At 42.2% G+C, this 286794-nt stretch overlaps 2 protein-coding genes across 5 annotated transcripts in view; both read left to right on the top strand.

Moving 5' to 3' along the window:
• The first annotated feature begins 53319 nt into the window (after window positions 1–53319).
• Window positions 53320–166759, top strand: RAD18 (RAD18 E3 ubiquitin protein ligase). Of its 4 annotated transcripts, XM_083601785.1 has the most exons (14): window positions 53380–53454; window positions 58385–58466; window positions 63410–63471; window positions 64882–64962; window positions 65552–65622; window positions 81551–81888; window positions 86732–86831; window positions 93828–94012; window positions 97826–97902; window positions 98565–98625; window positions 112606–112737; window positions 116801–116963; window positions 136525–136587; window positions 166110–166759. In XM_083601785.1, exons 4-14 carry the CDS (start codon window positions 64903–64905, stop codon window positions 166201–166203), a joined length of 1344 nt encoding a protein of 447 aa, XP_083457911.1. In that variant the 5' UTR covers window positions 53380–53454; window positions 58385–58466; window positions 63410–63471; window positions 64882–64902; the 3' UTR covers window positions 166204–166759. The 4 variants fall into 4 exon arrangements, with proteins under 4 accessions (XP_083457909.1, XP_083457910.1, XP_083457911.1 ...); XM_083601783.1 differs by lacking the exon at window positions 64882–64962 and having other exon boundaries at window positions 53320–53454; XM_083601784.1 differs by lacking the exons at window positions 64882–64962; window positions 136525–136587 and having other exon boundaries at window positions 53320–53454.
• A 114061-nt stretch (window positions 166760–280820) lies between these two features.
• Window positions 280821–286794, top strand: part of OXTR (oxytocin receptor) — a 24306-nt gene continuing 18332 nt past the window's right edge. The window contains exon 1 of the mRNA XM_083599145.1: window positions 280821–281160. The gene's annotated coding sequence lies outside the window, so the exon portion shown is untranslated. The remainder of the gene's footprint in view (window positions 281161–286794) is intronic.

Genomic DNA, 286794 nt, shown 5'->3' with positions numbered 1-286794 from the left:
TTGCTTTACAACCCCTCCAAAGCCACACTGCGTAAACAGAAGCTGCAGAGACTCGCAGGGGAGCGTGGCTGGGCGCCAAACAATAAAGCAATAAAATCTACACGGAAGATGCTAGCGTACCTTTGTGACCAGTCTTTACCACTCCTGAACTAGCTGTAACAGAATGCTGGACCAGAAAGGCTTTTGGCTTTATCCAGCAGGACTCTTACATTCATAAGAACATCTTTCTACTGACCCTACAGCAGATTTCAGGCATGCAGGATCTGTTGTTGTCAGAACCCTGAGGTCCAACAACTGGAATCAGGTGCAGAATAGTGGCTCTTGAGTGCGACGTGTGGAGCCACATGCAGGATGATGACTAGTAGGGAGGAGGAGCTGAAGCCACTCACCCACGAGCAATATACACTGTGGGGAAGGGCATTCATATATATGCACATTTCCAATTCTGTTACTGCATATCAGGGTTTCGAAAAGCCTTATCGAGAGGTGTGAGAAAGTCTTTTCCTTCTGGCAGGAGCCTTATCGAGAGGTGTGAGAAAGTCTTTTTCCTTTGGGCAGGGGAGAAACCACCCAGGGAGATCTACTAGTAGAAGTAGATCTAAGTTGACCCAGTGGTTACTCTTGCCCAATGGAACAGGTTGTTTTTTATCTCCCTGCTCCACCTTTCTGTCAATATTTGTGTCCCAGATTTGAAATGATTGGACAAATGTTTTTATAGAAAGGGTGTAGTCTTTGGCATCAGGAAAACATTGCAATCCTATGTGAATCAAGTCTCTTGAATTCAGAGGGATTTGCTTCTGAGTAAACATGCAAGATTATGCCGTCAAGGCATAATCATCATTATGAATCTGATTTTATCCTGCCTGGATGTTAGCTTGAGCAAGCTCTCTTAACATCATGAAGTTCACAGGGAATCCTAGAGCTGGACCAGTTTTTACTGACACAAGGCCTGTGATTTATCTTCCTGGTAAAAGAGTTCCGTATGTAGCCAATCAGTTCAGTCTGATGGAGTTGTGCCAAGATACCTTTCAGTCTCCAGCTGAATTTGACCCCGATAACAAGGACACACTAAACCGAAGTGGATTTTGATTAATGAAGTTTGGTATCTTTAGAATCCATTATGTGATAAATGAGACACTCTTCCGTCAGTGACAAATCACATTTGGGGTGCAATTCTTCTTTCGAGATAAATCTTGGAAGAGAGATATTCCTAGAATGTTCCAGCCAAGCCCAGTGAATTGAGTAGGCAGAAGATAATCACAGTCAAGCAAGATGTCACTGTTGGAATAGAAACATTGTCACTGTTTTTGAAATGTGTGGTATCTTGTAAGATCTCTTGTTTCATGTCCTGGTGGAAGTCATGAAATGTTATCCATCGGGAGACTCTAATGTTGCAGTTCCACCCCCCCCCCCAAATAATAGTAATTTATATTATAAAAGGAATTGGGTTATATCAGTTTTGGCTTACTTTAGGAATAACTGATCTGTTTCTGGAACCCAATCAGAAATTTAATTTTGCCTTCTGTACCAAACATCTGATTATAAGAGGCCAGAAACAGATGCTCTCCCAGGTAAGTCTGTTTGTTTTGCCTTGTAGCCTGAAATACTTTGTATTATCTTTGTACACCTCAATAAACATACTCTGTGAACATTTTCATATGCAAGTTTTAAATATCACATTTGGATCTTCCTTGTTCTGTATGTGTGGAGATTGCTCATACAGAAGAGAAGCAAATTGGAGATTACACTAAAGGTATAGCTATCAGTGAAAAGGATAACTAAGGGGCTATATCTAATGTTAGTTGTACCCTGAGTAGACTAATTGAATTAATGAATATGACATAACTCCTAATTTTTCTACTCTAACTCTGGCTTTATCTGTTAAAATAGAGGGGCTCTAATCATTTGCCATCTCACACCAAGTCCTTTGATCCATTTTTTCACTAAATGGCCCATCACCCAGGCTATCATTTAATGGGAAACCAGCCTGGCTTAATTAGCTTTTAACATTTGTTGATTCTATCCCCCCCCCCAATTTTTTAATTCATTTTATAACACAAATAAACAACACAAACAGAAAAACAAACAATACAAACAAATTCTTGTCTTATCCTTATTTTTTCTAAGCATTGTTAGGTGGGCTTCCCCAAGTCCCCCCATCTGATTTTCATTTTACTTCATCTTTAGCAGTTTACATATAACATTTGTTGATTCTATGGGGATTAGAAGTGTCTAGCACACAATTTAGCACCCCAAGCCTTAATTATTTTTTTTTAATAAATTTTTATTAGAGTTTTACAGAAAAGAAAAGTAGAAATTCTCAAAATAAGAAACCATAAGTTACAGAAAAAAGAAACACAAAAAAATACAGAGAAAAAATCACAACTAATTAAGAAAGATTAAATTTAAACAAAGAAAAAAAATAAAACAAATCCATTTTTCCCAATGACCTCAGATTCATATGCTTATGTTCTTGACCTCATCACGCCTCCCCCCTTTTGTATTCCCATTTAGATATTTAATTCAGCAAATTCTTACCCTTTTTCAAATATTTAAGCTTTATACCATAACATATTCTATATCAATATTTTCAACCAATTTTCAATGCCTTTTTTGCATAATCTTATTAACTTTTATCACTAATTACCACTTATTACCAATCCAAGCACCCCCAAGCCTTAATTAAACTTTGACACTTGCTCAGTCCAGAGATTATAGTGGTCTGGCACCCACAAACTCATGACACTATGTTCAGGCAGGTGTATGAATAGATCCAGTGGATAAGCTTTTTTAACTAGGAACCCTGTAAAAGGTAAAGTCCTCATTTGCGTATGGTGTTCAGGTTAGGGGTGCAGTCTACTGTGATTCCGCCTTCCCCCCTGTGCATTTGGTAGCTGTGGATAGTCAGAAACATTTTTGTAAATGGGCAACATTTCACACATAATGAAATTGGCACGGCACACAAATTGCTTGTAAACTGGTTGCATAAACCGGCTGGCACATAGTGCTTACTATGACCAGAAGAAAGACACTGACAGAGACTTGGGGTAAACTCAGCCACCATCTGCTACTGTTTCTTTGGCGTTCTGAGGTATATATCAGGAGGGAGCGGATGGCGCTGTGGTCTAAACCACTGAGTCTCTTGGACTTGCAGATCAGAAGGTCGGCAGTTCAAATCCGCACAACAGGGTGAGCTTCTGTTGCTCTGCCCCAGCTCCTGCCAATGTAGCAGTTCGAAGGCATGCCTGAGCAAGGAGATAAATAGGTATCACTGTGGCAGGATGGTAAACGGCATTTCTGTGCGCTCTGGCACTCGCCATGGTGTCCTGTTGCGCCAGAAGTGATTTAGTCATGCTGGCCACATGACCCGGAAAGCTGTCTGTGGACAAACGCCGGCTCCCTCGGCCTGAAAAGCGAGATGAGCACCGCACCCCATAGTCGCCTTTGACTGGACTTAACTGTCTGGGGGTCCTTTACCTTTTACCTTTATATCAGGAAAGTGAAATTAAAGGAATGGAACCCAAAAGTCAGTATGTGGTACATGGCTGCAAATAGAATTCTTTCTCAGTCTTACTCAGTATCAGTCATTTCACTGACACAGGGTAGCCAGCAAAGACTGACAGACAGCAAGGTTGCCACCTCTTTTATTGGTAGGTCTGTTGTACTTTGAATAACTGTACAATGGTAATCAAACAGGTGAAGATTTCTGATCATACGCAAGTTCAGTCATGGGAAAAGATTAACTTGTTGAATTTATATTTGTCTGAAAAGACTGGGGAAGCATAGGTAGGATTTTGATATTGTATATGGCAGTATCTCTCTGCAGACACTTGTTGTCAGAACTAGGGCATGTTGTACATGACCAGTTTATGATAATAAACACTTAGCATTGTTTTTGGTCGAGATGGTGCTCTTTGGTGTTTTGAGAGCTGAAGGATGCTTAGAAGGATCAAGAACATAATGAAAGGAGAAATATTTCATATATCAGTTAAATATAATCTTGGTACAAGATGAAAGACTGGGATGCAAGCCTGTATAGTTGATCAAGAGCACGATGGAATGTGTTTCCCAGAATGGAATGTGATCTCTGATTTCTCTAATATTTTAAGAAGTTACGCCAAGGTTCCAGAGAGAACCCTCTAATCCAGAGGTCTCTCTCAGGCTCAAAGCCCTATTCACAAGGAGACTGTTTTGCAGGATAGGATCAGATCTGAGATAAAGCAATACAAATATGCAAAGCAGCTGAAACAATAAGGATGCTGTCAACAGCATGGAAGAGGACAGAACCATATATAGCCCAATAAGATGCGGTGAGATGAGCGTTGAACAGGTGACTAACTGACAGCTGCCCTGACCGCCTAGGTGCAATTAGTATGTGAGAAGTATGTGATCAAGTCACAAACAAGCAGATAATGTGCCAAATTAGCAGACATTTTTGGAAATAATCAGATCTTTCCTTATGAGCTGGAGCAGTCTGTAATTAGAAGAAAAGAAACTGTGCTATGAGTTGTTATGCATGCTATGAGTTATGTGCATAGTGGACAGCAAGTGTACGCAAGCTGTGATGAATTCTTTATGTGCCCGCCAGTCAGTTAATGAAGTGTTTCCTCCAGGGGTTCTCGGAGCCATTGCACCTCACTGGCCTTTTCTGAAGGGGCAACACAATGTTCAGATGCTGAGGATAATTTGCCTAGCTTAATGAGTTTTTTTTTAAAAAAAGCAACAACAAAAAAACAAGCAGAACACTGGAAATGGATTATTAATATATTATTGGAAGTCAGAAGGAAATTGGAACGAAGGACCCCAAACTGCAAGAAGTGAAATACATGTTTTTGTAGCATAGCTGATGTCATCTACAGGGCATGAACACTTTTGCACCATTCCAAATCCTGCTGTGCCAGTCATGATTTATACAGGAAGGCCAGTGATGGGATAGGATGTTCCCACTGTATATCTATGGCTTCACCTAGCATAGGCACACAGGGTATGTTTTGAGCTGCAGGTAGAGTGCAAGAGATTGGCCAGACAGTTTTAAATGAAAGTTCACCCTACCCTGGTTCCTCACCAGTCAATGCTACTCAAAGAAAATTCCAAAGGGGTGTTCTGGCTAAGCAATGCCACCTTTGAATGTATGGACCATCCAGTGGGTCATCTCTAACAGTGATATTCACCCACCCACCCACACCACACATGGGTCTCTCAATGGTAGTGCCTCAGCAAGCAGCTCACTGCCACAATCTGCTTAGGTGCCTGCAAGCATCATGCCACACTGCTGTCCCACCAATGCTCCAGTGTTGTTGCTGCTTTCTGCCTCCCTGCTGCTGTTACTTGATAAATCTCTGTTTTAAACTCTGGAGAGCCACTGCAAGTCCATGCAGACTAGCCTTCTTTAACACGGGTTTTTAGAAGTTGGGCTACAACCCCATTATCCCCAAATGACCATCGACTAAACTGCCTGGAGATGGTGGCAAGTGTAGCGCAACAACATATGGAGAATCAAGGTTGAAGAACTCTGTATTGAACTCGTTGGACCAATGGTCTGACTCAGTATAAGACAGCTTCTTAGGAGAGGAATTCAGCATCAAGCTAAGGCAGCCGTTCTGTCATTTTGGCTTCCCAAATGGAACAACCTTCCTCTCCTCCTGCCCCATGCTCTTTTCTGGGGGTTCTCCTGACCTTCCCTGAGCCAATTCCAGGGGGTGCACAAGTAATGAATGAAAGAGGGAAGTGTGTGAGAGAGTATGCCTCTTTCATCACACTTTCTTAAAAATAAAATCTCCAGCCAAAATGAATGCACAGGCGATGGCAATATGAAGCAGGATCAGTCTTAAGGGGCCAAGGCGGGGGACCAAACCTTTGTTAGGTTATGTTCATTTTATATTCCAGTCCTCAACAATGGAAACCAAATATTTAAGCCTTTTTAGGCTTTCTTAAGCTAGTCTTACCTTGCATCTAACTGAAGTGCTATGGGCTTTAAGTTATAGTTTTATTTTATGCTGGTTTGTATATTTTAATGGCTTAACCAGTAGCCAGAACTCATATGTGCTTACACGTAGCTCTGAGTTGTTTGTGCAAAGCTGAATTCCAATCAGTACTGTAATTATTTAGAAAAATATACAGTCTATTGAAGCATAATGTGAACTAATAACATTTGCTCATGGGTTTTGGCTCTTCAGCTCAAATGATGAAGTAGGCAACAGCTGTTTTGATTGCACCTACATTTTAAGTATAATAAGAGCAAAAAGAAGGAGAAGGAGGAATAAGGAGGAAGTAGAATCCTTTGAAAAGATCCACAGTTTGCAACAATTTCTGAATATCAGGGATGTGATTCTGCAAAATATATGTAACTTTAAAAGAGCTATAGCTCAGTGTCAGAAGATCAGCTTTGTATGCTGAAGGTCCCAAGTTAAATCCCTAGCATCTCAAAGTAAGAAAGTTTACTCTAGATGGACCAATTCATATGACTCGGTAAAGGTAAAAGGTAAAGGACCCCTGGATGGTTAAGTCCAGTCAAAGGAGACAATGGGGTTGCGACACTCATCTCGCTTTTAGGCTGAGGGAGCTGGTGTTTGTCCACAGACAGCTTTCCGGGTCATGGTGGCCAGCATGGCTAAACTGCTTCTGGTGCAATGGAACATTGTGATGGAAACCAGAGCGCACAGAAATGCCATTTACCTTCCCGCCACAGCGGTACCTATGTATCTACTTGCACTGGCATGCTTTCGAACTGCTAGGTTGGCAGGAGCTGGGACCGAGCAATGGGAGCTCAGTCTGCTGCGGGGATTCGAACTGCTGACCTTCCGATCGGCAAGCCCAAGAGGCTCAGTGATTTAGATTACAGCTAACTATGTTCCCAAATGGAGTGCAGTTTCCAGGATGAAAATGATGACCGAGTCTTTACTCCCAAAAGAGCTTACACGTGGGCAACTCCAAATCATGTCAATGAGGAATCTGACTTCTGTCTTGCACCACCAACGCCCTCGGGGACAGAGGTAACCATTTATGGTGGAGGCCATGGCATGCAGTAATTCTAGAATATTAGTTTTTGCTGAATGAGATGCATCTTTGGGTCAAAGAAGAACCTTTTGATAGACGGGAGTACTGTAGGTCTACAGTACTCCACTACCAGTTCCTACTCCATTCCTCATGATATATCCATCATGAATCCATCTGAGAACCACCTAAACAGATTGCTGGCCTTGCAGAATATAATCGTTGTATGTAAGGGGAAGTGGGTCATATTAGTAGCCATGAGTCCAACCAATCTGGCTACTCTTTCCCCACATTATGCTGCTTGAAGTTGCCTCAATAGAGGTGTTGTGATGGCTTCACAAGAATATTCTGGAGTTGTCACAATCCTTCCCAAATAAAATCTTTTTGTGTGTGTCTCTGAGCTATTTTCATTGTCAATTGTTCTTGGATATCATTTGTAAATGCGAACTCATATTCTTATGCACATGTTTTAGTCAACGATGGAAGCAAATATTTAAAATGACAAATCTTGTACCATTGCACTACAACTCAATGAATCACATGTTTTCTGGGGGGAAGTGGAAACGTTCTCTAGTTTTAATTAAAAATCCTTCAAGCTTCAATACATTCGAATCTTCCTGTTATTATTATTATTATTATTATTATTATTATTATTATTATTATTATTTTCTTCTTCCTCTGTCTCCCTCTTCATTTGTGTTCTTTTACGCTTCTTTGTGGTTTACAATTTACAGGAGTGCCTTCCTACAGGAGGGTAGGATTTCATGAATTGGAACCTAGAGACAAAGACTCCCAGTCGTGCTTTATCCGCTCACGTGGAAGAAGAAGGAAACATCAGGCACTGGTTAGAAAACAGTTATGCTTCCAAGAAGGGAAAAATACTATTTCTGAGCAGATACCCACCATAATGACTAATAGCTGTGGAAGATTACTGCCATTCCTCAATGAGCAATGTTCTAGCCCACTCCTGCAATCAGCTGATTAATAAGAACCCTTGTTATACACAGTAGGAGACACAGCCAACCTTCAGCATATAAACAGAGGACTTCAATAGTACAACAACAACATACTCAGTTCCTGCTTACAGACTTCCCACAGGCATCTGGTTAGCCACAGTGAGAGCAGGATCCTGAACCAATAGGGTTATTGCTATGTACTTTGGTGCCACTATTCTTATGCTGAATGTGTGGTTCTATAGAACAAATGGATCCTTTACAGTTCAGATATATTGCCCTGGTACATGCGACACTGGTTCAGTATGAACTGGAGGCAGATTAATTGTGCACTCCTATGCTTGCTTACACAGAAGCTTACTCAGAATGTAGTTCCACTGACTGAGTTCCACACAGCTTACTCTCAAGTGTACACTTCTGTCTAAACAAGCATAGGATTGTACAGTTGATCTCTCTCTACTCCACAGCTAATCATATTTTCTGACTCCAAGATATGAAGACTGGCGACTCATAATGCATATCACATACATGAAGCGAGCATTTTGGCCTCTAAAGGTCCTCTGAGCTGAGAAGTCCAAGTCTAGTTCCGCTTCCTCCCTCCTTCACTCTCCAGTTCATCCTGGCGCAAAGGGTAAAAGGTAAAGGTAAAAGGTAAAGGACCCCTGGACAGTTAAGTCCAATCAAAGGCGACTCGGGGGATGCAGCGCTCATCTCGCTTCAGGCCAAGGGAGCCAGCGTTTATCCACAGGCAGCTTTCCGGGTCATGTGGCCAGCATGACTAAACCACTTCTGGCGCAACGGAACATTGTGAAGGAAACCAGAGCGCATAGAAACGCCATTTACCTTCCCGCCACAGCGGTACTTATTTATCTACTTGCACCTGTGTGTTTCGAACTGCTAGGTTGGCAGGAGCTGGGACAGAGCAATGGGAGCTCACCCCATCGCGCGGATTCGAACCACCGACTTCCTGATCAGCAAGCCCAAGAAGCTCAGTGGACCGCAGCACCACCCATGTCCCAAAGCAAAGCAAAGGAAGTAGGCTTAACTGCTTATGTTTCCTTTAGTCTTTAAATTGTCAACTGCAAACTTTTCATTTTGGGTTTTGGGTATTCCTTTGTGAGTTTGGTACACAGAAGTCATCTCAGTGCTGCTGATGTACCTAACCATGCTTCAAGTTTTTGTTGTTGTTTGCCACAAATATATTTTGCCTTCCTCTTTCCCAGATAATGAATAGTTTGATGGACTCGCGGTTGCTAGCGATAGCTATATTCCTCCAGTGGAATGCCACTATCCACATTGGTTGTTGCTAAGCAGTAACCGTAAGAAACTGCTGGCACCAGATGCAGAAGAAAGCACAAATAAGCATAAGGGCCATCTGAGGATTGTTAGAGCCCATCTGGGGAATTTCCAAAGCTGGTGAAGCTGAGAACATGTCGCTCCTCCTCCCCGATACCAGGAAGTGTTTAAGAAACCCCCATAGGAACATTTCTGTGTAAACTCTTCAATTGTCTTACAGAGTCTATAATTTCATTCTGACTCTCTGACAGACAATGTAGCACTCGTGTTTCCTTGTCTTGGCCAGGTATGTGTCAGGAATACAACACACAACATAAATCCACCCTCCAGCAGAACTTTTTAGGCAGAAGACAATGAAATCTGAGCTGTAGTGGCAGGAAAAGGAAATGGAGGCCTAGTTCCCTCAGAGGAATCATACCTACCGGTATATGCAGAAGGAAAGCAGTAAGCTGCTCCAGAAGTTGGGAGGGTGATGGAAGTAAGTACAATATACTCTTTTTAAACTTCTCTTTGATCAAAGAGCAATGCAGGGAGCCAGATTTCAATGGCTGGTAAACACAGTTGGATCTATTTGTCTACTCCATTCCCACTTATCTCCACCTCTGGTTTTCTATTCTCCCTCCACAAAAGAGACACGGAGCATTTGGTGCCCCTTCTCTCTCGCAAGCTTGCAAAATGCTTCTTGCCCCACAAGCAGCACAGAATTTAACAGAAGTGTATCGCCCAAATACAGACTGATTAACTAATATTATCAAACTTAGGTCATTGGCCCCAACACTAGCACTTATGGCCTTACAGCCCCCTGGTCTGTAATCTGATATTCTGACTCTCCCGGGCTTGTAGCTTATTTCCTTTAAATATTTTGGTAATTGGATTCTGCCTGTCCTCTGTTTTTCTTACTACTTGCCGAGAACTGATGAATAAATCTGCTGGTAATACCCTGTCAACATAACTAACAATTGAGCAATTCAATAATGCTTTGCCAATTCAGAATAAATAGAAGTTATGCAGGAGGGTGTGTGGTTGGGTGTCATGCTGGTAAATGCTGCAAGGAAAATCTAAGCAACGGTCAAAAATCAGACAATGATTCCTGCCCTGTTTTGGAAAACAAAATGCTCAAGATGTGGGTGTGTGGTGTAAGGATGATTCTGTGATGTACACATAATTTGCTTTAAGTAATTCATGCTTCAAAATCTGGACTTGGAGAAAAACATACATGCCATCAAGACCTTCTAGGTTGCTTCCTATCCATTCAAGTTGGAATGTAAAATATGAAAATATTGTAAAGTTCATTTTGCGTGTTCAGACCCAGGGACATCCCCCTTAAATAAATTCACACATGACTCAAATTTTAGTTTTGGTTTTTGGCAGAATTTGGGCTGCAACTTTATAGATTACAGAAGGTGAGTGGTGGCATAGGCTCTGGTTCAACTAGCTCCCTGCACCCTTGCAGGCAGCGCTGACCCAGGGCACCAGCATAGGTTAGCCTAGGGTGAACACCTGGGAAGGTGAAAAGCCGGGAACAGACTCTGTTCACCCTCCAGATGCCCCTCTGGACTCAGGTATGGGCACAACCCTCTCACAGGGGTTGACCAAACCAGCTGAGTCCCTGGATTCCTTTAACGGAATACCCTTCACATAGGGATCCCTCATCCCTATCACCTGAACCAGTGCCTATCCACCACACGAGCACCACTCTCGCCGCCAACCACTCACACCTGTAACCAATCCCTTAACCCCCCCCTGACACGGAGGTCAGCCACAAATCATTCCCAATCACAGACAGATGAACCCCATCAAGCCTGTAAAGGGACGCATCACGGAAGGTAATGCCCAGGTGGATAACCGTCCAATGCAATGGCCTTACGCATCAAAGATTGATAAATCCGCAGGTGCAGACTTCTCTTGGGATACGCTGCAGAAATAACCCCAGCAAATACCTGAAAGGCATCAAGCCACTTCTCAAAGGTTCTCTCCACCTTGTGGGAGCTGGCCTTACCCTTGCCCGTTGCAACCTGCTTATCCTTATCTGGGCATTCGTTAGGGGGAAGGACCTTAAAGATCTCGACATAGCGACCGTTGAGGATCCGATTACGCATCCTGGATGGCAAGTGCGTGCCAGGAATAATATCCCTGACTGCATTGGTTGAAACTTTAACGTCCTTGACGGCTCACCATCCAAGCATTCCAAAAGAAGGCCATATCTGGCCCTGTGTGTGTGTTGGCTCTATGCTGCCATGCCCACCTGGGAAGGCCCAAAGCCCCCTCACCGTGACCCCAATACAGACCCAGAATTGTGTCTGAGTCATCATCAGTACCAGTAGATGAGGAGGAATTGCCATATCTGCGCCTCTTAGCCGTGCATTTGGAGCGACAACTCCTCTGCCACTTGCCACCAGATGAAAGGACTCTAGGCACCAGAAGATCCTCCTCTGAAGACGACTCTGAGTGCCTCCCTCAAAGGGACAGACCAAACCTGCACAGAACTAAAAACATGTGAGGAACTTGGCTGAGAGAAAATTCCCCCTCCCACCTGCTGTGCTGGCTGAGGCCCTGAGCTCCGAGACCCTGGGGCTCTGACTGCGAACAAGGCAGCCCAGACAGAAAAGCCTGCTGTACCATAGCACGCATACTCCTAGGACGACCCCTAGGACTAGCTGGAACTGGGATTCTGGAAGGCTGAAATTGGGAAAGCAAAGCCCCAGAAGAATCATAAACCTTGCTCCCTTCGCTCACATCCGAAGGACCATAAGCCTCAAAAACAGTAGAAGATGTGGAGGCGCCAGGCTGAGAATCAGGCTGCCTCCTAAATTGCTGGGCCAGTGTCTCAAGTTCTGAATTGAAGTTAGTCATGGCAGCAGGGTCTGAACCAATATTAGCCATAATTGCACTCAAGCGATCCAGCGTAAGCTGAGGGACCACAGGGGCTGGAGCTGAACGCAGTGACTGAGACAGACCTCTAATCACCCTCTTAGAAGGGAGAGCAGGTCTGGGATTCCTTTTAATAGACATCTTCACACTGTACCAATGGGACCCAGGCAGACTAAAATGGCGCTTCTGTCAAAACAAGATGGCGCTCCCGCCAAAACAAGATGAAGCTCCTGCCAAAACTAAACAGGGATGAACGTCTCCTTGCAAAAGGAACCCCAAATGGCGGCTGGAATAAAAAGAAGGGGGTTTCCTGCCCTCAGACAAATATCCAACCAGCCTTTCTCAAAAGGGCACATGAAAATCAATATTGCAACGGATAGGGAACTCTCGATGCAGCAAAGTTAGACAAAGCACTGGATGAAAGTGCCCAAAGAGCGACAGCCGCAATTGCCCAAAGTCGCGCTAGCTCAAAATTATACCCCAAAGCTGCAGCGTCAGCCAATTACAGGGACAGTGGCTGCTGCAAAGGGAGCCAAGTGGGCAGGGATCAAGGGCTGCGGCAAGCTCCACAAACGGGAGCACTCAGGGGCTGGAGCCCCTGTGGGGCAAAGCCCCGCTAGACAGGAGGGAAGGAGAAGGAAGGGGGGGGAGGGGAGAACTCAAAAGGGAAAAAATAAAGAAAGTAATAACGGAAAGGGGGAGAATAACGGAAAGAAATCACCAAGACGATCCGTCGAAGGTAAGTCTCTCAACTGCACAGAGGACACGCTGTTAGCTTGTTCTGAATGCACAAACCAAAAGAGGAAGCTCTGGGTCACATGCATGGGTATATATAGGTCCCTCGATCTGTTTGGACTGTGCCCCATTGGTCAGATTGAACCCAACATCAAGGGACCTACCAATCGGGTGTTGTGGCTGACCAATCTAACCCACCCACAACACAGGAGGTCAGTCTCCAGGTCTCACCGCAACACGTGCCCTCTTTTAGGGAGGACACGATTTACAAGCTTCTGGCATTACAACAATGGGTGCACAGGTGCTGTCAAATGTGTCAACACCTTTTCCCTCCATGATTTCTAAGTGTACCATTCCAAATGAAAGCCTGCTCTTAGAAAAACTTACCAAGCAGTGATTATTATTTTTTAAAGCAGCACAGAGCTCATTCTTTGCTAACTTCAGATTCATGTTGCTTTATGTGGATGTTTGCACATAATGAGGCCTGTGATGCTTATACTGCCTGCTAAAACCATGCTGTATCTTATGTGGACAGCAGGTACAGAACTATAAAGATCACTTTAATGACTAATCAGAATTAGTATAACAAGATATTTTCTGTTGCTACGGTTCTTAATAGCTCTCATAAGAATACTGGGAGTTTTATAGGAACCGAGATATTCTAACACAGATGTTTGGTTCATCTGTGACCTAGAATGGGTAAGCATACTCACATTCCCACAAAGGCTTTAAATACCTGTCTGAGTCAAATGAGGATCCATCACAAAGGGTGCTTCTAGGTCAGAATTTATTGTGGAATTGGTGCTGCTCATGAGTAAAAAAATTAAAAATTTAGGAGAGCCAAGAGGCATTTATAAGGGTGCCTGGTGCCCACAAGCACCAAATTAAGGGCTTGTGGACTATGCTCTTGCCTGATAGCTTATCTATTTATTTAATTGTTTCAGAAGGTGATGCTATGTTCAAGATTTGGATCAACCTTGATACTTTCATTTTTCAGGAATCCTTCCCCTTCATAACGGAAAAAAAGAATGTATGCATGTTGTAAACCAGCTGGCCCTGTGTACGAGATGAAACAAAACAGAAGGCAAGATAATAAAACAAAGGAATATGGAGTGGGTATGAAAGCTCGTAACACTGTTAATCTTCTCTACATATTGTTTAGAATAGCTGCTGCTAAATTGTGCTTCCATTCTCATTGCTTAAGAAGTCTAGTGCCCAACATTGCGTGGACAGGCGGAGTCCCCAGATCCTGCACGGTCCCCCCCCCGTCATGTGGAATAACGACTCATGACAACGTGCTATGGGATTAAATTGGCCACAACTTTATTAAATTTCAAACGTGGGTAGACCTTGGCTCAGGCATTGGGCGTTCTCCCTCCCCAGTCCCCAGCCGGGGACCTAGGGAGCATCAGGGTTATCCAGTGTGTGTGGGGGGGATGGGCCGGCTCTGGAGAACATATGTTCAAGCAGAGATAGCCGCCCCCGTTACGCCACCGCCGCAGGGGAGAGCAATGACGACCTTTCGGCGTACGGTCAAAGCCTCCCTTCAGAAACCCCTTTAACGGGGAACCCTGGTATCGCCGCCACAAAGAGGAAGATGGACTAAAGGATTCCGCCCAAGGCCTGATACTGCCAAAGTTGTGACGTTTTGCTACGGGAAAGGCGAAACCTGCCAATGCAGGGAAATTCCTTTTCGGTCCTTTAACAGCGACCTTAATGTAGCAGCGCCCGCATACCTGTGAAGAAAAGTTAACCTGCAAAACCTGTGAAGAAAAGTTAACCTGCAAATAAGACATTAACTGAGGGTGGGTAGGGTGGGAGAAGCTCTGGAACCAAGTGAGGATTCCCAGGTAAGATCCTCCCTCTATTGTGTGGGCAGGTAATCCCTCCCCTACCTGGCCTGGTCTCCTTGGCAACGCTTCCCCCAGGTGGGATTGGACAACTGACTGAGGTAGGCGGAGACCTCCAGGTATCCCACCTGAGGGAAGGCAAACCAAGCCTATGCTGTTGGAGCCGCTCCAGATCTAGGGGCTGCACGCGTCCACGCAAAGGGCGCCCCCCATTTTAAGCGGGGAGCGGTCATTCTAATCTATTCATCTGGCATTGCTAAGATATCCATCCTTTTGCAAGATAGCAATCGACCACACAATTAGTATCATGCTTAACTTGCAAAAAAGTAAACTAAAGTAGAATGGACTATGCTTCTTGTAGAGCAGGAACTTAGAACAGTTTGATCACAAACTCCACTTAGGCTAACACATAGTTTCTGTTTATTTTACAAGGCACACACTGACATTGGGATGACAGATGGAAATGGGCTACAAAATCATGTCCAGAGTTGTCGGGAGTCATAACCAGTATCATCAAACAAATCAATAACCTAAATGGGAAATGGCTTCTGACACTTCAAGGACTCTGAGGACAACAGAGAAGTTTCATGGGCGCAAATCCTTTCATCACAACATTTCCATAATGGGACGGGACACCTGAATTATGTTTATTTCTTCAGTAGGATAACACACTCCCAGGGACTAATAGAGTGCAGACAGCTGATATAATCTCTGAAAGATGGGGAAAGGCTTTGAGGCTGCATAACAAGACATTTCCCTCCCAGGTAAGGAAACACCTGAGGGGAAATGGAGGTTATTATGAAGAGCATGAAGGAGTAATACGTTCCTGTCTCCTAAGTAACTTTAGGCAGGAAGTCCACAGTGGGTTCCAAGTTATTTCAGATGAAATCCCTTTGCTTTTAATTAAGCCAATGCCAGGAGGCTTTCGGAGACTGATGGCAGATGACAAGAATACTCTTCCAAGAAAAATGTATTGGCTGATAACAGCTGGGGAATAACCGATTAAAGGCAGTAGACTGCAATGGTTTCAAGATGACTGACAGATTTTAAAGCAACTGTAATGTTCAAGAAAAATATGTATTTATCAATCATAAAAACTGTCAAAGAGGTAACTGATACCCCCACCCGCACATGGAGGTCGTTTTAAGGATTTGTTTGGCAGCCATGAAATCTGAATTTTGCCCTAATGCATTTTTCTTTATTAAAAAATAAAGCATCCAGGATCAAAACTTCACTTATTTATTTTGTTCATTCATAAACCTTTCTCTTTCCATTGCCCTGCTAATTAGGAGGGCCTGAAGGCAAGACTTTAGCAATGTCACATAAGGGATGGAGCTCTCAAGACTAATGGACGATCACGGGTTTTCGCTTGTGATTTTCATATGACTAACAGTGCAATCCTACACATCTCACTGAGTTCAGTGTGGCTTATTTTGGATAAGGGTACAGCCCTAACCCTGCCTGCTGCCTGACAGGGCTTAATGGAGTGGTGGGACCACCACCACATCTGCAGCCCTCCCATGCCATCTACTTGGGGCGAAAGGTATGGAGCTGGTGCAGTGATCAGGATTTGATGGGGCTGTTTCAGGTTTTTCCACTGGCATGGAAGCTGCCAGGTGGACTTCTGACCACCCGCACATTTGGTGGGTGGAACGTGGAGTTCCATGCCAGCAAAGACCAGTAGAGCTGGGCTGGGCCGGGCTGGGCAGAGGGACACTTTTGCCCAGTTCCTCCGAAGCCCTACCAAATAGACTTTGGATTGCACGCTAAGTTGGTATATCATCACAGATGGAATAAATAAATATTTTTTAAATGAAGGAAGTTATTATTAGTAACTTTCCAATTTCATGGCAGCTCCCTTGAAAGTCCCACGTGGTGCTTTATGAAGATTAATTATGTTTCACTCTGTTCCCAGCAGGAAGATGTATCTCTTTTGCAGATGAAATAACTTACGAAAAGATAGCCAGAGGAACATGTCGAGTCAGGAATAAGATCTAGAGATCAAGATACTTCACTGGCTTTGGAGGATTTTAGGAGAATGACAATTCTTCTTGTTGTTTTTATTATCTGGATCCAAACCCTTTACATGGAGGGTGATATTTTATTGAAACAGTTCGTTGAAGTGAGTAAGATGGTTGACTGTAGGCTTATTGGTTTCCTGTTTTTTTGGATCTTGGTCCAAACAAGCAGCTTGTTTCAGTAAAATGGACTAGCAGTTTAAAGGACTGGGACAACCTCAATGTCAAGATGTTCTAGCCAGGCCATTTTTTATTTTTTTAAAACTGTGGGTTGTAGCCAACAAAGTCATCCTGTTAGCGCAAGAACTTCTGCCGGTGCAATGGGACTTCCTCTCCCTCTCCTCTCCTTGCATGCTCCTTCCCCACCAAATCTGTTCTGGAGGGTTGCGGGAACCCTAGAACAGATTTAGGGTGTGTGTAGGTGGTGTATGGAAAGAGAAGAAGGAAAAGAAATCCCATTGTGCAGATGGAAGGCCTTTCACTAATGGGATGACTCTGTGGGATACATAAAACCCTGCATTAGGAAATATCTGATCAAACAATATTTTTAAGACACATATTATGTTGATATAGCTATGCATGGGTTCAAGGTTGAACAAAGTTCTTCAGTGGGTGAAATGGAAAAGTTCCTTGGGGCCTTCTAGCTTTCTGGGTTACAGAATGGTGGGTTCATCCAGCACGGAATTATAGAGTTGTAAGGGGCCTTAAAAGTCGAAAGGTCTAACTAACCCTATGCCTGAAGTCCCTTTGTCCATCTTCAGTGGTCCTTGCCACCTGTGTGTCAAACAACAGCAACGGATCCAGAAGTATCCCCAAGCTATGGATCTGCTCAGTGCTTTTTTCTGGTGGGACGCAGGGGTATGCATACCCCTAAACATTTTGTGAATCTAAGTTTGGCCTCATTGAGGGGCAGTATTTCAATATGAGTAGGAAAATGAGAGTACCCCTAAACATTTTTTTAAAGAAAAAAAGCACTGGATCTGCTCCTTCAGTGGGAGCGTAACCCCATTCAGAGCATGCTAGATCCCCACAGGCTAGTCTAAATGGAGACAGTGTTGCATGCCACCCCAAACTCATAACACAATTCAGTAGAAAACCAAATCAATATTTAGCTGGAGGGATGTAGTGTGCTACCAATTACTGATAGTTTGCTTGCTATATGTATGACCATAATTTATGACCCAAATTAAATTAGAGGGTAATTATTCAATGGTGTAGCTGGAGTTGTGTCAACTAATATTTCTGATGCTGAGAAACCTCCATATGCAAATTTCTAACAGTTATATCCTGAGTTCTAGTGGAGGCTAATCTGGACAGCAACTATTATGATTTCCCTTCAGTTCTGGGTCATTAATCATCCACTTAATCATCTACTTGGAATGTTTCCCTTTAATTGCATTGGCTATTCTGTGCAGGAAATCAATGCATCCTATCCAGCAAAGATCCTAATTAGAAGAATTGTCACGGTAAAATGGTGGGTACCTGTTGCTTTTGTTGACATAAAAATGCATATTTCCCTGGGCAAGATATTGCAAGATATAACCTTATCTTTAATTAATTAAAGTTGCTTTGTGTTCAAGGCCATTTCCCCATGATTAGCATTTCAAATAAAACATCACTGGATCTTAGGGAATACGAGCTGCCAGAAAAAGATTGTACAGGGGGCATTTGAAAAGGAAGACTCTTTCTTTACCTTAAATGTTGAAGTTCACAGAAACGTTTCATATCAGATCCTGAGTTTTGAACCAGCGTTGGAATTCTAACCACTTTCATCATTTATTTCCTGACCATCTAAAACAGTCTGTCTGTCTCTTGGGTGCCTCGTCAAAAGAGTACTCTGCAAACACATGATGTGTAGGGAGACTATTGTGACTTAACTTTTTGGTCAGCAAGGAACAGCCATTACTGAAATCTAGCTAGTTCAGAGCTGGAATAAATGTTCTCATGTTCTGCATTGTGTGATGGTATTTGGATTTCCCCATAATCCAGGAAAAACACATCCTCAAGTCTAAGAGAGAGAGAACTACTTGGCAAAGGTTCAATATGCCACAGAGAATTGGAACCAAAGCTAAGGCTTTGATTAATACCAGAAAGATTTAAACTATTAACTTCGTGACTTAACAATGTTTGTTTATCTACACTGCTGTAGATAAACAATGCTGTGACTTAACAATGTTTGTCTATCTATCTGTCGATCTATCTCAAGATGAGTTCTATACAGTGCAGACCTGTACTATAATGTAGATCTTCAACATCCTGTCCTCTTGATTTCACCCATCTGTTCCCTTTTCTGCTCCATTCTCCTCTATCTTTTTCTTGTCCACATTTGTATGATTACAATAGCAACATTGAGTTTCTCTAGAATTTATACCCTCTTGGTCTTGTGATACTGATGGGCTGGTACTGATGTAACCAAAGGACTTCCTACAGGTTTCTGTAAAAACAGCATTTATTTACAGCTATATCAAGTAAACAGAATAATTCTTCACTCTAGCATATTAGTCCCATGGAACCAAATACAAAACTATAGTGCACAGAAACCGTACATGGCATATGTTCTAGATGATCTTTCAGTTTTGCCTTTTATTAAAAACGAAGGACATTCAGTGCATAAATGGGGACTTATCAATAAGGCTTCTGTGATTAGAAGCCCCTACACTGATATCAATCTAAGGAGTCACCAAAGCATGTAGTGATAGAAAACAGTTTCTTCTCGAAATCTGAAGAGGTGACAGGGATTAGAAATGATGTAAGACTAACTGGTTATTTCTTCTTACCTAATGGTGGCATTGATAGGTCTGCAATAGCATGTTCTGGACTTTCCAGGGAGTCAGTGAAAGAATATGTTACAGGCACTAATCCCAGAAATGAAGCCCTAATGGTATTTGGAGCATTGCTGTCAACTTTCCCCCCTTTTAAAGGGAAATTCCCTTATTCCGAATAGGATTCCTCGCAAGAAAAGGGAAAAGTTGACAGCTATGGTCTGGAGTGATTTAAGGGCAGTTGAGCTAGTTCTGAAAATACTGGAAGATCACAGTATTAAGGTGAAATTATGGTTATATGCAATTAATGGTGATTTATTACTGATAGGATAAAGGTGAAACTATTAAACTCCCTTGTTATTTTGGCATTTGCCAGGAGCTGTAATGTAATCTTGTTTCATTTACAGCACTGAAATGGTGTTGGGTTTTTTTTTGTAATTTGCTATTGTGGTGTTGTTTTATTATGTTGTTATGAAATTGCTTTTGCACTGTTTGGTTTTGAAATGCTTTTCTGTTTTCTTTGTTGTAAGCTGCTTTGAGCATTTGCGGGAAAGCAGCTCACAAACAAATAATGAATGAGTGAAAGGTTTCAAGGGAACCAAAGTTTGATTATAAGTTTGTGTGTGTGCACGCTATACTTTTCTGGAACAAACCGATACAATTAGTGAATGGTAAAAATGAAATAACTTCCAAGTGTTGTTTGGAAAATCAAAACATGGGCTCAATTATCTGTTTAGGAATAGCTGGCATTTTCCTGGCTTGACTATAAGGGCAAACATCCATTTGAGACCAAGATTAAAGTTACCAGAAGTAATATCGGATGTGATTACACTAGGAATTGCCTTTATGGAGGAATGGGGTATTGCTCTGGTTTGCTCTTCATCTTCTTGATATTTGACCTCAATTCCATGGTTTCTGATGGTACACAAGGCAGATTCCCAGTATGATTTCCCCACCATGAGTCTTCTCATGCATAATGGCTACAGAGAAATATTAAATATTGTTCCTGGCTGTTTTAGAAGAAGGTCTTTAGACAGCAATTCCAACAGGTTTTCTATCTCAATCCATACCACCGAGCAGCGTAGTTGGATATTTTCACTGGTTTATGTTGGCCTGAAGTTATTGGACTATATAGATTTTTTTTAACCTTAATAAAACTTTTGCTTCCATGTTCAGCGAAACCTATTTCATTGAATGGCCAGACCAGACATTTAGTGATGCTTGGCACGAACTACTTCGAGGCTGAGTTGAAAGCAAAACATTTTCATGGTCTGTAAGTATCCTGAAGTGACCAATAACAAATAAGGTTTCGGGATGGGGAGGTGAGGAATCCACAAAAGAGGCCACAAACATTCTCAGTGACTGATGAAAACTAATTCAAATGTTGCTGTTGACCTTTGAACTTGAAATTAAACAACTGGCTTTTTTCCTTGTTAAACTTTCTGCACTGCTGAGGAGGACTTTGCCAAGAAAACCAAAAAACACAGGAAAGGGATTTTCATTTTAATGGGGGCTTCAGGCCAAAAGTATATAATGTTCTGTAGAAAATGTTTCATTGTTTACAGTTACATAATGGCGTGATCCATTTAGCTTATGGGCTCTTAATAGATACTATAGCAAACCTGCACTGACAAAAAAAACATGCATGATCGATGAACACAGATATCTTAGGTGAGAATGATATTTAGGAAATATGCAGAGCATAAAGTGAAGAAGAAGGAAGCCATTCCAGGACAGAGCTGTGTACCGAGATTCTCAGGGTGAGTGTAGACTCTGACAGAGAGGAGGCAGAAGCTGCTTCTGCAGCTTAGCATCTGGGCCATCCTGTTTCTACTGGCAACTCCACTGACAGCCAGTTCCTCTCACTGCTGAGCAATGGGCCACACAGGCCCAGAGGGGAAGCCCTACCCCTTGTCACAGTCTATGGCTGCTTGGGAGGAGTCCAGACGGGAAGGAGGGAAGGAGGGGCCAGACATCAGTTCCAGAAACATCTTCAACTAGGGGAGACTAGCCCAGATGGACTCTGTTGTGTTTTTATTTTTGCAATTAGAATAACAGCTAATTGCATTTTGTGTCTCAAGTCCCTTTCCTGACCTGTGAAAGACCTCCATTCTCCTGACAGCCCCTTGACACCTAACTTGGCAGATCTCTCCAGCCTTCCTTGAATCTTTTTAGCCAACGTGCTTGGGAGAGAACACACATAAAATGAAGGTAAAATAGTGCTCTTGTCAGGGACTGTGCTGAGGAGGAATGGTGGGAGCCACTCCCCCCACCCTGCTCCTGAATCTTCCCAGGAGCAGGAGGACAGTATAGATTTGGAGCAGTGGTTTGAAGAGGGACACAGTTCAGAAGGCAGAAGCTGGGAAATACTGGATGGGAAACAGTTAGGAGTGGAAATACTGGAAGAGAGAGGGTTAACAGATTCACAGTCTCTGGACAGCATTCCTCCGTTCAGCCCAAGTTCAAGAAGAGCTCAGAAAGTCTCAGAACAGAAAGCACAGAGGGTACAAACTCAGATTATAAGCCGTAGGAGTGACGTAGATTAATAGGGACAGAAGGGGATGTGATCCTTAATTGGGAGCACCACCATTCTGGTTGGATGCTTTCTTTTGTCCCTCGCTGTGTTTATTAAAGAAACTAACTAGTAAGAATTCCCTTTTGTTTGATCTGCTCATTTATGGCTGGGGGTGGGGAGCCAATTCCCCAAAGCCTGATAGCTCTCTGACAAGAATTTTCTAACTAGCCATGAAAAGCAGCCATCACAAACATTGCTTGGACCTGAATAAGAAAATGGAATGGTTCCTTTCCTTCCCAAGCTGCCTCTTTGAGATTGTACCAGGATTTTCTGGATCTAGCATTTTAGAATGAAAATGCACCGCATTGGTGCATATGTATAATGGACAATATTATGCCTTCTAGAATATTGTTGTGCTCCTGTAAATGCCAGTGTTGAGATCAGATGCACAGGAGAAAGCACTCTGTTGATGGTGCTGTAATGCCCACAGTGTTATGTACTGAAGTTCTCACCCTGGGCCAGCAGGGGGATACTGTAGATAGTTTTCACTCAGGTCCGCATATGCAAAAAAGGAATTGAAAGTGATGTTCAGTGATTGGATAGTTTCAGAAAGTTGTTACTGTTGCTTTGTAGTGGAGCTCTATATAAGCAGGTTGGCTGAACCCTTCAGTCAGTTCTATTCTGGCCTATGAATAAACAAGAGCTGTTTGAAGAATTGATATGTTGTCTGATATGTTCACCCACAACTTAACACACAGAATGCCCATAAAACATTTGGGGCAGTTTTCTGGCTGAAGCTAAGCAAACCAGTCACTGTGTGATGATGGTAGGTGACTGCCTAGGAACTATATGTAAGCAGGTCAGGGCTTATTTGGAAGGAGAGTGGCAAATAAGTTTAAATAATAAGGCTAAGTACTGTTGGAAGAATCACAATTAAATATACTTTTATGGATTGCTTGTAGGCTATTTATTGAACAGAGTGACTTCCTGTGGGTTACTTTCATTTCCACACAAAGTAAGTATAAAATGAAATAAATAAGAGAGTCAGTTGTTACCCAGTAAGCACACACAAGGAGAAAAGAATCCCTTTGAATCCAGTGCCAGGCTGATATGCCCTAAACATCATTTATGCTTGCATCTTTCTGTTCAAAAGGCAAACGAAGTAAGCTCAGGGAAGTTACATCTTTGCTTTGAAAGAAGATCATCTCTGTTAAAGCTGTCTCACAGGTACTGAATGCCATCTTTCGAATGGACCTGAAGGCCAGCAAGGATTCCTCTCCCTTTGAATTCTTTCTGTTTTTCCTATAAAACAGCAACAGGCTCCATTTTCTCAATTAAAGTGCCGTCAATTCTATATCAGGAGACACAATTTAGTCTGCAGCTTCCATTAGCTGACAGGTATTTGATCTGATGAAAGACAGAGAATTGTTTTCCAGCATGCCAGGAATGGTGAACTTGTAGCTCTCTAGGTGTTGTTAGGCTACAACTTGCATCATCACTGAGGGCCTGAGGGAAGCCAAAGTCCAGTAATATCCGGAGCCCCACAGGTTCTACATCTGTCCAATATAGTCTGATAATTTTGGACAGGTTGTATAATTTATGTCCTATGTTAGTGTCCTTGGCATAGAGATTCTTCCACCCCTACATGCCCAACTCTAATATTCTTGTCAGTGGGGTAGATACATGTAGCCTAGCTTGTGAAGCGGTGACTGTATTTTATGAAAACAGTGATTTCCTGGCACATGTTCACACTTTGACTTCTTATGGACTTAGAATCATCTAGTTCAACCTGAATATGCAGCTGTACCATACAGGCATCGAACCTGCAACCTTGGTGTTATCAGCACCACGCTCTAACTGAGCTATCCTAAAGATGCTTATTTGGTGCACCTGAGATCCAAACCCCACAACCTGATGAACTCTCTACTGACTCTTATACTGGGGCAATTACAGAGAGGAAAGGCCACAGGAGAGAATACCTTACCAATTTCTGCACAAAGTCATGACTCATGGCCCTCTAGAGGTTGTTGGACTACAACTCCCATGAATCTCAGCTGGCATGACCAAATATGGCCAGGGATGATGGTCACAGGTTCCACACAACTGCTATATTAAATTAATTAAATCCTTTAAGTTGGGTAGGTAGGACTTGTTCCTTTTAAACACATTTTTGGATGAGCATTTTCATTTATTGCTTTTTAATATCTGGTTTTAATGTCTTGCGACATCTATTTTTTGTTGTGTAAGTCGCTTTGAGACACCTGAGTGCAAAAATGTGACTAACATGTATAACTAATAATCACGATGAATCAACAAAACTCCATAGCAACCATAAAGACCAACAAAAGTAGCACACACAGTCAGAATTAAAAGAGAAGGTGATTGAGTTGGTTTTTTAAATTATTTTTTTTGAAAGTTATTAAACACACACTTTCAAAACACATTCAAAGACATAGGAAGTTTCTTCTGTCGCCATTTAAAGCACTATGGTACCACTTTAAACAGTCATGGCTTCTGCCACAGAATCCTGGGAACTGTAGTTTGTTAAGGATGCTGAGAGCTGTTAGGAGACGACCCCTGTTCTCTTCATGGAGCTACAACTCCCAGAGTTCCTCGGGAAGAGAGATTGATTGTTGAAGCACTCTGGAAATTGTAGTTTTCGGGGGGGGGGGGAACAGGGAGTCTCTTAACAATTCTCAGCACCCCTAACAAATTACGGTTACCAAGATTCTTTGGGGCAGGGGGGAGCCATGACTGTTTAAAGTGGTGAGATATTGCTTTAAATGTAGAGTGCCAATGAAGCTTCTTTCTCATATTACTGGGACCCCCCCCCCCCACTTTCAGCCAATAGCTGCCTGGGCAGCAGATAATAAAAAGAAAGCCCTGGCCCCGATGTGTAGTTTGGATCCTAACACCAGATAAGAAATATGGGTATCCCCTTGTATTGGCTCCTGCTCTCTTCCAAAGATCTTTTGAGTTATTGCTTCACTGCAGCAGAGCACAGGAAAATGACTTCATGATCAAACAATGCATGTGCTATTATGTCACATGATCTCCCTTCAAAAATAATAATTTTAATAATAATATTTTCACATTCCCTCTTCCAGAAACCTGTCACATCCAGAGACTTTCACAAATAAATTATATTTAACCGAGATCCAGATGAAAAATAAGGTTTTCTTCTTCTGCTGCTTCGAGACAAGATTTCACATGGTAAACACCTTTCAAAAACTGGGGTAGGGTTAGCGAATGGACTTTAAAACTCACCAAAGCAAATATTTATAAATCTCTTCAAAATGGGGCATTCTTCTCAGGGCATCTATTATTATATGGCATGGTTTGGATCTCTTGGAAATTGTGAAGCCATGAAAAACAGGCCCAGCTAGAGTTAATCGAAAACATACTTCTGTACATTGGAGAGTGCTAGAAGCTTATCCCATTTAAACGTTCTGTTTTCATTTTGTGGTTCTCGAAATGTGGTTTTACATTTTGTGCCAAGTTGTAGCTTTGATTTTCAGCTACCATTTTCTGCATGGGACATATAAGCATTCTCTCTGCCGCTCTCTCGCTCTCGGTCTCTTTCTGCATTTTTGGATGAAGGGAGAGGGATTTTCTTTCATTTAGTCAAATGATTCAGTCGTCTCAAGCACAGGCCTGAAGGGGCCAAGGAATTACCTCAGCGAATGAAAGGCAGCCACTGACTCCCACTCAGTTCTTGTCTCATACGATTTGTTTGTGGATTTAGAACTCTATTATTAATAATAATTATTGCTACTTGTTACAAAAGGATTCTCAAATCAATTTACAAATTAAAAACACAAAGATACTTCTGTCTGTCTCGAGAGACAATGGAGTGTGCTTTTGCGGGTGAAGTAAAATCAGTGGAGAATCATAGCACCGAAGTGACCTCTCTGGGGCACAAACCTGGGCAGTGTGTATGGAGGTCCTGGGCTGCCCAGATGACAAGACCCCCCCCCCCCAGCCTCACTGATATGATCCAATGCAAAGCAGAACAATATGTTTGGTGCCAGCTTGGCTGCAGTAGCTGCCTGAAGGAGGCGTACAAGGCACCATCCAACCATCTCCATACGGCAGCAGAAGTTTAGGATCAAAGTTCTCCTCTCAAATGGGCTAGCGAGCCCCATCTGCCCCCTGACTTCCCTCTACAGCATGCGCAGAAACCGCCTTCTTGACCCTTGGACCCGCTATTGGTCTCCTCGGCTCAATCCACCAGAGCCTGTCTTAGCATGCAGGGCAAAAGATAACTATAAAACAGACAAAAGCAATAAAAAGATACTATAAAACAAAAGATACCATAAACCAGACAACAGAAAGATACTATAAAGTGGACAAAACCAATACAGTGGTACCTCGGGTTAAGAGAATTCGTTCTGGAGGTCCGTTCTTAATCTGAAACTGTTCTTAACTTGAGGTACCACTTTAGCTAATGGGGCCTCCCGCCGCCACCGCGCGATTTCTGTTCTCATCCTGAAGCAAAGTTCTTAACCCGAGGTACTATTTCTGGGTAAGCAACATCTGTAACCTGAAGCGTCTGTAACCCAAAGTACCACTAACCATACATAGTACTAAACGTTTTCCTCCATCAACATTCAGTAAGAAGGGAAATATATTTCCCCTCACAGCCAACAGCGATCAAAATCCCCCTGGCCCCAGGTTAGGGGAAGTTTAAATTGGGCAGAGGGTGTTCCTCTACCTGGCTTTGCTGGTTAAGCAGAGGTGAGAGCGACTGAGCTGGCCCAGGAACCATTAGTTCCCAAGCCCATCACACTTCCCTTGCATGATGGGCATGTTTTTAATCATGTGTGTAAGCCATTTTGGGACAGCTTGCCCTGGAAGGCAGCATAGAAATATGAGAAATAATTTATTTATTTTTATAGGAAACATCTGAGTCGCTGTTGCTTGCTGGGAGGGAAAGTGGGAAGCACTGGACAACAGGGAAGTTGGTGCTGTGCCAATGTGATGCTCCTGCTAGTGCCGTTGTACAATGGCAAACTCCCTGTTGAGTCATCCCCTCCTGGTAAGCAGCAGCGGCAGCTCAGCTGTTGATGGGCCCACATGAATGCCACCATCCCACTACTTTGCTATGGAGGTTCACCTATGTTGCTTATCTGAACATTAGAAATATGTCTTCTAAATTCTACATACGATGGCTAAGAAAGATACAGAACCAAGCAAGTCGGATGTTTGTGATAATAAATTGAAATGCATAGGGTCAACTTTGTGTGTTTCCACACGCATTGCAGGGAAGTAAACCTGGTCAAGCCCCCAGAATGAAACTATGAATTCCTTTACCTAGTGTCACAGTACACTTAAGCCAATAGTAGCCTTGGAGAGAGAACATTAAATACCAAATAATGATGTTAGTAGTGACATTCGCTGCTTTCCATTCTTCTTCTGGTGCTTTGTGAATTACAGAGACAACCTTGCTATACTCTGAAAACAAAGAAAAAAATCCCTCGCAGTTGAGCAAAAATAGAACGCCAGGTCCAGAATGTGTTTTACTAGAAATGTGCTTATTTGTTTTGGGAATGTTTTATTTGCTTTTGTATTCCATTTTCAAAATGACACCTCAAAAACCAGGGAATAAAAGAGTTGTTTCAACTGATAGAAGGAAGCCTTGGCTAGAAGAGAGGAGCAGCATTTAGAAAACCTGGACTAATTTCTTATGTGCCTTTGTTTCTCCATACAAAATATTTTCCATTTCATGCAAATGCATCACCTTTCCTCCCTTGTCACCACCTATCTATAGGCTTTCTGCCATAGCTGTGTTCAAAGTACAACAACAACAAAAATCTGGTCAAGGTAACCCAAAACTTGTGCCTAGAAAAACTGAATTCTGCAAACTGTATGGTCCTATTCAGGCATTCATGATAGGTCTAACTAAACAAGCAAGAAGGGAAGCACATGCCTAAGTGCTCTATCTCCATTTTCATTGCCCAAGGGCAACTATTTGCTGCAGGAAACTATTTCCTCCTAGGTGGAATCTACACATATATAAAAAAAATGCTGTGAAAATGCTTTAAAAAAAAGTTTTGAAAAATACATTGAGTTTGACATAGCTAACTGTCGCCATCTAGTGCCACATTGGTATATTGCACTTTATAACACATTTAGAACGTTTTGTTTGCAGCTGTGTAACTGAGTTCCTAAAACGTTCTAAATGTGTTATAAAGTGCAATATACAAATGTGACACTAGATGGCGACAATGAGTTATGCCAAATGTACAGTGGTACCTCGGGTTACAGACACTTCAGGTTACAGATGCTTCTAACCCAGATATAGTACCTCGGGTTAAGAACTTTGCTTCAGGATGAGAACAGAAATCTCGTGGCAGCAGCGTGGTGGCAGCAGGAGGCCCCATTAGCTAAAGTGGTACTTCAGGTTAAGAACAGTTTCAGGTTAAGACCTGCAGAAAGAATTTTCTTAACCCGAGGTACCACTGTATTTTTCAAAACTTTTTTTTTAAAAAAGCATTTTCACAGCATTTTTTAAATATATGTTTGATTCCCCGCGACGGGGTGAGCTCCCGTTGCTCCGTCCCAGCTCCTGCTAACCTAGCAGTTCGAAAGCACGTCAAAGTGCAAGTAGATAAATAGGTACCACTCCGGTGGGAAGGTAAACGCTGTTTCCATGCACTCTGGTTTCCGTCACAATGTTCCGTTGCACCAGAAGCAGTTTAGTCATGCTGGCCACATGACCTGGAAAGCTGTCTATGGACAAACGTCGGCTCCCTTGGCCAGTAAAGTGAGATGAGCACCGCAACACCAGAGTCGTTCGCGACTGGACTTAACTGTCAGGGGTCCTTTACCTTTTTTTTTTTTTTTTTTAGCTGAGTCCCCATTCCTTGTGTAGGCTTTCGCCTCGAGAAATATGTGGGAGCCTCTAGGAGCACAGCTTCCCCCACTGCACATTTGGTCACCCTTGAATGTGTGGAGGACAACAGGGATGTTGGTGGAACTAGCACTCTCTTGTGCGTACTCTGCCCTCCTCACGTATTTAGCAATGCCTATTATGAAGGCTTGAAAAGGTCCCACGTTGCAGGTGATGAGCTAATATCATCCTATGGCTGCACCTTGTTGGGTAGGAGTCCTGGCAGTGTTGGGAGGATGTGGAGAGTGCCACAGCTCCGATGGCGTTCCTCTTCCAGCTTGCTTTATAGAAAAAAACACAGGCAAACCAAAAGGAAGGCAACAGGAATGCAGCCGCTGCGCACCATTGCAGTGATAACCACAGCAGCTACAGAAGAGGCAAGATGCAGGGCTCAGCAGAGACATCCCAGGAAATTTATGGGTGTATGGATGTGGAAAGAGAGCAAAGGGTTGGGGAGGTGGCAGCGAGAGGGGTGGGGAGAGAGAGAGATTACAGCCAAAGGACAGTGTGTGTGTGAGATAGTAGCAAAGAAGGGGCAGAGGCTGACAGGGAAGCCAAAGAAGGAAGAGAGTACAGTGGTAGCTCGGGTTACATACGCTTCAGGTTAAAGACTCCGCTAACCTAGAAATATTACCTCGGGTTAAGAACTTTGCTTCAGGATGAGAACAGAAATCGTGCTCCGGTGGTGCAGCAGCAGCAGCAGCAGGAGGCCCCATTAGCTAAAGTGGTGCTCCAGGTTAAGAACAGTTTCAGGTTAAGAACGGACCTCCGGAATGAATTAAGTACTTAACTTGAGGTACCACTGTATAAGGAATGAATCCTGAGTTGATAAGCCCAGCAGCAAGACAGCAGGAGAGCAGTGGAGAAGGTTGTGGGTGGGGGAAGGGTACCACTATGCGATGGAAAAGAGCAAGGGCTGCACTACAGAAAAGAAACTAGACTGTGGGCCATTTACTGTATTCATTTCCCCCAATTTGAAATATAAAATGGTGATTTTCTTGAGTCAAAATGAGATTACCCCTAAGCATTTTATTTTAATATAGAAAGAAAGCACTGCTAACAGACAGTTTGAGAGTCGTTGTAATGTAGCTGTTAAAGTGTCACCCTAGGACTGGGGATTCTTAGGTTCAAATCCCATACAGCAGACTGAGTGACCTTGGTCTCACCTTAACCTATCTCACAATGGGGTGTGGAATAGGGTGTGGGGAGAATCATGCATGATGTCTTGAGTTGTGTGTGTGTGTGTGTGTGTGTGTGTGTGTGTGTGTGGAGAGAGTGAGTGAGTGAGTTATGAAGCCCTTGAAACTGAATTTAGATTGTTGGGTAAAGATATTGCAGTAACACTTTCACAACCCATTCCTGGCATGTTAAATAAGCCCCCATGCCAGTCACATAATTACATTCTATATGGCAATTGAAAATGGGCACTGTTTTGTGGGCAGGGAGCATGGATCCCATTTTTCTTATTGTTAGGAAAGTATTTCCAAAGTAATGTGGTTAGAGAACTAGGACAAGGTGTAAATTAGGCAATGCATATAAGGCAAGATGCATAGATACCCTGAAACAAAAAAACAAAAAAGAAGAAAATATGCCATTATTGAACAAAATTATTGTCTGTGCTGTCCTAGGGAAGTGCACGTAGCAAAACGTGCACCTTTGATCATTGGCTGACTGCTTCCCCAAACACATTGTAAGAAAATAAGGAAGAAAGCAACCTGAAATAGCATCTAAGAAAAGTGGAACTGGTGAGTCAGGGGAATTGCTTCAGCAGATGTATTCAGTATTCAGAAGAAAACAAAAGCAACACAGGAGAAAAATGAAGGCCTCATGCCAAGAGAGGTGATGGGGCAATTGCAGTTGTACTCTTACCATTACCTGTGGCTATTGCGCTCTTAGAGCATGCCTTTCTATAGCTATTTGGCCCATTAGAACATTTTCAGTTTTCATTTCCTCCCTGCATGAGATAATTAAACTGAATCCAGATTTATGATTTACTGAGCAGTAAATGCCTTTTGTGAAATTGAGCTTGTAATACTGTTTGTTTTCAATAACTAAATTAAGATACACTTTAAAACTGAGAATTGGCAAAGCACATATTGGTTTAGACTCTTAACTTACTGCACGGAACTTTAAAGTCTGATCCTAAATATTTATTTTATTTTTTTATTGTAATTTTATTTATAATTCCTCTCCTTTATTTTTCTTATTGGCTAATGTCATCGTTATAAGTAATGGGGAATCTTAACAATGAACTACTAATGCTAAGAAATAAAATAAAATAAAATAAAATTACCTGCAGGGCCCATTGTGAATTCAGTGGGACTAGCTTTCTGGCAAATATGCCAGACTGAAGCATGGTGGTTCATAAATACCTTGACCTTTTGAAAACCCATATAGCAAAGCCTTCTTCCATCTTTGTTTTTCCTGAGGGGAGAATGGGTAGGTCAGTCAGAACATACAGCCCACAGGAGATTAATGGATGATAAAAGACGGGGGCATTCTTCCCTTCCCTTCTATTTACCCTGTTCTACCTTTCAAAGGAGAACAGAAAAATATTGTAAAGGGAGCTTTCATAGAGCTTGTAGTCAGTCTCCCATCTTTCTTATGTAGCTAGAAAGTTTTTGGTGACATCAGTGCATTACCTATTGATTTTTATATGCCCATCAAGGGAAAAATAAGAGATAGCAACAAACCCATTCTCTTGTATTGCATTTTATTGGAACACCATCCTATATCTCAGGCATCACGTAGGGCTGTACAATACTGTCAGCTCCACCATGGCTGAAATGTGTTCTTATTTAGAAGATAAGTCTTCTTTTTCTTCCCCCTCTCCCGCCTCCATAGCATCCAATTCTGTGCTGTACAACTACTTTATTTGTTGCTTGCATTAATATTCCTTCCTTCTTTCACTGAGTTGAAAAGTTTGAGTTTATATTGAAGATCATGGAAGCTGAGCAATGGCTACACTCAAGTAATTACATTTTTTAAAAAAACAACAACCCAACAACAGTGCCACCACTGTCCCCCACAAGGGGTACTCAAGGGTACTCAGTCCAACACTCCTTTGTTATTGTTGTTAAAAATGTTACACTTACTGTAACAACTTCATGGTGAGTACTGCCACCTATTTTTCTAGAATAAAAGCAGTGAGTGCCACCCAGTCAACTTTCGTAGCAATGACTGGATTTGGACCTGAAGCCATTCCGTTCAAAGGAACGGAAAGGCCACTTCAGTACTGCTAACACAGCAAAGACAACCACAGGAGGCAGCAGTTATGAGTCACCAGTCTCTGCAGCCACAACAGGCACTGTGATTCTCCAGTGGTTTGACGTCACCCCTGGAGGCATCCTCGGTTGTCTCTCGACAGGCAGATGCCAACGATGTTCTGCCATTGTTTTGTTTTGGGCAGTGCTTTTTATTTTTTAAAAAGAAAGAAACCATGATGTTGTTACAGTAAGTGCCACATTTTAAACATTTTTAGGGGGGGGGGAGGTGCCGTTATTGCACACACTTGAGTACCCTCATAAAAAATTCACTGGTTTTAGCACATGGCATTTAGGGGTTATTTAGAGAAGGGGTAGTCTACGTGGTGCCCTCCAGATGTTTTGGACTATGATCCCCATCATCCCTAGGTAGCACGGCTGATGGTCAGGGATGATGGAAGTTGTGGTCCACAGCTTCTGGAGGGCACCACATTGTTTGTTGTTGTTGTTTAGTCATTTAGTCGTGTTCGACTCTTCGTGACCCCATGGACCAGAGCATACCAGGCACTCCTGTCTTCCACTGCCTCCCGCAGTTTGGTCAAACTCATGTTTGTAGCTTTGAGAACACTGTCCAACCATCTCGTCCTCTGTCGTCCCCTTCTCCTTGTGCCCTCCATCTTTTCCAACATCAGGGTCTTTTCCAGGTGGTCTTCTCTTCTCATGAGGTGGCCAAAGTATTGGAGCCTCAGCTTCACGATCTGTCCTTCCAGTGAGCACTCAAGGCTGATTTCCTTAAGAATGGATAGGTTTGATCTTCTTGCAGTCCATGGGACTCTCAAGAGTCTCCTCCAGCACCATAATTCAGAAGCATCAATTCTTTGGCGATCAGCCTTCTTGGCTAGCCGAATTAAAATAGATGGATTATAAAGGGTAGCAGTTTTCAATATGTATTTGACTTTAGGGTCCTGTGGAAGCTCATCAAGGGGTTTCCTCAATGAGGAGTCAAAGTCAAATTTTCCTGGAATACACTTTTCCTACTAGGTCCACTATTCCCTTGCAATTTGTATGGGTGGTGATGAATCAAACAGATCGGGCTGATGCTCTGTGTGACTTGAATAGGTGCTCTAAAGAAAATACTCTAGAATATTGTGGACCTTGAAAGCCCTAAACGGCCTCGCCCCTGTATAAGCTGAAGGAGCGTCTCCACCCCCATCGTTCAGCTCAGACACTGAGGTCCAGCTCCGAGGGCCTTCCGACAGTTCCCTCACTGTGAGAAACAAAGTTACAGGGAGAGGCAGAGGGCCTTCTCGGTAGTGGTGCCCTCCCTCTGGAACCCATCAGATGTCAAGGAAATAAACAACTATCTAACTTTTAGAAGACATCTGAAGGCAGCCCTGTTTAGGAAAGTTTTTAATGTTTGATGTTTTGTCGTGTTTTTAATATTTTGTTGGGAACTGTCCAGAGTAGCTGGGGAGACTCAGCCAGATGGGTGGGGTATTTATGTATGTATGTATGTATAAATAAATAAATTGCAGAGAATCTCTGGTGTACAAATCAACAAGGAAAGCTGTTTCCTGAAAGTAGAGTGTGAAAGCCATTTAGAGAAAGCCACTCTCAGAGGCTCAGCGAGTTCTAACTTCTTACCAGGCATGGCCAAACTTGGCCCTCCAGCTGTTTTGGGGCTACAATTCCCATCATCCCTGACCACTGGTCCTGTTAGCTAGGGATGATGGGAGTTATAGTCCCAAAACAGCTGGAAGGCCAAGTTTGGCCATGTCTGGCTTAGCCCCACTCCCTTGAAGGCCATCAGGAGATACCCTCCAAGTGCCCCTATTTTCCAGAGACAGTCTTGGAATTACAAAAGCCATCCTGGCTTCTGACAGTTAAGTCGAGTCATGAACGACTCTGGGGTTGCGGCTCTCATCTCGCTTTAAAGGCCGCAGACAGTTTTTCCGGGTCATGTGGCCAGCATGACTAAGCCGCTTCTGGCGAACCAGAGCAGCACACGGAAACGCCGTTTACCTTCCCGCCGGAGCAGTACCTATTTATCTACTTGCACTTTTGGGGGTGCTTTCGAACTGCTAGGTTGGCAGGAGAAGGGACCAAACAACGGGAGCTCACCCTGTCACGGGGATTCAAACCGCCGACCTCCTGATCGGCAAGCCCAAGAGCCTGTGGTTTATGCCACAGCGTCACCCGCGTCCCTATTCAGGGGATAGGATGTGCTAATTTTGCACTGCACATAGGCTCTAAGAAATGTTGAAAGTGAAGACCACAACTTGGGACACTTATGAAATTCCATCTATCCAGATTTCTCACGTGCACTGATTAAATTTCAGTGCGGAAAGCGCCTTCTCCCCATTGTGAACTCACATATGAAAGGGATTTTTGTGTGCGCCGTGATTTAATCAAAGAAAAAAGAGGGCAGGGGAGAAATGATTGAAACTAAAAACTGCGATAAAGTATTAGTATTAAAATGGATGCTAGCAATGAATAAATTTGACTTCCTTTCCTGATCTGCTGCTTGAAAGATCATAGAATTGACATAACACAAAATCAATGAGATAACTTTTTTTCTTCTTTAAAAATGTTGCACTAACTGCTGTTTGAATGCAGCAGTGCATGGCCTGGGTTAATTGGTTCTATAGACTTTGCATTCCCTGATTGCTGCGAGCAGACACAAAAGTTAGATCAGTTTATTGTCAGCATAAGCATTTTTCAAAGAAAATGACTATAATTTTCCTGCCTGAAAAATTTGACAAAACTCCCCCCCCCCTCCACATAGTCAGCTAATTTTATGCTGAGAGAATAATCAACAATCTTTGAATTATGAAAAATTACTACAATCTGCTACAGGTCATCAAAAATGATCTCTACAAAATTCATTACATACATAACAATGAACACTTGCTGCAGTAAAAAACAGGGAGTTTCTTTTGGAAACATGACTGATAGGACTGAATCAGGAAGTAAAGTCAATTAGCCTAGACGAATGTTGGTTGAGGTATTGCTTAGCAACCAGGCAGAGTGGCATGACTAGCTGAGTTGTTCTAATTGAGCTTTCCCTCTGCATGTTTGGTTGAATGACCTGCTATATACAAGGTCCGAAGAAAGACGAAACATCTCTGTTCCTTTTGCCTCAAATTATATGCTGTTTTTGATCAAGTTTTCCTCAGTGAAGTATTATCAGGATTTAGTTTCTCTCTGGACTCTGTCTGTGTTATATAAGTGGCACAGGGTTGATGATTGCAGGATGTGGGGAGGGTTGCTTTAATTCTTCCCTTTCCAGCTCTGATCTCAATGAAAATATTCCTTTCTCTCAGTGCTGCTATTACCCCTGTGGTGCCAAGCTGGTGGTGTGGATTTTCATTGGGATCGTATCTGGAGCAGGAGCAGATGAACTCCTGCCTGCATGTTGCAGTCCTAATTAAAATCTCCCCGTAATTTTTCAGTTTAAGGCGATGACAAGGGATTAAAAGATGAAAGTTGATACCTGATTCTTGTGACCCTCAAATGTTTTAGTAAAATAGATTCCCCCCCCCCGATAACCCTGCAATCATAATCTGAGGCCCTCCTTCGTGTGCCTCCTCTACAAGAGGTCTGGAGAATGGCAACACAAAAACAGGCCTTTTCTGTGGTGGCTCCCTGTTTGTGGCATGCTCTCCCCAGAGAGGCTCACCTGGTGCCTTCATTACACATCTTTAGGTGTCTGGTGAAAACATTCCTCTTCAACTAGGCCTTTGGCTAATTAAACAACCTATGGCTTTGCTATTATGTTATGCATTTTTCTGTTTTTGTACTGTAAACTGTCCTGTGATCCTTGAACGAATTAAACAAGTCATGTCATATAGATACTTGTATGCAATTTTTGCCTACTTGCCGAAAGGGTGTTCATTCATATTGCCAAACAGCAAAATAATTTAATAGTGTGGAGTCTGTAGTATACAAAGCTTCTTACCAGATCTGGTAGATCAGCTTTTGTGGTCCAAAAACCTGTCAGCTGTAGCAGTTCATGGCATCCTATTGATTTCACTGCAGTTGCAAACTTTTAGTTGCTCTCGTAAATTTAGACAGGTCCTGATTGATGCTTCTAATTGACAAAGCTCAGTTACTGAAAAACGGCACAGGGCAGATCAGAGACAGTCAAAGATTTAAAAGCCTACAAGTTTATTGCTGTCAAGCCTCCCATGGCACACACATTTGATACAGTCCACAATCATTTTCACCGTCAAGCTCATTGTCCTCACCACAGCCTGAACCGTCATCTGTCAGAAAGTCATTTCTTGTCATCTTTTCTCTTTATGGTTTCTTATTTTCCTACCCACATCGCTATGAAAACCACATTTGCAGGGCCGGCCATTCCGTTCCCGGGCTTAAGTCTTATACAGCTGTTTGTATGCAATATCTGCTTCCTTGCCACAGGCTTTTACTAATGGCCAATAGTACTTCACATCATCTTTAACCTCTGTTAAAATGCTTGCTCATTCATGCTGATCTCTGCTGAACAGCTGAATAATTGGATAGAGCGCAGCCTGTAGAGTCTACTGCCAAAAGCAGACTTGGAAGATTTCCAAATGGGCTTGTGTGGCTGTGCTGCTTGCCTACTCCTTCTGAAATACCACACATTCAGCCGCTTTGTACTAAGAATTAGAGAAATGTAGAATTTCAGAGTTGGGTCCCATCTAGTCCTCTCCATGGTCAATACAGGATCTACACCAGGGGCTGGCAAATTTCTTTAGCAGCCGGCTGGTCCACTGTTCCTCAGACCTTGTGGCAGGCTGGAGAAGTGGCACCGGGGGAGGGGAGCTGGAAGAAGAGGCGAGGGGGGCAAGTAGTCCTCATCCCCACCCCCAGCTGCAGCGCTTACCTTCCCAGGGGCTGCTGCCGCCATCACCGCCGCCGCCACTGCTGCTTCTCGTGGGTAGGCAGAGTGAGCTCGTCCGTTCCGCTCTCTGGCCCACAGAAGCACCAGAGCAGCGTTGGTGACGGCGATGGGAGGAAGAGCCCGAGCAGTGGCGGCTCTACCAATCAAATGCCGTGCCTGGTTTACCTCAGCGCAGCACGGCGACGTCTCTGCTAATCAAACACCTCTGAGGTAAATCAGGTGTGGCGTTTGAGTGGCAGAGCCACCGCCACTCGGCCTCTTCCTCCCTTCACCATCGCCGGGAGTCTTGGCTTTGTGGTGGGTTCCAGCTTCGGTGTGCCTGATCCGGCCTGGGGACCATAGTTTGCTGACCCCTGATCTACACAGTACCTTAGCCACTTCAGTTCATGCATTGGTAACCTCACAACAGGACTACTGCTATTCACTCTTCGTGGTGCTATGGGGATCGATCTGGAAGCTGCCACTGGTGAAGAATAGTGTGGCCAGGTCGTTGAGTGCAGCAGCTGGTCATGCTCTTATTACACCCGTGCTGAGAGAACCACAGGCCAACGATGAGCTACCAGGCCATGTTCAATGTCTTGTTCATGAACAGCTCTGGCTAAGGTTGCCTGGAAGACAGCTTGACTCTGTATAGACTGTAAGATCACTTTGCTCACCTGAGGAGATTCTACTTGTGCCACCACCCTACAGAATACCATAGGTAAGGTTGCCATATTTCAGTAAGTAAAAATCTGGACAGAAAAAGTTGCTGAGATCTTTTAGGACAATTGCCGATAGCTGGAGCGGATCACGCCAGAGTTCAGGCCAGACCAGAGCTTGAAACAGAGCCGCCCACACATACATTTTTAAAAAAACCCAAATCCAGGATATCTGCTTTAAAATGTAAAATTCCCCCCAGATGGGCAAGTAGGACCCCCATACCTACGATAGGGTGGAGACCCACAAACAGGCATTTCCTGCTGCTGTCTCAGCAGAGAAATGCTTTACCACAAAAGGGGACACGGATATGCAGAAAATGTGTGTATTCTAATTGGTATGTTTAAGTGCAAATTTTGAAACAATTATTCTAATTCAAACAGAAACACATACTGTGGAAAACTGTGATCAGGTGCTCTGTATGCAATCTAGTTGCCGATTTTTGGTGGACAACTTCCTATAGTTTTTTTAATCTTTAAATGGGGCTCAACCTGGACAGCTCCTAGGGGCTGTGCTTTGAAATTCTTTGAATAGGGGAATGTCCTGTTTCCAAGATTTAAAAATACAGTCATATTATGGAAAGTTTGTTTTTAATAAGGGGGATCCATATTTAAGAAGGGGATCCATATTATTTCTAAACTTGCTTCTGAAAGAAAGGTACAGAAGAAGTTTGTTTCTAAATTAGAAATGAATCTTTAAATGCTTCAGAAAGGCAGTTCATAGATCATCCCTCGTCTAGGCATGTGGGTAGCAGGGATATGTCAGTCCTTGAATGCCAAGTGATGGATTGATTTCTTTCCCAAGGCGGCACACTCATTCATCTTCGGTTGTGATGCCTGAGACAGCCAAGGTCTTTGATCTGATCTGAAGGAGTTATACCTAGGTTGCACATGTCAGCAGCATAGAAGGAACTGTTTGTGGTTCATTCACAACAAAGAACATGACATACATTTTAGCTGAATACTGAAACGTGGGATGGTAAAAGAGGCTGCTTAATTTGTTACACTTCTTTATCTTTTGCCGCATATCTTTATCTGCAGACTGGAGCTCTGGAACTTGTGGCCAATGGGAAACAAGTACTTTTGTGTGCGACTAACAGCCCAATTCTACAGATGTTCCTCCAAGTCCAATGGCCTTACTTAATTTCTGTTCACTTTCAGGGCTGGCTCCACCAAGAAGCAACCAACTTTGAGTGGCACCATGCGATGTGGCCATGGCTCCCAACTTCAATGGTTTAATGCAAAGGAGATTAGACAAATTCAAGGAAGATAAGATTATCAATTGCTACTAGTCATGATAACAAGATGCTACCCTCAGGATCAGAAGCAGTAAGACTCTGAGTACCAGATAACGGAGGGAACACCAGGTCATGTCCTATTTGTAGGATTCCTATAGGCATCTGGTTGGCCACTGTGCTGAATAGGATGCTAGATTAAATAAGCCTTTGGTCTGATTCAGCAGTACATTATTTTTGTCAGGGAAGATAGATGGAAGACGGATGAAATGAGTGTCTGAATAGCAAGACTTTTCAAAGTGCTGGAAAAAATAGTGCCACTGATAAATGGCCAGGAAGATTAATTTATAGCTAAGAATTTTTGATGCTTTTGCAAATTATTACTCGGGGTTGGTATCTTTCCAAGAAATCCAATTCTGCGAGCATATATGACTTTCTGAATGCACATGTGCAGCATGGAAATGTGACCCAATGGATCGCCTACAACATTTGTCCAAGTATTGGTATTGCTTGCAATGCACAAAATAGCTATGCAAATTAAGGTTTCTATGCCTGATGTGTGGCAATGCTGTAATATTCAATAAAAGGGACTCCCCGAGACTTGCTCGAGAGATGCCTCCCATATGACGCTCACCACTCGTCTGTCGTTATTTCAACCCAACATATGCCCCCATCATTTCAAGGACCATTTCTTTGAAAAATAATTCCCATTTATGGTATATGCTCACTCTAAAAGGAGGATGTGTAAGAGGGCTGCTATGCAATCCTATAGTTATATTGTGTTTTGTAATATATTTTGCATTCTACTTTTGATCTCTGACTCTGAAAATATGTAAGTGAAAATTGGTGGCTATGTTTCAAATGAGTGCTGTTAAGGTTCCAAGGGGTTGCTCGAGAGCAAGCAGGCAAATGCCTCCCTGCTCGGCTGTGAAGCCTTGCTTTTGATGCCAAAATAAACTTTATCTGTCCAGAGCGCCACTCTCCCGTGGCTGGCTCATTCACTGGCAGAATCTGAGAGTGGGCGGTCCTTAAACCTTCCCCAGCAAAGTAGTTTCTTGACGCCCAGTCTGCGCCTCCCCTTTTGGCACGACAGCTTACTGTGCAAGGAGGGCATGGGTAACGGAGAACCCCTCTCCTCCCCGCTTTGCCCAGGCAAGGTGTCCTGGCACCGCCTCGCCTCCTCCGAGCCCTGAAGCTCCTTTCCACTGGAGGCGTGGTTACTCTCCTCCGCTGAGGAGGAGCTGCTTCCCACGATCTTTGGGGCTCTCTGTAATCCATCTGGCTTTCCCCCTCTCCCCCCTGAGCCAATGGCAGTTCCCTGACAAGTGCTTAATGCAACACCGATTAATAAAATATTGGTTAACGCATTGCTCTTTTGTAATGGAGACAGTACAAAAATAAACACAAATAAACAAATTATTTGCCCTAGTGGGGGGAAGGGAAGCCATTTGGCAGGGCTGGATCAAGGCATTTTGCTGCTTGAATTAAAGGTCAAGATGGCTTCCTCTTACCATGGCATGTACTTTAAGATCACCAGCAATTAAAATTATTTCCACGCCGGAGATGGGATAGCCACGTGCAGTGCACTTGAGAGAAGTAGGCTGGCATAGGGCAGGCCATGTGGTACACACCACTCTGTCCTCTCAACTTCTTAGTGCTGTTCTCCTAGCATTTGCCAGCTGAGGCAGCCACCTTACTCTACATAATGGTAGGGCTGGCTCTGCCGTTAGGCTCTGCATCAGGCGGCAGAATGTCTTGGGCTAGCTACACATGCAGTTGAATACAGTTTATTACAGGGCACAAAGAAACCAGTTGGCTTAGCAATAGAATCCATAAAAAAAACCACACAACAACAACTCCATAATTTTCCTGGCAGCCTTGCCTCTCATATGGTAACATTTATGTTTTTTTTAGTTCATTGAAATTGTTTACACCCATTTTTGTCCATTATCAGATTTGCTCCTCATACAATAAGCTATTTGGAACTTTTCTGTGCTTCTGGAAAATCCTGTGCTCTGTGACATCGTGAATTAACCTGAGCCAAAATTTAAGTTGCCTAAATGATCATTAGCACCTCCAACATGTGTGTCTAGACGATGTTGTTTATAAGATCTGACACTTCCTCCAGGCGTCTGTCTACAACGTACACCACCACTGTACTGATAACTCGGAAGGAACTGGTTTCTTGCAGGCCATTTGTAGTATGTGAATTAATCTTAACTGTCAACGTTTATAATAAATGCTGATAGAAACTGTCTGCACCATCTTATACAAAACAGCCTAAGGCAAACAGCACTTAACTGCTGCTGGGTGTTTGAGTAATAACTTGCAATGGAATCCTGCACATGCCTACTCAGAAGGAAACTCTACTGACGTCAATGGGACTTACTCCCAGATAAGGGTGAAGTTGTATGGGAACATCTAGGAGTAAACCACTAGTAAACAGCCACTGTAAGTATGAGCATTGTATCCTTTTAAAATGAAGCTGTAAAATAATTATTATGTAGTTCAGGTTTAAGGCAATTTATAGCAATGCATTACTTCAATGTGTATGCAAGCATTCACACAAAAAAGAAAAAAGCCTGGAACAAAATGTTGCAGTACAGAGTGGAAGCTCTATCCAGTCACACCCCTTCCATTCAACTCCAAGCCCTGCAACAGACACTAAGCATTCTGTGGCTACTACTCAGTGATTCTTAAAGTAAACCCTACACAAATCTGGAGTCGAGTCCCTAAGAAGGTTGGATGATGCCTTGTACACCTCCTTCTGGCAACTCCTGCAGCCAAGCTGGTGCCAAACATATTGCTCTGCTTTCCTTTGGACCACACCAGTGAGGCTGAGAGGGGGTCTTGACATTTGGGCAGCCCAGGACCCCTATACACACTGCCCAGGCTTGTGCCCTGGAGAAGTCACGTCTGTGCTGCTAATGCAACAAAAACAACACGAGAGGCAACAGTTATGAGTTACTGCTCTCTGCGGCCACAGCAGGCGCTGTGATTCTCCAGTAGTTTGACTTCATCCCAGCGGAGCTCTCCATTGTCTCTCAAGACAGACAGATACCAACAACTAAGGGCCATGCTTAGGCCATTAAGTCACCAAGAAGCTGGCCTGGCCACTTCACCAACTGAATCCACCATTAGATTTTAGCCTTTGTGGATCCAGGAACCCAGAAATTAGAAAAGACTCAGGCATCATACAGGCTAACCTCCCCAAACTTACAACATGATGCAAGATTATCAACAGGAATATGAATCCTGCACTTTGACGCTGCTTAGACATGCAAAAAATAGTTTCTATAGTAATACAATTCACGTGACAGTTTCTAGACGACAGAACTTAATTGCAAACCAATGATTCATATCATACAGCATTCAAAATGAGATTATGCTATTTGCCTTGTAGAATGGCTATAATGAAGGGTAAATATTACAAAATAGAGAGGGAGAACTACAGATTAAAGGCTGGGCTATTGAATTTTAGTATTATTCTCCCCCACTTCCTCCTAGAAACTGTAGTTTATAAGATCTCTGGAACACCCACTGATGTAAAAAGAGATTACTTATCTTATGCAATCATTTCTGTTCCACAAATGTCTCCAATAGGCTCTCTTATGAAAGATGTGGATTTTACTGCTGGTAGCATCTTGTCACTTTACCTATCTACCTGCAGGGTAAATGTTAATACTTTGCTTTTTTGTTATTGCTGTTTGGGTGCAGTATAGGGCAAGAAAGGAACAGAAGGCTTGCTATATTCTGGGAAATGCAAGGAAATGCTAAAAACATTAATCAATTTCACAGCAAAAACACCAAAATTTATATTCAGAAATGTAGCACTGAAGAGAGATATTTTCCATAGAAAAGAAGTTAATCACTGAAGGTCATATTATCTAAAATTAAATTCTTATTGTGAATGCAAGAACACATTCTGAATGAAAATGAAAACTGTTTCAATATGATATAGCACAAAAATCCACATTTATTTTAATATGGTAATATTTATTTCAACCAAAAACATATTCTCTTAAAAACATATTCTATTTACATGGGAAGGAGTGGCAGAATCTTATAAGACACAAGCTCATGCTCAAAGCAACGGTGGCGGTTGGGGATTCCTTCCTTTCTAGCTCTCCGTTGGGTGCTGGGGGAATCCCAGAAATACTCCAAAAGCAGCAGAGAAGTCTTACTGCTCTCCAAGCATCTCAGAAGTCTGCACTTTTCTGCATGCTCAGGAGAAGTACACCAATGCTTCCTGATGCTGCCCTCACCAGATCAAAAGACATGCTTACTTGTCGTGAGCAGACAAGCGCATATGTGGAGCATGATCAAGACGTACAGTTCTTCGGGGTTCTCCCTCTTTTCCCAATGTGACCTACCCCTTAACTTCCCCAAATATTCAACTCCTCCTCTGTTGTGCAGGCCTTCAGGTTGTTAGATGTGTTAGATTTGGGCCCACCATCCATTGTTGATACTACACTACACTTTGACTGTTGTGATCAGCAGAGTATGCAGAACTCCAGCAGAGTAGAGTAGTAGTTTGGACTTGATATCCTGCTTTATCACTACCCTAAGGGGTCTCAAAGCGGCTAACAATCTGCTTTCCCTTCCTCCCCCACAACAAACACTCTGTGAGGTGAGTAGGGCTGAGAGACTTCAGAGAAGTGTGACTAGCCCAAGGTCACCCAGCAGCTGCATGTGGAGGAGCAGGGAATCGAACCCGGTTCACCAGATTACGAGTCCACCACTCTTAACCACTACACCACACTGGCTCTCAAGAGACTTCAAGCACATCAGGGTTTTCCTGCTTTCCAGTAGTCACCCTTTTTCAGAGTCCCCAGTTAAGACACCTCCTTTCCCACTCAGCTCAGTTCAAAGTAGGTGTTGCCTCATGGCACAAGAGGAGCATAAGCACACTAGCGACATAAACTTTAGGAGATGCTGGTACATCACAAACTAATCTACAGTAATGAAATTCTCTGGTCTTAGAAATAAACCTTGTAAAGAGACAAGCATACAGAGAGATCCACTAGCACTTCACCATGCTAGCTCATCATGCTATACCGAACCATATAGTATGTAACTGTCAGCTTCGCCACAGATACCTTGCACTGAGCAAAAACCTTACTCTCGGTGAATACTTCTCGCCAATGCTGCTGAAGCTGACCTTGGCTTTATACCTGCCACTGCACGTACACACATTTCTTAGAGAAAGGGAGGGAGGGAGAGTCATCCTTCAAGCCTTGGGCTGTTTCCTGTGCAGCTGGGTCTTTCTCTAAACAATATCCAGACAAGGCAGGTGGGCTCCTCAAGACATGGTCCAAGCACTTAGTGCAAATTCACCCATTTTTCCAATTACGCCAACACTGGTCTGCCCTGTTTCTTCACCTCTAAAATGCCCCTCCACCTCTCTGTGCTTCTCCTGTCCATCCACGTGCCCTTTTCCTACTTCGCTCATCCTCCCTGAAATCCTTACAAAGCTCTCCCTCCTACCAAGAATGTAATTTTCCCAACAGCAGTCCCCTTCGCCCCCTACACAAACCTCTGTCCGTCGTTCATTCTGAATACCCCCTTGCTTTTATGCAATCCCACCAGCCAGGTGAGGGAGGTGACCAAGGGCAAGTTTAGTCAGAATTAGGTAGGCTTTTCCGAATGCAATAGGTTACACCTTGGTGAGAGAGCCTAGGATCTGGGCTTACAATCCTTGTTTCCAGCGCTCTAGGACACATGGTGTAGACTCATAACCATACTGTTTATGCCTTCGTATATGTCAGTAGAGTAATGTTCCTTTTTAATTTTCACCATGACTGCTGAGTGGACACCATGTGTTTTGCCTTGTGGATCTGCTGGACATACATGCAGTCAACGCACAAGTTCTGTATGAACAAGTACACTGTGGACAATGTCTAATGAAAGCAAAGTATGCTAAATGCGTAATGGCAGGGTGGATTCTGACTGTAATGGCACAACAATTAAGACTAAGAGAGGTGCTCAGAATGCAACGGTCTGGGGCAATTATTGCTATTAGCTATACAGAGCCATTTTGGCCCAAGTGCAATGCCTATTAACAACACAGTAGGCTTGTGTTCTTCAAACTGGTGTGCCCTTTAAACCTTGGGGGCACCATAGCAGTTTACCAGGCAGAAACAATTGGGAACGAAGGAACAGCCTGTGGTGGATGTTCAGCCTGTATATAACATTATGATGCATTTGGAAATAAACTGAATGGCAGCTTAAGATGACCTTAGAAGTCCCTGAATGTGATTCAGAAAAGCAGGCGAGTCTGTGCCAAGATGGTGAAAATTGCTTCTGTACCATTCAGAATAAAGGGAATGGAAAAACACTGAGCAGATAACATTGCTAAGGTCACAAGGAAGGTGGATTGTCAGAATGTCAGGATTTCTTTCTTTCTTGTCCTGCAGTTGCCACTGTAATCGATTTAAGGTTTACAGGATATGTTGGAAATGTCATTAGAAGTGCTGTAAAAATTTGCTCTCCCATTCAGTGGGAACACATCCAGAGTGTGAGGCTGCTATAAATAATAACCACATGTTTGTAGTTCCCTCTGCACCCTGGAGGGGAATATAAGTGCGAGTTTAATAAACTATCTGCAGATGCCTGGTTGATAGCAGAATCCCCCAAAGCCTACAAAGAAGTACATACTGTGAAAGGGAAGCTCTGGTTTTGTACAACTGTCTATAAATTGAGCTGGGTGGGAAATCCTACTGTAATTGGACTTATTTATATGGATTGAATAATATCTTTGGAAAGTAAAACCAAAACCAAAACAACAAGATGAATGGAAGAGAGCGAAGAAATAATACAGAAGACTTTCAGCACGTTCAAAGCACTTCACATAAATTATATTCAGCCAAAGTTCTGTTAGATACGTTATTATTATTGCTACCTCCATATTTCAGATTTGATATTTATTGCCTCCTTCCTCAACAAGTTACTTGCCTGCAGCAATATATTAACTAAGAAAGGCAACACATCTCCAAGCATCCTGTGGCTGCAATAACTGGTAGTTTGCTAAAAGAATGAAATCCGCCTCAAATTGATGCTCAATTCACTAAACATGAATTACAATCAAGCTGTGTATAAATGTTAGAAAGTAACTAAAGATGCAGTGTGGTTGCCAACGTATGCAACTTTCTTTTATAATGAGGGATAGTCCTTATTCCTGAATATCGTTCACAACACTGTCATTTCACAGAAACTTGCGGTACAATGAATGCTACAGAAACACACCCACGCCACCTGCCACCCCCAAAACCCCTCCTTTCTGAAATTTATTCTGCCAACGTTTACTCAGAACTACTCACAGATGAGAGTCTTTTGCAGGATGGAAAAACTTCCATTTGTATGTTAGTAGTGTAAACCGTAGAAGGGTCACGGGGGGCGTTGTGGTCTAAACCACTGAGCCTCTTGGGCTTGCCGATCGGAAGGTCGGCAGTTCGAATCCCCGCGACGGGATGAGCTCCCGTTGCTCGGTCCCAGCTCCTGCCAACCTAGCAGTTCGAAAGCACACCCCCCAAAAGAGCAAGTAGATAAATAGGTACCGCTCCGTCGGGAAGGTAAACAACTTTTCCGTGCGCTGCTCTGGTTTTGGTGTTCCGTTGCGCCAGAAGCGGCTTAGTCATGTTGGCCACATGAACTGGAAGCTGTCTGCGGACAAACGCCGGCTCCCTCAGCCTGCAACCCCAGAGTCGTCTGCGACTGGACTTAACTGTCAGGGGTCCTTTACCTTTACCTTTTAGTGTAAACTGCATAGTATGTTGGGAGCCTAGAAAGCAGGGCGATTTCCTGATGATCACACCTTACCAGAAGTATCTGCCCTAGAGGGTGGGCGGGATGGAGATATTACTGTTTATAAAAACCCACAGTACCTACATTTTAGTTATGCAAATATTCAGATTCCCATTATGATTAAGCATCTGTGCTGCTGGGGTGCTCTTAGTTGAAATACAACATGTCTAACTGAACTCATCAAATGGCACACTATATAATAATAATAATAATAATAATAATAATAATAATAATTATTTATTTATACCCCGCCCTCCCCAGCCAAGGCCAGGCTCAGAGCGGCTTACAAGCAATAATAAAAACAAGATGAATGATTACAACTTAAAAACAAAAATAAAATACAACATTAAAATAATGGAACATTAAAATATTAAAATGTAGCCTCATCGCAGGAGGAGAAGGAAAAGAAAAAAGAAAGAGAGGGAGGGAGGGAATCAAATTGGCTCCAAGCCAAAGGCCAGGCGGAACAACTCTGTCTTACAGGTCCTGCGGAAAGAAATCAGATCCTGCAGGGCCCTGGTCTCATGAGGCAGAGCGTTCCACCAGGCCGGAGCCAGAGTTGAAAAGGCCCTGGCTCTGGTTGAGGCCAATCTAACTTCCTTAGGGCCTAGGACCACTAGGGTGTTGTTATTTATGGACCTTGAGACTCTCCGTGGGGCATACCAGGAGAGGCGGTCCCATAGGTACGAGGGTCCTAGGCTGTGAAGGGCTTTAAAGGTCAAAAGCAGCACCTTAAATCTGACCCTGTACTCCACCGGGAGCCAGTGCAGCTTGAAAAGCACTGGGTGAATATGCTCCCATGGCAGAGACCCCGTGAGGAGCCTCGCTGCAGCATTCTGTACCCGCTGGAGTTTCTGGGACAGCTTCAAGGGCAGCCCCGCATAGAGCGAATTACAGTAGTCAAGCCTGGAGATGACCGTCGCATGGATCGCTGTGGCCAGGTTGGGGCGGGAAAGGTAAGGGACCAACTGCTTGATGCGGTGAAGGTGGAAAAATGTCGCCTTGGCTGTTGCTGTAACTTGCGCCTCCATGGAAAGGGAGGCATCAAGGATTACACCCAAACTCTTAATGGAAGGCAATGGCACTAATTGGGCCCCCGCAAGAGAAGGGAGTTGGTCCCTCATCCCCATGCCATCCCGACCTAGCCATAGGACCTCTGTCTTCGAAGGATTTAGTTTCAATCGGCTCCCACGAAACCATCCAGCCACAGCTTCCAAGCATCTGGTCAGTGTGTTTGGGGCCAAGTCAGTGTGGCCATCCATCAGCAGATAGAGCTGAGTGTCATCAGCATATTGGTGACAGCCCAGCCCAAAGCTCCGGATAATCTGGGCAAGGGGGCGCATAAAGATGTTAAAAAGCATTGGGGAGAGGATTGCACCCTGCGGCACTCCACACACCAAGGAGTGGCGCGACGACATTTCCCTCCCTAGTGCCAACCTCTGTCCCCGACCAGAGATAAAAGAGCACAGCCAGTTACGGGCTATGCCCTGTAACCCACATCTGCGAGGCGGTGGTCCAGAAGATCATGATTGACCATGTCAAAGGCTGCTGACAAATCTAAAAGGATCAGCAGTCCTGACCCGCCTCGATCTAGTTGTCTACGGAGATCATCTGTTAGGGCAACCAGAGCCGTCTCCGTCCCAAAACCAGGACAGAAACCGGACTGAAATGGATCTAATGCCGATGTTTCCTCCAGAAACCTACCAAGCTGTTCAGCAACCGCTCTCTCAATTACCTTACCCAGGTATGGAAGATTTGAAACTGGGCGGTAATTAGATAGGTCTAAGGGATCTAATGAAGTTTTCTTTAAGAGTGGACACACCACTGCTTCCTTCAGTTCCCCTGGGAATGTCCCCGTGTCAAGGGACAAATTGATAATTTCAACCAGGGCAGTCCGCGCAACATCTGGACACTCCCTAATCAGCCAAGACGGGCACGGATCAAGGAGGCAGGTGGTGGGTCTACCAACATGGAGGAATCTATCCACATCAGTAGGGAGTATCCGATCGAAATGGTCCAACACTGGACCTGAAGTCAGTCGAGGGGCCTCCAGTTCAGTCACTGTATCTAAATTGGCAGGGAGGTCACGGCGGAGCAACAGGACTTTCTCCGCAAAAAAGCTTGCGAATGCCTCACAGCTGTGGGTCGAATTTGTGCTTAAATTTGGTTGTCCTCCTAAGGACGTTATTGACCTAATTATTCTAAAAAGTTGTGCCGGGCGAGAGCTAGCAGATGCAATGGAAGCTGCAAAGTAAGATTTCTTAGCAGCTTTCATAGCCATCTCATAGGCTTTCATAAGCGTCCTATAAGATGTTCTTGAGGCTCCGTCACGAGTCCGTCGCCATACTCGCATACATGAATGACCTGGGGAAAGTCCTTTGGAATTCAACAGCAGTTATAAAAGGGAAGTTTGGAAAAATGTAGTTTGCACTTAATTTGTTTTAAAAGAACACTGTTTTAAAGTTACGTTGTGGATAAGGCATGTCAGGTCATATCCCTATAATAAGACTCCTGCTTATCTAAAGAATGGATATACTGTTATCTCCTAACTGCTGAACTGGGTGACCTGCTGGGTTGTTGCTGTCATGCCCTGGCAAAATGAAAAAAGCGTTTTCAGATTAAAAATGATGCAGCCAAGAACTCATGGAAGTGTAAATTACAAAATCTTATTTCACAAGAAATGGCTGAACTTTACAGAGACCTTTTCCCTGCACCACCTGCTAGATGTAATCTTTTGGTCATTGTGTCCTCTCCAGTTACTCTAATGAATTTGTGGCAGATACGAGATTTACCACAACGTATTAATCAAATAACTGGAAGTGCTTTGCCTTAGCCGTAAACCTGCAGGGGATAAGTCCCCAGGTGCTCAGTGCTGTAGGAATTTAAAATCATCATCATCATCATCATTATTGCTTGTGAGTGCTTGGTGCTGTACAAATGTCAGGTTGCATGGTTCGAGAGGATTATGTGGTTCATCTCAGGTGACAAAATTTATTGGGCTGTCCCTATCTGGAGGGTAAGAGATTAGCCACCCAAGTCCTAGTGACTCTTTGTGTAAAAAAATCTCAGCCACATCAAACTGCAGACTGATGTTGCTTTTGTGGAAAGAATAGGCCCTGGACAGGAGAAAAATGGAAGTAAGAAGTGGATTTTGATATATGATTCCAGTAAGTAGAAGTAACTGACCTACTGATTAGAGTGTTTAGAAGTTCCAAAACAGATAAAATACAAGCCCTGCTTTACAAATGTATTATAGGTACTGTGGCCATTGGACTATGTAAGATGTGTTTTGTTCAACAATTTTTGTAGCTTTGGAACGTGTTGTGTGCTATTGGTCAGCTAATTCTGCCCCATTGACCCAGAGCAAGCAGGAGTCCTATACTTGTCATCAATGGAGAGTTTCAGAAAGTCTTCTTACTCCTTGCCTTTGTGTGTGTGTGTGGCTTTATACAGCGTATAGGCTTTGCACCCAGGCTCCATTGCATCCTGAGTCTCCCTAGACATACAGTCTCTGTGGCTTTCTTCAGTCCAGTTAAATCAAACACAGAGAAACTGTGACATAATTCAATACAAATGGTTTCTTTGTCTTCTTGCCGCTGAGAGATAGTTTAGACTGTATTTTCAGATCTGTCCTGACATCTCTTAAAAGTACCAGCCAACAGAGAAATAAAATTGAAGTTGAAGTGATAAACGACATCCTTTTAAATAAAACCTTTCAAGGGCCTTTTTTGCAAATTGCGTTGACAGGCAGTGTCCAATAAGCAGAGTGGAAAACCATTAATTGGCTTCATTTTTATCTGCTGTTGCACTTTGAATTTAAACTAATATTGTTATGTAAAAGTGTTTAAAGTTCCCAGACAGACATAGAAAATGAAAGAAGCATGTGGTATATTCTGAGTACACAAGTGCCGAGGCATTAATAGAATCTTACACGATCTGAGCAATTAGTTCTGGTTCAAGGCATGGCCCTTAGTGTACGGCTTCTGCTAGCCACTCTCTGGGGGAATGTTCCAGTTTCTCACTCCTATTTCATATCTCCTTCCTAACCTCAACAGTGCTCTCATCAGGTATTGTTTTCATGTCTGCTTCACCTTCACAGTGTCAACATGACTTTCTAACAAGAACATTTAACGGAACTCCCAAAGACGTATGGCAGGATGTGGATGAGTCAGCAAAGGTGGAATACTTATTTAGAAACAATTTGGTGAAATAGACCCAGTGAACAAAAACACACCACTTAAAACTGGAAACTGAACAAGGTCACTTTCACCACTCTCTGTAGAATTATAAGCATACATGAACAGTAAACAATGTTAAAGACGAGAAGACAGTACGTATTGAATAATATATTTTGCACACTTTTTATATATATGAAAAAGCACAAGCAAATACAGGGGTAGAGACTATTGAACACTTGTATTTGATGAAATTTTATGGAAATGGGGAGTTCTATGCTACTGCAGAACTCTGAAGTTCCACAGCTGTTTTCATCACCATAAAGCTCTATTCTGCAATCTTACAGAAACCCATTTTGGTGTCTCATGAAGAACTCCCAGTTCAGCATCCCCTCCCCTTTTCTGCTCCTGCAATGGTTGTAAAACTTTAAATAATTTACAAGTGCCTGTCCTTCAATGGTACTCCCAAACCAGCCACCTCTGGTGGGCTGCATTGCCTTATAGTAGGGTCAAAAGAGAGTGCTTTCAAGCATATATAGATGTTTCTCATCATTGCTGAGTCACTGCTCTCCATCATCTGGGATACAGACCTTCATGCCCAAAGGCTTCCAGGCAGCTTTGTGTGTGATTTCTGAGCACAATTCAAAGTGTTGGTGCTGACCTTTAAAGCCCTAAATGGCCTTGGCTCAGTATACCTGAAGGAGCATCTCCACCCCCATCGTTCAGCCTGAGGTCCAGCGCCGAGGGCCTTCTGGCGCCTCCCTCACTACGAGAAGTGAGGTTACAGGGAACCAGGCAGAGGGCCTTTTTGGTAGTGGTGCCCGCCCTGTGAAACGCCCTCCCATCAGATGTCAAGGAAATAAACAACTATCTGACTTTTGGAAGACATCTGAAGGCAGCCCTATTTAGGGAAGTTTTAAAATGTTTGAAATTTTATTCTGTTTTTAGTCCTCTGTTGGGAGCTGCCCAGAGTGGCTGGGAAAATAATAATAATAATAATAATAATAATAATAATAATAATAATAGCAATTCCCTATAACAGCTCCTGGCATGCTCCAGATGTATCATCATCCTTGACCATTCAGCATAGTGGCTGGGTCCAACGGGAACTGGAGTCAAACAATACCACAAGGATCACAAGTTCTCCACCCGTGCCATTGCTGAGTGCAGTGCTAGATTACTTTCTGTGTACTGTATATAGGAGGTTGTGACTGGGAGGAGCTCTCCAGAGAAACCCTGGAGAGCGACTCCCAGTCAGTGCTGAGCTAGTCAGTGCTGAGCCAGGATTGCCTAAGGAAGCGCCAGAGCTGTAAATGGCTATTCAAAGTAAGGTTACCAGACATCCCCATTTCCCAGGGACAGTCCCCGGATTTACAAATCTGTCCCCTGACAAAATCCATCTATTTAGTAGGAAGTTGAAAAGTGTCCCCGGATTCACTGAAAAAAAAACTTGTAACCTTATCTCAAAGTCTTTGTAAAGCTGGTATCTCTGGATCATGTTCATCAGTTTTGTTGATTTAATGAAGCTAACTAGTTTTATTTGGATTTGGAATAAATGTGCAAATAAATTGGCGCTGCTTTGAATCGTGTTGTTACTATCATCCCAAGTGGGTCACGCAAACCGCTATTCTGGATACAGTACTTCTTTTGTAGGTAGTTTTGAGGTGGGGGGGTGGGGACTGGGAATGAGTTTACAGAACCAAGGGGGAGGGGTGGCCCAAAAAAGTTTGGGAATAACCACGGCTCTAGCTTTTCACAAGGCAGATCCCTATGTTTCCAACAGGAAATCAAGCAGAACTGGGAGCCACCTCCGTTTCCTTACTATGAATATAGTGGACGCTCAGGTTGCGAACGTGATCCGTGCGGGAACTGGGAGGCACGTTCGCAACCCGCAGAGCGCCGCATCTGCGCATGCGCGGGTCACAATTCGGTGCTTCTGCGCATGCGCGATTTAGTGTTTATCTGCATGCGCGAGCGCCGAAACCCAGAAGTAACCTGTTCAGGTACTTCCGGGTTCGGCGCAGTGCGCAACCTGAAAACGTGCAACCTGAAGCGTCTGTAACCCGAGGTATGACTGTAGAGTGGCTGGGGTATAAATAAATAAATTATTATTATTATTATGAACATACACACGTCTATGTACAGTAAGCCCTTGAATACAAGACTCTTGAGTCCCCATATCTCTTCCAGGTGGGAAACCAGGTGGCTGGAGGCTGACTTGGCAGGAAATTCATTCCCCAAACACTCTCATCATCAGCCTGCCTGCTCCACTAGCGAACAGCGGCGTAGTAAGCGGAGTCAATTGCCCTCCCTTGCTTCTGCCCCGCTGCAAGGGAATTAGAATGGAGCGCGATTTGCTTTAAGAAACACGGGAGGGGGGGCAACAAACTACATTACCCATGAGCCTCAGCGCCGGAAACGAGTGCGTGGCGTCCCGCGCGCTCCGGAAGGCGGAGAGCGCGGGTGATTCGGAGTTTGGGAGGCGAGGAGGGCGGAGTTCAGGCACCGGCGGGGAAATCATGTCTGTCCCGGCGGCTGAGTCTCCGTGGCCTCAGCCTCTCCAGGCGCTGAAAGTAAGTAAGGGGCCAGCAAGCTGCGGGGAAGAACCTGCCGGAGGGGCCCTTATCCCTATGGCAAGCGAGGCAAGAAATGCCCAAGAGCGCTTCTGAGCATGTGCGGAGTGCCTGCCGCGGAAGAGCCGTCCGCAGCCCCGTATGTTTGTGTAGGTGGGTGGAATGGTTGCTGGAGCAAAATCAAGGTTCCTTCAGTTTGGAAGCTGGGGCCTCCGGGTCGCTTCTCGAAAGGCTCGCCTTGGAGCCGAAGCTTCTCAGGGGCGGCGGCAGAGGGGACCACACTTAAAGCTTCCAATTAACTTAAAGGACATCTCTCTTGAAAGGTTGCTGTCTGAGGTCCTCAAATCCTTTGCCGCTCTTGGGTAGTTATGCCGGATTGTATAAGCCAAACAAGCTATAGTTTAGGGCCCCACTCTCTTGGCGGCCCCCCAAAAATTTAAAGGAAGAAAAACCTGGATGTACATTTCCAACATATAAGATAAAAAACAAATAAAATAAAACCTACATACAGCAATAGTGTCTTGTGTGGTGTAGACTGCTATGATGTAAGTAATGGGCCCCACCTCCTAGCCTGCTCCCTAATATATCACTGGTTTGCTCATTTCTATATACAGTCATACTTCATGTTACATTCTTTCAGGTTATGTCCCACGGCAACCTGGAAGTACCAGAAAGGGCTACTTCTGGGTTTCGCCGCTCACACATGCGCAGACGCGCAAAATGATGTCATGCTCATGTGCAGAAGCAGCGAATCACAACCCGCATGTGCGCAGACGCTCCACTGCGGGTTGCGTTCCTTTCATTTTGTGAACGGGCCTCTGGAATGGATCCCGTTCGCAACCAGAGGTACCACTGTATAGGGTGCTTACATTCTCCTAAACCACTGAGCTTAGGGTTTGCTGATTGGAAGGTCAGTGGTTCGAATCCCCACGACAGGATGAGCTCCTGTTGTTCGGTCCCACCTCCTGCCAACCTAGCAGTTTGAAAGCACGTCAAAGTGCAAGTAGATAAATAGGTACCGCTCCAGCGGGAAGGTAAACGGCGTTTCTGTGTGCTGCTCTGGTTCACCAGAAGTGGCTTAGTCATGCTGTACGCCGGCTCCCTCAGCCTATAGAGCGAGATGAGCGCTCAACCCCAGAGTTGTCCGCGACTAGACCTAATGGTCAGGGGTACCTTTACCTTTTACATTCTGCTATTTATAATTATTAGTAGTTTGCATCATATATTTACACCTGTTATTATTTCATGTTAACAGCAAGTTTCTAGAGACTAGATGATGAGTCTTTGTAAATTGTGTTTCTAAAGGAACTTTCGTTATTGCCAAATGCCAATGTGTTTGCATTATTAAGTTTGTTATGAATAAAAAATCATTTAAAGTTAGAGCTTAATAATTATTTCACTATGAATATACTTCTTAATTGCGTTTCACTATTAATATACTTTCTAATTGTATTTCAGTTCAACAATTACTTTGATAAAATACATATGTTGTTTTGTGCAAATGGCTTTAGATACCTATTTGGTCCATAAATTACCATATAGCATATATTCAACACAAAAAACAAAGGACAGCTGGACATATAAAGGGCCCCACACCTTCAGTAGCTTAGGGCCTCATTATACCTAAATCCGGCCTGCTTGGCGGGTGGTGATATATGCGGGTGTGCATGCACACCTATATATAGCCTATGTATTTGCTTTTTTTTAAAATAAAATATTTATTAAAGTTTTTAAAGGTACAAAAAGAAAAATCAAGAAAAACATCATTTTAAACAAAAAAAGATGAAATACAAAAAAGAAAAAAGAAAGATCAAAAAGAAAAAACAAAGAATTAAAATCCCTTAAACAAAAAGAAAAATCAAGAAAAAATGCAGCAAATCTTCCCATTTGTTTTCTTTCGTTAGCTTATTTCCCTGACCTCCTCACACCTCCCTTTTTTGTATTCTAAGTCAGTTATCCATTTCAGCAAATCCTTTCCCTCTTTTCAAATTTTTGTCCTGTAAATTTATCTTGATATTGATATAAATTTACTTTCCCTCCTTTCACCAATTAACAGTCTGTTTTTTCTAAATCTTTGTAACATTTCTGCTAAAATCACATGAATTCATTCCAACATCCTTCTAACATTCATTAATCTTACAATGCTTCTGTAAATAATCTTTGAATTTCTTCCAATCTTCCTCCACCGACTCTTCTCCCTGGTCTCGGATTCTGCCAGTCATTTCCGCCAATTCCATATAGTCCATCACCTTCATCTGCCATTCTTCCAGAGTGGGTAAATCTTGTGTCTTCCAATGCTTTGCAATAAGTATTCTTGCTGCTGTTGTAGCATACATAAAGAAAGTTCTGTCCTTCTTTAGCACCAATTGGCCGACCATGCCCAGGAGAAAGGCCTCTGGTTTCTTCAGAAAGGTATATTTAAATACCTTTTTCATTTCGTTATAAATCATCTCCCAGAAAGCCTTGATCCTTGGGCATGTCCACCAAAGGTGAAAGAATGTACCTTCAGTCTCTTTACATTTCCAACATTTATTATCGGGCAAATGATAGATTTTCGCAAGCTTGACTGGTGTCATGTACCACCTGTATATCATTTTCATTATATTCTCTCTTAAGGCATTACATGCCGTGAACTTCATACCTGTGGTCCATAACTGTTCCCAGTCAGCCATCGTAATGTTGTGTCCAACATCTTGTGCCCATTTAATCATAACAGATTTCACCGTTTCATCCTGAGTGTTCCATTTCAACAGCAAGTTATACATTCTTGACAAATTCTTAGTTTTGGAATCTAACAGTTCTGTTTCCAATTTTGATTTTTCCACCTGGAAGCCAATCTTTTTATCCAAATTATATGCCTCCATTATTTGATAATAGTGAAGCCAATCTCGCACTCTATTTTTTAATTTTTCAAAACTCTGCAGTTTTAATCTGTCTCCCCTCTTGTTCCAAAATTTCCCAATATTTCGGCCATTTAGCCTCCATATTGAGCTTTTTCTGAGCCTTCGCTTCCATTGGTGACTGCCACCTTGGGGTTTTATTTTCAAGCAAATCCTTGTATCTTATCCAAACATTAAACAGTGCTTTTCTGACAATATGGTTTTTAAACGCTTTATGTGCTTTGACCTTATCATACCACAAATATGCATGCCACCCAAAAACGTTGTTAAAACCTTCTAAATCCAACACATCAGTGTTCTCAAGAAGCATCCATTCTCTCAGCCAGCAAAAAGCGGCTGATTCATAATAAAGTTTTAAGTCTGGCAGGGCAAATCCACCTCTTTCCTTAGTGTCAGTTAATATCTTAAATTTTATTCGAGGTTTCTTGCCCTGCTAGACAAATCTAGAGATATCTCTCTGCCACTTCTTGAAACACTCCATTTTATCTAATATTTACAATGTTTGAAACAAAAACAACATCCTTGGCAATACATTCATCTTTATCGCAGCAATTCGGCCTAGCAATGATAACTTCAGGTTTGACCATATTTCTAAATCCTTTTTCACTTCCATCCAACATTTTTCATAATTATCCTTAAACAGATTCACATTCTTGGCAGTCATGTTAACCCCTAGGTATTTCACTTTCTTAACCAGTGTTAACCCTGTCTCCTTCTGAAACCTTTCTCTCTCCATCACTGTTAGATTTTTCTCTAAGACTTTAGTTTTCATCTTATTCAACTTAAATCCCGCTACTTGTCCGAATTCTTGAATCAATTCCAGTACTCTTTTGGTACTAGATTCTGGCTCCTGTAGTGTCAATACCAAATCGTCAGTATTTGCTAGCCACATTGATAAATTGCTCTTCACAATGAAGTCTAAACCCTGGAAATAGTGCTAGATGCAGCTGTTAATATTAACTGCAAGTGGGACAAAATGCAACTTTCTCATAAATTCAGGCCTCTCGTTTTACTAAACTTCCAGGGCTAGAGGTGGCTGATAAATAGTTGCATTTTTTCCTACACTGGGCAGGATTCACCTTACACTTGCACCTCTGAAACAGGGCTCCCCTCCATCCCTCTGAGTGTTGGGTGTACCCCCAGAACAGCATGCAGGGGGAGCGAGGATTGTTTTGTCAGGCAAGCTGGTATGCTAGCGCAGCTGGAACATTTGTGACATTGAATTCTTTGCCCTTTTAAAGAATTTAGCTTCACCCTGAAGCTCTATAAAACTGTACTGAAGCTGTCACAAAGGAGACTTGCACCTCACTCGTGTCTCTGTATGTCTGTGTGAATCATTCTATCATGCGCTTTCTTTTAGTGTGTTTTGTTCACCTGCCATGATAAATGTGGAAAAGGTGGTTGCCACATCTACATTAATGTGTCGGGGAAAAAGATCTGTGTCTGTTTACACAGGGTAACTTGGTATCATTTCTCAAAAAGGATTAAAATGGTTTCAGGCTTGGCCCCTGATAAACCGCCTGTGGGTGTTTCTATCAATAGAGAGCAGAAATCAAATAAAAAACAAAGATAGCCTTCACATTGGGGCAATATCTTTATTCGGCTAAAAGTACTGTATTGTCAAAATACTGATTTAGATTGTTTTGAACACTGCTTGTAAGCTTGTGGGCAGTGCCTGCTTTTATTTTTGAATTTTGTACTTAGGGTGGTCAACTAAGTTTTCATCTGTGTAGGCCTACTGAAACTAAAGGACATAACTTAGTCATGTTCATTAATTTCAGTAGGACTACTCTGAGTAAAACTTAGTTGAATACCAACTTAAACAATTTTAAGCACAATAAATCATAATGATCGTATTTTGTCAGTAAGCTATTATGTTGCCTCTATTATGTAATTGTGGCGGTAATTTTATCCAGCTATTCTTTCTCAGTAAATAGTTTCTCCAAATGAAAAACTTTACTTTTGAAATGTAATCTGACCTGTTCATTTTGCCAGATCTTTATAAACAAACTTTTAAAATCCCATTTCAGGAAGTGGATAACTTGTTGCGTTGTGGAATATGCTTTGACTACTTCAATATTGCAATGATCATTCCTCAGTGTTCACATAATTGTAAGTATACAAGTTATTTATTTCATTTTTGTTTCCTGTTAATGTATTGTTTTATATCACTGCTTAGTTATTTTTGAATTTTTAAAATCCAATATGTGAGTGCTAACATACATAAACTAGAAATTTTAATCTTTAGGGTAGGGTGGTATTGGGAGTTTGTAATTTACAGAAATTGATGGCAGACTTGTTGATTCACCAGGTTTCATTATAGTTCTGTTATGCTCGTCATAAGTGGCTCTTGCTGTCTGCTTTAAATAGGAGGTTCTTGGTTGCCTGCAACCTATTATGCTACAGTGCCCTGAGTGCAAGGCAAGCAGTACAATACAACCTGGTGGTGCTGACCTGACCTCTAACTTGATCCTAAGCATATTTACTTGGAAGCAAGTAGCACTTATTTCTGAATAAGTGTGCTTAGTGATATGGCTGTTGGACCATAGCTAAGGTCCAGGACTCTAAAGTTTGGGATATGCGTATTTTATTTTTTTAATTTTTTTAATTCCATATATGAGTCACTGCCCATAAAGTATCTTGAAGTGACTTCAGAATTTTAAAAAATACCCAATTTCATATATAAAAGACAATTATAATAATTTAAAAATATTAAAAACTCTTCCATATGTAAAAATGTGGATGCCAGGAGGAGGTGCAGACAGCTATCAAAGACAGTAGTCCATTTGGGGATGGAGAGAGGGAGGCAGAGGCCATTCTCTCAGTTCTCATGGATGGTCAGGATGTAAGTTCTCATTTGTTCTCAAGGTCCTTCACCACAAAACTTAGCACTTGCCCTGGGCCTATGGAAGACATGAAAGTCATATATGGCTGTCATAAGGAAGATGGTAAGGAAGCAGTCCTAGCTCAGAGCGTCTGTTATGTATGCAAAAGTTCCATGGTTCAATTTCTGGAATCTCCAGGTTGGGCTGGGAGAGAACCGTGTCTGAAATCCTGGAGAGCTACTGCCATTGAGAGTAGACAGCTAGATGGACCAATGGTCTGACTCTGTTTAAGGCAGCTTTCTATCACAGCAAACACTAGAAATATAAGGGTCTAAACTATTTATGGAGCAAAAAGATGTGTGGGGCTGCTAAACAAAACTATTTGTGGTCCGGTCTTATTTTAATTGATTTTAGAATAGTTGTATCATTAATTACAGTGGTATGATACAATCAAATTATTAGATGCTCAAAGTGACTTGGAAATAGCGGTATGTTTTTCCCACCTTAGGTCTCCTGGTTTAGCCTGTTTGCAATGCGCAGTTTGCATGCATGACTTCCTTTTTTCTACTTTTGTTTGATGTTTATCATAAGTTGATTTACCTTTTAAAACATGAGATTTGCATGCTATTGACCATATGTCATGGTTAGCTAACCTGCAGTATTCAGCTGTGTTTTTTCTGCCCCTCCCCTCAATTACTCCACTGTCTTCTGCAAAACCTTTTTATGTTCTCGGTTTGCATGTAGATCTTTTTGGAGCTTTGCATGAACACCTTTTTTAAAAACCCAGTTCTTCAGGAAGTGTGCAGAAGTGAACATTACCAACCTTAGCTATCATGTTTCTCAGTGAGCAAAATGAAGGTTTGTGGGCGGAGGGATATGCAAAATAGTCGTTTCTATTTGTTGTTAATCTTGCAATACTGATGTCAAGAGCTTTATTTACCTAATGTACAAGGCTTGCACAAGAGTGATCAACAGGCCTTGTACAAGACCTCCACATTATTATTTTAAAGCCTGCTGTAGGTACTCTGATTAGTTTCCAAGGTAATCGCTCACATTTACTTTGCAGAGATCTTGAGTGACTCACTCCTTTGAAAACCAGCATACCTTCTGCATGCATCTATCAGAGGAAATAAGTGTTTTTCCTTTAGCATTGTGAGCAGCCAGAAACAAAATGGTTTGGTTATTCTCATGCTAGGAGCAAATGGAGGTAGGGGTGTGTCAATAAGGACCAGCCACAAAAATATTGTCATATGTGCCACAAGCTACTCACCTAACAATTGTGCTAATGTGCTTCCCCATCACAATTGAATGCAGATACATGACAAGTTTACTTTCCAGATTTTCTGTGGTAAGATAGAAACTTAAATGTGTGGGGGTTTTTTTGTAAAATGGAAAAATGAGAGGCTGGCATTTTGATGATGGCAATGTCTTGTGGACAGTGCAAAAAAAAGACCCTTCTGTGCATTATTAACACCAATTCCACAATAAACTTCCACCTGATCCCGAAAGCTAGCATAGTGTGAGAAAATGTAGCCGTTTACTCTATTTTCATCATTCATAACCTCATGAGCTTCTGTTAGGTCTCCTAGATGTGTTTCTCTGAACAAAGAAGTTTCTGCCTCTTTAGTATTTCTTTGCAGTAAAAATATTCACCCATGTTCTTTTCAGCTGTAGTTTCCTGTAGCTGCTGCTGCTCTTATGAAACCGTTTTTGAGATGGGATGACTGTGACTGTAGACAAAGTTCTGAATATGCCATAGATCTGTATAGTGGCACTGTGAAGATCATATTGTTTAGAGAGCTTCATCCACCTTTGTAAAAATAGTAAAAAAGGCTATAGCTAAGATTTTATTAAAACATTGCTGGCATTGTGGTATAGTTCTGACTGTGCTGAACAGCTTGGGGTCCCTTGTCCTGGTTTCCTTTCTCTGGTGTTTAATGTAGTTGGATATTCCTGAGACTGGGCTGGACAGTAGTTGGTTCTTCTTACTTGGCGATTCAGTTGAGTGCTGTAATTAGTTTTGTAGGTACAGTTCTTTAGACAGAGATCTACTGCAGTGTCACCGCAAATATAAATGAGGTGTAGTGCTGAAGACTGTTCTTTTGGTTCAGCTTCAGTGTTTATCTCTAAGTGTGTTCCAGCTCCTCCGGGACATTAATATTGAACATAACATCAACCAGTCCTTTCACGTTCTAAAATGTCTTGGTGCTCAAGGGATTGCCAGACAGACCAATTAAGCTGATCCATATTCATGCAGCTCCAAAGCTTCCCTTCCAGTATGGATTTTCATATATGGCATTTTGAATTATGTATCATTAATTGTGTCGACTACTTAATTGATTGACAGGGTAGACGTTGAACAGGAACTTTGTTAATGGCTCCAGTGCTTCTTAGTATTCATCATAAAAGGTGATGTAAATGGATTAGTTACTAATTTTAAACTTGCGTCAACACCAGTGCTATAGTGAACAAGGAATTTGTCACTTATTCAAAACACATCTTAATGTGGTATGGTGGTTTGATGTGAGTTCTGCAAGACCTGGTTGTTGCTTCTTTGATTGTCTCATCTCCACATGGCCTGGAGGGTGGGAACTGACTGATTCCAGTTACATAGCCTCCTGTTGCCTAGAGAGAAGCCCCACTCAATTTGTTATGGGAAGAATTATTGGTAGTAAAGGTTTATGGGCTCTCTGATGAGACGAGGAGGAGCTCATGATGGAGGATCCCTTAAGCCTTGATGATGCCCTAGATGAGAGCTTGGATACAAGGTTGCCCAGCTGAGAGATGGGCTGTCCAATTACTGTTTGTGAGAACTGGTGAACTTCCTTGGTATTGGATTTCTCTGTGAGCTTGTTTTTTGCTTCTCTTACGTTGATAAAGATGAACAACTTCCAGTTTCCCCAGTCTTATTTTAATACTGCTTCTGTGATGGAAATTAATTGGTTTAAAATGTAACCTTTTGATACTTAAAAGCCTTTTCTGCTGCAGATCCCTTTGTGATTTGGATTCATTAGTGAAAAATTGTTCAGTTGAATGTGGATATTTTAATTCTTGTGAAAGAAAAGTTTTTCATACATTCAGGGTAGCTCTAATTGTAATATTTGTTAGCTTGCTAGTATAACTATATCATTCATTTACTGGTTGGGGCTATATATTTACTGTTCTTGCAAGCTGATTTGAGCATACTGTAATTTGGATTAAGAAGCATATATATAAATTTGTTGATTCCAAATGGTTGGATTAAATAATGTTGTCCCTTGAGGACAAGAACTTAAAGGTTTTGTTTCCTAAAAGGAGGGGTTGCCTAAAACACTGTCTAGGATCTGGCTGAAAGAAAGATGGTTTTTCCAAAACAAAGTATTGATATTCGTGACAGAAGGTAGGCTACTTAAGTTTTTCTGCCACAGGCTTCTGACTGTCTAACTTAAAGGACAGGGATGAGTTTCATGTCCTAAACTGAAGAAAAAACCTAAACTTATGCTACCATTGACCATGGGTGCCTGATGCAAAAGGTTTCCATGCCAACATGGGTTGCTGGATCTTTACCTTCAAAAACACAAGGGAATGTCAACTAACCTAACAATCCACGAAACCTTTAGAACAGCATTTGTTGGAATCCTAGAGTTGGAAGAGACCCCGAGGGTCATCTAACCCAACCCAAAGGTAATTTTGTTCTCACCTGAGCTAATGATTGCACTAGCAGAGCACCCTGTATTTATTTAATTTTTTTTAATTGAATATGTTTTTAATCGAATTTTTTTTAATTGAATATGTTTTTAATTTTTTTTTAAATCCACACGTCTTGGCTGTAGTTAGAATTCTGTGTAGAAAGAACTGGTGTACTCCAAGGTGTTCACCTGTACAGGGATGTTCTGAAATGTATGGTTTGTTTATCTTAGGAAGTAGCTGGCAGGACCAAAGTATGGCATAGCATTTCCTGTTTGCATGTGGTCCATTATGGCCCATTAGATGTATGTTATGAACTATGAATGTGTTTCATCCTACTTGCAAGGTTGCATCGTATAGTTTCCTCTACTTTGTGAGGTTGCTCTTCTGATAAATGTTTTTCACCATTAAAACGATGAGCACAAAGTTAATACGCTGAGGGAAATTGAAACCAATTATGAAATTTACACTCCAAGTTCTGCCAACTGAAAATCAAACTGCAGCACTTCTAGCGCTGCCAAGTAGCCTGGTGTTCTAATTATGTTGTGTTTGTTTTTCCTCCAGATTGTTCTCTCTGCATTCGCAAGTCCCTGTCCTACAAAACTCAGTGCCCTACATGTTGTGTGGTAAGTGTTATTTCCTGTCCTACTGTTTCTGTTGAAGCAAATGCTCTACAGTTCTACAAACTGAGAACACTTGGAGGTATTGGAAAATGTTTCTAGTTCAATCAGTGCCTGATTTAGGCATTTTGGGATCTTAAATGGAACAACCTGCCCCCCCCCCTAATTCGATCTATGACTTGGATGGTGAGCAAGCGAGTAGCACAGCGTATGGTAAATGCTTAACTTTCTTTCCAGCATAGTTTGCTGTCACTTGTAAGTATTTGTAGAGCACAATGTGCATGCAGTTAAATTACTGAGATCTTATGGGATTTCCTTGAGGTGCAAATGACTTCACCCAGAACAGACATAGGTTTGCTTTTTTCAGGGTTAAAAACTGAGATATGAAAGCTAGGAGCTAAATGGCACCTTAAACCGAGGGTATAGGCGCAACAATGGGATGTTGAGGCGTGCTTTTTTATAACAAGAATACGAAGCTGAAAACTGCAGCTAAAATATTATGTTTATTTTTCATAATTAGCCCCCCCTAATATTCTTAAGAGGGTCTCTTCTCCAGTCTTCAGAGAGTAGCTGGAAGTGGGGAGGCAGAAAAAGGTCCTCCTTTCCTTCCACTCTGCAGTTTTAATCTGAAATCTTAGGTGCAGTACTGCGCCCAGAGCTCAGAAATTAATTGCGCTAATGAAATTCCCTGTGGCAAAATGCACCTAAAACAATGGGAGTTTTGAACACTGGCCGTTTTACTGTTACTTATTTATACAACATTTAAAAATTTGCAAAACGTATACTTTAGCCTAGAATTGCTCTCACCACAGCCATATAAGGTAAGACCCATTTCAGAGGGGGGCAATTGAGGCTGAGAATGACCCGCCCAAAATCTTCCATGGGTTTCTGCGGCTGTGAAGCAAAGTTTTCAAGGCCTACCACTGAGTTTCTGGCCATCCAGACCTCCTAGGTTCCTAGTCATATGCTCTAATCTAGCCTCTGTCTCACAGTTGTAGCATTCTGTGTGCTTTTAATTGATGCATCCCACCATAAATCTCTCTTGTGACTGCTCAATAAAATTTATTATAAATTAAAATTGAATGCCTAGCTAATAACTGAAGTGTACCCAAACCTTTATGGCTCATGAGATGGTGCTCAGCATTGAGGAACTGTAGCAAATCTGGGAGTAATGTTTCCTAAGTAGCAAATGAAGTCTGTATTATATATGCACAGCATGTTGGCTGTAAATCCATTGTTGGAAAAGTAAATAGCAGGGAGCCATATTTACCCTAAACCATATTGGGATTAGTTGTCGCTTCAAGCTTGTTGGACTTTAGCAGGCTTCTTAAAATGATAAGTTTCACTAAAAACTGAAGCAGAGGTTTTGATAAGCACCGGGAAAGTATGTTTGCCTCTTATTCCCTCCTCCTGAAGGTATGAATTGGACTACAAAGAATGGAAAGCCTCAGCTTCCTGTCTCCCCTGACGCCTGGTGCTGGTTTTGAAGACTGCTTTGTAAATATGTCTGGAGCAAATAACTTGTTTTTGCCTTTGTATCATCTACATCAAACAATTAGTTTTATTTCAATGGAACACAGTATGTATCAGCTTGGCACCATACAAGGCAACTAAAAGCAGAAGAAAGATAAATATCAGGCAGTTTTTATAAAAAGAATAATTTATACGCCGCAAACCTTTGCGTTATCTGTATCTGTTTGTTCCACCATTAATTGAAGTTTTATCCTTTTTAAGTTCTCTCTCTAATTTCTCCTCCAACCCCTGAATGTGACTTAATATTAGCATCTTCAGTGTATATCCTTTTGCCTTACAAAAAGTCATTGCAGCCATAATAAAACAGTGAATTTCTGGCAATTGGAGTTAAGAGTTTATTAGTTTGCTAGTAATAGCTTTTTATAATTTGATAAAAGAAACTTACATTTATAAAACATTTCTCAGATTTTCAGTAAAAGAGGTGATTTCTCTAGCCGCTTAGATGTTTTAAGGAAATAGGATGCATACTTGGTTTTTATGTTTTGCTTTGTGCAGATGATTTGAGATACTGGAAATGTATGAGCGAATTAGCACCCCCTTTGTTCTTTTCTAGGCAGCTACAGAACCTGACCTGAAAAATAACCGGATATTAGATGAACTGGTAAAAACCTTCGATTATGCAAGGTACCCCACATAATTTTGTAAATTTCAGAGTGAGAATGCGGATGTGACTCAATTTCCATTTGGAAATACAGGTTATGGTGAAGTTAAAAATCTAGACCTTTGATGATTCTGATATTGACTAACTTCTAATTTGGTCAGTGGCCATAGTAGATACTGCCATATTCTTGAAACCCTTCACTCATACATACATATATGGAACTTTGGATGACACATTCATGTATAATTCCTACAGTACCACAGTGGTTAGAAGCTGTTCAGAGCAACCAAAGACCGGAAGGGGGGGAGTAGGTGGGGTTAGGCCAGATGGTAAAATACATGCGTTGTGTTCAGACAGTCCCAAATTCAACCCTCAGCATCTCCATTCATGAAAGACCTTTGTCTGAGAGCCCAAAGCCACCGCTAGTCAGGTAGACAATACAAGGCACATATCACAGAATTGTAGAGTTGTGAAGGCCCCCAAGGGTAATCTAGTCCAACCCCCTGCAATGCAGGAATCTCAACATAGAATCACGCTATTGCTGCACCACTAGGAGGTAAATCGTTCGATCTTTCTCATTGTTCCCTCCCAAGTTATTTTTAAAAAATAATAAACAAATGATTGGGAGAACGTAGTGCTCATTGCTTTCCTAATAGCAATTTAATATTCAGAACATCAATTCCTCCAGGTTAATGGCCTGCCAAATGGCAGGGAGTTAAGGAAAGCGAAAGCCACAAATAAATGCGTTTCCTGACAGGAAATCAAACAGGAGACATGGCAAGGAGCGAGATAAAATTGTGAAGTGGTTTCAGCTTTCTTCTCTTGCGCTTGATAGGCCTCAGGCACCCTGTTGGCTTTGAAAGGAATATAAACTAGGGCTGACCTGGAACGCACTTCGTTTACATGAACATCACTGCCTTCAAAGTCATCTCCTGAGGGTAGTTTTTTTCAGGGTAGTGCTCAAGAGAGGAAGTGAACCCTCAGCATGTAGTATGGTGGTCAGCACCTCCCTATACCAGTCATTTTTTGTGACAGTGCTTCATTGTGACCACCATGTTCTGGTTCTAACGAGTAGCAATAATGGCATCAATAAATATCATAGTCAATAATGGCAATATTTGAGTCTTTCCAAGGAAGACTAGGGAACACAGGAGTTGTTTTGGGAGTCATTCAAGAAGGTGGATGCACGAGAATGACAATGAAACCTACATAAGACAACTGGCAAGAGTACTACTTGCTGAAAAGGGACTGTTAGGTAATTTAAAAAAATAAAAAAATGTGTGGCAGCGAGCACTCTGTAAGAGAATGGCTGTTGATTCCATTGTAAATTACAACAAGAATTGCTTTTCTTAACCATAAGCTGTTAATAATTGGATATTTCCTGCCGTTCGGGTGTCTGAACTGTGTTACTATCGACTGCTTTGCCTTTTTGCTCCCCCAGTGTAATTTCTTTACTTGGATGACTCAGAGTTCTGTACCTCAGGGGTTCCGCTAAACTTCTAACCTTTCTGTGTGGAGCAAATTGTGTTTAAAAAATGTAGGCAAGGTTGTAGAAAATGTATTGATTCAAGAAAAAAATCCTGAGTTCCAACTTGTTTTTGGCTACCCAGCCCTTCTTCAAGGGAATATCTTGGTGTGTGTGGAATCTTTCATCAAATAAGCGCCTTGCCAAGAGAATGCAATGAAATGGAGCAATTCCTACATATATTATGTTGTTTTTTATTTTTTTAAAGGAGGTTATTCTTTGAAATGTGGCTCATACCATGTGATAATAAGATTGCTATTTCCATACCCCCACCACCAAGGATCTGACCCTGAAGAATGCTTATATCACTCAAAAGGAGTTGCAGCTCAGAATATTTTCTTGCTTGACTTGACAGCTTTTATGGCAGAACTTGCTGGACTACAACTCCCATCATCCCTGAACATTGTCTGTGCTGACGGGCTGATAGGAGTTGGAGTCCAACACCAATAGGAGGGCCACGTTTCTCGATCTCTGCTCTGTGGCCTACTCTGTGTTGGTTTTTAGTGCCATGACTGTCTCTCGTTACTTTAAAAAAGCATGCTTTGGCTTTTCCTTTGGGTTTTTCAGCTCTGGGATTTCCCTCTCTTTTGAACACGTAACACTTGTTTATATATATTAAATGAAGTCATGTCACAAGTCTCCACTTTCTAGGAGGCAGCATACTATGGTTCTTTTCACTAACTCCTCTTGAGGTATCTCGGATCTCTGAATGTTAAGGGTTAGTTTTGGTATGACAAGTTGTAGCTTGTGGAGGAAACAGAGGACAGCAAACCATGAAATGAAGACTTTTTAGTGACACATGAAAAGATGAGAAAAGCCACTATCCATATAAACCAGACTGTCTTTTATGAAAGGGAGCCAACCTGTAAAACATAACTACAGTATTATTATTATTATTATTATTATTATTATTATTATTATTATATTTTGCTTTAAAGTCTGACTGGTGCTCCCACATGTCAGTGGAAGGGCAAGAAGGAACATCAGACCAATAAGCCACACTTTAAAAAAACAAAACAACTCTGAAAAAGTTGTCATATGATAACATAGGTTGATCTGTTGTCCTCTGGAACACTAGTTAGGAAATGTTCCTGAATTTTCAACATGTAGAAGTTTATTACTGTAATAGCATTGCCCAGGTAAGGTACTTGTTCTTTTTATTTTGAACTTGCTTGATCCTACACAGCTATCTTTCTTGAGTATTGAGGGCTCTGGGTTAAAATAGAGATCAGCAGAGGACTTATTGTCCGGGGTGGTGGTGGGTATAACTGTTAAACCAGGGTGGGGAACGTCTTTTCTTGCAATGGCTGCATTCCCTTGGGGCTAAGCCAGGGGTCTGCAGACGTTTTCAGCAGGGGGCCGGTCCACTATCCCTTAGACCTTGTGGAGGGCCGGACTATATTTTGAAGAAAAAAAAATGAATGAATTCCTATGCCCCACAAATAACCCAGAGATGCATTTTAAATAAAAGGACACATTCTACTCATGTAAAAATACGCTGATTCCCGGACCGTCCGTGGGCCGGATTTAGAAGGTGATTGGGCCAGATCCGGCCCCCGGGCCTTAGTTTGCCTACCCATGGGCTAAGCCATCATGTCCCGCTTGCTGCTGGTGGATGGTGTCCCAGCCGGAAGCGAACAGCAACCCTTAAAATACTCACTCATTCTGTCCCTCTTTCACTTCACCTTGGCATCTGATAATGGCAAAAACACCCCTCCCCAAATTCTTACAAAGGAGCTCAAAGAAGAAATAAACCCTCGAGGCTTGTGGTCTCTACTCAGACTTGAGGAATAAAAAAACAGCAGCAGCAGCAGCAGCAGCAACCCAGCTGTTAAATGAATTGGACAGATGCCACAAAATATGAAAATTGTGGGAATTAAAGCATTTCCCTGAAGGTGTTGGTTTTTTTTTTTCCACTTGGTGTATCACTGAAACCTCTTCTCTATTTCATGGTTGGGTTGTCTTCTTCTTTGCTTCTTCCACTGGGTATATTCCTTAGGAAAGCAATGCTGAAACTTGTTATTGTGCTAAATAATTTTCAATATTGCTATCTGGTTATTCATAGGAGACTGCTTCAAGTATTGCTTGAAGATGCCAGCTTTGGGTTTTTTTTGGGGGGGATGGTGGTTTCGGGTTGGTACAGTGTTTGTTTCAATACTGTAAAGCAGGGGTAGTCAGTCTTTTTATACTTACCGCCCACTAATGCATCTTTCTTGATGGTAAAATTTCCTTACTGCCCACAAGTACTCGATGGAAGGAGGATTCAGCTTGTGCCATAGAACCCCCTACTGCCCACCTAGAATCCTGAAACCCCCACTAGTGGACAGTAGGGACCAGGTTGACAACCCCTGCTGCAAAGGGTCTTCGTGTAAACTCTAGGAATCTTGTCAGGAATTGAAACTGCCATGAGGAAAAATATAAAGCACATACTGTATATTATATTTACATACAAGCTCTGACTCAGTTATGGGGGGCATCATGTACAAGAGGCCTATAAATGAGATGCTTCAACCTGGGGTATTGTGGTTGTCGTATCAGCCAGTTGTTGGTTCTGCAGCTGCTGCTGAATGCCAGATTGGCTCTGAATAAGACCTCCCTCATTTATGATCTGATTGTAGATGAGGAGGCCGATCTGGTCGATATCACTGAGACTTGAGGGGGTGAGCAGGGTGGAGTTGCTCTCACCCAGCTGTGCCCACCTGCTGCTTGGTGCAGCATCAGGACAGACTTGAGGGTTGGGAAAGGGGAATTGCTGTGGTCTATAGACATATTCTCCCTTTCCCTCCTTCTCCCTTCCTCCCTTTCCAGGAACTCTGTCCATTTGGGAGGAGGGAGGATCTAGATTGTGTGTTCCTGGCATTGGGCAACTGGAACAGATTAGGGATTCTGTTGGTTTACTGTCCTCCTTGCTGCCCAGCATTCTCCCTGCCTGAGCTGACAGAGCTCATCTCGGAGGTAGTGTTGAGGACTCCCTGACAACTGGTTTGGGAGGACTTCAACATCCATGCTGAGGCGACTGGCTCTGGGGTGGCTCAGGACTTCGTGGCTGCTATGATGATCATGGCGCTGTCCCAGCATGTCACCAGTCCAGTGTATGTGGCAGGCCACAGTCTGGACCTTACTTTCTCAACGGTGTGGGAGTACTGTGATCTGAAAGTGGGGGATATTGATATCAGTCCCTTGTCTTGGTCAGATGACTTTCTGTTGAGATTTAGGCTTTCAGCACCATTTTCCCTCTGCAGAGTCAACGAATCTATCAGGATGCTCCGCCCTAAGAGGCTGTTGGAGCCCAAGATGGCTCTGGGTTTTTTTCTGGCTGATATAACTGGCACTCTTGTCAAAGCCCTGGCTGACCTCTGGAGCCTCTGAATGGCTCGGGCTGTTGACATGAAGTGACACGCAGCTTCTCCTTTACATCTGCAGGTGTGGCAGTGGATGTGCTGGACTACTGTCTTGCCTTGGTAATGGACTGAATGAGAGCCAGCAAACTGAAGCTCAAGCCAGATAAGACACTGTTAGTCTCCCTAGACCAGATCAATGGGAAGTTGCCTGCTCCTGATGGGAGCGGGTACGTGGCTTGGAGGTAGTTCTGGATCCTATGTTGTTGCTCGAGGCTCAGATGGTGTTGGTGGTGTGGAGTGCCTTTCATCAGCTTTGGTTTGTTGGATTAGATTGCTACAATACATGGGGCTGCCTCTGAAGACAGTACGGAAACTCAGCTGGTGAGAATTCAGCAGCCAGGTTGCTTACCAGGGCAACACGGTTTGAGCACATAATGCCAAAATTGGCCCAACTTCACAGGCTGCCAGTTAGTTTTTGGGCCCAATTCAAATACCTCAAGGGCTGCCTCTCCCCAAATGTACCAGCCCATATGGCCCTTCCGAGGCCCTTTTTGTGTGCCCTCTCCATGAGAGATCCAGAGGGTCCCAACACAAGAATGGGATTTTTCTGTAGTGGCTTCCCTTTGTGGAATGCTCTCCACCTGACTCCTTAGTTACATTTATTTAGGTGCCCAGCAAAAACATTTCTCTTCTCTCAGGCCTTTGGCTTAAACAATCTGTGGCCTTTCAAAGAGGGAATGGGAAGTTACTGTTTTTGTTTGTTACTATGTTAAGCATATTTGTATTTGTGGTTGCAAACCACCCTGTGATCCTTGGATGAGGGCAGTGTATAAAATAAATTAAATTAAATTAAATTAAAAATAGCTGTTTAGAGTAGCCAACCTAATTTCAATATATTAGAAAACAGTACATTTCTTAGTGGAATGACGATGACGCAGCAAATGGGGCATGGCTCAGTAGTACACCACTACTTCCCCTAGCGTATTTATTTGCATGCGAGTAAGTGGAACACCCAAGTAGGGCTACAGTGATGTCAAAATGGTTGAGACACTTGCAGGCTACTGGCAAAGCTGAAATTTGGTACATATTTATAAAGTGTGCTTCTCTTTACTTCTCCTTTCTTTTTGCATTTATGGATTGTATATTTAGAACAAATTACAGGAAGCAAAAAGAAGCTTGACTTTAACGTGGCATCTATATCTATCATATAAATAGTGTTTGATTCCCAGGTGCCTCTGTTTCTTAAGAACTATTGATATTCTGGAAATGATTGTTTTAAATCCCACAACATAAATATTTTAGTTTCTGCTTTGTGTCTAAATTGTCTTAGGGGCAGATTTACCGGCATCTTTATTGTTTTCTTGCAGTATTCCAAAGAACAAGTTGTGCTGCTTCTACCCATTCTGATCCTAGGCTGTAATCCTTAACTACTTCTGATTTCCTTAATGGATCTGAACATACCTTATAAATCAGGGAGGGTGAACAATCTATTCCTCTGTGGCCCAAAGGGCTATCAGCTTACCAATGCAGATGAAATCAATCAATGCTCAGCACAGTGTCCTTGGCTAACCTGATGTACAATTAATACACCACAAAAAAGCCTGTAGTCTCAGGATTGGTCACCCTTTTATATTCTAAGTGTTAATGTTGGGTACCACAAATTAGTTTTAAAAAAGAAGTCTCACTTGGATTTATGGAAATGCTGGTATGATTTAGTATCTTGAGGCAGATAGGAAGACATTAGGTCCTTGTGTCCTAATTATGTGTCCTTTGTCCTTTGCGGCCACAAATAGTTTCTGTTGATTCAAGCCTTGTCTTCAGAGGAATTTGGCCACCCTCCAGGTGCCCGGCTTGATTCCTTGTTGGCCTCCCCCGTCAGCGACTCCCGGCAAGACAAGGCGAGGTCTTTATCGGCCGATCCTTCTTCAAACGTGAAAGAAGAACACAACCATCCCTCCTCCCTCACTCCCTGCCATCCCCAGGGAGGGGAAAGAGACAGACAGAAATGTATCTACATGCCTTTATTTCTGTCTTTCCTCAGTGCAGAGAAACATGTCTGTACCCTCTGATACCCAGCTGCAGAGAGAGAATAACTCCACCCATGTACTTCCAGTACAGGGTCATGTGACACTCTGAGCTAACATCCGGTGCTCAGAGCACATAATAGACTGTCCCTGGTTCCCACGGTACAGTCCCATAACATAAACATCCTGTTTGGCTTTCCAGCCATCTGGAGCACTCAGCAGCATTGCTCCTTTTTCGTAACAACCTCCCCCAAAAGAATCAATGCGTGTTGCGGCAAGCAAAGCGTGATCCAGAGAAGAAAACAAACAGTTGTTATACACATAACACTCCCCTGTTGTTTCAGTTCCACCCTTGGAACTACCCGCCACTGGTTTCCCCAGTGTACCTCTCTGGTTGTCTGGCTTCCAAGGAATGAGTGCATCTGCATTACCTTGGCTAGCAACTCTCTGTTGTGTCTTTGTCTCTGACTTAGACACAGCTCCAACCTGTCCTCGGTTGTGTACAACAGCAACACATGCAACAGCTAAATTAGCATACTCTTCTGAGTACCTTTTGGGTGGTTCACCCTTTGTGACTCTCACAGACCTGCGTATGAGGTGCTGATCCTCTCTGCTCACTGGTTCTGTCTCAGGACTCTTAGGAGAACCAGTTCCAATAGCAAACAGTGGTTCATCCTTCACCTGTGAAGGTCTATCCATTGTGTGAGATTTCCTCTCAATGACTGTGACAACAGAGCTCTCTGAGCTATCACTGTCACTCTCAGTACCACTGTACTCTGTGAAATCATCATCATCATCTGAATCGTCCTCTGTGGGAAATGTGTGTACTATCACTCTCTCCTGTTCAGGAGCACTCTCTAGAAATTTTGTGAGAATCACCTGACCAGATTCAGACAAAATTACTCTGTAGAGACCCTTTTCATATCCCACAAAAATGCCTCTGGCATTCTTTACTCCACCTGGAGCTTCTGTCCTCACATGAGACCCAAAAACCTTGAAATGGGCAATAGAAGGTTTTCTCTGGAACAGTTTCTCAAAAGGAGAACTTCCCAACTCTTTCGAAACCTTTCTCACCCATGCATGACAAAACGACATGAGTGACTCCGCCCAGAACTCATGTGGCAGATGTGAACTAAGCAATTGCGCATTCATCCCCTTTTGCAATTCTTTGTTCACTTTTACACAAACACCCCTGTTCCACGCTTCCGCTGAAACAGCAACCTTGTGTCTGATCCCCTTCTTCTGCAGGAACCTCTGGAAATCCTGTAAAAGAAAAATCTGCTTCTCATCTGTCAAAAGACAATCAATGTTAGCATCATGCATATCTTTAACTTTGTCACAAAACTCCTGAAACCTTTCCAAGGCTTCCTGTGGTTTCTTTAACACATAAACCCAGACAAAGTTAGAGAAATGATCCACACACACAAGATAATATCTTGCATTGCCTCTAGATGGTTCTAGAGGACCAATCACATCAGCATACACCCGCTGAAATGCTCTGTCGACCCTGGCCACCTTCTTGGCGCTTGTTTTGGTCACACCTGCAAGAGAAATCATGTTAGACTCAGAATTACATTCCATGTAATCACTTTGGTCAAAGTCCAACAAATACAGTCCACCTTTCTGTCTGGCAGAAAGATATAACTCTCCATCTTTGAAGATCTCGCAGCTCTTATCATCATAGGACAGTTTCAGTCCTTTCTTTGCAATCTGCGAAACACTCAGCAGATTGAACTTGAATTCAGGAACCAAGTAAACATTGTGTATTGTCAAGTTCAGACTCTTAAGATACACAGATCCAACCCCAGTCGCCTCCAGCTTCTGACCGTTGGCTTGTTCCACAGCGAAGCTTTGCTTCTTAAACGTCGAAAAGAGTCCTCTGTGCGGGGACATATGAAAATTACATCCAGTGTCAATTACAAACGAGTGTCCAACATCTGGCGTGGTTCCTTTCGCCATCAGGGCCTTTGCAGGTTTCACCGAAGACTTGGTACGACCTTTGCCTGCTGCCTCAGGCTTTGCTGAGCGGCCCTTCGCTCCTTTCGGCTGGCGTGGCTTCTTGCAGCTCCGCTGAAGATGCCCAGCCTGTCCGCAATTGTAGCATCGGACAACGTTCAAAGCTACAGCATCCTCTCCAGTAGCTTCATCAGTGGGGGAATTAGAACTCCGTTCTTCCCTCCCCCTGTCCTTTACTTCCAGTGCAGCATGCCGGCTGTGTTCATCCTGAACCACGGCACTCAGGGGCACTCCCCCCTTCTTGGCATCCATGCTGAACTCAAGTCTCAGCTCTTCACTCTCGAGCTAGTTAAAATCCCAAAAGCTCATTTTAGAGCTGTTTTTCTGCCTCTCTCTCAGGCAGGCAAGCTCCAAGCTGCCTCAAAGTCAAAACAACTTTCGCTTTCCCAGCTCTGACTGAGCCAGCCCCAGGTGTCAGTAGTTTTCCACTGTCCGACTGTCGTTGCTTAGCAACCTTCCCCGGGACGGGAATCCTTATCTCACCACAGGAATTTCTGGAATGCAAGCCTTTCTTTTAGAGCTTGTTTTTCCAAACGCAGCTCTCTCGTGAACCAGAGAATAAATCAATCTGCATTCACACTTTTAGCCCGATATTCAGCATACCTTTTTGGGGCTCCGTTGCTTGGAAAACACCCCCTCTTGGGGCCAGCCGTCTGTTCAGCTTCTGGCTGCAATTGCAGACGTTATCTTCTTTCCTTGGTGCAGAGGATGGCACACGATCCATCAACCTCTCACCTCTCATGCTGATTCCCATGGATCAGATAACCAGCAGCGTCTGCTACCATATGTTGATTCAAGCCTTGTCTTCAGAGGAATTTGGCCACCCTCCAGGTGCCCGGCTTGATTCCTTGTTGGCCTCCCCCGTCAGCGACTCCCGGCAAGACAAGGCGAGGTCTTTATCGGCCGATCCTTCTTCAAACGTGAAAGAAGAACACAACCATCCCTCCTCCCTCACTCCCTGCCATCCCCAGGGAGGGGAAAGAGACAGACAGAAATGTATCTACATGCCTTTATTTCTGTCTTTCCTCAGTGCAGAGAAACATGTCTGTACCCTCTGATACCCAGCTGCAGAGAGAGAATAACTCCACCCATGTACTTCCAGTACAGGGTCATGTGACACTCTGAGCTAACATCCGGTGCTCAGAGCACATAATAGACTGTCCCTGGTTCCCACGGTACAGTCCCATAACATAAACATCCTGTTTGGCTTTCCAGCCATCTGGAGCACTCAGCAGCATTGCTCCTTTTTCGTAACAGTTTCTCCCTTGCTCTTTTACAGTCTTTGTTTCCTTTTTCTTCTTCCTTTGAGACATTAGAAGCTGCCAAAGTGTTGAACTCTGGTGCTGAGTTTAGCAAACTGTACTAAAGGGCTAAGAGAGTTCATCGTGTTTTTGTTCATTATGTTTAGTGGTTGGGCTTAGCGTGATTTCTTCAAGTTCTTAAGACTGAAGTCACATCTCCAGAGAGTCGCCTACATCTGAGCAGCTGCAGTGGTGTGATCACAAGGGGAAACAATAGTGTAACTGTGACTCTACACAACTCACATTTTCTATAGTTGAAAAAGCACTTCTTAGGTACTGCAGTCATGGGAATAACTATGCTAGGCACTGATGTTTCTGCGTGTGAAAATGGTACTGCTATTTCTTTTTTGCATGGCATGGGGGAAACTGACAGTAGACTGCTACAAGGACAGGAGTGAATGTTTCTTCTGGAAGAAGTTGACTAGTGATAGGAAGTTTTTATTACTCAGTTGAGTCATCAGCCTGGTGGGGGGATAAGATCTGTAGGGACTTGTGGAGGACCCTTTATCTGGCATTCGTGTATGTCTCTGGGTGTGTGAAGATGGCAGTTGGGTTCTGTGACTTTGAGAACCCTTCAAGCTCTACAGTTCTAATGATTATCAGGAATTTCCCCCACTGGAACTCAGTTCTGGCACTTCTCAGGTGGGCGCCTTTGGCATTATAAGAGAATAAGGGAGGCATTCATGGTGAGTCCCTGCACCTCTTTTTCTATAAAAATAGCACTGAATGATGATTACTACAGTGGAACCTCGGTTGTTGAATGCTTCGGAAGTTGAACGTTTTGGCTTTCAAACGCCAACAACCCAGAAGTGAATGCTTCCATTTTTGAACGCGCCTCAGAAGTACAACAGCTTCCGAGGTGTGTTTCTCCATTTTTCTCAATGGAACTTGCTGACCGGCAATTATGCCTCGGTTGTCAAACGTTTCGGAAGTCAAAAGGTCTTGCGGAACGGATTACGTTCGGCGACCGAGGTTCCACTGTATTTATTATTTATTAAGATTTTATACCGCCCTTCATCCATTGATCTTAGGGGGGTTCATAACATAAAAGACAACTTCTTTTACCTTCAGCGTCTGAAGGCTCTTCCCCTGATAACTTCATGCAAGAAGCTACAAAAAGACAAGCAACCCATTTTGAAGTAGCATAATTTATCCGTGGTCTGTTGTTGGCAGCAAATACATTCATCATCAGTGAGAGGTTACTTTTTGTTCTTATAGAGCAGTGTGGTTCCCTCCAGATGTGGTGGACTACCACTCCCATCAGCCCCAGCCAGCTTGGCTTCTGGTGAGGGATGATGTGAGCTGGAGTCCACAACAAAGCAGAACATTGCTTTGGCTTCCTCTGCTGTAAACCAGCTACACATAGAGACTTTTGGTGTTGCCGCCTTCTTTGATTCCTACAGTGTTGGCGAGGTATATGTGGTAGACCCAGAGCAGAGTAGTGGCTTCTTGTGGCCTATCTTGGCCTTCTAGTCTCTTTGACATCTTCATTCTGTACAAAGCCTGGTCTCAACCATTTAATTGCTGTAAACTTTCCCCAGAAACATGCATCTCCCACTCTCCTTAGATTTGTGTACCCAGGACACGTTTTAATGTCCAGTAAATAAAACATAAAAATAAGTTCTAGGATTCAAAGGAAAGAGTATGCGCTGCTAAAAGCAGTCTATTGTGTATTAATAGTTCTATTTCGTCTCTTATCTAAGAAGATTAATGGCGTCCATAATATTCAAACACACACAGGCCTGGGATGGAGTTTATAGAGGAACCATTGTATATTTTATGAGGTAATAAAGAAATAATTATGGTGAAACCGTTCGGCTGGTTTGTGTTTTAAGGTTAAAAGAAATGTTCCCAACTTCAATTGATCATTGAAAAATGTGGCTTTTACTGCGCAGCTGTGAAAATTTTTGGATTTCTACTCTGGTAGGTTTGTGAAAGGCATAGCTTTTCCCTTCCTCCTTTCAAAGGTGGGTTTGGTGGCTGTTTGGTTGATAGTTCTAAAAAAAACTGGGGAAAAAATATTATAGTAGAATTTTGGCGGGGCCTCAGCTCACTTTTCTGCAGTTGCTCCCTTATCCCACCACTGTGGCCCATTCAGAAGGGTTGCCTGACCTTTGAGAGAAGCATTTGGAGGGCTTCAGGAGACTGCCAGGTGAGGAAGAGGTATAATTCACCTTCACCGAAACGTCTTACATTAGTAATTTTCTGGATCCAAACCATATAAATTATTTTCTCTTTCCCTCCCAGTTTCTGGGTTTATGTGAATAAATATAATTTTATTTCAGTAGAATACTGACCTGGTGGTAATTGTGGTAAGTTGGCATTAAGGTCAGTGAGAACCCCCCCCCCCGAAACAAGGGGATTGGAGTGGTTTTACTGGGCTGCTTTGTAATATATCCGAATCATAGGGATGTCTGTCCTTCGTCTTGGACTGAAGGCTACTGACCCAAACCTTTTTGAATAAATTTCAGCTCATATGAAAACAAACAAACAGAGCCTTCCTGCCTGAAAGCAGAGACCGGGATTTATTAGCAGGGTGACATTTTCAAGGAATTGAGATGTGAAATGCAATTTCAAAGTGCCCATATTCCAGACTGTCCTGCTGGAGAACTGTTACTTGATAAGAGTGGTAAATAGGTTTATGCAGTACATATCAAAAAGAGGTATGGTGGGGTTCTTCTTGCAAGCTTATACAAGCAATTTTTTTTAAATTTATTTATTTATTTATTTATTTATTTATTTATTTATTTATTTATTTATTTATTTTGTGACATTTATGTAGAGCTGCAGCCAGTACTAGGTCAGTTTTCATTTCTCAGTACAGAAAGTATTGCTCTGATGTGTAGGGATCTTTCCTATTCTGATTAGTTCAATACTAGTCCTACTCAGAGTAGACCCACTGAAATTCATATAGGCGCCAGGCAAAAATGTTTCTTTTTAACCAGGCCTTTGGTTGACCTGATCAACATCCCATACCCTTTTAAAATGTGGCTCTTTTTTGGAGGGGGGGTATTATTGGGTTATTGCTTTTATATTTATTTTACACCCTGTGATATTTTTATGTGAATCGCCCTGAGAACTCTGGGTATAGGGTGGTATATATTCAATCAATCAATCAATCAATCAATCAAATAAATTCGCATGATTAACGGATCAGACCAAAGAACAATTTAGTCCAGCCTCTTGTTCCCCATGGGGAACCAGATGTCCGGGGAGCCCCTGAACAGAGCATGGCACCACAGCACTCTCCCACTGTTGTTTTCCAGCAATTATGTATGCCGTTCATGATTGATTAATTGCCTGCTTTGTTTCGTTATCATGTGAAGTGCATGGTCTTTTGCTATGGGGAGTCCCAGGAGCCTTATCATTTTAGATTGAGAAATATTAAACGGTTGGGCAAACCTGTGCGTATTTATCGACTGCTTTCTTCCGTTGCCCCCTTTGGCCATTGTGTGGTGTGATTGCCCCTGAAAACTCATTGGATCAAATTGACACAAAGTGAAAACAAGGATTAGGATTCATCTAAGGAATCTTGAGAAGTGACCAAAAGTGATTTTCAGACCTCCAAAGATAAATACAGGAGGTAGGAGTCTTTCCCCAATCCTCTTAAGTTTTTGACATCTGCTGTGCCCATCTCTTCTTTTACTTGTGCTAAGTCTAAAATTATATAAATTACAGTGGTACCTCGGGTTAAGAACTTAATTCGTTCTGGAGGTCCATTCTTAACCTGAAACTGTTCTTAACCTGAGACACCACTTTAGCTAATGGGGCCTCCCGCTGCCACCATTCCACCGCCGCGTGGTTTCTGTTCTCATCCTGAAGCAAAGTTCTTAACCCGAGGTACTATTTCTGGGTTAGCAGAGTCTGTAACCTGAAGCATCTGTAACCTGAAGCGTATGTAACCTGAGGTACCACTGTATGTGTATCTGAAGAAGTGTGCATGCACACGAAAGCTTATACCCAAACCAAACTTAGTTGGTCTCTAAGGTGCTACTGGACAATTTTTTTTATTTATTTCGACTGCATCAGACCAACGCGGCTACCTACCTGAATCTAAAATATGCCAACCTACTTGTTTCCAGATGTTATAGTGAACCCATGGTGTTCCATTATTCACATTGTTGTGACCTATCCTAGGACTTTCTAGTGAAGGGTGGGTAGTAATAAATAAATAAATAAATAGATAGATAGATGATAGATAGCCAGCCTCTTGGGTCTAATTATGTGGTATGGTTGCACCCAATATATAACCACTAGATGTCACCACTTAGCTTATTGAAGTTATCAAAAGAATGAGTATTATAACGTCAGTAACAATATTTTTGTCACCTTTTTGTGTTACATTTTTGCTTTTTGGTTCTTCTGCGTGATATACATGCAGGACTGCCTGCTGTGGGCCTGAAGGGCCCTGCCCTTGACTCTCTCCACCTGGTTTGGGGCGGGGCTTGACAGACTTCACAAGGACTGCGGCTGCTGCTTAGTAGAGAGGGCTCCTCTTTTAAATTGCTTTTAATTTTTATCTGTGTTGTTTTAAATGAGACCATCTTGGCTGTGAACCCATGGAAGACATGCACCCTGCCTTGCTGGCTTTTTCCCATCTGGCCTGGGAGAATGGTGCGCTGACTGACTCCAGCTACAAAAGCTGAGGCTGTTGAACAGATTCTTGGGCTGGAGTATTGTTTATGGGGGGTTGAGAGAGCTGTTGCTGTTATTGATATTATTGTTGTACCTTTAGTTTTAGATCTTACGATTTACGTGGAAATTGCTTCCATTTGATTGTGTACTTTTTGATGTGTTCTCTTTATTATTTATGATTTCTGTTATGTTTGTAATTGTTTAAATCTTGTGTTGTAAGCAGCCTTGAGAATAGTTTCTATACTTGATCTTAGCCAAAAGGCCGAGAAGCGATGCCTTGAGCATAGTTTCAACCATGGAAAGGCAGCATACAAACAAAATGATGATGATGATGATGATACATAGCTGGAATGAACATATATGTGTCACCAGGAACCATTATTCATTATCATTATCACAAGAGTGGCGCATGTTCTGGTTATCTTCCTCTTGGAATACTGCAATGTGCTCTACGTGGGGCTACCTTTGAAGGTGACCCGGAAACTGCAATTAATCCAGAATAATCTAGACTGGTGACTGGGAACGGCTGCCGAGACCACATAACACCAGTCTTGAAAAAACTACATTGCCTCCCAGTACGTTTCCGAGCACAATTCAATGTGTTGGTGCTGAACTTTAAAGCCCTAAACGGCCTTGGCCCAGTATACCTGAAGGAGCGTCTCCACCCTCATTGTTCAGCCCTGACGCTGAGGTCCAGTGCCAAGGGCCTTCTGGCAGTTCCCTCGCTGTGAGAAGCGAAGTTGCAGGGAACCAGACAGAGGGCATTCTCGGTAGTGGCGCCCGCCCTGTGGAACGCCCTCCCATCAGATGTCAAAGAAATAAACAGCTATATGACATTTAGAAGACATCTGAAGGCAGCCCTGTTTAGGGAGGTTTTTAATGACTGATATTTTAATGTATTTTTAACCTTCCATTGGAAGCTGCCCAGAGTGGCTTGGGAAACCTAGCCAGATGGGCGGGGTATAAATAGTAATTATTATTTTTCTTATTATATTTATTAAATTTCTATACTGCCCTTCATCTGAGGATCACAGGGTGGTTTACAATATAAAAACACAAAAAATACATAGCGTAGTAATACACTGACATAGTTCTGTGTTTACTCCTAGACAGCGGCTGTTCCAGGCAGTCTTAGATCCTGCAGCACTTTCTTCTCCAAAGCTGCTTACCAAGAAGGCTTCTGACCAAGTCCATATTTTGAGTTCCTTGGATGGTCTTGTTTTAAAACATGAACAGCAATCTGCTGATACCTTTATAGTCAAAGAGACCATTCCAGCCCGTAGAAAGCACTTAAAACCATCTGAAAAGGAAAGTAAACAGATCAAAATGGAGCAGGAGGAGATCCCATGTGGCTCTCAAGAGGACCAAGAGACTCTTCACACAGAAGCAGCAGGCACCAGAAACCCTGAAACTCCTTCCACATCTGCAATAAAAGTTATCCCAAAGGGTAAGTTGTTGGTTTTGTTCTATCGTTATTTTTTCTGTATGCACCAAGGTTCCACATTGATTTTTCATCTGTACTCAGATGGGTCTTTCGGGGTTGGATTATTAAGGAGTTTAAGTTTTTAGTTCAATCATGAGTTTACTGAAACATTGACTCCAGTGAAATGTAAGGTTCATATTCATTTATTAAGTTGGTTTCACAAACTGCTTTGCTTCTCTGATTCTGAAACAATCCCTGTGCATTCTTTGTTGTTGTTTAGTCATTTAGTCGTGTCTGACTCTTCGTGACCCCATGGACCAGAGCACGCCAGGCACTCCTGTCTTCCACTGCCTCCCGTAGTTTGGTCAGACTCATGTTTGTGACTTTGAGAACACTGTCCAACCATCTCGTCCTCTGTCGTCCCCTTCTCCTTATGCCCTCAATCTTTCCCAGCATCAGGGTCTTTTCCAGGGAGTCTTCTCTTCTCATGAGGTGGCCAAAGTATTGGAGAATGCACAAAGTATTGTGCATTCTTTATGGCACCTTAAATAGAAATTTGTACAAAGTGATCTCTCGTCCTAATGGTTTAGCTTCCTGCTGGGTTCATGCACGCCCCTCCTTCCTCTCCTCTCCTGTTGTGTGACGGTAAAGAGGAGATTGGAAGTGTCCATTCCCTTTAAAAATTAACCACAGTTTAGCATTTTGTTGAAACCCTAAACTGTGGTTAATTTTAGTGTTAGTGGACACCAGGCAACTTCAGAAACTATGGCTTGCACTTTCCTTATTTCAGTTTACCTTGGTTAAGAGTAACCACAGTTTGTCTGGGTAGAGATGATAGGGCAAGTTATGGTTTATCTTAAAAATCTGGAGCAGAAGTAGAAGTTTCTGAACTCATTCTTGTAGCCATTCTTGAGGAACAAGCCTGGGGAAAGGTTAGATTCATTCTTGTAATGTTAAGTATAGTTTACCATAGTAAACCAGCCCATAGTTCAATTATCATGTTACAGTGGCCCAAAAAATGAATCTGGTGCACTGAGCCATAACTATGCCTTCTGCAACAATCAACTAGTATCAGCTAGTGTGATGCAGCACATATGTGGTTTAAATAGTGCTCAGCCATCTGATGGAAAGGTATTCCTATTAACACAGAAAATGTTAAATATATTAAGAGAAGATAGAGTTGTGTAATAGAATGGTTTCTACTGTGTTTAAATTCTTGCTCAGTGTAACATCCTGTTTCTTTTTGGGTCTTAAAAAAAAGGCAATAAGATGCCCATCAGGTGATAATGTTAAAAGGATTCTGCTGTAGTTGTTTTTTCAGTTGAACAGTTTTCGGTTTAAAAATGGACTTTGATAGAATCCCTAGTCAAGTGGTGCTTTGCAGTTGAGGCCTCCTTAATTCCAAAAGAAGTGGGAAATTCAGAGGTTATGCTTTTAAATTGCCAGTAATAAAGCCTTTACATTCATGATATACCACTGTTGTTCTTGCATATTTTGATGGGCATTTTTTTTGGCTGCCTTAATATGAAAGGGGAAAGAGTGCAAACTTTCTAACTCCGTCTTGTGAATTGAGTCATAAATGTGAAATGCAACGATATCCTTTGTACGCTACCTTATAATTATCTTTGCTAATTTATATGTTATTTGGAATACAGTGTGGGAACCCAGTTGGCCTAGAAACAAAACATTATTGCTTAGATGAATTTGGCATTCCTGATCTCTTTTTTCAGTGTTATTTATAGAAGCGTCAGAACACATTTTAATAATTAACATTTCAAGAAATGCTACATTAGTAAGTGACGTCCCAGTCTCTATGCCCATGAAAAATAAACTTTACTCCCTGCTCCCAAATTCCAGTCCAATTATTCCATTTGCAATAATTCCAATTATTATATAGGAATAATTACTGTGTTTTAAGGATATTGTGTTTCTAATGGCGTTTATCATTTTATGTTGGAAACCACACAGAGAATAATGCTTTTGGATGGCTTTATATAAAAACAGCAAGTAAAAAAATAAAATATTCCCCTTCCCTGTCTGAAGCATAAGGAAAATAAATGCAGTACTATATTCCATTTTTTATTTTCTGTCCTCTGGCTTTGTACTACTCTATTTTGCCATCCCCCTTTATGTCTCAGAGACATATTCTGGACCTTTTAAAGCTTTGACTTACAGTGGAATAGCTGAGCTTGAATATCTGTATACAATTAATTCGTTGCATGAGTTGCCTTATAAAAATGTTCTCTAGGTGACATAACACAGATAAATAAATAGACAAAATTAAAGCATGACATAGCAACTCAATAAAGCCGTAAATTAATAACGCCAAACCAGCGGTAGGACAATTAAATCCAGCCATAAAATCCAACATTGCCCTGCTCCACGTGCTAAAGGGAGCCTGAGGTGACAAAACAAGAAAGGGAGTTAAGCAGATATGCAAGGAGAGGATAGGTAGCACCCATTTATTTAATTAAAACAGTTCAGAATAGTAAGGATCCAGTGTAAGATCATTGTATGCTAGGAGCCAGATCCTGAAAGAACTCATAACTCAGGAGCCACATTCTAGGGGTAGGAAGCCTGTAGATACCTACGCTAACTCTACGCTAACTCTGCGGGGAAGCTGGAGGGGCCACAGTAAACTAGGCTAAAAGCTTCCATTTTGGAGAAGCGATAAAAAGGAGGAAACTCCACCATATATAGTTGTCAGGGAATCAGGAGCAGGAGCACTGGGGAGAGAGGATTGGGAGAGCAAAGGGGAAGAATCCGAGGGCAGCGTAGGGGAGTATGACAGTGGCCCGAGAGATTCCATGAGCTTCTCCAGCGAATCAGAAGATTCCCAGAAGGGGGCGCCGATGGTCAGGGCAAGGGGGGTCCCAGGGGGGACGCACCAGAAACAAGGAGCCAGAGGGGAACCCCAAAGCAGCAGTGGAGGATCGGGACCAGTTTCCCCACCAGAGCGTAGTGGGGGGGAAGAGTCACATGTGTCAGGGGCAGTGTCTCCTCCAGAGAGGGAGTCAGGGCTGACCACACCTCCAACGGAGGGGAGGTCAGTTGCAGCTAGCCCCCCCCCCCGAAGGGGGAAGCAGTGACAGCAGCAGTGGAACGGTCAGGAGGAAAGCTGCTGGCTAGGCGCGCGCGCCAAGTTCAAATGTGCAGGCGCGCGGAACAGCAGGAGACCCGGATGGGGAACCAGCTCCTAAAGCCCGCCGGAGGGAGGGAGAAGGCTCACGGGAATCAGCGGGAGAAGAGGCTAGAAAGGGCGGAACCCCGGCGGGCAGGCGGACCCAGAGGAGGAAGGAGCAGCGGAGAAGGTGGAGCAAGGCTAGAATCTTAAATTGGTGTCAAGGGGGAGGAGACTCAGACGGAGCATCAGCGGTCTGACACTTTAGACGTGGGGCTGCGCGCTGCGGCTCTGGAAGTGAAACTGAACTTCAATAAAGACTTTTATACTTAACAACGAAGCAGCGTTGGTCCTTTGTGAGCTGGGACCTAGGGTAGCTCTGACAGTAGTTCTATAAAACACAGATCTTGCTAGTGGGAGAATCAGCTTAGTTTTAAAAAGAGTGGGGTTAGCCTTCTTTAAAAACACCCCTCACCCTTCATAAGCTCTGTTCCCCTATATTATAAATGTTAGACTGTTGTTGTGGGTTAAAATAAGGTGCAGCTGAAAACTTGCAGTTGTCAGTGCAAGTTAAAACCAGGTAAAATTTAGTCAGGTCTATCAAAGCTAGGGACGTGGGTGGCGCTGTGGGTTACACCACAGAGCCTAGGACTTGCCGATCAGAAGGTCGGTGGTTAGAATCCCCGCAACAGGGTGAGCTTCCGTTGCTCAGTCCCTGCTCCTGCCAACCTAGCAGTTCAAAAGCACATCAAAGTGCAAGTAGATAAATAGGTACTGCTCTGGCGGGAAGGTAAACGGTGTTTCCGTGCACTGCTCTGGTTCGCCAGAAGAGGCTTAGTCATGCTGGCCACATGACCCAGAAGCTGTATGCCAGCTCCCTCGGCCAATAAAGCGAGATGAGCGCCGCAACCCCAGAGTCGGCCACAACTGGACCTAATGGGATGGAGAACATAATTCTGAGGAAGAGGGAAACATTCCCTTCAAAGGGGCCAAATTCCTTGGGGTACAAACAAATATCCTCTCATGCTGAGGTCAGGTTTTAGTAGGACTTTGAAGTCTGCACCTAAGAATCATGCCTGTGATGGACCACATTCCTGTTCCACATTGGCAGAAATATTAAGATTCCAAGCACAGAGAATATGGGTTTGGAATCTAAAGTGGTTGTGTGTATGTTGTAGGGGAAAGTGGTGATTAAGAGAAGAATGATCTTTCCATGTCTTCTGATGCTTTGCTTCAAATGGATCCTTCTGATGCTGCTTTAAAGAGAAAGTGATTCTTTGGATTTTAGGATGTGAATTAATATGCACTTTTGACTTCAATTTTCTGCTGGAGAACAGAGCTTCCATTTTTTCCAGGCTGCCAGGAAATGTTCTTCAGACCTGGATCACTGGGCTGCGTCATTTGGGGTAAATACAGTCATGTTTGGGAAAATCTAGACAAGGATGCATTGCTGGTGCCATTGTGAATCTTAAATATCCTAAATTTGCTAGAGGAAAGACATGTTTCTATATAGAAAGTGGCTGGTGAGGTCTGTACTTGTATTTTTGCGGAAGTAAGCTCCATTTGGAACAGGTAACGAAATGTTGTTCATATATTAGGAACACCTCCACCCCAAAATCTGCATTTTGCTTTGCACATAAACACCAGTGCTTTCCCTCTTGCCTTATGAAAATAAATGGTTTTCTTCAGTTGGCAAGCATTCTTTAGGAATGTCCATGTTAACATGAATTCTTTCAAATGTTTCAGTGGAGTGCCCTGTTTGCGGGGTTCCTGTTCAAGAACTTCATATAAATAAACACCTTGATGGCTGCTTGAGAAGAGATGAGAAGAAAGACAGTCTCCGAAGGTAAGATACTTGAGTGAGTGAGCTTCTGGTGAATGTTGCCCATGCTTACTGCAAGGAGATGCAGTTATGTGCCAGATTGTGCCAAGCTTTTTTGTTTGCTTGTGAACAAATGATATTAATAAGCACCACCCAAAAGGGGGGAAATGCCACTATCAACAACAAAACTCCGGGTGTTCAATTTATTCAAAGTCATTGGATTTATTGAATAAAGGGGAACATCTGTCCTGCACAGTTGTCTGGAAACAAGCTGAACCAGTCTTGCTGCCTTTGTATCAATATTTGGGTCTTTGTCACTTTCTTAGCCAGACTTAAAGCAAGCACCCACTGACTTCCTTTGAATCCTTCATAGACGGTATTGTATTGTTAGCTAAAGGCATCATTTATGTTTATTTATAATATCATTCAGGTACCACTTTTGGATGACAGCCCAGCCTGGGTACAGGCATATAAAAAATAGCATAGCTGAATCTTTGGAAGAAAGATGGTTGGCGTTATGTCTGGACCTCTTCCTCTATCTTGTCAATCAACACAAATAAGAAGGAGGCACAGTGCAAAATTCTCAGTAGGTGGAGCACTACCCTTGCAAGACCTCACTGGCTATATCTAAATTATAGTTATACTTACTGGAAGAGGCATAGGCAGATTGATTCATCCTCCCCCGCCCCCCACTTTGGAACTATCCAACAGTGTGGATGTTCTGCAGTGTGATTCCTGATTACTTCCAGGAATTTCTGCACATCATTATTATTAGATAACTGCAGGTACCTTTTTAAAGCCATGCTTCTGAATCTAATGATGCTGGGTCCATGCATCAAGACCTAATGAAGCAATTATATAGACCAGCAAAGTCTATAGAAGATTCTCATATAGTCTTCTAAACAGCCATGGATTGACAAAAATTGAATGCTTTGGAGACCAGAAAGCTTTATTTTGAAGAAAAGATGTTAGGGTGCTATGGCTTCCAGTTGTCTGCTATGTTAGAAGTGCTTCAAGCTTCTGATCACATCCAATCAAGTACAGACACACATCTTCTTTTTTACTATGATTACATCCAATCTATCTCAGTAGTCTGTGAGCTTCTCCTTAGGGTATTTTCCTCTAATTGTTCCACAAGCTGACCCATGATATACTAATGATTGCCATACCAGTGAGGTTGCTTTTTCTCTTAAAGATCGGTGATCTTGTTGCACTGTTATGCACGTTCCTTTATTTTGGACATAGAAAAACGCTTTCTAGCCATGTATTTTAATCCCTTCTCCCTCTTTTCTCTCATGAAAGCACACACAAAACCAGGATAGTGAGTGAATAAAGGTACCCCTGCCCGTATGGGCCAGTCGTGACCGACTCTAGGGTTGTGCGCCCATCTCACTTAAGAGGCCGGGGGCCAGCGCTGTCCGAAGACACTTCTGGGTCACGTGGCCAGCGTGACAAAGCTGCATCTGGTGAGCCAGCGCAGCACACGGAAACGCCGTTTACCTTCCCGCTAGTAAGCGGTCCCTATTTATCTACTTGCACCCGGAGGTGCTTTCGAACTGCTAGGTTGGCAGGCGCTGGGACCAAACAACGGGAGCACACCCCGCCGCGGGGATTTGAACCGCCGACCTGACGATTGGCAAGTCCTAGGCGCTGAGGTTTTACCGACAGCGCCACCCAAGTTTAAATGCAGTGATTATGTTTAACCCTTTAAAACAGCAACAACAACAAGCATAGCGTGTGATACATTATTTGCACAATACAAATGTGGGTGGAGGACAGCCTTAGTTGATTTCATTAGTAGGAAACTAATGTCATTAGTAGGAAAGTAACATCTTTAATTGATCCCAGTAGATTATATATAAAGTCTTGTGTAGATGACAGAATCCTACAATCACCTTGAATAAAAGAACCATGAATGGAGTTCATTTGTGAATAGGGTAGAATGGTTTATTCTGCATTACTGTGTGAAATAGCACTAGCACAAACAGGGTGAACGATGTCAAAGATTTTTTATTTTTTTAAAGAGATGAAACGCGTGAGTTGCCTGTGGAGCCTGAGCTTGTTGCTAGGGAACGTTATTGGTGGCATTTGTCGCAAATTGTTTTGAATGCCTGTGGCAGGACAGTGATTCATATGTGTTAGAAATAATAAATAAACAAGAAGGGATTAGATAAGTTTGTGGAGCACAAGAGGCGCTGGTGCCAAATTAGTCAAGTTAGTTAGGGAATGCAGTTGCGTGTACCCATTGACTATATCTGTGACTGCTAGAAATAGAGAGGCGTGTTTGCAGAGATGGGCCTCTTCATTATCGTCTGTTTTCCCACTTAGGAATATAGAATTCACTTCCAGTGAAACAGAATATCATGCTTGACGGGAATGCAATGGGGTCTAACAAGCTTAAGATATATACACTGCCTTTTTCTTTAAGGAGTTCTTCATAACTATGTAAGGCAGACTCCAGCCTTTTAAGGCCTCAGTTACACAAAGACTATTTGTTTTCTATTGTGTCTCAAAGATCACAGTGTACATTCAAATGGCCCAAGGCCACCCAGTGAGCTTCATGACTGAGTAGGGATTTGAACCCTGGTCCCCTGGCTCCTAGACAGGCACTGTGACCACTGCACCACACTGGCCCACTGGGAGGTTGACCACCTGCAACTTGTTCCAATTTGCTGACCCTCGAAATGTTTGGCTTACCCATTTACTATGGGTGCACATGCAGGTTGGACTGTAGCTGTGGTTATGAACTCCACAACTATGGCAAAGCTCTACATACCTCTCTCCATGCCACCCTCAAATGCATAATGGTGATTTAGAACACAGGAAAAGGAAGTCTTGTTAACAGAGTGCTGTCATTTCTAAAGTGGTAGGTCTATTCAGGCTTTCAGTACCATGAGTATTGAATGTGTCAAATGAGCTATAGGTGTGTCCCCAGTCAACCCATGATGACCTTCGATGCAAATAGCATTTTCAGCCTAGGGATGATTAATCAGGGTTCTTGTCCTCATGTTGGAAACCCTATACATGGTGACCTTGGGCCAGTCACTCACTCTTGGCCTAAGATTCAAACTAATGCAGATAAAGGTTTGGCTCCAGGTATGACCAGCAACAGATCCTGAAGCTGAGGCTCCAATACTTTGGCCACCTCATGAGAAGAGAAGACTCCCTGGAAAAGACCCTGATGTTGGGAAAGATGGAGGGCACAAGGAGAAGGGGACGACAGAGGACGAAATGGTTGGACAGTGTTCTCAAAGCTACTAACATGAGTTTGACAAAACTGCGGGAGGCAGTGGAAGACAGGAGTGCCTGGCGTGCTCTGGTCCATGGGGTCACGAAGAGTTGGACACGACTAAACGACTAAACAACAACAACATGACCAGCAAATTTATTTCATTATGAGGAGGGGTAGCCCCATGTGTCCCCTTCACCTAAATAGGGCTCATGTTGACTTGTGATCCAAACTATAGGGACACAATGGCTGTGTTTAGATGATAAGTTCAACAGCCGAGCTAGGAATGGGTGCCCGTGCACAGCTTCTTTGAGTGAGCAAACAGATTACAAAGTCTTCCATTAACTATAGTTTCCTGTTTTGTTTGAACTGGGAAACTATGGCTAACAGGTTTGGAACAAGCCAGGATATGAAGCTATGGTTCAAAGATTGCTTAAAATCATAACTTGTTCTAAAGACATTAACTGTAGTGTCCTGGTTTCATGAAGCAAGAAACTAATAGTTAAAGATTTCCTGGCTTATTTTTCCACATCACACGAAGGGGCTGCATTGCACACTCACTGAGCAGTAGTTGTGCTCTCGGTTCTGATATAAATTTATTGAGCCATTTCTCCAGCCCTGATTTCAAACTTTGATTTAATTCTTAGTGGAATAGTAGGAAATATGAGCATGGCTAATCTGCCATTAATTTTGTTTTGCAAATGATGCACTGGGATTTTGAAATTTCTGTATTTGCTCAGTAGTTAATTCTTTCCCTTGCGCTCTCTCTAGTTCAAGTGTGTGCTTTCATTACTAAAAGTTCTTAGTGTTATACTGAATGCAAAATACCACAAGCTTACCATGTGTTAGCACTTTGCCATGGAAAGACAATGACAAATGTTTGCAAGTCATCTTATTTCCACAGAGGTCTCTCTATTGCACTCTGAACAGGTGCTAGCATCTTTATTTTGACAGCTTTTTGACTGTTTCTTGATTTTTGTTATTACTTGCAGATGTAAAGATTTATATATGGCTGGAACACGCTTTCCCTCTGGAATTCTAAGAAATGTGGCTGTTTTCTGTAATGTGGTTTATTTTTGTCTAGGCGTCATGCAGTTTAAAACAGCCTCTGAGAAGATTCTTGTCTCAAAAGATTTAGCTACTAAAAGTTATTGAGCATGACCTTGGCAATGTGTTCAACTTCCATACAGTGGCAGTTAGGACATTTAGCTTGCCTGTAAGGAATATTATCTGGGGTGGGGGGTTTTTTGGTTTGCTTCACATGGAGAATGGCCAACATATATTTTAAAGCAGTATTTCAGAGGGGCAGTTATTTATGATTCTGGGTTTCACACAGGAAACCTAGTAACTGTATACAAGTATGCTAACCTTTTTCTGTTTTCTGTGCTTAAAATGATGTGTGGAACTGGTTGTCAGTGCAGACTCCTGAAAAAGCTCGGTTCCCATTCTTTCTTTAAACAAAGATTATTTGCCTCATAGGCTCATTTGCACATTAAGCTATACCATGACAAAGAAAACCTAACCTTCATTAGCCTTCATGCATTCAAAGAATGAGCGGGGGTTGCGGCGTGCGACTGTCCCTGCCAACTTCACTCTCCAACCTCCATGTGTGGGGGGTGGAAGGCTTGAAGAGGGAACATACATGGGTTCCCTCTTCAGACTTTCTGCCCAATTTAATAGTGATTTTGGGGCAGGGCCAGCATGTGTGCTTCTAACTCCCACTCCACGTGTGTTTTGAAAATGTGGAAGGTTCAAAGAGGCACCTCCCCCCCCCCCCATTAACCAGCGTGGTAGAATCATACATTATGTTTTGAAGTTGGCTTGCAAGGCAAAACCAATTCTCAAAAAAGTAGTGTGCATTTTCTAAAAAAAACCACACACTTGAACATTATTTAAACATGCTTAACTTGTCAAACAGTTTTGATTGGTCAATTTCCCAAGCCTTGGGTGCACTGAACCGCAGAGAAAGGCATCCTGAGCAGAAGGAGAATGAGTAGACAAGCATCTCCAGGCTTGGCGTGTTTGGAAGTTCAAACCATGCTTAACGCAAACCATAGCTTAGCTTGATGTTTGCACTTGAACCATGCTTGTGAGGTTCTTAAAGAGACTTCTCAAAGAGACTTCTCAAGGAGCAGAATGCATGTGCTGCACTGTTATAGAGGTTCAGTAATGGCTCGGGTGGTCTTGAAAATACTGTGTGGCCCTGGAAGCCAGGGTGTGCAGTTTCACAGGGACCAAACGACTCCCTGTGGATTCCAACCTTTTCCAGTCTGATGCTGATCCTTCAATCCAGACTCATAAGGAAGTTGTTCTGTAGCCTTCACCTGTCAGCCTCTCCAGCAGCTTTTGTTTTCTTTGCGATTTATGCTGTTGGGATGGTTGGAAGTAATATAATGCAGTTTTACCCATTGAAAAGTTGCATTCCCTACCAGCATCTTAAAGAACTGCCTCCCATACAGAAAGTGTATATTCTCGCCACCTGCATTACAGAATACAAAGAAATGCTCTGATTAAAACTGCAGTTAAAATTAAAGCTTGCTTTCAAATACATTTAACTTCATTTTTCGATATGATGTGTTCAGGACCTGCCAGTAAAACACACTTCCAAAGCAAAATCGTGTTTCCCATTGCTGAACAGCTGGAAGACCATTTCCTTTCCATTTGACACAAAGGCCCTCTGTTGTTGGAACCCTTTAGGTTGCCAAACTGCTTGTTGTGGGGTGAAAGTATCCATTGGGATGATGAAGTTTGGCCTCATGGTTGCTGATGGCATCTTTGCTGTGGTATGCTGAAGATTCTAATATGAATACAACTCAAGCATGGAAGCTGATTTCAGAGACTTTGCTTTCTGTCCTCATCAGAGGTGCACCTGATAGGCATGAGTGACAGAGCTTTTTGCTGTATTCGTGCCAAGGTTGTGGGATGCCCTTCCCAAGGCAGGCTGCCTAGATCAACCTCTAATCATTTTCTGGTGGGCAGTAAAGATAGTTCCTTGAGCAAGCCTTTTGGGGTTGTGGCATTTTAGTAACAATGTACTGATGCCGCTATCTGTGTTAAATTCTGATTACTGATGTTGTAAACTGTTGGTCCTATTGTTGGTTTTATATTTTGTAAGAGGTTTTCATTATCTAAGAGAAAGGTTGGGTAAAACACTTGAAATAATAATTAATAACAAGTTCCATTAACTGGCACTTGAAGGAATTTGGTCATATTAACACATTGTATTAACAATTTATATTAAAAATTAATATAATTTATATAATTGTATAATATCAGAAAGAGAGACCCAAAGTATTCGGCTCATGGCATTTCATATTCTGTAATGTGATAGTTTTTTAACATTTTATCTGAATCAAACTTCTGATCCCCTCAGCTTAGCTTACATCACAAGGTTGTTCTGACAATAGAAAGTGGAGAGAACGTTGAGCTCCTCGGAGCTGAAGCAGGTTATAACAGTATTTAATAAAAATGATGTTGATGATGATGATGACGACGATGATAATAATAATATTTGGTGTTGGGAAAGGAATGCTATACCCGACTGAGAGGGATGAAAAGTGGAGATGCTTAGGAAAAGTACCAGGAATGCTGTTATCCACCACCACCCATCTGTGCTGACCTGAAAGTCCTCTAACGTATTTGATCTTTTATTGCAGTGCATTTGTGTGTGAGTCCCCCCACGCTTTTGTTTTTTTGAATAACTATAATGTAGGAAAAAACACATACATTTGTTGAAGTGCCTGACTGGAAAAACTTTATTGATTCCCTCCCATTTTTAAAAATTATTTCAGCTCTGGACAAAAAAGAAAGCTACTGTCTAAAGTGGTGTACAGTTTACTGTCCGATCGCGATCTGAGAAGAAGGCTGAAAGAACTTGGACTGTCCACTCAGGGAACGAAACAACAGCTTATTAAAAGGCACCAGGAGTTTGTGCACATGTATAATTCAGAGTGCGATTCTTTAAATCCCAAATCAGGTAGGAAGTTGGATTTCACATAATGGTTTTCCTTGAAAACTGCCAACATTTTCATAAAGTATGCCTCTTTCTGACAGCTTGTTTACCTGCCATTTTATTTATTTGAGAACAAAACACTCGAGCATGCCTATTCCAGATTTCTCTTTGGACATATTTGGTCTTGGACTCTTTTCGCACGAAACAGCCACTCTGCTGAAAGGCCATTTGAATTTTCATTGGCATGAGGTCAGCTCAGTGCAAGGTAGCTATTTGTGTCCAGTGGTTGCTTTCCACATGGCATTGGGATTCCCCTGTAACCCTGGCAGCAATATTCTCAGTGGTATCATGGTAGTTAATTTCTATGGCCTCCACACACAGTGCGCAGCTGCTACATGGATGCAACTTCAGATAACTTATTTGTGTGTTTATAGAGTGAAGTCAGCCTTAGAGACTTAATTGTTGTTGGTGTTTGTCCTTGTTCATCCAGGGTGGTGGCGGCAATGCATGTGGTCATCCCATTCCGTCTTGCGCTATTTTAGCTATGGGTGCTGTAAATTGTTTGCTTCTAGCCAATCAACTCTATACATGCAGGCTGCACTATCCAAACACTCGCTATACGAAAATTCAGTTATCCAAACACAAGAAATTGGTACCCAAACGTCATGTGAGACCTGTGTGTATTATAAAACTCAAGGTATAATACACATACTCACCTCTTTCCCCTGGTCTTTCACATCTGATATATAAATTTTGAGGAACCCCCCCCCCATTTTCTTGAGCGTAATTGTTGTAACCCACTCAGTAAAATGTACAAAATCTAAATAATGATGATGTCGATTCTCACATAGTTGCACAACACACTTTAAAAGTAAAAAAACAAACAAACTCTGAATAGAACTTAGGAGAGGAATCTCTGATTCAGTTCTACTTGTCCCATTTTAACAGAAAGCTAGGAAATCTTTTCCACTAAAGGTCAAAATGACCTCTAGAGTTACAATTTGAAAATACAACTTGAGGGCACAAATATTTGTCTAGGGGAAGACAACATGACAGCTTACCTCTTAAAACGTGCTTGCCCTGGTTCCAGTAGTCGTAGGCAACAACAGAAGTGTCTGTTCTGAGTGTTTTGATTTGACTTTTGTTGCTGCAAGAACTAGAGAAATACAGTTGTTCTTTCCACAGAAAAATGAATGATGGTGGTTAACATTAGAGAAACCCTGCTGGATCACATCAAGGGTCCTTCTCCAGCGTTCTGTTTCCCACTGTGGCCAATCAGATGCTGGCAGGAAGTCCACAAGCAGGACACAAGTGCAGTGCCTGCCCACACACTCATGTTCCCCGACAACTGGCATTCAGAGGCATGATGCCTTCAAACCTGGATGTACTAGGGTAACTCAATGAAAATGTCAAACCACAGACCCATTTTTAATTTTCTTATATAGTTAACACGTTCTAGGCCATTTAAAATATAATTCCCCAAAATTTCATCTTCCGGCAACACTTTTACTTTTAATGACGCGAGTAAAACAACGAGAAGCGTGACATGCAATATGGCTCGGAATGTGGTTTTTCCAAATCATACATCATTTTATAAGCATCTATCATGTTCTCTCTAGTCACCTACATTTACTTGCCTGGTTCCTTTTGGTCACAGTTTTTCCATGGGGTGATGATTATTGTTTTGGGGAAACAAACCAATTTCAGATGGTCGTTTTGCTCAGTTGCCTGAAACCATAGTTAAGATTAGCCACAGTTTATGGTTCGAACAAACCTCTTAACTGGGGTTAATTGAAAATTGAAGCAAAAACTTCCAGTTTCCTGGCAGCCACACTGGAGGAAGAGATTGGAGACAGGCATGTATGAGCTCATCCATGTAGCATTAAAACATATTTTCATGTTGCATACATCTCAGGCTATTGTGATTTATATTAGAAGCAACTGGGTTTCTGACTCTAGTCCAGGAATGGCAAAACTGTGGCCCTCCAGATGTTGCATTACAGCTCCCGCCACCTCTGATCTTTATACATGTTGGCCAAGGCTGGGGAGTGTTGGAATCCAACAACATCTGTAGGCCCTATTGCACTCCCTAAACTGCTCAATCTAGTCTGGATTTTTCTACAAATCAGGAGAGGTTTGAGTCATGTTGGGCTTATTTCTTAGTTTTACAGAGCAGTTTCTTTAAGAAGGTATCGGATTCCTGATGGAAGTAAGGTTTGAGTTTCGTTTTCCCGTGAGAAAAATCCATAGGCTCTAAATTAATGATCTCTATGCAGGACAGACTTAAAATCAACAAACATGTCGATTGCAAGCAAAAATACAATCCATTTGTGATGCCAGGAAACTCTCATTTTATAGCATGCTGTAAATTGTCCTGCTATTTTGTTTTTGCCAGCCATTTGGATTTCAAAGACCAGAAATAAAAAACAACAACAATAAAATAAAATAATTCTTGGTGGCACTAACAGGCAAGAATGCTACCAAGGACCCTCTTTCCCATGCTTGGTTCATTTGATCTCACAGGTCTGTAAAATAGGTCAATTATATTTCTGTTTCACAAAAAAGGGCACCAAAATGGAGAGTGATTTGCCCAAAGCTGTTGTCTTGGGAGTTTGATTACAAGTCGGGGATTCAGAGTCTAGGATCTTAATCTCTAACCCTACACAATATTCACCGGGGCATGCTGACTCCTCCACCCCCTGCCAACAATTTTTATTTCAGTTCTAACTAGAGATGTTCTGTTCTGTTGAATAGTAGAAAATATTGATGCATGAAAACTCAGTCATTATCCACCTACATATGTTGTTCAGGCACATGTATACATTTATTTTTATATGGCTTCAGCTCTGTTAGCGCTGAAGAAATGTTTGCCTGCTGGTACTGACAGCAGTGACTATTAATGCTCATAGCCCTAATTTTTCACATGGGTGGTGAGTAGAGGAAGCTCCAGAATTCCAGAAGCTGTCTTATACCAAAGATGGTCCCCAAAGTATGAGAGAGAAATAAGAACTGCGTAACCCTGCTTTTTTGGTCATTCCTGCAAAATCCAATAATAATAATAATAATAATAATAATAATAATAATAATAATAATGGCAGTTGGGAGTTGACGAATGAGAGATTTAACAGTCACTTGGAGATCTATGGACCTTGTAGTGACTTTCAAAACTCTCTTAGCACAGTCTTCTGTTGAGGTTTTCTAGTCCTTGATTTGTCTTTGTTGCTTATAGGTCTGGGGTGGATAGATTCTGGGAAGGAAACACAAGGAGCAGAAAACAAGCAGTGTTTGTTGGGCAGGAGATGGGCTACTATTGCAGAATCAGGGGCTGTTACCGCAGCCAGTCACAAAGAAGAACCTCTTGCCTTTTTCCTCTTTCATTTACCTTTCTCCTTCACTCTGTGATCTCCTTTATCAGGAAACCATTGCTGCTTTTGAAAATACTGTCTAATACTCAGATACATTAACAGTCAAGGATTTCCTGAGAAGCCTCTTAGAGCTTGCTCAGAATGGCATGAGAAATCTGTCCTAATTCTGAGATCCTTCTGGCAGCTAGCATGTGGTTACTGATGTTTCCTACCCCTTTCAACAAGGATGCAGTCTTTATTCCCCTATTCAGGTCTTACTTTTCACAAGCAGGTGAACTGCACCTTCCTCCATTCTCTCGTACTCCCCGTCTCTTAGAAAAAGCTTCATTATAGGTGAAAATGTGTTTTCACTTCAGACTAGCATGTTTCAGTTCTTACAAAGAATATACTCTCAGAAACATTTTGTGCCTTGATATAAGAGGCGCCCCCGTGATGTTAGGCTTCTGCTTACGGCAATCATTTATTTCCACAGTTGCTGAAATTGTAGGAGAGCTGGAAAAAAATGAGAAGACTCGAACACAACTGGAATCCAGTAAACCTAGAAGAGGCGTAAGTTGATAAACTTTGACTGAGGCTTAGTGACAAGAAATGAGCATGTGTCACTTCATGTGATGAAAATCCCACAATGAGCTTTTCAAACCACAACTGAGGATGTACCATATGTGTACCCCCTGCATTGCAGGGGACTGTACTAGATGATTCTTGGGATCCCTTCCAACTCTACACATCTATGAGATGTAGTTAATAATGATGGAGACTGGTGCGCCTCAGTAGGGAGGGCCAGGCACAATTGGGGAACCACCACTGAAAAGACCCCGTCATGAGTCAGCACCAACTGAGCATCCTCTGGTGATGGCACCACTAACAAGGCCTCACCTGCCAATTATAGGATGTGAGATGGTTGGTATTGAGGAAGGTGCTCTTTTAGGTACTTGGGTCCCAAGCCATTTAAAGATTTATGCACTAGTGCTAGCACCTTGAATTTGACCCTGTAGAGAAAAGGATCTCCCTTTAGGTAGACTAGCACACGTTAAATGCAATCGAGAGTGTATAGAAAGAGTGCTAAACTACAGCTGTCAGGGGAGGGGATGGTTGTGTGAGGAGAATATAAAAACTTCCCTTTTAGATAATTATGTCTTGATTATTTTGGGGTGTGTGGCTTTATATCCTTCATCCTTCATTAAAAAGAAATGTTTGTTCTACTGTTGCAGAGTATGACATTTACCAAAAAACAGACAGAGAAAGAAATAGATGAAATTCACAGAGATTATCGTAAGTAAAGCAATTATTTCATTTGCATTTTTTTTAAAAAGTAAATTACTTCTTAGGAAATGAACAAATTCCAAATGGAACTGGTATTAAAATACTCATTTTCTCCCTTTTCCCCATCATTGTTTACCTATACTAGTGTGCCCAAGAAAAGAAAGAAAATAAAATAAAATGCGAGCAGTTCATTATGGGATTGCAGGGAGCTGTGATGAGGAAGCAAAACTCTCCACTCTTCCTCCCACATTTGGCATAATAGCTTTGGTGTCAACATGAAGGCATACTCTGGTTCAGTTAGTTACATCTTTCCTGCAAATTTGTCCTGCAAATAGGATCACAAACTGTAGTTTGAAGTTAGTTTGCAACACTGGTTTTGATGGGAAACAGAAACCATAGTTTGTAGGTTTGGGTATACTGAAAAAAACCTATGGTTTATGCTAAAGAGATAGTATGTAATTGAATCAGAGCATGGGAGCTGCAGCGGGGTGGGGGTTCACATAGTGCCAAGCCACAATTTCACATTTTGTCTGAACTGAACCAATGCTTTTTTATTTTAACTGTTAGCTAGCAACCTCATAGTTTGTCCAATAAGAAGTCTTAAGGAATCATTAGATTTGTAATCGTATCAAATTATGCTTAATATAATGTTGACTATGACTCTGGTTTAGAGTTCAAGTTACAGTGGTAACTTGGGTTACAAATGCTTCGGGTTACAAACACTTCGGGTTACAAAATCCGCTAACCCGGAAGTAGTACCTCAGGTTAAGAACTTTGCCCCAGGGTGAGAATGGAAATCATATGGCGGCGGCAGCGGGAGGCCCCATTAGCGAAAGTGGTACCTCAGGTTAAGAACGGTTTCAGGTTAAGAACGGACCTTTGGAACGAATTAAGTTCGTAACCAGAGGTACCACTGTACTTTCAGGTATACCCTTGATCGACCCAATATAGGACTGCTGTGTGTCTGTTCCTCATCATATTTAGTAACTAAATGTCCTTTGGGAGTGCAGCAGGATGTTGAACTAGTTAGAAAAGCTTGCCTCATGAAATTGAGTTTAGGATATATTTTAACAGGCTGCTCTTAATTATTTTTAAACTTTGATTTTGGGAATAATTTTGATCCTACCTGGTTCATTCTTTATTTAATTTCAGGGCTAATTTTTCTACACTGGATAGTCCAGCAATTCCTCTTTTGGCTCCCAGTCGATGCTTTATAAATGTCAAAACACTAGTATTAACTAGTGTAATGTGAAATGTTGTAGCAGCATTATGCAAATGGAACGTTTGGAAAAAAATATATGCATATCAATCTTCACTGTAGCATGACAGGTGAATGAAAGTACTGCATCGCAAATGAAACTGATCAGTTTTTAATGAGAGCAGTGAGAAGCTAGAATACTGTACATTTGCTCTGGCTTTTTATGGATGAGTTGCTCGTCCCCATGCATTTTGTTCCTGACCAGTAATTTGCTTCACTTCCCGTATAGGTTCATACATTCTACAGCCATATGGGACTTTAGGGACATCGAAACTGACTAATAGCAGTCTGTGCCCAGATCCTCAATGAATAACTTCGTTTTCCTTTGCTTTGATACAAGGGTTCTTAGAATTTTACCTAAGGAATGGTTAAGGTTACCTAAGCACAATGAATACAAGGATCTAAAGGCAAATCCCTCAGGAGGGAGATGTTGTTGTATTCAGCTCCTAACTTCCTTAACCTTAGATCAACAGTTAGGGATGATGGCAGCTGTAGTTCAGCAACACCAGGGTACTCAAGGTTGGGAAGACTAATGTAGGCCAGTGCAATAGTTAACAATGAAGGGATTATTCATTCATTTATTGCATTTATAGACCTCCTTGTCCTCCAAGGAGCTCAAGGTGTACATGGTTCTCTCCTCTCCATTTTATCCTTAAAAAACAACAACAACCCTGTGAGGTAGGTTAGACTGAAAGACAGTGACTGGCCCAAGGTTACCCAGTGATCTTCATGGCTGGCTGAGGATTCAAACCTTAGTCTCCCAGGTCATTGTCTGACACACTTTTCACAGTTAGAGTACATGGACACTCCAATTTACAGGGAAGCAAATTTCTGAGAGTGAAATTCACGGTCCCAGAACTAATTACTACATATAGTGAGGAATGAAAGTGCGTTGTTCAAAAAGGAACCAACATTGGGTCTGTTGGGAAGGATTGGGTCAGAATTATATATCGGTTTTTTCACCAGAAGACTCACAAAGTCCAGGTGCTTGCGTTGCCCGCACCTGTTCTAGTAACTGAAAAATCTTCGCACGTCTGACATTTTGTTGTTCTTGATATTTGACACCAAATGACACAGAGCTCATCCAATGAAGCTGAATGTACGTAGGAAGATTCAGAGCAGATAACAGAAAGTACTTTTTCATACAGCACATTGTTAAACTGTGGAACTTGCTCCCACAGGAGGCAGTGATGGCTACCAACTTGGATGGTTTTAAGGGAATTGGACAAATTCATGAGGATAAGGCGACTAGTGGCTGCTAGCCATGATGGCTATGCTCCACCTCCACTGTCAGGAGCATTATGCCTCTGAGTCTTAGTTGCTGAGCATCACAGATGGGCAGAGTGCTGTTGCGCTCATGGCCAGCTTGCAGGCTTCCAACAGGCATCTGCTCAGCCACTGTGAGATCAGGTTGCTGGACTACATGTGCCATTGGTCTGAATCAGCAGGCTCATCTTACATTCTTAACCAAAGCAGATTGCGAATTATTTTGGCCAGGGAACATAAACCACGCTCGGAAACAGCACATTGAATCAACATTGGCTGGCTACACCAACTAGACCCACCTTCTGATGTTGGGAGAGCATAAAATGTCTTAAGTGTGAATGAATGAGAAGGAAAGAGCTGTGGTAGAAAAGGTTAAGGAGAAAAGGTTTCTCAGAACACATTTAAGACTGCTGAGGCATTGGTTCTCAGTTCTGGAAATGGCAATCGTGAAGCAGGCAGATATTTTCCTGGAGACCAGATTTTCATAGAAGCATCCCACTTTGCTTGTCAGCTAGCTGACAGTTTGCTCAGATAGCAGGAGCCTTGCTAAACTCTGGAATGGCTGCTTGAGCACGTCTGGTCTCTTGAGGGAGAAGGAGAAAAGGCTTTGCCTGATTCACAGCTCTGGCAATTACACCAGCAAAGATGATACTCAACAAGAGCTTTGGCTTCCAGACACATCATGCTCACAAAGGCTCACATCAGTGAACTTTCAGTGCTGTGTTTCATGAGCTTCACACCTCATACTACACATATACAGTCGTACCTCGTTTTGCGGCTGGGATCTGTTCTGGAGCCCCGGCCGCTAGCTGAAAAGGATGCAGGGCAAAGTGCTGCATCTGCGCATGCGCGTGGAGGGGTTTGCGCTTCTGCTCATGCGCAAGCGGCAAACCTGGAAGTAACCCGTTCTGGTACTTCCGGGTTTACCGTGGACGTTCGCAGGAATGGACACTAGACAAGGTGGATGTTCGCGGAGGTATTACTGTAACACTAAGGTTTCAATGGATTAAAATTTATTAAGCATTTTAGTGCTCCCCTCAAAAACCCCCAAAGATAATTTATTTTGAGGTGTGCTTGTTTATGTGCATCTATGTACAAATAGATTTATAAGCGCAAAGTATCCAAAATATATTGGTCTATGCTCAGATGTCATGTTCGCTCTTCCTATGCTCACCTTTTCACTTCCACTTCAGCTTTTCTGGTCTTACTTGTGTTCTAGTAGTAGAAACCTATCACTGAGATTTCTTAAAACAAGCTTTTATTGATGGACACAAAAGAAGAAACAGAAAAATCGTGGTTGTTTGGTTTATGCAGGGGGCTGGCTGTCTCTAATAGAATTAATTCATACATTTTCAATTTTTATCGAATGACCAGGAAGAAAACAATTTGTGCTGCAAATAGAGTCCTGAATCTTTCCCGTCAACCCCCCCCCCCCCCGAAGGAGGGAGAATTATGAATGCTGCAGGTGGTTTTTGTGCATTTTTAGATACTTATTTTCATCATTGTTCTCTTGTTCTTTGGGTAGAGCCTTACTGTTACCACATGCATCCACAGATGATAGATAGTAAAAGGGTCTCTACAGGGTGTTAGCTATGAATAGATAGTGAGCTCAGATGACTAAGTGATTGTGGACCAACAGTGGCAGTACAAAAAAGGTGTGATGCAAGCACCACTGTCTTCCTGAAGTATTCACAGAATCTCTAATGGCACCGTGACATGCTGAGCAAATGCTACCATATAGAAAGTTGCTGTCTTCCCTGCCTTGTAGATTAATTCTTGGCAATTTGACCTTTTCCAAACAAAATCAGTGTGGAATAGGACTCCATCTAGCAGCTGATCACCAGTTATCTAACCAGGGACTGACAGATTCTGGATGGGCAAGCAAACATTTCTGATAATTGGGGCATTCACTTGCTCCAGGGGGAGAAGACTTGATGCGTACCTCATGCTGTATCTTGTACTGCGTCATGGACAAATCAGCACACTTCGGCCGTCCTCCACCTTGGGGCCACTGAGTGGCAGTGGAGGCATTCCAACCTTCTCTGTCTCTGCTCTTCCCAGCCATTCAGAGCTCCACTCTGACTGACCAACAGGCACAGAGATAGGCTGATGTGCCTTTACCCCCACGCCTTCCAGTTCAGAGCCAGAGAGGGCGGGGGACATGGAAGGTCATTTGAGTTCTCTGCTTGCATCAAGCAAGCATGGAGATAAAGCAAATAGCAGAACTTAGGGAGGGTGCAAGGATCAAACCTCCTTCCCCTTTTCTCCTGGTACTGGAGTTGCAGGTTTAGGCTTTCCTCACTTTGCGAGAGTCTGGCCTGACCCCTTGTAAAGTGAGACTGTCAATCCCTGTTTCTTACCTTTTGGAAATCAGCGCAACTAGTTGTGCTCTAGGTGAAGTTGCCGCTCTTTTGTATTCAGCCTGTAATGTCATGGAAGGCGATTTGGCTCTTGGGCCAGTTTGATTACCCTTAACACCGCTGGCATTTTTCAGCAGACCACAGACAGGATGCTTTGTCATTGCATTCACCCGGATGAATGCTTCAAAGCCATCTTCTTCCAGACGAAATCCCTTGCTGAATTTTTCTGCCCTTTATGAGCAGATGCTTTGAGTTACAAGTGTTCATTTCCTTTCTGATCTACATTTGCGCTAACTGCAGCCGTACTGTTAACTTTTTGTATGAGACTATAAAATGTGTCTTGTCAAACAGTTTTTAAAAAGCTTTAGATTTAATTCCAAAATATTTTGGCTACACAAGGGTGAAGAATGCATTTCCCATTGTTAATGCCATGTTTGCTGGGTATTTGGGGGATGTCCACTGCTTCGCCTTCATCCTTGGATACTACGTGTGTCTCAGTGCACCTGATTTCTACTCTGCTCATATGCAGGGCACATCAGCTGTGTCAATACCAAGGACATACCAGAACCATTGTAGGATTAGTCTGACTGTTGTGCCTTTTTCAAGAGAAGTTCCTGGGCTTCCAGTTGTTGCCATACTACTGTACCACGATTGGGAGAAGCTGCTAGGTAGACCTAAGTTACCAAGCACTGCTTGTGCATATCTTCCATTCATTTCACTGAGGCATTCATGGATGCTTTCACCTCTGTTCAATTAGGATGGGTTAGAATGACTATTTTGTTGTCGTCCAAAGTGAGAATACACCAGAGTAATCCATTTGCTTTTCTGAATGAGCACTGACTTTGCAAGGATGCTCATATATACATGAATTCATATTGGGGAAAGAAGATTGAGTCTTCAGTAGTTAAAGTGCAATAATGTTTGAAAGTGGCTTTGAGTATAACCTCTAGACCTGTGGTTCCCAACATGGGGCACATGCCACACAAGGGGGCAATTTGATTTTTAAGGGGGGTAATTCAAGAATGAGTCATTAACAGTTAATGGCCTTTTAGGCTTCCTCCATGTGACTAGGAATTCACTTTTTGAATAATAAGAATTATATGTCACCGGGGGGGGGGGGCACCAGGATTTTAGAGATGCTTAGGTGGGGCATGGCCAAAAAAAAAAAAAAAAAAAAAAGGTTGGGAACCACTGCTCTAGACAGAGACACATATTTTCACCCATACTGTGTCACACATCCCTATTAATCTTCTTGTTTTTAAAATCTGCAATAAAAATCCCATTTAAATACACATTTTGAAATGTATTTTGACCCTTTTTTCCAACTGAGAACTATGAAAACCAGTGGATAACAGAGGCAGCAATCTGAGGTATCCAATCTTATATAGGCTTGCCTGTGTGCAACTCCCATTAAACTCAGTCGTGTTTTTGTCTGAGTAAATGTTGTAGGTTTGCATTGTTTTAGCCTGGGCATAGGAAGTTCATTATTAGAATTTGCAAACTTTGAATGCAGACTGATTCTAAGCTGTATTAATGCTTCAACGTTTTCCCAGTTTAAGGTTGAAATGAATGGGGACAGTGGAACAAGGACATACATTGCTCCCTTATTTATTATAACATTATTATGCTTGAATCTTTTTCCCCTTACGAATTTGGCCATTGAATTTCACTAGTGTCTTAAATTTGGCAGCTTGACTCTCTTCATTGCAGCTGTCTTGCCAGGATAGGCCCCTCTGCTCCTTTTCAGCTCTTTGCTGAAATTGGAAGTGATATTACAGTTGAAAATAACAGATGCCTTAGGTTTGGTTTGTACCTAGTAAGCGACTGAGGAATAAAGCAGGTGGGGATGGACGGGACGGGGGGCTTTGCCTGCTTTTGAGGAGTTTTCTGACCCATGTGTTTCAGAGGCGGACAGGATTTTTGTTGGACTATGATTGCTGTCTACAGTATATAAGTGACACGCCTCCCCTGATAAATAGAAACAGGAAAAGAAAAATCTTTATGGTGGGGTAAAGTGCAGATACATACTGCATAAAATCTCAGCTGTCCGAAATGTATATTTGCAAAAGCTTCCCCTGCAACACAGTTATTACCCAACATTATTTCAATTCCTTCCCCATTCACCTACCTTTTGTATCCCCCTAAAGCGGATGCTGAATGGTGATTTTTGAAACAGGAGAAACCTTGGAAAGGGAGCAGCAGTAAGAGAAGGTTCATGTCTCCTGATATGGCCAGGAAAGTGCTGCCCTCTGTCTCTGGCCATATCACATGGAGACATGAAAGACTGCTACAAGAAATGTATTTGAACTCTGAACTGGGATATCACATGGAATGATACATTCCTCTTAGCTTTTTTTCAGTTTCTGAAGGGGTGGTGAAGGAGGAAGCCTGCTATAACCTAGTGTAGCCCACAGTGTCCTCCAGTTGTTGTATTGATTTTGTTTTGTTCTGTATTGGTTTTGTTACACTGTACACAGCATAGATATATTTATGTGATAATGTGGTTTGAAAATTAAACAAACTGAACTAACAAACCATTGGCCATGGATGGGTTGATGGTAGTTGGAATCCAAAACATCTGGAGGGCACCAGGTTGGAGATCATTGATGTAGTAGGTCACCAACTAATTCCTTATCCGGGTATCAGTTCATTTTATCCAGGAGGGCCCAAAAGCATGACCCCTGCCCCTATTCTCCTGACCTCCTCACATTGAAGGAGAAAGTTTGAAGAAGGATTGTATATGCATTCTCTTGAGTATGATAATAGCCCTCCCAGCATTCAGCTGAACATGCTTAATATCCCTTTTCGGACCTTCCCACTCAATGTGAGAAGGTTGTGGGCAGAGGACCAGGGCTAACGCATGCATTCCTCTTCCATGGACACAGTTAACAAATGCCTGAGTAGGGCTGGTGCCTGTTTGATTCATCATGTTGCCAGAAAATTCTTAAGCAGAAATGCCTGGCTTAACCCCAGGCCCTGGGTTACATTTTGCCCTGTGGGAAGAACCATTCATTTGTGCCCTTGGTGGTTTCCAGACTCAGCGAATCTGCTCTGATTTTTGGATCTGTGCTGTCTTCACAAACGAGAGACATTATCACAGTTCAGGGACACACTGCAACCACACAAAAGCGTTTGAGGAGGGTGCAGAGCCAAGCCTGTGTAGAGTGTCCCCTGAGGAGAGGGGAGGATGGCTCAGGGACAGTCCCCAGAGCCAAATAGAAAGTCCTGGCAGGACCAATCCAGCTCCCAGAACTGTTTTTATATTCTTCATTTTGAGCGTTCAGTGATCCACATAATTATCACAGCAACCAATCTGATAGGGTTAACTGAAGACTGTTTTGAAGCGTATTAAATTGATCTGTATTAAATTGATCTGTTGAGAGGGGATCTTTTTAATACCTTAGAAAAGGCTGCAAAGAGGGTTCATGTCTAGGTCATAGAAAGTTTTTTGTGAATCATGCTTGAAAACTGGAAACGAATTTAGATGTAGAACAGAGCCTCACTTACTATAGCAGTTGTTGATTTTTGTCGGTATAATTCATCAAGTAAAGCTTTAACCGCCTGCTCATGGCAATTTGAAAAGAATGAAACTGTATGGAGGAGTGCTTGGTGGATGGCTCCGATGACCTCCCAGTTCATCTGCCTTCTCTTTGTATGGATTTTGCGTCAGCTTGCATTGAAACCTTGGCTAGTCAATGTTGATTCATACCAAAAAAACCGTGATGGTTGTTAGAACTTCAGCGGTGTGCTTGGAGAGGTTTTGTCCTCATCCCATTAACTTCATCATTCACTGCTCTGGAAAGTAAAACACTTTTAAATAGAATGAAACCACCACAAATGACCGGTCATTGTTAACAGCACAGGTGCCAAATGGGTCCATTAACATCTTCACTAAGGAGAAAGTTAAAGAGAACTGAAACTAGTTGTTTTGGGTGACCTCCAGTGGTGTCCGGCCAATAGCAGGATGGTCTTGTGCTCATGCAACAGGGCCTTCATTCATTCTTTTCTCCGATACAGCCACCCACCCACCCCAATCTGCTCTGGAGGGTTGAGGGAATCCTCCAAAGCAGATGCAGGGTGGGGGCAGTGGGGCTGCAGAGGGAAGGAGAAGAAAGAGAAGTCCTCTTGGGTGAATGAAAGTCTTCTTGCACAATGTTGGTTCTCACACTACTTTTAGGTTAAAATGTAAGATACTACAGTTCTTTACTAAAAGATAGGTGTTAGCTAGATTAGTTTGACCTCAAAAGCTTAATTGGATCTTTGCATCACAAAACCAGCTTTGTATATGAAAGCTGCATGACCTCTGAAGGTTGGAAAGACCTTTTTTACTATACAATTTTCAAGTAAAGCAGTGGCACTGAACCATTTCTTCCCTACAGTGTTGAGTTCATTTCTCAATTTATGCGTGTTCTTGGGTTCTTCAGGGCATTGAATCTGCAGTAGGTTCATCGTGGTGCTGGGGGTTTTAAACCTGTCCTGGCAGGCTGAAACTGGCAAGTTGCCTTGTAACTGTCCCTTTTAAGCATTCAGCAAAACAGCCAGAAAGCTCTACAATCTTCTTTGCTGAAATCGAAACAAAGGACACAGGCCCTTTTTTTGAGTTGCATGTGTGATGGTTCTGAATGAAAATTGAACATCTGAGCGTATATGAAGCTACTGAATTTGGCAGAGGGGCCATAGCTAAGCGTTGGAGTGCATGCTTCGCATGTAGAAAACAACATTCATTCTGTTCATCTCTAGTTAAAACTAGGATCAGATGCCATGTTTGATGGGGGAATCTTCTGCTTGAGGCCCTGTAGAACATCTCTGAAGGCAGAGCAGAGAATACTGGCTTAGATAGACCCACAGGGTATGTCTCATTATTGACTTCTCTGGACCACCCCCTACATTCTGTAGCATGCAATCCTCTCTTCTTCCATTTGCCTAGAATTTAAATTCTCTGGAATGCATGCCCTTAGACCAGGAAGCCTGGCTTAGTATCATAAGAAGCTCATTTTTATTTTCTTCAGATCACTTGGCAATAGTAGCACTGGTACTTGAAAGCATGAAGGGTTTATTTTTATTTTATTTTTCTGTTATGTAAATAAGATACTTTGGCAGAATGTGTTGTAATAAATTTTTAGGCTTGGGTATGCAGAGGGTTCAGCTTGGAACGAGACAGGCTGCTAGAGAGCCACAAGCTAATGCATGTTTTTGTTTATAATGTTTCTGAAAACAGCAAATGTCACGCTACAGTTTGTGCAAATGTTTTTTTCTTAGCTTACAGATTTAAGATACATAGCAATGTAGCTAATTGTAGCTGGTGCTTAAACTCCTTGAAGCCATGCAGAAATTTGCAGGTTTCCCAGCCCTGTTTTTAAACCATTAGGTTAATGAGACCACAACTAAAGAAGTGTGGGTAATGTCTTTAGGAGCATTCAATCAGGATGCAACGTGGGGTAGTAGAGAGAGTGCCAGGAGAAACAGAGGGTGGGTTGTAATATTCAGAGAGGGTGACATTCCTGCACACTGCCTTAAGCTTCTTGGATGAAGGGTGATGTAGCAGTAATAACAACAGACCATAGACAATTACAGTGGTACCTCGGGTTACAGACACTTCAGGTTACAGAAGCTTCAGGTTACAGACTCCGCTAACCCAGAAATAGTACCTCGGGTTAAGAACTTTACTTCAGGATGAGAACAGAAATCATGCGGCGGCAGCGGGAGGCCCCATTAGCTAAAGTGGTGCTTCAGGTTAAGAACAGTTTCAGGTTAAAAACAGACCTCCAGAACAAATTAAGTTCTTAACCTGAGGTACCACTGTGCTGTCTTAGGGCCAGAACAGACATGACATGGAAATCCAAACCTGATCTCCCAAATGTGTTAATAATTGTTTGTTAAAACTTAGAAGTAGTTATCTTCAGCAGGGTATGGATTTGATTTTGATCTGAGTGGTGGCAGCAGTGAAGATGCGTTTAAGCATTTCCCACACGCCATTTTCTCGAAGAATCTGTCCCCTTAGGGGGGGAAAAAAGAGAGAGAGCTGGCATTAGCTTCACTAGGGAAAAAAGAGGCACAATGCAGGTATTTAATATTTCTTGCTCTCATATAGGGGGAATTGTTTCCTGCTGTCATCCCTGGGTTCTAGTAGAATTTATTATTTGTCAGTTGGTATTGTCAACTACTCTTCTGCATAATTCTCTTAAAGATTTCTACAGTTGTATAACTAGCACAAGCGTGTGTGCTTGTTTGTTTGTTAGCAGTAAATAGTCACAGGAAAGAAGGGTTGCATCCTTATTGTTGGACTGTTGTTTTTAATGCTGTTTGTCAAATAGTGTTGGGAAAACATTTCATTTTCCCAGTTTTTGGAATAAGCAGCAAACAATGTAGCCTGTCCATCTGCTTGCATTCTGCTTAATGGATGGTTTGGCATTCAGAAGTCTCCGAGGATGGCCTGTTTGGATGGATTTCTGAGAAGGCAGAGTATGTGTATTGTGCTTGCATACAAAATACAGTTATCCTGCAAAGTCTTCAAAAGTGCCTTTTAAGTAACTTGCTGAGGGCTGCTATATCATTTATTATCAAAATTGTCATTAATCAAATTATTATTTCCTTTCTCACCAGAGCCCTCCGCCATCTCAGAGATTCTTAGTGGATTTATTAAGCAGTCACTTGTTTATTAGCAAATCTGAACTTTTAAAGAATGTTTCTGAAGTTTTATTACATGCTATGCTTTGGAATTAGGACTTCTTTAAGTTTTTAAAAGGAAATGAGTGTTCTGTTTATCCCAGTTTTTCTGTCATTTCAAAGATGTTAGTCTCACAAGCCAAATAAATAGTTTTGGCCTTGGAACAAACCAAAATATCGAGTCAGTATTCTTCAACACTAAAATCACTTTTAAACAGTTATGTTTTGTCTCCCTACGAGCCCTTTAAATGATATACTCCCCACACTTTTGGGTACATAATGTGTTCTGATGGAACCTGGAAGGTGATGCCCAGGACAGATAATCTTCTACCTGAGCTGCTGTCTCATTTTTCAAACTCTTTAATGAGGGGATTAGGGATATCCAAAAAGAAGAAGCACTCCTTTCACAAAATACCAGAAGATGATGAAATGAATGCAGTTATCATAAGTACCCTGAATCCTCTGCTAACAGATAGAGTCGAATTTGTATGTGACACACACATATATTCCCTTCAGTAATATCCTGGTTAAATTGATGTCTTTGACAAGAGATCTACTGCTCATAAAGCAGAGAAGCTCAGGGAGGGAAAAGCAGTGGAGATTTTAGACCTGTGCATTGGAGCATTTTAGCTGAGCAGGATGGACATGCTTCTCTCGATAAATTGATAACACTGCTATGTGGGCTGTGTAGGTAAAGCTCCTCTGAAATATTTCAGTAAAAATACAGTCTAGTTACATCAGTCCTTTTAGCAGCAGGAACTATAAGAAAATCAATAACCCATGCAGGGGCTGTGTGTGTGTGTGTGTGTGTGTGTGTGTGTGTGTGTGTGTGTGTGTTTAGTGTAGAAGAGAAGAGTCTAAGATTGCCCTTAATGTCATCTAACTCAAAAAATTACCATTCTAATTTCATGCCTCTTTGTTATGTATTCAGCATTTACCAATATCTAGTCACACAAGAAGGGAAAGGTGATCATTTTCTGTTGTTGAGCTTTATTGAAAACCATCCATAAAGGCCTTTGAAAGAGAATACTGTGAAGCAATTGAACCAATTTAAATGAATGAGCACATGCATTGCTGCTTATTCCTCCTCCTCCTCCTCCTCCTCCTCCTCCTCCTCCTCCCTAATCATTGCTGACATATTTGTGCAGGTACTTCCACTGTAGCGTTTGCAAACCACTGAGCAAACCTTTCCTCATGCAAAAGTTACCATCCCCGTGTCGTATCACACATATCTGCACAAGTGGCAATTCACTGCATCAGTCTGGATTTTCATCATATACAGATGGCAGTATTTTGCACTTGATCTGTCCTCAAGCTAATCCTTGAGGACATTTCTTTGTTTGGTTTTTGGGCAATATAGTTGGTTTGTTTTTTGGCAAGGAGATGGAATAGAGATGGGATATATGTACCTTCCAAGAATAGAGCTGATTGTAGCACAACCACTCATAGCATTGTCAGGAGCAGTAAGATGGTTGATATTTTGAGGATGTTGTGGCCTCCATCATTTCCAAGATACAAGGGAAGGACCAGGATATCTGTTTTGTCAGCAGTGAATGTCTCATCCCATTCTTCTGCTAATTGTAATTCTTTCCCTCCCACAAATGAGTGTATCAGCATCATATTTGACATCAGTCACAGATGGAAATGTCACTATTGTTTTTGATGGGTACAGCACTACCAGTATTAAATATCTGGACAATGAAATTGTCGGGTGTGAAGCTTGTTGTGAAATCAGTGATTTTTAAGTAAATAACTCTTTCTGTCAAAGCAGTATTTGTGATATTTCCATAGTGTCATTTAATGTGGGTCACAGCAGCATTGTTTGTTTATTTTATTTATTAAATTTGTATACTGCCCTTCACATGTAGATTTCAGGGTGGTTCACAACATAAAAATAAAAGATTAAAAACCGCTATTTTCATTATTTCCACGGTGAATAGGAGCAATGAATGAAATTGCATTAAGAGCAGAAAATATTTTTGCCTTGCAAATGAGTCCAGGAAGGTTACTAGTCAACAAAGCTTTTTTTTTGGGGGGGGGGATGCACCTGTATCCTTGATAAGGACGAAGGCAGTGCCAACTCTTTCTATTTTTATTATTTTTTAAAACCCCCTCCTGTCTTTTTGGCTGATAGTAATTGCTCTTAGCCATGGGCAAGTGGCTATTTACAACTTTATATTGCCTGGTGTAATTGCTAGCATCCACCAGTTTGTTGTGAGGATCTGTTGCTGTGAATCACTTTAGGTGAAAATGCACCTGAAATTGAAAGTGAATGAGTAATTAGAGGAGCCTTTGTCAACGTGGTGCCCTCAGGATGGTCTGGCCTCCCACTTCCATCAGCCCCAGCCAGTACCAGCTCTTCACCAGCACTTTCTATTCTGTTAGTATATTTATGTATTCCGTTTGTTCCTTATGTGCCAATGTGATTTTGTTTTTCAGGAAAAAAACATAAGGCTGAATTTCAGGCTTTAATTGACCAAGTGAACAAGAGAAAGAAAAATGCAAGTAAAATAAAGGAAGAAGGACCAGAGCAGGAAGAGGCAACTGCTCAAGAACTACCTATGGAGACTGGTACGCAGTGCTGATTAAGGCAAATTAATGTTGGATATTAATTGTTCAAAGAACGGAAGCTTGATTTTCCAAGAGCTTGGTTTGACAGGTTTCTGAAATATTTGCCTAACTTTAAGCCAGATGATTATTGTATTTATGTAAGTGTATTCTAAGCTGAGTCTGGAAAGGTAATACAATAAGTCCTCAACTTACGCGAGGTTTACATTCCAGGGATTGCTCCTAAAGCCAAAATTGCATATAGCCAAAACACCAGTGGTGGGTAGGATTGCCAGAGTCTTTTTTCCTGGACTTCTGCCCCCGCCCCCTTTCTTCTTATTTTTTTTTTTGCTGAATGCACATAAGTTAAATGCATGTAAGTTGTGAGCTTACCGTATTTCAACATCGGCCATTGTCAGTGTTTCATTAGAATCCACTCTCTCTTTTAAATGTGAGCATGTAAAACCACTTGCTGGAAACTTCAGATTTCCTTATTAGCCCTTGACATAGGAAGGCATTTCTGCTCCTTGTCAGTGGACACTTTAACCATGATGGGGCCTGAAATGTGTGGTATAATTTAGTACATTGTGGACTTCCGGCTTAGGGGGGAGTTGGGTGTTCTTATTACACCGAACCTTACTTTTATTCTGTGTTGACTACAGTAATTCAAAATAATCTTTCTTTCAGATCCCAGGCTGGTTCAGACCCACATCAGAACACATCCTATGTGTTCTGAATTCAGAAACTCTGGGCTGTTCTGATCAAAGTTAGATAATGCAAACCAGAATCAAGCTGTGTTTTTTGATCTTGGCTTGTTATTAAAATTATTATGGTTGTTATTTTTATCCCATATATGGGGAGCCTCATTTTTGACTGCATCTTTTGCATTTTCATGTTGGCAGTCGGTTTCGTTTAAGTTGTCTAAACCCCAGCCCTTCTCAAGTTAACAAGATTGCTATTTTGTCCTGTCAGAGGCTCTTGACTTGTTTCACTTAGCAAAAGCCCTCTTGAATAAAAATAAATAGAAATACCAAGATTTTTTTGAACCTTATCACTGACATCGTATGCAGTTCTTGAAGCCAAAGCAAGCTTGAGATGCTTCCAAAAATAAAAGTTATCACGTTTAGCCTGTTTGGCGATAGTTGTCCCGCTTTGTATATTTCGAAATATTATTGGATGGAAGAAGTCCAAACTTACATTCCTCTCTCTCTGCACTCTTTTTAGAAGGATTGTTTTGCAAAAAAACTAGCAAACCTATCAACACATTTAGATAACATAATAAAAGCCACAATACGAGGGTGACCTACAAGGTCAACAAATGTTCACAATTATCTCCTTTACAACAGATGGCATAGTTCTTTAAAAGCATGGTGACGCTGTCTGTATTAGAATCATAGAATTGTAGAGTTGGAAGGGGACCACAAGGGTCATCTAGTCCAACCCCCTGCAATGCAGGAATCTTTCTGTCCAATGTGGGGCTCGAACCCATGACCGTGAGAGTAAGAGTCTCATGCTCTACGGACTGAGCTATCCCAGCCGATTGTGTTGTAGTGTTATTTGCTCATTTAGTTCATAGAATTATAGAATTGTAGGGTTGGAAGGCTGATCGCCGAAGAATTGATGCTTTTGAATTATGGTGCTGGAGGAGACTCTTGAGAGTCCCATGGACTGCAAGAAGATCAAACCTATTCATTCTTAAGGAAATCAGCCCTGAGTGCTCACTAGAAGGACAGATCCTGAAGCTGAGGCTCCAGTACTTTGGCCACCTCATGAGAAGAGAAGACTCCCTGGAAAAGACCCTGACGTTGGGAAAGATGGAGGGCGCAAGGAGAAGGGGACGACAGAGAACGAGATGGTTGGACAGTGTTCTCGAAGCTACCAGCATGAGTTTGACCAAACTGCAGGAGGCAGTGGAAGACAGGAGGGCCTGGCGTGCTCTGGTCCATGGGGTCACGAAGAGTCGGACACAACTAAACGACTAAACAACAACAGCAGGGTTGGAAGTTTATAAATCACTTTTCACCAGAAAACATCACAAAGCGGTTTATAAAGAATTGGGAATCAAAGTGTGGGTCCACAGCAGAGGCAGAACTGAAATGTGGGTGCCGCTAGATCCCCTTTGGTTTCAAGGCATATCTTAAATCAGGCCTCCGCAACTGATGTCCCAATACAGACCACTGGTGATTTCTGGTGGCCCATCAGGGGGTTGACAAGTGTCCTTCTTGTTGCTTTCCTTGGGACTGGCAAATATCTGGCAAGCCACAAAACTTGGCTAGCGGCTTCATGCAGCTTATCTTCTAGGGCAGGCTTCCTCAAACTTGGCCCTCCAGATGTTTTTGGCCTACAACTCCCATGATCCCTAGCTAGCAGGACCAGTGGTCGGGGATGATGGGAATTGTAGTCTCAAAACATCTGGAGGGCCGAGGTTGAGGAAGCCTGTTCTAGGGCAACACTCTTTCCCTTGTAGTACTGATGGGAGTTGTCTTCTTCTTCTTTGGCGATCACTCATAGCCGAGTAAGATTGTTTTCTATAAACACGGTTTTAACAAGGATGGTTTCTGGGCCAGAGTTGATCCCAGTGTGGATTTGCCAAGCGTGCACTATTCGTCCATTGCAGTGCTATGGAAAGGGTGTACCATGAGATCAAGGATCAGCATAGCTCCCTCCAAATGTTGTTGTACAGTGGTACCTCAGGTTACATATGCTTCAGGTTACATACGCTTCAGGTTACAGACTCTGCTAACCCAGAAATAGTGCTTCAGGTTAAGAACTTTGCTTCAGGATGAGAACAGAAATCGTGCTTCGGTGGCGCGGCAGCAGCGGGAGGCCCCATTAGCTAAAGTGGTGCTTTAGGTTAAGAACAGTTTCAGGTTCCGGAATGAATTAAATACTTAACCTGAGGTACCACTGTGGTACTGATGGGAGTTGTCGTACATCAGCCCCAGCCAGCATGGCATGGTCAAGGACAACGGTAGCTGTAGTTCAACAACATGTGGAGAACACTGTTTTCCGGTTAATAACAATAAGTAATAGAATACCTAATTGTATCCATCCACAATGAAGAATTATACCTAAGCCAATAAGTTCTATTGAATGGCAGTAGACCTCTGGTTTGTTACAGCTCAACGATGAACTTTCTTGTCATGTTCTGTCAAGGTGTACCATTCCTGGTTCTCCATTCGTAAAATGGAGGTCATAAGCATTTGAGCAACAGGATTTATGTTTTTAAATGTACTGTAAATATTGTGTGCTGATATATTGGCTTGGATCCTAACTTCCACTTGCAGCTTTATTGCCTTTCCCCATTCACTGCATCCCCAACCCACCCCAGCCTTCTTGAAAAGCTGCCCCTGAAGGATGGGGTTAGGAACTGAAGCGGGTCTGAGAAATTGGTGAAAACTGTGGATTCTTCCTTGCATGAGCAAAATTACCTTCCCCTCATGCAACTGCACTTTGGGAGCCAAGCCATTGAACATTAATTGTGCTATGCACAACAAAATTGTGCTATGCTAACAGTGGTAATTCTAAAGCTTTGCTGAAGAGCACCCAGATAATATTTGAGTTACAAAGCTTTAACACCACATGACTTCTGTGTTAAGTGATTATGAGGAGAATAATTCAGAGCCATCACTGAGAGTGCTTCTTTTTTTCTAGTTTTCTCTATCCTAGTTTCATCTTGTGATTGGAAAAAAACAACAACACATCTCACTCATACAACAACACATGCATTCCACTCACTCTCATTGGCTGTTTGTGCAGTAGTTGTTGTTTTGCAGTAGGGAGAGAAATCCATTCCTTGTAATTTCTCCTTTCACTTTAACGCTGAGCCTCTGTGGAGACAGATATATATGGAGACATTGTTGAAACAGTTGTTGAAGTCTCACCATAAGAAGTTTATTATAAAGTATGGATTTTTAAAAGGGCCGTGCAATGTGGAAGTCACAAAAGCCCAGTGTTTTCATCTCTGCATGTTCTAGTTATACGCAGAAGACTATAGGTACATTGTTGTGGGGGGGGGGGAATCAATTGAACAGTCGCTGAGTCAATTTACTTTCCTTTAGGTTGTGCTTTTTTTCTTTCTTTCTAGGAGAAAAACTGAGTGTCGAAGAACAAACAGACTTGGTCCCCCATACAGATCCCTCTTTCAAAATAGATGCTCTCGATTGTGGAGGAAGCCAGCCTCCTGATTACTCTGAAGTCAGAGGATTGTCTCCTACTTCCTCCCATCAGTTCTCTGAATCTTCAAGCAGGTTTGTTTGCATGAAAGCCTTTTGGGTTTGTATTGCCTTTTCTCATCACAGGGCATGAGACCATAAGTGTAAGATGAATGTTGAAGGTGAGAGAACCTCATTTATATAGGTAATTACAGGGCAGAGATGGATGCGGGTGGCGCTAGGGCTTGCTGATCGGAAGATCGGTGGTTCAAATCTCCGCGATGGGGTGAGCTTCCGTTGTTCAGTCCCAGCTCCTCCCCACCTAGCAGTTTGAAAGCACGTCAAGTGCAAGTAGATAAATAGGTACCGCTCTGGCAGGAAGGTAAACAGCGTTTCCGTGCTCTGCTCTGGTTCACCAGAAGCGGCTTAGTCATGCTGGCCACATGACCTGGAAGCTGTCTGCAGACAAAAGCCGGCTTCCTCGGCCTATAGCGTGAGATGAGCACGCAACCCCAGAGTCATCCGTGACTGGAGCTAACGGTCAGGGGTAGCTTTACCTTTACAGGACAGAGAACAGTAGAGTTTATTGGCATATTACAGTCTGCTTTGGAAAGTCCATAGAATCATAAAATTGTAGAGTTGGAAGGGACCTTGAGGATCGTCTAGTCCAGCCCCCTGCAGTGCAGGAATATGCAGCTGTCCCTTACTAGGATCGAACCTGCAACCTTGGCATTATCATCACCACGCTCTAACCATCTGAGCTATGTTTAGATGCTGTGGAATTGGGGTGGGGGGTTCTCTTGAAGAAACATACGCCCAAAATGCCATCTGCTCCCAGAATTCATTGTGAATACTTTGTATCTCAGCCAGTGTTTTCTTTCCACCTGCAAGTGGATTTAAGTGCATTATCCCATTATCTCTTCCATGAATGTGGTGTGTTCCAACTTGCAGGCAGTTTCAGTCAGACCACCAATCTTCCAAGTTCAGTATTATTTACTTGAGAGGCGGGGAAACATGTGCTTATTAAACTGATTATCTCTGACCATTGGTCGTACTGGCTGGGATTGATGGGAATTTAGTCCAACGACATCTGGAGGGCATCAGGTTCTTCCCTCCTTGTTTTACATTGAGTAGTAGTAGCTCTCCAAGGCCTCTGATGGGAAGTTTTCTCTGAGCCCTGCCTGGTAATGCTGAGGACCTTCTCTTTGCAGAACATGTAATCTACTACTGAGCTATGACCATTCCTTTGAAAATTTGTAGTTAAAACATGCAAAGAAACTCTGAAGTTAAAATAAGAATAAGAATAATAAAAACCCATCTTAATAAGGCTTGTGCCTTTATGACACTGCAGCTTGGGAGTATTGGGGAGTTAATTAAGGTCTTTTGCAATTTCTTTACGCCTTTGGCATGATTTCATATTGTTCAGCTATGGGTTGGTGTCTTTACCTTGGGGCCCTCATGTGCACATGATTTGTCCATTCATGCTTCATGGGTGACCTTTACTTGACTTTCATATTTGTTTTCAATACAAAAGAGAATAATTAAACAGAAATGCACATGAGAATGTAAAGTATGTGAAAGAATTTCGAGGGGGAAATTTGGCAATGACCATGGCGTTCTGAGAAAACAGCTTTTGAAAATGTAAATTTGCAACATGTTTTAAGGAACAGATGTTTCCCATTGCTACCATATCTCTGGCTAGCAGAATGTTTGTCCCTATGTACTGCAGTCAAATCACTGACCATTGTTAGTATAGTTTTTTTTAATCCATTTTGGCTATGACTTTGAGGAAAGTTGTGCCTCTTATGTCTGTGTCTGAAAAGTCAAATTTTATGAGCCATCAACTAGCAGAAACAAATGCTCACAGCCATTCTTGTGGTGGCAGCTTATTTTAGGAAGAAAGGCACATAGGAATCTGCCTTGTACAAAGCCAGTATTGTCTACTCCGACTGACAGTAGATTTGCAGGGTCTCTTTCATATCATCTGCTACCTGATCCTTTTAACTGGATATGTCAGGGGTTGATGAATTAAAACCAACAAATCACCAAGTCAAGATGGTACCCTTCCAAGAGTTTTTAAAGAACTCAGATGTGAAGCTGTTGACTTTCTTACAAAAAGCAGATGTAACTTGTTTGTAAGGTCAGCCTCCATACTTGAGGACTGGAAAGTGGCCAGCGTAGCACCAACTTTTAAAAAGCGATCCATGAAATTGCAAGCTGATTAGCTTAACATTGTTTTGGCGAAATGGTTGGAAAGCATTATTAAAGACAGAATTGCCATATTATTAGAACACGTCTTGCTGAGGACCAACATGGCTTCTGCAAAGGTTAATATTGTCTGACCAACTTTTTAGAGTCCTTTCAGAGAGTCATTAAGCATGTGGCCAGGAGCTGACATTGTGTATTTGGACTTTCAAAGTAAACTTCCAAATCAACTTAACAGTCAAGGGGTAAGAGGACAGGACCTCTTTATTGCAGGTATTAATATTTCACGGCTTGAAGAGAATGGATGAATAAAAACTGACTTTTTTTGTAATGAAACATTGTCCAGACCTATTAGACATTAGTCAAAACTTTACTTGCAGAACTTTCTTCAAAACAGAAAAAAGTTAAGGATACATCCAAACAGTTTCATAACAATAGGCTTAGGGCAGCATAGGCTTAGCATAGGCTCTGCATCAGAATCTAGATCAAAATTCTGTCTCTTTGAGATTCCTGCATTACAGGGGGTTGGACTAGATGACCCTTGGGGTCCCTTCCAACAATAAGATTCTATGATTCTCGCCCCCATTACAGTCTGAGGCTGTGTGTTCCTGAAGTGCTTCATTATTTACACCCTACTTCCATGGAGCCTAGGAACAAAGTTTCCAGCCACCACCCTTCCAAGATGGCGAATTTGCAATTCAGTGGCCTCCCATGTCATCTAAAGTTAAACACCTCCTCAGAGCTACCAGAGAACAATAACAGTTAATTAACAACCTGTCAAGGAGAGCTCTTCTTGCTTCTCTTTAGATTCAATGGAATCTTCCAGTTAAACCCTTTCAGCAATACATATAGGCATTCTCCATTTCAGTGTCAATTAAACAATTATATTTATGGATCAGTAACTGGTTTAAGAAAGGAAAGTAGAGAATATTACAGTTTTCCCAATAGAGGGATGTAGAAAGTGGACTCTTCCCATGGTTCAAATTGGGACATGTGATTCTTGTTCATGAATTGCTGAATTACAACTCCAATCAATCTCAGCAAGAATAGCCAATGCCAAGAGATTATGAGAGTTGTAGTTCAGCGACATCTGGAAGGCCAAAAGTTTCCCCACATGGGCTTTACACTGAACTGAAGGTGATTGAGCAGGAAAGAGATAATGGAATCAAGGTGGATAGCTTGATGAAGATGTTGACCCTGGGTGCAGCAGCTGTGAAAAGAGGCATATTCCTTGTTAGGTGTCATTAGGAAAGGGACTGAAAATGAAATTGCCAGTATACTAATGCTGCTGTACAAATATGGTTTGACTGCGCTTGGAATAGTGTCTTCCGTTCTGGTTTCCACTTCTAAAAAATAATGACGTTGTAGAGCTGGAAATTAAAGTGTAGTATTGCACAACGTAAAGCAGGCTGCTGTTTTGAAAAGTAAACAAGTGAGCAGCTAGCAAAGAGGGTTACCTGGTTTAGAAAGAGGCAAACCTATGGCAGTGAACCATACAAATATAAAATGTGCAGCCTCTGAAGGTGGGTAGTTCTGCTGTGGCTGCATCAGGAGTCTGTGAATGATAAAACTGCAGGATCACCCAGCCTCAGTGGAGTCTGAATCGAGAAAGCAGGCCAGATGCATCATTTGGAGATAAGGGAACTTGATTCAGACACTTTACTAAAGCTAAGCAGGTTTAGCTCTGGTGAGTGCCGGGATCCAAGTCTGCCTGGGAACGCCATATAAAGCTTCTTACTTGTTGTTCGTTTGTTTATTACATTTAAATCCCACCTTTACCTCAAGGTGGTGTACATAGTTCTCCCCATTTTATCCTCACAACAACCCTGTGAGGTAGGTCAGCCTGAGAGTGAAGAAGAAGAAGAGTTTGGATTTGATATCCCGCTTTATCACTCCCCTTCAGGAGTCTCAAAGCGGCTAACATTCTTCTTTCCCTTCCTCCCCCACAACAAACACTCTGTGAGGTGAGTGGGGCTGAGAGACTTCAGAGAAGTGTGACTAGCCCAAGGTCACCCAGCAGCTGCATGTGGAGGAGCAGGGACGCAAACCTGGTTCCCCAGATTACGAGACTACCGCTCTTAACCACTACACCACACTGGCTCTGACTGGCCAAATGAGCTTCATAACCAAGTGAGGATTTGAACCCTGGACTTATTCTAGTACTCCAACCTCTATACCACACTGGTTCTCATGAGTTGCACAACTGAAGAAAGGTGGGGTGCAAATAAAGAAACATTTGGGCCTCACATAAGCCTTTAATTTCTCACAACATACCGGGAGTTTACAACTTAGTGTGCTTCTTATGTTGGATGCTGATTATAAACCTTTATTTTCACAGCCTGCTATACCCAGTAGTTTTATTTGATCCTGAGGTTTTGTTCAGTATTAAATGCTTAGTGGCAGTCTTTTTGCTCTGAAAAGATTGGGTTCCAGTATTTCTTTCTCAGATTCAAAATTGATTCATACTTTATTTAGTGTTATCAAACAGCAGAAAATGGCAATAGACACTTGGCTTTGTAAGTTTCCCCCCTAAAAGTAAACTGTTTCAAACACAACCTGCCCAGACTCTCTCTCTCTCCCCCCCCCCCACTTTAAAAAGTGCTGTCTATTATTAGTGTGGTTGCTGTTTTACTTCTAACCTAATTGTGCAATCAGTTTGCAATCCTTTATAATCTATACGTCATGGTGATTTCAGTTTGGAACCCTTCCTGGTTCCATGGAACCCTTCCATGGAGATGTTCTGCAGATAAATACTATCTTAATTTCAAAACTGATTGGGGCAATGAAATAGTGGTTGAAAATGGTACTTTGAGTAGGAAGGATGGATTAATCATTAAAACACTGCTTCATAACGTTACATTCCATGATCTAAGTGCATAGGTACCTTATTCTTGTATTGTACCTATATTGTCTTCAATAGTGCAACTACTCAATTAGCAATAATTTGTTTTTATTCTAAAATACATGTGCCACTTTATGCTCCATACAAAAATAAATACACTAGAATTTAAAATGGTGCTGCTTCTTATTCAGAATGGCTACTGTTGCTTATAGCCATGTACCGTAGTTTTCGCTCCAAAACACGCACTTTTTTGCTCCTAGAAAGTAAGGGAAAATGCCTGTGCGTGTTACGGAGCGAATGCACGGATCGGAGCCATGGCTGCCGTCAGTCAAGCAAAGCGGGAGCCGCTTACGAGGCTCTCGCTTTGCTTGCTTTAAAGCGACCTGGAGCCGGGGAGGAGGGAGGGAAGGAGAGCCATGGCAGCAAAGCGGGCAGCAGCCGCTTACACGGGAGGAGGGACAGATGCTAGCAAAGGTCCGTGCGCTCTCTAAACAGAGCAATGAGGCTGCAGAGGGACGGCAGGAAAGATAAAACTTAAGCAACTAGCAGCAAAATAAAACCAGCCTCGAGCTCTGAGCCACGCAGTGAAAGCCAGGAAGTAAAAAAAAAGGCTGGGGATGAGGGAGAGGGGAAAACTTCGCAAATCCCCACGTCTCACTGATCCGCTGGGAGGGAGCAGCTTGTTTTCAGGCAGGATAGATTTGAGCATTGTCTGGGTCCTAGTGCCCCTACTACTTTTTTGTGCTCCATTCTATTGCTGCTTATCACTCAGGCTGCAAGGAGGAGCGCTTTTACACAGCTAATGGCGAATCCCCTGCAATCCAAGTCCTCCTCACTTGCTCAAATCTATTCTGCCTCAAAACAAGGAGCGGAAGGAAAAGGCTGCAAACTGTTAAATGGAAAAAAACCCAGGCACAGGGCAAATACCTTAAGTATACCTTTAAAGCAACAGTGCTCTTTCCCTCCCTCCTCCCCGCTCAGCTCGCCAAAAAGCTCCTTCTCCACGCGTGCTCCTTGTCCCTTGAGTGCTTTTCCTTCCCTCCCCACTTAAAACGTGGTTACAAAGCACGGATCCACATGGATCCTCAGGATTTTTGTATTGGGCTACCCCAAACTCACCATCAGATCACATGTCTGTGGCCACAGCATGAACCATAAAAATCATACATCCACTGTTTCGTTTAGAATATTTTTTTCTTGTTTTCCTCCTCTAAAAACTACGTGCGTGTTATGGTCAGATGCGTGTTATAGAGCGAAAAATACGGTAAGTTTTCTAGGCCTTTGGTGGCATTGCAGAGCTGTTGGCCACACATTTTCTTTCTTAAAGAGCTTTCCAAGCTTTTGACCCACCCTTCCTTCCTTCCTTCCTTCCTCTTTCTTTCTTTCTTTCTTTCTTTCTTTCTTTCTTTCTTTCTGCTTTTTCATCAAATTTAAGCTACATGTCCTTTTACAAAGATAATTTACAAACATTGCCTCTAATCCTGTTCTAAACACATTTTCTGGGAATCAAGAAACCAAAAGACACAAATGCAGAATAAGTGTGGTCAGAATCTAAACATATGCATACAAATGGTTTTAGACCTCTGTCTCCGTGACTAATCTGTATTGCAAAACATTTCAGGACTTTCATTCTTATCAATCCTGAATGCCTCTTTCTTTTTCTTTGGTATTTTGTATTTCTGTGTCCAAGTCTTTTTGGTGAAAGGACTGCATTGTAACAAGCAGGAAGTGTGAGGGGTTTTAAAGGTGAAAGAGACACCAGGGAAACCTTGCATTGCATCCTCAGGGGGTAGCATTCCCTTGCTCTAGTTGGGTCAGTAAAAACCTAAATGACTGGGGCAAGTTTTTTGGGGGGGCGGGGGCGGGTTGGGGCTTTTGCTATTCGCTGCCAGGTCCCAAAGTGCAAACTTGGTTGGTGCAAATTTCAGTTAGAAATTTGTTCTAACTTGCCAGCCTAAGTAAAAGCAGCCAATCTTAGTATTGTAACCAACGCACATCAGTGAGTTTTCTAGCAGGGCAGTTTGTATAAGCAAAATTTTCCAAAGGGGAAAAATGAAGCAACTTGCTCCACCTTTGCATTTCCTCTGTCAGTCATTCTGAGAGATCCTCTGAATAACAACACGCAGGCTTTTCTGTGATTTCTCACACCACAAGGGATTCTGTGTTGCAGCTGTGTTTGCAGCTGTGCCAAGCCTCAGACTTGAGTTCCAGGTTTTATTTTGCATCTGGAGGAGCTGGTGTCACTAAGTCTCTTCTCTTCTTTGTCATTCATTTACTAACTCCAAAACATGATGCAGACCATCTGATTATAATGGTCCAATGTAATTTTTATATTGTACGTAAGATATACAATGTATATTGTGTATATGGTTCTACATCACAGTGTATTACAGTGGTACCTCTGGATGCGAACGGGATCCGTTCCGGAGCCCTGTTTGCATCCTGAAGTGAACGCAACCCGCATCAGCGCATGCACATGACATCATTTTGACCGTCTGTGCATGTGTGAGCAGTGAAACCCAGAAGTAACATGCTCCGTTACTTCCGGGTTGCCGTGGAGTGCAACCCGAAAATACTCATCCTGAAGCTACTTCAACCCAAGGTATGACTGTATTGTTATTGTTATGTAGGGTGGGGGGTCACTTAATGTACCCCTTGGGTAGAAACCCTGCAGGAGGGGCTTCCTTTGCTGTGTTTGCTCCACATCACTCGTTACTTGTAAGACAGCTGCTTACCATGTTTGCTCAGCATTAATTTAAAATGAATTGTTGTATTATGTAGATTTAAAGGTCACTCCCCCCCGTTATTACCCACCTCTGCTTCTGATCTCAAATCATTTTAAACATCTTTCAGATACCCTGCTGTACAAAATTAGTTTTAACTGGTTTGGAACACAAAATGAAATATTTATCGTATCTTTTGAAGTAATTCCTTTAAACCACGTTGGAAGTAATGTGCAAATCTTTGTTCCTTTTGCTTAATGAACAATCTGTAGGTTGAAGAAGAAGAGGAAGAGATATGAAATCTCAAACTTCACAGCAATTACCACCGCTTGATTTTACTGGCCATTTGGGAGGAAAAAGTCTCTCTCAGGTGTAAACTGTTTAAAAATAGGATTAGGCAGCTGTGGGGTGTTAGTCAAGTGAAGAAGATGGAACAGCTGCTTATTCCTGTTCTTTACATATCCCATGTGCATAGCTGTCCTATCTTCAAGGTTGGTTTCAATCGCAGAGTGATAAGCACTGAGTGGTCTCTATGTCCCTTTAGCTAAGTTTACCAATGGCAGAAATAATCATCTTGAAAGTGATGTACATTTTGGGGAACTTGCAGGGGGGTGGGAGGAGAAACAACTGTCACATTTGATGTTTTCAAAACCAAACTCTACTAATAAATAATAATTGTACTCTTTCACATTCAGTTCATAAGCACTTCAGGTACAGCAAGCCCTCAACTTACATGGGGGTTATGATCCAAGGATTGCGCTTAAACTCAAAACACATTGGATGCAATAGCAGGTGTGATTGCCAAAGTCTTTTTTCCTGGACGCCCACTCCCTATTCCACCCCCTTTTTATTTGATTTTAAAAAATTTTGTTGTTCTTGCCAAGTGCGCAAGTTATATGTGCATAAGTTACAGGCTTACTGTATTAGACATGGGCATGGATTTGCAGCAGCATATTAACAATAACATATGGAACCTTGAACCCAAATTTGCAGTATATCTATTCTTTTTTTTTAATGGCACTTAAGTATGATTACATTCTAGGGATATTTTCCCAGTTTTATTTTAAAAGGAATAAGACAGGGTGGAATGTAAGTGGCTCCCCTATGCTCATGGTAGCAGAGACACCTGCTAATGGAAGATGAGGGAAGGTGATTTTTAATTTCTCCCTCTTCCTTTGCAGCTCCCACCAAAAACAGATTCAAAGAGTTGGAGGGCCCTGTAGAACAGGCTGGAAGGTGGCATAGCAGGTGACAAGGAGAAAGGCAAATTTAGCAAAAAATTCCTTCCCTCTTGTCCCTTGGTTTTGTCTCTTGGTTTTAAACACAGTGTAAGGTAGTCTCTATGGAAGTATATTGTATTTAATTATGGGATATCAGAGTTTTTAGGGGGCTAACCAGGCTGGGATAGCTGAGATAGCCGGCTTGTTGGTTTTTGAATGTCTGGTGAAGATTTTTTCAATTTCGTTGTTCTGTATGGGACAATGACAGTAAAGATTATCGTATTGACGCCTCTGATGGATTGCAATCCCTTCTGTGAGATAGTGCACCAGTTGGATTCCACCCATTCATTTAAAAAAATCTACACACACACACACAGATGTTGGGTTGAAATAATCATGAACTGAAGGAAAGTAGCCGCTAGTGCCTTTTCACAAATAGTTAACAAGAGTTAGTGCAGAAGTAGATATGGTGCTATAGGTCCGTTCTATCACCATTCTCATGCTTCTGAACGTGGAAATGATTGCACAACTTTTGCATACTATTTAGTCATTTATCCGGCTAAGATTAACTGAATAAATTGTACTTTAGTGCATCTTTCTCTTCTTGTTCCCACATCACCTCCTTTTTTCTGCTGCACAAGGTTTAAAGCAGTGTTTCCTAAACCTGGGTCCCCGGCTGATTTTGGCTTACAATTCCCATCATCCCTGACCTGATGGGAATTGTAGTCCAAAAACAGTTGGAGACCCAAGTTTTAAAAACCCTGCTTTAGAGCAAGCAGAACACCACCTTTGGACTAGTTTTGCCTTTCTCATACAAACCTCAAGTGTAAAATAAACCTTTTATGATCAAGGACTGAAGATGCACTTTGGATCTAAGCCAAAATCCTCCCTCCCTCCCTCTCCCCCCCCCTCTCTATATATTTATAGATATAGATTAGATATAGATATATAGATAGATAGATATATAGATAGATATATATATAGATAGATAGATATAATGTATTAATTCAATTGTTTATATATAAGAAAAACATGGATTTTTATCCACTGTCTGGTTAGGCAGAAGTGGTCCTATTAAGTAAAAACATGGAGTTGTTGACAGCATTGAGCATCTTAGCAAGGCATTTTACTAGCAGAAGTTTTGCAATATTAAATCTGCTTGCCTCATCTTGCCAAGGGACGTGTTACAGCTGGTGGGGTGGAGGGCTATTTGTGGGGTCAGCCAAATGCAGTGACAAAAATCCAAGCGCAGTGATGCACTTGAGAGTGGTGTCAGCTGCCTTTTTCGGCAGACAAGCAACAGGACCACCTCAGTGCCATTTAGGGTCTTTATAGCTCTGCTGGGTGAGAATATTTAGAGTTGGAATATTATATTTAAATCCTGAAACATCAGTACTTTTAAAGCTTTTAAGTATAAGAAAGAAACTCTCTTAGGCATTGTTGTGGAGACTAGACAGGATCTTGGGAATTTCTGTTTTGACGTGCCGCGTGCGAGGAGGGCTGCTAGGGGTGTTCATTGTGCAGTTATGTTTTTGTGTCACTTAAACCTCCAACTGGCGTAGTAGGAAAACCAGTAGTTCTTAGAAATACACTTAATGGGCTTGAAAATCCTGAAAATGCAAGAATATAGTACAAAACAGAGGTGGAAGTGGAATCACAGAACTGTAGAGTTGGACAGGATCCCAAGAGTAATCTAGTCTAACCCCCTGCATTGCAGGAATCACAGCTAAATGCCTGACAGATGGCCAAGGATTTAACTGAAAATGTCTAACTCTAAGCTGACCGCACTATTCTCGTTGATAAGAAGCCTCCTTTTTTTTTTTGTCAAGTCATTCTTGTCAGAATATTTATTGCTGGTTATTTGGGCGAAGAGGAGCTTGCATACTTGCAGTCTTTCTTGCAGAATTTCTAAAATTCCCAGAAAGCAAAGCAGCAAAGCTCTATCATGATGGCAAATGGTTGTCTTGCAAAACATTTTGCTCTTTTCATTCTTAATAATAATAATAATAATAATAATAATAATAATAATAACAACAACAACTTGTGGATTGGGTGTTCAGTGGCTCAGTTAAAAGCTTGCAATCGTTACTTGTTAATGGGTATAATGGAGTTCACAGAGGCATAGCACTGCACCATTAGTGCTTCCTATAGAGAAAATAGTCTTGCTATTAGGTCATTTGGTGCTGAAAGCTTGTGCCTCATTTTAAGTTTTGTTTTAACCGAAGAACGGTGCTGTGGACCAAATAAAATTGGTTGAAAATATCAACCAGGTGAAATGGAAATTAAAAATTAAAAAATAGTCCAGTAGCTCCTTAGAGACCAACTAAGTTTGTTCTGGGTATAAGCTTTCGTGTGCATGCATACTTCTTCAGATACGGGTTTGTGTAAGGAATTACCGTTTCAAGCAGTCATACAAGCCTCTCACAAATTAAGACATTATGTAGTAAGCTAAGAACTCAGTTCTAAACTTCATTAGCTCTTCTCGGATGCATTTCATTTACCAGGATTACTGTGATTCCCCATAAACATCTGCCAAGACACTGAACTGAATAAATTCTTAAACTCTGTGGACAGTTTCAGAGCGAACTTTTTAGCATGAGCAATGGAGACTGAACTTCTTGACTGCTCACCTCACAGTTCTTTGACAAAAACTGTGGATTTGTGAGATGGTTTTTTTAAAAAAACACATTCAAGAATCACATCAACATCAACATGGAGTCTATTTAATTGTGGGGGGGGGGAGAGTAGTGACTAGTACTAAAAATCTCCCCCAGAGATTTTTGGATCTGTATGTTTTTATCTTGCTGTTTTATTGGTTTTAGGATGCATCTTGTTTTCAATGATGCTGGTTGTTTTTATATTGTATGCTGCTTAGAGATTTTTAAAATATTAAGTTGTATATAAATACTTTAAAATATATAAATAAATGTGCTTTTTTGGTGAGCACTCCAGTGCCACATTGAATGCATGTGGGTGCAACACTAAACCACAGTTGATTTATCTTATTAATTATAATAATACTGAAGGTGAGGGTGAGGGAGAATTGAAGAGAATGGTGCCCTGGGGTGAAGGGTAATCTGGCCGCTTAATGAGATCAAGAAGGGAGAGGGTGACTTTAGCCACTCTTGGCAGAACTGAATAGGCTGTTTTTAGGGTCTTGTGTTTGGTAGCAATCTTTGTTGTTGTTTAGTCGTTTAGTCATGTCCGATTTTTCGTGACTCCATGGACCAGAGCACGCCAGGCACTCCTGTCTTCCACTGCCTCCCGCAGTTTGGTCAAACTCATGCTGGTAGCTTCGAGAACACTGTCCAACCATCTCGTCCTCTGTCGTCCCCTTCTCCTTGTGCCCTCAATCTTATTGTGGATAATTTATCGCTATATGTTTTTCTTGGTATGTTGCAAGCAATACTGAGGTCTCTTTGGGGGCGGCTAGACAGGATTTAAATCTCATTGAGAAATGAGAAGTTAGTGTAAATGCAAACAGAAATCACAAGTTTGCAATATGACTTTTGATGGCCAGTCAACACCATTGGGCCCTGGTTCAGTTAACCCAGCGCACTAGCTCAAGTGCTTGTCCTGATGCAGCAATCAGAAGAACACAATGTTGAAATCCTTCCTTTGTCTTGCTGAGAGACGTTGCTACAGCCAGTCATAAAAATCTGCTGCTTAAAAATATCAAGTACGCTCTACCTAGGCTTGCTGTTTAAAATATTATTTTTTTGTAAGAGAAGTATAATTGGAAATAAGATTTCAAAAAAGTTGGTAATGATAGATTCCTCAGGCTTCCCAACTTAATTGAAAATTGGGTACTATCACTTTCTGGCATGTGAGAAGCTGAAAATTGTTCAAATCCCAAGATTCTTTTTATAGAATGTTAAAACTTTCATGAAGTATTAGATAGCAAAGACAGTTATGTGTTCTTCGTGTATTTGATTAACTTTGAATCACCTAGCATTTTTTAAATATAGAAGGTATTTATTGAGAGTTGAAGCAATTCTAGGAAATGAAATGTATGGGAGAGATAATGCTTTGATCGATAGAAGGTATCTGACAGAAAAGAACTTTTATTAGTGGTGTAAAAAAAAGGCATCTTTTTCATAGCTATCATATAGATGGGGCTGGGATGTCTTAAATAATCTGTTTTTAAGTGATGAATGTGAAATTTAATCTAGGTTTCTGCAGTTGAGGTCAAAATTACATCTACTGTATCTGCTGACAAGGCAAAATAGGCAGTTGTATTTCCAATATAGGACACAGATTTATATTTTTTTTAGAGAGATGTTTGTGTGTGAGAGAAAACACACACACACACACACACACACAACACACACACACACACACACACACACACACACACATATGATTGTGTGTGAGAGAAAACACACACACTATACACACACACACACACACATGATGAGAAGTATGTAGTGGAGAGATAATTAAATATTTTTAAAAGCTAGTTTTTAAAAGTAGCTGGTTATTTGAACCAGACTTTCATTTTAAAAAAACCCAATACCCTAGCAGTTAATAAATTGCCTCCTAAACTGTATCCTTGCTCCCATTGTCAAAAATCATGGCTCATTTATCTTATCTACCTGCTTCAGGTCTTCACTTCAGGATACAGGTTGTTAACGCTTGCCGTTTCGGTTTTAAAAGAATCCATGTGAAAATTTCCAGCTGTACTCCAATTAATTTTGCAGTCTTAGTCATGCCTGAGATAATCAGGTGGAAGTGGTTTTTTTAAGAAAAGCTTTATCTCGTGAATAGAAGAACATAGGAAGAGCCTCCTGAAGCAGTCAAACATCCTGTTCTCACAGTGACCAAACAGATACCTGTGGGAAGAAGCCCTCAAGCAGAACATGGACGCAAAAGCACTCTGCCCACCTGCAGTTCCCAGCATCTGGTCTTCATAGGCATACTGCCTCTGACAGTGGAGGTGGAACATAGCTGTTGTGTCTAGTAGCCATTCATGGCTTTGCTCTTCAGTAATTTGTCTAATCCTCTATTAAAGTTGGTGGCCATTGCTGCCTCTGGTGGGAGCAAGTTCCAACCAAACACCGTGTGAAGAAGAAGAAGAAGAGTTTGGATTTGATCTCCCGCCTTTCACTCCCTTTAAGGAGTCTCAAAGCGGCTAACATTCTCCTTTCCCTTCCTCCCCCACAACAAACACTCTGTGAGGTGAGTGGGGCTGAGAGACTTCAAAGAAGTGTGACTGGCCCAAGGTCACCCAGCAGCTGCATGTGGAGGAGCGGAGACGCGAACCCGGTTCCCCAGATTATGTGACTACCGCTCTTAACCACTACACCACACTGGCTCTACCTGTCCTACCTGTCTGAAATCTTCCCGCATCTTAGTTGGATGTCACATGTTCTGGTGAGCAGGAGAAAACTTTTCTCCAAGCCATGCATAATTTTACAAATTTACAAGATTTACCTCTTGGCTCATCTTTTCTCTAAACTAAAAAAATGTCCCAAATGCTATAACCTTTCTCGTAGGCTCCATACCCTTGATCATTTTGGTTGCTCTTTTCTGGACCTTTTCTAACTCTACAATATATTTTTGAGGCAAGGTGACCAGAATCATACTCACTATTCCAAATGCGGTCGCACCACAGATTTTTATAAAGGCATTCTGATATCAGCAGTTTTATTTTCAATTCCTTTCTTAATGATCCCTGGTATAGAATATGCCTTTTTCACAGCTGCCATACACTGGGTCAATACCTCCACTGACCTGTCCCCAAGATCATATTCCTGGTGTGTCACCGCCAGTTCAGACTCTGTGAGCATTAAACTGAAAATAAGATTCTTTTTTTTTTTTGACCCAACATGCATTGCTTAACGCTTGTTTACATTCAACTGTATTTGCCATTTGAACACCCATTTAATCAATTTGGAGGAGTCTCTTCACAATCTTTTTGTTTTCATGACCCTGAACAATTTCGTTTCATTAGCAAACTTTGCCACCCCACACCTTACTCCAGGTCATTTATGAACAAGTTAATCCAGCTTCTCATAAATTGCAAGCTGTCTCTATGGGTCAGCAAAGCTATTAGACAGATTTATCTATATAGGTTGCTGCCAGCCAAGGTCAGAGGCAAAGCCCTAAGAAACTTCATTCTGAAGGGAGAAGAGAGAGGGCAGCAAAAAGGTATTTTTATCTCAAACCCATTTTTGCTTGTCTTTCTGTTGAAAGAGGGAACCGCAGTGTGTCTTGGATGTGACCATTGTTTCTAAAAACATGTCCTTGAACAATAAATGTTCTTTCTTCTTTCTTTTGGAAAGGACCTGGAGTTTGTAGCACCTGAACTACTATGCTCTGTTATTGGTGTTATTCCCAGTTTTATGGCGGTGAATTCTACACATATCAAAAACTTCCAGGGCTTAAAAAGTTGTTAACTTCCAGGATAAACAAATTCTGAACTAGATTTCTCCCTAGCCTTGTTCAGGCATTACAGTGGAACCTCAGGTTACATACGCTTCAGGTTACAGACGCTTCAGGTTACACACTCCGCTAACCCAGAAATAGTGCTTCAGGTTAAGAACTTTGCTTCAGGATGAGAACAGAAATCATGCTCTGACAGTGCAGCAGCAGCAGGAGGCCCCATTAGCTAAAGTGATGCTTCAGGTTAAGAACAGTTTCAGGTTAAGAATGGACCTCCGGAACAAATTAAGTACTTAACCTGAGGTACCACTGTATCCTGAACACATGAAGGGTTAAATCAGGGAGAGGCAGAGACATACATCAAGACTGAGGTTTGGTGGCATACCCAGAGTCGCTTAGTGAACTTCGTGACATGGATGTCTCCTGCCCAAACCCATGAGTAACTCAGTTTGGATGTTGTTTTGGGACTAATCCAGCCCATGTATGAAGCAGAGTGAAAGCACACCTGTCCTTGCTGCAAATCTGGCACATCAGTCCCATCTTTGCTGACCTTTCTCATGCACATCTTAAGTCGCAGTTGCCCAGTTACCTTCGGATATTTTACAGGGATATTTTACAGGGATATTTTCAGGCCTATGATTTTACAAATGTAGGCAGGCTTTTGATGCAGCAAGGAGGACCAGTAAACCTTTTCCCTTTGCGATGAGTGAATCAACCCAAAGATATAAGCTAAACGAACGACTGCATCACTCTGGCTTTCCAGGCATTAGTCAGCTGGAACCGATTCTAGTCACAAACATATTCTCAAGAGGCACAGCCATCAAAAAAGCATGCTGTTTATTGAATGCATCCAGGCATGCTGCACTGAATGACACAGGTGGTTGGATGGCACAGCTTTTGGCCATTTTTATTTCTGAAATTGGAGTCAGGGTTGGATTTGTAGCACTCCCATCCTAAATGGCAACAAAATGTGAGAGTTGGGTGTGCACAATGATATTATAAAAAAAGTCCGGAGGGCATGTATCCCAGACTAGAATTCCTTTCCAGCCCCATGTAATGGAAACATGGGGGGGGGGGTTATGACAGTAACTGTATGTAATGAATTCCTTAATCTCATTCCATAAGCCACTCCAGAATGGTCAGTACCTTTCCAACATGGATGGGCAGATAGAAAGTTAATTTACTCTCTTTATCAAAGCTTTGTAAACTTGAAGTTTTACCTGTTCACCTTAATGCATAAATTTGGAAGGATCCTAGTTTATACTGACCCAGACCAATATGCTTTCTAGTCCCACCTTGTCAGCAGGACTGTCTCTCAGTTGTCCTCTAGCTGAATAGCTTGCAAAATACACCTGAATAAGGCACCTGAAAGTATTTGCAGTTACCCACCCGATGGGGCCATCCAGTTACATCACTTTTAACTGAGCTTTTAAAGCAACCCACATTTTTCATTTCTGCTTCAGTTGGTCTGCCAGAAATACATGAAGACCTTAAGTAACCTATTTGTGTGGAGCTGAGATAGAAACAGCTATTATCTCCTGCCCTTCGTTTTATGTATGCTCCCTTGTGATGGGAGTTTGAGGACATGGCAAATTAAGCATTCTTTCAAGAATGCAATAGCATCCTCTGTTGCTTAACCAGCTCCAGATTAACATTTGAATTTATTGGACAGTACCAATCCAATTCATTTCCCCTCTGTTCCATGAGTGAGTTGTCACTGTAAATATGCAGCTTATTTATTTGAACATAATTCTTGTCTTAGCTACTATGATTTGTTATGCTACACTGAAACATGGGCGCTTAACTTAAACATATGCGTTGCTTTTTACATATGGAAAATCAAACAGTCAATAACAGATGCTAACAGTTTGAGGAGCACATTGTTAAAAATATAAAGGCCAACTACATACAATGCATTAATAGGCCTGTGAACCTGTTGAAGCTTTGAATGATAAGGGAGTCTAAAGACGTTCCAAAGGAACAGTATGGAACTGAATTGATTATTTGCATCTGTATTCACAGCGGAAACTATTGGGCAGATCTCTGTGCCTGAACTAACTTGTGCAGTAATGGAGTCTGAGAAACTGAGACAAATAGTGGCAACAAGTTCTAGGCCTACTAGACAATAAAACTGACAAATCGCTCAATCTGAATGGCATCCACCCAAGGGTTCTTAAAGAAGACATATGCGAAATTGCTGGTCTTCTGTCAAAAATATGCAACTTATTCCTAATATCAGTCTCCACACCTGAGGACTCAAAAGTTTAACATCAGTTTTTAAAAGTGATACTTTTTTTTCTCTGGCCATTGTTGTGGATTCTGTCACAGTGGCCTGCTGTGTCAGAGCAGGAAGAGTTTGGATCAGAAGAGGCAACTTAGCTCTTTCTTCTGCTTGGATAGTTAGATTAAAAAGTATATTGCTGCAGGCAGAATGTCTTGAGAAAGGCAGAGTCCATTTCTGCACCTGTGTATGATACTCCTGTATCCCCACCTGGACAAATGATAAATTAGAGTTTTCATGCAGTTTTAGATACTCTATTGCAAATGTTCATTGCCAGTTTGTAGGATTTTCTGGAACATATTACATATTCTCAAAAGCTTTGCAAATTTTAGCTGTGTTTATTTTTAAAGGCAAATTAATTATTAGATATGCGCGCCAAAGAAAAAGGGGAGTGGAGCGTTTCATTCTGAGTGCTTGCTTGGAAGCTTTTGCCTACCATTTTAGGTTTCTGAAGCTCAGTTTACAAGCCCTCCCAGCTTTATATGAATGCTTTAGATGGATGTGGTTCAAATTTGGAAATTGTGGATGCTGCCAAGGATCTTTGCATACTTTTTGCTCCACATGGAAGCTAGATTTCCCCCCTTATGAATTGCATTGCAACAGCTCTAGATTTGATATCACATTGATTCCTAAATGAGGAGTTGTTCATTTCTCCTCTTTTGTGTTTGAAATTATTAATAATTTTAATTTTTAATCTTTGCATCAACTAACTGTGGTATGCTTACATATTTCCACTAGGTTATACAAATGATACAGGGGAGACATGCTGAGCAAAAAACCTTTTAGGGTATTGTATGTCGATGTCTCCTTTTCCCCTTCACATGGTTTGGTTTGGGGTTGTGTGGTTGTTGTTGTTTTTTACACTTTTACTAAGCCTATGTAATGGTATAAATGTTAATACGACAATCTTTGGCTATTTTAGTTCAGTGTGCATGTCTTAAGTGAATCCATACTTTTCTTAAAGGATCTACAATTTTTGGCTGCCCTTGCCAAAAGTTGCACTCACCAGCGCCTCCACCCAACCAACAGCCAAGGAAGCCCCCTAGGGTAAATTCCCATGTGACTATGGGCCAAAAGCTTCAACTGTTGGAATTACAGAACATAGTTTGTTATTACTGCTCTGAATGTTGGATAGTTTTTTCACTTGTGCATCATCCAACAAACTCTGCATGACTTCTGTCAGATTGGACCAGTTTCTAACCAGGTGTTCATTTTCTGCATTGTAAGAAACCATGCCTTCTGAAAAAGATGCCTGGCTAACCTTGGCTATCGAACAGCAGTCGGGTATTGGATCCAAATATAGAGCTAGGGGAGACTCTTGTCGGTTCTGAAGCAACCTCTTTTGGGCAAGCTGACTGTGTTGGCCCAGGACCTATTAAACTCTAGGTCTCCTAGGAGAATACATCTTTTGGAATGTTCACTCCATTTGAATGCATCTGCATTGGCAGCTGTGAATATATGAACCCCAAAATTTCAAGTTTATTAGAAGAGATAAGAGATCCCACTCCCCAATACATTTGGGTGACTAATGGGAAAGGAAGGGTAGAGGTGGAATTTATTCATGCCCTGCACTTTCGCCAAGGAACTCAAAGCAGCATACATGGTTTCCGTCTCTCCTCGCAACATGTGCTCCATGTTATCCTCAAACCAATCCTGTACCGTAGGTTATGCTTGAAAATAGTTGTTGGCCCAAGGTCACCCAGTGAGTTTCATGGCTGAACATGGATTTGTACTCTGATCTTCCCAGTCCTTGTCCAACACTCTGTAACTCAATGGCTTGTATGCAGAGTACAAATAGATCTGCAAATCTGGAAGAAACTGAAAGTGCCTTAGGACAGTAGCTCGGTTTGTGATCATTTTGTTGATATTGGATCCACATTCTGATATAATCGTTGTTTTCATCTTTCTTTCTGTTTGTAGCATGGCTTCTTTGCCTACTCGATTGGAATATCTGAAAAGTACTACACTGCTCGTTAAGGTTAAATTTTGTTTTACTTTTCAGCTCAAGTTCAGACATCATAAGGGATTTGGAGATTGCTGGGAGATGTTCCGATTCGTCAGAGAAGTAAGTGTGGTGTAAAATAATTGTTTTCTGTGTCTTAAAAGTTGTCACCTATACTTTTCTTCGTCATTCAGCTAACTGGAAACTTGACTAGTGGACTTGAAAATGAGCCAAATATTTTGGCATTTGATCCAGAAAAACATCTGTGGAAGGTGTCCATCCTGCCATGTGCCCTCCCCCAAAGTCCCTTCCCCCCTTGGCTGCCCTCCCCCAGGGCTCCACCAAGGTCTCTCTGAAGGATGGGGGAGAATTCCTGAATAGGGTGGACTGAAGCATGGAGAACTGCATGGGGAAAGGTGGACAAAAAAAAAAAAAAAAAAAATAGAGCAGAAGCACCTTCTTTGAGAGGTTCTGTCATCCCATTCAAGATGGTCTCCCAGCTCTCAGGATTGACTTTTCAAGGAAATGTCATGCAAGGGGTGTGAGTGGGAGAGCCACCTTTTGCTGAATATCTTCTACCATGACTTGTCTCAGTTCCATCCTATCTGTGTCTCTCCCCACCCCGGTTTCCTGTCAAATTCTTTCTCTGAAGCAATATTTGATTTATTTATTTCATAAAACTTATACACCGCTTGATTGTTAAAAAAAAACAAAAAACCTCAAAGCAGTTTACAAAAGATGAAACAGTAAAATCAAGAGAGAAAAACCCACAACCCTACTTTTAAACATACAGAAGCTGAAATACTAAAACAGATTTAAATTCACCTCAACTCAACGTCTGGGTAGGCTTGTTTTTATCAGGCACCAAAAAAAAGGTACACTGAAGGTGCCTGCTTGATCTCACTAGGCAGGCAGTTCCAAAGTGTAGGCGCCGCCACTCTAAATGATTGAGTATGGAATGGGTATTACGGGATGCCTGTAGTCGTGCCAATTCCACGGATTGAAGCAGTTGAGTGGGCACATGTAGGGTAAGGTGATCTCATAGGTAAACTGCTCCCAAGTTATTAAGGGCTTTATATACTAATAGTAACACCTTGAACTTGCAAATCAGCAGCCAGTGCAGATCTCTGACCACAGGTGTTAAATGCTGGCAAGGCCTCACTCCTGTCAGCAATCGTGCTGCAGCATTCTGCCCTAGCTGCAGCTTCCGGGTCAAGCGTTAAGAGCAGCAACGAACACAATTTGAAATGGGATGGAAATAAACTAAACCGTAAAATATTTTAATGGCATTTCTTTGTTCTGAAGCACCATATTCCACTGCGATTACTTATGCCTATTTGTGGCCATTCAAGTGTTTTTCAAAAAACTGGAAATAATAGCATCGGTTTCAGAAGTTTAGGCAGTTCCACAAAGCTGTGACTTTTCCAGCTGAGTTTAATTGAAAATGTTTGTTACATTGCGAGATGTGTCAAAAGAAAAGCTTTTGCTGAGGGGTAAATCCAAACGCGAGGCTTACAGATCAGTAACTGATTCAGAAAAAAAATATTGTTGGATTGTTAAGTAGTCAATAAAGACATTATTTCATATGAATGTATGAACTGATAATTCAGACTCCCCCTCCGTGTCTGTGTGTGTGTGTGTGTGTGTGTGTGTGAGAGAGAGAGAGAGAGAGAGAGAGTTTGACTAGATTTTGTCTCTTTACAGTTGAGAAGGTGAAGGAAAGAAGCTGGGATGCTGGGCCTTCTCTTCTTTACTGTTTCTTTATTATATGTTAATTCTTCGAGATTTAGTTCGTTTTATCTTTTTCAGTTCTTTTCTGGCGAAAGCAAATGGACAGTGAAACCTTATATGAACCCAAGCAGCATTCCAATAGCATACCCCGCCCCCCAAAAAAACCTTTCTAATTGTTAATCAAATTTAAAACACCATTGGTTAGAGAAATCATAGCTTCCTCTGTAGGGGATGGAGGGACTGGCTGCCTCTTAATCTTTCACATGTAAGTGGAGAGGTTTCTCCCTCCTTCCCATAGATAATGAATGAAACGTGAGCTCTTTTTCAAAGGGCTGCTTTCTATGTATTCTAGGAGCAGGTGTTGCAGGTATAAAAACAGCAATATAATTCAGCCCACTCTGAATTTCTAATCTTCAGAAGCCTTTCGCTGCAAAAGATTTAGAGCAGCAGCCAAAGGAAGTGAAGGGGAGGACTTGCATGATAAATTTTCATAAACATTAACTGGTGCAAAAGTACTATTCAGGCTCCTGTTCCAGCATCAGGTTTGAGGGCAACTTGGGCAACCCCGCCGGACCTTCTCCCAGTGGCAACGCAAAATAAGCTTACCCAGGCGGCCTGGAGTAGAGACTGGATGACACAGTGGCTTCCTTTACTCAGAATGCCACTGAATCCTAACGCAGTGGGGTTCAGAGACTGGAAAAATCAAGGTGGGGACTGCAGCTTTGCCTGGTGCTTTCCTTCTCAGCACTGAACTGAATATTGAAAATAAAAGGGGGTGCTGGTGATTAGCATCAGCATTTGCCCACCATGCTTGAATAGCTCAGTCAGTAGAGTCTGAGATTCTCAATCTCGGGGTTGTGGGTTTGAACCCCACATTGGGCAAAAGATTCCTGCATTGCAGAGGGTTGGATTAGATTACCCTTGCGGTCCCTTCCAGTTCTCCAATTCTATGGTTCTATGCCAGTTCCAGAGAGCCAGTGTGGTGTAGTGGTTAAGAGTGATAGACTTCTAATCTGGGGAACCGGGTTCGCTCCTCCACATGCAGCTGCTGGGTGACCTTGGGTCAGTCACACTTCTCTGAAGTCTCTCAGCCCCACTCACCTCACAGAGTGTTTGTTGTGGGGGAGGAAGGGAAAGGAGAATGTTAGCCGCTTTGAGACTCCTTCGGGTAGTGATAAAGCAGGATATCAAATCCAAACTCTTCTTCTTCATCATCATCATCATCTGGTGACTTAGACCTGGGCCATTCTACTGCCTTGAGGCTACTACCATGAATAAATCAGGCAATGAATGAATAAATCAGGCAATAATAATGCATGAATAAATCAGGCAATGGCAATGCCAAGTTTGGCAGGGCTCTCAGCAGCCCTCTAGATTTTTAGGGTATGGAAGAGCTGGAGACATCCCTGAACTGTATCCTCAGAACAACGGCATATTCAATTTTGTGGGGGGGGGGGGCGTGGGGATGTTGTTGCTCAGCCACAAATACCATTTTTCTGGGAAAGGTGATGGAGAGAGTTGTGGCACAAGAATTGTGAGTACTCTTGGATGATGCCATCTTGCCAGGCAGTCCATTCTGAACAATGTAAGCATTAGGGTTTTAGGGTTGTGGCACCTGCTTTTGGGAATTGCCTCCTCTTGACAATTAGACAGGTGCTGTTTCTGTTGACCCCACCAAAGAGCTTCGTCTTCCAAAGTTGCACCAATTCCCATTCTGCATCCATACTGGAATAATTTTTAAAAATAGCTTTAAGATTTTCAAATCTGTTTTTAATACTTTTTAAGATGTTTTTATTGCTATGTTCTGTGTGGTTCGCTGCCCTGGGCTCCTTTGAGAGAAAGGGAGGGATATAAATGTAATAATAAATTAACAAAAATGATCATACAGCTGGTGAAATTTCACAAAAGCTGATGCCATAATAAAGAAATTCGCTTTTCCATAAAGTGCTGCAAGACACTTCATTGTTTTTGTTGTAACAGAAATAGTTACATGCCATTAATTGTTTTTTTGCTTCCAGCAGTCTTCCAGTGGTATATCTGACGCTTGTTGTTATAGTGCATGGAATTTGGTGGTTGGCAAATTGTTTTTTGTTTATCTGGATTGAGTACAACTACAGTGCAACCATTAGGCGCTGTTACTATTTTACCATGGACATACTAATAAAGATGTGCATATCACCATGTTTTATTTCAGTATCATTTGTTTCCATGTACCGGCAACAGGGTGTCTTTTCATCCTAGGTGGTTGTTGTTGTTGTTGTTGTTGTTGTTGTTGTTGTTGTTGTTGTTGTTTTCTTCTCCAATGCTGTTTATTTGCAGTAATGTTTTAATAACAAAAACAGCATTTGTGATCGGAAAAGACATTTTTTTTTGTATTTGGCAGGAATTCAGAAGACATTGTAGATCCTGTCTCACATCTCCACTGCAGTTCTTTTGTCCCCCAAAAGCTGTTCCTCAATTTGGCACAGAGTGGCATTCAGTGGTGTAAAAAGCTGCAGCCAAATGGAGGAATCAACTGCCTCTTTGTGTGTGTGCATAGAAGTGCCTTAGGTATACACTAAGTAGCACTTTGAATCGTGGCCCATATTTATGTGGCATGCCTCTGTGAAAAATACCCTTTGATTAATACTCAAAAGTATAATTGCTTTTATTACTATTCCACTTTATTTGATTTGAACATCGAATCTGGATTATTGCCCAGAAGATGAGATTTGCAATTTTTTTTTATTTGATGGGGCAGTTGTATCCATCATAAGAGTGTGATAATCCTGTCAGTTTCTCTAAACTTTTCTAAATGTATTAAAGAGTAGCATTCTTTATATATTGAAAACAAACCACAAAGTGGTTCTTCTCTTGTATGCAAACACGTTTCCAACTTGGCTTGTTAAGTAGGTTGTCTAATGGGTATCATACATTTCCCTTTACGCTTAGGTTCCTTTTAAAACTCTTGTAACTTACAATAAGGGTCATCAGCACAATTTATACTGTATAGTCTGGAATCACTGCACTTAAAGACTAATAGATTTTAGTGACTCTGGTTCAGAAGGTGATTGCTAAATGAGCAAATGTAAGTGCTGTCAGGGTATGTCAATTAAAATAACTGATGAAGTAATTACGTTGCAGAGTTGTTAAATTAATTTTTTTCATTTCATTTACTCCTGAGTTTGATAAGCTGCTCTTAACCTCAAGTGGCATAAACACTGTATACTCTGATCTTTGGTGTAGTGATGAGCAAACACCCCTCAACTAACCTTGAAAACCTTCATTTTAGGTTTTGCAGTTTTCCAAGAGCACTGGGGGGGGGGGAATAGTGTGTTTTTTCTTTTTTCCTGGAGAGGTTAGTATTATTAAGGAAAGCTAATAAAAAATAGTTGGAATACTCCTCTCGCCTACCAGCCCTCCCCCCCCCAATTTCCAAGGGGAGGGAAAAAGCCTTTAGTAACAAGTGGAGAAGGGGTTTGCAAAATGTGGAAGTAAGCAGTGCTTAACTGGAAATTTTGTTTCTGAGCATAGCCAGAAGTGAAGTTCCTCTTTATCCCAAACTGAAACAGGAAAATGTACACATCCCATGCTCACTGGCTACGATTTGCTGCCAAGGTGCATGGGATTATTTTGATTTACTACTGGACTCGGAACGCAGAAGAAACTATTGGCTTGTTCACATTTGAGCATTATTTAGTTGTTAATTCACATTTTTTCCATTTGGATTAAAACTAGACTAGTGCATACCTGCATGTATTTGAATTTGTCTATGTGGAGCAACTTTTGAAATTCCTGTTCATACCAGTAGATATTCCCTTTTATCTTTGTCCCTGCCTTCTAATGTGTTGATTCCTTTAGACCAATTAAGTACCAACGGGGCATGCGCAAAAATAGCTGCATGTTCACCTTGTTTTTTTCTGTTTAAAGTGCCCCTGCCCAAGGAGTGCGCAAAAGCACAAAGGCGGATGTAAGTTTGCTTGTGTAGTTTTCTAATTTTGTGCAAATCAGAGAGTGCAAAAGAAATATGTGTGTGCGGGCACAAGCATCTAAGTTCCTAGTGCATCCCTACTAGCACGCAGGAAAATAAATGAAAGCAATGGCAAAATCCCAAGTATCGAAAGAATAAAAATATTCCCCTATACAGAAGTGCACCAGGAATAGTTCTGAGCATGACAGGAAAAGAATTGAAAGCATTGTGTCCACTCACACAAAGACACTGAAACAAATTGCCTGCGACTCCAAATAGAGTGGTTTGAGCCTGATTTCCTCCAACTTACATGATTGTACCTGTATCAGGTAATCCCGAATTTACAGGAGAAAAGCACTGAGATTGATGTTGTTTCAGGGTCACAGTATGTCATGTGGACAAGTTGTATGTCCCATGTTCTCCATGTCCAAATGTTCTGCAGCAAGAACTGACTCCTAAGCATGCACATTTCCGGATAAAGAGAGGCCACCCCTCTGGGTTTGTTTTTTTCCTAAGAAAGGGAGACAGTAAATAGTTTTAGGAGAGATTTTTGTGTTTTGTGCTGGGAATCTAATTTTGCATTGTATCTGAATTCCAAAGGCCCTGAGCTCAGATCTATATGGCATGAAGCTTTTTGGATTGGGAATGTCATTATTTTTGTCCCCATCATCCATAGTTTAGTGGGGTTGTCAGGAGAAGACTGCAGTATTCTTGCTCTTCATTAATTCATTTTCATGTTGCTTGTGGCAGAAAGTGCTGCATAATTACAGTACAACTATATCTTTCGGTAGTATTTGCTGTCCATGTTGATTTCACGTGAGGTGCTAAGGTCCAGCCCTGCAGTGTGCTCTCATCTTTCCAGAGGGGCGAAGCTTACTGCCAAGAGGGGAGGTGCGTTATATAAGAAACATTGCTTAGACATTCTGATGACCTGACTAAGGCTTTCGACACTGTAAATCGTAATGCCCTGTGGACTGTCCTTCTGAAAACTGGCTGCCCAGATAAATTTGTAAACATCATTTGGTTCCTCCATGATAATATGACAGCAACAATCAAAGATAACAATGGCTCTCAAAGTGAACCATTCACAGTGGGGTCAGGTGTTAAACAGGGTTGTGTTATTGTCCCAACTCTATTCAGTATTTTCATTGCCATGATCCTACAGTTTGTTGATGGGAAACTCCCCACCGGCGTAGAAATCATATATCGAACAGATGGAAAGCTCTTCAGTCTGAGCAGGCTGAAAGCAAAGAGTAAGGTTACCGTAACTTCCATCATAGAGCTTCAGTATGCTGATAACAACATAGTGTGCACACGTTCAGAGGATGACCTCCAAACCATCCTAATTATCTTTGCAGAAGCTTACGAAAAGCTTGGCCTATCACTCAACATCCAAAAAATGAAAATGCTTCACCAACAAGTACAAAATAACCCCTCTGCAGTGCCACAAATCCAACTCAGTGGTGTAATGTTGGAAAACGTCGATCACTTCTCCTACCTAGGCAGTTATCTTTCCACAAGGGCCAACATTGATGCCAAAATCTAGAATCACCTGAGCTCTGCGAGTGCAGCTTTCCCCCAAATGAAGCGCAGAGTGTTTGAGGACCGGGATATTTGCAGGGAAACCAAAATGCTTGTTTACAAAGCTATTGTACTACCAACCTTACTATATGTGTGTGAAACATGGGCCACTTATAAATGCCATCTCCAACTCCTCGAAAGATTCCATCAACGGTGTCTCTGAAAAATTTCACACATCACTTGGGAAGACAGGTGAACTAATACCAGTGTACTGGAAGAAGCAAAGATCACCAGTGTTGAAGCAATGATTCTTCAACATCAACTTTGTTGGACTGGTCATGTTGTGCGGATGCCTGATGATTGTCTTTCAAAGCAACTACTCTATTCTGAACTTAAAAATGGAAAGCGTAATGCTGGTGGTCAACAAAAGAGGTTTAAAGACTGTCTCAAGGCAAATCTTTAAAAATGTAGTATAAACACTGACAACTGGGAAACACTGGCCTGCAAACGCTCCAGTTGGAGAACATCCTTTATCAAAGGTATCATGAGCTTTGAAGACACTTGAACTCATGACACAAGGGAAAAACGTGCTAGGAAGAAGGCATGCTTGGCAAATCCACACCGTTATCAACTCCCACCTGGAAACCAATGTCCCCACTGTGGAAGGACGTGTGGATCCAAAATTGGCCTCCACAGTCACTCACGGACTCTTTGTTAAAACCGTGTTTATGGAAGACAATCTTAGTCTGCTACGGGTGATCACCAAAGAAAAAGAAGAAGCATATCTAAACATGTTATGCCTTTAATTGTAACAATTAACATAGCTGCAATAAATTAAAATGTCTTTCTTAAAGCAAAGCACACATGAAGAGACATTGCTTAATTTCTTTAGGCATGGGCTGGACAGGCTCCAGTTTCTTGTAATCACTGTACATTAATCTGGCTGCTTTTCAAAGAAAATTAAGCTCTCTGATCAGGACAGTTAATTCATTGTTGCAGAAAAATTGCCTTAACATATTTAATCCCAGGCTGGGCTTCTCAAATAAAACCAACTCTTCAGCTAATCTCCCAACTTCTCAGCGAAGCCAGATGACCTACGTAGCAAACTTGGGAGCATTTGACTTTGCAGCGCATGACCTCTGGGGCACTTTTTGAATTCTATCCAGCTCGAATAATGTAGTAACAGAGTGACCCTGTTTTTCCAAGGAGTCGGTTCTTTCCTATTGGAATTATTTCTGTAGTGACCTATCTAGATCAATTTGCAGAGGTCCAACAGTGAACTGGTGTTGGAATTCTCTTTTCCATAGAATTATCTTTTAATAGTATATCAAACTACTATACTGGAGTAGACAAAAGAGGGAGAAATCAAGACATAGTTAAGTAATGGGAAGAATATGTGGCTATTTAAGTTCCACATAATTAGGGTACATTGCAGCAGAGTTTGAGTCCAAGATAGTTGTCTCAAAGGCTTTGTAAAAAAAAAGAAGAATGTCAAATTAAATAGAACTTCACATATGGAGGTGTATATCTCTGAACGCCGGCTGCTGGGGGCTATCACCATCACCTTTACAGTCTGCGTAGGAGCTCCCATTTGACTGGATACAGTTGGTGGGGGAGAATCTTTGACTAAGTGCACTTTTATCTGATCCAGCACTGACTGGACACATGAGCAGTGTTACACTGACTTTGCTCTATGCATTATGGCAGCCATTGCGAAGCGATCATCATTGGCTGTATTCAGATGCTAGATCTAATCAGCATAGACCCACTGAAATCAATGCACCTGAATTTCCCTTTTCTTATCTTAAGTGGAAATCTGTTGTGTCAATTTCGGAAGATGTCATAATAGATGCAGGCTTATCAGTCAAAAGCAAGGAATGATGTTCCCCTCTGATAGCAGTCGGTGGTGTACAACAAAGATAGTCCTTGTGGATTTCAGTACTTGCTTGTGCTTTTAAAAACAACAACAGCAACCCACCATGTGGGAATACATGGTGAGCATCTGGGCACACCGATGCTGCAGTCGCAGCATTCTCCTGTGAAAATGATTGATTGCAAAAATTGGCCAGCTTCTGCCGTGAGGAACAGGGAGCTGTGGCTACAGAAATAGGAGCAGGTTTCTGTGCAGATCCTCTTGAACCCCAAAAAACAAAACAAAAATAACCCACTGCTACATGCCTGGACTTCCACCAAGCAACAGATCTTTGTTATGTCTTGTGAAGGTGGTGCTTTTTTAAACCAAATTATTGTGCCCCACCTCAAAGGCCAGTGCCTGAGGTTGGTTGGCCTACAAAGTACTCTAAGTAGTTTTGGAAGATTCCAAATACTGTTCTTCTTAAACCTTTTTGAACTTGCACAAGCAACTGCTTGGGAAAGTAGTACCTCAGCCATGGGGAAACTTGAACTGGTGCTTCAACTAGTACATGAACTTCAATATAAATTAGTACTCCTTTATGAGAGGAAGTTAACTGAGCCTTCCAAGCAATTTATACAGTGCCGGATTTACGTATAAGCTAAACAAGCTATAGCTTAGGGCCCCACTCTCTTGGAGGCCCCCCAAAAACTTAAAGGAAAAAAACCTGGATGTACATTTCCAAAATATAAGATAAAAAACAAATAAAATAAAACCTGCATACATCAACAGTGTTTTGTGTTGTGTAGGCTCCTATGATGTAAGTAATGGGCCCTGCCTGCTAGGCTGCTCCCTAAAATATCACTAGTTTGCTCATATCTGTATGTAGGGTGCCTACGTTCTGCCCGGATTGGTTGCATGGCAATATGTGCAAATGGCTTTAGATACCTATTAGGTCCGTAAATTACCATATAGCATATATTCAACACAAAAAACAGTGACAATTTGTTGTTGACAAAGGACAGCGGAACATATAAAGGGCCCCATTACCTTCAGTAGCTTAGGGCCTCATCAAACCTAAATCCGGCCCTGAATTGATTCCAGTGCTATCTTATGCTGGCATCCTACAAATTACTTTGATAGGAACTGGCTATGTTTAGCCTTCTGAAGAGAGAGGCAATATGGTGGCTGAAGGACTATTTGGAGGGCTGTCACATTGATAATGGAGAAAATTTTCTGTTGCTCTGGAAAGTAATTGTGTATATGTAACATTTTATGGCACTCACTGTCACATGGTATGGTTACGGCCACTGGCTCAGACGACTTTAAAAGAGGACTAGGCTAATTCATGGAGTATAAGTCATGATTGCTACATGGAACATCCATTGTTCAGAGGCTATGTGCCACAGAATTCCAGGGAAGCAACAGAAGGAGATGACTATGGCATTCAGCTTCTGTTTGGGGGCTTACATGGTTAGCCACTGTAGGATGTAGGTTGCTGAACTACGAAAGGTGGTCTGCTTTAGGAGGGCTTTGTTCTAAGAGTTGGCAGTGGTCACGGGGTTAGGTGGATTTAAAAGATTAGACAACTTTATGAAAGGAAAGCCTTCTGATTACCATCAGCCATGATTGCTAGCTGGGACCTCCAGATTTCAGAAGTAGTATTCTTCTGAATGCCAGTTGTTGTGGGATTGTGGCAGAAAGCAGGAGGGGCCGATGTCCTTCAGGCTGTTCTTGTGGACTTCCCAGACCCATTTGGCTAGTGGCTTTTGGAAACAGGCTGTTGAACTGAATCTTCCCCAACCTGGTGCCCTCCAGATGTTGTTGAACTGAGCCCCAGTCAACATGGACAATGGTCAGGGTTGATGGCAGATGTGAAGGGGTCCTTGGGAGAAGCCTGGCCATTGCTTCATTCAAAACGAGAAGCCTCAAAATCTCTGCAGGCATAGAATTTCCCACAGACTGCTTTGTATCTGGATTATGCTGTGCCTTTTCCTTTCTTCAGATTGCCTCTCCAGATGGTGTATTCTTGTGGAAGCTGAATGGAAGATTCATGGGCTGCCCATCTCTTGCCATGGCCATTTGGGGAGCTTAGTTGTTAATGCATAAAGCGGAACATTTGAGAGTGTTGTCAGTACAGGCACAACTGTGAGATGAATGTGTTGTTAGTCATCACTGTGTCGATCAGGGCTGGTTCACACTGCCAGGTCCTTGTACCCTAATAATGGTTGATAATTTGCAGCCTCCTTGTTGTGTACTGTGTGAAATGGGTAAGGAAAGGGCAAGGGCAATGTGGTGAAAGAGTTCCGATCTTGAAAATCAGAAAAGAAAAGCATGTCTCTCCCATCTTGTCTCGCCATCGGGGGGGGGGGACTTTCAATTTGAGCAGTGTTCGTGTTAGCTCTCTCTATAGTTTGCATATACAAACTCCCTAATTGTGGACAAAGAAAATAGATGAGGTGGTTCTGCAGCACTTAACTAGTTAAAAGTCAGAGATTGATGTGCATTATAATGAGTGAAATAAGTATTTGTTCCCTTTGCAAAAGATGACTTACTTGTTGTTGTTTAGTCGTTTAGTCGTGTCCGACTCTTCGTGACCCCATGGACCAGAGCACGCCAGGCACTCCTGTCTTCCACTGCTTGGTCAAATTCATGCTGGTAGCTTCGAGAACACTGTCCAACCATCTCGTCCTCTGTCGTCCCCTTCTCCTTGTGCCCTCCATCTTTTCCAACATCAGGGTCTTTTCCAGGGAGTCTTCTCGTCTCATGAGGTGGCCAAAGTATTGGAGCCTCAGCTTCACGATCTGTCCTTAGTACTTGGTGGCAAAACCCTTGTTGGCAATTACAGAGGTCAGACGTTTCTTGTAGGTGGCCACCAGGTTTGCACACATCTCAGGAGGTATTTTGTCCCACTCCTCTTTGCAGATCCTCTCCAAGTCAGTAAGATTTTGAGGCTGATGTGAACCTGGCAGTTAGATTCAGTTTGGAAGATGGTAGCTAATAACATTTAGAAGTGCAATAACATCACTTGGGAGGTAGTTTGCTCAACACCAAATTAGGCAGAAAGCATGCGTAAAACTTAAATTGCTTTTGCTTTTCCCATTGTGTGGCAGAAATGTTCTTTTGTAGAATAATCATTTTGATCCAATCTGCTCTAGTATGACGCAGAATGCAGCACCCTTATTCAAGGATATTAAGGGATGGGGTGGTTTCAAGAGAGAACGCAAATGAGGGTTTTGCATCCGAGACCATATTAACAAATGTTAATCCTCCGAGGAAATAATTACTTCTTTCAGCAGCAATTTAAGTCATTCTACAAGAATATGTAAGATGGCTGCACTGTAATCCCATGTGTGTTTAGTCAGAAGTAAATCCCACTGTGTTTAATGGGGCTTACTCCCAGGTAAGTATGCATAGGATGAAGCCTCAGTCTGTAAAGGAGGTGAATGGTTTTGTTCATTAACTACGGTGGATGCTATTCTTTTGCCCAGGTAAAGTCTCCCATTCAAGCAGCTTGCAGTGTCAAACCTGGTTCACTAATAGAACTACATTGTGTGGTTCTAGACCAGTGGTTCCCAGACCTTTCCAGTAATATGGACCACTTTTCTGCCCATTGTAGTAATTGGAATGTGCTGTGCTAGATGCTGTATAATCTTTAATTGCATTTTACAGACATGCCGCAGATCACCTGAATGAATCTTGGATCCCAGTTTGCAAACCTCTGCTCTAGATCATGCCAGTTGGCCTATTGAAAATATCAGTGTGGATATAAGTTTAGATCAGCCTTCTTCAACCTGGTATGTTCCAGATGTATGATGGGGCTATATAGCTTACAACATCTGTAGAGCTCCATGTTGAGAAAGTCTGGTTTAGATGAGTTCTTGGTCATTTCTTTTCTCCAGTTCTTTATGCTTTAATATTTACAATGTCAAAAGAAGTTTCAGAGGTGGCCGCAATGTTCTGCCCACCCTCACGATTGAGAGTTTGTGAGCTTGTGATGCACAGTTGGCCATGGTGAGAAAGCTGTGAAAATTGCTTTTCCAAAACAAGAGCCAGAGCTTTTCCTCCCTTTCCAGTTGTTATTGCGTGGACTGCTCCTTCTCTGAATTGCTGTTAAGTGGAATCTCTGGAGGAGAGCAATGCATTTAGTATATTAATATGTTTTACTGGAACTACTTGCTGGAAGCAGCAACATGTGATCCATTATTTCTTTGTGAATGACCTGCAGAGGTGGCTGAACTCAGTTTATAGTTGAAAAATCTTTTTTAAAAAAAATTATAACTGGAAAGAACCATAACATTTTATTTGGATGGCCACGGGACTTTAAAAAAGATAAAATTACACAACAATTTTACTTTAAGATACACGAAGACTAAAAACAGCGATATTAATAGAGTGACATTTTTTAGCACAAATTTAGAACAGTATTTTTCAGTTTGCATATGCAGAGGCATAGGGAGGGGATGTGGGGCGATGGACCGCCCTGGGTGTCATCGCTGAGGGGGGTGACATTTGCCTCAATACTCATCCGCGACTCCCAAGCCTACCCTGAGCCATTGGGGGAAGGGGGGAGCTGCACCGCTTTGCCTTCATTTTGACAGCTCGGGGGAGGCTTGGGAGTCGTGGCCGACGCACCCGCAGGTGACATTCGGCACGCCACCTGCCTGCAACTCCCAAGCCTACCCTGAGTCATCAATGTGTGTAAAAGGTAAAGGTAAAGGGACCCCTGGCCATTAGGTCCAATCGTGGCCGACTCTGGGGTTGCGGCGCTCATCTCGCTTTATTGGCCAAGGGAGCCGGCGTACAGCTTCCGAGTCATGTGGCCAGCATGACTAAGCTGCTTCTGACGAACCAGAGCAGCGCATGGAAATGCCATTTACCTTCCCGCCAGAGTGGTACCTATTTATCTACTTGCACTTTGACGTGCTTTCGAGCTGCTAGGTTGGCAGGAGCAGGGACCGAGCAACAGGAGCTCACCCCGTCACGGGGATTCGAACCGCCAACCTTCCAATCAGCAAACCCTAGGCTCTGTGGTTTAACCCACAGCGCCACCTGCGTCCCTTGTCAATGTGTGTGGGGGGTGACAAAAAAATTTCCCCGCCGGATACCACCTGACCTTGCTACGCCTCTGTGCCTGTGCTCAATATTTTTACGATATTTTCCAGAATATATTTGCACTGTAGATAAGAATCCTTAGCTGTATATATTTTTTGCTACTTTAGTGATCAAAACTACTTTCCACTACTATATACGAGCACATGATAAATCATAATTAGAACTGGAAAAGGTTGGGACAGTATCTGAAAGATAGGTTACAGTCAATGCTGAACCCTCACTCACCCCCCCAATGTCTCCAACCGTCCTGGGATGAGTTTCTTAACCCTATGTCAAGATCCCCTGGATCCTGACAGTCCCAGAGTCTGCCTTTAATCCAGACACCTCCTCGTGGCTCCCTTACTCTCAAAGCTTGTGTACTCTCTTCATTATTCTGTGTTTATAAGGTTTTTATAACCCAGTGCCCCCCCGAACCTAGCTTGCCTAGTTCTTCCCTCTCCTAGCTCGCCACCGAAGCCCCAAGCCCTGCTCTTTACCCTTCCTTTACTTCAGACCATCTCTTCTGTGCTAAAGGCACCCACCTGATCTTTCCTTCCTCTTTGTGCCTTCTGTGCTCCCAGGCTCAAGACTCCTACTCCCTTTGCCAAGAACCTGCTGGTGTTGTGTCAGCAGCTTCCCCTTTCTTCTGCTGACAGCCTTGCCTTGAGTCTTCCCCTCCCATGTCTTGCCTCTTTTCCACTTCTGGTCTGCCCAGCTCCTTACCTAGTTAAAGGGGCAGCAGAGAGATTCAGTGCTGTGTGCTGCAATCTTTGGACAGTCCTGTTTTCTGTAGCTGGGCTACTCAGATTCTTAGATTTTTGGCTGAGGAGAGTCATTGCCTGCCTGACATTTGCATTTCTTTTGAGACTTAGGAGAACGGATGGGGTTTTTTATGATGTGATAGTGTCCATGTCAATATCAAAACTATCACTGGTGAGAGGGAATTCATACAAATCTCTGTTTTACTAGTCTTTAAGGTGAATCATTAAATCCCCAAATTATAGTTAATCCCCACCCCAGAGCACTTAAGAAACCAGGTAATGAAATCTAAAAGACTGAAACAAAACAAAAGAATTTAAATTTACACATTTATAAGAATATGAAATTCTAAATTGTCAATCCCACAGGCTGGTGATGGGTAGGTTTCTAAATATTTGTTATGTTGTTCTGTGCATTTGTAAAGCATACTTCTCTGCTCAGTGATGTTTATGTAAAACCAGTTTTTTTAAAAAAAATATTTCTGGCTTCTTAATATGCTAAAGTAATCTCCACATAATTTTCTTCCTTGCCATGAAGAATGCTCAGTGGATGCTTTCTTGGAAAAAGCAAATGAAACTGTGCCATTGGAATAATGTTCAATCAAGTTAGTTTTTTTTAAAAAAAGTTGGAGTAAAAAATCAATTGTCTTGTTTTTCTCCAAACATCACATTCAGATACAGAATTAGTTACCTTTACCATCTATCCATGCTATGTGTCAAAAATTATTTTTAGCTTTATCGATTTGATGTCAGACATGATCTCCCTTGGTGAGGGGGGGGGGGGAATAATCTTAGATCCGAATTTTTTGGCTGCTGTTGCGACTTACGTAAGCAAAATGCTGGAGAGGGTTGGTAGTTCGACAAGCACAAAAGATGCCAGTAAATTGAACACAGTAGGCAAATGTCTTGTTTGCTTGGCTCCAGACCCTTGGAATGAGCGCGAATGCAGACCAAAAATAGAGGAAGTTTTGAGGAGAGCAGTTTCTAGTTTAAGCATTAAAGAAGAGTTTAAGAGCTGCAAAAGAGTGCATTTCTTTGAAGGCCTACAGTACACTGTCAAACTGTGATTCCAGTTTGGATTCCAACTGCTAGCCTTGAATAAATCCAGTAGGTAGCCCTGCATCTCCCTTTAATAGCCAACTTCATGTGTCTATCACAATGATAAGGAAATTGAAGGTGGGGAAACGGTTGCATGATTTTGTCACATGGACTGGCATTTTGCCCACTTACAGCTGTGGTAACCCACATACTTCCCTTCTGATGTTGTTGGACCCCACCAACTGCAGCCAGCATGGCCAGTGACCAAGGATGAGAGGAGATGTAGCCCCACAAAATCTAGAGGACAACACATGTGCTGCCCCTTCCTTTCAATGCATTGGCTGTGGCTTCTATTCTCTGCCACTTTTCTCCTTGCTCAGTTGTCTTAGGGCCCCCATCTCTTCTTTTTTTTTAAGTTAGCAAAAGGTAACTGCATTCATGATTGACATGTTTTGCTTCCCCTGTCTGCTCCCATAGGCAGTTCAACACTACTTTGGAGTACTTCTTTGTTACTGGGTTAAACCACTAATTTAATCGAGTTTCAGAACTTGATCGCCATCAACTGTAAGCAGATGCAAAAATTCTGTTTTGCTAGAGGAGCACAGAGAACACAAAAAGGAGGCTTTATTCCTGTGGCTGTGCTAAGAGATGAAATGCCTGTTATCTAAAAACACAGTTTTGAAGGCTCCATGACATCCTGGCCTCTTCCATCATCAGGGGCCCAAGGGCTAATGGGTGGCTTGCTCTCAGGAAGGACACCAGTGGTAAGAATATTAGCCTGGCCGCCATCCATTGGCCAGAGAAGGAACAGCAGCTGGGAGCTTGATTCCCCCACCCTTCCAGAAAGAACATTTGACCCCAGCAACCACTCTCCCTGGGACCTCGGAGCTGGATTCTGGCATTAGCCAGAGGGCTGAGGGCTGATAGAGGACTAAGCACATGCAGGAAGGCCCACCTGACCAGATCATGATGCTGATGTTATCTAGCTTCAAGCACAGGGACCTGAATTTGTTTGCTTTCTTCCCCCTTTCCATTACTTTCTCCCTTTCTCTTTATTAGATTGTGATTTCGTGGGCAGGGACTATTTTAACTGTTAATCTTGGTCAGGGCTTAGAAAATGCCCTATGCTTTAGAAGACGGTGGCAGTGTTGTTGGTGATGAAACTGGATTTTCTCCCTGACCTTTCTGTCCTTCCACCTAATTTCCTAAAAATGAAAATCTCAGAGGCTGCAGGAAAGCCTCCAAAAATCCCCTCGTGTAAAAAATAAATATAATAAAAACCCTAATATTTTCTGTATATCAGTCTAGCGTGCATGATACTTCCAGACTGTACCAGACTGGATACATGAATAATATCTGGATGGCGTCAGTGCACAATTGCTCGGAAAACCCCAAGGCAGAATATGCAATTAAAAAGTAATATTGAGTTTATTTTAAAGGAAATCTGGGTCCCTTTGGCATCAAGACATAAAGGAAGCAAATAGTTCTAAAACTTGTAAAAAGAATAAGAAAGCAGAACATTTCACAAGTCTTTAGGCAAATGCTTCTCTTCACTGTCTGGAGCAAGGTGTTATGCCCAGAAGGCTCCACAAAAAGTGCTTGTTACAAACATTTTCAAACTGGTGTGTGTTAAATAGATGACTGCCATTGCACCCAGAGGCAGTTCTAGAGTTGGAGCAAAGAAACCAAGAGAAGCAAGTAGTAGTAAGCGGAAGAAGGAAATCCCTCTTGATTTTTTCCAGATCCTTCAATAGATACAAGCTATCCAGGAGGTAGAAGTCACAGGTAATCTAGATTAGATCCTGCATGCAAAACTAGGCTTCCAAAAGCTATATCTGAAAAGCCAACATCAGTCTTAGTTCTCATTGCAAAAGGGGGGGGGGTTAACTTAGTGATTCTAACAGTTAGTTAGCTTGAGGGAATGCTCCATACCTTGTAGACAAAGACTGGAATGCATTCATCTAAAGCACTCACAGGACATGAGAAGAGCCTGCTGGATCAGGCCAGTGATCCGTTGAGTAAAGTAAGCATCCTGTTCTTACAGTGGAAAATGTCTCACAGGGCACTCAAAGCTGCTTTATCATAATGCAACTAATAGGATGAAATGGTGAGAATCTGAGGATTGTTACAGTTTTGATTAGTTGGATTTTATGCCCCATCTTTGTCAGTATGTAAATTGGTTACATGGGACTCCTTTGGGAATAAACAGCTATCTTGTACCCACCCACCCTATTTTCTTCTTCTTTTGTAAATCGCGCAAAGTTTTAACATCAACAAAGAACGCTCCTTAAGTTTGCCATCTTTGTCTTCAGATTTGCCTTCATTCTGATCTTCGTTGGTGGCATAGGAGAAGATAGCTGTCCAGTGTGACTGCAGCTTTTGTACTTTGCTTCCTCCCCAAGTCTTACCATGAATATTTGCCAGAATCTATTATTCTTTCCTAACCTACTTGCTTTGATCTCTTTGGACCTGATTCCCATGTAGTTAGTCTGTTTCTCTAGTGCAGGGTAGCCAAGATGGTGCCCCCTAGAGATGTTGTTGGACTATAACTCCCATCCAGCATGGCTAATGGTCAGGGATGACGGGAATTGTAGTCAACAAATTATGGAGGGCACCATGTTAGTTATCCCTGCTCTCTAGCGGATAGAAGGGCAGTGGATTTATGGAAGGTTTAATTTAGTTGGTGCAGGGTTTATGTTTGTTTTAGTGACCTTTGAAAAATCCTATTGTTGGACTTATTTTTACATCATTTGATTTTGCTGTGTTGTAAATTTCAGGGCTGGGCACATCAAGGAGTTTAAATGCATACAACATTTTGAGATTTTCCAGGCCATACAATTTATCATCAATTGAATAAAATGAAGATGTGAATCAAATGAAAAATGCTCATCAGACAGCTGTGTGTTTTTCATTTATTTAACCATCAGCCAGGTTTTTATTCAAGGACGCATTCCTTGGTAAAATTAAAATCCCAACAAAATTGATTCTTGGAATTGTATTTTCTTTGCTGGTAGTAAAAATAAGAAACAAAAATAAAAATCGCGACTCACAAACAATGGGAAATGTTCAGACATTGAAACTGAAATGTAATGGTTTTTGGAACAGAATTATTCAGAGATATTCTGAAAACTCAACTAAAGCAAGCATTCCGTTGTAGAGCTTCTGGTAGTTTTGCTACAATGCTTAAATACTACTTTCCAGTTCAGTAGTAGCTGAAATTCTACCAGACTTTTGCTTATATGAAAGATAACCCTTCGTTTTGGAGGACAGTTGTAGCCACATGAAGTATGCATGTGTGTGCTTCTTGGATTGTTATGGATTTGCCTTGTAAGGTTTTCCTATGGTTCTCCCTCTTTCTCTTTCCTCTTCCTCTTCCTCTTTCCCCCCCACCAAAAGAAGCAACCCACCTATTTGCTAATGCAACATGTTTTAGTGCGAATATTTTAGCTTTCAGCAGTCATTTTTAGATAACAGCTCATTTTGTAAGTAGTTCATCAAACAACTTGTCTTTCTACTAAAGGCAATTTATAATTTTACTTTGATGACACATTTTACTTTGACAGCTAAGCTAGCAGCAATAACAGAAGTCCCTTTTTTGTGTATAAAAAAACATTCCAGCTATTCTGTAGACTCTAATGGATGTAGTAGCAGTGCCATGTTTTTTCTTGTTATTATAGGTTCCTTTGTTAGGCAGAACTGAGAGACAGACCTAAAGGACCTTTGCGATATATTTTGATATGTCAGGGGGAAGATTATCCACTATACCCTGGTTTGTTGTCTCATGAAAGATTTCAGGATCCATTCAAATGTGACATGACGAATCCTGGTGGGTGCAGGCTTGGTGCACATATAACATTTTCCATCTCTGTGACTAATCAGAATTTGAAATGCAATTCAAACTGGGTTCAAAACACTGTCCGCAAAGTTAGTCCTGGTGATGCTGAAGTAGGACAGAATTTGCACAGGGAAACCACAACCTGGAAGATGATCCTGACCTACTAAGACCTGGGGTGAGTTTATTTCTTTGGAGCTCAGTGTGCTTAAGTCTTTTATTTATTTTCATCAGCCAAAGATCCAATTTTATTGGCATACTTCATATTTAAGAGCTGAAGGACATTCAGAGCGGGCTGGATCCACAGACTGGGATAAAGAAAATCATTGTTCTAAATTTAAAGAAAAGCAAGGAGCTTCTCAAGTGAGGGAATTCTGGTGTCTGGGAGCAGCCACCAAGAAGGCTCTCTCCTGTTTCTCCAAACAGCATGACTGTGAGGGTCTCTTGCTCTAAATCATTCGTCTTCATCAGGTGGGTCATGACTTTTTCCCAGTGGTTGACACAAAGAGTTTCAGAAGTTACAGCAAACAAGTCTCAATCCATTGGCAGAAAAAATAAATAAAGAAGAAAGTTTGAAATAACTTAAAATGAAGAGAGATTGGTTTCCTTATCAAAGAATTGTGCATTCTTTGCACGGGCAAATATGCAGGCTGTAGAAATCTATTTTTCATTCACTTGCATGTTTTCCTTCTTGAGCTGGGAGCCATTTTTTTTAAATAAATTTTTATTAGTTTTCAATACATTCATACAATTTTATCCAAATTTTACCTGATTTTAACAAAATTCAAATTTTGGACTTCCTTCAACTTCTCTGATAATCATCCATTTTTACCCTTTGATACGCATTTCTTTAATTGCATTGCCATTTGTCTTCCCTCCTTTTTCTATTTACTTTCAGCAATACCTTTTAAAATTTTTTACAGTGCTTCTTGAAACCCCACTAGCGTTGTTTGAACCTCACATACATTTTTCAGATAATCTACAAATTTTCCCCAATCTTCGATGAACTTTTGGTTTCGGGCATATCTTATTTTCCCAGTCAATTTATCCAGTTCCGCATGGTCAGTCAATTTCATTCTCCATTCTTGAAGCGTCGGTATTTCCTCTTGCTTCCATTTCTGGGCCAATAGAATTCTTGCTGCCGTAACTGCATACTGGAAAAGTTTATAGTCTTTTCTTCTTATATCTTTTCCTGTAATCCCTAAAAGAAAGGCTTCTGGTTTCTTAACAAAAGTGTATTTTAACATCTTTTTCAGTTCATTATATATTGCTTCCCAGAAGCTTTTTACTTTCTTACATTCCCACCACATATGGTAGAATGTTCCCTCTCTTTCTTTACATTTCCAACATTTGTTACATATTTTGTACATTTTTGCCAATTTTGCCGGAGTGATATACCATCTGTAAAACATTTTCATTACATTTTCCTTCAACCCCATACATGCAGTAAACTTTAAACTTTCCTTCCATAATTTTTCCCAATCTTCAAATTGAATATTATATCCAAAATCTTTGGCCCACTGTATCATTACCGATTTAACCTCTTCATCTTTCGTAGTCCACTCTAACAATATCTTATACATTTTTGACAGAATTTTATATTCATTATTTATTATCTCTGTTTGGAACTTTGAGTCTTTTTCTGCATATCCACTTTCCTTTGTATCTTTTTTAAACATTTCATTTACCTGAAAGTGATGCAACCAATCATACACATAATCTTTAACCTCTTCGTATGGTTTTAGTTTCCATTTTCCTCCTTCTTTAGTTATTAATTCTCCATATGTGGCCCATTTCCCTCGCATATTGATCTTCTTCACACTCATAACTTCTAACGGAGATAACAATGTGGAACTCTTGGTTCCAGGAGGTTTTTGTACCTGTCCCATACTTCTATTAAAGAACTCCTGAAAATGTGGTTCCCAGATCCTTTATGGACTTTCTTCTTGTCCCCCCATAAATAAGCGTGCCACCCAAATCTATTATCAAAACCTTCTAAATCCAATAATTCCGCGTTTTCTAATTTAATCCACTCTTTTAACCAGCAGAGACATGCTGCTTCATAATATAATTTCATATCTGGCAAGGCGAAGCCTCCCCTTTCCTTCGCATCTGTTAATAATTTATATTTTATTCTTGGCTTCTTGCCCTGCCAGATGTACCTTGAAATCATTCTTTGCCAATCTTTGAAAATCCCTACCCCCTTGATAACGGGGATAGTCTGAAATAAAAATAACATCTTTGGGAGCACATTCATCTTTATCGTAGACATTCTGCCCCAAAAGGACAGTTTCATTCTACCCCACACCTCCAGGTCATTCTTAATTCCTTTCCATATCTGAACATAATTATTCTGGAACAGGTCAATATTTTTAGGAGTCAGCCAAATTCCTAAGTATTTTACTTTCTTTACCACCTCTATCTCTGTCTGTTGTTGCAATGTTTCTATCTTTTTATACTCCATGTTTTTCACCATTATTTATTATTATTCACCCAACTTTTTATCTATTTAAAAAAATCACGCTTATTAACACGTCAGCAATTATACATTTCATTAGTAGAGCATTTGCATTGCTTATTTTAGCTGAGCAACTTTTGTAGCAAAGTTTGATGCATCTTTTGAGTTCTTGTTAGAACTCATCTTCCACTGCTTCACATGTTTATCCAAGCTATACACCAAGGTGTACAACAGCTCTCCCCTAGTACGAAACAGCAAATTTATTTTTCAGTTCTGATTTGGGGAAATGCCATGTTTAGACTTTCAGATCAGTGATTTCTGTTTTCTGTCCAATTTTTATTGTCTTGTTCAATTACTGTCGTGCAGTTGAAGAAGCAACCATGTGCTAGGAATTAGTGACCATAAAGGAAGACATTCCTTCTGGGATTATGCATAGTTAGTGCTTTACGTGTTAATTTGATGTGATCCAGTCTGGCACAGCTACGCTGGATGCCTGCGCAACCTTTGGCAGTAGAACTGAGATGGTGTATAAACTGTGATGTTGGATTCCTGGAAACTGGCTTGCAGATTTAAGAAGTCGTCTCACTTAGGAATAAGTGCCATACATTTCACAATCATTTTTCTAGTGTATAACAACAACAACAACAACACTCTATATTTCTGTGCAAATAGAATTTTCTCCTAGTTCATTGAGTAAAATGTTGAACTTCAGCCCCAGTATGGAAACATGCATTTTAATGGCGAGCAAAATGAAAGCATTTTGTGTGTGAAAACTGTTCTTATAAAATAATAGTTAGCAATGAGAGGAATCATATGGTGGAGCTTGTGAGTCCATAGTTGCCTGTCCACTTGGTAACAGGGAAATGATAGTAATCTCAGGGACTGTTAAATTTCTTTGAATAAGGTTCTCTTTCTCTCTCTAGTGTAAGTACACTTCATGGCTCTCTTGGCTGTTATAGCTCTGCAATCGGTTTCAATTATTTGATAAGGAAGTTATTTTTGGAAACTTTGTTTATTCACTTCAGTCAGATGAGCACAAGGACACCCACCATCCGAGGTGAAACCATCAATTAACATTTTGAAACCTCACTTAATAAACTAATACTAAAAAAGCAAAAAAAGCACACAGCAGTAATAAAATTATATAGAAACCCAAGACAGCTAAAACCAATTCAATATATCAGTCTTTTAAAAGCCAAAAGGAAGGTTTTCATCAACTTAAAAAAGGCTATTAAAGAGGGGATGAGACAGACTTCTCTTGGGAGGGAGTTCCCAGAAAGACTCCTAGCATTACTGTACAGAATGTGAGACCAGATATGCCATGGAATTCCTCATGCTTCATTGGGTCCACACAATTGCCTCTTCCAGATTACTTACCAAAATTGTTGCTAACGCTGCCATCTTATTATTTATTCAATTTTTTTTTATTTTGTACCCCTGCCCATACGGGCCAGTCTTGACAGACTCTAGGGTTGTGCGCTCATCTCACTCTACAGGCCGGGAGCCAGCGCTGTCCGCAGACACTTCTGGGTCACGTGGCCAGCGTGACAAGCTGCATCTGGCAAGCCAGCGCAGCACACAGAAACGCCGTTTACCTTCCCGCTAGTAAGCAGTCCCTATTTATCTACTTGCACCCGGGGGTGCTTTCGAACTGCTAGGTTGGCAGGCGCTGGGACCGAGCAACGGGAGCGAACCCCGCCGCGGGGATTCGACCCGCCGACCTGACGATCGGCAAGTCCTAGGCGCTTAGGTTTTACCCACAGCGCCACCCGCGTCCCTCATTTATATACCGCTTAATTGTCAAGATGGCTTCTAAGTGGTATACAAGTATAAAAACCAGTTACAAAAGACACATAATTGCAATGCGCAATGAAATAATTTCATCAAAACATCAAAATAAACATGCACATAGAAAACGTACAAGAAAACAAGCCAGCTGAAACATCGAGTTTCAGAGTTAAAGCAGCAATGAAAACAAAGCATGTCAGGAGATCAGGGGAATGCTTGCCTAAGCAGTTGTGTCTCCATAAGCTGATGGAGCATCAATATCGAAGCCTGTTTTTTTATCACCAGGCTGTGGCAGAAGTAACTGGGTTCTACGTGGTGATCTCAACACCCTTACCTGGCAATGAAAAAGAAGAGTGGAACAGGTCCAGTTTTCCCCCCAAAAGTGCCTGCAGCTGAACCACCCCCACTGCTTCAAGCACCTTTCCTAAAAAGGGGAGGGTATTAGCACCTGGGTGGTAGTTGTCAAATATCTTCAGGAAGGTTTCTTTTCATGTGCACCATTGCTTCTTTCAAAGTGGTGCAGACCACCCCCTCACTCATTGATACTTGGCCACCTGATGAGCCCACTCTGTCAACTTCTCTGCCTTGTACGAACAAGCCGGAAGGGGCAGGGGGTGAGGGAGCAAGTAGTGGGATGGATAGGCAAAAGAGCCTCATCCACGTCATCAGGTCCCAGTCATTAGAACTTGATCTCCGGAGCCATTTGCATCTAGAGTACAGTTATTTGTATGTTCCCTAGCAGCTTATTCTCAACAACCTTGAATGCATTGAAGGAAAGGTGAAATACAAATGGAGGACTAATTTGGGAATGTCCCCAAATGTTTCTTTCCCAGCTATGGACAAATCAGACATAAAAGGAAGAACAGATATTTGAAAGAACTTTGCCTGAGGCCAATGAAAGTGGCAGCTGAGCTACATGGTCTTTTAATCTGGCATATAATCAAGTAGCTCCCTGTGTCACAGGGAGGAGCCAGAGCTAAATGATAGCACATGTATCAAAGATGTACGAGGTCCAACCTCTAATTAAAGTGCCATTGAAAAGCAGGATCTGAAAAGACCGCTCTCTGAGACTTAAAAGAAGGTAGTCACCGTGGTGCCTTCTAGATACACTGTTGAACTACAACTCCCATCAGCCTTAGCCACAATCAGCAAAGGACTAGGAGTTGTAGTCCAAGAACAACTGGGGAGGGCATCACGTTGGCTACCACTGAAACTGTTGCCTTTCAGAGTACATTGCCACCGACCTGGTGCAGGGTCCCATGGCCTAAGGCAGATCAAGAGTTGCAGCACCATGGATAGCTCCAAGGAAGCAATGTGCTCCAATGAAGTTTGAGAGCAGACTGAGCATTTTAAAGCATTTCCTTGTGGTAACCTAGATCAGTGTTTTTCAACCTTTTTTTAAGCAAAGGCACACTTGTTTCATGAAAAAAATCACGAGGCACACCACCATTAGAAAATGTTAAAAAAATTAACTCTCTGCCTATATTGACTATATATAAAGTAATTCTCTTGAATAGGAATCAAATAAACACAAAGAAAGTATTTTATAATTACTTTATTATGAAATAGTAAGTAAACAGAAATATGAAAAATTATAAAATACTTTATTCAGTGCGCAACCTGGGCCTGTTTGGCTGAACACAAAGCTGATATTCTGGCTGGAATCGAAGAAAGACACACACGTAGCTCTTCGTCAACAGCTTTCAGTCTCTCTCTGTATTTAGTTACAGATAGGTAGCCGTGTTGGTCTGCCATAGTCAAAACAAAAAAAATTTTTTCTTTCCAGTAGCACCTTAAAGACCAACTAAGTTAGTTCTTGGTATGAGCTTTCGTGTGCATGTATCTGACGAAGTGTGCATGCACACGAAAGCTCATACCAAGAACTAACTTAGTTGGTCTTTAAGGTGCTACTGGAAAGAAAAAATTTTTTTTGTTTTCTCTGTATTTAGTTTTTATAGCAATCATGCTTGAAAAGCTCATCTCACACAGATATGTAGTGGAAAATGGGAGCAATGTCAAAATAGCTTTGTTTGCCAGAAGGGCAGTATCCTTGGCAGTATCCAACCAAAAACTGTCCAAAGGTAGATCAGCAAATCTTAGCTTGAAACCACGATTTTGTCTCAGTTCAGTTAGTTCCTCCTGCTCCTGTAAAGTCATGTCCTTTCCACCAACTGATGCTGAGCTATAAGGGTCCCTAACCCAGTCAAGGCATTCAGTGGTGACTGAAGAGAAATAAAATGACAACTTCTCCGGTCCTCCTGGTGACTTGAGTCGCGACGTCTTCTTCTCTCCGCTGCTGCGCACACTGTGCTCGGGCGGGAAGGAAGTCAGAAGATGATGTCCTACTGTGATAGGTCCAGGCTGGAGTCTGGACCAATCACAGCCCGGACATCAGAAAAGTGGAGGGTGTCCCCCTGAGGAGCGCCAATCGGCGCCCCTGCTGGCTGAGGGTGGGGTCAACCCCCCCCCATACCCAGGACACAGTCTGGCGCCCGCCTAGTGGGCGAAAATTTGAATTTTTTTTAAAAAAAATCTTTCAAATTTTTCAATTTTTCCCACGGCACACCAGGCAACATCTCGCGGCACACTAGTGTGCCGCGGAACAGTGGTTGAAAAACACTGACCTAGATTCTTAAAGCGCCAACCCTTTGACTTGAAGATTAGCACTCCTCCCCCTGTTGCATTCTGTAACCTCACACCTGACCCGGTGAGGCACCATGGGATGCATTTACTTCCTCAGGCTCAGGGAAAGGCACCCACGAGGGCCCCGGTGATATGGCAGGTTGCTGAAGAGGCCAGAGACCATCTTGGATGTGAGTCCTTGAAGACCTCTTCCCTGCCTTGCAGGCCTTTTCCACCTGGCCTGGGAAGGCGGGACCCTGACTGACTCCAGCTACAAAAACCTGAGGCTACTGAACTCTTGGACAGGGATATTGTTTAGGGTGGGCTTTTATTCATTTTTGTATCTTTATGTTAGATCTTATTATATATAATATGTGGAAATTGTTTATTTTGCTTTTGTACTTTTGATGTTTTGTTTATTGATCTTTCTGACATTTGTTAAGTTTCTAGATTTTTTCATGTAAGCCTTCTTGATCACGGTTTGAGCTATAGAAAGGTGGCATGCAAATGCAATTATGTATGCGTACATACATGCATGTTGTGGGTTCCTGTCAGTTGGCCTTAGGCTCAGGGGTTTCCCAGTTTCCAAGAGCAAACTCGGAGCCTTGGACCTGTTCCATTTCCTTAGCTGCAGACTCTGAGTCTGGTTGAACATTGAACCATATTGGAAGGGCCTTAACTCCCTCTAGAAGCCTGTCTGGACTTCAAGATCTTTTTCACAGCCCCACCACCTTCACAGGCACATTTGGTGAGGACATGAGAGAGGGCCTCCTTGGAGACTGCTCTCAGGTTGTGGAACTCCATTCCATGGGGGGCTAGGCTGGCCCAGGCTTTGCTTTCTTTTCACTGGCAGGCCACTAATGGGCTGTTGTGACAAGGTCTTCTTGAGAGTGGGTGTTGCACTTGTGTGTGTGGATGTGTGTGCACTTTGAGGGTTTTCAGTGGTGTTTTTAATAGGGTTAATTGCTTTTCAAAAAATATTTGTGTTCTTTGTGTGTTTTAGTTGTATCTGTTTTCATTTATGCTGTGAGCTGCCTTGGGCCCTGCACTGAGAGAAAGGAAAGATATTTATTAAATAAACAATTAGCTGCTGAACTCTGTGGCTGTGGCACCTAGGCAAGATGGACCACCATGAGGCTTTCACTTGCTGTGAAGGTGCACTGGAAATTTAAAACCCCCGTAAGTTAAATCCATATATATATTGAGTATATAAAATATTTAAGGGGTGAGGAACCCTTTTCAGCCAAAGGCCTCATTTCCCTCACGGTCAGCCTTCCAGGCATCTCATGCCAGTGAAAATCAAGCACCTTGTTGGATGTGACTCTTAATTTTCTACAGTAGGCTACGCTCCAGCTATGAAAATGTCAAAGGTTTCTACAGATGCCTGCCTACCTACCTCTTTAGCCAGTTAAAAAAGAGACATTATCATAGTTCAGGGGCACATTCCAGTCAGGTGAAAGCAGTCAAGGAGGGCATGGTGCACGGTTGGTGAGCGCTGTGGCCTGAGAAGAGTGGGCCGGGCCTGGCAATAGTACTACAGGCCAGGTAGAATAGTGGACCTCATGTTCCCTGCACCTTAAATAAATGAATATAATACATTTCAAAATGACAGCACTATAGCAGCCTGTGTATAGATTTTTGGGCTTTGATCAATATAGCCTTTTATCTTTTTAAATTCCTCCTCAGCATTCACTCCTGTTGTCTTCTGGCTTTCCAATAGTAGCCTTTATTTATAGTAGCACTTTACATTTTGAAATCTGAGGTTTTTATCCTACCATGGGAGAAAATGTAATTACTTTTCTGACTGAGCAGAAATTCCTTTTCAAATTAAATGTTACGAGATGTCACTAGTATATTTATGTAATATTAAAAGGGGGAGCCGTTTCCCCATAAGGCCCTGTATCTGTGCTTGCCCATTTCTGATCCTCATTATCACGGTTAACATTTCCACTTCTGCAACATTTTACCATTTTCTTAACCTTTCAGATATTTTTTTTTAATGCATTTATCTGATCTTCTTATAACTTTGTTCCTGTCTTTTCGACACATCACTGATTAGCACTGGGACCATACGTTGTATCCAACTCAGTTCTACTCTCAAAGTAGACCCATAGCAGTCAACGGACCTCAGTTAGTCAAGACTTTTAATTTTAATGCATCTGCTGTGATTAACGTTGGATACAACTTTACTTGGCTGGACGGCAGGAGACTGAAAGCATCTGTAGATTTTGAGTTTTCTCTCTCTCCCCCCCCCCATATATTATATATTCAGATTACTGTTAATGTTTGAAAAGACACAGCATGAGGTTAGGGCATAAGCTTTTATTGCTTAAGGCTATTTTGTTCAAATCCCCACTTTGATGACGTATTTCCAACCGCCTGTCCGGATCCATTGTCGGGAAAGCCAAAAGATACAATACTGGCTGCATGACTCCCGTCAGGCACCCTCAAAATTGTTGTATTGTTCATTAGGACAAACTCATCATCTCCATTATAAAACAACCACATGTGGTTTCTCTCCTACATCAGTATAGATGGCTTAATAAGGCCTACAGTGTCATATAATAAAGAAATTGAATGTTAAAAAATTTGTACAAAATGATCTCTTTGGGTATTAACTTTTGAGACAGAGGGGGTCGCTCAGTTCTCCCTGATTTAGTCTTAAAAATCAGAACTGGATGTCCTTCAATAATGAATGCTTTAGCTAAACTCAAGTATGTGAATTTGATTTTTGTAATAAATATCTGAGCTGCATGCAGGAGGCTGGATTAGAGAATCCTGAGTGGTTTCTTCTGACCTTTGGCTATGTTAATATTGCCTTATTTTAATCAGCCTTTGCCCGTAATGTAGATGCGATAAGCTGAAGATGGGGAGAAATTCTTTTTGATCTTTACAGAGACTACACTGTATTTATGACTCATAAGTCTTAAGATAACTACTATCCATTTCTGTTACATTCAGTTTTAAGATTAATTTTTTCTCTTTTTTTCCTTTTCTTTTAGCAACAGTTTCCCAGATAAGAAAATGACCAAGCAAAAATCAGAACAGTCTAGAAGCAGCTTGTTACTTCCTAAGCATAAGCGAAGAAAAGAATAGCAAAGTTCCTGGATACTACCTTGCATTAAGAATACTTCCAAAATATAACATACTTGTATAGGTAATCTTATCTGTCCTGCTTTTCATATACCTGCATCATTTGCCACCCATCACCCCTTTGCTCCATAATACCTGGGGCTCACTTTCCCACCCACATCTTCAACCTGCTTAGGCCTGGTATGAGCAATTGCACTAAAGAAAATCTTGGGGATAGTTTGCAAAGTTACAACAAAGTGATGGATCTGCCACTGCCTGATTTATCAGCCATATGATTCCAGTCAAATTTCTTTACTGATGAGATCTCTTAGAGATTTGGCTTAACCAAACCTCATTTTTTGAAAAAAGAATACAGACGTTTTGCCAACTTTTGTGGCGGTTTTAATATGCATAAAACATGATTGTTGTGGAAAAAATAACATTAGAAAACCTCATACAGTATAATATTATTATTATTTTTTACAAGAGGCCGTTTATTTGGCATTCTGTAGCACTAGAGCACTTAATGCTAGCTTGCTTCTGAGATGTACTACAAACTAATAAAATGTAAAACGAAAAACCACCAACCTTCTTTATTTTTCTCTCCAGTGTGTGTAAAATCTTTCTTTACTGCTTGTGGTATGGTTCCCTTGAGTCATTGGAGACAACCCCCCCCCCTTTTCTCATACATGTTGTCTGCAGCATACCTGATTTTGGTGAGGTCCACCACCTACAACTTGCATTTTTGCTGACTCTCCTTTTCATTTGAAAACTGCTCTTTAAGCCCAGGTTTTTTTAAAAAAATCCATTCCTGGATTTGGCATGAGAACAACATAAATGCGAAATGAGGCCATGTATGCTTTTTTCTTCTAACAGACAATCTCCTTGACACTTTTCCTAAGCCATCTATCTCATAAATGTGACTGCTACAACACGGCTGTTGAGGTTTCCCCCCAAAAATTTGCACTTTAGTACAAATAATACTTTCGGCATAGTTCACTATATTTCTGCAGACTAAATAAAAATAAAGCAACTATTAGTATTTGAAGCCCTTCCTATTCTGAAGAATGACACACCAACAACAACCACCAGCTTAGTTTGGAGTAGGCAGAGGTGCTTTTGGCTGATGGTCTACCAGCTCAGAGAAGAGAATCCAACCTGTTCCTTTGTACTTCTCTTTAAAGGTCATGTTTTGGTCTCAGGTGCCCATGTGGCACCCATAGCATAGAGTTTCTTTCACCAAGTCAGTGTACATGTGTTTGAGAACTATGATTCGGCCAGATTCTGAGATGTTTATACATCAGCACTGAAAAGCTCAAATACAAGTCCTGTATGCAAGCCACAATTTCAATGTGAACCCATTTTAACTGATCAAATGAATAAGATGGATGAGATGCCCTAGAGCAGGCATAGGCAAACTCAGCCCTCTAGATGTTTTGGGTCTACAACTCCCATCATCGCTAGCTAACAGGACCTGTGGTCAGGGATGATGGAAGTTGTAGTCCCAAAACATCTGGAGGGCCGAGTTTGCGTATGCCTCCCCTAGAGACTGGCAACACACCTTCAACTGCTGGCAACCATGGTGCAATCCATATTTGGCTTGATGTGAACGATCAACAACAAGCTTTTTTGTCACTGCATAAAATAGCAAAAAGGGGTTTTAAGGTAAGTTACCTACCTAATAGGATGATAAATTCAAATGAGAACAGACATACATTTGGTAATAGATATTATGAAACTTTTTCTCAGACTAACACTCAATCACCGTGCTGCATTATGCCTTCCAGATTTAAATATGTGCAGCAGACACTCAGGACCTTAAACTAGAGCCTCACATTGAAATACTAAGAGAGAATCTTGTGTGAGCCAGAGCAGTGAAGAATTATGAATTAGTATCCCAATCTCTTTGAATCTGTTTGGCATTTTTTTCCTATTCATGGTTAGTTTTCTTGCTGCAGGTTGAGAGCTACCCATCATCTGAGCATTTTACTTGAGTGAAATATATGAATATATGAAGCAGTAAAGGCTTTTTCTTAATCATATTAAGGCAGTAGTTCCTAAACATTTTTTTCTCCACAGTCCACTTGGAGGGTCTTGGTGGAACACTTAATTTTTTTGCTGCCTATTGTAGCAATTGTAATGTGCTGTGCTAGATGCTGTATGGTTTTTAATTATATTTTTATTGCTTTTTATTTCTTTTATATTGCATTTTATTCTGTTGTGATTTGAATTCTATAGAATTCAAATTGTATTGCAATAAAATACAATAGAACAAATAGAAGAAGCAATAAAAATACAATAAAAAAATTGAAATCTACTTGAATCTTAAATATGATCCATGTGCTGCCATCTCTTGTCTCCACCAACATGCTGCAGACCACTGGAGTGAAGCAGTTTGGGAACCTCTGATCTAAGATTAACAGATGATTGCTAACCTTTGCAAAGGCTATTGTTGTTGTTGTTGTTTAGTCGTTTAGTCGTGTCCGACTCTTCGTGACCCCATGGACCAGAGCACGCCAGGCACTCCTGTCTTCCACTGCCTCCCGCAGTTTGTTCAGACTCATGTTTGTAGCTTCGAAGACACTATCCAACCATCTCGTCCTCTGTCGTCCCCTTCTCCTTGTGCCCTCCATCTTTCCCAACATCAGGGTCTTTTCCAGGGAGTCTTCTCTTCTCATGAGGTGGCCAAAGTATTGGAGCCTCAGCTTCACGATCTGTCCTTCCAGTGAGCACTCAGGGCTGATTTCCTTCAGAATGTAGAGGTTTGATCTTCTTGCAGTCCATGGGACTCTCAAGAGTCTCCTCCAGCACCATAATTCAAAAGCATCAATTCTTCGGCGATCAGCCTTCTGCAAAGGCTATTATTTCACCTCAAATCTTTCAGGGAAGAAGCTTTTGTTGGAGAATGGACTCATACCTACTTGAGTATTCAACAATAGTATTAGTAATACTATGGTTAGTTCTTTTTGGCCTACTATGTGACCAAAATGTGAACTGAAATTTGCCAGGCTTGATGTGAATGATATATGGATATGTTTGGGTGAGCTTTCTGAGTTTACTGTCTGTGCATGTGAGATATTCAACACAATGAGTTTCTGCCCTATTTTACATTAATGATCCCCTTGCTCCTCTTTGAAGACAACAACAGATTATAAAGTCAATCTCAGTTGACCAACAATGCTGAGTCCCTTTAAAAACCCTTAAAATCCTGATGTATGTGCAATGTTTCTGGATTGATGATCCTTTAAAAAAAAAGGAAAAGAAAGATTGTGCGCTCAAAGTTTCCTAGACAGCCATGCAGAGAATCTGTGCTAGCTAAATGTTTCCATCTACATTGCAATCATTGAATTTCTATCCTTTTTACTAAACATTGCCTGTCAAAGTTAATTACTCATGGAAGGCTCTGAAACTTAACATCCCCAGAGCAAGAAACACCCAGGCTGTTTTAGTGTGGGCACTGTTGATTCAGTTAAACTCAATTCAGTTGTGCATGCATGTGCATATGAAAACACACAACCCACAGTGTTTCATACACTGAAACGTGACCCCGAGATTAAGAGTCTCATGCTACATTTAATGTGGTCTTGCAGATCTGACATTTTTCATACTGACCACAGCACTATCTAGAAAAAGGGAACCCAATATTTTGTTTCTGTAGCAGGATTCGGTTCCAGGAAAGTAGTGTGTGTACCCCACACATTTTTGTCACATTGTAAACTGTTTCCTATTATTGAGACACAAGTTGTATTTATGAAGAAACTCAGTTGATCTAGAGTTTATAGTAGCAGTTCTAGGCCAAATCTAAATAAGCAAGCCTTGGTTATGGAAACTTGTAGATAACCAGTTTCACTCAGTGACCCCTGTTTAAGCAAGTGACCATGCTTGACATAATCTGCATTAGTTTCTCAGTCTTTGCGCAAGACTGAAGGTGGGAGAAAAATGAGCTAAAGAACTTGGCGATGAACATTGAAAGTAGATATAACCACTTTTCACTTCTTAGATTCGCCATGAAGAAGGAAGTGGGATCATATGTGCCATCTCTGCTTCCAAATTTATAGTTCCTACATGTATATACTTGGACATACATAGGACTTTTTCTGTGCAACTAGGAAAAAGCAGAGTCTGCATCCTAGCAGGACTGAGGCAGTATGGATGAGGGGCTCTCATGTCTAAGAGACTGGGCAGTTGCCAGTTCTGGATGGGGCTGCACTCTTTCTGAAGAAGCAGGTACCTAGTCTGGCGGTACCTGTGTATCCATCTTTATCACCCCGTATGCTTAGTGGCTTGGAATGCCTTGACTGGCAAGATAGTTACATCTGTTTCTGGACATGGGGAGCTTTACCACACTTTTGATGCAATAACCTAGGAGCTAGTTTATCGCAATGTGTTTTAGGTGGGGGTGCCCTTAAGATTGGCCCAGAAGCTGCATTTGGTGAGAAGGCAGCAGCTAAAATGCTAGCTGAAGTGGCTGACTGTCACTCAGTAGGCATTTGTTGATGGCTGCCAATATCCTGATGGGCCAAGTTGAATTAATCAGTCAATCATTTTATTTGTATGCTGACTTTCCGTCATTCATGCTCTGTACATAACGGCAAACATAGCAAAAGTAGTCATAAACTGGGAGGGGGGGGATACACAGTGAAATTGAACAAATAGAAAGAACTGAAATAAAGATACAAACAACAACAAGCCTGGCCCAACAAACCCCCCTAAACAATACCCCAGGTCAAGATTTAAGGTTTCGGTGTTAGTCTATAAAGCCCTTAACAACTTGTAGTCATGAGGGAAAGATCTTTTGATGCTGCAACATGCCCTGGATATCTGCTCAATGGCAGCCCCGAGCAAGGCCTTTAATGTGGCAGCACCTGCACTATAATGTTGCACGTCACAGCAATAGACAGACGACAACTCTATTAGAGTTTCTACGGCTATTGAAAACTTAATAATAATCAGGCAGGCCTTCTCAGAGGAGTGATTCCAGCCATGCCTACTGTCAGTATAATATAACAGCGGGAGAACATTTTACATTGTTTGCACATGCTCTTTTATTACCTTGCGTGTTTTGATTCTGTAAAATCTGTTGTGCGTTGCTTTGGAAATGTTCCCGTATGAAGCAATTAGATAAGCTCTGCAGTGAAAACCACCCCACCCTTCTAGTGTAGAAGCATCACTCGACATACAACAGTTCCTCGAGGAAAATGGGCTGAAAAAGGTATCGCATGAAAGTAAGATAATATTGAACCAGGAGATATCAGCACAAGAAATAGAAGATGCCATTCAAGGCATGACGCTGGGCAAATCCCCTGGACCGGATGGACTGACTTCCAAATACTACAAAGTTTTGAAGGAAGGATTGATACAACCTTTGAAGGAAGTCTGCAATGAGATCATGGAGGGGAAAAGGGCACCCGATACGTGGAGAGAGGCTTACATTACACTTATACCAAAGACAGAGACTGAAAAGACCCAACTTAAAAACTACCGACCCATCTCGTTATTGAATGTGGATTACAAAATCTTTGCTGATATTTTGGCAAAAAGACTGAAGAGAGTTTTGATGGAGGAGATTCACGGGGACCAAGCGGGCTTTCTCCCAAAAAGGCACTTGTCGAACAATGTAAGGAATATAATTGACATTTTGGAAAAGCTGGAAGTGAACATAAACACTAAAGCTGTTTTGATATTTGTGGATGCCGAGAAAGCCTTTGACAACATTTCTTGGAGTTTTATGTTGAAGAACCTCCGGGGGATGGGGGTAGGCCAAGGGTTTGAAAATGGTATAGGTGCAATATACTCTGAACAGAAAGCCAAACTAATTGTAAATAATGTGGTTACAGAAGAGTTCAAGATTGAAAAAGGGACACGTCAGGGGTGCCCTATCTCCCCATTACTTTTTATATCGGTCCTGGAGGTTTTGCTTAATATGATTAGGAGGGACCAGTTGGTTAAAGGGATTCAGGTCGGAGCTAAACAATATAAACTGAGAGCATTTGCAGATGACTTAGTACTTACATTGCAAGAGCCAGAAGCTAGCACGAAAAGAGTTTTGGAAATAATTCAAGAGTTTGGTCAAATGGCAGGATTTAAATTGAATAAGTCTAAGACAAAGGTTTTGGAGAAAAATTTGACACAGATAGAAAAGGAAAGGTTCCAGAATGAGACAGGGTTGACTGTGGTTAAAAAAGTGAAATATTTGGGTATAAATATGACAGCTAAAAATGTGAATTTGTTTAAAGATAATTATGAAAAAACTTGGAGAGAAGTGAAAAAAGATTTGGAGATTTGGTCCAACTTGAAGCTTTCCTTGTTAGGCCGTATTGCAGTTATAAAGATGAATGTATTGCCAAGAATGTTGTTTTCGTTCCAAGCATTGCAAATAATTGATAAAATGGATTGTTTCAAGAGGTGGCAAAAAGACATATCTAAATTTGTCTGGCAGGGCAAAAAGCCCAGAATTAAATTTAAGATACTAACGGATTCAAAGGAAAGAGGGGGGTTTGCCCTGCCAGACTTTAAACTTTACTATGAAGCGGCAGCTTTCTGCTGGCTGAAAGAATGGCTACTTCTTGAAAACACAGACATTTTGGATTTGGAAGGTTTTAATAACATTTTTGGGTGGCATGCATATTTGTGGTATGACAAGGTTAAAGCACATAAAAGTTTTAAAAATCATATTGTCAGAAAAGCACTACTAAATGTCTGGGACAGATATAAAGACCTGCTGGAAAATAAAACTCCAAGGTGGCTGTCGCCAATGGAAGCTAAGGCAGTTAAAAAGTTAAATATGGAGTCCAAGTGGCCAAGATACTGGGAAATTTTGGAAAAGGAAGGGGACAAATTGAGATTGCAGAGTTTTGAGAAATTAAAAGGGAAGGTGAGAGATTGGTTCCACTACCATCAAATTAATGAAGCGTTTAAACTGGACAGTAAAATTGGCTTCCAGGTGGAAAAATCAAAATTGGAGACAGAACTGTTAGAACCCAGTACTAAGAATTTGTCCAAAATGTACAATTTGCTGCTGAAATGGAATACACAAGATGAAACGGTTAAATCGGTCATGATTAAATGGGCTCAGGACATTGGTCATAATATTTTGTTTGCTGACTGGGAAAAGTTGTGGACCACCGGGATAAAATTTACGGCATGCAATGCCTTAAGAGAAAACATTATGAAAATGATATATAGGTGGTACATAACCCCAGTCAAGCTTGCAAAGATTTACCATGTGCCTGACAATAAATGTTGGAAATGTAAAGAAACTGAAGGTACATTTTTTCATCTTTGGTGGACCTGCCCGAAGATTAAGGCATTCTGGGAAATGATCTATAATGAACTTAAAAAGGTATTTAAATATACTTTCCCCAAGAAACCAGAGGCCTTTCTCTTAGGTATTGTCGGCCAAGGGGTGTTAAAGACGGATATAACTTTCTTTATGTATGCTACAACAGCAGCTAGAATACTCATTGCGAAGTACTGGAAGACGCAAGAACTACCCACACTGGAAGAATGGCAGATGAAGGTGATAGACTATATGGGCTTGGCAGAAATGACGAGCAGAATCCGAAACCAGGGAAGAGAAGCAGCGCAAGAAGAATGGAAAAAATTCAAGGACTATTTAAAGAAATATTACAAAGTTAATGAAAGTTAGAATGATGTTGGACTGGAAAGTAAATGGTTACTATTAGTAATGGTTAAGACAAGGAAAATAAGGAAGAATAGTCTAAATTTAAATTAAAATAAGGGAAGATTTGCTGAACAATCGATAAGAATTTGGAATACAGAAAGGGGAAGCATGAGGAAGTCGGGGAAGATAGGATATGAAATTAGGATATGAAATGATACATGTTTTTTGTTTTGTTTTTGTTTTTGTATGTTTATGTTTGTTGTATGGTGTTTATATGGAAAAATAAAAATATCTTAAAAAAAAAAAAAAGTGTAGAAGCATCACTCAGGGTGGCTTGCAGCATATACAACGTTACAACGCCATAAAACAAGTTTATGTGTTTTACGATATAAACAGAGACGGGGTCAGTAGTTTAAAAAGGACATGAAAGCCTGCTGGAATAAAAGGGTCTTCAGCAGGGGTGGGGAAGCCGAGGTGCCGAGGCTGATACAAGTCCCCAGGCCTCTCCGCCTGGCCCTGGGGACCCTCCACTCCCTCACAAGCCCTGCTCTCTCCTCTCCTCAAGTGCCTTTGCTTGGCTGGAAGCTGCCCTTGAAACGTAATAATGTGTCTTGTGTATGTGGCTGGAGAAACCTCTGGCTGTTGCATGACTGAAGTGTCCTTTTCTGTACAAAAGTAAGGCCTGGATGCAGAATGCTGAGGTGCTAGAAAGGACTGCGCCATGTTCCCCATGTCGAAACCTTCTTGTAGACAGAAAAGTTGGATATTTCCAACCCAGCCTGCTGCCTGCTATACTGCTTTTCTACTCGCTGGGAGCATTCAAAATCTTCTAGCCTGAACAGTGAAGTGGTAAAATCTGTTCTGTCACCTCAACATTGCTACTTCCTCCTTCTGCTACTTGGGTGGACCAGGGCCTTAACTGGTAACAGTGGGGAGTAATATGTTCTGTGGAATTCCCTCCCATATGAGTGTCCTATACAGTGGTACCTCGGCTTACAGACGCTTCAGGCTACAGACGCTTCAGATTACAGACTCCACTAACCCAGAAATAGTACGTCGGGTTAAGAACTTTGCTTCAGGATGAGAACAGAAATTGCGCGGCGGCAGCAGCAGGAGGTCCTATTAGCTAAAGTGGTACTTCAGGTTAAGAACAGTTACAGGTTAAGAACGGACCTCCAGAACGAATTAAGTTCTTAACCAGAGGTACCACTGTAGACTTTTAAGTCAACAGGTGAATCTTATTTCAAAAGGTATTCTGACTGACTGATGTCTTGATTCATAGGAGCCACCTCCTGGGGTTGAGGGGTCTTCGCCCCTCCCAAGAAAAAAAAATGGAGCCCCCCTCCCAAGGTGATGGGCATTGCTATTCAAATAGTGTAGGTGCACTGCACCATGTGATTATGTGGGGCGGGGCTTACCTGGGCCTCACCAATATATTATTCAGGTTGGCACCCCTGCCTTGATTAATTAACCAGAATTAATGGCCTGGAGCCCAAGTTCTTCCACTCACAAGAAGGGGCTGTTCCCCATTTTTATCTGCAGCCTTGCCACCGTGTGACACGCCATTCACAAGAGTGTCCGATTCTTCAGGAGCAGCCGAGGATTCAGGGAGCAACAGAGGAATGTAGGAATTCACTATTTCATGACTGGAACTCTGCTGCATTCACAGAAGGCAATTTAGAGTTCAAGGGGCTGTATTTAATGTGTCTGGTTTTTTGTTTTTGTTGTTAGCATTTTGAGAGGGGCAAGTACTTGTCTGTGTAGTTCTGAATACATTGAATTGTAGTGTACATTAAATTAAAAAAAGGAATTTCCTTGGTAGCCTGATTTAGGGCTGACAAGTTAAAAAATATGTGTTTCTAGATATAGATATATAATAAGCTATTGGAGAAATCCTTGGGATTCCAGTGGCCATTTGAGATTGCAGCATTCTTCAAATGTGCCAAAAGAATTTACTTAACCAAAGGAACCCCAGTAATCTCGATTTCTAGAAGTCCATTTTGAAAAGTATGCTGGGCAAAAATGCTGTGAGCTGAAGAAAAACACTTCTTTCAAATAAAGCTTTCAGTGACTGACTTCACAGAGAACTCCTGGTGGTTGCATATCACAGAGTCTGAAGGCAGCAAAGCTGTTGGTTGTTTCTCTTCCCCCCTCTATTTTGGGCTTTCATTGCACCATATCCTGAGAGATCTCCTGCTGGTGATCCAAAGAAGAAATAGAACAAAGCGAGAGAGCTTGAGCGCTTGTGCTGGGTTAGCCTCTGTTGTATGGGGTGGGGGTGGGGAGCAGTTGTGGAATGAAGGAACTCTTCAGAATGAAAGCTCCTTTTATCTTCTTGAAAAGGAGTTGTGAGATTTAGAATCGTGCACACTCCCCATGGCTAAATCATACTGTTCACCACAGTGTTTGAACTGCTAGCTGTTTTATATTGTGTGTTTGTTTCTTTGCTGTAGCCCCTCGAAAAATAATATGCATATATATAAGGCCATGTTGTGATCCAGAAAATAACTTGGTATTTGCCTTGCAGAAGCTGAAACAGCAATCTTGCTGCATTTGCTTTTGCAAAACATTTCGGCTACCTTATTACTCTTCTGAGTGGGAAATCACTGCTTAATAGTCTTGTTCTATAGCGTTTTTAAATTAGCATGATGTAGGGATCCAGTATAAGAGATACAGGTTTGACCTACCTGTGTAGACAGAGCTACATTCCATCTCACGTACTATGTGTTGCTACTTGCAGGGAACAATTGATTGGGGTGGGGAGGGGAGCAAGAGACGGTTTGTTTTGTGGCTCCCGGTTCTTCTCCCCTGCAAATCTTCCCCTAAGGTCACCCTGCCACTCTGCTTAGACTCACTTCCTTTTAAAGCCAGCTTGGGAAAACTCATTTAAAACACGCTAGGGGGCATTTGCATGAGAGATTGAACCAAGGAAGGGTTAAGCATCATTTCTTGCCCTCCAGATGTCCCCTGCAATTGTCTCTTCATGCCCACATTTGCCTCATGAAGGAAACAGAGTTCACGTACCCTGTGTTTTAGGCTGTTTGGGTGTATTGTGGGCGATATGACGAGGAGTTTCTTCTTGTCTTCTTGAAGCTGCCTCTAAGTCTTTCTCCTCACGCCATGTGGAGTGTTATGTTTTTTTATCCAGATGTTGGCAGCTTGTCCGGGTAATCCTGCCTTCTAACCACTGGCACGATAAACATCGAAGAGCAGGATCTCACTTGTGTCTGTTCATAACTATTGCCCTGAGGGGGGGAAATGTGAAAGCATCTCAGATTCTAAATAAAAAGCAGTCACAATTTCATAAAATAGGCTAGATATTGGATATAAAAATGTAGCTTTATGTATTGCATCTGGTAGAGGGATGTTTTATCAGGCACGTACTGGGGCAGGGAAGGAGAGATTGCCATATATCTAAGAACCCATTACTATGAAATTGGGAACCATGTAGGCCTGGTTGCCTTAGAAGAAGGCGGCTGGGAAGTTGTCATTTCCTTTAGCAACAGAATTCAAGGCTCAGGCATCTGACCCAATGTTACCTCCAATAAAACTCATTTCATACCATCATGGTTTATTTTAAAAGGCCCTGAAATTAAACACAAGATGCTTAAAATGCAGCACAGTGCTGCTCTTACAAAGATGAGTTGCTTTATATTTTCGATACTCCAAACAGCAACAATCATATGGTCTTATTTTGATTAAGGGGTGTCATTATTAACACTCTTGGCTGCCAATATTAAGTTTGCCTTTTTGTGTTACATAGTTTCTTCTTGTAAAACATGTTTCACAACACAAATTTGGAGCTGGAGAAACTTCAACTCATCATCCTTCAGGGTGGGCTAACCATTTGCCAGGACAAATAATATACGTCTGTCATTGGGGATCAGTTGTGCTGTTTCAGCACTTTGACATTTCATGGCGTATGTGCAGATTAGGAAGTGTTTCAGCGTAGATTGGCCTTGTCTCTGGAAATATGGCCGTTGGGACCAGTTCAGATTATTCTGTCTGGATGGTTTTATTCCACTGGGAACTGATCTGTGTTCATGTGGAGACTTCCTTGCAATGGCAAGTTCTCATTGAGTAGAAGACTTCTTCAGATGTTCACACCAACTCATGGACCCCCTTGGGTAAGAGTGGGAGCGTGTTTGATGCCAGGGGGTTGACACAGCAGTCTAAGGCTCACCCTTCTCTGGCTCTGCCTATGCACTTTTCAGATTACGGGTAACGAATTGCATCTACAATTCCTCTCCAATGTGAATACAAAATTCTCAGCATTTGGAAAATACCATGTCAGGGAGGGCATTGGGCTTCAATATGGTATTTTAGTTTTCCAAGTTAAGGGAGTTTTGTGTGGGAGATCATGCAGTTTCCTCACTCACACCCAGGTGGCATAGTTGAAACAGGGTTGTACCATCTGATTATTCTGAATGAGTTTGGAAGGCTGGGGGGGGGGGGTTGCTGCTTTTGCCTGAAAGCATTCTCAGTTTCAGGCTACAATGAAGAGAAAAGAAGAAGAGTTTGGATTTGATATCCCGCTTTATCACTACCCGAAGGAGTCTCAAATTGGCTCACAATCTCCTTTCCCTTCCTCCCCCACAACAAACACTCTGTGAGGTGAGTGGGGCTGAGAGACTTCAGAGAAGTGTGACTGGCCCAAGGTCACCCAGCAGCTGCATGTGGAGGAGCGGAGATGCGAACCCGGTTCACCAGATTACGAGTCTATCGCCCTTAACCACTACGCCACACTGACTCCCAATGGAGTGCAGGATGCTTTTAAAATCCTGGTTCTTAGGTAACACACATAGAAGAGAGTTCAGGGCAACTCAAGGGGCTAATGAACTATGAGCAGCCTGTTTGAGGCTTTAATTTTGCTCAAGTTGAGAACTGTTGTGGCACTTTACAGTTATTGCCTTGAGATTGTGGAATTGGCCTTTTTTTGGGGGTGGGGGGACTGTAAGGCACACCTTTTGGTTTCGCTGGCTGTACTTGTTTGGCTTACAGAAAGATTGGCTGCTTTTGTTTATTTGTGGTTTTCTGTTGTGGTTTTTCAGCTGTTTGAGATGTAGGAAAAGGGAGAAAGTACAAGTGGAAACATTACAGTGGTACCTCAGGTTAAGTACTTAATTCGTTCTGGAGGTCCGTACTTAACCTGAAACTGTTCTTAACCTGAAGCACCACTTTAGCTAATGGGGCCTCCTGCTGCCGCTGCGCCGCCGGAGCAAGATTTCTGTTCTCATCCTGAAGCAAAGTTCTTAACCTGAAGCACTATTTCTGGGTTAGCGGACTCTGAAACCTGAAGCGTATGTAACCTGAAGGGTATGTAACCCGAGGTACCACTGTATTTTACATTTTGAGAAAATGTGTGTGTGTGTATAGATATAGATATATAGATACAGATAGATACAGATAGATAGATAACTTGAAACATTGCCTGCCTTCACTCTTATCTCTGATACATGTCCTTGATTCAAACGACAGTCTCTCCAAATAGGATGCACTGGATCCCAGATATAGCCCTACTGACCATTTCTTCCATGAAGATGTCGCTATTGGTCCCCATGACCAATGGTTGGCAAGCAGCGTGAGTGGGGGGGGGGAGAACATGTGTAGCTCCCAGTACGTGTTCTCTTATGCCATATGGCAAAGGTAGGGATACCCTGCAAGACAAACTACTTTATTAAATCAGCCTTTGACATTATGAAACATTTTTGAAATCAACGTTTTCATACATTACTTATGATGGCTTGACACTGAAAATCCCTAGGAAAAGATCACATTTAAGTTTCAAAATTGCAAACAGCTTTGTTTTTCTTCCCTGTGGTTTCACTTGGGGGTGGGTGGGTGGGAGGTGTTTGTTACTACAGTGGCCTCACAAACTGAACCACACAGGGCAGTTTAAGAAGATATATTTTGCTGGAACAATCTGTAAGTGAATATGCAAAACAAAACCAGAAATGGCTTCAAAAGCTAGTTTTGGCTTTCTGTATTTCCGCCATAAAGTTATTCCAGTGAAATGTATCATGGAGTTTACTTTGTGTAATAAATTGCCTTTTGTATCGGTATAGGGAGCCTGATTCAGAGAGAAGTGCTTGTTTCCGGCTTGGAGGTTTCTGATGGGGACATAGAGGGGTGTATGATTAGAGTTGCTTTTATCCCAGGTTATGAGATGAAGGCATAGGATACAGCAAATTTGCTGAAGCTAAACAGGTCTAGTTCTGGCCATTACCAGAAGAGGAACCCCACGTATGCATACAACTTTGAGTTCTATAGCAAATGAAAGGTGAGATATAAATGTAATAAATTCTATTTTATTCAGCCAAGATTCTATACGCACAGTTTCACATATATATCAGAAGAGCTCTGGGCTATAACCTTAATCTTGAAATGAAAACTGCAATTGAAAACTTCTTCTTCACGTCTCTTGGTTTTGTATTTTTCCCAATCTTACATTCAGTTCTCCACATTTCTGCAGCAATTTGTGATTTTCTTCTTTGGCCCCATAATTAATGTTAAAAGTTCCAGGAGGTATGTATATTTGTGCCTTGTAGCAAATAAAGGGCAGGGTAGAATTGGGAATTGGGAACTAAAACAGAAAGACAATTTTGGGTGCTGCCAATATGAGGACATAAAATATAAACAGTATTAAATGTCCAGGTTCTATTAATAGATATAAGAATTTATTTATACTTTTTGAATTTATGCATTTCATTAATTTTACAATCATTTTAACATTTCAAGGCTTGACTTCCTTCCCCCTCTTTCTGCAGTTCCTTAAATTTATTTCTTAATATCTTCTGCATATCGAAATTCATTTAATTTGCTCATTTAATTATCTACTTTAAATATATACAGTACTCTTATGAAACTGCAGGTTGTTACAATAAACCTGCCAATGTTTTATCTGTTTGCAATCTGTTTGGAAATATTCAATAAACCATCTCCATTCTTTTATAAAAGGTCTGTTATCTTGATTTCTTATTCATCTTCTGTTTTGCCATTTCTGCATATTCCATAAGTTTTTATATCTGTTCTTCCTTTGCTGGGACTTCTGCTTCTTTCCATTTTGTGATGAGTAAGTCTTGCTGTTGTAGTCACATACATGAATAAGTTTCTATACAGTTTAGGTAGTCCTGTCCCTATAATTCCCAAAGGAAAAGCTTCTATGTGTTTTTTTAAACAAAGGTTATTTTAAACATCCTTTTCAATTCATTATATATCATTTCCCAGTAGGCTTTAACCTTACTACAAGTCCACCACATATGATAAAAGGAACCTTCTTTGTCTTTGCATTTCCAACACTTGTTTGATTTAGATTTATACATTTTTGCCAATTTACTCGGTGTTAGATACCATCAATATATCATTTTCATATCATTTTCTCTTAGACCATAACATGCTGTAACTTTTATGTCCATATTCCACAATTGTTCCCATGCTTCCATATCTATATTATGACTAATATCTATTGCCCAGTGTATCATTGCAGATTTTACTCGCTCATCCTTTGTCTCTCATTCCAATAATATTTTATATATTTTAAACAACATTTTTACATTACATTCCAACAGGTCCCTCTCCAGTTGTGATATTTGTTCCCCAAACCCTTGTATCCTATCTCTCTTAAATACTTCATTCAAATGATGATATGGTAACCATGTTGTTAATTTTCCTGATAATTCCTTAAATTCTATATTGCTATTAAAATATCTGACACTGCTGTGTGTATCCTTGGAGACTTCTTTTTGAAACACCAGTTGGATTTCACACTATGAAGGCGACAAAACAAGTACGTACAACAATAATGTCAATAGCAGAAAGGTCAGCTGCAAATATCAGCCTTTTAGTAGGGAAGCTAGCTCACCAGAATATCAAAAGCTAATAAGGAATACATAAAGGGGATACGTTCCCTTCTAACAGAAATTCATCTTGCCTATTATATCTTTATATGTCATTAGCCTGGCCAACAAATTTGATAATAAAGGAGAGGATTGTTTATGAAGGCAAAGTGCTTAGGACTCGGCAATGGCAAAGGCACAGAGATTATTAGCCCCCAAAAGGCATTGATTAAACTTGATTCCAGACAGATGAAAGGAAGAATCTGGAAAATGACTGCATAGTTCCTGCTTTGCGGAAGACAGTCCTAGGGATCAATTAGACACTGACTCACTCCAGTTTTCATGCAGAAGCCCAGGGCTCATTTTTATGACTATTTTGTATTGTTTTTATGTATCTGACATTTTGTGGTATTTGTACATATTGTTGTACACCACCTTGATCTATTATGAATGGGTGGAATATAAATATTCATGGGGGGGCCACTAGGTGGCGCATCGGAAGATGGCTGACAATAACATCTCTCCGACCCACACGAGGTAATTTGGAGGCTATGATGGGGGTAATTAGCCTCCTTAACCCCCCCAGGATTATGGGGGGACGGCCCTTGCCTGCTGTGCCCTATACCACCCCCGAATTTGTGGGGGTGGGGGCACTAAGCACAAAGCCCTCCTGTGGGACTCCGGCACTCCTGGACACCGTCCCTGATCCGCGCCTCTAGTTTGCAAGAATCTTCAAAAGAAACAATTTGGACGAGATAAATTGCACATACTTCAAGGAAAAAGGGGGAGTAAAGACTGCTGACAGAAGAGATCTCTGATAACAAGGCAAGAACAAAATATGAGAAGATACGTCAAGATACGGTATTGCAAATGACTGAGGGGGGAGGGGGAAAAAACTTTTCTTTCCTCTTCATGTGATTAACAAGAATCCCCTCCCCTAATGAGTTAGAACTTTAAGGACTTAAGCTGTGATTTAAGGCTGTGTGGAGATAAACTTTCGAACCAAAGCAATGTTTCAAGACGAAGCTGGAAAGTTAAGAGTTTTGGAATGACGCAGTTAAAAATGCCGTCGCCATCTTGGGAGGCATTGTTGGAGCTCTTGGGTCTGGAAGGAGAAAGAGAGAAATATAGCTGTTTACATATCGTGGATTAACTTCTCTGTGGGACTTAAGAGCGAAAAATGCCTGATTTATGATGGAAAGAGTGATGTTATCTACGAAGGAGATATATGGAAACCATCTGGACTTAGATTGGAAGAACGGGAAATTCACACAGGATTTATATTTGCTTATCGGCTTAAGGAGACTAACAGAAGAGATCGTAAAAGAAAAAGAGAAATTATATGAACAAGATATGATGTGGAAACACCAAGATAAGACTGGATAGAATTATGAGCTTTGTCTGGACTGATTGGGACTGATTTGGACACTAACGCAGTAATAAGAAGATGATTTGAATCCCCCTTTGGATCTTGAAGTATGGGTTCCCCCAACAAAATTTAAAAATTTGGCTTTGTAATTTGGAATTTATGTGATGTGATTTAATTTGATGTGATTGGCCAGTTAATAAAAATTATTTAAAAAATAAATAAATATTCATATAGATAACTAATAAATCCCTGGCATCTGCAGGTAGGGCTGGGAGAGACCCATGCCTGAAACCCTGGAGTACAGCTGCCAGTCAGAGCAGACAGCCCTGAGATAGATGGACTAATGGTCTGATTCAGAATAAGGCAGCTTCCTATGTACCCAGTGAGCCAGTTCATGCAGTCACTGTTGTTACCTGCAGGTATCCACCAACTCATGATGGCGTGGTTTTTGATATGCAGTGACCGTTTTATTTTGTTACCTTATTACATATATACAGTGCTTTATTTCTTTAAAAAATTGAACCTGGGTCTCCCCAATCCTTGTCTAGCAATCTTACCTGCTATGATGATGATGTTATGCCACCCTTTATCCAAAGATCATAGGGTGGTTCACAACAAAAAACTACAAAATGAGAGCACAAAATACATAATAAAAACAAGCAAACAAAGAACCCCCCTCCCACAAACACATAAAAGGCCATAGAATGTTAATCAGCCAAAGGCTTGGTTATAGAAAAACATTTTCCTCTGGTGCCCAAAGATATGCAATGAAGGCACCAGGCAAGTCTTCCTGGGGAGAGCATTCCACAATGGGGAGCCACCACAGAAAAGGCCCAGTCTGTACCTGTCTGGCTCTCACATTGGTATCATTAATATCAGCAGTCAACACCAGAGCCTTCAAAAAAAGTTTATACTTCCCAGTGGAAACAATCTTACTGGGTGACAAATTTTTACCCATTGAGTAAGTGTTGTCTACAGTGATTCTGTACCTTGGGTGTTAGAGAAAAGGGATTAGAACTACATACTGATCACATCGTTTTCTATTGTTTGTGTGTGTAAGTGTGTTGAAGGGACAGGGAATTGTGGATTTTGAACCATATGCTTCTTTGCCTCAGGCGGCAAAATATGTTTGTCTAGGTTGGACAAGAAATAATATTCAGACCAAAAAAAGAGGACTTAGGGCTAATGTGATGGGATGTTGAGCTGCTTGTGCGTAAAGTTCCTAATCCCTCAGTGTTTGGCTAAGTCCACAAACCACTGTCTGTAACGGAGCCCCATAAACATGGCTCCGTCAGTCGCTGGCAGAATCCGACAGTGGGCGTTTACGGAATTTCTTCCAGCATAAAAGCTCCTTAACGGAAACACGTCTTCTGGACTCTCTACGTGACAATTTCCGGCGAGGAGTGGGTGTCCCTATAGGAGGTCCTGAAACCTCCTCGCTGTTCTCGCTGGAATTGTCTCTGAGTCCTCCTTCCGACTCACTATCCCTTGGAACTGCCTCTCTCCCCCTGCTGGTTCCCTCATCAGCTGACAAGTCTCTGCCAGCCTCTGTGAGCCTCTTCCTCTCCAGTTCTCCCGATGGCAGTTCCCTGACAGCTAAGGTTACAGGAAGAGCCAAACGTCAACCGGTAAATCACAAGGAAACAGACTAAAGGGCAGTCTCAGTGGGGCACACAGGTAATAGGAATTAGGCAATTATGCGAGATAATGTTGGCAGGGTTATGCTGTTAAAGTGGCTAGGGCGGGAATGGCCTGCTAGCATGAATTGCTTAAAGATTTAGGCAGGAGAAAGAACTATTTAACTTGGTCAACAGCCAACTGGCAGTCAGATTCTAGTCACTTGAATGTCCTGGCAGGATATTCAATGCATCTGCAGAAGTCCCAGAACCACAACGTTTCTACTAATGCGCTGCAAATGGGTGCACCCGTTGCGTCATTCCCTTTATGTAAGCACTTACACACAGTATGCAGTGCGTTCCTGTTCCTCTAATTATTTAAGTCCTTCTTTCAACAGAAAACTGTACACAAAGGAGATTTACACACTACAATGCAGATTCATGTGGGTTTTGAAATATGTACTGTTTTATACCAAGGAGGGTATGAAATGAGTTCCATCTGCATGGACATGGCACTGGAGGTTCTCACCTCACCAGTGCACAGTGGAAGATGCACGTTGTCTGCTGTGTGGAATGTGATTAGCACTCGCTGTAGTTTTTAGAAAATAGGTGGTGCTTGCGTTATTTTCATGAAAGCCCATCCTCAGTTTGCCTGATGACATTTGTTTACTTTCTAGTGTTTAAATCCGGAAACCGGTTGGACATCTGCCAGTGACCCCTCTGTGAATTGCCACAGTCGCTCATGTATAGTTACGTAATTAGTTTGCAGTGCATTTTCAAATATGTGCTCCTTGTGGTGGTTCCAATATCTCTGGAGTCAAAGTTAATTTGAATTACAGTGGTACCTCGGGTTAAGTACTTAATTCGTTCTGGAGGTCCGTTCTTAACCTGAAACTGTTCTTAACCTGAAGCACCACTTTAGCTAATGAGGCCTCCTGCTGCTGCTGCGCCGCCGGAGCATGATTTCTGTTCTCATCCTGAAGCAAAGTTCTTAACCTGAAGCACTATTTCTGGGTTAGCGGACTCTGTAACCTGAAGCGTATGTAACCTGAAGCGTATGTAACCTGAGGTACAACTGTCCATTGTTTGAGAAATGGTATCCTATCGCAGCCAGATAACAGATCAGCCACCCTTGTTTCTTTAATAACCCTTGCCCCCCCATTTTTTTTTTTTTTGCCTCTCCTCACAAAACAGAGCTTACCAATACTGTCTGTAGACTTTCAGAAGAGCAGTGTTAAGGGGGAGGTTGTGCACCATCTCAGTTCTACGAAATCTGATGCTCAAAATAGCCAAAAAGAGGGGGGTAGGCTCTGCACTACAATCTATGGCTGCTTACTAAAATGTTCCACTTTCTCATGTGTCTGCTGTTCTGTGTTTTGATTGCATTTTTCAAAAAAATAAATTTTAGCAAGTTGCCTTAAATGCCAACTGTGGCAGAAAGGTGATATGCAGCTTTTTAAAGACTACAGCGGTTTTGTGACTCATCACAACATCTCATGACAGGGGACCGTGAATGTTTCTCAGGGAGAATACTGAACGATTTGAAATGATGTTGTCAAATAGAAGGCAGTGATAGATAATGATAAAGAACCTTTGTAGGAACATAGGAACCTTATACTGAATCAGCCCATTGGTCCATCTTGCTCAGTATTGTCTACACTGATTGGCCGCAGCTCTCCAGGACTTCAGACAAAGTCCAGGGCCTATCCTTACCTGGAGATTCCAGAGATGGAACCTGGAATCTTTTGCATGCTCTTCCACTGAGCTACGACCCTTCCCTGTGCAATATGCTGAGCGTAGCTGAGGGAAATAAGGCAGCTTTTAGGTATAGAAGGAACCATTTAAAAGTTGGGGAAACGACAAAGGCAAATAAAATGAGGGCATGTCCAAAGGAAAACATGCTGAAGAGACATATTTAGGAGGGGAAAATGAGAAAGAAGGAGAAAACATTATTTCATATGGAATTCAAAGAGGCAGGAGAATGTGTACATATTGTTCATGCCCAACACCAAATGTCCTAAACTGTGGTGTGAGTTTTCCAGTAAAGGTAATATTGCATCACATAAGAAATGTAACAAGATTTGGAGAGGTTGCGAATTATTTCCCTGGCACAGAGTTTCACAGAAGGGGTTGTCTCATATACACATAATTACTGTCTTGTATTTTATTTCTTTTACTGTCTTGTATGTTATTTCTTTCTTTATAAGATTTATATCCTGGCCCTCATCACACAGGATCTCAGGCAAGTCACAGCAGATAAAAACAGATAAATACCACGCAACACCCCCCCCCCCAAATCCATAAAAGTATTAGGGAAGTATTATAATCCCTTGGTCTGAACACTCCATCATGCAAAGGCCTGTTTTAAGAAAAAAAGTTTTCAGTCAGCACTGAAAAGCATACAATTTAGGAGCAGATCAAAGTTCGTACCTCTAGATAGCAGATTTAAGGTACATCAACTAAATTTAGCAGTTTTAGGAGAAGTCCCAGATCTAGGCCCCAGACTTCACAAATACATTTAAATACGTTTTTCATAATCCCTGTGGTATCCTTAACTCAGAAGCAATGTGAATGAAGGGTGGAGGTTCCAAAGAGTCTTGAAGAAATGTTACCAGACCAAACATGAGTGAGTATCTCCTGTATCAAATTTGAGAGAATGGACAGAATAGTATTGGAAATGGGACATAGGAAATTGGTGGGTGCCCATGATAGATATGTAATTCCTTACAACCCATATCCATTAAAACACCAGTGTTGAAATGTACGCAAGAATTGTTTCCACCTGCCTGAAACTCTTGCACAAATATGATTGCACATGTCTGGCAATATCAGTAGAGGACAGTGCCCAGCATTATTATGAAATAACACATGCCAGTGCTAGATATATTGTTCCTGCTAGAACTACGGGGAATATCTGAGTATCAGTTGCCTGGTAAATGAAATCCAGTGGCTATATTCTCTGTACATCTTCCAGGTCACCAGCAACTTGTTTTCAGAGGTGGTCCTGAATACTGGGCTTTATAAACAGCATAAACATCAGGGACCATGTATGACTCCAACGGATAATAACAAAATTATGTAAGTAGGGCAACAACACAAGATGTAGTGCAGGATGACAGCTTTGGCGTGCCAAGAGATTATCTGTACCCAGAAATGCCTAAGTCTTACAAATGGAACGGTGCAGCCAAAAAAACTGGGGGAAGGACAAAAGCAGACAAAATAATTGGAACAGCGTATGCTATTCTTCAACAGACATTAGATGATTTGGCGTGAGGCTTCTGCTACTTCATGCAAAATTCTTTGAAGATTTGAGAACTGTGGAGAGCCAGTACTTAAAGCTCTGCTTCTATGAGTTGTCTCTTGGCACAAGAACTAAAGGAGCAACAAATCTAGGAAGATGCCCAAGCCATATCATTGGTCCGTCTCCATTGGTCCATTGTTTACACTGATTGGCAGCAGCGATCAAGGGTTTCGGGCAAGTCCTACTGCGGCTGGGGATTGAAGCCTGTGTGCAAAGCACACAGAATGGTTTTCCAATTAAAGTAGATATTGGCACAAAGCCGGGCAATTGAACAACAGTTCAATGCTGCCAAACTGTGGGGGGGGGGGGATGACATAGGGTTACTCCTCCCCTGCCACTGAAGGTAACAGCAAGGATGAGCTGGAAATGTTGTTCTGCAAACCAATACGTAGGATCACCTAGATTCAGTCTTCAACTTTCAGATGAGAAAATAGCACAAGAGGCTGAACTATACTTTGGACTGACTGATTATGAAAGCACAGACAAATGAAGAACAATTGGAGATAATGGAATAAATCCTTCATGGTGTCGGTGGCTGCAGTAGAATTGACACGTGTTCCAGGGGAATTGTGGTAAAGCTTCTTTATCAGACTTTGTTACATGCTGTTAAGTTGTGGGTGAACATAATCAGACGACACAGCGATTCTTCGAACAGCTCTTGTTTATTCGCAGGCCAGAACAGAACTGAACTGAAGGGCTCAGTCAGCCTGCTTATATAGAGCTCCAGTACAACGTTACTGTAGCAACTTTCTAAAACTATCCAATCACTGAACGTCCTTCATTTGCATAACTATCTACAGTATCCCCCTGTTGGCCCAGGGTGAGAACTTCAGTACATAACACATGCTGTGGGTTGGATTCAGACCTGGTTTTCCTTGAAAGGAAAGGCACCTTCCACCTGTGAAAGGCTTATCATCCAGTAAAGGAATCTCTCTCGTGGAGTCAGAGAAGCCCTCTATGTCCCCTTCCCAAATCTGCTCAGGGAGTCTACATGGTAAAGCAGGGAGGCCCCCAGACCCACATGCATGAAGGGCAGCAGAGCTAAGCTGACATGACAGAACTAGCCAGTGGGGCCCCACCCTCCTCCTCCTGCTATTCCAATTGGGCAAGAATGCCCAAATTAGACTAATGTGATGCAGCAGGTATGAGAAGATTCCTATATCCGAGTATTCAACATATAGAGAAGAAGGAATGAAAGTGGTGCAGAGAGAGTGTTTCAAGGCTGACTAACGTGCATGTGCTTAGAAACAACAGCACAGATGTGAATGGCAAATGATTTGATTTCTAGGGCATGGCAGTACAGCGGTACCTCGGGTTACAGACGCTTCAGGTTACGGACTCCGCTAACCCAGATATAGTACCTCAGGTTAAGAACTTTGCTTCAGGATGAGGACAGAAATCTTGCTCTGGCGGCGCAGCGGCAGCAGGAGGCCCCATTAGCTAAAGTGGTGCTTCAGGTTAAGAACAGTTTCAGGTAAAGAACGGACCTCTGGAACGAATTAAGTACTTAACCCGAGGTACCACTGTATATGCTGTGCGCAGGCACGGGGCAATTTTTAGAACGTTTCTGACTTGACCACCAAATACTGTGTTCACAGAATGTCATGTTGTGTGAGCTTCCTTCTGTGTGTGGCCTATTCCAGATGGAGATGTTTGACTCATTTCAAAATTTGCCAAATTGATTGCTACGGCCGCCACTACCTTTTCCTGTGCTGATTTAGGGGCAAGGGAATTTAGAGGCATTTTCTCCTCGTGCACATTTCCCAACAGCTCTCTCTCTCCCTTCTGCTCCCCCTGCCAACAACTCTGGGGATAAGAGCCCACATTCTTTCCAGAGTTTGATCTGTTGAGTTACGGTAAGGTTTAACTTAAATTTCAGACTTTCTCTATCCTTTGTGAGTGTGTGTGAGGGAGAGTGTTCTGTTCTGTTTTGTACAGTTTTACTTTTTTGAAATTCAGTGTTGAAAATACAGTAGGATCACCAGGTAAGAACACATAATGATTTTAGAAATCCAAGTATTTCCTTTATTGGTCGGTAAATAGATATCTTTTAATTTTTTGTTTGTGTATAAGATAGAAAAGATCCTTTCAGTTCCTCCTTGATCAGCTTCTGTTTGCTTTAAATATTCCTTTCAGGCAGATGAACATTCATTTCCTGCATTTGGCTGGGTAAAATGACTAAATATCCCACGCTGTTAAGCTCTAGCCTATTGTGAGTGGTGCACAATTTAAAATCCAAAGAGTAAATCTAAGACACAGGTGCTTAAAAACTGGCAATTATCTTTTCTTTTGGCACTGGGACATCGCTGCTGCTGCACCGTGAGTGTGGGGGAAGGCCGCTCCCTCCTCAGGCTAACTCCATCGGGCCTAGGGGGCGGGACCCAGGCTCACCTTCGCCACGGCTTTAAGAGGCCTCATTGAGGCACTGGGACATCGCTGCTGCTGCACCGTGAGTGTGGGGGAAGGCCGCTCCCTCCGCAGGCTAACTCCATCTGGCCTAGGGGCGGGGCCCAGGCTCACCTCTGTGACAGCTTTAAGGACACCGGTGCTGCTGCAGCAAATGTTAAAGATGTTTTATATATTTTAAGGTGTTTTAAAGGTGTTTTTATTGTTTATTCTGTTGTACCACCGTGAATGGTGGTTTTTATCTATGTATTTTTGTTTTGTTCCGTTTTGTTTTGGTTTGGGGTTCGATATTAAGTGGGGTGGGGATTGGTTTTGTTTGGGTATAATTGTTTTGGTTGTTTTGTTTTTCTATTTTGTAAATGGAGGCAAGTATGAGGCTTGGGATTGCTACCGTGGAGGGGCGAGGGAGGTATGGCGGTGGGGGCAGATGTTATAGGCGAAGGGGATCGAGATACGGATATGCTCGTACCCCTTCCAATCTGCGCCCCATCCCGAGGGACGAGGGTAGGGTGAGCAAGGATTACTCACCTCCGTCACTGGTGTTGTGCAATGCCAGGTCTATAGGCAACAAAACCGCCACCCTGCGAGATTTCTTTACCTCGCAGGGGGTCGATCTGGCTTGTGTGACGGAGACCTGGGTGCGCGAAGGGGAAACTGTTACCTTACGAGAGATGGCGCCCCCGGGTTTCTCCGTCCTCCACCAGTCACGGACTGTGGGCTGGGGGGGAGGGGTGGCATTATTAATCCGGGAAGATTGTTCTTTCAGGGCTCTACCATCGCCACTGATCCCCGGCATTGAATGTGTTGGCCTAGTGTGGGGCTCTGAGGTGAGCTTGGCTGTCTGGCTGGTGTACCGGCCACCTAGCGCACCAGCAGCCACCCTGTCAGGCCTGCTGGAGGCGGTGGCTGGCTGGGCCTTGGAGTTCCCTAACCTATTGGTATTGGGGGACTTCAACATCCATGCTGATGCCACTCCCTCCTCACAGGCTCTGGACCTGGTGTCTTCCATGGCAACACTAGGGCTCTCCCAGTTTGTTTTGGGCCCCACACATCAAGCAGGCCACACGCTGGATTTGATCTTTGGCGCCGGTATAGATGTGATCATGTCTCCTTTGATGAAAGTGCCATGGTCTGATCACTACGCTCTGAAAGCCAGGATTGACTTTCCACCCCCACCCTGCTTAGGTGGCGAGCCGATTTGGGCTCGCCCGCAGAGGCTGATGGACCCTGATAGATTCCGTCAAGCCTTGCGGGACCTTGCTCCCCCTGGCGACTCATTGACTGAGCTTGTTGAGGGCTGGAATACCCAGCTCCTGGCAGCCATCGATGAGATCGCACCTAAGCGCCCTCTGCGACCCCACAGAAACCGGGCTCCCTGGTTTACCGAGGAGCTTCGGAAAATGAAGCGGGATCTCAGACGGCTAGAGCGAGTATGGCGGGGTGCTCGTGACGGAGCCTCAAGAACATCTTATAGGGTTTTTATGAAAACCTATGAGATGGCAGTGAAGGCCGCTAAGAAGTCTTACTTCTCGGCCTCCATTGCATCCGCTAGCTCTCGCCCAGCGCAATTATTTAGTATAATTAGGTCTTTAACGTCCCTTGAAGGACAGCCAAATTTAAATAACAATCTGACACATAGCTGTGAGGCATTTGCGAGCTTTTTTGCGGAGAAGGTCCTGTTGCTCCGCCATGACCTTCCTGCCAATTTGGATACAATAAATGAACTGGAGGCCCCTCGACTGTCCTCGGGTCCAGTATTGGACCACTTTGACCGGATATCTCCAGCCGATGTGGACAGACTCCTCCAAGCTGGAAAGCCCACCACCTGTCCTCTTGACCCGTGCCCGTCATGGCTGATTAGAGCGTGTCCAGATGAGGTGCGGGCCCCCCTGGGGGATATCATCAATTTGTCCCTTGGCACCGGGATATTCCCAGGGGAACTGAAGGAGGCAGTGGTGCGTCCGCTCTTAAAGAAAACATCATTAGATCCCTTAGATCTGTCCAATTACCGCCCGGTTTCGAATCTTCCATTTCTGGGTAAGGTGATTGAGAGAGCGGTTGCTGAACAGCTTGGTAGGTTTCTGGATGAAACATCGGCTCTCGATCCATTCCAGTCCGGCTTCCGCGCTGGTCATGGGACCGAGACGGCTCTGGTCGCCCTAACAGATGATCTCCGCAGGCAGCTGGATCGAGGCGGGTCAGGGCTGCTGATTCTTCTAGACCTGTCAGCAGCCTTCGACATGGTCGATCACGAACTCCTAGACCACCGCCTTGCCGATGTGGGGATCCAGGGCACAGAGGGTGGCGCTTGGGGGGGAATTGTCATCGCGCCACTCCTTGGTGTGTGGAGTGCCTCAGGGTGCGATTCTCTCCCCGATGCTTTTTAACATCTTTATGCGCCCCCTCGCCCAGCTTGTTCGGAGTTTTGGGCTGGGTTGCCATCAGTATGCCGATGACACCCAACTCTATCTGTTGATGGATGGCCATCCTGACTCGGCCCCAGACACACTGACCAGATGCCTGGAAGCTGTGGCTGGATGGTTACGTGGGAGCCGGTTGAAGTTAAATCCTTCGAAGACAGAGGTCCTCTGGCTGGGACGGGACGATATGGGATTGAGGGGGCAACTCCCATCTCTTGCGGGGGTGCAGTTAGTGCCAGCACCGTCCGTTAAGAGTTTGGGTGTAATCTTCGATACCTCCCTCTCTATGGAGGCGCAGATTACAGCTATAACAAAGGCGGCATTTTTTCATCTCCGCCAAGCTAAGCAGTTGGCCCCTTATCTCTCTCGCCCTGACCTAGCCACTGTGATCCATGCGACGGTCACCTCCAGACTGGATTATTGTAACTCGCTCTACGTGGGGCTGCCCTTGAGACTGACCCAGAAACTCCAGCGGGTGCAGAATGCCACGGCGAGACTCCTTATGGGGTCTTCGCTGCGAGACCACATTCATCCGGTGCTATATCAGCTGCACTGGCTCCCGGTGGAGTACAGGATCAGGTTTAAGGTACTGGTTTTAACCTTTAAAGCCCTATATGGCCTAGGACCCTCGTACCTACGGGACCGCCTCTCCTGGTATGCCCCACAAAGAAACCTACGGTCTGCAAATAAAAACATCCTGAAGGTCCCAGGCCTCAGAGAGGTTAGGCTGGCCTCAACTAGAGCCAGGGCCTTCTCGGCTGCGGCTCCAATCTGGTGGAACGCTCTGTCACAAGAGACTAGGGCCCTGCGGGACCTGACATCTTTCCGCTGGGCCTGCAAGACAGAGTTGTTCCACCAGGCCTTTGGTCAGGGCGCAGCCTGACTCCCTCCTCTGGCAACCTGCACAGAATTTTGCTTAATGGTTGCCATCAACTTGATTTTAATTAATTTTTATAGTGAAATATTTTTAGAATGTTGTTTTATTTGATTGTTTGATTATTTGAATGTTGTTAGCCGCCCTGAGCCCGGCTTCGGCTGGGGAGGGCGGGATATAAATAAAATTTATTATTATTATTATTATTATTATTATTTCTGGGATAATTGTGGAAATACAGACTAAATGTTGACAAAGTAAGCACTCGTTGTAAGTAGTGTAAACACCACAGGTGTGATAAGTTGACAATTATAAATAAATTGCAAGGTGGTGTACATGCTTCTCCCCCATTTTACCCTCAAAACAATCCTGTGAGGTAGGATAGGCTGACAGAAAGTGACTGGCGCAAGGTCACCCAGTAAACTTCACAACTGAAGGGGGATTGAACTCAGATTTCCCAGGCCTTGGTCTAGCTAGCCACAACACCACTCTGACAATATACATACCTGGCTGCAAGTTCCATTTAGTTCAGTGGAACTTACTTGTGAGTAGCAATGCACAGAGTTGTCCTAAAAGTAACACTTTTGGGAAAACTCAATTGCAAACACTGATTCTGCATTTTCAAGATTCATGAAAGAAGGTTTAGATAGCTTGGTTACTCTGGAAAATCATTAGACCGACAAGAAAGCGGTATGGATTTAATGCACATTGCAACCTCGGTGGAGGGGAGGCTGAGTCTGAGAGGATCTGGGAGATCCCCTTGAGATTCACTGTTGTTGGACACCTCTGTACACATGGACACCTTGCTTCTTACCGTACTTGCAGACTGTTTTTTCTTTGGCTCACTTCTATTGTTGTTGGGGTTTTTTGAAGTGGAAACTGTTCTGATTTGTCAGTGTCAAAAATTGCTCTCATAAATTGTTTTCTTGGCTGAAGAGAGAGCTCTTATAAAAAAGGGTGTGGACTTTGATTGCTGGCTGGACACTCAAAGGGCTAGACACACATCTTGACATCCTGGGATCTGTTATTTTTGTTAAGGTTAAGAATCCTCAGTTGGAGTTCCCTGACCGCATCACAATACTACTGTTCCCAGGTGGTAATGTGTGTGTGTTATTTTACCCTTTTTACCCTTACCTTATTCACCACAATAGATGAAGAACATCATTTATAAACGTGTGCCCTTAAGCCACTTTCACTGGCGTTTTACTTACGATAATGACTATATTGGATTCAGTAGCTTGAGAATGGTAGCTCCTTCATTCTCTGTGAAATACAAAAGCTATACTTTTCAACTGCATCCTGGAATGAGCTCTCTATCCATCAGTTTCTTTGCCGTATGTACCCCCTAGCTGCTGAAAGCACTATATATGGTTTGGATAAGAGCTCTTAGGAGTTCAAATTGTAAATGTCAAGCACCTAAGTGTACTTTTTACCTTACGAAAAGTTATCTACACTTACCAATTTCATGTCATACAGACTGTATTGTAAGGGAAGCATGTGTGCCCATTTTACAACAGTAAAAAAAAAAGAGTAAAGGTAAAGGACCCCTGGATGGTTAAGTTCAGTTAAAGGTGATTATGGGGTTGTGGTGCTTATCTCGCTTTCAGGCCAAGGGAGCCGGCATTTGTCAACAAACAGCTTTCCGGGTCGTGTGGCCAGCATGACTAAACTGCTTCTGGCACAACGTGATGCTGTGACACATGCCAGAGTGCATGGAAATGCTGTTTACCTTCCCACCACAGTGGTACCTATTTATCTACTTGCACCGGTGTGCTTTCAAACTGCTAGGTTGGCAAGAGTTGGAACAAAGCAACGGGAGCTCACTATTTCACAAGGATTCAAATTGCCGACCTTTGGTTGGCAAGCCCAAGAGGCTTAGTGGTTTAGACCACAGCACAACCCACGTCCCCCTGTACAACAGTATCTTTACAGGGCATGCCAATCCCAGTGCAGCAAGAATTTCATACTACATACAAAGCAGGTGAGTGCAGAAGCACCACACATTCACACCTGTACCACAGTGTGGTACTTCTCCAGTAGGACCATATTCTGAACGAAAATGTACCAGCAGATTAATGCTGTTTTGTTATTGTGGTTTTTGCAAACCAGGTTGCCCTGCTGCAAGATTCTCCTGCATTTCTTCATTGGTGAGCAGGGGGTTGGGTTAGATTAGGGTTTCCCAAACTTGGCTCTCCAGCTGTTGTTGGACTACAATTCCTATCAGTCCTGACCACTGGTCCTGCTAGCTAGGGATGATGAGAGTTGTAGTCCAACAACAGCTGGAGACCCAAATGTGGGAAACCCTGGGCTAGATGACCCTTGAGTCCTTTCCAATACTCCCAATCTATGATTCTGTTCATCGTTTCCTAGAACTGCCTGTGTATCAACAGCACCCTCTTCTCCTGCCTGCTTAGCCTGAAGGAGTCGAGCAGGCGATGGCTGGTTCCTAACCTAGAGATGCAAGGAGCTCCATGTCCTTCTGCAGACTCACAGGGCTACAGCTTGCTTAGAACTAGAAGCTTCCCACAAGAGCTTGAATAGCAGCTCTGATGCCCCACTGAGCAAATGGCTCGGGGCCAGAGCATTACAATGAAATTGAACCTGAAGGCTCAGCTCAAGTCCTGCTTAACAGCAGCTTCCTCAGTTCTGGCCCAGGGACCAGGGCGGGTCAGAAAGGCACACCAGTCTCACCAGTACATGCCAGCCCAGCTTTTGTTTGTTGTGAGCACCACTCAGATTTCCATTACGAACAGGCTGAGCAATTGAATAGCCCTGCCGTTCTTTTTTGTGTGTTGTTAAAATGTTATCTAGCCATCTGATTTGGGTGGTGACCCCAATCAAAGCCGCTCAGACAATAAGGAGTGGGAAGGGTGGTTCCTTAATTCACAAGGTCAGCTCTATAAAGTTGCAGAGTGACAGCTGCTCTTGGGGAGGAGCCAGTGACTCGGCACATGCTTCGTATCTCCAGTCAAAACAGTTCCATTAACAAGTGATGGGAAAGATGTCAGCCTGAGGCCAGGGGTAGCTAATGCCAGTCAAAGAGGAAAATCCTAGCCACATGGATAAGGAGACTGACCTTGTAGAAGGTAGAATCCTAGGTCCTCCTTGCCTTAAAAAGAAGGACGGGGAACCTGTGGCCCTTCAGGCACTGTTGGAGTCCAAATCCCATCAGCCCTGGTCAGCCTGACCAGTGTTCAGGGATCATGGGACTTGTAGTCCAACAATATTCCTGCATTGCAGGGGGTTTGACCAGATGATCCTCAGGGTCCCTTCCAACTCCACAATTCTATGATAAAAAAACTGTGGTATTTTGTTTGAAAGTATTTGGTACTTGGCCCCAAATGGTGTTTACATATCAGCTATCAAATGTCAAAGTTTTTAGCACTTGATAATAGACACGCTACAGTGTTTTGTATTGAATATCAGTAAGTAAATTTTTTAAAAATAAACATGTTAATGCAGTTGACATGCAGAGTTGCTTTGAATTTTATTATTATTTATTAAATTCGTATACTGCCTTTTATCCATAGATATCAGGGCAGTTCGCAACATAAAATTACATACTTACTTTTTCAATAATAATGGCTGACAATTTGTGGCATCTTACCTTTGTCATCTGACAAAACCTAAATGATCAATATCCAATGTTAGTCATACTCTGAGAAGACCCACATTAAACCAAAAAAATCAGTTGGATCATCTAATAATTTTAAAGTACTCAAACTTTGGAGATCATTTTTTTGTATATTTTGCACCATGGATTTTACAGGTGGACTCAGGCACACCGCTGTCTTAGACTAAATTACTTCACAGAGTTGCTGTGAGTAGAAACAGGATGAGGGTGATAGAGACTTGTTCACTGCAAATCTGCCACAGGAATGATAGATTGGGATTTTTGTTCATCAAGGTGATCCCTGGCAGAAGGTTGTTGGGTTGCGTACATGCCCCTTTATGTATCTTTGGCCGAGAGTTGTTTTCTGTCATATTGTGCTTATGAGCTTGACCAAGTCCATTAATCATAGCTTAGAGGACATCTTCACTGAGTCTAGACACATCTGATTATCTGTGAAAAGAGACCCTCTGTGTCAGAGCACAGCAGACTAGTGGCAAATTAGAAGGTGTGCACATCCAGGAAACTGTTTCACTGCTGTGGCCTCTTCATCCATCTACTTCATTGCTGGGACTTGATAACCTTGGCAGCCTAGCTGGCTGCATAGTTCCTGAAAAATGCAGTAGAGAAAAAGCCCTGTTGAGTTATGAGCACAATGGTGATAGAACGGAAACTGAATTTCATCTTATATATACTAAAAGGATGGCCTCTCTTTCCCCTCCAATGGAGGTACCCAAGCAGGCAACAAAATCCAGCACCATCTGAAGTTTCTGGGTGGTTTCCAAGGGCAGCCCCATGTAGAGCAGGCTGCAGTAGTCAAACCGTGATGTGACTAGTGCATGTTATTGGCTTGTTTTTAGACATGAAACCAGCATGTTGCTCTCACAGCTACATGCATGCTTAGGCTATATTTTCACATATATAAATGGAGGGAGAGAGAGACCCATCTGTGCAATACTGTCTGCATCTGTTGGCTCTTTCTGCTACAACAGAACTTCTATTGCGGCTTACCTCCTAAAAGAGATTTTTTGCATAGGATGCAGAGATTCCTGATTCTGAACTGCATTTCTAAATTGCAATAAGGATTCAAGTCTGTGGCATTATCTATTTGTGTAATTTTTTAGCCCTGTATCTAAGCTCTCATTCTGCCTTTTCAGTCGAACTCCTTCAGGTTTGGGAAGTTCTCCTAAGAAGTGGGATAGAGATACTTTAAATGGAAATCTGTTTTTATCACTTCCATTCCCACCCTCAATTCCTCTGGCACTTCTGCTGCTACTTTGGCATGCAGAAGGAATACTGTACTATACCAATTTCCGAATGCAGTTCAAATCATGAATCCTTTTCCCCCAGGGAACCTATTCAACATGTGAATAAAGAGTTCAGGATCCTTGAAAAATGAATTCTTCCATTTACTTCAGAGTGATTTTTCTTAGTTCAGCAGTTGTGAGTTTTATTTGGCTTTGCTCCTGTTAGGAGAACAGCTACTTGCTTTTGTAGTAACAAGTGAGATCTGCCACAAAATGTTGCAGTACAGAGTGCTCCTGTTCTCTGTTCCAGTCAATTAGATATTCCAAGATACTCCATTCCTTTCCCCCCTCTTGCCCCCCCCATGACTAGCCAGCTTCTGTGATGGCTGAGCATGCTCAGTCCTCTGTTTTGGGGTTATAAACATTTTCCCCCTTCTTCTGCAAATCTCTGGGTTTCCCTGAAGAACAATATGAGATGCATGTCATGATTAACCGAAGGGGAAATGAAAGTGTGAAATAAACTGTAAATACAGAAAAAACAGAGGATTAGGCTAAGGAAGAACCTAATGCAATGGGGATATAAAGAGAGCAGCAATTTACGCAAGAATAATTAACTGAAAGAACTCATTGCCAAATAAGAATAACCGATGAAACAGCTACCCATAAAGACTGTATTTTGCTAAGCCCTATATTGCATCCTAAAACTTCAGCCAAACCAAACTAGTTAAATGCTTAGTAAATTCCGTGTTTACACAGCAGTTTTATCTAAAGCCACCTCCCTAAAATTGGGTTCCTGTGCACTCGAGGGGAAAGTTGAGAAAGATGGTTCCAGCATTCAATATATAGGATCTTAAAGGAAAATTAAATTAGGTAAAAATAGGAAGGGGGTGTTTAAAATTGGAATAGTGGAGTCTGTTGCTTTCATGCGCCTGAGGGGGTGGGGGTGGGAGAAAGTGTATTGGTTGTTTATCAATCTATTCCTTGAATTCCATTTTTGCTCTCCTTATCACCAATTTTATTTGTTTTGCTGGAGTTTGTGTTCCCCGCTCCTTTTGTGTATGTGTGTGGCTTTCGTCTTTGGGGCAGCACTTCCACTTTTATTTTATTTAAAGGGAGGCTTGTTGCCTTTTACGACTTCCTCAATGCTGCTATTTAACCACTCGGCACCCTCTTGAAATTGTTTGCACCATTTCTAATCTACAATGCACACTTATCTGTGCCTCTAATCAAGGGGTTTCAGATAACAGACAGGCTTCCTGAAAGGATTTGGGACTTCTCCAACTTCCTTTAAACTAATTCCTTCAACTTTTGAGAAATTCCCTTTTCTGAAATTGAATGTGGCTGGACTTTCTATACAATCTTCCACTGAAATGTATGTTGAATATGATACAGTCTTGTGTTCACTGCTTCTCGGGGGTCCAGCAGAATTTCAATATTGATCCAGATCCTGGGTTTTTGCTTACAATCAGTTCAAGTGCCAACTCTCCTAATGTTGGCCAACTAAAGGAGCAGGACCACTGTGAGGCAGGTATGGGAGTACTGATGTGCTGGACCCACAGCCAATAAAAAGATAAAGTACCCCTGGACGATTAAGTCCAGTCAAAGGCGACTATGGAGTTTCAGCACTCATCTTGCTTTCAGGCTGAGGGAGCCGCCGTTTGTCCAGAGACAGCTTTCCAGGTCATGTGGCCAGCATGACTAAACCGCTTCTGGTGCAACGGAACACCGTGACAGAAACCAGAGCGCATGGAAACGCCATTTACCTTCCCGCTGCAGGGGTACCTATTTATCTACTTGCACTGGTGTACTTTTGAACTGGCTAGGTTGGCAGGAGCTGGGACAGAGCAACGGGAGCTCACCCTGTCACATGGATTTGAACCACCAACTTTCTGATCAGCGAGCCCAAGAGGCTCAGTGGTTTAGACCACAGCGCCATCCGCGTTCCATGCCACAGAATCTGAACTCTAGGGCCAGCCCTACCATGAGCCAGTATGAGGCCGCTGCCTCAGACGGCAAATTCTGAGGCATGGAAAGTGGCTAGAAGGGTATGTACGCCTTGTGGTCTGTCTGCCCTACTGCCCCATAGCTAGTTTGCTTCCCTAGCATGACTGGTGCACCAATGAGGTGCCTCTGGCAGCCTGCTTCACAAGGGGAAGGTGAACCTGTTCTGGCCTTGGTTGCAGTGGACTCTGACACAGCTGTGGGTAAGTTGAAGACGCAGCTGAAAGCCAAAGTTGGGGAGAGCAGCAGCAACGCTTCACAAAATGAACCCTTTTCACAAAGACTTTCAGCAGAAGGCAAGTGATCCTGCAGAGCGGCTGCATTGCTGCTGGTCTACTTGCACTGCACTGGGGTATGGGCCCCGCTGGGGTTCTTTGCCATAGGAATCCTGTCTCCTGAATAGAACAGCACCAGCCTAATATGGCAACTCTAATAAATAAGACATGCCATCAGCAAAAGTGGCCTGTGGAACATCTCCTGACCAATTTGTTCCTTCAACCATCCCTGGAATCATTTGTCTCTGAAAAGCTATTTTTGCACTATTAAATATTTAATGTAGTTTCTTGAAAGTGGTGGAAAAATAATTCCCAATAAATAATTTAGTTCTAGCCATCTTTTCAGATCCAGTCCATAGGTTCATATGTTCTTATTTTTCAAATAGTTGTCCCCCCCCCACCTGAAATAATAATTATTTTTGGCCATGAGAAGGTCACTTTCACCACTTTTGAGTTTCCCTTCCAATACCTGAAGTCTAAGTTTTCCTTTTAGTTCCTTCTGATCACTGGGATCATGTTGATAACACTTTTGCTATTTAATTGGAGGAGGGCCACTGCTTTGAACTCCTATCTTGGAAGCAGAATGGGAATTGATGGTGAAATCTTTGACAAGTGTGTGTGTGTGTGTGTGTGTGTGTGTGTGTGTGTGTGTGAGCTTCAGCTCCAGAAACTGTAGAGGAAGTTTGCTTATAACAAGTCACACCACTTGTCCACCTAGTTCTGTATTATCTCTTTCATTGACTGGGAGTGGCTCCAAGGTTTCAGGCAGGCAGCATTGTCTCTCTTTTTATATATAATAATATTTATTAGCATTTTAATTTCCAAAAAACACCATACAGTTTCTATACTTCTTATCATCACCTATATTTTGACTCTCTCGAGTCACTGAGTTCCCTCCATCCCTCCAAACTGACTTTCTAACTTCCAGTCATAATTTCATTCGCATTTCTCATTCCCCCTATCTACCTTTCTTTTTGCTTTCATATTCCTTATAATTGTAAATAAGCTTCTACTTTTGACTAGCAAACCTTTAAGTTAGTCCTGTAAGTGTTGTTAAAGGTTTACGATATTCTTTCAAATACGTAATAAATTTACTCTAGTCTTTTTCAAACCGTTGGCCTCACTGGTCTCGTATCTTCCCGGACAGTTTTGCCAATTCTACTGGCAGGCAGCACCCTCAGCCACAGCATTTCAGATAAAGGTCCATTTCCTCCTCATTCACCCCTTTTCAACAAGAGGTGGCAGAGTTTGAAGCTGATACCATCATACCTGCCAATCTCTACCACCATGTTACGGTCCCTTTTCTAGTTCTGCTGTTAAAGGTAAAGGTAAAGGACCCCTGACAGTTAAGTCCAGTCGCAGATGACTCTGGGGTTGCGGCGCTCATCTCACTTTACAGGCCGAGGGAGCCGACGTTTGTCTGCAGACAGCTTTTCTGGGTCATGTGGCCAGCATGACTAAGCCGCTTCCGGTGCAATGGAACACCGAAACCAGAGCAGCGCACGGAAATGCCGTTTACCTTCCTGCTGGAGCGGTACCTATTTATCTACTTGCACTTTGACATGCTTTCGAACTGCTAAGTTGGCAGGAGCTGGGACCGAGCAACGGGAGCTCACCCTGTCGCAGGGATTTGAACCGCTGACCTTCTGATCGGCAAGCCCTAGGCACTGTGGTTTAGACCACAGCGCCACCTGCATCCCTAGTTCTGCTCTTAGGTATCCCCAATAACAATTACAGACTTCCACTCTTCTGCTATAACTTTGTTTTGATGCATGTGGCTCTCTTAGGCGACAGTAGAGGGGCAATATCTTTGGAATGAGATGTTTGTGGACTTCAATCTAGGATTCAAGAAAACCTGTGTGGCTGCTGTTACTGTTGGAGGAAATTAAATTAGCATTTTCTTGTAATAGATTGTGACTTCAAACATTACTCAAATGGGGAATTACTGAAATCCTAAAATGGAAACATCCACACAAATTTTATGCATTTTTCAAAATCATTTTTTTTGGGGGGGGATATCTAGCTAGGTGATCTTGTAGGGGAAAGAACTGGAAGCATTTCATACTATCAGATACACTATCATCTTCTGACATATGCAACATATATTATTGTTATTTATTGTTAAGATAGTGGCAACCCTGTTCATCACAGAATAGGCTTTACAGATCCATTCCCCAAGGGCACAGATATTTCAGCAAAAGGAAACAATCTCTTTTTGCTTAATGTTGTCCAACAGTTCCCACTGAGCACAAGGAATCGGTCATTTCAGACCTGGTGGTAGGAATCTGAAACCTTATGGTAGAATTTTGTATGTCATTCCTCAAGAAGCTGCAAGTGTTTAGCTAAATCACTGAAATGGGCTCAGTTTTGATTTGTCTCATGCAATTTCTCCAGTGCAAAATGGTGGAAGAAGGGCAATGGTGTGATTATATATATATATATATATATATATATATATATATATATGACATACAAGCAAGATGAGACTACTTGCCAGTTGATTTCCTGTGCTTGTTTAATGCTACCAGCTTGTGCTAAGATTAAATTTTGCAAGTGCAAAATGGTTTGCATATTATTACCCTGGAAGTCAACTCTGCCTACAGATATTAGAATACATTCTTCTGCCACAATACTAAATCATTCATTGAAATGTTGTGGGCTTTATGCAACTAGCAAAGCATAGCGGTGTCTCCTGAATTCAATCTGTTTTACCCTGTGTGCTTAGATGATTTACATGGAATGATTCCATCATTTTGAGTATATGCATGTTCTTTCTCTGTGGAGTGGGGAGGGTTTTTATAGGCTGCCTTTATTTCATTTTTTAATGCAAATGCCCAATTCCTCGCACCCTCCCCACTCCACACCCTCTTTTGATGCAGTAAACACAATTACAGTGGTACCTTGGTTCTCAAACGTCTTGATTCCCAAACACCGAAAACCTGGAAGTAAGTGCTCCAGTTTTTGAACATTTTTCGGAAGCTGAACATCTGATGCGGTTGTTGGCTATTGTTTCCGGAGCGCCTGCACCATCAGAAGCTGCACCTTGGTTTTCGAACATTATGGAAGTCAAACGGACTTCCGGAACAGATTAAGTTTGGCGCTTTTGTTTTTGCTACTTATCTTGCGTTTTTGTTTCCGAGGCTTTTCCGGTTAATTTGTTCTTGTGACAGTGTGTATGACAATTTTTATCATATACAATACTGCCTTATTTATTTTATAGTACAGTACATTGTTTATTGCTTTCATTTTATGGATCAATGCTTTCATTAGATAGTAAAATTCATGTTAAATTGCTGTTTTAGGGGTTGTTTTTTAAAGCCTGGAATGGATTAATCTGTTTTGCATTACTTTCAATGTGAAAAAAATGCCTTGGTTTTGTAACACTTTGGTTTTGGAACAGACTTCTGGAACGGATTAAGTTTGAGAACCAAGGTACCACTGTAGTGACAATAGTTACTCTTGCTGGTAACAGTGGAGCAATCCTACATATCATCCACAAGTAGAGTCAGAAGATAGACCACCATTGCAGAACAACCCTCTCATGTACATATCAATGCAGTGCTAATAATAATAATAATAATAATAATAATAATAATAATAATAATAATATATTTGTACCCTGCCCACACTGGATGGCTCCCAACAGAATAATAATAAAGCGCTAAAATATCAAACATTAAAAACTTCCCTAAACAGGGCTGTCTTCAGATGTCTTCTAAAAGTCAGATACAGTCGTACCTTGGATCCCAAACGCTTTGGTACTTGGACGTTTTGACTCCCAAATGCCGCAAACCCGGAAGTGAGTGCTCCAGTTTGCGGACGTTCTTTGACACCTGAACTTCCTACAGAGCTTCTGCGGCCAATCAGAAGTGGTTTGGTTTCAGAACGTTTTGGAAGTCGAGCGGACTTCTGAAACGGATTCCGTTCAACTTCCAAGGTAAGACTGTAGTTGTTTATTTCCTTGGCATCTGATGGGCGGGTGTTCCACAGGGTGGATGCCACTACCGAGAAGGCCCTCTGCTTGGTTCCCTGTACATGAGCTTTAGGAAATCAGTAAACCTTTTCTATGATAGCCATGCAGAAGATGAGATTGAGAAAGAGACAGAAGTGAAATGCTAAAAGATAAGTACTGGTAGAAGTAATGGAAACATTGCATGAAATAAGAGAGGCCCCACTACTTTTTAATTGATGTACTGGCAGCTAAGTAAGCTTGCAGAATTTTTTTTAAGTACTTCTAAAACAGCTGTACAAGAAGCAGAACAATGTAAAACATAGCAACAAGCATGCTATAAACTGAATGTGTATATATTCAAAGTAAGCAGAGAAACTGCATTTTTTACCCACTCGAGAGTCAGAGATAGTCGTCCTGAGAAAACCACAGTCTACAAGAAAATCATCTTTAGGAAGTTGCCTCATAATTGCAGGCCTTTCCCATATACTCTGACACACAGTGCAAATGTAGACTTCTGCATTTTGTTTCTGTTTTCAAAAGCATAGCCTGTTTCAGCAAAACCAACAGAGTCAGATTCCCAGTACCTTTGCATATCAAGAATTTAATCAAAAATTAAATGTATTTGCGAAATGTCACCAATCTGCGACATGAAATATCAACAGGTGTCAAATACAAATTTAAAATGTCAGAAAAATAATCAAGAAATACACAAATAGTTGAATTGCTAGAGAATATGTGGTATCAACAGTTGAAAAGAAAGCAGACCTTAGTTTATATTTTGTATGGGTCCTCATTTTTCCAGGAAGTGAGACTTCCAAGTATCCTCTGCATATTTATATGCCCCCACCAACTGGCTAAAACACCACCACAATATATATTGAATTTCATCTCCAGGTTGCCCTAAATATTCCTTAACAGGAGGCAAGCTTGCTAGTGCCTTCAGAATAGCTGATGCACAATGTTTCTGGAAAGGGAGGGGTGAGCAGTCTCACTGCAGCTGTTGATCAGAACAGCTGGATGTTTTAAAAACAAGTTGAATGGGGCAGAAGAAGAGTAGGCGTTGATGATTTGGTACAGATGGAAATACTACTGTCGGGTGAGGGAAGGAGTTGGGGAAATGGAATAAAGGAAGAGATGGAACAAACTGCAGAGTCTGTAGTGCTACACATAAACAATAATTAAAGGGAGTGGTGTTGTGGACTTCTCCACAGTGGGATGTAGCTCCATTACTGGCTAGCCTAGTCTACACAGATGTTGCCCATTGTCTTAGTTTGACACTTTGTTGTAAAATCAGAATTACGGAAATTAGGCCCCTTGCAACAATGTGCTTCCTTCCGTCCTTCCTTCCTTCCCAGGTTTCCAAGCATCAGCAGCCACCCCACATTTGATGCCACAGGACCTACTAAACTGCTACAACAAAGCTCTTGGATTCTTGTTAGATGGGACCTGGACTGGGATTCTCATGAACCATATTCATTGAAGAACACATATCTTACAGAGACTCCTCTCCTTTGATTCTACTTAACAAGCTATTCACATTCATGTGGTATGACCCTAGAGACCATTGCCCTCTCATCGGAACCACCACACATGAATGACAAAGTTCAGTCCGATGCCAGTCAGAGATGCCCAAGTTGTTCCAGCTTGAGCAACAAATTCCATCTTCTGACAATCCTGTTGGCACTCAATCATAAATATTTTGTCTAAATTGTTCTGGGTTTCTGGAAATAATGTCCCCCATCTGCATTTAAATTGTATGTATTTTATATAATACATACTTAGAAATGTAAAATACAGTATGTATTTTTTCTATGCTTTTCAAATCATTCATCCATAAAATATGCAACAAAACAGAAAATACATACAAGGGGGGGGGGACAGGTTGTGACTACAGCTATTGAAACATACAATCCAATTAAAACTCTATCGAGAGAGACAAACAAATGCCACATTGTATATGAGAGAATGTTGGTAATAATAATAATAATAATAATAATAATAATAATAATAATAATAATAATAATAATTTATTATTTATAACCGGCCCATCTGGCTGAGTTTCCCCAGCCACTGGGCGGCTGGTATCACTTCCCTTTAGAAAGTAGCAGAGATTAGTTTAAACACGGGTGGAAATGTCTGTCCACATTTGTGCAGGCATCATCCAGCCCACACAGTTCATCATCCTGGGTGCAAAGTTCCCATCCTGTTCACCCACAGGCAGCTGAGTCACCTGCATTACTGTGATAAGCGATAATGAGGATTTCACTACACATGATGCATGGTTGAAACGGGTGTCTGTATCCACCCTAGGTCAGGCCAAGTGCTACTCAGGCATTTGTTTCTCTTACTCAAGGAAACAAGGAAGTGTTGTTTGGTTCTGCCTCCTCTATTAGGTCCCTGTGCTTGGTGCTCTCCACATACGGAAAGGTAAACATCTGCAGTGAGGAGCCTGCTGCACTTGCCCAGGTTCCACACATGGTTTGATCACAGAAGACTTTATCTTTGTTGCAAAATTGCCACCCTGTGCATGTTATACAGCGGAATGGTTGAGACCAGCCACATGATTCTGATCGCATGAGGGAAATGAATGCCGGAATAGGGCTCTATAATTTTGTGTTAAGCTGCCCCTGTCTCTCTCTCTCTCCTCTCCTTTCTAGATTTTTATACAAGATCAGTAATGAAATTCTTGCTTGCTGAAATTCCCAAATCAAGAGGTATGCCAGGAGCTACCCTTGGACACCCTCCCCCACTCTGTTCACAAGTAAGATGCTCACGTATAGCAGCAGGAATTGGACCAACAGGACCAGAAAAGACCAGGGCTGCAGGCGTAGAGCCTCCCCAGATATTGCTTCCATGTCATTCCCAAACTGCATGCTGAAAAGGGGGAGGAGCTTTCCACACAAAGGCTTCCCTTTTCAGACCTCTGAGGTCAGCATGCGCCGGAGATACAATCCTGGGAGTGGGGCTGTGTTATGTACTGAGTTGAATAGGATCCAAACTGCAGCAGTCTGATTGGTCCTAGAACAATAGGATCCAAAAGGCAGCAGTCGGATTGGTCCTAGAACAATAGGATTCAGAATGCAGCAGTCTGATTGGTCCTAGAACAATGTAGCAGTATGATTGGTTGGCAGGAACCACCCAATCATGCTCCAGATAGAAGTGAATCCACAACCTGATTGGCTTACAGTAGAATTCCGGAATTAGCCAATCATGTGCAGCCCATTGTGTAAATAATGTATATAAAGCAGATACTTTGAGGGGACATGCATTCATTCCTCCTCACCACTATGAGCTGAATAAAGAGCATGAAATCACTTTGCGACTCTGAGTATATTTCAGGCTGGAAGCGCAGCTCCCTCCCCCAGCTGCTGCACGTGAGGAGGGCTCTCCATCTGAAATAATACACGAAAGGGAGCTGCTAAAACTGGACACAATCCGCTGGGGAAGTGCATTGTGTGAATGGGAGTCGTGAAAGAGTTTCCAGAATGTTGACATTGGGCGTGATAGTAATTTCAGGCGTCGCGTTTGTACGATTTGACTTTGATCCTTCCCAACACAGCACTAGATTTTAAAAAGAAATAAATAAAAGCAGGGGGTGCTGCCTGTCAAATTATTCACACTTGTCACTGGTTTCGTGAGGAACAAGGCCGAGAGTGGAAAGTAAAAGAAAAAAACAAAAAAACCCTGATGAAGCAATTTGCAATATAATGTGATTACCGTGGCTCTGTTTTCCTTTATAAAGACAGTGATGGCTGATTTGGAAGTCAAAGCGAACGAGATCAAATGCATATGCTGCTAAGTAAAAAAAAACAATCATTAAATGTGTTAGGCAAACAACTGTGTGGTCTTATTTATATTAGTCTCTCGCTGTTTCCTGTTTGTGTGCAGATTGATTTAATGTGATGATAATTATTATATTACCAATAGGGTCCTGCCCTCTGCATGCTAAGGCCAGGGAATGCCTGAGCTTAGTACAAGGGGCCTCAATGAAAGAGGGGCAGGGAAGGCTAGTTTCTGGTGTGCATAACATCCCATGTAACCACTGCAGGATGATGATAGTGAGCTGCGTTGGTTATAGGAAATAGCAGGAGACTGCCTCTTTGCCCATTGCTTCCTAGACTCAGAACAGTCCCACCGAGGGGTAAATACATACTGGGATACACCCCAGCTATGAGCAGTACATGTGCAAGGGAAAGCAGCAGCCAAGGGATGTGTGACGAGAGATCTACCTTGCTTCATGGTGCTCAGTTTTTGATGGGTTGCTTCTTCATGGGTGGATTAGAGCCTTGAAGGTGGATTTGTACTGTGGCTGGTTGACTGACCAAATCCAAAGTGTGCTGACTTATGGTTTCTCATCATCTTGGAATAAAGTTGCAAATTAAGGGTTGTGTCCTGGGCCTGTTCTTGTTCAATGTCTTTATAAACGACTTGGATGTATGAATTGAAGGGGTGCTCATCCAATTTGTAGATGACACCAAACTGGGAGGGGAAGCTAATGCCACCGAAGACAGAATCAAGACTCAAGATGACCTTAACAGATTGGAGAACTGGGCCCAAGTTAACAAAATGAATTTCAATAGGGACAAATGTAAGATTCTATACTTAGGCAGGAAGAACCAGATGCACAACTATAAAATGGGGAGGACCCCTGGCTTGGCAATAGTGCATTTGATAAGGATCTTAGGGGTCTTAGTAGACCGCAAGCTTAACATGAGTCAAGAGTATGATGCAGCAGCAAAAAATCTAATGCTATTCTAGGCTGCATCCACATAAATCTAGTGTCCAGATCAAGGGAAGTCATAGTATTGTTCTATTCTGCCTTGGTCAGACCACACCTGGAGTACTGTGTCCAGTTCTGGGCACCACAATTTAAGAAGGATATTGACAAGCTGGAACATGTGCAGAGGAGGGCAACCAAGATGATCAAGAGTCTGGAAACCAAGCCTTGTGAGGAGCAGTTGAGGGAGTTAGATATGTTTAGCTTGGGAAAAAAGGAGACTGATAGGAGATATGATAGTCATATTCAAATATCTAAAGGGTGTCACATGGAAGATGGCAGCAAGCTTGTTTTTTCCTGCTCTGGATGGTAAGACCTGAGCCAAAAGAATGGAGATTCTGACTAAACATCAGAAAGAAATATTTCTGATGGTAAGAGCTATTTGACTGTGCAATGTACTTCCTCGAAAAGTGGTGCACTGTCCTTCTTTGGAGGTTTTTGAGCAGAGGCTGGATGGCCATCTGTCATGGATGCTTTAGCTGAGATTCCTGCATTGCAGGGGATTGGACTGGATTCACATTGAGGTACCTCAATCTACAATTCACAATCTACAATCTACAATCTACAATCCAAATCTACAATTCTATGATTTTTACAATTTAGGGACTCTGGGCACTGTTTTGAGAAAAAGTGGGTTGTAGTCAAGAAAAAAAGGATGATAGACCTCTTATCTAGAAAATTATAATAATGAGTCTTATGTCACCTTAGAGACTAATACATTTTTATGGCATAAACTTTCATGGACTCAAGCCCACTTTGTCGGAAAAGATTGTTGTGTAGTTAGGAATGGAATAAAAGTGAGATTAAAATATGCTGTTGCTTCTAGTTCCTCTGTCCCCCAGCTGTGGTGTTTTAGATCACCTTGTGATTATTCCTTAGATGCACTGATATTCCTGTCTATTAGGAGGTATACAATAGTCTGGGCTCCCCCCTCCCCAGTTAAATATTATATTGGTGACCTCACATCCTGTAAACGGTGGAAAGGAGAGTCTATTTTTAGGAAACATACCAATGCCATGAACCAAACAATCACAGTGTCAGTTTTCCAATTGCAGCATTATGTATTTGTGCATTATATGGTTTCAAGAAATAACAAAAGCTTGAAATGCATTGTGTAAACTTTCAACTGGTGACCAGTATCTTGCGAACTCTATTCTGCACACCACAGAACTCGTGAAAAGAGACAGAATAATCAGATGAAACACCAATGTTTCTAAAAATCTTGTTTTCATTTTTACTTGCCTTTGTTATAACTCTGGGAATTTATCTTGGTTGGTTGGTTTTTGTGATGTGTAGCCTTGCCTTTTAGAACATTGATAAAAATTCATTTTTAAAAATGCTTTCACTGCATTCGTAATTCAGTTGTCTGACTGAAAAACTTTTATTTGACTGAATGTTGCATTTAAAGCCACTCAATATAAATCAATAGTAACAAGTTCCACCAGATCCCAACTCCAAACTTATAATCACTTCAACATTTTCCTGACCCACAAAACTCTATGCAGACAGCATGTCATCTATGATACTGCTGTGAATATGCAATGAAAATGGTCCTTCTTCATAATAGTAGAAACTAGTAGAAAGATAGGAACTGCAGATGCCAAACTCATCCAAAGTGATCTTCAGGCATCAGTAAGATATCAGACCCTGATAGTTTAACAAATTTTGGTTTTAGCAAAGATTCTGAGATGCAGCAGTGGTAACAGATTCATATTTTAGCTATAATTACTTAGCATATCTAAAGTAATTATTGTTTTCTTGTTTCCATTGCAATGCAAAATCACTAAGTAGGTCACAGGAGAACCACGTATTTGAACCATAGTGTTCCAAAAGTTGGATACCACCCCTACTCTGTGCCGAGCGGTAGCAAAATTCCATGGGGTTCCAGGCGTTTACCCAGGGTTTGTGCTTATTTGGAAAATTGAAGACATAGCGGAGGCTGTCATTGCTTTAAGAAGAAGAAAAAGAAGAAGCGTTTGGATTTGATATCCCGCTTTATCACTACCCGAAGGAGTCTCAAAACGGCTAACAATCTCCTTTCCCTTCCTCCCCCACAACAAACACTCTGTGAGGTGAATGGGGCTGAGAGACTTCAGAGAAGTGTGACTAGCCCAAGGTCACCCAGCAGCTGCAAGTGGAGGAGCGGAGACGCGAACCCGGTTCCCCAGATTACGAGTCTACCACTCTTAACCACTACACCACACTGGCTCTCTTAAGAAATGTGATTTAGTCACACATTTACACCTTCATTCTGCATGGAGGGACTATTGATCTTACAGTATGGTCATCTCAAGAAGGGCTTGTTCCCTGCACCAGTGCAACACTGGAGACAGCGGTATCTCTCCCAGCCAACCTTCAGCCAGCCTGCCCAAGATGGATCTCAGTCTTTGTCCTCCCCTTCTTCTCAACACACCTTGCTATAAATACACTTTTTCCCTGTCTCCTCTCTCACACATGCACCATCACCATGACAACCTCTGTCTGCCCAGGCCCAAGGATTCCTCTTAGGTGGGTTATCAACACCTTTTGTCATGTTAACACTGCTATCCCAGGTGAGGACCTGGCTTGGAAAGGAAGCTTAGCCTGTATTTTTTCCCCACTGGCCTCCAGTTTTCCCTTCAATACTCTCAAATAATCAAAATCCTACCATTTATTAATTTCTAGGGTTTAGCCCTCCCTCAAATCTATAGCAACAGTTTGGTTTTATTGTTGTATGCAGCTACCTATGTTTCTATTTCCCTTCCCTTCATCATGTCCAGATATCTCACTGACATTGTCCTTTGAATATACTTCATGCCCTTGGGTGTGTATGCGTGTGTTTAAAATACATTTTACCCCACATTTATCCCAGAGTCAGCTGACTTTTAAATATATGAGAATGAGAGGAGGGAATCCCTCTGAAACACAAAGAGCAGCAAATAAAACATCCAGCCAAGCACAACCCAACATTCAAATTCATAAAGAAATATCAAAGCATACCAAAAAGTTTAGGGAAAAAACAGGGTCTTTAGGCCAAACCCTGCCCCCCCCCCGCCACCACCCTGAAAGCCAGCAGAAGAGTCTGGAATTCTTCTTTTTGCAGAGCAGGGGACAATTGCTGAAACTTTTAATAAAGAAGTTGGGCAAAGTTTCAGATGAATCATTTGAGCCAGGGCCACAGACTCTGATTTGTTCATGCTCATGCCTACAATCAATTTATAAAATGCATTGCATCTTTCTCGTTATAAAGAAAGGCCCTGGGCTTTGGCACTGATTGAAAATGAAAGAGAATTTGGGGGATTTTGGATCAAGTGTTGTGGCTCTTGCGCATATCAAAACAAATCGTTGGGAATAGAGTTAATATTGGATAAAAAAAAAATGTCCCTGGCAGTTGACTTTACATAATGAAAAGCTTTGTCTAGCATGTAAGAAATGCAGTCTTTGGGTAGGCTAGTCTCCCTCCCTTGCTTCCCCCTTCTTGCTTTCCTTTAGAAGCTGCTGTACTGTTGTAATGATCTAACATATTGCATACTTTTAAATTAAAAAGTGTAACAAAGCATAATTCCTAATACAACAGAATATTGTGTTTCAGCTAGCTGCAAGCACCAAAGGCACACTGCAAATGTCATAGTATCCTGTTAGTGTTTCTGTTAGGTGGGGTTCTGCCCGTTTTTTGTCATGTCATATACAGAATGTACAACAGCAAGGATGGACTGTGACCTGAGGCAAGACATGCCGCCAATGCCCCCAGCCCCAGATCAGGACCCACGCACTGCCAGGGTGGGAGCGGGCCAGTGGCAGTGGAGGATAGGAAGTGGTGCAAGGTGGGGAGACTGTGAACTGGAAAGTGAGACCCCATGGGCCACATCTGGACAGCTGCTCTCCACGCCTGTCCTAATTTGATTGGCATCCGTCTGTCTCAAGAGACAATGGAGGAGTGAGCCTTTGGGGGTGAAGTCAAACCGTTGGAAGGTTGCAGCGCCTGCCGTGGCTGTAGAGACCAATGCGGGATAAACATATTTTGTTATGGGTGTGGCAGATGAAGGTATCTTGTTTGGCTGCTACGGGTGCACCATGGCGTTTATTCTCTCTGCAATCCTTCCGGTGATCATTCCACCCCAGATCACTGCTATGGATGCATGACCTGACTGTCTGTCTTCACGCATTGTGGGATTCCTACCTGTCCTAATGCAGGCTCAATAATCAATGTTGCAGAATGCTTTGGGTCTATCATGCAGAAAAACATGGCAATCAAATGTCTCTGGCAAAATATTTGCATAACTGAAACATAACTTTAGCCAAGTGCCAACAGAGAGCAGATACACATGAAGAGCCCTGCTGGCTCAAACCAAAGACCAACATCCTGTTTCCTAACATGGCAAACCAGATGCCTGGGGGAAGCCCAGAAGCAAGACGTGAGTGCAGCAGACCTCTCCTGTTGGTGTTTCTCAGCCACTTTTATTCCCAGGGATGCTGCCTTTGATCCTGGAGGGAGCACGCAGCTATCATGACTACCAGCCATTGGTAACCCTGTTATCTTTCATTAATTTGCTTAACCCACATCTCATGGAAACAAATCCCATGATTTATGCACTATGAGGATAAGTGCCTTTTTTTGTTCGCCTCCAATCTCCCACCATTCAATTTTACTGGATTTGTTCTTATGAGAGAGGAGGAATATAAGCATGCACCATTTTATATGTCTGTCGTTTCCCCCCTCAAAACAAATTTTTTTTCCCCTTCCAGTAGCACCTTAAAGACCAACTAAGTTAGTTCTTGGTATGAGTTCTTGGTGTGTATCTGAAGAAGTGTGCATGCACACATAAGCTCATACCAAGAACTAACTTAGTTGGTCTTTAAGGTGCTACTGGAAGGAAAAAAATTTTTTTGTTTTGACTATGGCAGACCAACACGGCTACCTATCTGTAACTGTTTCCCCCCTCGTTCGTCTTTTTCTAAATTCAACACACCCAAATGAAGAAGAAGAAGAAGAGTCTGGATTTGATATCCCGCTTTATCACTACCCTAAGGAGTCTCAAAGCGGCTAACAATCTCCTTTCCCTTCCTCCCCCACAACAAACACTCTGTGAGGTGAGTGGGGCTGAGAGACTTCAAAGAAGTGTGACTGGCCCAAGGTCACCCAGCAGCTGCATGTGGAGGAGCGGAGACGCGAACCCGGTTCCCCAGATTACGAATCCAGCGCTCTTAACCACTATACCACACTGGCTTTCTTCTTAGGACAGTTGCTCCAGCTCTCTGACCATTGGATTATCCTTTTCCCAGATCCTTTTTGAGAGGAGTACAACTTTCTAAGTGCATCAAATTGCTACATTTATTTCTTTATTTTTTTTAAAAAAAAGAAATATGCATTTCCTGGATCTGGGCACGAGATTACAGGGACAAATAGGCACACCTGGCTTTTGGCTTGTCATCAGAGAAGATTCAAGAAATTCGACTAGGAACAGAAGGAAGAAAGCAGCAAGCTTAAGAGCCTGTTGGATCAAGCCAATGGCCCATCTAGCCCAGCATCCTGTTCTCACAGTGGCCACCCAGATGCTTGTGAGAAACCTGCAAGCAGGACAACAATACTCTGCCCACCTGCGGTTTCAAGCAACTGGCATTCAGAAGCATTGGTGCCTCCAGCTGTGAAAGCTTATCTGAGCTAAATTTCTGAGAGTGGCATTCTAGGCAAGGCTTGCCATTTGCAGAGAATGCTCTCTTTCAGGGTCTTCGTGTGGGTAAACAATGCCACAGCTACTCTGTCCCTTCTTGCTGTCAGCGCTCCTTCAAGCTATGAGTCATACCTGCCAACTTGAATTCTTTGGACCTGATCTGAGTCCGCTGTGTTGTTATTAATTTGTGGCTGTGACTCATGTCAGAAGAGATGGCACAAAGGACAGCTGGCTAGTTTTAATCATCCCTCAACATCACTTTTATATCTGGAGCTGCAGCAAGCTAAATGAATGTGTGACATTTCATGAAGAAGCGTAGGTCAGAAAAATATCAGGCGTGCTGTTTTCTACCACTGTGGTGTGGAATGCAACAAAGACCACATCCCACCCACTGTGGGGAGAGGATACAAGGCAGTGGGATTGCACATGGTTGCTAGAAAAGAAGGAAGGGGAAACTGTGGAAATTCCAAAGACCAGAAAATGAGACAAAAGCATTAAGGGGGGGGGAGCAGCTTCTCAGAAGCTTACCTACAGGCTGTCAGGAGGTGGTGGTTGCAATCTGGGATGGCTTTGGCAAGGTGGTCTTCTGGCTGTGGCACAACTGGGGGAGGCTGTCATTTCCTCCTTCACCAGATTACCGACGTTTGCCTGTGGCCAATCACAGGCGTGCTTGGGGGTGCAGCTTAAGGAGTGGACCAGAGGTCTTCCCTCTGGTCCACTCCTTGGCTATAAAAGCCAGCTGCGCCCAAGCCCTAGTCTCAGTTAGTGCTGGCTTCACCACCTACCCCATGCTTTATGTGTAGGTCTGCCTAAGAGGGCAGGCCCTGTGTAACACCTTGCTATGGAAGTACTTGGCTGCCATATATGGCCCCAGGGAGGAAATTGCCTGCAGACAAATTGGGCCCATCTGGGGTTTTTGCCTACCTCATAGCAATTGTCACAACTTGGTGGTGCTTAAGACATTGGGTTGGAGCCTTAGTCTCTACTGCCAGCCAGGAAATCAGGATATCCCATTAAAGGGGTCCAGGGGGTGGTACTTCTGCCCAGACACCCAGATGAGGGTGATGAACTATGGTACCCTCAGACTGATGATCTTGGGTGGGAGGGAAGTCACCCTGATTTGATGTACGTCATCCTTAACTGTGATTAGCCCTCAGGAACTCTTGCAGCCTAGAGTTCAATAAACTCACTCACTCATTAAGCACAGCTCTGACTTCACTCATTGACTAAAAACACGAAAAGGTGGGAACAACCAAGCTGGTTCATCTTACAGAAATTGCATTGAAAGCTGGCTGCACAGTTTGCTTCATAAGGATGTCTGGAGTTTTCCTTCTTGCTTTTTTTAAAAGGAAACTTGGAGTCTGGGTCCCCTTGCAGGCATGGGCCCTGGTGCAATTTCTCCCATTGCACTACTCCAATCTTGCCATGCCTATTGATGCCAGCTTGTTGTCTTTTCAGCACAAGGTCAAAATGTTTCTGTTTGTCCAGGCACCCAAAAACTTAAACCAGTTCTTACAGGGCAGTCATTTCAAACGTTCAAAGGCTCCGTTTCTCTGTTGGCAGTCCATACTGCACATCTTTTAGTGTGCTATATTTTATAGTTATCTTAAAAAAGCAAAAGCAAAAAAGGTCAGTCCTAACTTTCATGCAGATGCTTTGATCAGATCCCAGCAACCCTCTCTCATTGGAGAGTCCCTTTGATAATTAATTTATAACAACGTCTACTTGTTACAGAAGCTTCTGTGCTTTAATGAGGAGTGAGGTCCTTTTAACATCTGTGGTCCACGGGATGACCTGTCATAACCTTCCTCAGGCAACTCCTGGCTGAAGTTTGGGACCCAACTCTGAGCGGAGGCTGGTGTTTCGCAAATTGGTGGGCATGAAAATAGCCACAAGAAGTTTACTTATTCTCCATAAAAAGCTCAGTTGCATGGTGCTGATAATGCCCAGGTTGAAAGTTTGATCCCCATGTGGGACAGCTGAATATTCCTGCATTGTAGGGGGTTGGATTAGAGCAGGCATAGGCAAACTTGGCCCTCCAGATGTTTTGGGACTACAACTCCCATCATCCCTAGCTAACAGGACCAGTGGTTAGGGATGATGGGAATTGTAGTTCCAAAACATCTGGAGGGCTGAGTTTGCCTATGCCTGGACTAGAGAATCCTCAGGGTCTCTCCCAACTCTACAATTCTATGAGTCTATAAAATACATTTTAAGAATACGTATGCTTGGATTTGACCTAGCTATAGGAAGGCAACATGTTCTGATCCAGCAAAGTGTGATATGCAACAGAAGCAGTCTTCTGTGTTTATCTCTCTAGTTGGATGAAGAACTAGATATGCATGTGGATGTGGTGTTCAGTATTGTGTTACTTGACCAATTCAGTACCAGCACCAACCAGCTGTCTGGAAGGCCAAGGTTTAGATCTAGTCCCACTGAAGAGCTGACTGACACTATTGTCGATCATCTTATCAGTACAACAGAAACGTAACAAGAGGACACTGCCTTCTGCCAGATCAGACTATTTTTCCATCTCTCCAAGACTACTTTGACTAGAAGCAATCCTTTACGGTTTGGGGCCAAGATCCTTCCCATCACCACATACCTGTTTCTGTTTAAATGCATGGCATCTCCAGCTAAAAACAAAAAGAAGTCTGAGACTTTCTGTATGTAGTGCTTAAGCTACACACACTTCTGGGTGAGGCTATTGGGAGCCAACCCCAATCTCTGCCTAGCAGGGCCAAGATTCTAGAGGGGTCCAGGGTCTGTTCCTGTGAGACTCAAGATGCGGCGTAGATTGTTGTGCCTTTAGAAATATGGTTTAATTACACATAGCCTGCATCGGGGGTAGTCAACTACCACAATGCATTTTATACCTGCCCACTAATGTACCTTTCTTGATGGTAGAATTTCCTTACCGCCCACCAGTGCTTGATGGAAGGAGGATTCAGCTTGTGCCGTAGAACCCCCTACCGCCCACCTAGAATCCTGAAACACCCACTAGTGGGTGGTAGGGACCAGGTTGACAGCCCCTGGTCTACATAGAGGGAGTACAGATCCTACAGCATAGTCAAGAATGGCTTGTTCCCCACAGTAGTGCAACACTGCAGTCCAAGGCATCTCTCCCAGCCTGCCTTCAACCAGCCAAGATCATTCTGCCCTTGTTTCAGCTTTTCCAAGCCTCTTGCCAAAGGCCCCAAACTCTTCCTGTGACATCACACACAGTCACCCCAGCAACCTTCCAAATCCCCTGTCTCTGTTCACATCTCAGGGCAGGCCATTTTGCATAGGCAAGCCTAGGAATTCCTCTGCAGCTTGTATTTTCCCTTCATATCCCAAATAATCAAAACCCTATCATTTATTAATTTATTAGGTTTAGGGGTCCCACCCACCCCCAAAATCATAACAATATATATAACCAGTGTTTTTTTTCCTGGGGGGACGTGCACCCCTAAACATTTTGTGAATCTACGTTTGGTCTCATTGAGGGACAGTATTTCAATATGAGTAGGAGAATGAGAGTACCCCTAAACATTTTTTTTAGAAAAGAAACACTATACATAACCTCCCTGCAACCAAAACAGAACAAAAGCTCAATAAGTAGTGGACTTCATCTAACCTACCCGCAAATTTTGTGCAAACAAATCAAAATAGGTTGTCTGGAAGTGACCTGAGTCTGACCATAGATGAGTTAGAAGTCATTGTTGGGTCATCTCAGCAACAGGGACAACAGCAAAGAAGCCATTTCCCCACGTAGCCTCATAGCCTCTAGTGGAGGCCATCTCAGTATAGTCCTGTGGTCAGATATAAAGTAGAATTGAACAGTATCCCAAAGTACAAGAGAGATTTTGCCTGTGATTTTCAGTGACGCCTGTGCTGGGAAGTATACAGTGTAGCTCTGCTCATAAGCTTGACCAAATGCGGTAACTCAAGCAAGAATTTGGCATGGATATCAAAAACCTCTCTTGGGGAAAAACGCTATGGGAAATTAAGAGATAACTACCCTGAGTCAGGACCTTACATTTTATGTCCTCTGACGACAGTCAAAGGGAGCAATTGAGAATGTAAGCTAAACAAGTGTTTACTTCGGGAAGACAAGGGGAAAGAAAGCACTCAGATGAGATCAAAAGCAAAACTTGAGAAAAATGAACTTAGTGATAAGAAATTAGACAGGAAGACAATCAAATATATACAAACACCAGCAGTGAAAGGGAAATGCCTGCCAACAGAAGATGAGAGGGTCATGCAAATGTAACAGCAGAATTAAATACAAATGAGAACATAAACTATGATTTCAAGTCCACACTTTCAAGGGATTAAGAGCCAGCTGAAAAGTGAGTTGTATTACTTTCAGGTGTTTGCCAGGACACCTGGGGGGTTAAAATGGGGAGGATGGAAGGGGTGCATACACAAACCCTGCTTCCAACATCCTTGCACTTGTGCTGTCGGCTTCAGACCTTTGGTGAGGAGGTCTTTGGTGATGATTTCTAAGCATGATCAGTTGAACACATCTGGAAGCCTCTCCATGGTTTGCAATCCTGCCTCATCAGGGTTCCCGGCAGTGGAGAGGCTTCTATGTGCGCTGTAATTTCATATCTGATGACTAAGTCCTCACATCCACAACAGAATCATAGAATTGGAAGGTTCCCAGAGGGTCATCTAGTTCAATGCAATGCAGCAATCACAGCTAAATCTCATTGATTGAAGTGGAAGCAGAAGCACTGCATACATATTTTAAATGCATGCAAATCTGTTCCTTTCATTGCTATGGTTACGAATGAGATCCAGTCGCATGCTGACAAAAACCAGGTGTGGAAATAATGCAGAATGGCAATGCATTGTTTTGTTGTTGTTGTTGTTGTTGTTTGTCATGTGATTTTATTTATAATCTCAAAAGAGGGATGTATGCCACATAAAATTTAATGACAGCATGCTTTTTTGGTCTGTACAGTGGCACCTTGGGTTAAGAACTTAATTCGTTCCGGAGGTCCGTTCTTTACCTGAAACTGTTTTTAACCTGAAGCACCACTTTAGCTAATGGGGCCTCCTGCTGCCGCCGCGTCGTCAGAGCACGATTTCTGTTCTCATCCTGAAGCAAAGTTCTTAACCCGATGTAATATTTCTGGGTTAGCGGAGTCTGTAACCTGAAGCGTCTGTAACCTGAAGCATATGCAACCCGAGGTACCACTGTATATACTTGTGAGGCCGCAAACAAAATACAGAAGCTAACTTTCCAACAATTGTATTAGGTGAGCCTCAAGCAAGGATCACAACCTGTATTTAAGCAGCTGTCTAATGTACTGTACTGTTTCAAGTAAACTGTAGAGAAATAGCCTTCCTCTGGGAACTTCTTTTGATTCTCATGTACAGTAGGGTCTCCTGAAACATCAGCAGCTTTATAAACCTGCCTTGTATCATTTGTGCCTTTGAAAGTCTTAATGAATCCAATGATTTGAAATGGGGATTTTCAGCTCAATTCCCAATTTGTTTTTACTTCTCTGACCACACCCCCTCCCACTTCTCTCCCAAAACTATGGTACAAATTTGAGGCACGTGTGGTTAAGGGTGAGACTGAACATGATCTGATCCTGCAGCTGTTTCTTGTACTGGTATGCTTCATAAAAGTTGCCCCATTGGATCAGACCAAGGGCCTACCTACTTTATGTCTCTGAGCAGCTTGCAAGCTGGGCATGAGCAAACTCTCCTGGATCTATCCGTGATGAAGGGGCAGTGAATGCTCAGAACCTGACACTTAATTGATGACTTTCCTGTTAGGAATTCATATACAAACACAGACTAGCATCACTTGCCTGACATTTTTTCAAATATGACTAATGGTTTTGAGAACCTCTGCTTGAAGCTCTGATAGATGTCTGATGTTTCAGAAGAGATCGTCTGGGTTGGTGAAAACACAGCTCTATCATTTCCCCCCACATCGAGGCATCATTCCAAAGAGGTGTACACTACATCATTGTTCATGCTTGCCACTAACTAACCACTATCGTGAAGCAATGTTTTCTTTCATGCGGTCCAGGTAACACCAGCATGTGAAAGACTGGTTGTGCCGGAAGAGCCACCTTTAAACAGATTGCAGTAGATTTCACGGTGTGCCTGGCGTTTCCTTCTGCAAAAGGTCGTTTTCATGGCAAGAGTTCAATTTGTGCCACTCTTGCTGATATTAAGGCACATAAGCGCAAAACACAGGTGTAATGGTCTTTGTCTGACAAGGTTTAATTTCCAGGCTCTTGCTTAAAATAAATCTCAATCTAGCACAGTGCTTCTCTCAAACAGTTTATGGCCAATGTATATGCAATGTAGTTGCTACGAAGTACGCAAAAAGGATGTGGATGTTGTTCTACACGGGAAAGCTTTTTGCAGGGAAGTAGTCCAGTCCAGTTTGGACAGCAAATGGGGCCTGCAAACAAAAAGCTGCAGCGTATCCTCACCTCCTGAAAGGCGTCTCCCATTCTTGGTTTTAACATGACGAGGAGAGCCGTGTGCCCTTAGGGCTCTGCCTGCTAGTCCTAGCAAGAGGAGCCCCGTGCTTGTGTGGATTTATGAACTGCATCTGTAGGCACACATTATTGTAGCAGATGTGTAAGCAGTTCTTTAAATACTCATTCAAATTGCTGTCTCTATGCAATTCTCGTCTTCACAGGGCAGCTGATTTCATCTAAGGAAACTATCAATATTTATGTTGGGACATGCCAAGAACTATTAAAACCATACAGCAAAATTAAGGTGTTTGGCAGAACTATGAAAGGCAGGTGAATAGATGCTGGTTATTATCTTGCAATAGTTCATCACTCTGGGGCCCGGGCCGGGGGGGGGATCAGTTTATTTATAGATCATATTATGTGATGGATTTAGATCACTTGAGCTTCATCACTCTTAGTCAAACAATTTTAGGCATTGTGTATGGTACTACTTTAAGAGATTCCTGCAAACTGCACCTCATTAGTCCTTTTTTCAGTTTTGGGCTGAGGATGAAGGAAGAAAGATACTTTAGGTTTGAAAACAACTTGAATGGCTCCTTTTGAAGAAGAAAGATTAGAGAGGAGTAAGAACAGGCATTAGAAGACACGTTCTGGTATCAAACAACACTGTGAAACAGCCAGAAGGTCTCAACACCTAAAACCTCCCCAAAAACTTGCTAAGATCAGGAAGCAATTAATTAACTAAAGGCTATAGAATGGGACACATTTTGAGCTCTTGTTGATAAAATGTGCTATTTGCAGAATTCACACATTATTCACAAGTGGTGTATTTTTCAATGTCATTTTTAATTGAATATGGGCCCCACTTAGGACACTGCTAAATGGGCAGTTTTTATGCTTCAAGAAGGGCTGGGGAAACTGTGGCTTTCCCGATGTGGTTGGTCTCCAGCTTTTGACGGCCACAGTCAGCACAGCTGGTGGGAACTGCAATGGACAACATCTGGAGGGACCAACGGCCTTCAGCTTTGCACAATCCCCTCTTGTCTCCTTGCTGGGATGACAGCTGTTTGCTCTGTGCCGCTGAGGTTAAAGCAAACATACTCATCAAGAGACAGATCACTCCTGTGAGTTTCTCCTACTACAGTATATAATCCTGTGCGCCACGGCAAAGAGCGAATCTTCCCACTTAGCTGCTTACAGCCTTGTTAAGAGGCGCTGTGAATTCCACTCCTGAATCACATGCCCTGGGGGAATGATTATTGGTGACGGCAGAATGACCTTTAAAGCTCCATGTGAGCCTGGCAAAAAGACACAGGCTTGTTAGTTCAGTATTAAGAACTAAAAGCATTTATCCTCTGCAATTAGTGCGCGTCAGTATGTGCTGGGCAACAGCTTCGTTGCGCAGAAGTAGTTAGAAATACCTAATTGTTCAGCAAAGTGCAACAGGGCAAATGAATTATCTTGAATTACCGTGGGTGTGGGCTTTCCCACTGTGCAAGAATTGAGGGGTGGTTAATGGGCTGGCAGGTGTCTGGTTATCATTCAGAAATGCAGTCTTTATCCTTAGGGGTGCGGCCCATCCCAGACTATTAGATTATAGGAGGGCAAGTGTTATAATACAGCTTGGCATGATGAAGTCACTGTTCTACCTGTCTTTAAAGACATATGTGTTCATAACGCTGGAAGTGTGCTCCCTTATGGAAGGACAATTAAGAAAGTAAGAAGAGCCCTGTTGGGTCTGACCAAGGGCCCATCTATTTTCTTTCTTTATTTTTCTTTATTAAATTTACATAATTAAAACAAACAAACAAAAAACCCTGCTTCCCACAGACACATTTAAAAGGCTGTAGAATATTAATCAGCCAAAGGCCTGGTTGAAGAGGAACATTTTTGCCTGGTGCCTAAAATATATATAATGAAGGCACTAGGCAAACCTCCCTAGTGAGAACATGCCACAAACAGGGAGCCACTACAGAAAAGGCCCATTCTCATGTTGCTACCTCACATAGTAAGCTTCCTGTTCTCACAAATGGCCAACCAGATGCCTATGAGAATCCCTTGTGTGCAACAAAACTCCCCCAACTTTTGCTCGCCAGCAAAGGTTACTGAGAGGCATACTACTTCTGATGTTGTACACAGCCACTGAAAGTCTTATCCTCCATGAATTTGTCTAAATCCCTTATAAATCCAAACTGGGGCCATTACTACTTCTTGTCACAGTTAATTCCATAATTGGAATTCCACAATGAAGCAATGTGTGCTAGGGTTAAATATAAGCTACGCATGTGCAAAATGAATCATGCAGTGAGTAGCCCTTATGGCAATTGTGCTTCTAGTGATTTCAGTGTTGCTCCCCATAATTTGGGGAGGAGGGTTATTATTTTGCTTGTTTCTTTGTTGTTAACATCCCTGTTTCTTTGTTTTCAACATCCCCGTGATCCTTGGATTAAGGACGGTATAGAAATTTAATAAATGATGAATTAACAATAATTTAGGACCCAGTCTTTACTATTGGCACTCACAGTTTCTTCAGCTCTTCATGACAACTTTCTGAGGTAATTCACCTCTAGGGTGACTTGGCTGGAGGTATATCACCTGGACAAGGACTTCTGTGTACCATAATTCTAGGCTTAATCTGTTTCTTGGAATTCATTAGGATATTTAATAAGGCTTTTTCCTTTAGGAAAAGTACTAACGGAACTACAAGTTGTGCCAGGGTAGCATAATTGGATAAAGAGGCAGCATTTAATCCTTTGTTTTGTCAAGTTGCAGCTAGTGCTGTTACAAACTTCAAATCTATACAATGGCAGGGAACCAAAGGTTCTTCTATTCCACTTCCGGAGGCGGCGCGACCGGTAATGGCTGCCTTCTCCGAGTAAGGAGAAGGGAGCTCCGCTGTAAACGGGTCGTCCGCTACGGCGAAGCGGAGACCCATTCAGGAAAACCACAGGTGGCAGAAGCCTGTGGTCTCGGGACCCGGCGGGCGCCAGAAGCAGCCCCCAAAACGTTGAAGGGACCCCGTAAGGGGCTCCGGATCGCGGAGGGGGTAGCGGCGCTGTGGGTCGTTGCGCAAACAGCGAAGTGAAGCCGCATTGCTGTTGCCGGTCAGCGCTGTCCTTTCTTCCTGCAACTTTTCTGAACTTTGGAAACTACTACCCGTGAGTAAATTTGGACATTGAAAACTTTCTGAAACTTTTGTCAACTTTCTGAAACTTTTTGAGAACTTTATGAAACTTTTAAAACTTTTTTAAAAAAGTTGAAATTTGGCTGAAAACGGAGTGAAGATAAGCAGGAAGCCCATCTCCCGCTATACTGAACTTTAAGCAAAGAGCAGGAGGAGTGGAGACAAAAAGTTATGCGTTAACTAAATGCTGGCACCCTGTTAAAGCAGTTTTCTGAGTGAAAGACTTTGAGCTATTGACTTTTGCTGGTTATATTCGGGGTGCACTGATATCCTTCTTCTGTGGCACCAGTGGATTATAAAATAAATAAGAATCTCTGGTGCTGGAGCTGCCTGGATGAGCACCAGTTTGCAACTTTGGATACATTGAATTCAGATTTTGAAACATTCTGAGTTGGAACTGGATACTTTGAAACTGTTGCAGTCAAGGCACTGTAAGAAACACTGTTTTGCTTTAAGTTTTACTCTGCTAAAAATAATACATTGTGGAGGCGATAGACATGGATTTAAATTTATAAGTCCAACTTGGATTTGATCTTTTCCCTGAAGACGTATTAAGCTTCCTCTAGAGGATTTTGGACTTATAGCAGTGACTTTGTTTTACTTTCCCTTTCCCGGCCTCTGTTTGACTATTGCATCTGGGACTCTGCTTTCTCATGGGAACAACTTGGATTGACCTTGGATTACAGATAACTTTGGAATGAGTGGCGCAAGGAGAAGAGGAAGGACTAAACAAACAACTCTAACTTTATCTGCAGCCTCACAGCGTAGATCTTCTGTGCCGGCCTTGCCTTCCACTTTGCCTCCAGACATAGAGGCGGCCTCCCTAATACAGGCAGGGGAGGGTGAGACAGAGGAGCTGCACCTGGGAGATATGGCTTCAGGGACAAGTAGCTCTGTCTTGGAGAAAATTTTGGAGAAACTGGAGGCTCTGGACAAGAAGGCTGATTTGCATACAGCTAAAATTGAACAGAACACAGAAAGCTTGAATAAGCTGACTGGACAAGTTGCACAGAATGCCCAGTCTATTGGAGAATTAAAGGAGGCTGTAGGTGAAAATCGTAAACTGGCTGAAGATACTAGTCAAAGATTGGAAGAACTTGAGAAAGAAGTAAGACCACTCAGCAAACAAGTTGGAGAACATCAGATTTACTTTTTGATGACAGAACTGCGAAACAGGGAGACCAACTTGAGGATACGGTCAATACCAGAGGTGGAAGAAGATAATTTTATTGAATTTCTAACTAAGGAATTTGCCAAGTTTTGGAAGTTAGAGGAAAAAGACTTTAAAATTGTATCTGCTTTCAGGCTTGGCAGAGTCAGAAGGACAGAGAAGCCCAGAGATTGTTTGATAACACTGAGATCAAAGGAGGAAAGGGACAAGATTTTGGGCCTGCACTACGAAAAGTCACTAGACATTTTGGGCAAGAGAATTGAAATCTACAAGGACATTCCTAAGCAGTTGCTGGACCTTAGATCTAACTACACGGAATTGGCAAGACTGTTGAGAAGCAACGCAATTATCTTCAGGTGGGAGTTTCCACAAGGATTATCCTTTACCTACAGAGGGAGAAAGATCAAAATCAAAACAGTGGAAGATAGAGACAAGTTTTTGGGAGCACACGGAGAAGACCTCCACAAAGGACTTGGATTGCCAGCGCCAGAACTTCCAGGGGAGCCCGCCCCCTCGGATCCTCAAGGACCGGAGAACAAGGTACCACCCCAGAAAGAATAACCAGATTTATCCAGGATGTCTCTGCAGCTTTTGAGTTGGAACATAAATGGCTGTAACAGTCCCGAAAAAAGGTCTAAAATTTTTCATATTCTAAAAAAGGAACAATTGGACATTATATGCTTACAAGAAACACATGTGATTAGGCTTCATAGAAAGGTGTTAATAAATAAAAGGCTTGGTCAAGAATTTATATCATCGGATACAGTTAAAAAGAGAGGTGTAGTGATCTATGCAAAAGAGAGCCTTTCACCAAAATTTCTCTTTAAAGATGAAAGTGGAAGAATCCTCGCAATAGAAGTACAGTATCAAGGAGAAAAAATTTTGATATTAGGAATTTATGCTCCAAATGAGGGAAAATCGGATTTTTATAAGAAGTTGCACGAGATCATGCTGGATTATCTGGATTACAACAACGTCATCATGATGGGGGACATGAACGGGGTCGTATCAACAAATATGGATAAGTCACAGAACCAGAACATTACTAAAGAGGGAAGACTACCTAAGACCTTTTTTGAAATGACTGACAATATGGACTGGGTTGACATCTGGAGAGTTAGAAACCCCCTGGGAAGAGAAGGAACATTCTTTTCTGAAGCTCAACTGACTTGGACACGAATCGACCAAATATGGATAACTAGAAGTCTGGCACCTAAGGTGAGGAAGGTGGAAATCTGCCCCAAAACATGCTCCGACCATAACGCCTTGAGAATGGATATGACATTGATCCCAATCGGCTCCTTTAGATGGAAGATGAATGATGGCCTGTTTAGAGATCAAAGAATTGTAAAGAAGGCCCAAAAAACCTTAAAGGACTATTTTGAGATTAATTTGAACACTACGGTGGAAAAAAGAACTATCTGGGATGCAAGTAAAGCTGTGATGAGAGGGTTCTTGATTCAACAGAATTCTTTAAAGAAAAGACTGCAAAATGAAAAGAAAGATAAAATTCTGGAAAGTATCAAAGAGTTGGAGAAGAAGTTAAGATCTAACCCGAAGTCCCAACCGATTCTGAGAGAAATTAAACTTTATCAGGCGCAATATTCCAAGCTGATAAATCAGGAAATAGAATGGAAGATTAAAACAATGAAACAAAAAACTTTTGAATCGGCAAATAAATGTGGGAAACTGCTAGCTTGGCAGTTGAAAAGGAGACAAAGATTAAATACAGTAACAAACTTAGAGGTTGAAGGAAGGAACATTCAGAACCCGGGAGAGATTAGAAAGTGCTTCCAGAGGTATTTTAAAAAGCTATATACTCAAGGGCCACAAGATGAAATAGAGATTACACAATTTTTGGAGAGAAATGGATTAGCAAAGCTGTCAGAAGAAAATAGAACAATTTTAAATGGCAAAATAACACGACAAGAGATTGAACAGGCCATCCTGAGTCTGAAACAGGGCAAATCACCAGGGCCAGATGGACTGACCTCTAACTACTACAAGACATTGAAGGATTATTTGATACAACCTTTGTTGGAGGTCAGTAATGAAATAATGGAGGGGAAGAAGGCGCCTGAATCGTGGAAAGAAGCATTTATCACATTGATTCCAAAGTCAGAAACTGAAAAGACACAACTCAAGAATTACCGTCCCATCTCCCTTTTAAATGTGGATTACAAAATATTTGCAGATGTCTTGGCACGAAGATTTAAGAAAGTTTTAAGTGAGATAATCCATAAAGATCAGGCAGGCTTTCTCCCGGGCAGACATATGTTTACTAACACAAGGAACATTATAGACATATTGGAACTTTTACAAACAAACATAAACACTAAAGCAGTTTTAATTTTTATAGACGCGGAGAAAGCCTTTGACAACATTTCTTGGAAATTTATGAAGGGGAATTTAAAAGAAATGGGAGTGGGACGGGGGTTTGAGAACGGGATTGAGGCAATATATTCAGAACAAAAGGCTAAACTGATAGTTAACAATGTGGTTACAGAAGAGTTTAAAATTGAAAAAGGTACACGACAAGGCTGCCCGATTTCCCCATTACTGTTTATTTCGGTTCTGGAAGTGCTCCTGAATATGATTAGGGGGGACCGGTTGGTGGAAGGGATTCAGGTCGGAGCGAAACAATATAAACTTAAAGCTTTTGCAGATGACCTAGTTCTGACATTACAGGAGCCGGAGTCTAGTTTGAAAAGAGTACTACAACTGATTCAAAACTTTGGTCGAGTGGCAGGATTTAAGTTAAATAAGCAAAAAACTAAAGTTTTGGGGAAAAACGTGACAGATATTGAGTTGGAACAGCTTCAGAAAGAGACAGAACTAAATGTGGTTAAAAAAGTTAAATACCTAGGGGTAAACATAACAGCAAAAAATCTGAGTTTATTTAAAGATAATTATGAAAAATGTTGGTCAGAGATTAAGAGAGACTTGGATAGTTGGTCAAGACTAAAACTTTCTTTGTTAGGCCGAATAGCTGCCATCAAGATGAATGTATTGCCAAAAATGTTATTTTTGTTTCAGACACTGCAGATTGTAGACAAGACAGAGTGCTTCCGGAAGTGGCAGAAAGATATTTCTAAATTTGTCTGGCAGGGCAAAAAGCCCAGAATCAAATTTAAAATATTAACAGATGCGAAAGAAAGAGGGGGCTTTGCCCTGCCAGATTTAAAGTTGTATTATGAAGCTGCAGCTTTCTGCTGGTTAAAAGATTGGTTACTTCTTGAAGATACGGATGTCTTGGATTTGGAAGGTTTTAATAATGCGTTTGGATGGCATGCATATTTATGGTATGATAAAGCTAAGATAAATAAGGCCTTTAAGAACCATATTGTCAGAAAATCAGTCTTTAATGTCTGGACAAAATATAAAGACTTACTGGAGAATAAAACTCCGAGGTGGCTGTCACCCCTGGAGGCTAAGGCTCGGAAAAGAGCCAATATGGAGGCCAACTGGCCAAAATATTGGGAGATAATAGAAAAGGATGGTGACAACTGGAAATTGCAGAGTTTAGAAAAGATGAGAGACAAAGTGCGAGACTGGTTACACTATGCTCAGATTAAAGAAGTGTTTAAAAATGACAAAAAGCTAGGATTCCAAGTGGAAAAGTCAAAGTTAGAAACTGAACTGTTAGAACCTAAGACTAAGGTACTTTCAAGAATGTATAACTTGCTGCTGAAATGGAACACACATGACGAAATGGTAAAATCAACAATGATAAAATGGGCGCAGGATATTGGGTATAATATTATGTTTGAAGATTGGGAAAGGTTGTGGACCTCTGGGCTGAACTTCACTGCATGTAATGCGTTGAAGGAAAATGTGATGAAAATGATGTATAGATGGTACATGACCCCTGTTAAACTGGCTAAAATATACCATTCGTCTGATAGCAAATGTTGGAAATGTAAGGAAAATGAAGGAACATTTTTTCACCTCTGGTGGACCTGCCCTAGAGTGAAGGCCTTTTGGGAGAAGATATATAATGAATTAAAAAAGGTGTTTAAATACACCTTCACTAAGAAATCAGAGGCCTTTCTCCTGGGTATTGTCGGCCAGAGTGTGTTAAAAGAGGACAGAACATTCTTTTTGTACGCAACAACAGCAGCAAGAATATTAATTGCCAAGAATTGGAAAACTCAGGAGCTACCCACTGTGGAAGAATGGCAGATGCAACTGATGGACTATATGCAATTAGCCGAGATGACCGGCAGAATTCGAGACCAGGGAGAAGAAAGGATGGAAGAAGACTGGAGGAAATTTAAGATTTATTTACAAAAATATTGTAATTTGGCTGAGTGCTGAATTGGATGCCAGTGCAGACAATTGTCTACCATTAAATTAGATTTAAGGTTGAATAATATGTTAAACCAAATTAAGATTATTAATTAAGATGAATTAAATGATAATTTGTTTGAAACTAATTTAATAATGATGTAAGTGTATGCGGGAGGTGTGGGGGAGTCCCATGTAACAATTGAGAGATGTCAAATGGACAATGATAAGTGCTTATCTGATATATGCTTTATTTGAAAACTTTAATAAATATATTATAAAAAAAAAAAAAAAAAAACAAAGGTTCTTCTATTCCGCCTTCCCCATATCCTTAGGCACAATATGCTAAATATAAACCATTCCCACCAGATACCTGTACAATCTTTGCATTAAAGTTCACAGTTAAAATGTTCTGTTACTTCTCTGTTCTTCTCCTCAAGCTCTTCCTTCCAGTCTTTTTTTAAAAAGAATCACATCATTCCATGCAACAGAGTTGATGAAATACAGAGATCACCAGTACGGAACTATAAAAAGAGCCCTGCTAAATTAGGTCAAAGGCCTATGGAATCCATCATCTGGTTTTCCACAGTAACAAAGCCACATAGAGGGCATCTGGTTATTCAGAGGCTTAGTGCGTCTGACAGTGGAGGTAATACAGTATATAGCCAACAGTAGCCTTATCCTTGCCCCTGAATTAGTCTAATCTCCCTTTCAAAGCCATCACCACATCTTGTGGCAACAAATCCCATTGTTAGACTATGCTCTGTGCAAAGTAGTGCTTCCAACTTTCAATTTCATTAGCTGACCCTGGTTTCTAGTATCACAAGAGAGGAAGGGAAATACCTCTCTCCTTCCACTTTCTTTATGACCTATGCACAGCTCTCTCATGTCCCCACATTATTCACATCTCACTCCCCCAACTAAATAGTTCCATGAATTGAAGCTTTTTCTCATGGGGGTGTTGCTGCAGTCCTGTGCTCACTTTGGTTGCCCTTTCCCAACTCTACAACTCAGCACCAGAACTGGGCCCAGTATCCCAAATGTTGTTGCAGCATAGACTTTTATAAAGTCACAGTGATATCATTTTATTTTTGATCCCTTTTTCTAATGATCCCTAACATCAAATTCACCCTTTTCACCTAGACCTTTGTCCCTTTGCCACTGTTACTTGGCAGACCCGCTTTCTGAAAATGTCATATATCTTCTTTAGTGAAAACAGATGTAAAAAAATAAAATAAAATAAAATAAAATCCATCTTTTATCCTCTTAAGCACTTAACTGCCTCATAATTCCTAGTTGTTTTCTTGCTTCTGAGATATTTTTTAATAAAGAAATATTGTCGGTCTTAACATTTTTAGCAATATGCTCCTTGATTTATTTATTTATTTCTGCTTATTGTCAGTAAAAGAAAGAAAGAAAGTATTCATTCTTTATAAAGTAAAATTAAAATTACATTGACCAGTGGTTTTTCATTGTTAAGACTATGTAAACTGCTTTCAACTTTTCTGCTGAAGTAGACCTGAAGTCTCGGATATGTTTAGAATTGTTTCAGCTCTCTGTCTCATAAAATATGGACAATTTATTTGGCATATTTTTTAGAGCTATGGTCTGCTAGGCATTTCACACAGAGTCTGGAGTATATATAAATGTTTAAAATAAAACAAAGTAAGTATGTTTACTTTGCACTATATTATTTTAGTAATGTGTCTGATTCCAAGCACTGGCTTGCATATTTAATAGTTTGGAGAAATGCCCCAGCTTCAGATATTTAGACTGTTGCTTGTCTAGAGCTTAATTGCCAGAATTTCTTTTATCAAGGCGGTTCATGATATTGTTGTCTGCTTGGTTGGTCCAGGGTAAAGCCTGACTGACTGGAACACAAATGATGTCTTCCAGAAGAGAATAACAAGGCTTCTCTCTGGTTGCTGTTTCCCCACCTGGCACAACATCAGGCTATCCTTATTTGATTCTAGGTGACAAAGTAGCTTCTCACATTGAGATAAGGCAAGAGTAGCACTGACAAGCTGACTCCATGAATTGCATCACTTTGATTTTGAGCGGAAGCAGAGCTTGTATTTAGTAGAGATTGTTGCTGGTTGAAGGAGCCTGAAGCACACCTTGTTATCCTGCACTCAGGGGGGGTTGGCTATTATTTTCCTGTGGCCTTGTTTGCACATCAGGTAAGCCAAACTATGACTTGCTAGGACCTTGTGAATATGTGGGTTTCTGAACCAAGCTTCTCCCTGGTCTATTCTGCTGATGCACCATGCTGAGTTAATCCAAGGTTAGCCTGTCATCTGTGATTCAGCTCTCTCCCCACTAACCATGAGCCTAGACAAAACCAAACATGGCTTAGCTCAGCACAACACTAGAGTAAAAAGTTGCAAGCTCCTCTCTGTGAACCCACATTTGCCTGGTCCTCTTAAACCAGGGATGTGCAACAGGTCAATTGTGATCTACTGGTAGATCTCCGGGAGGTTTTGGTAGATTGCGGAAGATCGCTGGGTCCCTCTCCTTTGCGTCGGTAAAATAGAATCTGGCCCCACTGCCTCGCCCCGCCCTCCAACTTTGCCCTGAACCCCCAAAAAGGGGGGTAGATCACTGCCAGTTTTTAATTCTGTGAGTAGATCACAGTCTCTTAGGAGTTGGCCATCCCTGTCTTAAACCATAGTTTGATTTTCCCTGAAGTACAAACCAAGGAGGCTTACACAAATTAAAACGACACAGATAAAATACAAAAAACTATATATAGATTTATGACAATCATTAAAAAGTAACTAAACTCTAATAAAATGGAAACAATATAAAAACAAATCTATTAAAATCTATTTAAAAAAGCACAGCATTATTAAAATCTGTTCCTTTTTTTAAAAAAAACAACAACAACCTGTCAGAGTATGGCTGCTGGCACATAATTTGAATCCTTTGCATATTACATCACTGCATTTTCAAGGGCTGTTTATTATAAGCTCACAGGCAAAAAATTTAGAACAGCAATTTGTTACTTTCACACACCTTTGGGTGAAGGCAGCATGTTTAGATCTAGCTTGCTGGTACTCAAGAGATTCAGGAAAATGCTAGCCAGCAGTACTAAAGAGACTCAGAACCTAAGCAGCAGTACTCAGGAGACTCAGAAGAATACCGTGCTTTTTAATTGGATGTATATAGATGCCTTTCTTTGAGACTATACTTTGAATAATAAGTACAATTATTCAATGAGTGAGTGCATTTTGCTTTGGTACGGAAGCATAATAAGCGCTGTGAAAAGAAGGACGAAGTAAAAAAAAAAGGGGGGTGGGGGGGCAAAAGGGCTCTATTGTACATTGAGCAGGCCAAGGCATGACTGCCACATTATTTTCTCCTAGTAACAGCTCTGAAACCAAAATAATGAAGCGTGTTGCCAAGAATCTTGTCTGGATACTGTTCTGTTTTGCTTGTGAGGACACAAAGAGCATAACTTTAACTATTACATTTGTTGGCTGAGGGCTTATATAACTTGATGGCATTTTAATGTGTGTCTGCTTAATCCTTTTGAGGATGTCAGCTGTTATTCCGGTTTGAGGCTGAATCGCACCTCAGTCCTTCATGCTACTCCGAAAGGCCAAAGTGGAGAGCTGCAATGAATGGAGACCAGGCCTGACACTGTTAGCCTTGCAAACAACTTTGGGCTCCAACTATCAAGCTGTAGTTGCACAGTGGACTAAAGCCACCCAGTAATCAATTGCCTCACAAAGTGAGCCCCCTAAATGGACTTGGAGAACTGCTTTCGATTACCACCCATGAAATTTTGCAAAGATGTGTAACAAGAAATAAGTATCAGATTTTCATTTTCATTTTGAATAACAGAGCTCCTTCTCTCGAAGACCCTGGTTCAACATAGTTTCATGTAACTATGGAACCTGTTTGAGATTATACAATAAGAAAACGGATCAATTAAGACTTGTTAGGCACTTCACCTGAAGGTCTTCAAGCAACTAATATAAATATGTTGTTGTTGTTTAGTCGTTTAGTCGTGTCTGACTCTTCATGACCCCTACACTGTATCATAAATTAAAACAACTCCCAAAACAGCCACTGGAAGCTTTGGCAGCACACCAGCAACAACAACAAAAAGTAGGTCTTTACCTGGCACAGAAAACACCAGGTGGACTTCGGTGGGGAGAGCAGTCCACAGGCAGGGAACCACAACTGAAAAGGCCCACTCCCTTGTCACTACTCCCTGAACCAACCTTGGGGGGTGGGACTGCTATGAGAATACTTTCTGTAGCCTAACTATGGCAGATACAATCATATCTGTTTGTTGTGCTTCCCTTGCAGACTTTCCTTCCTCAACACAGGAAAGCCAGGGACTATGCAGGTGGGGCCAACAGATGTGGAGATGTTTTGGGTGTGGCTTGAGCAGCCTTTGCAACTGGAAGACAGCTTACCTCCCGGGACATCCTGTTACCTCCGCACACTGCTGGCTCTGTCCCCCTCAGTAGAGAGTCACCTACCAGCACCACACGTCTTTCCCTCCTCTGGAGATTGGCAGGAATTGTTCTGTACGCTGTACTTTCCACAGCCACCTTGGTGCATTCTGAGGTCTGCAACTGCTGTCCTTGCTTCCTGGTGTCTGAGATGAGGGCATGGAATTGATTTTGCAGCTCTAGTGACACAGCATGGCTCCTGAATGTCCTGTTTCTGTGTGTCACATTCCTCCAGGGGTCTGTCTCCGGAAATGGGCGATCTTCCCCCTCCCTAGGGGCACCCCACCAGTGTCGCTGTTCCAGGATGGTACACTCTGCTCTATCAAGAAATTCCTCACCTTGCCCGATAACTCAAGGTGTGGATAGTTGGTCCTCAGGTTGCTGTACCTTCTCTTCCAGCGAGGCAAGCAGCTTGCACTTGCTTCAGGTGTAGTTTTGCATATTGTGAGGCTGGAGGACAAACATGGCACAGGAGTTGCAGGCAACTGCAGCAGCTCCCTTGCCATCCATGCCTCTGGGTCCTACCACATGCACTGTGGGACAGCACTCCACCTTCACCCCTCAAAATGCCCTTGCAAATGCCCCTGTTTACATGTTCTGGTCACGAGCTCCCAGAGGCTGCAACCAGCTAAATAGGACTGCTTCTGGCTGCTAATATATTAGCATATATTAGATCTGACATATAATGTATGAATGCGCTTTTGAGTTGCCACTTAATATTAGATGGAAATTAGCTCTCATATTCATAGCCAACTTTTTTCACGTGTGGTACTTACTGGCCTTTTCTAAGGGAATAAGAGTCCTTGTGCAGGAACTAATCTATTTACTCAACGACATATTTCACCAGCCTATTTTGTTCATTATTAACTAGCAGCAATTTAGAATGTCTGCCGCAGGCATCAACAAATTGTACATGGGAAACAAATGTTTGGAATTTGATTGTCCCAAATGGAGCTTGGTATTCCATTAACAACGTCCCTGTCCCTGTAAACAAATCTCATGAAAGTAATAGAATTGTTCTTGCTGTAAAATCACTCCTTATTCAAGTAGATAAATAAGCTTAAAGGATGAGCTGTGTGTGTTCAATACAATTGGTACTGTTTCAGTATATGTGGAATAAATGATGACTTTTTGCTTACAGCAGGGACTTTACAGGCAAATTCCGCCCCCTCTTCTTCTGCCTTTATTGTTACATATCTTACTCACCCTTCCCTATGAAGTCACAAGGTGAATTACAATAATTTAAAAATATAATATTAGAATCATTTAAAGCAAATCACAATTAAGAGAATAAGGTGAGCTCAGCAGAGTGAAGGAGTCAATGTGACCATGACAACAGACAGAAAGTGGCCTGCCCATGACAACAGACTCACAAAGATCCCCTACTCGTCACCATCAGTGGAGTATTACAGATCCACTCTTTGGCAAAGACCAGGTTGAGGGTACGTCTGGCCACGTGCATCAGGCCAATCATGTATGGTTGTCCTGGAGGCCCTGAAGTACCAAACCAGCCTATCTGAAGCAGCCTCAGAGTGGACACTGAAGTCCCCCAACACAACCATGATGGATTCTCCATCACCACATCTTGCCAGCTCAGGGAGGTTCTAGTGCAATAGAACAATATCCCTGTTCTTTCTGATCCAACACAACAAGCAACCATTTAAACCCAAACACAGTGGGGATCAGTTTCCTAGCAAGAGAGATGGAATTTTTTTTATGAATGATGGTTACCTGCACCTCTCTGACACTCTGACATGGCATGTCACCAAGTATTCAGGTAGACGCAGCTGGGTTAGCATAGAGTTACCCTGCTCATCCACCCAAGCCTCAGTTATACATGCTACGTTGGCCCCCTCATCCATGAACAATCTGTGAGTGATAGATAGTTTACTCTGGGCAGACTTGGTGTTTGACAACAGAAGCCGGCCAGGGAGTTAACTGTCTAGATCCCCAAATTCTGAAATACAGTAGGCAAAACAGGATTTCTATATTAGTCACTTTGCTTTTGGTCTAGCCTAAGTCTACCGCATGCCAGCCATGTATATGCAAACTCATAGCAGGTTGTTGTTGGTTTTTTTTGAGATAGCAAGAAGGGCATGGAAGATGCTGACTGGCCAATTGTTTTACATCCTAGTAATGAGTTCCTCCATAGAGTTGTTTTGTGATTGTGACAACCAGCCTGGTGATGGAGGACTGGGGAGCGACTGCTAAATCATTTTGGGGGTAAGAAAATACCTCTCCCCCCCCGTGTGTGTGTATGTGTGTGTGTGTGTGTGTGTGTGTGAGAGAGAGAGAGAGAGAGAGAGAGAGAGAGAGAGAGACACACAGAGAGAACATGTGGCAATACCTATCAAGATGCCTGTGTCTGTGTGCATCTGTGATATACAGAAGGCTCTGTGTTCCTGGCCAGTTCAAAATGATAAAAATGGCTTCCAAAAGCAACACAAAACAAAACACTTATGGAATGCACATCACGTACCAGTTCTCCACATGGTAGTCTTTCATCAGGGTACTGACAGTATCTGTCAATGGCAAGAAAGTTCACATATGATAGTGACAATATTGCTGGAATGCTAATAGTTTCTGCCATGTGATTTCATTCTGTCTGCAGTTCCAGTCTCCCTGAATAACCTAGCACCATACAAAAACAGCATTAGAATCCAGTTAAACTACTAGTTTGAACAAAAGCTCTTTTCAAAGGCTTTCTACACATATTAGAATAAAGATGACAAATGCATTTCTCCCTCCACAGATTCATTTGTCATGAATAAAGGTCTGAAGAGGGCTAATGACTGAATAGGGCTCATTTTAAAAAGTAAGGGATGCATTATGTACCTAATGAAGTGAGGCGTTAAAGGCTGACTAATACCATGTATAAGAAAGGAATTAAGTACAGGTTGATGAACTTATCAAGTAGCAAGATTTTCTGGGTGGTGTTCAGTGCTAGAACTACCCAGAGTAGATTTACTGAAGTTAATAGACATGTCAAACTTAGGTGCATTAATTACAACAGGTCTGCCCTGAGTAGGACTTAGTGGAATCACAGAATCAAAACATTTGTTGAGTTGGAAGGCACCACGGGCGTCATCTAGTCTAACCCCCTGCAATGCAGGAATATTTTACCCAACATGGGACTCAAACCCACAACCCTCTCGCGCTCTACCGACTGAGTTGGCTTGGCCATCTGAATTAAAGACAAGATCTGTAGTAGCTGTAGCAAGCTACTACAATTTCTGCACATTAACCACTCAGTAAATTGAGCCCTGCTTGTGTGTTTGATCTACATTGGTTCCCAGTACGTTTCCGAGCACAATTCAAAGTGTTGGTGCTGACCTTTAAAGCCCTAAACGGCCTCGGTCCTGTATACCAGAAGGAGCGTCGCCACCACCATCGTTCTGCCCGGACACTGAGGTCCAGCGCCGAGGGCCTTCTGGCAGTTCCCTCACTGCGAGAAGCCAAGTTACAGGGAACCAGGCAGAGGGCCTTCTTGGTAGTGGCACCCGCCCTTTGGAACGCCCTCCCACCAGATGTCAAAGAGAAAAACAACTACCAGACTTTTAGAAGACATCTGAACGCAGCCTTGCTTAGGGAAGCTTTTAATGTTTAACAGACTACTATATTTTAATACTTTGTTGGAAGCGCCCAAGTGGCTGGGGAAACCCAGCCAGATGGGCGGGGTATAAATAATAAATTATTATTATTATTATTATTATTATTATTATTATTATTATTATTATTATCTTCTTGTGTGTAAATGAACACACAAGAGGAAGCTGGGACCCAGTGCCAAGCCCTGCCCTCTCCAGCATGTCATCTCTACGCACTCCATGAATTTGAGGACAAAGGCCTGAAGGGAGGAGCCACCCCTATTTGTGGAGGGTCCCCAGGGGTGACTGGTGTGGCAAGTGCACAGAGCTGCCCTCCTGGCAGTGATGTTGCTGCTGCCTACCAGGGCAGGGCAAGGTAGGACAGAGTAGTGTTGTGGTCAGAACATGGCTGAGTACATGGTTCTCTGGAGGCTGCCTCTGCTGAACTGCAGTCGACTCCCATGCTGTTTACCACCCTGATTGTGCAGGGGTGCTAGCCCCCTGAGCTTCCTCTAGTCGCGGAGCTGACCACTTCAGAACTGTGGATGCCTCTAATATGTATAGAAATGATGTGCCACAGATGTTGGGGCTTGGCAATATGTCCCCACTTCTGTTTGCACAGAACAAAATACAGTGGTACCTCGGGTTACATACGCTTCAGGTTACATACGCTTCAGGTTACACACTCCACTAACCCAGAAATAGTGCTTCAGGTTAAGAACTTTGCTTCAGGATAAGAACAGAAATTGGGCTCCAGCGGCGCAGCAGCAGCAGGAGGCCCCATTAGCTAAAGTGGTGCTTCAGGTTAAGAACAGTTTCAGGTTAAGAACGGACCTCCGGAATGAATTAAGTACTTAACCTGAGGTACCACTGTACAAGACAACACACAATTAAATAAGTAAAGCAAAACAACAAAACAATAACCCCCATTCCCACAGGCATAACTTACTCTTCTGCATGAGACTGCAGTGTGCGCGCATTGCTATCACAAAACAAGAATGTGCAATGGGGTTTGTGATTTCTACCCTCCCATTCCCCACACACCCCTGCGCCTCCCCAAATTGGCTCATCAGTGCACAAGGGGGAGGGGGATAGTTCTATCTGGCAAGCTGATATGCTTGAACAGTAGTAGCTCAGCGTTTAATTCCACCCAAAGAATGTAACCCTATCATTTGGGCAGCAGTTGATCAGTAGAAAACAGCTGCTATGGTGCTAATTGGGGGTCTGTGCCAGGATATTTAGATATCCAGAGTACAGTTTCTGTGTGTGGCTGAGCCTTCCTGTGGGTGGGTGTCAGCCTAAGGACAAGCCAGCCTTTCATCTTTCCGTCTTAAATTCAGATGCCCAATTGGCAGAGCGGATGAAAATCAGCATCTGTTTCAGGTGCTTCCCAACCCCTCACTGAGTGATTGCTTGCCAGATGTGTGTTATCCAAGAGTCCCTTCTGATGGCTAGACCTCCTTTTCTAGGCATTGTAAAACTCATTTGGTCTAATTAGCACTGGGGCAAAACGTTGAGAACAACCTATCTGTATGGAACTTTGAAAAATAATCTCAAGAGCCCTTGAAGCTCTTTCAGAGTTAATGTTGCTCATCCTGTGATTTCATTTCAAGAAGTTCATGCTATTCAAATCAGTTCAATATGGCAGGCTTATTAGTGGCCTGCGGAGTTTAATTTTAAATCATGTAGACAAAGGAAAATGCTTCACCTGGTGTCATGGTGATGTCAGGTAATTGACAGCCAGGCAACCACACCCACCTGTCAGTGTGGCCTGTGGCCCACGTGACCAGATCCAGTTCCCTACCCCCACCTAACCCATGGTTTGGTTTAGTGTGTTGTCTGAACCCCAGCTTGAGGTTTGTCTCCTCTAACAAACCATGTGTTGCATGCGAAGAACACTTGCACATTTGTGCTAAGCTATGGTTCGGCTTGGCATTATGTGTGAACAAGGTCATTGACTCACGCTGAGGACATCACTTTGAAATTTCTGACATTTCTACCAGCTGGTTCTCTCATTAAAAATACAGACTAAAATAAAAAAGCATGGTCTGGAGAAACAAATTGCCTTTGTCTTCTGCTTGGATTGGTTATTTAAATGTTGCCAGGACTATATTCCCAGAGCCAATTCTCTGCTGACTAAAAGCATTCATGTTGACCAGGAACTATGAGCGGAACAGAGTACAGGAAATCAAGCAGGTATTTCCTCAGTAGGTTTTGCTTATGATTAATTTTAAAGGTTTTTTTAAGTTGCTGCTAGGCTCGCTTCAAACAAGGTCATGGACCTGTATGCCTTCCTTCTTTTTTTGCTTTTGAAATCCTAAACACACCTACTTAAAAGTTCAATGAGACTTACTTCTAGGTAAGTGGGTATAGGACTGCAGACTCAATGTTATGAACCACCCTGAGATCTAGGGATGAAGGGCAGTATACAAATTTAATAAAATACACACACACACACACACACACACACACTGGTACCTCTGATTGCGAACGGGATTTGTTCCGGAGGCCTGTTCGCAACATGAAAAGAGCGCAACGGAGTGGCGCATTTGCGCATGCGCGGGTTGCGATTCGGCGCTTCTGCGCATGCACGTGACATTAAGCACGACACAACAAGCATTAACCAAGGATCGCTGAGCGCATGCCATTCAAATAAAAGACGCAAAGGGTAACCAATGAGCAAACATGTCAATGAAGAGAAGCAGGGGTAGCACGTACCATTTCACTGTTTGAGGTGCCACCACCTACTTGCTCCTGCTGCCACTGCAGCCACTGCCTTCTCTGCCACCACCGCGTACCCTGCCACATTTGCTACTGGCAGGAAAACGCTGCCACCATCGGCACCAATTTCAGGCAAGATTGCACCAATTGTGGGTGAGATTTTGCCGCAAATGTATGTGATCTTGCCTGAAATCAGTTCTTCTTCTTCTTCTTCTGAGGGCTTCTACAACCTGAGGCAGCATCATCACCCTCTCTATTGGCTGGGGTAGCTCTAAAGAAAAGAACCTTAGCTAAAGGGGTGTTCCTAGGTCTAGCTGAAGTGAGGGCAAGCATTCCTTCTTACCTGCTTATGGAACCTGGGTAGGGAAGGTACTCTCATTCACCTGGGGATTCAAGCCCTCCCCTGCCACCTGAGGGTGGGCAGGTAAACCTGGAGACTTCAAGTCGGCCCTGGGGGTCTGGCAAGCCAAAGGTTCCTAGCATGCAAAACTCTATCCACCTTTCACAGGCCTTTGAAAGCAACCCGACATTCGTCAGCAGCTTTGTCTATCTCTAGGTAACAGCACGTCGAAATGATTTCAGCTACGGAATGGGTAAGAAGCCACAGTCAATAGAAACGAAAGCTGAAGCATAATAGGGGAACAACCTTGCTCGGACTAGAAAAGAGATATCACTGTGGCAGCAATGGAAAGCTTATAATAGAAATAACCCCCCAAAGGTCAAACAGAATGTAATTGTTCCCATTTAAAAATGCTGATTGGGAGTGACCTGCATGTATGTTAATATTCAGAACGGTATGAAAATCACAAAAAATACACGACGCGAGGCAGAAACCACAGTCTTCACGTTTTATGGAAGGGTTGGCTAGTGCATGCTGAGTCCTCGTTTTGCCCCACTTGAACCATCTTGAGTTATCTGTTCAAAAGACCAGGTAAAGAATGAAAGAAGGGATAGTTCATCCATCTGAAATGACCTTGTAAACAATTCCCTTTGAAGCTGCTCATCATGTCATTCTGTGGCTCAAGGACCGCTGCCTTCATATAATGTTTGCCTTTGAATATCTAAGCTTAGTCACAGAAAGCAAATATTTTAGTATCCATAACCAGATGAGAATGAGATATAGAATATATTTATACTGCGTATGCTTTTAAAAGACGATGGTCGTCATTTCAGTGTTCTTTTTGGTCTTGAGAAAAACATGTTTTGAAACAGATCATTGGAAATTGACTTTTAATTTGACCATATTTGGCCTTTTCACAACTGGGCTATGAACATGTGCTTACAGTTGGATAAATATATTGGATTATGAATGCATGTTTTTTAGACCGGAAACAGAGGCAGGTTGACCACTGAAACTTATCTTTATCTGTAATCCTGGACCAGTTTGTATCCCGTGGAAGAGCATTTTCTGAGCAACTACATAAGGAGTTTTACAAATCAGTTTAAGATGGTTTAAAAGTTTCTAGTACCGTCTTTGGAATTGTTCTGAAGTTTAATTAGTTAAGTATGGCATAACAGAACCTATTGGAATATTATAACTAGGAGCCAGTATGGTGTAGTGGTTAAGAGTGGTGGACTCGTAATCTGGGGAACTGGGTTCGCTTCTCCACTCCTCCACATGCAGCTGCTGGGTGACCTTGGGCCAGTCACACTTCTCTGAAGTCTCTCAGCCCCACTCACCTCACAGAGTGTTTGTTGTGGGGGGGGGGAGGGAAGGGAAAGGAGAATGTTAGCCGCTTTGAGACTCCTTAGGGTAGTGATAAAGCAAATCCAAACTACTACTACTACTACTACTCCTCCTCTTCTTCTTCTTCTTCTTCTTCTTCTTCTTCTTCTTCTTCTTCTTCTTCTTCTTCTACAAAAGAACAGCTTGCTGGACCAGGCCAGTGGCCTATCCATTCCAGCACCCTGTTCTCACAGTGGTGAACATTAGAAATTAGTGAAATTGTACTGTGGGTGTGAGGGACGCGGGTGGCGCTGTAGGTTAAACCACAGAGCCTAGGACTTGCCGATCAGAAGGTCGGTGGTTCAAATCCCTGTGGCGGGGTGAGCTCCCGTTGCTTAGTCCCTGCTCCTGCCAACCTAGCAGTTTGAAAGCATGCAATGCAAGTAGATAAATAGGTACCCCTCCGGCGGGAAGGTAAACGCCGTTTCCTTGCGCTGCTCTGGTTTGCCAGAAGCGGCTTAGTCATGCTGGCCACATGACCCGGAAGCTGTACGCCGGCTCCCTCGGCCAATAAAGCGAGATGAGCACCGCAACTCCAGAGTCGGCCAAGACTGGACCTAATGGTCAGGGGTCCCTTTACCTTTACCTTTACTGTGGGTGTAGTAATTCTGATTTTATTAAGAAAGAACCATAGGACAAGGATTCAATAGAAACCTAGGGAAGTGTAGTGATAAACTTTTGGCAGAGTTGTAATGAGTCAGTCAGTAGAAAAGAAACAGTACAGTTGCCACTACTTGGTAGGTAAATGGACTGACTATATCAGTCTCTTTGAAATAGAGCCCTCAGAAACAAAATTCCCCTCCCTTCAACCTAACACTTAGAAAATGCTTCACGTCTTCTTAGTGCTTCCTCTAAATTAAAACAAGTGTAGCATGGAAGTCAACACAAAGCGTTCATGGGGAGAATTAGATTTTAAATATTCATAGTAAGAACATGCACTGTAAATTCACAGTTTGGAAAAATGATTTGATTATGTAAGGACACAAGAACAGCCTTGCTGTATGAGACCAAAGTTTTATCTAATTTGACATTCTGTGGTCAAGCAGATGCTTATGGGAAACCCACCGTCAGGGCATGAGGGCAACAGACCTCTCCTATGGTAGTCACTGAGGATGTAAAGGGACCCCCTGACCGTTAGATCCAGTCGTGACTGACTCTGGGGTTGCGGTGCTCATTTCGCTTTATTGGCTGAGGAAGCCGGCGTACAAGCTTCCGGATCATGTGGCCAGCATGACTAAGCCGCTTCTGGCGAACCAGAACAGCGCACGGAAATGCTGTTTACCTTCCCGCCGGAATTATTTATTTATTTTGTTTTATATGTTGGAAGCTGCCTAGAGTGGCTGGGGCAACCCAGTCAGATGGGGGGGAAAGAAATAATTTCATTATTTTTATTATTGAATAGGACGTCCCTATTTTCATCAGAGAAACGTTGGAGGGTATGTATCTGCAGGTCCACACACACACATTTATTATCTGAGGATGACTTAAATTTCAAGTGATGACTTGCATATGTCAATGGACCATCCCAGGTATAGCACCCCAAAAAGAATTTCAATTTGTTTTTTCTTTGTATGCAATACTTTTCAGTGGAGTGTGTCGACATCTTAGCTGCCAGGTATCAAGGCCAGCTTTACACATACTTAATCACATGTATGCTTAATTTTTCTACACTTGGTGATTGACAATTGAAAGTGTGAGCAGATTTCATTTGAAAGCATTGGGGAAAAGAGAATGGAATTGGTTCCATTTTCCCCAAAAGATGTGTTATTTAAACTAACATTCCTTGTAAAAGCAATATGTTACATATGATATATCTTATCTATATAGCTCAGGGTATTAGGTCCACACTTGCTCAGCAATATAGCAAATTACTATGTGTTTTTATAAAGGTGGAAAGATTTACATTTGCAACAGTAGCATTGCGATAAATATTATATCAGATGGTCACCATGGCAATGGGTTGTACCTACTTATATCTGATTTTGTTTCAGCGGCTATTACTAATGTCACTGTCTTAAAACTAACATTTTTATCTGAACCAGACAGCAAATAATGGGTTCTGCTGGAATTTATTAATCCAGTTTGGACTTTGAAAAGACCTGTGAGGAATCTCTTCCTGGCAGTCTGGCAGAATAGAAAATGAAGTAGGTTCTTGACTATATTTTGATCACATACACATAGATTTAGCAAAATTTTGTTACACTGCACATACAAATATGCTAGAGGTGTTGTATAAAATATTAAACATGTAAAAACTTTCCTGAATGGGAAAAAATGGATATGACCATCACTTTCAATGATGTTAAAATAGGATTGGACAAATTCATGGAGGGTAAGGCTCTCAGTGGACACTAGTCCTTAAGGCTGTATACCACTTCCATGGTCAGAGACCCAGATCCTCCAAGTGTCCCTATTTTCCAAGGAATGTCCTGGATTTACAAAAGCTGTTCCAGTTTCTGATTTGATTCTGGAATGTCCCATTTTTCCTTAGGACCTCCCAATTTCCATTGGAGAAATGTTGGAGGGTATGGAGTTATGTGACCTCCGAGCCAAGGAGATAAGTAACTAGACAACCTTTAGAAGACATCTGAAGGCAGCCCTGCACAGGGAAGTTTTTAAACGTTTAATGTTTTATCATGTTTTTTATACATGTTGGAAGCTGCCCAGAGTGGCTGGGGAAACCTAGTCAGATGGGTGGGATATAAATAATAAAATTATTAATATTATGAACTAGGATTTCCCTATTTTCATTGGAGAAATGTTTGAGCGTATGGAAGCTGCAGTTACTGAATACCAGTGACTAGGGCATTATTATTTTAATTTTTATTATATTCATTTACATCTCACCTTTTCCCAGACTACGACTCAAGGCAGTTGAAAGATAAAAATGCAAAACATAGATAGGACTATGTCCTGCTTTGGGGCTTCCCATAGGCATATAGTTGGTTGCTGTGGTAACAGAATGCTGAACTAGATGGGTCTTTGGTCTGATCCATCATGCTTTTCTTAAGCTCCTTCTCCCCCTCTAGAGAGCTAAAAGACCATTTACCTCTTTAAAATGTTTCAGTTGCTACAACTTCTAGATTTTGCTCTACTGGAATTTGTTTTGATCTTGTTGTAAACCATGCAACTTGTAGCATTCTCCAGTTATGTAGTACAGTCATACCTTGGAAGCCTTGTGAGACAAACGTTTTGGCTCCCAAACACTGCGAACCCGGAAGTGAGTGTTCTCGTTTGCAAACGTTCTTCGGAACCTGAACGTCTGTCGTGGCTTCCACGGCTTCCAATTGGCTGTAGGAGCTTACTGCAGCCAATCGGAAGCTGTGCCTTGGTTCCCGAACATTAGGGAAGTCAAACGGACTTCTGGAACGGATTCCACTTGACTTCTGAGGTACGACTGTATTCATATTACTTGTAATGGGGTGTACATTGCAGTTGTTCCAGGTGTTCACCCACAGAACACCACCACAGAACCCATTTTCCATATCACGGATTAGGCAGTCTGAGACGAAGAGACAGCACTTCCTCTTTCCTTACTGAAATTGATGGCAACAGGGTGCCAACTGGAATGAAATATTGAGGGCCCAGGTAAGCCCTACCCCACATAACTGATCATATGATGCAGTGCGTGCATACACTTTGAATGGTAATGTCCATCAACTTTGGGAGGGCCTAGCTCCCTCAAATAATTTTATGGGGGGACGGGGGACAAAGACCTCTCAGCCCCTAGGAGTTGGCTCCTATGGATGGCAACAACAGGATTTAAATCCAGTTCTTCCAGAAACAACATTTTCCATCCTAAAAATGGATTGCAGTGACTTTTTTGGTACACAAGGAAAAGGAACTTAGACATCTAGGCGTCAACATACTACATACTCTCTCCTTCTTGTCACTTTTAAGTGGTTTAACTCTCTTTAATCTTTGGAGTGCGGGGAAGGTTTTGCTTTAAAACGAAGAGGACAAAGAAATTATAGTTGTCAGTAATGGGTAGATTCAGGTAAGATAATCAAAGACATTTAGAATAAGAGAAATAAGAAGAAAAATCTAATGGGATGACTAAACACATCAAAGGAGCGAGGGAAATGAACAAAATTGAGCGACAGTCCCTTCAAAAGCAGCTTCTGCTCATTGATGAAAACAGAACAAAGAAGTAACACCTGCTGATCTATTATCATGAAATGCTGGCTCCCACAAGTCGGAAAAATTGACCCTATATTTGGAAACTTTGAAATGTGCATGTGGGTTTTTTAAATAGACTTCTCAAAATAGACTTCATCTAAAGGTTGCTTAGCAGGTGCCGCCAGCCATAATGCCTTGGGCTGTTGAATTTTTTATAGGTCTCTTATTTTAAGTAAAGGAATGGAAGTCATGGGGGTCAGTTCTTGCCTTTCTCCTCTCAGTCAAGCGTTTTATCATTCCTTCAGGAGAAACTGAAGAGTTTTACTATCAATATGCTCTGAACTTTTAAAAATATGGACTCACAGCATGATCCACAGTTCAATAAGAACACAATACATTAGAGGAAAACTGACCCATGATGGCAGTGGAATTATATAAGCAACAGTCGTCACTGTGCCATGAATTCAGTGGTTGACTTTCAATAGATAATTACCTTTCAGCCTCAGTTTCCCACCTGTAAAATAAAATTAATAATGATTGATCCCAAAGGATTTTTGTTTTTTTGTTTTTTAATTAAATATTTATTGGTATTTTCAAGAAACATATAACAAACAAAAACACAAAAATAACCAAATTAAAAACAACACTAAAATCCAAACTTAACAGAAAAATAATAAAAAAAGAAAAAAGAAAAAACACATAAGGTTTCAGATACTTATTTTCCTTAACCTTATTTCTCAGACCTCCTCGCACCTCCCCTTCTTGTATTCCAATTTAAATTGTCAATTCAGCAAGTCCTTAACTTATTTCTTCACCCTAACTTAAACGTTTATTCTAACATACTATTATTTTACTTTGCTTCTTTTTTCCATTTCCTCAATTTATTTTTGCCCAAAGGATTTTTGTTTATTGTGAACCCAAGGAAAGTACATGTTTCAAAATACTGTGTAAGTGTACATAGGACACTTGGAAGTGGAGTCTTCGTGAAAACCAAAAAGGTTCAAAGACAGTACAGCAAGTCTAGAACTGATTCCTTTGTTAGGGGTGTACAGAAGGCAGAAATCAATTGCAGCGTATATATAGATCATGGACAAAGTCATATTTATAAACTGTCATATTTCATTGTTGTTGTTTAGTCGTTTAGTCGTGTCCGACTCTTCGTGACCCCATGGACCAGAGCACGCCAGGCACTCCTGTCTTCCACTGCCTCCCGCAGTTTGGTCAAACTCATGCTGGTAGCTTTGAGAACACTATCCAGCCATCTCGTCCTCTGTCGTCCCCTTCTCCTTGTGCCCTCAATCTTTTCCAACATCAGGGTTTTTTCCAGGGAGTCTTCTCTTCTCATGAGGTGGCCAAAGTATTGGAGCCTCAACTTCAGGATCTGTCCTTCCAGTGAGCACTCAGGGCTGATTTCCTTAAGAATGGATAGGTTTGATCTTCTTGCAGTCCATGGGACTCTCAAGAGTCTCCTCCAGCACCATAATTCAAAAGCATCAATTCTTCGGCGAGCAGCCTTCTTTATGGTCCAGCTCTCACTTGACTACTGGGGAAACCATAGCTTTTACTATACGGACCTTTGTTGGCAAGGTGATGTCTCTGCTTTTTAAGATGCTGTCTAGGTTTGTTACTGCAACACATCAGTGGGAGCAGCCAAGTAGGGCGAAACTGCGTTGCCAATTGCGAGCCCAATTTGCAAGGCATAACCATGACCAAGAAAAATGTTGATACAGGGAAACTTCACAAACTGAGCAAAGCTACTTAGCTCTGCAACACACCTGCTATGCACATGTTGAGCAAAACGGCTGAAGCTTCCAGTGTGCATAACAACAGCGAGGCGTGCAAAACATAACCTTGATAAAGCATGCTGCCAGGTCTGATATTCATTAAAACAGACACAACCGCTATCACCCCATATGCAGGATATTATGCAGGTGGATCCATTTGATGCCATCTGCTCTAATTGCTTTTCATGTTAATAGGGAAAGGGTGTTGTATCTTGCCCCCCAATTAAAGTACAGCGCTTCTGTTTTTCTTAATTGCACCGAAATGGAAATGTTGGCAGAGGTGACACCGGCTGGCCAGGGTAAGGCACTTGGTTTGTGCTACCCAGTGAAGGGCACTGAAGTTAGCTGAAGTTGGAGATGAAGCCCTTCAGTACTCTCAGGCAGTCATAAAACAACACCTAATATAAAATATATAACAATACAATACAGTAAAATCCTACTGACAACACCAAGATAAAGTAGTGCAACAGAGCACGAGAACAGCTCAAAGCAATTAAAGAAAACACCTCCCATATGCTGCTGACTACAGCTTCCATCACCCGAGACCATTTGCCATGTTGACTGGAGGTGATGGGACTTGTAGTCCACAACATCTGGAGGACACAACTGTGGCTATCCCTGTGTTACGTGGACAAGACATAGCAATGTAGGATAGATAAAAGCCATGGGTCTGGGAAGCAGTCTTACAGTACCATCTTCCACAGTTAGTTACCAAGGCAGGAGTAGAACCACTGAAAGACAGTGTCTCCTCCCCAAATCCCCAATCTAGACATGGTCCTAGAGACCTAGTATGGTTGTCATGCTCCTTCTGTCCTTTTTTCAGCATAGGTCATCCACCAGGGTGACCAAGTCTATTTTGGTGATATAGCCAGGCTTCAAAAGAGATCGAAATGGATCCAGCTAATGTCTCCTCTGAGAGTGTAGACCCGGAGTGAGCAACCTGTGGTCCTCCAGGTGTTGTTGGATTACAATAGCCACGAGGCTCAGCCAATGGTCATAAGAATAAATTCTTCTTCTTCTTCTTCTTCTTCTTCTTCTTCTTCTTCTTCTTCTTCTTCTTCTTCTTCTTCTTCTTCCTCTTCTCCTCCTCCTCCTCCTCCACCACCTCCTCCTCCTCCTCCTCAAAACAGGTGGCTTTGAGAAGGGATGAAAATTCCCACTAATTTGTAGGGAAGCATCAGTAGGGATGCCTCTGTGCAAGTTCTCCACAACTCCTGCATTTTTTAGAATATTCCCAACAAGAATTTGGGAAACAGAAGTTTTCATAGTTCCAGCCTTAGAGATTGCAGCAACAAGAGGCAGTCTCTTTCATTTTATCAGAAGTACAGTGGTACCTCGGGTTAAGTACTTAATTCGTTCCAGAGGTCTGTTCTTAACCTGAAACTGTTCTTAACCTGAAGCACCACTTTAGCTAATGGGGCCTCCTGCTGCCACCGTGTCGCTGGAGCACGATTTCTGTTCTCATCCTGAAGCAAAGTTCTTAACCTGAAGCACTATTTCCAGGTTAGCGGAGTCTGTAACCTGAAGCATATGTAACCTGAAGCGTATGTAACCTGAGGTACCACTGTATTATAGAAAGTAGATTTTCAGTGGTTTTTCATTTATCATTTCCTAAAGAGTCACAAACATGATCCCATTTGTTAAAAAACCAGTCATGTAAAAGAAAACAAAAACCTGGATGGATTTCCAAAACTCAAAACACTTAGATAATAAATCCCTTTTACACTCATGCGCCCTGTTCCTCCTAGTTGAGATTTCTTTAGTTAAGTAAGGAGTGCAAGGTGGCTGTCTTCTTTTTAATCTGCCTAACATTATCTCACGACACTGCCGTTTTGGAAGAGAGGAGTTGCATTAACCCGATAAATGCAGCCTTATGCTTTGAGGATTGTCAGATGTAGGAAACAGGTTGAGCCAAAAGGAAACTGATTGCCTCAGTCATTGTGATGCAATATTTGTTCAGAGAGTTTTGAAATCCAACCCATCACAATTGGCCCAGACTCCTCTTTGCTTGCTAGTCATAATAAAGGAGCTCCAGTTGCTCTCGTTTTCGCTTCAGCATAATCATAATTCATGGTTGACTGACACATTCCCATCCTCCGTCTACACCTATATTCATTAAGCATGCAAAGTGTATGTCATTCATTGCAGTTGTGCATTCTACCATGAAAGCAAGAAATGTTCCTAATGAAGCAAATGACTTTGCTTGCCTGAAATCAGTTTCATCCTAATCATTTGAAGCTGGGCTGGAGGTCACATCGCTTGCTTCAGGATATTTAACTCAAAGTAATGTTTTGTTTAAATAGACCCTAAAATGATATTTAATTGAGTCTGCCAAGGGCTGGTTTTGAGTAAGTAGGCTGTGGAGCAGGTCAGAGAGCCCAGCTGTCATGTCCTTTTATGAAGTGAGAGTTCTGAAGTGTGTCCAATCTTATGCACTTCAGCAGTTTCCTCTAAGATGCCCTAGCCATTCAGAATGGTGTGCTCTCATTGAATAGCAGAGGATAATCACCCAGCTTGCTGTTGTAGGTTAATTTAAAAGTTTAGCAGGCTGTGTGGAAAGAAGAGATGCAGGTTTGGAGAGGGCAGATGGTTAGAGAATGGTGCTGATAATGCCAAGGTTGCAGGTTCAGGGAAAGTTGCATATTCCTGGATTGCAGGGGTTGAACTAGATGGTCCTCATAATCCCTTCTATGATTCAAGTGCCCTCCCTTTTGCACTTATGTATGCTCTCCTTTAATGACAATACTTAGCATTTATAGAACATAGTGTTCTCATGAGATATGAGCTCTAGGAATCCTTACAGATAATCCTAATAGGTCAGACTTACTACCTCTATCTTGTTGGTTGTGGGAAGGGGATAAGATTCCAAGACGAATTCACCTACTGAATTCGTGATAGAAGGGGCATTTGAAGCAGGGATTTAGGTCATAGCTAGCTGTGTGATTGTGCTTTTCAAAAACATTTTTCAGAGTTTGATATTTTGGTGTTGTTTAATGTATTTCCTTCATTATTTATTTTTAATTAAATTAATGGGAAAACATTGAGTGGAACTCAAGGGACTATGTTTTAATCTAGACTTGATGAACCCTTCCTACTTGGTGTAAACCAGAAGGGCTTCGTAGCACTGAAGCTACACTATAGCATCATATCCTTCATTATGATTAACCTACTGGGTGGCCCAGAAATCCCCATATGGTGTATCTAACCATGCTGGTAGACAGTCATGCTGCAAAGACAATGGATTGTTCCACTGGCCCCTATTACAAAGGATGAGGCACATAATTTCTTGGAACACACTGATTTACAACACTTGAGGGAGATGTTGTCTTCTGGACTGATGGACATGGATGCTTGGAGAGGTTAATGATCATCTCATGCCCAGCCTGGCAACTGCCTGTGCATCCCTAGGGAAGTCTGCATCAAACTAAACACCGGAATAGATCATATTATTAATTGTGACTGGTTTTGGCCTTTCTTTGCCCCAGTACAAATTATCTTCACATTCTAGCAACTTCCCATTGAGCTGCAGGAGATAAATGTGACCAGTCTCTCCATGCCCAAGTTTGCATTCAGAGACCAGTTTCACATAACAAATGTGTATTTGCTTGAACATCTTAAAGCCAAACACGAGCCTCCTGAAAATATATCTTGATATGCAAGGCTATGCATGTACATGTATTTATAGTCATTTAATCAATCCCACAGTCACTTTTGAAAATAAAATTGCCCTCAGAATCGAAGGTGTTGTCACAACAACACCAGTGTTTGCATAGAAAAATGGACAAATGCACCTAGCTTGAAATAAAATGTAAGATCTCTTGAAATGTAAAATGTAAGATGTAAAGCACTTATACCATATATATAAAAAGGCCCAATCCTGCCAAAGCTAATTGCCTTTAAAGTGTATTGATTTTGTTGGGAAAGTTAACCATATGCCTAACAGTGCAACTGTATGTATATTGGCGCACAGGTAAGTCCCACTGAAATGTTTACTCCCAGGTGAGTGTGTATTGGATTGCAGCCAAGATTCATTGAAATCAAAGGGGTTTAATGTTTCTTGACCACAGCTGAATCATGTTCTACCTAACAATAATGATTATAGTGTTACTACTTAGCAACTACTTGCTGCCGTTTCAGTTGCTCAAAGCACTTCACACACGTTATTTAAATGATCACTCAAATAACAATTCTGCAAAATAGACCAATTTATTTAACCCAATCTCCTGATGGGGAACAATGGGGCTGTGCGGATGCTGAGGGAAAGGTAGCATGAGGGAGTGAGATTTGAAAGAGGGGTTTTCTGGCATTGGGATGGGAGAAGCTATTCAGGGATCAGTTCTGGGAGCGACCGGCAAGGCAAGAAAGCTAAGATCTGACTAGTTTTAGTCTTGTATATACTGTAGTTTGGTAGCAGCATGCTGCTAAGTAAAGCTGATTTCTTCTAATCCAGTGTCTGTGGCTCATTTGTAATATTGCAAATATTGCAATCAGTTAAAATTCATACTAATCAGAATTTTGCAACCTTGCTCTTTAGCCAAACATTGTATTAAATAAAAGGCTTGTATTAGGGTGAAGTGTGCAAAATAGTGAAGACAGGAGTGCCTGGCGTGCTCTGGTCCATGGGGTCATGAAGAGTTGGACACAACTAAACAAATGTGCATAATAGTACATGCATTAGTGAAAATAGCATACAAAAATGCATCATATAAGGGGGAAAATACTTGGCACAAATGTGTGCATTAGGAAAAATTGCAAACAAAAATGGGTGTCTTGGGAGAAATTCATACTAGAATCCTACTGAATTTTTATTTGAACTAGTTTTTAAATTTCTATTAGCAAGCTGATGTGGAAATGTAGGGAACCGAACAAGACTGGAAAAATGAAAAACTGAGAGAAACCAAAATCGACAGATTTGCCCATCCTTACTTGTGGCTGATGTAAGTTGTAGCTCAAAATATACTACAGATAGAATAGAGACTTTGGTGAGGAATGTTGCCTAACAAGGCACTCTTCATATCTACACTGTACTGATGGATGAGCTGCAAAACATCACTGTTCTCTCTGTCAATAAATCCCAGACAGAACATTTCAACAGGTTCTGAAACATCTCTAATCTCCAATCTCTAATTTCAACATGCTGCGATTAAACTGCACTGCAGTCCTAACTCCAAATACGTTTTGAGTTGGACCTTGATGGAACTGGATTGTGTACATGTAGGCTCATTCTTGGCTCTTTCCAGGATCCTGAACTATGAGCCAATGGTGCATGCCTCACACCCTCCCATTCATTCCCCAGTGAATATAGTTCAGTGCCAGGGAACCACTTTTTAAAAGTGTCAGGTGACGGCGTGCTTTGGTGCCTAATGGACTGTTCTTATGAGCTGCACAAGTGACTCTCACTGATTCCAGAAAACGGTCACACTAACCTTTGGAGGCAGCTTGTGATACCGTAGGCACCACCCTGCACTCCTTTGAGAAAGGGTGCGGTGCAAATGTAGCAAACAAATTACATCTAGGATATTGGATCTGAGTGAGGCTTTCTCACTGCTGACCTAGACAAAGGTCAGAAAGCATCTGTGTGCTCGGGGGTTGTTGCTGTTCAACAGCCAGCCTTCACAACGCACAGTCGCTTGGTGTCAGGCTTCAGGGAATTGGCTTCCTTGCCCCCTTGGCAGTAGATAAGCAGAACAAAGGAAAAGGAGTCTTGTTACCAGTTAGAAACATTAATGATCACAGCATGAGACAAAGAATCAATTTCACAGGAATGGCGGCGCTCCCAATTAAGGGTTCCACCCACTTCTTCCCTAGTCACCCATGTCACTACTGCGTCTTATAACCTGAGCTCGTAATTTCTGTGCTGCCACCTTATCAGCTCTTCTTGTCCTTGGGCTGGGCAGAGGAATGCTTTCCAGAGACAGTGAATCTGTTAACTCTCTCTCCCCCAGTGCTTCTCCTCTTAGCTGTTCCCCAGCCAGTACTTCCCAGCTTCTGCCTTCTGAACTATGCCCCTCTGCAAACCACTGTTCCAAAGCTATACTGTCCTCCTGCTCCTGGGAAGATTCAGGAGCAGGGGCAGGAGGCGGCTCCCACCATTCCTCCTCAGTGCAGCCCTCCTCAGCATAGTCTCTGACGCTTGGGCTCAGAACAGCAAAGCACGCCAGTCACCCAGTAGTACTTGTAATGAGCATAAAAACTCATCACAGTGATGATGGATAACAACTTTTTCCCTCTGCTGACACAGCACAACCACATCAAACAAGCAACCCTTAGGCAACCTTTTGCTATCTTTCTACATATCACCATCGCCTTGTTCCAAACAGCATCAAATTCATCACACGGTAACCCAGCTCCTAGATCCCTATTTTGGCCCTTGTCTGAAGATGTGTTGAGGGAATAGTGGGGCTGTGCAATCTAGCATTGTCCCTGCTGGCTGTAGCCCTTTGCTTGCTGGGTGGAAGGTGTGAAGGGGGCTTCTTCACAAACGGCCTTGGAATCCTTCCTGTGTTCAGGAGCCATAATCATAAGGGAGGTGATCATGGTGAGACTTCTTAGCTTAGAATCCCTTTTCAGAACTCCACAGTCAGTGCAGGTGAGGGGTGCAGCCAGCATGTATGGGGATGCTGGAAGCGGACGTAGCACTCATACCTCTGAATTAATAATAATAATAATAATAATAATAATAATAATAATAATAATAATAATTTTATATCCCGCCCATCTGGCTGGGTTTCCCCAGCCACTCTGGGCAGCTTACAACATATAAAACACAGCAAAACATAAAACATTAAAAAATAACCTATACTAGACTTCCGGGTTGGCGCCTCTGGCAATGGCGGAGCTCCTCCGTTCGAGCGGGACTTGCTACGTGAAAAACAGGGTCTGACCGCCACGGCGAAGGTGGAGACCCATTGAAATCACAAGTGGGAGAAGCTTGTGAACCTGGGATTCAGCTAGCACCTTTTGCGCCTCCCCTACTCGCGGGGAAACCCTGTTTTGGGGATCCGGAGCGACGTGGGGTGAGTGGTGCGGTGCTTTGGATCGACTGCTTCTTTCACGGAGTGAAGCCGCATTGCTGTTGCTGGAGAGCGCTGACTTTTTCCTGTGGAAAATTGGATTTTAAACAACTACCCATGAGTAGAACGGAAAATTGGATTTTTAAATACCTTAATTTGGCACTAAGCGGGAAGGTCATAAACAGGAAGTCCGCCTTCCACTTTTGTAAATAGACTGAAGCAAAGACATTACAAGCTAAAGTCTTTGAAAGCTTTTGGCAAAGGATTAAATTTCCATCAGTTTAAAATACAAAACCCCCCTTGGAAGCAGGAGAAGAGGGGGAAATTTTGGACCTAGTGAGCCTGCAGGAGAGAGTGAAAAATCAAATTACCACTGCTCTGAACCTGGGAACGGGCTGCCAGATGACGTTTGGAGAGAGTGCATTGACAGAACGGATTTGGCAGCTAGCTAAATAAGAGTAAGATACTGTTTCCATTGTCCTCTTCTGCGTTTAAAAAGGAGGAAAAGTAGCTGAAATTTGAAACTATCTTTAATGCTTGAGTTGTGCCTGAAAGAACTGATACAAGTGGAGACTGTTTCCCTCTAGAGGGAGCTTTTGAAACTGTTACAGGAGTGTAACTGGGGGATTTCCAGCTGCAGATAAGAATTCTGAGAACCAGAGACTGACCTTGGACCATTTAAAAATGTTGACAGGAGAGGCCATTGTGACTGTTTTATGTAAGATAAGCTGTTCGCTGGGACAGCTTCACAAGAAGATGGATGACATGACTTTTAAAGTTGATAATTTGGAACAGAAAGTGACAAATTTGAGTCAAAAAGCGAACACCAACACAGAAATAATTCAGGACTTGGTACAGGAACCCACTTTGGCAGGACAAATGGTGGAGGGGAAGGAGGAGAAGGAGAAAGCTGCTGTTGTTGAACATAAAGTAATACAAGCGGGATCCGTGGCTTTACAGAAGCAAATTGAGGACTATAAGTTGAGGCCTTTTATTATTGAATCTAGGAAAAGTCAGACTTTGAGGGTTGGATCCCGGCTTGGACTGAAGAAGGAAAGTTGGAAAGATCCCTCTATGCAGGGATTAACTGACTTTTGGGACATGGACTTGGGCTTGGAGGAGATTGAAGTTTTGGGGGCCTTTGGATTTGGAGGAATCTTGAAATGTGTCCTGAAATACTTTATGGACTTTAGCTTCAATTATGGAAATTTGGCTGACCTGTTCAGAAGGAAGAAAAGTATTGATAGGTTGGAGTTTCCCCAAGATCTGCTCTTTAGCATTAAAGAAAATGAAGAAGACCTGCAGAAGGGACTTGGAAAAGAGTTAAGAGCCTCGGACATAAGATCACCAGGTTGATGGACTTTATGGAGTTGACAGAAAGGACTGGCAGAATCCGAAACCAGGGAGAGGAGATGGTGGAAGAAGATTGGAAAATTTAAAGTTTATATATAGACATATGGTAAAACTAATGAGTGATAGAAAAATGGTGGAATGATTTTTTATGGGCTTAGCAGAAATGTTATAAGGAGTTAAGCATATATAAGTATTTTAGTTTTAATGGAAAATACGGTTAAAAAATATGTTATTTACAATATGATAGAAAATGGAGAAAGATGGAAAGGATTTGCTGAAACAATTAATAGAAGTGGAATACAAAAAGGGAGGTGAGAGGAGGTCGAGGAAACAAGGGAATGAAAGATAGAGTACGGAAAAGGGATGATGTATGTTTTTAAATTGTTTTTGTTTTGTTTTATTTAGGGTTAAGGTTAGGGAGTGGGTTTTGTTTAGTTTAGTTTAATGTGTTTAGTTTTGAGTTTAGGTTGTGTTTTGCATTATCTATATACTGTATTGTATTGTTTTTTTCTTTTTTTCTTTTTCTCCTTTGTCTTCTTCTCTTTTTTTTCTTTTCCCTTTTTGTAATCTATAAAAGTAATAAATATTATTTTTTTAAAAATAAGATATACTATACAAGCAACAAACAAACCAATAAATCAATAAAAAGCAATGACAATAATAATAACAATGATAATAACAAAAGTGATAAACAGCTTACAGTTATACCCAAATCAAAGTAACCACTGCTCCACTGAATTGAAATTTCAGCCTTCACGATATAGGAAAATGGCCAAGTAAACAGCTATTTTCATGGAGGAGGGTCAAGATATTAACTGATGTGCATGAAATTTCAGATAAAGCTATATAATCCCTAGTGTAGTAAAATAAGACCTTTGGAGCAGGCATTTTCAAAAAAATATTTTTTTATGAACCGCCCTACCCTGCATGCTTCATGCTTCCCTCATGTTCTCATTGAATCCCCAAATAAGGCTCAGATGTTCCTTTAATCCCATCAGAATGTTATGGTGTGCAACATTCATGATGTTTGTAGCTTCTGTTTCGTCCCTTCCATTTTGCATAAGAGTTCCCTCACTGTGAGATATGAAATTACAGGGAACTAAGCAAAAGGCCTTTTCAGTAGTAACACCCACCCTGTGAAATTCCCTCCTGGCAGATATAAAAGTGTTAAACAACTATACAATTTTTCATTGACATCTGAAGGCAACCTTGTTTTGGGAAGCTATTAATTTTTGATTTTGTATTTTTTTTTGAAGCCACCCAGAGTGGCTGGGGCAGACTAGTCAGATGGAAAGGGTATAAGAAATAAAATATTATTATGTGAGTTCTTTGTTGGATAATATTAAGGGGGTAAATGTAACACTGTATAAAACAAAATATTCCAGCACCATGACATATAATTCCAGACTATGTATCAGAGATTTATCCTTTGCCAAGAAGCCAATCTGCAAGCCATTAAATATTATCTGCATTATAATTTCTAGCAATAAAAGTTAAATGTCACCAAATTGCTGTGGCATTTTTAAAATTTATTTTGGGGAATAAAATAAGTGCTTGCACTTGAAGAAAAGTTGATTGTAATGTAGTAGAAGTTATTCCCTTGCAATTTTTGTGCGCACAGTTTTTGCTATCGTTGGGGAGTTGTGAGGTGGGTCAGGTTTGGAACAAATCTCCCCCTTGGGATGAAGATGATAAAATGGATGGAAATTTAAATGCAGAGGCAGAGGATAGCAGTTCATAGATGGCAAAGCACAGCTGGACAAAACTCAAGTGCCCAAGACATTTGAAGAGAGAGACACTACACAAGTGTTTATATCAGGATACTGTTCTCCAAGCTACCAGCATGAGTTTGACCAAATTGCGGGAGGCAGTGGAAGACAGGAGTGCCTGGCGTGCTCTGGTCCATGGGGTCACAAAGTGTCGGACACGACTAAACGACTAAACAACAACAAACAATCCAGGGATGGGCAAACTCCGGACCTCCAGTTGTTTGGGACTACAATTCCCATAATCCCTAGCTAACAGGACCAGTGGTCAGGGATGATGGGAATTGTAGTCCTAAAACATCTGGACGGCCGAATTTGCCTATGCTTGGTTTATATGTTAAGGCTAGATGCCTCTGAGCTAAGATGGGTAAACTGAAGTGCTTGGTCTTAGAAGACAACATTGATATAGTAAACAGACTGGAAACCTGGTAGAAAAGCAGAGAACCAGTGGGACACATGTATCTCTGGATATCATCTCTATAGCAAAAGCAACACTGGAGGTGATGCCACTCTGGATATCAAAGAGGGCATTGAGTCCAGCAAGCTAGAAATCCTCAAAGGGGACTCCATAGACTTATCCACAGAATCGCTGTGGTTGCTGATAACAGGCCCCAAGAGTATTTTAATACTGGCGATGTGCTTTCATCTCCATAATCAGAATGGTCAGGGAGATATTGAGATGAAGAATTAAATCAGGGAAGCATCCACTGGGGCTACATTGAGTAAAGCCACTTGCTTTCCCTCAAACTGAAGAAATCAATGGAGCAATAATAGTGGGGAGAAAGGTTTCACAATAGCTCTAAAACAAAGACTCCAGATAGTACAATAAGATCAGCCTAATTTCTGGTGCCATTTAGATAGAATACATTATGGCAGAACACACACGTCCCTTCCTGGCTCAGATGCAAGAAATGGTGCACAGCAACAGATCTGCTCTTTGTAATGGAAAGCTGCAAAAATCAAGAATAAAAATAAAAATGAGGATTTCATTATTGCTGATGAGTCTTCATAAGAGCTGAATGCAGCTGCTTATCCACACCCCCAACAGAGACACCTGAATTATGCCAAGGTCAGGACTGAGAGTGAGAGACTTAAAAGCAGCACACTGATAAAGAATTTCCATGATGCCATGGAATTGAGTGATCTGAAAGCCTTCGACAATGTGTGTAAGACAAAGGAGCCGAAAGCAATGATTGCCTGAAAAGAGTCAAGGTACTTTGTAAAGGCACAAAGCCAGAAATTTCAGATTGCGGAGGAGTTCTCCCATTCAACCTGTGTGAAATTGCCTTGATGTGACTTGCCACCAGTTCCTTAGGTCCAGCTCAATGGTGTAACATAGGAAAATGTTGATCTCTTCTCCTACCTTGGCAGTTATCTTTCCACAAGGGCTGACATTGATGCCAAAATCCAGCATCACCTGAGCTCTGCGAGTGCAGCTTTCTCCCAACTGAAGTGCAGAGTGTTTGAGGACCAGGACATTTGCTTGTTTACAAAGCTATTATACTACCAACTTTACTGTATGCTTGTGAAACATGGACCACTTATAAGCGCCATCTCCAACTCCTCGAAAGATTCAATCAATGGTGTCTCCAGAAATTTTTACACATCACTTGGGAAGACAGGTGAACTAATATCTGTGTACTGGAAGCAGCAAAAATTACCAGTGTTGAAGCAATGATTCTTCAACATCAACTTCGTTGGACTGGCCATGTTGTGCGGATGCCTGATGATCGTCTTCCAAAGCAACTACTCTATTCCGAACTTAAAAATGGAAAGCGTAATGCTGGTGGTCAACAAAAGAAATTTAAAGACTCTCTCAAGGCAAATCTTTAAAAATGTAGTATAAACACCGACAACTGGGAACCACTGGCCTGCAAGCACTCCAGTTGAAGAACAGCCAAAGGTGTCATAGATTTTGAAGACAAAAGGGAGTAATGTGCTAAGAGGAAGGCATGCTTGGAAAACCCTCACCGTGATCAACTCCCACCTGGAAACCTATGTTCCTACTGTGGAAGGACATAGTGGCCTCCACAGTCACTTACGGACTCACTGTTAAAACCATGTTTATGGAAGACAATCTTACTCAGCTATGAGTGATCGCCAAAGAAGAAGAAGTTGTTCAAGGTGTAGTTCCTTATTTACAAACCCTTATTTATTTGAGTGGTGCTCCATAACTGCAAAAGGTATCTAATGAAGTATCATTAGCGTTCTGACATACACAATATGCCATTGTTTAACGGTCTCTCAACGTGTTCCTTATTTTGGAGTTTCTCAGGTGACAATGCTGCCCACAGTGTCTAATCAATTAAAAGTGCTTAATGGGAAATAAATTTTTGTGGAATTCTCACAAGTAGCATTTGACTGAAAGTTGCCTCACAGACTCTTTGCATCTACTCAGAAGTAAACCCCACTAGATTAAGTGCGATTTACTCTCAGATGAGCGAGCATAGGGTTGCATAAAATGATCCATATTTGTTTTTCTTCCACACTGGCACACATCCAACAATGAATGTTGTGCCACAGCAATGGCTGTGAGGGGCCAATTATGAGATGCATATAAAACCAATCACATGATTGAAAGTGTGGGGGGGGGGGACGGACAACTATCCACCCAGGACAAGGAAGCAAGATGAAAAACTTTAACAGCTTTCCATGGTGCCAGGAGCAATGGGGAGCATACCCTTTGTTGAATCTTACCAATTATAGAATTTAATAATCTTAAACCAATTGACTGATTATTCTGCATTTGTTTTATACCCGAGTAAACAAGTTCTGAAAAGAAAAGGATGGCTCAGGCACCAGGAAAGAGGACAAGCTATCTCAAAACATGGGTGGTGTCACAGGAGCCTGATGGGTATTACACCTCACCTTTTTTCTTTTTCTTTTTCTTCTAAAAATGAAATGAGAATACTGAGAATGCAGGTAGTAATAGACACACAGTCACGTTGTTAAAAATTCAAGGGGGATAGGCCGAAACCAGAAGTGTTCCCTGTTCCTGTATTCACAAATAGTCTGAAAAATAGCAGCAGGCACACAGGATAAATGCTTTCCCACCCCACATCCCCAAGTGAGATAATTTGCCACAGACAAATTGGGCTGTGGCATACATTGGTTCTGCTTTTCACTTCCTGGTGATATATAAAACTCCCAGGTGGGCAGAGAATAAGAATCAATCCTATCTGAAGACAAGAGAACTCCAAACTAGGTGGTTGTCTGTACTTTTAACTTCATCTAAAATCACTGATGCTTCTCCCTGAAGCCACTCTGGAGATTTTAATAGACTTGTTGATAACCACAGCACTACTTAGGGTGGGGAGCAGAGCTGGCTGTCTTGTGTGTTCTCTCAGGGAGAAACTACGGTAGTTATTTCCAACATTTGCCCTCATAAGGCTCTTTAAAAACCAAATAACAAGTACAAGGAGTGGTTGAACCAGACTGGGAAAGGGATCTTACTGCTCCCCCCCCCATCATAGAATTATAGAATTGTAGTGTTGGCCTAATGATAGCACCAGCCCTTAAGTTGATGGGACAGTGAGAATGCCACATTTACCCCAATGCGCCAGACTACTGGCTTCAACGGTGCTCAATATTGTTCCACTATGTGCATATGGAACAGCCTCCCAGAGGAGGTGAGGCAGATACTGACATCCTATGGATTTCAGTATGTCATGAAAACATCTTTCTTTCAGTAAGCAATTCAGAAATGTCAGTTTCACCTGATCACTTTTAATACTCTACTGATTTATTTGTAGCGTGTGTTCTTCTTTATTTTATTCTGTTGGAAAACTGCCCTGAGATCTATGATTTTGAGCAATTCATAAATATTTCAAAATAAACAAATTAAATAAATAATGCACAGTGCAGGATTTTGCCCGGTATAATTTCATCCATAGGCAGCAACACTCCATCTAATAATTTTTCTTCTTCTTCTCCTTCTTGTGCAGGTTACTGGGATTATAGCTGCATTTCAGCAATACCTGACACAGACAATGGAGAATATTCTAGAATAATAACGCTTAAGTACTTGTACATCCTCTGAGCCTCTGATAAAGGTGAATCAGTTACTTCAGCAGCCATGAGTATGACATTTACTGTTCTCGGGGTGATTCAGGAGAAGGAGGTATACATTGCAGAAAGAGAGAATATCCCTAAAGCCTGTGTGGAAGTGAAGAAAGGCCTAAATATTATTTCTCACCACAGGTGGCTTAGAGCTTCTTCATGGAGATTCCTGGGACCCAGAGAAGAAAGATAAATATTCAACATCTGGTCTAATTAACATTTGCTTATTTCTCTCAGTGTGACATTTCACTAATAAACTCAATTGCACAGCAAAGTACCTTTGGGTACAAGCATATGTGGTGTTTTGGAATCTCAGCTGCTCTTGGCCAATCACAGTTGTTCCAGTGATGTCAAAGCATTCCCTGAAGCCTATCAGAGTGTTTAAAAACAACTGATTCAAAAGTAGGTCAATACTGTCGATATTCCCATGCTTTTAAATTCCCTTCTTCCTGCCTGTCGCTCTCATCACCTTAAGTGATAAAGCGATGCCGCCCTGTACTACTTTACTCTCTGATAAATGTTCTCCTGCACTGCTGTGAAATGTGCTTTCATTTTATTTGTGCCTGAAGGAGCAGAGGAGTGTGTCTGAAGTGCAGACTCATTTACAGGATATATATATATATATATATATATATATATATATATATATATATATATATATATGTAGGTTTCCGTGACCTTGTTGGCCCAAACAACCTCCCCCCCCCCCTTGCTTGCTTAAGGGAAGCCTCTGTGCTGTGCTGGCAAGTTGTGATGCTTCACCTATGTCATGTGCATGTAGCTGCAAGGAATGGAGAGATTGGCCATGGGGATAAGATCCTGTGGCAAGTTAAACACACACAGGGGAGGGTTCAAACTGAAATGTAAGAACATAAGAGCCTGCTGAGTCAGGCCAATGACCCATCTAGTCTAGTATCCTGTTATCAAAGTAGCCAGCTAGATGCCTGGGGGAAACCTGCAACCAGGATTTGAGCACAAGAGCAGTATCCACGCCAGGGGTTTCCAGCAACTGGTATTCTGGAGCATCGCTGCCTCAAACTAGAGTAAAACATGGCTAGTGGCATCGATAGCTCTCTCCTCCACGAACTTGTCCAGTCCTCTTTTAAAGCCGTCTAAATTGGTGGCCATCACTGCCTTCTAAGGGAGGGAGTTCCATAGTGTAATTATAAGCTGTGTGAAGAAGTACTTTCCTTTATCTGACCTGAATATTCCAACAGTTCAGACTCACTGGATGTGCACATATAATTATTATTACTGTTGTTGTTGCTGCTGCTGTTGTTAAGAAAATCTCATTTCTGCCATGAATGTAAATCACTTTATTGAAAAAATATTTGCAGGCTACCTTGTAGATTGCCTTGAGAACATTTTGTTGAAAAGTGGAATATGAATATTCTAAATAATACAATCAATCAATCAATCAATCAAATAACATAGTATGGTATTGTATGGTATGGTATGGTATGGTATGGTAAAAGGTAAGGTAAAGGTAAAGGACCCCTGGATGGTTAAGTCCAGTCAAAGGCAGCTATGGGGTTGCGGCGCTCATCTCGCTTTCAGGCCAAGGGAGCCGGCATTTGTCCACAGACAGCTTTCCAGGTCATGTGGCCAGCAAGACTAAACTGCTTCTGGTGCAACGGGACACAGTGATGTAAGCACACAGAAACGCTGTTTACCTTCCTGCCACAGCAGTACCTGTTTATCTACTTGCACTGGTGTGCTTTCAAACTGCTAGGTTGGCAGAAGCTGGGACAGAGCAACAGGAGCTCATCCCATCATGGGGATTTGAACTGCCGACCTTCTGATCAGCAAGCCCAAGAGGCTCAGTGGTTTAGACCACAGCACCACCCGCATCCCTACATGGTATAGTATGGCATGGTATGGTATGAGATGGTATGGTACGAGATGAGATGAGATGGGATGACGTTTTTCTGTGGTTTGAAGAGGGAGCACACAACCACGAAGTGGAGCAGGGAGAAGAAAAGCTACTTTTGCTTTCATCATTCTTCCAGGGTTTGTTCAATAGAATGAGGGCTCATCCAGACTTCCTTTTGTGCTGCATTTTTAGGCATGGGTCTGCACTTTAAAGCGCCACACCCAAGTGCTTTTTTCTTCTTTTTTGCCCTAGTGCTTTCCCCATGAAAGCTCTTTACCTCTGAATCGGAGCAAATGACAATCCAAACTGCCATTTGTTACAATTCAGCATTAAAGAGCGGATTTTCACAGGGGAAGCACCTGGTCAAAAAGAGAAGAGAGCTAGGACACAGAGCTTTAAAGTGTGGACCTGTGCCTGGAAAAGGATGGGGCAAAAGGTGGAAAAGCCCTGAATTTTGTCTAGTCTATTATCAGCTGAAGAATCAGTGACCTGCTTTCAAATGCCAAGAAATTTTAGGACTGCAGCTGCTCATGCCAGCAACAGATGCACCCTGGGGAGTCCTATTATGCGTCCTTTATAATAGACCCAAATTCTGTCCTTCATGAACCCTCACAGTCCAGCTTCACAAACTGGGATCTCATATTGTGATTAACCAAAGAGCACTAAACGTACATGTCTGAGCCTTACTCCTTTGTTCCTTGGCTGTATGGGAAATATACATTCCCTTGCTGGTATAATTTCAGGATCTGAAATGGTGACATAGTTATTTTGGTTTGTAGAGTTGCTCATGAAAAGGATAAAGGATCGTGCAGTATTACCATAGTAAAGAAAGAAAGAAAAATAAACCTGTATTAAACCATTCAGAGTGGCTGCCGAGGGAGAAGAAGACGCTATGAAATTTCCTGGAAATGCAAAAAATGACATCTGTTTTAGCAGCGAAAACACCATGCTGGCAGATGATCCAAGTGACCTGTACAGATGTCATCCATCAGCCCTAGTGCAGGTCACCAGATGATGAATCTATTCTAAAGTAATCCAGAAGCAACAAAGTGAGCCAGGTTCAAAATGGAGATTAAAATTTGGCCCAAGGCCTTCGTCCAAAGGATGACTGTGATTTCTTCACACACTTTAGGCAAAAAAATACATACAACTCCCATTGGAATAATATTAACTGGTGCTGCACCAAAAATGTGTCCTCCAATTTCTCAAAAGCTTGCTTCCCCTGCAAAAGAGGTTTCTCCATTTCTGCCTCATTCTCACGGCACTTTAGAATTTCTTCAGAATTTCTGTAGGTGCAGGTTTTGAACTTGCCTTATTGTTTGCAAGGTGACCAAGAGTGATGCAGGCATTTTTATTTCCAGTAAACCAGGTGTGGGGAGCTTTAGGCCCTCCAGATGTTGCTGAACTGCAACTCCATCTTCCCTGACCATTGGCTAGGGCAGATGGGAGTTGTAGTTCAGCAACATCTGGAGGACCAAAGGCAGAAAGTGTTGTCAAAATAGCAGAACAATCCTAACTTTGAGCTGTGGAGAAGCAGATCAGAGGATCTACTGCTGGCCAAGGTAGAAGGTGGGGAGCAGGTATTCCTTTTATTTTACTATGCTGGCTCCAGGCTGGCATAGCTAAGAGGTCTGAGGATAGATCCATCACCTGCTAGCTAGGTCACACCTGGGGCCTCTGCTGTGTTGCAGTCCCTCTTGGCAGTGCAGGGGAGAATTCTCAAAGTTTTTCCACTCAGACTGGCACAATTTCTACCCATCTAAACAACATAAGGATTAAATCAGACATGGGCAAACTCGACCCTCCAGATGATTTGAGACTACAGTTCCCATCACCATCTGACCACTGGTCCTGTTAGCTAGGGATGATGGGAGCTGTAGTCCCAAAACATCTGGAGGGCCGATTTTGCCTATCCCTGGATTAAATTATCAAAATCCCAAAAGACCATAACACTGAGATCACTGGAATATTTGTGCCTGATATAACAAAGAGAACAGATCCTCAATGCTGTGTCCAAATACTTCTATGTCAAGTATCAAGTCAGCCATATAAACCATAGCATGTTGTGAAGTGCATAATCGATTTTGTGCTGCACGACACCCATCAACATTCATAGTAGCTGTGTGTGAGTGAAACTTCATACTGTGCTTAGAAAATGCATCTCCTTGAGGATACTGATTCAGCATCAGCTGATGCAGAATTACAGCAGCAGCCACAGACATTTTGAGCATGTTATATGCTATTTAAAAGGTTGCATTGGTAGATTATGGAAATGTCACCACCTTTCAAAAGGAAATATTTCAGCCTCCACAAAATATGAGCAATCCAAGATGAAAGATTTATAGTAGTGACATTTTTCTTTCTAAATTAAAAGATTACACTTTTGATTTTTTTTGTCCATTTGTGTGTGTGTACATGCACACACATGTTGCATGTTTGCCCCAACCAAACAGGTTAGAAGCTCCTCTGCACTAGCTTTGAGGGAAGGTCAATACTGCTGACTTAAGGAAATCAGCCCTGAGTGCTCACTGGAAGGACAGATCGTGAAGCTGAAGCTCCAATACTTTGGCCACCTCATGAGAAGAGAAGACTCCCTGGAAAAGACCCTGATGCTGGAAAAGATGGAGGGCACAAGGAGAAGGGGACGGCAGAGGGCGAGATGGTTGGACAGTGTTCTCGAAGCTACCAACATGAGTTTGACCAAACTGCGGGAGGCAGTGGAAGACAGAAGTGCCTGGCGTGCTCTGGTCCATGGGGTCACGAAGAGTCGGACACGACTAAACGACTAAACAACAACAACAACAACAATACTGCTGAAATGTGCCATGGTACAATATATGGAAACAACGACTAGCAGGGATTATGCAATTGTCTGCCCTCCTTTGTCCTCCTGATGTTTCTGTAGAGGCTTGCTATATGAGCCAAAAACATCTACAAGAAAGCTCCATCTGGAATTAGATCCTGAAGACTGTTCCTGTTACCAATTGCCTGAATCCTGTATGTCCACACTACTAGCTCAGTGGCAGAGCACCTGTTTTGAATGCAGAAGGTTCCTGGTTCAATCCCCAGCATCTCAAGAAAGGCATGGGAGAGAACCCAGCCTGAAACCCCAGAGAGCTGCCATCAGCTGCCATTCTGAGCTAGCCAGACCAGATAGTCTCACTTCCTCAGGAGCACCATTTAGGAAAGTTAAAAGGTAAATAGACAATGTGATTATTCCTCAAGAATACCTATAAACTCAGGCACCTTGAAGTCTAACAAATTTAATTATGGGCTAAGTTGCCAGGAACTAGTCTACTTAGGTGCATAACATGTGTTGGTCTTCAAGGTGTCACAATTGCAACACTTTAACATGGTGGGACCTCTGAAATTATAACTTTTTTGGCTAACTCACTGATTAAACACACCGAGTGGCTATTATAAACAATTAAATGTGACTATATATACTAAATATTATATATTTCCATTCCTGAAAACCAGAAAAGATTATATCCTTCAATTCCTGAACACAGGACAGATGGCCGTCTATGTATGCACTAAGTGGTGGGGAATTAGGGCTCTTCTGAACCATGGTGAAACAAGCAGGGGGTACTGGGGGTAATGGCTCACTTTCAACCCAGCTGAGAGGCACTGGGAGGCCCCACTGGCAGAGGATATGATGCAATGGCGTGAGGAATCACTTCTGCACTCCTGACATATCAATCTGAAAATTCATTTTAATCAAAATTGTGATCTAATGTATCTACTCTTGGTGTCTATTCTCCCGTATTCACTCCTGGCCCTGCTCTATTGCCAGCTTCAGGCACAATAGTATTACAGTGGGGGAAAGTTATATCATAAAGAAAATTACCAGAACAAACGCACACTGCCATTATTTTTCTGTGTTCCTTTGGTCTAATTGTGCTAGTGTTGATGTTCTTATGTTGACCTCAGGGACCGTGGCCTTAAATCTGGATCGTTGTAGCTGTGGTTACAAAACATCCAGAGAGATCCCAGGGGCTTTTATTAGCATATTGAGTGGGATATTCAAGAGTAACATGAAAACTTGCAACACTGGACCTTCCATTTTGTGAGGACCAGGATACAAGCTTCCTAGTTTAGTCCTGTGAGAAGAACTTCCTAAGGTTTGCCTTCATCCATGTAAGCTGTTGCCCTATGGCATTTCCCTCAATATGATCTCCAATGCAATCCTTTTTTTAAAAATTGCTTATTTTCCAAAATAAATGTTACAAGAGTATGTTTTTCCAAAACAAAAACCATGGAACATAATCCAGTGGTTATGAAAATTCCTACAATGACAGTCCAGTATGTGTATGGATAGAAACATAGTATTAGTTGTGGAAATAATTTTCAGAGATCAGTTGAGATTCTTTTTAAAAAGGAAACATCTTGGTTTTAATAAAAACTCAGTGGATAGACACGCTCATACTCCACTTGAAGAGATGCTATTCAGTTTCAGGAAAACTGAACGCAGGTCCGCTTGGTTTGCTTTTCACTCTCCTCTGCCTTTCATAAAGTTTCCCATAGAAATCTCATAATGTTATTTTAGACTTCTCTGGTTTCAGATACCAATGGGAGATGCTGCTGAGACATGCACTTTACTGTAGCTACATCTCAAATGCTTCTTAGACTCCAAGGAGTTTAAAGAGCAGCCTGCTTTGTGGGAAAGAAAACACACAGAGGGAATACACAGGCCAGTCTAGGCCAGCCTCCCCCAAGCTTGTGCCCTCCAGATGTTGTTGGAACTCCCATCAACCCCAACCAACATGGCCTGCTTGAGGGCTTCCTGGAGGCATCTGGTTGGATGCTGTGGGAAAGAGAATACTGGGCTAGAGAGGCCGTTGGTCTGAACCAGCAGAGCTGTCCTTATGTTCTGAAAAATAAATAATCAAACTGCATTACTTTACTTTGCCTGCATTGCCAACATATTGTAGCAGCCATAGTTTTGGCTTTGTATAATTTCAGTCTAAGGTGCTTGAAAAGATTAATAAAACGTATGCCAGATAAAATAAAGTGTACTCATTAAGAGTAGACTTGTAAAGATACTGGAAGTCCTTGACGCACCTTTCTCATTAAACAAACCAGTTCATTGTTCAAATAGGGATAGAAGAGACTTTGCTAACCTGGTGTGGCAGCTGAGAATGACGATGGGGTTGGAGCCCAAATCTTCTGCAGGGCAGCAGGTTGGCAAAGGCTGGGATGCAAAATAAGGGTGTGATCCACTCCCTCTTGCACATGCCACAAAACTTCATTTCCCAATGACACAATAAATTATTCACACTGTGTACACTGGCACCAATTTACTGTTATGTGTGTGATTTATTCTGAGGCTATTTCCAGAAATATGAATGCTTGGCGAAAGGATTCCTTGATTGATTCCCTTGTTTATTTATATTCTGCCTTTTGACCTCAAAGCCTTTCAAGGTGGCTCATAAAACTCTGCTGAATGTTTGTGGTCAGGGGTAGAGTCTGCTGCTGCAGTACTATTCCTTGCCCCTGTATACATCCATTCTACCTCTCTTTACATATTTATATAAGGCAGCAACCTTATACATCTTTTTCTGGGAATAAGCCCCACTGGGACTTCCTTCTGAATGGACATTGATACAATTGCTCTGCTAAAGCTTTATATGCATTTTTCCATATAAGGTTATATAATATGTAATGCCATGCAATGTAATTTGGTTTTGGCAGGCCAGATTTAAACTTAGAGTTTGCTCTGTGTGAGCTATCAGAGCAGCCCCTGCACACAAATCTCATTCAAAGAAAAATACATCTTTGAAACCTACAGATCTTTTGTCATATTTGGTGTTGAATCCACAACTGAGTTGTGCAGCAGCTTAAACATTATTAAATTTATGATGGCACCAGCTTTCATGAACTGAAATCCACTTCACAAAGACACACCAAGGGAGTCTCCCTAACTGATTAATTTCACCTTTTGTAGCTCCTTCCATATCTGTGTGGGCTTTGTGAGCAAAGTATGGTGTCTCCCACTTTCAAATGAGCTTTTCCAGAGAAATGAAAACTAGTGTGAGGTTGTGGGACTGTATGTCTGAGGAGGATTATTTATGAACACACAGTTCATATGCAGTCAAAAGAGTGTCAGAAGGAGTACACACATCATTTGGAGGCTGCAGTCTGATCTTGCAAGACTTCTAGAACAGATTGTATGTGACAAACTGCGCTGAGTCTTAAGGCCTCCTTGGCTAGTCAAATAATTCAAGGAAAGGTGAGATGGAAAGGCATGTTCTTGAGCCCATAGCAGCTATTTATCCTTGGTAATCAAGTCATCATATCAGTTTATCACAAGGCGCAATGTCTGGTTTTTCATAGCTCTGACCATGTCAGCTGTAGGAGTGTGTAGGAGCAGCAATGTCTTATCAAAGTAAAATAGGCTAATCACCTGGAACCATATGACTTGGAGTCTGCATTCCAGACTTTCCCAACATGGTGCCTTGCAGATATTTTGGACTTCAACTCCCACCATCCCCAGCCAACATGACTAATGGCCAGGGATAATGAGAGTTCAACATTTCACAGAGGATGCCACATTGGGGTAGCCTGTTGCATTTGTTAGCATAGGAGTAGGTACCATGGTGCCCTCTAGGTGTTATGGATTACAACTGCCATCAGCTCCAACCAGGATAGCCAATGGCCAAGGCTAATGGGAGCTGTATTCCACCACACCAAAATGGCTTCTCTTTGGCTACCCTTGCAGCAACAGCAAACCCTGCTATCTTCCTTTTGTAGGCAAAGTTGGGTAAGAGGAAAGCGTGCATGTTCAAATGCTTGCCTTGCGGCAGATTAACAACAATGAATGGTTTCTGCCTTCACAAGCAGCTTGTGCCTTCCCCGGGTGCATGGCTCTTCCTAATGCTATGAAACCCACCTTTTTAAAAAAGTTGATCTGTTTGTTGCAAGGGAAGTTAGTGATGAGATCTAAGTGCTGGGAATCTACCACTTTATCAAGATGCTTTCCCACGGAGAGTTGGCCAGATAAAACATTTGGGCTTGAAAGCTCTGCTACTGATTCTGTACGTAAGAGGAAAGGGGCCAGGGTGACTTTCAATTCAGATCTGCAAGTCAATAGCCTTTCCTCAAGTGGAAGCAGTAGCTCTGCCAAGTGGCTTCCCTTACTGGGACTACAAAGCTGGGGTTTGAGATGGTTATTTAACTTAAAATGAAATGAAATATAACATTATGCGATGAGGTTTATATTAGTCTAGAGTATGTGCTTGAAATAATGATGATGGTGGTGATAACATAACAATAACAAAAGCAGCAATAAGAGCAATAAATAATTCCGACAACAGCAACCCATGTTCCCTGTCTCATATAAATTACAATACGACGACGGGGTGCGTGGTGGTGGGAGGATACGAAGAGTACAATTGATTAAATCTCTTGTTGTTGTTTAGTCATTTAGTTGTGTCCAACTCTTCGTGACCCCATGGAGCAGAGCACGCCAGGCACTCCTGTCTTCCACTGCCTCCCGCAGCTTGGTCAAACTCATGGATCACTGCCTTGCCATGGTGAAGGAGCTTGAATAACTCAGAGAAGCTATGAGCTATGCCATGCAGGGCCACCCAAGATGGACAGGTCATAGTGGAGAGTTTTGACCAAACGTGATCCACCTGAAGCAGGAACCAGCAAGCCGCTCCAGTATCCCTGCCAAGAAAACTCCATGGACAAAGATTAAATCTCTACTCAGAAATAAGTCCCAATGAATTCAATGGGACTTGCTTCCAAGCATAGGACTGCAGCCCCTGGGAGGAAGTCCCATTGAACTTGATTTACTCTTGGCCTACAGAATTGCACTTTAAATGAATAATACAATTATGTAAAGCTTGTAAGTGTCTAACTGAAAATTGATTTTTTTAAAATCAATGACTGATCAATAGAGGTCATTGACAGGTTTGTTTGTTTTTTTGGTCTGCCTAGGATTCTAAGAGAGGACTTCTGCAAGATCATACACCTCTTCCAGTCCAGAGTTAGTATCCATTTTAATGTTAAAATGTGAAGCTGACTAACACAAAGACCAGCCTCGTTTACTCACAGAGCTGGGATTTCCCACCCAACTTCATGCAACAGAAATATAAGATGGGCATCCCCATCTGCTTGTTCAGCATGCCACCAAGCCATTTTGCCAGACCCAGAGGAAGGATGAGTACATTTGTTGCAGCAGGGCAATGCCTGAATTTGCTGCCCAAACATCTCAAGTCCAAGAGAGCAGGGAGGTACACCCTGCCATTATTATCTAGCATCAACAAACGTGTTTGCCCTGTTCTAGACAACTGGCTGGTCAAGCTGGATGAAGCTGGTGCCAGAGAGAGCTGGCTTCTGGAAAGAGCCTACACACTGCAGAACAGAACAGGTTAACCCCATGATCCTTGAAGTTAAGGTGAAGTGCACATCTGCTAAGTACATGCTCCATTCAGTCAACTGAGACTTGCCATCACAACAGGAAACATGCTTTCTGCTAATATCTAGTCTATGAATTATGTCCGTACTTGTCCTGAGGGAGGGGTGATGATCTTCACTTGAAATTGAACTTGGATAATGGAGTTATATTCCTAAAATGTCAGTAAACAGCTTGACTATTAGTCAGATTACAAGGCCTTGGGCTCGATGCCTCAATGATATCATCAAGAGTGCAATTTCATCATGGGCACCTTATTTCTGTCTTTTCCTTAGGACCCCCTTCTTTCCATTCACTTAGATCTTCCTCACTGGGCCTGTTTCTAGTGCCCTGGTCATCAAAGATTAGAAGTGGGGCAACTGGGACCAAAATGTTTTTGGTGATGGTCCCCTGTCTTTGGAACAGGCTCCCAAGAGACACCAAGCTGATGCCAATACTTCTGTTCTATACAAGTCAATTTAGGCCAGTCTTATTTTCCTGACTGGATTTCTACTGTTGCCAGCTTTTATGTCTAGTCAGCTGGGGCATTTTTTAAAACAGAAATGTAGGGGCATACATTTAACAAAGAAAGCCAGTGCAGTGTAATGGTTAGAGTGTTGAACTAGGACCTGGGAGTCCAAAGTTCAAATCCCCACTTAGTCATGAAGCTCCCTGGGTGATCTTGGGACAGTCATCATCTATCAGCCTAACCTACCTCATGGGATTGTTGTGAGGAGAATATCAGTGCCTGAGGTTATTTGTTTTCTTCCCTCCTTGTCCCTTTTCCTTTTGTGTTGTGTCTTTTAGATAATAATAATAATAATAATAATAATAATAATAATAATAATAATTTATTATTTATACCCCGCCCATCTGGCTGAGTTTCCCCAGCCACTCTGGGCGGCTCCCAATCAAGTATTAAAAACAATACAGCGTTAAATATTAAAAGTTTCGCTGAACAGGGCTGCCTTCAGATGTCTTTTAAAGATAGGATAGCTACTTATTTCCTTCACATCTGAAGGGAGGGTGTTCCACAGGGTGGGCGCCACTACTGAGAAGGCCCTCTGTCTGGTTCCCTGGTTTAAGCCTGTAGGAAGAGACTGACTTCTTTTTATTGCTCTTATATGAGCGCTCTGGGAGCCCTTTGAGCTGAAAAGCAGGGTAAGAATGCTTTAAATAACAAATAAATAAATAAAATAGCTTCGATTTTGTTCACACGCACACACTTAAATCATTTGAGTTTTCTATTGTACACCTCTTGGCTTACATAGAATGGGTCGTGTAAATGTACGCACATATCCTTTAAGAGTACGGTTGTCGAACAAGAAATACCAGGAGATTTTAGGTTCTTCCTTTCTGTTACATTCATTGCTAAGAGGCAGCAGAGCTGGCCATTACAATAAAATATTCCATACATAATTTTTTGTGTGAATGACTGCACTCTGTTCTTAATACAGGAACACTGCGAACCCAGGGAATGGGGAAAAAAAATCAAACTGAATTTTCTTCTTTCATGTTAAAAGTAACTGATGAATGAGGCTCAGAAGTGTGGAATAGTACTTTTTTAAAAACCACCCCCCCTCCCCACCAAAAACCAGCAAGCAAGAAGACCCAAAACTTTTCAAAACTTTGAAGTTCTGATGAGCTTTAAAGTTTTGGGTCTTTGTGGACATGCGGCTGCTGAGTTTAAGATACGCTGCAGGAAAATGTTTCTCACTGTATTTCAGGATACTTGCTTTTGATGATTAAATCAGAATGACTGATCACGTGGTAGGAGTTCGGTGGTGGGGTGTTCAGCAATGCAAAGGCTGCTTTCATGTTACATTTTCCTTGTGGTAAAGCAAGTGGTACGCTTCCTTTTTGTCAGTGCTAGCTCTTCAGTTATCATCTTAATCTGGTGACAATACCACCGTCAGGATGCGTTCCTTGTAGGTCTGGAGATCTGGGTGTGTAGCAAAACGTAGCATTGCCAACATCTGCGGTGCATATGCTGTACTGTAAAAAGTTCATTGAGTAGCCTAGGATATACCCATTTCTGGAATATATCTCAGAGTTATAGTGTGCTGGTCAGTTTCAGATGATTAAAAAGCATTTTTAACCAGGCGGATTTGGCAGCTGTGCAAGCAAGTAAGATTTTCTCCAGGGTATCTGGGAAGCCCCGTTCTCTGCCCAATAAGCACTGGATGCCTTTACCTGGGGCTTGTGGAATGATGAACTGATGCTGAGACCCTGGCACCCAATGCGATGCGAACCCTGGCCCTGCCTGCTGCTGTCAATAAAGATTTGGCCTGATTTTATCCCAACACTGTTGTACAGTCTGGTTATTTTGCTGCTCTCACGGGTCATATAATGTGCCTGCCTGGGCAAATGACAGATAGTTTTATAGTACCTTAAAGACTAACAAATATAACAAAGTATTCAGTAAAGTGGGCGGTAGGCTATGAAAGCTCATGCCATTGTAACTGGGGAATGTTTGTGATCTACCTTCTAGAGCTGATGCAAGGGTAATGGAAAAGCCATTTAAAAAGTGCTCCGTAAATCTGATAATTTCTCTTTGCACAAATTTCAATACTAATAACAGGAGCTTATTCTTTGCATGGGGTTGGAATGCCCTTCCCAGATTTTGGAGTAGGAAAAGTCTTTGCCGTGAGGGGCCTCTGCCTGCGGCGGCTTCTGCAGACACATTATTTTTTTCTCCTTGGGGTATCTGAAATGCAGAACATGCTGTCTTCTGCAACCACTTATGTTTCAGCTCCCCACAGTCACTAATTAACTGAAAACCTTTTAGAAATCTTGAAATTAATATAACTGCCCAGTTACTGACATGCCTGGGGTGAGTATGAATGTCTTGCTGAAGTGAAGCTTGGCAGACCTAACATGCAAGCCTCTCTGAGCCGCACAGGAACATGTACGTGGGCAGACAAAATAGCATGTCTTTTGGGGGAGCGGGGGCTGTTAATTTTTTTTTTATGTGTGTGTACTTATCTGCAAGGCAGGATTAATGCTTTAATGAATTAATCACAGAGAATAATCAATTAAAGCTTTAAGCCCCACAGGGTGTATGTAGGCTTGATAGGATGTTCTTTCCAAATAGCTTTTTACGCGGCCACTCTAGGCTTTGCAAAATTATCTACAGCGGAGATGGTCACTGCGGCATTAAGTCCTCCAAGTGTTTGGCCCAGATTCGAACAAGGCCTGCTGGAAGAATTAGAGCTCTCTTATGCCACTGGAGAACTTTCCACATTTCATTGTTTGTGGTACTGAGTAGCCTGTCAAATAGAAATACTGGTATTCTTATCTCTTCAGTTTGCAAGCTGTGTCTAAAGAAAATAAAAAGAAATCAGGCAATGCTCAGGAATATGTCTTGACAGGAACATCTTAGTAAAATCACAGTATTCGTAGCCGTGCTAAAGACTTGGCTCAGAAATCTGGACCCAGGAAGCATGACACATGGATTTTAGCTTTACAAAATGAAGATAAAGGGTTTGTGATGGGTTGTGCTTGTGGATTAGGCCAAAGGCCCAACCAGATCAGCATCCTGTTCTCACAGTGGCCAACCAGATACATATGGGAAGCTTGCCAGCAGGACCTGAGTGCGACAGCACCCTCCCCCTTTATGATCCCCAGCATTGAGTGGAGAAGACAACCCTTTCAAAATCTGTGAACCGGTTTTTGTGAAACTGGGCAGAACTTCAGGCAAACTCTGGAGAAAGGACACTGGGTCTTTTGAAAAATCTGCATTAAAAAAATGAATTGGCCCTGCGCATAGGCAAACAAATACCTGCACACAGGCCCACAATGGACCTGTATTTTCCAGAACTTAGGTAGGGCAGGGAAGTAGTAACTGAGGGGAGGGGGACAACAATACACAGTGTGAATACATCCCATCAAACACTGCCCACTAGTGAGGCCAGAAGTATTGAGAGAAGAGTTCAGTTGAAAGCAGTGCTTTTTTCGGGGGGGGGCGCAGGTGTACGCATATCTTTAAACATTTTGTGAATCTAAGTTTGGCCTCATTGAGGGGCAGTGTTTCAATATGAGTAGGGAAATGAGAGTACCCCTAAACATTTTTTTAGGAAAAAAGCACTGGTTGAAAGCACCCATGTGACCAAATGTGCAAGTCACATGTGCATTGACAACCTGGTGCGCATTCAGCCTTTGACTTGATCCAGACCAATGGCTTTTAGCACTTACTAAGACTGGCTTTATGCAAGGATGGGACAATGCCATGAAGGATCTGTCTGTCTACAGCTATTAGCAACGACTAAGGGAGCGGGTGGTGCTGTGGTCTAAACCACTGAGCCTCTTGGGCTTGCCGATCAGAAGGTTGGCGGTTCGAATCCCCGCGACTGGGTGAGCTCGCGTTGCTCTGTCCCAGCTTCTGCCAACTTAGCAGTTTGAAAGCACGTCAAAGTGCAAGTAGATAAATAGGTACCACTGCGGCGGGAAGGTAAATGGTGTTTCTGTGTGCCAGTAGTGGTTTAGTTATGCAGGCCACATGACATGGAAAGTTGTCTGTGGACAAACACCGGCTCCTTTTGCCTGAAAGCGAGATGAGCTCCACAACCCTATAGTTGCCTTTGACTGGACTTAACCATTCAGGGGTCCTTTACCTTTTACTTTTATTAGCAACAGCAACACCATATTCAGTCCCCATATTCTTCTGAATGCCAGGTGCTGAGAGCCAAACAACAGAAATCAGCTATGGCTTTCATGTCCAGCTTATAAACTTCCCGGAGGCATCTAGCTGGCCACAACTGGAAGCAGAATGCTGGACCAGTTAGAACTTGAGTTTGATCCAGCAAGACAACTCTCATGTTCTTAACTTGAGACTACATGAATCATACAAGGCTGTGGGCTGCAGCCAAAAAATGCTGCCCCCTACATCACTCCCCACTTTTGCATTTACGTTTACCCTTTGCGGAATCTTTTATAAAGCATTTATTGAGGACATTCACCATCTGGTTCTCTTTATATGTTTCCCAGGTTTTTGTTTTGTTTTTTAGTTTCATCAAATTCCAGCTAGTCAACTGATTGTGGTTTAGATTTTATATAACATGTTTTCATATTTTGCCTGCACTGCAAGGACTTGGCCATACTGTCCTGGCAAGCAGCACTGTAAGCTTTCATCAATCTGCAGGTAACATCAGCCATTTGTCCAGTTTAATGGAATCTTCTTCTTCTTCTTCTTCTTCTTTCTCTCTCTCTTTGAGATGTTTCATCAATTAAAACCAACATTTATTGTGCCTACAGTGAAGTTAAGTGGATCCTAAGTGGAACATTGGCATGAATCTTAAGTAAGTCATTTGTTTATGTTTTCACAGGTGTACTGGCAGTTGGACTCTCAACTCATCGCTGAAATCTGAGGCATCCTGAAATTTGGGTTAAATATTCTGATCCAGATTCTGATCCCAGAAACTCTGGTGGCCAAATCAACCATACTTTTGACAAATTTGTGTGTGACATGCTTATCGGAACAGGGAGCAAATATTCATGAGGCACATGCATTCTTCAAATGTTTAACTTCTTTCTGCCATCTCTGGGAAGTCTCATTAGAAAAGAGCAATCAACAAACTATTAATAGTGCTAGAAAAATTCAACATAATGTAAAATGTATTTCAGTATACAATATTCTCCATGCATTACTCCATGCATTGCTATTAAAATGACCCTGTAGATGATCAAAATGTTCCAATTTCTTGGGAAGTGTTTCTTACATATTGCCCTCCAGCATAGCTCAGTCAGTAGAGCATGAGACTCTTGATCTCAGGGTTGTGTATTCAAGTTCCACGCTGGGCAAAAGATTCCTGCATTGCAGATGTTAGACTAGATGGTTCTCGTGGTGCCTCCGAACTCTACAGTTTTGAGATTCTATAATTCTATGATCATGACTGGTGGATAGCTGTACAGTCAGATGGAGACATCAAATCCTGACATTTCTTTGGGTTCCTATGCACTCTTTGTTCTCCTTTCATCATCAACAACTGGGCATTTATGAATCATCATTCTGGCCATCACAATGCTACATGTGTTCGTAGGATTTGGGATATCAGACTCCAAACCTTTCTACGATAGGACACTTTGAATGGTTTTGCATATGGTTTTGATTATATATATATGAAATGAAATGTATGCATAAATACAGGAAGCATGACTGATATATATATATTTATCATGCTTCCTGTATTTATGCATACTGTTAATCTTTAGAGCAGAGGCATCTTTCACCTCCTCTGAGGTGAGGTGTGCCAGTTCTCATCAAGGGGGATGCATGAGCTACCACTTTAAATATTAATAATATATGCAACTACCAGAAGTCCAGCTCTCTTTCATTTCCTGTATTAATTCACATAATTATATTGTAAGAATATTCATTCAGATAATTACATTGTAAGCATTCCATCTATTGTCCACGGGCATCTATGTACCAGGAGGAAGATAACAAGGAAGAGCACAGCAGAAACATCCATTCCCATTGCTGATCCCTAGGCTGAATCAGGAATAAGCTGCTCCTGAAGCCATCCTTAAACTGACCTTAGTTTAGCCCAGGGGTCAGCAAACTTTTTCAGCAGGGGGCCAGTCCACTGTCCCTCAGACCTTGTGGGGGGGGTGGGCTATATTTTTTTGGGGGGGGGATGAATGAATTCCTGTGCCCCACAAATAACCCAGAGATGCATATTAAATAAAAGGACACATTCTACTCATGTAAAAACATGCTGATTCCTGGACTGTCTGCAGGGCGGATTTAGAAGGTGATTGGGCCGGATCCGACCCCTGTGCCTTAGTTTGCCTACCCATGGTTTAGCCCATGATCTTCAACTTAAACACAACTTTCCAGACTTTATAGAATTTGCTCCCACTAGTGTTGGCCACCAACTTGGATAGCTTTGAAAGAGGGTTTGGCAAATTCATGGAAGAGAAGGCTTTCTTCTTCTTCTAGTGGCTCCTGAGCCTGATGGCTAACCCTGATGGTTGCGTTTGTTCTTATTTGCCTTGTGTTACACTCCTTTTCCCCCCATGTTTTAATCCCTTCTATCCCAACTATCAAATGCACCTGGAGGCACTGTGCTGAGCTAAAGCTTTGGTGTCCTCTGTTCAGTGTCTGGATGAGGAACTACCTGAGAAACCGATGTATGCAGTCTTATAAAAAAATACTAAAATTAAATATGTATGCCTGATTTTTGCTTGCTTGCTTTTGCTTGTGATGCTTTGGGCCGCACCATATCCACTGATGCTGCTTGTAAGGGATTAATCGTAATAGTAAAAATGAAGGTCACACTTTTCCCTATCTATCCTAGTTTAGAAGCCTTTGAAGGACCTACCATTTAAAAGCCTCACATTTTTTAAAATTCCTGCTCTTTATAAACTGAGCCATATATATATATATATTAACACACACCTAAAGAAATCAGCAGGCAGCACTATGTCCTGCAGGAGCAAAAGGCAGCTGTTTTCCTTTTTTGAAAGCAGAGCACTCGCTAGAAGTCTCCTGCAAAGCGGCACTACTGTGCCCTGCATGCGTAATTGAGTCTGGACTGAGGCTCCACTGCTTCATCTTGCGGGTGGCAAGCTATAAAGCTGGCGGTGCTACATCTTTTGCTCCCTGAAGCCTTTCCTTCTAACAAAGGGGAAGGGAAGAGAGCTCTTTTTGCTTAGGTAGAAAGCAAATTAAAAGGGGTGGGGTGGGAGTTTCCAGCAAAGCAAGGGGGGGGGGAGTAGACCCATTTGCCGTCAGACTGAACAGTGTAACTCCATGAATGACAACCTAAAGAGAGGCAGGCAGGTCATTCACTTCACACCAGAATGTGATGCTATAAGCAGGAAGGTGAGTGTTGCTAAACATAGAATCACGGGGCTAGAGTGATCTGGAGCTGTCACATCCAGCCTCCTGCTTTGAATGTGTGCTGCAGTTAATGTACCTTGGGAGTGGAGAAAATAATACAAAATCTGTAGCAGAGGGCAGTCAGGCAAGGTCAAGAGAAGCTGGTTGGCTTCTAACTTTTACCTTTGGAAACAAGGAACTGTATGGTAATTTGCAGGTTGCCTGTGGAAGCAATGAATCACGTGATGCCAAAGGTAAGATACGCAAATGAAATGCAAATGTCTATGTTGGTACAGTTCGGGTTATTTGTATCAGTCTGTATGCAGATCAATGCCAATTCGTAGAAACTGACTCAAATTGCACGCTTTGTTCTGAACCTGTTGTTTGCCTCTTTTTTCTCTCCTTTTCTTTTTCGCATGATGGATGGGTTTTTATTCTACCAAGGAGTAGCATGGCAGAAAAAGGAGAGAAGTGAGTAACTAAGTTTCACTGCCAGTGCACTGGATGGAGTAGGTCAAGCATGGGCTGAATATGAGGAACATGCAGAGAGCCCCAGCACAACTATGTTTAGAAGCACAATTAACTTCGTCTAGCAGGCAGCTGTGAGCATAGACACTCTAATGTAGGGTTGCCATATGTTCAGAATTTCCAAGACATAACCAGGATTTGGCTGTCGGAAACTGTGTGCGGACGGAAATTGCTGAAATGCCCAGGAAAATCCAGACATATGGCAACCCATGCTGGTAGTGTAGATTTTGGCATATTTCCTTTAAAATAGCTCAAAAACTTCTCTTTTTTGAGATTTTGCAAAAAAAATCCATTGGAATTCCATTGGGATTAATGGCCCTAGTTTGCTCATTAAGTTCGTAGGTCTACTCTGCATAAAACATAGTTAACTATCTGAGGAAACTCAGAGGCCTTCTCGGTAGTGGTGCCCGCCCTGTGGAACGCCCTCCCATCAGATGTCAAAGAGATAAATAACTACCTGACATTCAGAAGACATCTGAAGGCAGCCCTGTTCAGAGGGAAGTTTTTAATGTGTGACATTTTAGTGTATTTTTTGTCTTTGTTGGAAGCTGCCCAGAGTGGCTGGGGAAACCCAGCCAGGTGGGAGGGGCACAAATAAATTATTATTATTATTATTATTATTATTATTATTATTATTATTATCCATGCATTTCAGTAGAGAGAGAAAATTTGCAAAGATAAAACAGCATGTTCAGAATAAAAAACGTTGTGTGGCTCTTTGGGGACTATATCACTTGTTCAAACTGAGATCCTACCACTTCAGACTGCAGCTGTAGGACCACATGTTTAAATTCTTTGCCATTGCCTCTTAAACTGCTTAAATACCTAAGCTCCACTTGAACTTAACAGGATTTACTTTTGAGAAAAAAAAAACATGTACAGGATTGCTCTCTTAGGAAACTAGCCTATTATGGAAAAAGTCTTTATACTGTTCCCAGAGCTGGCCCTGCTATCAGGCAGGGTGAAACCTCTGCTTCAGGCTGCAGAAGCCCCCAAGGAGGCATACCCACAGGTGCCTTGCCTGACCTGTCACATCCGCTAGTGGTGGAGAAGTACCACCTCAACCAGTGCTGATTTGGTGTAAGATCGTATCCATTTGGGGAAGATCTCACCAAAAAAATCAGCACAATCTTGCCCAAAATTGGAGTTAATGGTGGTGTCAAGGTGCTGTCAGCAGCTCCTGGCTGGTTGCCCAGGAAAGTATAAAGACAAGAAAAAGTTTCTTACAGTCCTTTTTTATTTCAAACTTTACAAAGAGAGACTATAGAACACTGCCTCTTGGATAATGGTGTTGTCCCGAGTGCATCTCCACCCCCCTTCTCTCCCACTTCCTCTTTCATCATCATCATCATCATCATCATCTCCTCTATGGGTGCCACTAAGTGCCCTCTGTCTTCAAGCTCTTTGCTCTCCTACTTCTAAGGCTCACCGGGTTCTGGGAGATGGAGGGTCTGGAATGCTTTCTAGTGACAACGTGTCAGCCAGCTGTTGCTCTGGCTCTCCCATGGTTTCCCAACTTTCCCCCTCAACTGCCTCTGAGTCGCAAGCTCCCTCAAAACCCCGTTGTAACTCTATACTGTCTTCCTCTTCCTCCTCCCTGGAAGGGTCAGGATGGGGAGGCAGTCTCTACCATTCCTCCTCTGCACAGTCCCTGACAGCGTGTGGGCACACACTCACACACATACATACTCTCCAACATTCCTCAGATGAAAATAGGGACATTTTCACCTGAGGAATGTTGGAGGCGATGTTGCCCCTTCAGCACCTGTGTTTTTGTCACCCCTGCAGGAGTTCTCACTCCCCACAGCTGACCCTCATTGACCTCCCTTTTTTGGTGCCCCACAGCCTCCACACAAAGCATTTCCTACCAGAGAAAGGGCGTGTGCCACCACCACCACAGCAACGGGACACAAAAATACACACCCTCCACTGTCCTGAGAATAACCCTTAATCCTGATTTTATTTTATTTTGTTCTTTGTAAATTTTAGAAAGGGGCATAAGTAGACAGGGACGCACAAAGTTTTTTGTTTTAAATCAAGACTCTGCTCTGCTCCCCCTTTCTTCCCACCCATGGCAGACCTGCCCTCTGCCTGCCCCTCAGAGCCAACACATCACACAGGGCTGGGCCTCAGTGGGGGCAGTCTCTCCTCTTTGCCCACTTTCCAGCAGCCACTACAAGCTACTCAAGGTAAGAGGCTGGTAGCGGTGGCCATGCTGAGGCAATGGGATGCTCTGTTACATAAGTTTTTATTAATTTTCAACACAATTATACAATTTTATCCAAATTTTCACAAATTATCTCTTTTTGGACTTCCTTCAGCTTCTCTGGTAATCATCCACATTTACCTCTCAATTACACATTCCCTTTATTTGTATTGCAGTTTGTCCTCCCTCCCCCTTCTATTTCTTTTTAGCAATACACCTCAGTTTTCACAGTGCTTCTTGAAACCCCACTAGCGTTGTTTGCACATCACATACATTTTTCAGATATTCTACAAACTTTCCCCAGTCTTCGATGAACTTTTGGTCTCGCAGATATCTAATTTTCCCAGTTAGTTTGTCCAATTCCGCATAATCTGTCAGTTTCATTCTCCATTCTTCTATTGTCGGTATTTCCTCTTGCTTCCATTTCTGGGCCAATAAAATTCTTGCTGCTGTAACTGCGTATTGGAAAAGTTTACAATCCTTTCTCCTTATTTCCTTTCCTGTAATCCCTAAAAGAAAAGCTTCTGGTTTCTTTACAAATGTGTATTTTAACATCTTTTTCATTTCATTATATATCATCTCCCAGAAACTTTTCACTTTCTTACAATCCCACCACATATGATAAAACGTTCCTTCTTTTTCTTTACATTTCCAACACTTATTACATGTCTTAAACATTTTTGCTAATTTTACCGGTGTGATGTACCATCTATAAAACATTTTCATGACATTTTCCTTTAACGCCGTACATGCAGTAAATTTTAAATTTTCTTTCCATAATATTTCCCAATCATCAAACTATTGTAACCAAAGTCCTTGGCCCAATGTATCATTACCGATTTAACTTCTTCATCTTTCGTATACCATTCCAACAATATCTTATACATTTTTGATAAAGTTTTACAATCATTGTTTATTATGTCTCTTTGAAACTTTGAGTCTTTTTCTGCATAACCATTTTCTTTTATGTCTTTTTTAAACATTTCATTAACCTGAAAGCAATGCAACTAGTCATAAACATAGTGGGATGCTCTGTTACAGCTGCCACTGCCACTGCCATCGCTTGGGACAAACGCTGGCTCATCCACCTAGAATGATATATTCTGATAATGCAGCATTGCTGTAGTTATAGTTTCCTGCTTGGCAGGGGGTTGGACTCGATGGCCCTTGTGGTCTCTTCCAACTCTATGATTCTATGATTCTATGTAATTTACAGATTTTTTAAAAAAGCAAAGCTACTGGAGGAGGACTGGAGTGGAGAAATGGTGGCTGTGGTGATTTGGGTTCACCTTTAACCAAAACACAAAAGGCTTCATGGGAGGAGGCCTAATCTCTAGCCTTGTTTTTAGCTGACAGCTGGGAATGTTTCTTTGCTGCGCATGCTAACCACAGGTTTGGGGAGGGGGGGACAATATCAGAGGCATAGCTTTCTTCCCAAAGCCACATCTTGCTTGACTATCAGTCTCTTTCCTTGAAAAGAACAGTCTCAAACTGCTTATTTAAGGCCCACTGGATAAAATGCTTTTGTTGTACGTTTAATCGGAGTAGGCAGTCCATGGAATGTGTGCAAGGCGTGAGGAACAACATTTGGAGCAAAAAATAAATGAACAGCAGAATAATAAATGAATAAATGAAGTGACGTCTTGCATCCACTGTTGATTTAAATCGAGAAAATGAGTGCTAGTTGATTGTTGGTCAGTGTTTCATTAATATTCTGGTGAAGGAATTCTGTTCTCTGAGGAAAAAAATGTCCAAATGTAGAAGTATCATTGTCAGCATACAAATAGTTTGTGAAAGGCATGTGTGACACCAAAATGCCTTCACAATAAGGAAGATCAGATGAACCCTCCCCCTCGTGAACTAAAATAGCCCATGAAGCAAGTTGCAAGGCCATTTGGTCTAGTAGCCTCCCTCCCTAAGGCTACTGCACACATCTGCAGCAAGTGATAGAGATTGTTCACAGGACTCCATATCCCCTTCAGTGCATTCTTTCAGTGTGTGTGTGTGTGTGTGTGTGTGTGTGTGTGTGTGTGTAGAGGTGCATCTGAAGCCCCTAAATAATAGAGGATTTGAATAACAGAATCTGGTTGCTCACAGGAAGCTCAGCTGTGAGGATGCTTAGAGAGCTCTTATACATTTCAAAAGCCCCTAAGGTGGTTCCAAAAGTTTAGATGGATTCTGCTGAATCTATTTGGTCCAGCTTCCAAGTTAGTAAACAAATAAGTGTCTGCAAATAAAAACTTTAAAACTAGTAAGAATCTGGAGGGGAATTTCAGTGGGCTGGTGGGAACTCCTGCTTCACTTATCATGGGTACCAGTCTGAAGTCTCTTTGAATATCACCCTAGACTGATCTGTATGTCCTGCTGCCTCTTCCCCATTGCATCACATAAAACCAGAGATGAAAATAAGAAGTGAAGGAGCATACAAATGCAAAATTGCTTTCATAATTTATTTCGAAAGAAAAAATTAGGGGTTGGGGTTACAACTTTAGGATTTTTGCAGGGAAGTCAATATAGAATTCAAATTTCCTTTGAAGTTGTCGGTCTCCCCCCATCCCTCACCTGTCACAAAACACTTGAAGGCATTTGGACTCTTCTAAACAGCATATAAACCCCTAAGAGCTGGATCCTGTCCCTTGTCTCTCTCTTGTCAGTAAATGCTGTAAACAGGAAAGCCATTTTTCATTAGCGCCTGACATTCTTTTATGTAGTCTGATTGTCAACACAAAAGGAGAGTAATTAAACTGCAGCTCCAATCCAGCCTAACAGATGGGGCTCTCCCCCAAAGCTTTTACCACACAACTAAATTGTTACTTCAAGAAATCAACATCTAATCTATTCACTTCAAAGAGCGCCCATATCCCCCCCACCCTACTTTTCAAGCTACGGGGATGAAACTATCTCCTTGTTAACAAAGAAATAGGGAAAAGACAGGAGGTGCAGCTGAACCAAAACATGTACTGTATGCTTTTCAGTTAAATTGGAGGGGAGAGGATTCCTGCCTAAATTAAATAATTAAGGGTGGGAGAAGAGATACCCAGGGAAAACTCAGAAGCATTTAGTGCAGAACAATATTGGGAAGAGCCAGAGAGGTAAATTGGGAAATGACTGTTGTGACTCAGAGGAATGCACAATGTACCCAAATGCACCCAAG

This window comes from Podarcis filfolensis (assembly GCF_964270895.1).
Source record: "Podarcis filfolensis genome assembly, chromosome: 2".
NCBI classification, from domain to species: domain Eukaryota; kingdom Metazoa; phylum Chordata; class Lepidosauria; order Squamata; family Lacertidae; genus Podarcis; species Podarcis filfolensis.
This window is presented reverse-complemented; position numbering and strand designations above follow the sequence as displayed.

What these genes read in the sequence shown, in the direction of transcription:
- RAD18 (XM_083601783.1), top strand. Translation starts at nt 53,401, where the DNA reads ATGTCTGTCCCGGCGGCTGAGTCTCCGTGGCCTCAGCCTCTCCAGGCG. An exon ending in AATAAAAGTTATCCCAAAGG is followed by an intron (nt 81,889 to 86,731) that starts GTAAGTTGTTGG and finishes CAAATGTTTCAG; the next exon opens with TGGAGTGCCCTGTTTGCGGG. An exon ending in CCAGTAAACCTAGAAGAGGC is followed by an intron (nt 97,903 to 98,564) that starts GTAAGTTGATAA and finishes CTACTGTTGCAG; the next exon opens with AGTATGACATTTACCAAAAA.